The following is a 288,358-nucleotide window of genomic DNA, read 5'->3' as shown; positions in this document are numbered from 1 at the left end:
TTGCTGCTACAAGGGGTGGGTTGCCTCCTCTGCCATTCCTTTCTGTGCATTCTGCTCCATCCCCTGTGTGGCTTGACAGCTCAACTGAGATGACCTGGCTCACTAAATCTTCAGAAAAATATTCACTTGCTCGGGTTCAGTTACTGTTTTGTGGGTTTAGTGAGCTGAACTGGCCCAATGAGGGCAAGAGGAGTGCCAGGAAATGGAAGAATTGCCACCTGATGACAGGAAGAAGAGTAGAAATAGGGAAAGAGAAGAAGAAATGAGAGAAACTAGCCATTTCATGGGACAGTGACCTTTAGATCTACTGTGCTACACTATGAGAGCTCACCCTTTCATACTACAATGGAAGAAACCAACCCAGTTTATTTACAGTGTATGAGGTTATACCTTCCATTTGTACTACAGAAATCTTTCTCTTGCACTGAAGGAGCTCAAGTAATCAAGTGACAGTACAGGGACTGCAAACTACAGAGACAAGAGATGTCATTCTTACAAAACAAGCACTGACTAGAAGTCTCGGAAAGTGAAAAATTTTGTCTTATTCCTCTCCAGAAAGAAATTAAATCAGCTAGGCAATAGTCTGGTATGTGATAACCTACAGGCTGTCTAAATGAAAAAAATGGCTTGAACAGGTAAGTAAGCATGTAGACACCTGGCAATTTAGATTTGATCAAGTGGTAGACAGAAGTGTGTACCTAAATGCTTCTAATTTTGAAAAAGCCAACCAGTTCACCTGCTGTGAAGTGCTAGATTTCTCTTTTGTCTCCATTTGCCAGCTATTTTGAAGTACATTTGCTCATTGGCAAATGAGCAATGGTGCTGTCTCCAAAAAGCTTTCCAAGGTGAGATTTCAAAATGAAGCATACTCCTTATATTTAAAACTGTCCTTTGAAAGAGGAACAAAGATGACTTTCCATCTTCCTGTCCTGAGATGCTGACTCTTAATCCCTGCTGCTTATATTCTTTGTGTGATATACATCTTGCAAATCAAAGCTGACCTTTTTTCAAGGCAAGGTAAAGCCACTTACATTGCTCTTTCTTTCCCCCTTGTCCCTTTGCTGCCTGGCTGTTCTTTGCAGATGCCACGTTAAACACAGGTACCTTTGCCTTTGACCCAGGCTCCCAGAGGTGCCATTGTACAGCCCATTTCATCACTGGATTGTTTACCACTGGATTTCCAGCCACTACCTCTCAGCCCTTTTACCTGTTCTCTATACTGATCTTCAAATTCCCTGTGACCCTCTGATCAAACAGCAGTAGCTTGACGTTCAGTATTACTCTTTCATTATTAAAGTAGCAGGTTTTGCTCTCTTCAGCTCAAACTGACCCCAGGCATCTGATGTGTTCTGCAGTCAAGCAATGGGTATAAAGGCTTTTGGGTTTCTGAGGGCCCACTACTCTGCTGCTTAAAATGTAGATATGAATGAAAATTAAGAGATTGTAGGCAGGCTGGGGTAATAGATGCTAAGAAAAGTTTTTATGTCTCCCATCTCAGGCCAATGATGCAAAGAGAGAACTAGCACAGGTAGATAGTATATGGGAATGAGTGCCCAGAAAGCTTGTGGGTAGATGTTAAAAGATTGATTACATCTTTGAATGAACAGATGCATTCAGTGAATCTATCCTGTACTAACAGCTGGTAAAAAGCCACCAAGGTAGCTAGTGACAGTGTTTTCATGTGTGGCTCTGATAGTTGCTTTAGATCCAACAATGCATCTTCTGTTGAAGAGGAAAACCCAGGTTAAACACAGAATTAGCACGTAATGAAGATCACACTTGATGCTAGAATCTCTCCCAGTAGTTGAGTCTTCCCTCATTAGCAAGGCAGATAAGTGGAGCAGTAATATACCTGTCACAGTGCAAGGCCTAATTGAAAAGTGAGACAATCAATTATTAACGTCATGGCTTTTCTAGTTGCTGTAAAAGCACAGCTTTTTCAAAATACAGTCAACAGGAGTGTTCTTCATTGCACCAGCACAAACTTCTGCCGTTGTACCTATGTACAGAAGTGAAGTCAGATGCACAGGAGGTCCAAGTAAGCCTGAAAAGACGTGAATAGTAGAGATAACACCACAGTATAGCAAACACTTATGCACAACGGATATCTCCCACTAGAGGAAAGATATAATTTGTAAGTCTGTTTCAGTCTCAATTATATAGACTGACAAATGAAGAAAGAATTCCTTCGTTTCTGCCAGAACCTCATTCTTGAGGAAGCTACTGAAGTCAAACACCAACCACATGACAGGTTCTTCTTTAGATCTACTCAGCAGTTCATTTACCACTTAAAAGCTCAATGCTAGTGGCAAAAATAAATAAGATTTTGGTGAATAAATTAAGACTAAGAATCTCTCCTCTAACTTTAGTGAGCACCACATTCTGTTGCTTGTCATGGTGGACAGCCATTGTATGGTCAAAAGTCCCAATGTAGTGGGAACGTATTTCAACATAAAATGCTTACCATAAAGTTATTATGAAAGACTATTTTTGAGAGGCTAGGCAGGCAGGACAAGCAAAGCCTTCTGAAAATAAGGGATGATTTCAGAGTGTGACATCAGCTCTGCGCAGCTCACACCAGTGTAAGGTTACACTCAACATCTATTTTGCACACATAGGTCTCATGATAGGTAAGAGTGCGTTACATGACGGATCTACATTGAACGGTGTCAATTTTTGCTTCTTTACTGATACAGGAAACTGCTCAGCTGACCAGAATTATGTGGTACGTGTAAATCAATCTCTCACATAGGATGTCAAAATTACTTTATGGGCAGCAAGTGTAAGTGCACTGATTAGGGTACTAACTTGTGTCCCACTGAACTTCCAACATCCCATCCCATGCTTCCAATAGTCACATTCTGTCATTTTTACCAGCTGCATCCATAAGTCAACAAGACAACTCTAAGACAGCCTAGAAACACACTTAAAGACAGAAAAGTTGAAATTGAGAGCTGGGTACCAAGAATTCTCTGGAACTATTTCCACTTCTACCACTGCAAGGTAAGAGGTCATGTGGCAAGTCACTACCACGCCACTACCAGTACCACTATGCCTCATGAGAAGCAAAGATAGTTCATTCTCCTGAAAAAGAAAATAATTGGATTATCTACTACAGAAAAGTACTGAGAACAATAATTAGATAACTATTCTTTTTTCTGATCTTGATTTCAGTTTACTTCTTTCATTATAAGATGGTTCCATTACTAGCAAAGAGAATTTCATACACATAAAAAGCCAAATACTCGGGCATAAACCTCACTTTCCAAATCACAGCGTTTTCTTGTTCCTTTTATTTTTTTACCTTATGAGATCAACAGAATTCAATTATTCTAGTGCAAGGAGGAAACAGATCATGTGCTCCAGTGAAGGAAATAAATTTTAAAAAAACTCAGAAATAGAAAATACCAGACATATATCCCTAAGTAGAGAGAGTCAGAATAAACATAGCAGCTATAGGAGAAAATTTAAAATAGTAAAGACAAGCCCAGTGACTGAAAATGTGAGTTATGAAAGAGACTATCAGCACATATGAATGAATGCTTTGGCTTTCACACTGGAAAAAGAGAAATCTTTTCACTTCAAAACATAGAATTTTAAGCCAATTGCAAGAAAAAGACAAAACAAAACCCCAGGGTGTTTGTAACAACAATAACTGCCCTTCTCATATGAACAAATGCATATCTCCTTCAGTTTGCCGATCCCTTTCTTTTGTGGCAAAGCCAGCTTAAACTCCCACCTCTTCCTACCACCAGCAGTCTGATCCTATTCTCCTCTTCATGGCGGCAGATGTTTGGGAGGTCCCATGGCAAACAGGTTTCAAACTTTTAAACTCTCCCCAGTCCCCACCTAAACCCTGTTTTTTTCATCTGGGTTGGCTTCCCAACTGCACAAATAGAAGACTTGGAGACTTGATAATTAGAATAAGCTGTCTCAAAGATGAGGCTGATGCACAGAAAGTCCTTAGGACAGATGACAGACTTGTCATCCCTTACCTTAATCCATTGTTCAACACTTCACTTTAGCATCAGCTGGCTCTGCCTCTGAGACAAGTAGTCCTTTACCTCACAGATCCACCCACTCTCTCATTCCATGTCTCCATTTCCTTTTGGCAGGCATAGATGTTTTTTGCAGCTTTACAATTAACCAAGACTGGGGAACTTTGTTGAAAAACAGATTTTGCCTTTGTTCTCAAGGGATGCATTTTCCACCCCACATGTGAGGGCATGAGATAGTGCCTGGGGACAAGGAACCATATGACTCACTGCATCTGAGACTGGCTTAGCTAGTATATGTGTCCATGTAATCACAGTCCTGTGGGCCCTTAAAGCTGTCCCCTTTAGCTGCAGACATTCAGCCACTTGTTTTACTATACGCACAACAAGAATATAATGGAATGAAGTAGCAACCCAAAATAAATGAATTGCTTCTCATGTTCACACCAGTCACTCCCAGTTAATTTGACTATTTCTTGATGTTGAGGCCCAATCTGACAATAGATACCAGTGGAAACTTATCACCCAGAGTCACTTGTAATTAATGTGGTTCTTCTCAGCAGACATGGTCAGATAACCCAGTCAAGTAATCTCTCGAAACATCCATGAGGAGACACAATTTGCACAAAGCTAGAGAAGATGAACTGCCTTTTTTTTTTTTTTAATGTCCTCATGTCTCTCTGAAAACTGTAAGGAGCTAAAGAAAGGAAAAAAAGTTCCTAGCATGGGAATAGTGAAGATCATTCAGGAGACCTCTTCAATCAAGCATGTCACAGTACTGAGAATTAGCAAGGTCAAAGAGAATGCATTGCTGGAAAACAATATAACCCTTCCAGACTGACAGAGGAGTCAAACCAAAAAGGGAGAGGGAGAGGAAGAGGCAGAGGGGTAAAGCCGTTCACTCATCTAGCCTAGGTAATGGGTATTTGAAAATATGAGGGGGATAAGTTCCCAATATCTTATGAAAGAAATAGTTGAGAATGTGTTGGGTAAAGGGGACAAACAGCACTGCCAGCACAAAGCAGGAACTGGACAAAGCACATAGTGCTGGCACAGATCCTGCTGCCTGAGCTAAGCCTGGTCCTCAGCCTGAAGTTTCACGCTCAGCCGCCGTGAAAAGCCACGCACTATGTTCTCCACAGGTGCCATTGGCCCTTCCCTCCCTGCCTGCTCCTGCCTTTACATCAACTGCAGCATTCATCGAGCCAGGGACTAAATCAAAACAATGGGACAATCCATATGAAAACTTACCCATATATTTACGGGGCAGGACCACTATTTTCAACAGCAGCATGGTCTTAAGCTCACTGTGAAACCATACCTGAATGTAAGGCAGATGTCTGAACTCCAAAAATAGCCTACAAGACTTACAGTAGAACTGCAACTTACTCTTCCACTGCAAGGAAATTATTTCAGATTTTAAGAAAAGCTGACTGCTTCTTTCTGTAAATGTATCTAATAATGGAAGGTTTCCCTTGTCCTAAATCCTGTTGATCTGAGACTCTGGCATACTGCTGGATATCTACCAAATGACTAATCAGTCAAAAGCCTCACTGGGTTAAATGTGGCCAATTTGATGGTGATTGCATATTTCAGAGTGAGGATACTTTTGCAAAAGATACTGGAAGGAAAAACAAAAATTGCTCAAGCTCTCTCAGAATATTCAAAATACATATTTCAAAACATAAAAAATCCAGCCTTGCTAACTATGAAGACATTATTGCAGCTATTGAGCTGCTGAACTTGGAGACCCCTCAGAGTTAGTAAGAAGTAACAGTAAACAAGGCACTAGGGTGTAAGTCCTACAGGACAATTTACCTACTGTCTCAGAGTTTTCCACCAAAATTAAAAATGCCAGGTCACTGAGTAAAGGCTTGGAGGCTTAAGCAGAGGCATATGCCCCTACTTCCTAGAGTCTGAGGAAAAATAAATATTAGAGGGTGCCTCCCAGCCAGAAGATTTTACTCACCTGTGCACACACGCAGATGTCACCTGTTCCCCTCTGCGGTGTCATTTCTTATTTTAGCAATAAATAAAAGTTTACTACTGATGATCTATGCAAAACTTAAGCAGCATTGCAACTTCTCCAGGCAGAAAACCGTGAAATGTGTTCAAGCACAAGCTGGCAACTGTCAAGTGCACCTGAACCTATACCTTAGGGGCACAGCTGCAGTACTTTCCTACACTATTTCCTCCTCTCATTTTTTTACTAAAAGTTAACTAGCCTTTGCAACTGAACTGCTCAAATTCTAGTGGGCAAATGACCATGAAATAAAACACCTCAACTGTTGCTAACACTAGCTGGTTTCCAAAACACAGTGAGAGACTAGAGAGGTGAAAGGAAGAGATTAATTGAGTGTGACAGCAGACCTGTCTTCAGCCACCGAGGCAAGCAGCAGGATGAGGTTCCTGCATTCACTCACTTAGAAGGCAACAGCTTGCAGATGATATTTCAGCTTTAGCTAACAAAAAAGAAAATAATTGCTCCATGGGCTCAGGGTCTGACAATAGTACCAATAATTTCACAGCAGCACTAATAATAATAAAATTCTGGGACCTAGTGACCTTGCTGGACTGGTTCAAAAGCCAAGAAGCACAACACAAGCAAAGCCTCATCCCCTCCTCTTTGCAGTGACCTTTCATGTATTTGAAGATCATTATCATACTTCCCTCAACCTTCTCTTCTCCAAGCTAAACAAACCTGTCCCTTTAAGTCTTTCATCACAGACTGCACTTTTGAGACTTCTGATCATTTTTATTGCACTCAAGTTGGCCATAGTTCTAAAAATTAATCTTAGCCTAAGGAAATGTTGCAACTGATGTATCACTGTGCTGCATCAATACAGCAACAGCCTTAAGTGACCTCTAATTTTACTGCCAGATGAGCTTTGCAGAAATCAAAATTATCCTGTGAAACAGACCTTGCTGAGTTTTGTAAAAGCAGCTCCATGATCCTGCGCTGCTGTAGCACCAAATCAAGAACCAAATCACCTGCTTGCATAGGACTTCCAGTGGAAGAGAAAGAGATACAAGGATCTAATGCTTTAAATGAAAGTGTTCAAAATGTCTTTTAACCCATGAAAATGTGAAGTCAGGAAGATGCGAGCGTGAATCTATCACCATAACAGGCTAAAGAGGTGTTAACAAAGAAAATAAATAAAAGGAAATCAGGTAGCAAAGTTGATGTAGTTGTACTGAGGCAGGAACTGCCCAGGGACTTTACTTATTTACAATGGACATTTTCTCACCATGTTTTTTATTGCTGCCAGTAGATTGAGCTGCTCATGCTAGGAGAGAAGCAGCAGACACATTTCATATTACTGAGTACTAATTTTTCATGGCTTAATCTGCATTGCAGCATATATTTAGTTCAATTAATAAGAATTTTTGAAGTTGCACATACACAGAACTCCTCACAGCCACCTGACAGTCAGACACACTATCTGCTTGTACAAACTGACATTTAAACAACAAAAAAACCCCAAAACGACAGGAGAAATACAATTTCGGAAGCTGCTGCAAACTACATCTTCTTTCAGAGCTCCTCCAAGATGCCTCTGAAGCAGGGAATTTATAATCACTTAGACTTTTCCTGTTATATCCTGTACTCCAGACACACTCAGAACTTCCTTTCTGTCGGTAGGTAACAACCAGTATTCTCTTCTCAGAAATCAAAAAGTATTTAATTGTGGGAGAGATCTATATTTTACACCACCACCATCACCAGCTTTGAGGGCATGCCTAAGTTATTCAGAAGAATTTTATGTACCCTACTATTTGATAGATTCCTAATATTTTTTAAATGAACAAAAATATGTCTTCAAAGGAATCCTTATATCTTGTTCACTTGTGCAAAACCTGCTAATGTCAATACTTCTATTTTAAACAAACAGCCCATTGAACTGAACAACAAGCACATAGGAAATAGTCACACACAACATTCCTGTAATCAAACAAGAATATTGTCAAGTTACAGATTTTGTATGCTGACTGTGGAACAAGTTGGAGAACTGTATTCAAAGAGTAACTTTCACTATATGATTACTATCAGTAACTTGACACTCTGAGAGTACCTTATGTAGAGGTTCGTGTTAGACTGGTGTATTGGTCTTATTCTGTGTTTTCCTTATTGTTTTGGCTGATAAGGTAGCAAAGATATTTTTCAAATGACAACAAGCTGCTACAAGAACCACAGTGGAAACAAACAGACTTCAAAATGGCCTTGAAAAAAAACCACAGGACAACTAGGAAGCAATTCAGAAATTGTAAATTCAAAGTACTACACTAAAGGAGAATTAATTACACAAATACACGGTGAGCAGAAATTATGAAGAACAAAACCTGGGAGCATAGGAAACCTTAAAGAGAACATGAAATAATCCATTGCCATGATGTAAAGGATCCCAGAACCGTTCATCTTCAACAGTATGGATAACCTTAAGCAGATATCTTTTTTAAAAACTGCACGTTGACACAAGCTTCTAGACAGAATTGTAATAGTTCAGGTAATTTAAAGGGGAACGAGAAACTGAAGTCCACTTATTCCTTTAAAATAAATTTAAAAAAAAATCAATCATAAACATAAGGTGTCATTTCAGGGTTAATAAGAGCAAAATTACATCTGCCAGCTTGTGCATGAACCACTTTTCTCCCTTTCCAGCTCAACAGCTTATTTCTGAGAAGCCAATCCATTATATTGAGAACTTAAGAGCACAGGACCTTCATAGCATGAATGCCAAACTCTTCCAAGAACACAAGACTCACATTCATGTAATAACAGTTTAAACAGATGTAGTGGATGCAACTGCCAAGGTATCTAGTGTTAAGTACGTGTCCTTGTGAAGTCACTGAGATCAGTTGTTTAAAAATTACATAGGAATGCCTGATTTAATTGATGACCAATAGGCAGAAGGAAGTGTTACTTGCACAGATTTTTCTTCTTAGTCAGTCAAACATAAAGATGTCTAAAAATAGTCAAGTAAAATCAAAGAGTTTTTGTATGTCAAGTATCATATGAAAAATAATGCTTTTCTTTTACTGGCATAGACTCTTACCCCGGAAGCACCTGTGCTTCAAGGATGATTGTTTCACTTGTCATATCTGAAGCCTAAATTCCCACAGAGATTAGGATGACAAGGGAAGAGAAGATCTTCACATGAAATTTGTGCAGCTGGGTGCACAAGTGTTCATTTAAGACAAAAATGAGAAAATGTTATTTAAATTAATTGAAATATTTGTACTACACTTGATGAGCAAGGAAGGGAATCTAATTTGAGACAATCCTCCATCTTTCCTATTCCATTTATTGTAAACTGCTAAAATACACCTTTTATCCTTTCTCCTTAGCACAACTCAATTTCTGTGGGGAGGAACAACCCCCTACACCAGTACAGGCTGGGGATTGACCTGCTGGGGAGTAGCTCTGCAGAGAAAGATCTAGGTGTCCTGGTTGATAATAAACTAAACATAAGTCAGCAATGTGCCCTCATGGCCAAGAAGGCCAATGGCATCCTGGGATGCATCAAGAAGAGTGTGGCCAGCAGGTTGAGGGAGGTTCTGCTCCCCCTCTACTCTGCCCTGGTGAAGCCTCATCTGGAGTCCTGTGTCCAATTCTGGGCTCCCCAGCTCAAGAGGGACAGGGAACTGCTGGAGAGAGTCCAGCGCAGGGCCACCAAGGTAATCAGTGGTATGGAACATCTTTCATATGAGGAAAGGCTGCGGGAACTGGGGCTGTTTAGTCTGGAGAAGAGGAGACTGAGGGGGGGATCACATTAATATTTACAAGTCTATAAATGGTGGGTGTCAGGAGGTTAGGGCATCCCTTTTTTCCAATGTATCTAGTGACAGGACAAGGGATAACAGAAAGAAGCTGGAACACAAAAATTTCCACTTAGATATAAGAAAAAACTATTTCACTGTTCAGGTGAGGGAAGCAGTAGAACAGACTGCCCAGAGGGGCTGTGGAGTCTCCTTCCTTAGAGGTCTTCAAGACCTGCCTGGACATGTTCCTATGCGACCTGATCTAGGTGGACATACTTCTGCAGTGGGGTTGCACTAGATGATCTCTAAAGGTCCCTTCCAAACCCTACCATTCTATGATGATGGGTCAGAGGGAGAGCAAACCTACAGCTTTAAATATCCTCTAGTATCAAAAGGCTGTTATTGATTTGTCTTCAGATCTGCCTACTGTGAAAAAATAACAGGACAAGAGATACTAAGGAATAACGGAGGATATGGCCATTCAGCATGTTATGACTTGCCATAAAACTCTGAAATTGCATCCAAGTAGATTCATCAATATGGCTCATCAGTGGCTCCTCTGACAATAATGCTGCTTCATGACTTGTGGCAAGATTTCACTGTATGGGAAGCAAGTATGGGAAACTGGCTTGAATCTCTTGGGTGTCATTTCACCTTTCATTTAAGGAGACTTGAGAGAGTCCTCAAGGTTCTTCCAGGGAGCAGATGAAATAATGGAGTTCTTAAAAATACAAACCAGGATTTTTTTTTTTCTTCAGTCAACATTATACAAGACTGAATGATCTAGGCAAAAGGACAGCAAGATGTGTCTTTGGTCCATCAGATGCATAGGGTATAAAACCAGCAGTTCATGGCAGAGCAATGAGAGATAGGTTTCTTTTCTGGCAGCAACAGCCCTATTTCAGTCGGTTTGAACAACCTCTCCATCTTAGTTCTACCAGCCAAGCTGTTTAAGCAATCAAGAAATTAACTTGATCATAGAGCTGTAAAAAATCCAGCAAAAGAAATTATTATTTTCAGATGGATCCATTCCCAGTGCTTTTTGATGTGCAAGTGCCCAAACAGATCTGACAGTATGATGGAAGAAGCACTGCCTGGAAATGAATGAGAAGTCATGAGCAATTGATGAAGCTGACAGGGCCACTTAAGAAATACACAGAATGACACTTAAAATACCATAAGGATAAGCAAGTCTGACACAGCCACAGAAATATAGGTACTGCGACCTTGATCCCAATCTTACAACACATCTGATCCAGCAGTGAAGCTGCTTGGGAAGCCCCTGTCCTTCCAGTGGCTGTTTGCCTCTCCCTCCAATGTGCTGATCAAACTGTTTCTATCTGGAACTGAAAATTAGGTCAATAAAAGCAACTGGAGTAAAAACAACGTTTGAAAGAAAAGGAAGCCAAAAAGCTATGCAAGAACTCGAGGTAAACTTACTGTAGGAATGTTTCCTATAGAACCTTATATCAAAACATCTAAACTAGTTGTAATTCACTTTTTTCTATTACATGGCACAAATCATAGAATCATAGAATGGTAGGGGTTGGAAGGGACCTTTAGAGATCATCTAGTCCAACTGCCCTGCAGAAGCAGGTTCACCTAGATCAGGTTGCATAGGAACATGTCCAGGCGGGTCTTGAAGACCTCCAAGGAAGGAGACCTCACAGCCCCTCTGGGCAGCCTGTGCCGCTGCTCCCTCACCCCAATGGGGCAAGTATTGGCATGTTTTAAATCACAAGTTCCCAAGTATGATCTGGATCAAGTTCTTTTTTGTTATTTTGCATCCACATAACAGAAAGTAAGCAGCAGAGCCAAGCAAAACAAGGTGGCTACGATGTACTGTTTCATCATGCCCAGGAAATTAAAAACAAGCACTGGTACATACATCTCCAACACCCAGCCACCAAAACAATTATCTCTCTTTTTCAATTCTGTTTATTTGGACAGGCTCATTTCAAAAATCAGAGAAGATAACAGAAAACCAGCTTCTGAGCACTTATCCCTGGTTACCCCTGAAAAACTGTGCATGGTTTAAAGCAGATGGCATGCCCCGTTCGATTAACAACTCACCATCCTGCAGGACCAGCCTATGCAAGAACAATAGTTCTGATTAACACCAGAAACAGATCATATGAGCAAGAAGGAAAGAAAGCAAAACTACACGATCGGCACACTGAGATTTGTAAAAAAAGCACAAAAGGAAGTTATGTTCACAACTTTTTTCCCAAAAGTCAATGAGATTTTGACATCTGGCTTCCCCACTCTGTAAAATCACCCTTTTGATTAATCTGAATTACAACATGAATCAGCACCAAAGATGGTTTAACTACACTGAAAGTGTGCTTTCTGAAAGATGCTGCATTGGTCCCATAGCTCAGTCATCCCACTACCATTGTATACATGGAGAACTGGAAACTGATCTACTTCCTGTGAGACAGCTCTGAGATCTTTTGTATTGTATTATGTAGCTACTTAAAATAATGAGAAAAATGTGAATTTTGAGAAAAAGTTAATCCAAAAGAAGTTTATGCTAAATATGCAGTATTAACAACCACTTGAATTCAGTCCTGCTTGAAGCCTTAGAAAATGCATTATACCAACGACTTTTGTCAGAAATAACCGTTCTTTCTTCTCTCCAATTTCTGCAAACTAGAAGACAGCTTCTTTAATACCTACCAGATGCTATTCTCATTACATTAAGGAAGAAAAAATGTTTTTCTTAGACCATATCTCTTACTAGACACACACTGTGTTGCATTGTACAGAATGCCTGATAAAGAAACCAACAGACATTCCAAAGACATATATACATAACACCACGTAATTGAGATAGACAGGTATTACCAAGATTGTTATCACAACTGCAGGAGTGGATTGCAAACAGGAGCACAAAATCTATATGAAAGTTCCATTCCAGAAACAAAAATTATGATTCCAGCTATTTGAAATTAAGGACACATTTTGCACAAGAAACTTCATCACAATGATTTTGGTTTTTTGGTCAACATTTCATCTGATTGAAATACATTTTCTATCTAGGGATCCAACTTGTTTATGTATATCAAGTAGGTTCAATTTTCATGACAAATTCTGTTAAATAGGATTCTCTCAGTCTTACTCCTCCTAGTATCCAATATAATTTGTTGGATTAATATATCTTTTCTGTTAAGAATGCTGATTCCTTCTGATGTGCTTAGCTGCAAAAGATCTTTTTACTTCAGAGGTTTACCATATATTGAAAAATAAGCTGTAGCCTACAAATGACTAAAAAGCATCCCATAAAATTCTGTGTATGAGGACACAAACTCGATGTAAGATTAGTAACCATACTAGTCTTCTATTAACTTGTGCAGGAGGTATGAATAGTCCAAGCGACTCAAATTTGGTAGATGTATAAGGTTGAAACAACCACTGAAAATGCATATACTTCAGCTCTAAACAGCCAAAAACATCACACTGGTGTTATCAACATGCAAAAACAGCAGGATGAGGAAGAGGCAAGCAGAAAACTTGAAATCAGAAACTCGTGTTTGATTTTAGTTCTACCATATGACTGAACGTGTAACCTTTAGCCTTTCTCTGCCTCAGCTTCCCTACACAGAAAAAGAGAGGTTTGCACAACTTTTCATGGTGTATCAAATTTGCTCTGCTTTCAAGCTTCTGTTAATAATATTTCTATGCAGGATAGAAAGAAGTCAGCTTTACTTTAAGAGCTGGGTGCAAGTAAAGAGCATCTACCAGCTACACATGAAAAAAATGCAAACACCTCAGACAAGGAAAGCATGACCTAGTACTCTGCTCAACAGCAATTCTCTGCCCGTTTATAGATAAAGCTATAACTTTTAGACATAAGTTCTAATAAATCCTCATATATTAGAGGAATATTTAATTTCTACTGACTGAAAATATTAAAAGAAAGCAAGCAAACAGAGGCTACATCCACTGACCTGGGCTTGTTTTTTTCAATCACTTCCTCATTTCTCTGAGCTTCCAGGATTCTTCAAGGGAGCTATTAACACTTAATAGCTCCTTAATGCCATCTCCATCTCACTCTGTCTTGGTAGCTCAGCTTTGCAGGTCTTGTCCATCCTTGAAGAAACACTTCATACTCCACATTGAGAGGAAGAAAGGAGAGAATGGTTAGGAGAAGATAGTGGGAGAGATGGCACTGCATACCTGCTGGAGAAGCTCACAGAACTGATGGCTGGGGGATAGGAAATGCAGAGCATTGACAGCAGTGGAGGAAAAGGCAGATAGTGGCATGAGAGACTGGCAAATGGGATAGGGGTGAACGGAAAACCAGGAACACACACAATCTCTGGCTTGAGGATGCACGTCCCATGGGCTTTTTCCTCTGCAACTCCTCAGCTCGTGAGTAGACAACATTCAAACTGGCAAGCTGCATAGAGTCATGCAGCAGGAGAAACCTGGCAGTACTGGGTGAAGTTGAGATACCAGATGCTACAGCAAAGGGCTTTGAGGAGGAAGAGGGCTGAGGGAATCCCCATCAGCAGGTGAGCTTGCTGGGCTCTACACATCCTGTACTGTCCTACTCACCTGCCTTGCTCTAGAGCTTGTACTTTTCCCATTTCTTAGGTATTAGTGTTACTCTCCATTTAGCAACTCTTCCCTAACATTGATCTGATCTGCTTTTAGCAGCCTCCTGTCTCTATTCCTTGAGCTTTTATCAGTACTTAATAAGGAACATGTGATGATCTATATCCAGCTGCTGCTTCCCCTGTGACTACCAGACACACTGTTCCCAGGGCCACTACCATGCTCACCTGAGAGATGCCTCCAAGCACTCACTCTTATTGATGATTTGCACAACTGTTGTTTTACATTCACTTTATGCATATTAGTAGTATAACTGTATTGCAATTTAGAGCATGCGGTCTTGTTTCACTCAGACTTCAGGATGCTCCAATGTCACTAGTCTTCACATGCTCTTCACAAGGTTTGTAGCAGGTCTGCTCTTCATTTCCTTACTGATAGTCACAGCTGAAAGGTTTATTTGGAATGATAAAGCTGAGGGTTTTTTCTGTTAATTTTTAAACTTCCCTCTCCTCCCCCTTGCACTCTTCTCATATCAATAAACATCTGCCTTCCTTCCTGAAGGCCACCCATGCTAGTGTATTCCAGCAAGATCCTGTTACAGGTCACAGCACACAGCTCAAGCCATGCACTTGTTTTACCCCCACCCAAAGGGGTTTAAAGAAATTCAGCCTCCAGATAATCTGGAAAATCTAAGTTGATCATTTACTGCTCTTAACCCCACAAAAGATTACACTGAGTTGATATGCACAGGTAGTTGCAGCATTTGCAAGCACAGACCTCATCAAACACATATGCCACCTGAGCAGGACATTTCCAATGATGGAAAGTCCACACACTGCTTAAACTCTTGTTTTGTCCCCTTCCACTTAACATATATATTCCTCTGCTGTCTTTCTACCAAGAGAAATATACATCTGGGTTGATTCCTCTCCAACTGCTTTCAGTAAGCCTCAGGTCCATGTATTCAGAGTGCCTAGACTGTGCAAGAACAAATCTGGAGGCACTTTATGCAATGGGAAAATCAATGAAATAATACTACTAATAAAAAAGAAAAATCTAGTGCAGGTGAAGGAAAATCTTGACCGCTAAGCATGCTGCTAGATCATGCACACAAACCCTATCCATACAGACAAGATAATGAGATTATTACAAGTTGGAAAGAAGTCATAATATTAATACCTTACTCCTTGCTGACTCAGCCAGTCTTATACTATGGAAGATGTACCCCAGAAAAAAAAAATCTGGACATCAGGACACACTTTGACAGCCACTGCCTTGGATGAACATTTATCTCGTTTTTTCTGCTATTCCTCTCTTTTTCCTCCAGTTTATCTGTGGTGGGTGGATACTTCCACCATCAGTTTAACTGACACTTGTTGCATAATGAGATTATTTTCATGCACTAGACATTGGTGTTTCAGTTCATCTCCACACTTGATCTCTCTCTGAGCCCACAGGCTCAGCAACAGTGTCCTACGTACTTTGTTACTTCATAACTATGCAAAGACAGAGGATGAACAAGGGCCTGGTTTATAGACATGACAGCAAAAAAGGTTTTGCCTCTGAAAAGCCATTGAACTGTCTGTTCTCAACATGACATAGAGCATTTTGGATAATGGCACAGCACCTCCGTTGCTCTCCTAGACAACTCCATTAAAGGAAGGAAGCTGTGCAGACTTCTGCATACACAACAGTCAAGTCAAAAGACGTAAGAGAGATGCAGACAGTAAACTGGCCACATCTTGCTTGCCTGTTCCCTGACACCTTTTTCTCCCCAACTCAACCAAACTGTAAAGGCTGATTTCCTCTGTTAGCAATTCCACTGCATTTAGCAGTGCTTCCTATGTCACATGGCCCTGCTTCTCACTCCCTTTGAGTTCTCAGCACACTTGTTCCATTTTCTGCTGGTCAGCTTTTCCAAGCCTCACCTGCATGTCCTGTCCTGCTGCTACATTCTTGATGCTCTTCTGATTTTATCAACAGATGGTAGTTCTTGTGCTAGTGTCATTGCAAGATCATTGTATTTTAGAGTACAGTTACAGGTAGAAAGGAGCTGTTTAAGAGAAACATTTCTTGCAATCGTAAAAAAAAAATAAAGGAAAAATAGAATGAATAAAGATAAAAGTCAGTGAGAAGAAAGTTGCAATAACAGCCTAGTCTGTTCAGCCAGTATCAACCACTCCCATCTGGTAACTGGAACAAACTATGCAGTGCATCACACTGCTTTACTCTCCTGTCAATGCAACCAAGCAAACTTAGCCACCTGGCGAGGCAAAGCTGTTTTGTTTTCAAGCTATCCTACAAATGCTTGACATTCTTGCTAAAGCTGTATCCTCTTTAGGTTACTGAAGAGCTGTTGTTAATGCCTATAGTATTTGGGAAAGGCTTATATGCATCAGCTGTACGTAGCACTGCAGCCTTGCACTTGCAGTAAACTTGAAAAAAGTTTGATTCCTTTTCCTAAAACTCTGAATAAACAAGATTTCCAACTCCTAACATAACAGTGGTCCCATGTGTCTCTGATCTCGTTGTGCCAGGTTCCTGGCCCAAAGACATAGAGAGGAAGTCAGTGATTTTTTTTCCAGAGGGTGGATACTAATTTGTCAGTGCCTCAGCCAGCTCTATTACTTTCTCCTCAAACACTCAGGGTTATGGCCTCAGCCCTACTTCCCTCTTCTACAGAAAGAGATTAAGTAGTATCCATGCTAGCAGTGGGATTATTATTGATCCAACTTCTTAGTTCTTTGCAATACTTACACACTATTTTAAAGGGGCAGAAACCCAAATGAATCACATTATCCCCTGTCTTGTGTGACAGTTCAGACAAACTACCAGGTTTCTCTGCTGGACTTAATGTCCAGTGTTAGTCACTGATGGCCATCATCCTGCAGAGCCAGGGAGCAGCATCCCTACAAGACCCAACCTGTCTGGCAGGGCACACTGCCACAGACTGTTCTCTTGTACCTGTTTCTAAGCAAGGGGAGAGCACTAAGAATCTTGCTTGTTGGGCCAGCCCTCCATCCCCAGGTTCAGCTGATACCTTTTATGATGGCAGTTCCTTGAAGCCATCACCTAGTAATACCTATTGAGCTCTTAAATTGCATCTTTTAGGAAAAGAGACCATGATTTTTAGTCTCTAATGCTTACTTCTACTGAACAGATATCCAGAGGCAATCTTCTATATCACTTCTGTGACATTATGGAAGCCAACTGATTTTCTGGAGTGCCAGAAATAAGCTTTGTTTTTATGTCTTTTAAATATTTAGGTAAAATCCAAATCCTTCCTATGATTTTTCAAAATATATTTCAGCTGAAGTCATTTTCTCTGTGAGTCAAACTCAGAGGAATGTTTAAGGTGAAGTAATTTCCAGTTACTGGGAATATTACATCATTTTTGTCTGTCTACAAAAGTTTGGTTTCTGATCAAAGCTAATACTCTGGTTAAAAGATTCCTAACCTCACCTCTCTGTCCCACAGATGAGGTTCCCACTTCTTCCTGCCTGCTTGGCTATACATGCTCTGCACTTAAGTCTGTCAAAATAATCCTGTTTAACCCATATCCTCTTGTTCACACACACACTATTATAAGGATTTGTACTAACCTGAGTAGTTCTCACAGAACCAAAGGACTGAGAAAAAAACACATGTGCAGTGAAGCACAAGGCAATTTTCAGGACAATCAAGAACCACCTTAACATCAACATAAAAGGTATTTATACTCACACAGGTCACACTTACAGGGTAACTCCCAAGACAGGGCAAGCTGAGTATAACTAACATCTTACAGCAGCCAGAGGAGCGAGGTCCCAGGTTGTTCTCATACCATCCTCAGTCATCTGGTCTTACTTCTCGCCTTGTGCTGCCTTTCAATGAACCAATTCACCTGACTGAAGAGGCAGAAAACTAATCTGGAAAAGAAAATAGGAAAGCAGATGTTTTTCTTGCTACTTTAGAGACCTGAATCATCATACAGGCAGCTAAGCACTAGAGTCCACAAAAGGGAAGAAGCAGCACCCTACAGCCAGATGCAGGAGAGAAAATCAGCAGACCTTTTGGGAAGCAATATGCCAGCAGATCCCATTCCAGTAACACTGGACAGCCTAAAAACTACCTGGCTATTAGACCTTTTCTCCCAGGCAGAGATGTACACTTTGTACAAAGTGTTGTTTACAAAGTTTCTTGCTTTTTTTTTCATTTGATGCAAACCCATCAACCATTCCTAGAGCTAATCAAGCAGACAGTTCCATGACTTCATGCACTTTAGACACGGTCCTGGAGTTGAGCCATCCTCAGCTACGGAATGGACCTGTAGTTTAGGGGAAGGGATAACAGCCTGAAGCTCTTCCAGGAGTACAGATCAGGCACTGTGCTAGTTCCCAGCCAATGCCTGACTGGGTGATACTCGGTTTTCCAGTTGAACCTGTCTGCTAGTGAGGTTTCATGATAAATAAGTACATCTCTCCCAGTTTCTGATACATTATTTTCCAACATGATTTGGATAAATCACAAGAGTCCAGCACCTACATATTAGCACAAGCCCTGTACGCTTTTCAGGTTTTTATATACTTGTGGCCTTTTTGAATAACAACATAGTGAAATCTGAGATTTAGGTCAGTAAAAAAGCAGGCTACTTAAGTGTTCAAGCAGAAGCCTAGGGAAAGTATAGAAGAAAATGAAACTAGGAAACTACGAAAGAAACACATATACTTTGGGTTTCTTCTCATGGTTAGTACCCGTTTAAGGAAAATCTGAACATTGTTCCCTTTGCTGGCACACCTTCCTCCTCAGAAGACACAAGGGAACAATAGACAAGCATTGCCTTTCCAGCCTCTTGCTTACAAAACATCTTGAATGTACTATCCCTTCAAAACATCTGTTTGCACTCCTAACGTGAGAAAAAATATTAAGACCTTATGTGTTTGATAAGAAGTCACGACCTCTGCTTTGGAATTTGGAATTTGGTTAAACCCAGCTTGTTAGGCTTCCAAAGTCTAGTCACTTTTGAAACTTCAATGAGTTAAGGTCTGATTATTCTAAAAAAAAGATTCCTGTGTTTCCATTTTAGATATATCCACTGAGATTTTAAAAGAAGGCTCAATAGCTCTGCTTCATTTCTTTTTACTTTGCAAATACACTAATGGATTAAATTCTAGGTACTAAATCAGGATGTTTTAAGTGCAGGGGTGGTGAGCCTGTAAGCTGAATACAGCACATCAAGCAGTTCATCCAGACCACAGCCCAGTCTTAACACCAACTTCCAGTCTTAACACCACCTTCCAGAGCATCCCTGAAATGTTGACAGGCAGCAAGCACAAACCAGGTGATTCCTTGCGCAATCTAAAGCAATCATTTCTTCTAAGGGCCTCACAGTCCTTCCACCACTTGCCTTCATTTTATGTATAACCTAAAGGTAGGTCCTGCCCCCATGAGAGAGACACAAGGTGGGACTGCACACACGTCTCTGCTGGGACAGAAGTGCAGCCTTTGGCTGTGTGACACACAGGATTGAGAAAACCTGCATTAGCCATGTAACAGGACACACCAGCCTCCAGTAAAATGACTCATTTCATCTGGAAATGGCAGCTGAACAACAGGGCAGGTAGATTTTGAGAACATGACATATAGAGAGCCACTCATCTGACAGAGGAAGGACCACACCTTTCCTAATCACATAGCTGTCAGAAGCTATGTGACTGCCCAGGCTGACAACACAGGCATTGCTGCCTTGGAGCAATTCTGGTTATAGCAAACACACTGCTGCTCCTACAAGCATGTATTTTTTCTCTTTCTCTGTTTTGCAGATGTTCTCCATTACAGGGTAGAGTGGTCTGTCTGTATCTCCAAAATAACAAGCTAGTCCATTTTATTACACATTAATGAGGTTCAGTACAAGGCTTCCTTTTATTTTCAACCACTTGACTGATAGTGACATTCTTCACATAGTCAGGCAGAATGCCTGAGGGACATGCTAAGTCTCTCTTCATTCCTACAAGCTGCTTATAAAACAGCAATGGAGTAAAATTGCCAATGAAGTATAAAATACTAAAATAATAGCTAAAGAAAGAAATAGGACTGTCCTCCACTGAATAGCTGCTTATTTGGTTACCTGCTTTTCTACAGTGTGGTCTTTATTCATGATCTTGCTGAAGGGAGAGACTTTTCTTAAGCAGTGAAAAGACATGAGAACAGAAAGGATCATACATCCATGACAGGAAGAGCAACCAGTCCTGTTAAGGATACAGGTGTTTTTCTTTTACAAATTTAATGTAGTATCTGGCATAAAAACACATTGATAGGGTAAATTCCAACTCAAAAGTTCAATGGTTGGGAAACAATTAAAGAGGAAGCACCTTCTAGGCAAATTATCAAACCCCTCCCAATGCAGGGACTTCAGTGGAAGAAAACAGAGGTAATTCTGTATTTCATATTGCTTTATTGAAGTAGCTCTGGGTCTAAGTCTTCTCATTGTCATGATAAAAATTTATGCCTTGGGAATATGTTTTAACCTATATGTTGAATGCATTCCAAAGTTTTATCCAAATGTTGGCATGAAATGCAGTACCTGCAGGCAGGTGAGGTCAGTTTCAGGGCAGAATGTTGTTTTGATACTTGGCTTAGGCTTCTCTACTCAAAGCAAAGTGTTGCTATTAACATTAAGCACCTTCTTTTTGCAAATCAGTAATTTTCAACAAGAAGGCTACAGGAGGTTTATGGACTATATTGCTGGAGTCTGAGAAAGATAGCTGTAAAGATAAGCTGTTATTAAGAGGCTCAGAAACACCAATTGTGGGTCCACACCTTCAGGAGAGAAAAATGTAGAGGGTTCTGCATATCAGAAAAGAGTAAAATCCCCCAGTTCTCTTGTTGTTCACTCTAATTAAGTTTTTATACTCCACACTCACTCCTCTTCCCTTGACGCCTCTTAGTCCTGTGGCTGAATCTCCTGTGTCTCATCAGCCACTTAAAAATAATTCCCTTCTACATTGAAATTCCTCCTCTCTCCTTTAAAAACACAAAACTTTTACCAATTAACTACTGAAAAACTTCTCTGTACCTTCCTGCCCTGAGCAGACAGTGTCAGCCATTCTAACATAGCAATTTAGCACATCTTTGGTATGTGTTGCACTCTTACGTTTAAAAATAAAGCATGACATTTATCTACATAACTGTAATTTCTTAATGACTTTCCCTTAGGTGTTTCTCTTCTAAAGCACAATTATAGACACTGAAATGACTCTACAAAATGGCATGCATATCTGATTGCTCTGCTTGTCTGCTTCCAAGGTGTTCAGCAGTTATTTCCTAACTTAAGTGACATTATCAAAGTGTTGCTTTTGGTGGAATGGCAGAGGTGAATCAGCCGGAGGGAAGAAAACTCTAAGTCTTCTGCCTACACTAACAGGTCAACCACCACAATTTGGACTGCAGGACTTACAGATCCTGCCAGTGGCCAGACTGGATCTAACCTCCGCAAGAACAGGCTGGGAGAGGTGGCTGATCCTCCCACTACATCGCCACTAGACAAAGCCAACAGCCACATGTAGCTAACATGTAGTAAGTATGTAGTTAGCATGAAGTAAATGTGTAGTTAGCATGATGTTACCATGAAGTTGGTATGTCATTAGCATGTAGTATGTGGTTAGTGTGTGTTGTGTGTGGTGAGTATGTAGTTAGCATGTAGTAGGCATGTGGTTACAATGCAGTTAGCATGTGATGACCATGTAGTTAGCATGTAGTTGGGTAATGCCTAGTAAGCATGTTGGTCGTGTGTAGTAAGCATGTAGTTAGCATGTAAGTATGTGGTTAGCATGTGGTTAGCAGGAGCATTTTGCCTACTGGAGTGAGACCTGGGAAAATACTGAGGAAAACACGTGGCACATCAGGTCAAAAGAGTCACAGATAACAGTAGCATGTGGACGATCCAGATCCTGAGAGAAACATGGGAGCAAATACACAAGCTAACACTCCTCCTCTGCCAGCACTTCTCCATCCTTATAAAACCTGCCTTGGAATGGTCCTATAAGAATATTGCTTAATTTTGTATGACCCTGATTGAATCTGCTGGATTAGAAGCAGATACACTAGTCATTAGGCTGGGTTAATTGAACAAATTTGACATGACAGTAATAGGTATAAATACAAAAAACTCTGGCATTGGGTGCAGCAATTTTTCTGAGTATATTTACACTTACCTATACATATATACACACATTTAGTATATACACACTGAGTATATTTGCACTTGCAAAATAAAAGCAGTGACTCACGTCATTGTGTTTTGCCCAATCCTCCAGCAGCAGTAGCATCACAGAACACATTATAGGGCATGGCCTGCTTATCACAAAACTCTGAAGCCAAAACAGTAAGCCTGTTTTTCTGTGTATTTGCCCACCTCCAAAAGCACGTGAGTTAGTGACATGGTGTTCTTAGGATTATCTGTGTACACTGACCTAAGGTCTTCAGACATATTATCACATATGAGTTTTTGGGGGACCTTGCCTTACTCTGTTTACTACAGATTTCCTCTGGGACAAAATCCAGACAATGTAGTGATAGAGGCTACATTTTGGACACTCTTTTTTCTCTATATATCTTTTATTGCAAACATCGGCAACTGATTAAAGAGGAACTTGAAGAAAACAGAAGGTATGGGAACAAAAGCAAATTAATATGGCTCTTTTTTGCCATGGAGTTCTTCTGCAATGCCAGGGAGTCATTTAAATCACACTTTTCACTGTTTTTTAGCAATTGTATGTTCCTCATTTTCCCACATGTGGCTTGAGACTGTGACTTTGAATTTGTAGCAGAGCTGAAGAGTCATCTTGCAGTTGATTTATGTGGATGTTTTAGAGTATCTGCAGTACTAAACACTGAGTAGTCTGAAATATCAGCTCCTAGACATGTCAATCATGAATCAGCATGGATTACAAAGAGAGTGTACAAAAGCCCCATCATGTCACACAGGTATTATGAATTAAATTCAACAGGGATACACAAGGGGGAAAAGTGTATTAGGAAATTAATCTAATTTCGGAGCAGACTGTTATATCTACTTACTAACTTTGAGGCATTTAATTTTGTAGTCTTAAAAGTACCATTTTGTGTATAATTCCCTAGACTCTTCTCAAATCACAGCCTGAAAAGAATAGAAATGCTGCACTAAGCCACTCCACCACCTCCTGCATGCCTGTCACAGGTGCCTACCATGCATCTACAAAGCAAGACTTTTGAAGTCAAAGGCCTCTGTCCCTGAGCCAGACAAGCTGCCTTCCTACCAGTGAGTCGCAGAAGTGGCATTTACTTTGTCAGGTAACATTTACTGCCATTACTGGCTGATGGGAAAGGTAATTCAGGGATAGTGGGTCCCATCACAGAAGAGGAATATGTTCTGACAGCTCAAACTCCTACCCACTCTTTTTGGACTTTATTCACAATGTCCAGCCCTTCCTATATGTCCCTATCCATGCTCAGAGGTTTATGTGATACTAGGTCCCAGTCAAGGCCTGTGCCTTTTGCCTATCCATCTGTGTCCTACTCCTTCTCCAATAAACCTCTCGTATCAATCCCACTGTCTTGGCTAAGCCAGCTCTCTCCCTTTGTTCCCTCTCCAAGGTCTTTGCCTGAATATCAGTCTCCCAACAACTCCCAGGTTGACATATCTTCTCAGTTTCTTGCTCAGCTGTGTATCAATTACCTCATTCCTGCTTTGTCTTTGCGGAGTGCCATGGAGTCTCATAGAACTTTAAAGTTTTCTTATATCTTTTGTAGTTTTGGTAGGTAAAAACTTTAAAAAACAAAACAAAACATCAAAACCAAAAACTTGTGAGTAATTACTGTGGTTTACACCTGAAGTAATAGAAAATGAAATTAAACTTTATGTTCATTCACTAAATCAGCTAAGAGGAAAACGTCTCATTTTTCACTTAATCTCTACTTCTGCTAGTTCAACATGAAAGTTTAGAAGATGCTAGTGCTGCCTTCTTTCATTTCAGATTTCAACAGACAAGATAGAAACAGCACAAGTAAAATGCCAGGGACAGTGAACTCATTTTATAAATAAAAGTGTGAGCGTATACAATATATAAAATACATGAGTTCATATTTGGTCAGATAATGTTCTTACACCTGTTCATTCAGGCTTTGGACCAAAGCACTTGCAGAGCTAGTGAATGATATTTGAACAGAGCTGGGTAAAAATAGATCTGTTCTTGTAACATTATCAAAAGGATCTGACCTAACAGGTGACAACATCTTATGGGGTAAATCATCTAAATTGGATGTTTCCTCATGTTTTAGGATTGGTTACTATTACTCAGTATGCATAAAATAGTTGACCTCTACGGCAGGACATGTTGTATTTATGGACTGTCACCTACTTCTTCAGTCCTATGTTAAGTTTATACTATACTCCTAGTTTACACTATACACCAAAACTTTCATTGTAGTTGTTTTATTTGCAAACTAATCCAAAGGTGCAGTCAACGTAAATTAAGTTAAAATATTACTGCAGATCTTTGGTAGACATCACCTTCTAAGCTGTCTCTTCCTTTTGGAATGTCTTACATGTCTTATATACATAGCTGTATTGGTAGTTAAGAACAACACTCTTTCATTATAGCATTTTTTTCTTCTATAAAAGGAAATTTGTTAAAAAGAATTGATACAATGCCCACCATATTTTAGCTCTGTATCTCTGCTCTGTTACCAAGGTTGCTGTCTGTGAGCCCATTTAGCTTTACCTGCCTGACTTAGGACAGATGCCTCTCTTCAGAAACATTCAGTGGTTTTGCCCAGCACCCTTGCTGAAGCAGTCATTCAGTGCAATAGGGAAGATTAAATCTACTCTCCTCAGTCAGAGATGACAAGGAAGATAACTTTGGAAACAGTTTTAATCAATGCTACTGGGGATAAAAGCTGCATATGTTTGTATCAAGCAGGGAGGCAGGTGAGGAGCCCATAAGAGAATGCTTATGTCCAGATAGCAGACAGTGAAAGCACTAGTTGCCCCTCTGAGCCATTCAAAACTCATGTTTGATCAGTTTCTGTAGGTACCGGTGAAGTTTAGTGATACGCATTAATAAAGTAATTGTGGCAATGTAACTCATATGTTCAAAACCCACCATGTTGCCTGCTGACTCAGAGCTTACATTTTGTTCCAGATTACTGCATGTGAGATTTAGCAACCTTGGTGGGAACCTCAGGATTTGTTTATACACAGAACACAGTATCACTTTAATTTGAACAGTTTGTCAAGCCAGTAGAAAATCTGGTGGGGTGAGGATGACTCAATAATGACTTCTTCACATTTGAATGAGTCTAGATTTCAATCAATGTAAGCTTTAGCAAGCCAGGGCTTTGACTCTGGGGCATTAATTGAGCCATAACATATTGCAGAAGGAAGGGTTTATAGTTAAAAATCAGTGTTTGGGGGGCTCTTCTCCAGTTTCAAGACATACTTCCTATGTCACCCTTTTTGTAGTCTGTACTCTCAATGTTCACCATTTATTTCTACAGGAAAAAATGAATTTTGATATATTTTTAAATGTTGGTTATTTATAAGCAGAGCAGTGAAACAGAGCATTGTTACAAAGCTAAATGTTAACAGCTCTCCCGTTCCCTTCCCTGCAGTTGTGAATAAAACAAAACAGTTTGTTAATGATTGTACAGGTAGCTTAGAAACATTTCTACAGAAACACATCCTTCCTACTGTACCCCTACCTCCACACCACAATTAACTAGTTGATTAGCTAACACTGTAGCCAGCATACCAGCTGACTGTGAGATTGCCAGCACACTATGGAATTTTTAGCAGTCAAAAGAAGTAGAAAAATATTCATTTTTTCTGCAGACTAAGCATTTAGAAAGGGTTTCCCAGAAAAATCCAAGGGGGAAAAAATTAAACAAAGAGGAAGAAATAAAAATCCAGACTTGACAGAGCCATTTAATTAAAACAGGACATACCTTCCAACATGGTGGGGATCATTCCTGTCCATTTCTTATTAAAAGTATTGATGTCAAAAGAAATTTGACTCTTGCAGGAGTGCTGTAAGAATATACATAGGAGAACACACCTGATAAAAGTAACTCAGTGCAAGATCCAGCACAGATAGGCCTTGAGGCCTTGGCAACATCCTTGTCTATTTCCACACCTTTGAAAAAACAATAGATCTCACTCTTCTATGTCTTACACGGCTACAGAAACTAGCCATGCAAAAGAAACTAGGAGACACCTGATTATTTTTCATTCTACCAGAGTAACACAGCAAACAGGCTCTTTTCCTGGGGGTAGGAAAACTAGAAAGGCCTGGAGCAGAACAAGGTAGAGCACCTACCAAACCCTTTTACTCCATGCATATCATTGCAGGATCCCCCAACCAGGGAAGAGGAGCAATTACACATCCTCAGTTGTATCCACTGTGGGATCTAACTAGGTGCCATGTGCTATCCCACCCTTGCAACAAAAAGTAGGGGTGAAACCCATTTTCTTTAAGATCCATAGTCTCTGCCAGAGAGATTCCGAGTTTGCTTGTGCAATTTATGTCAAGTATAAATATACATAAATGTAATACAATATTAAAAAATAATTAGGATCATGAAGACTCCTATCCTATATGGTAAAAAGACAGGAGAGGAAAAATCTCTTGTACTGCTTTCATATTTGTCAGGCTGGTGATGACAGTAATGTTTTAGTTGTTTGGCTCATAGTAAGTATGCTACTCTGTACAGTAGCATACTCATCTTGTAGATGCCTCATAATAGTTTGCAACAGCAGGTAAATATTAAATATAACAGCCACTTTATAAATATGGCAACAGAGGAATGGAGAAGTTAAGAAACTGTTTAAGAAACTGTTTTTATCTGTAAGTGGCTGACAGACAAGCACAGAACAAAGCCTTCTCAAATTCACTTCCAGACCAAGGTTAAACCAGCAAGTTGCAGGCATCTGCCTTAGTATTGCACAGGTTCCATGTGAAAGATGACTTGCATATGGCCACTGAGGGACTTAGAAGCAGGATATATGTATATTTTCAGTTCCATACCCTAATAGACCAGGACTGGTCAATAGATCAAGTGTCTGCAATGTTGAGGTGGCAATCCATTTGTCTTTAAAAGGAAACGTCAGGAAAAGGTTTAGCAGAAACAAATTAGTATTTGTCTTTTGGGAAGTAAAAACTAGAGAAGAAAATGTGCTGCTTCTACTTCAGAGAAAGTGTGGCTTGAAGATTTTTTTTCATTTGTATTTCAGCAACACTAAGTTCCGTGCACAAAGCAAAAGGATGAGATTTGATGCCAACTCATTGAAACAATTATGAGACTTTGTGTGTCCATGTCTGGCTTGCCATTTAGCAAAATTTTGCTATGTAAGGGACATCAACATTCTGAAAGACATGAAGTGCTGCTCCTGGCTGGGAAACGAGGAGCAGTTCTGCATAGCAATGGGACCTTTGCCTATCTTTTAGGTCTGCACACAGCGGCATGATCCTTTCCACATATTAACAGCTGTGACCTTTCACATAAAAAGCTTTTCATAAGTTTAATTTGAACTTTCACTACTCTTTTTATCAGTAGAGCATTTAGGAGAAAAATGGCTGTCTCCTTAGGAAGAAGCATAAACTCAAGTGATCTTCTGTTAAAGTTTATAACTTTAGAAGATGTGCTACTATATTACAGGCAATCTGAATGTGTGCAATAAGTGTATATGAAAGCATTAGTCGTACAACTGGATGAGCACTATGCCAGCCAAACTCATCCATCAGGCTGTCAACACCTTACTCTTTTTCTTCAGTGACCTATGTGGAAAATTTTCCTACAAACAGCTGTTCAGATCGCAGGCAGACAACAGGTTGTCTTAAACCCACTTTCAGCTGTACATAAAGGTTTGCAAATTTCTAGTTTCATCTGCAAGATAAACAAGAACAGGATGTTCTTCTGATTTACATTTATGATTTGTTTTATATTTTCTATTCACAGAAATTCTTCTGGACCTCCTGGCTCCATCACCAAAAAAAGACTTTTAGTTCACTGACATTTTCCATCTGACAGGGAAAAAAAATTAGATGTAAATCCCACAGAGAGAATTAAATTATCTTCCCTCCGTGACTTTTTTTTCCTCTTGAGTTCATCAACAGACGTGAAAAGATGTCCCAGAATCACGTTACAAAAAATCATCAATTAATTTTATCAGTAATATGATGAAGAGCTGTATTTCACAAAACTGAAGTGCAGGGTTTTTTGTAAAGCAGCACCTTTCCAACAGTACTGAAAACAAACATTCTGAAAGTAGCAGAGCGACTTAGGGTCCTAATCCTCTGGACTTTCAAGAAGACTTAGGCCTTAGGTTACAGACTATATTATTTAAACATTCTGTTACTCTTTTGCATAAAAGTTCCTTCTGGACAAATCTTTGGCTTTGAGAGCTGCCAACAGAAATAATCCATTGATAGCTGTAGGCAGAATTTAGACCTTCTGAATAAAGCCCCAGATGGTCATGAGAAGAATTCATCATGCTAGATTAGACATCTGACTTGAGCTGGTCTGTGAAGGCATACTTGACCTGTTTTGGATGTTACCTTTTGCATGAAATGAAACATGCTATATAGTACTCACTTATCTTTCCTGAATTCAGAGGTGGCTCATTTCTAGATATCAACACTTTATTAAATAAATTCCCCTTTCAACTCAATTTTGGAATAGGATTTAAGTCCCTAAATCTTTTTGAGAATTCATCCTGTAATTATTTGTAGTCTAGTATAGACTTGTAACACTGTACAGAGCTATGCTGGCATATGGACAACTTTAATAAATGCAACACCTAGATATCATTCAGTAGTGCATCCTTAGTTCTCCAAAAGCTTGTCATTTCTGCTTCATAAAGGTGCAAGCAGAGAAGCAGACGCATTTTTCACACTATTTGGCAGTAATATTCAGATATGTGGCTGAAGAAAAAGAAGAATTCTTCTGTGGGCAATTTAGAACAGTGTCTTAACAGCCATATTTAATCACATTTTGGAAGAAGGTATTGATTGTGGAATTAATTGTGCATGCAGGAGAGCCTTGTGAGACTACTGCATTCAGCCCTAGCAGTGCACAGGTTAGATTGCATCACGTAGGGGCGTTTGACTGATGATCTTTATTAACCTTTTATTTCAAATGTGACATTTACTTTTCTTCCAAGAGACATCCTCTACGCTCTTTTATTCACGCACAAAGATTATACAACATTTTTAAAACACAAAAACTGCATTCAGGAATTCATAGTGCTCCCTCCTCTTTGCCACCGCATGTGATTCCCATGACTGTACTTGACAACAGTATTTCCAATGCACAGAACATTCCTCCACAAAATGTGGGGGCTGGTTTATTTGTTTATCCTTGCCTTTACACATTTCCAGAATGTCAACTCTGACATTCTGTATTTTTGCTGAAATTCTTCTTTGTGGTCTCAGAAATTACGATTGCGAGCTTAGTCAGAGCTATAACTGACAGTGAACTTAATCAAATACAAATGTTTATAAACCAGAGTTTTAAATGCTATGAACGAAAATATTTTTCCACTTTTCTTCAGAGCTCATTCTGTTCTGTATAAACACATTTCTATCACTGATTCTTCAGCCATCAAAAGTTTTCCAGTCTTCTTGAGGTAAAGATGTAGTCCAATGCAGAAGAAGGTTCAGCTCCGGGTGACTTCAAGAAGTCCCAGTCTGCCTAGGTTTCAATTCTCTCGAGCACATGATGGAAACAATAATACTCTTCAAAGGAAGTTCTTGTCCATACTGATTGCACAGAAAATCATGACCAAAAGGATTGACCTCAACGGACACAATGGTGTGAAATCAATTAGAAAAGCCACTGTTTCAGCATGAACTGATGTTCATATGATTTAAAATAAAAAAAACACAGCTCTATGAAGGGGGAAAAAATAGTGCAACCAGAAAGACCAAACCAGATACTCAGCTTATATGTGTGCCATGGAGACGAAACAAGGGGATTATTAAAGAAATGCAATAAATACACTAGAATAACTGACACTGCTTGAATTAATTAATAGCAGCCCCCAGTTTTATCACCCTTCTGTTCAAAAAGTCCTAGAGTACAAATTTCCCAAAGGTCTAGTCTAAGGAACAAAAAGAACACATAATATTCCTATCACCAAAAAAAAAAAAAAATCTATTGTGTAGATCAAAATTTGAATTGCCATTTGCTTCAAACAAAAGAAAACCAACTTTCGGCTGCTTGTGCAACAGCTGCTCAAAATTTCCAAGTGCAAAACACAGCTTTGCATATGTATACAGCTATTTAAAGGCCAAGAAAACTTCAATACACAGTATTTCATTATAATGAGTTTTAAAAATCACAGGCATCTATGAGCAGTTTTGCATTTATACACCTTGTGTTTGTAGAATTGGCCAAGTTGTGGATAATACTAAATAAACAAAAGATGCTTTTATGTTCACCCAGAACATTTTACTTAGGCTAAAAAGCCAGTATTGTACTTCATTGCTACCTTGAGAGACTTTCTATTAAAATCATAAAAAAGAAGCCAATTTCCAAACAAAAATGCCATTTCAAAAATTTTAAACTTATAAAGTTACAAAATTAAATACGCTGAATTTCCATGTGGTTTTTATTTTTCTTTTTCAATGAAAAAATCTTTGAGTATGTGATCTAAAGATTACTAGTTTCAATTTTCCTAAAATGGCAATTTTGGGTAGATTTCCTACTCACAAAAAAAAAAGAGCCATCAGTCAGATGCCCACACTACCACTCAGAATATGTCTTTTAGAAGCATTCAAAACTCTGGAATGTTCTGACACTGCTTGCCAAAGTATTTGAATTTTCTTAATAGTCATGTCTCTTCAGGCAAAATAATTGGGATATTGACATTTACAAGTATAGCCTGGCTATAAAATAAGAGCATTTGTATTTAAAGGAGTTCGAATGATAGAATGATAGAAGGGACCTTTAGAGACCATCTAGTCCAACCCTCCTGCAGAAGCAGGTTCACCTAGATCAGGTCGCATAGGAACATGTCCAGGCGGGTCTTGAAGACCTCCAAGGAAGGAGACTCCACAACCCCTCTGGGCAGCCTGTGCCAGGGCTCCCTCACCTGAACAGTAAATTAGTTTTTTCTTATATTTAAATGGAACTTTTTGTGTGCCAGCTTCATCCCATTACCCCTTGTCCTGTTGCCAGCTACTATAGAAAAAAGGGATGTCCCAACCTCCTGACACCCACCCTTTAGATATTTATAAATGTTAATAAGATGTCCCCTCAGTCTCCTCTTCTCCAGACTAAACAGCCCCAGTTCCCGCAGCCTTTCCTCATATCAAAGATGCTCCAGTCCCCTGATCATCTTGGTGGCCCTGTGCTGGACTCTCTCCAAAGTCCTCTGTCCCTCTTGAGCTGAGGAGTCCGGAACTGGACACCTGACTCTAGATGAGGCCTCACCAGGGCAGAGTAGAGGGGGAGGAGAACCTCCTTTGACCTGCTGGCTACACTCAATGTATCCCAGATGCCATTGGCTGCCTTGGCCACGAGGGCACATTACTGGCTCATGTTCAGCTTATTAACAATCAGGACTCCCAGGTCTCTCTCTGCAGTTAGGTGTGCAACAAAGCTCCTCAGTTAATACTGAGAGGTATAGCTAAATGAGACTGAGCAGCTTCCTTGAGAAGTTCCCATTATTTCTCTCAACTGCCAAATCCTGTTCCTGCACCACAGCTGATATCCCATCAGTTGTATGGACACAATTGCTGTGTTACTGAACTGATCCAGGCTAGAAATAATTCTGTAACCATTTTCCTTACTTTTCTTAATCCAAAGCAAGCAAAGGAAGGAAGATGTCATCTCTGCTAGGAAGGAAAGGTGGTGGGGAGAGGCAAGGTCTTTCTTTAGAGTAAATGCTCCTCTCAAGAAAAGTAGACAAGTTTTCAGGGACATGAAGCTTTCTACAGGTCCAAAATAGAAGTGACAAACTTAAGCAAACTATATTTTGGAGACAGTCCCTCTGAATTTTTCTGTTACGTTAACCAATTTGATACTATCAGAGAAAAGAGTAATGGAAACAAGTAGATTAGGTGGGAAATATAGCCAGATTAGTGATGATGGGCTAGAGTGGGGAGAGATGAAAGAGAATTGATGCTTCTGTTCAAAGAACGAAGTGTTTACTGTGGTTGTTGTAGAAATATGTGTATTAGCTTTGCAATTTTTGTTCTGACATGGTTTAGTTCCACTAGTAAAACATTAAGCTTGTGGGAAGATTGTTTCTGATGGCGAGTTTGGTGAGGCTGGGGTGAGATGGGGGTTATTTGGTGCCTTGTAGTGAGTGAGCTGGTGAGATTTCCTTTGAAATTGTGATCTTATGATAAGCAATCCAGTATAACTGGAAAGAGACTAATTAAGGCCCAAATAACATCAGTCAAGAGTTTATCAGCTAAGCCACTAAAACAATACAATCTTAGCCTTTAATAAAACAATATTATTTACTGCCTGCTAAAATTGTGTTTATTGATACAAACAGGCGCATCTATGACTACCACATTTCTGCAGAAGCTTGTGCTTGTAACTTCAGTGTAGATTTTCATAAGGAAAAAAATTAACTACAGATGCCTTTAGCAAAACTCCAAAACCACGTGTGTTTCAATTCAGGCTGCCAATTTCATATGAGCTGATCTTTCAAATACACAGGATCTCCTGTATTAGGAAAAAATGTACTGGTTTAGTATGCTAGGCTAACTGAGGTAGGCTTTTGTGGAATGCTGTGGAAGTAATTGAAGAGTCTTTGTTAAGAATATTGCTTGTGCTTCTTTGCAGTCCTAATTGCACAAATGTTTATGCACAACAGACAATATGTTCAGTGTTTTCAATATCTAACAACACATTAAGAATAAACACTAATGACATATTTTGCAAGATACATAACCTGTTTATGTGACTCAATATGCCTAAAGAGGAGATTTTGATTATTTTAACACAGTCCTGTCATGGCTATTGTTGACTTTCCAACAAGCAAATGACAAGCTAAATACTTAAACAGGTTCCACATTGAAATATCTCCAAAATCTTCAATTTTCCAAATCCATTTGATATTACATTTGGGTTAAGGCATACAATATTCCAAGTGATATGATGATCAAAGAAATATCTTGAGTTTGTTAATAGGTAGCAGAGCAGCTGGAAAAATAATGATGCATTGTCAACATTAACTTGTACTTAGCCAATGCAAAAGGAAACCCTTGCAAATGTTAACAAAACATAAATCCCAAGTACTTCTGTAGTTAATCTTCTTTTCTGTGGATCTCCCACCTCCCCACCAAAGCAAACAAACAACAAAAGTAGATGTAACATATTAGTTTTACAATATACTTTAAAAATCCCATATCTCTTCAGAAGACATAACATTTCAAATTAATTTTTACTTCCAAAAGCTTAGAATTTTTACAGTTATACAGAATTACAGCCATGCAATCTCATCTTTCCACCTCTCTAACATATCAGCCTATAAGCCGTCATCCCTTATGTACGATCATCACAGCCTACCTTAGCACCCAGAAAAATGAAAACAGATGCCTAACTTTTCACTCAAACATAATAATGTCTGACATAGTAGGAGAAAAAAATAGCATGTGTGCACTATTTCTTCACATCTATTCCAAAAGAAGTACTTGTAAAGAATGAATATATGATTTGGAAATGTTACGTATGTATTATGCTTTTATTAAAAGCTGATAATGAGATGGGGATTGTTCAGTGAAATTCTTAGCAAAGTTTTATTAGCCAGCCTTTAAATCACAGAACCTTAAGGGTTGGAAGGGACCTCAAAAGATTATCTAATCCAACCTCCCTGCCTGAGCAGGACCACCTAGAATAGGTCACATCTTCACTTAAATAAAAATACCATACAAGCATTGCAACCAATTACATTATAGTATGAAATACTGTGGGAGTACTGATAAATTGAAATTGTTTGTCTTGTTTGGGAAAAAGCCTATGTAGAACCCTCCAGCTTTGTTGTCACGGAGTCTGGATTCCCTTGCAGCATAATGTCTACAATGGTGGGAGATTTAGTGCAGTGGTGCTATAGCTTGCAAAAATACAGCCCGTCTACTGAAGCTATGGGAAAGTAATGTCAGTATGACTTAAGACCTGCTCTTGTTCTTTGCTGAAGTTAACCCAGTGTATTATCATTTAGGATAAAAAGCCTCTTCAGTGCCTAATAACTTCCAATTTGAGGCTGCATTTTTACCTGCTTTGTGAGAAGTAATTCATCTAGGCTATTTCTTCAGCTGCAGTATGGATTGTAACTATGGTTATAATGATTATACAAAAGTACAAGATTGCAGTAATTATTAGGCAGAAAATGGTGAGGCTGCACAAACATACTCAGCATACGGAAGTTTCAAATCCTCTCAAAAAAGGGTGTGTTTTTTCCTCTAACACAAGAGGAAGTTCAGTGATTGCCGTGCTATTGGTACCAGCGGTCGTGTTAACATCATGTTTTAAAATTAGACTAGATGGGGTAAAGATATCTTGAAACTGCAAGGAGATGTGGACTCTGTGATCTACCCGATGTTAATGATTGAAGGGACCTATAATTAACAATGAGAGCATTGCAAAAGATTTGAATGTTCTATTGCTGCAAGACATGTCGCAGACACCAAGTATTAATCATGACTTTTAAAATTCTTCTGTCCTCAGTGACCTGTTCAAGTGTTACTGAGGAAGGCATCTCTGGGGATGTTCTCAACCCTCATCATGTGCTCAGTCTCTCACAGAGTGCACTGGCATGATTTCCTTCCTCCAGCAACGTCCAATTTGTCTTTCCAAGCTGCCTCTTCTCAGTTTGCAGTAACTGACAAATCTAGCCCTGAGTAATTTTGTTTGCTGGATATGCTCTCTCCAAGACAGTCTCCACTAAGAATTTTCCCAAGGATGTGTCGCCCTGTTTGCCTTTTATTTGGAACTTAGACAACTATTAAAATCGCACCGCCACAGCTGCTTCTTCCTGTATGGAACTAACGAATGTTGTGCACCCTATCAGAGTCCTATCTACTGAAAAGAGAACCTGCTCAACAACAGGTAATCATAAAGCAGCATTCTCGTCAGGGCTATAAAAGGAGACAAGAGTTTGAACAACCAGTATGACTAGAGCATCAGTTTCAAATCCATAGATACAAACCTCTCCATTAATATCAGTGAGTAATTCAAACCTGCCTCACGAAGGAAGACATAAAATTCAAGATTACTCTTCCCACAAAACTGTACTGTTTTAATAAATTAAGTTGTTTTTAAACTGCACCTTTCATTTAAAGTGTAATTCTACTCATATTTTCACCTACAACCAAACCAATAGAAGTTTTTGGTTGTCTTTTATCCTTGGCCAACTGCTTTTCTTCTTATTTGTTCTGTGCAATCTCATATGTAGGACTGCTTTTTAATACAATATCAATTGAACTATCAGAACTTAAAATAAGGAGTGGGAATGGCTTGCCTGAATCATTTCACTGATCAATTTACAGTCAGTCTCACATAGACTCCAACAGCACAATCGAAAAAAGAGTGAATGGCAGCACAAGAACAGGAACAAGTGGTTCCCCATTCAAATGAGAGATGAAGGTGAATAAAGAAGTTACTTTTCTAGTTCTCTGGTTATAAGCTAGTGACAGAAGAGTTTCAGTAGCACAACCAAGCAAACACAGCTGTTCCCTTCTATCCTTCTTCTGTTGTGCCAGTGAAACTCTTTGTGGGCTTGCACTGAGCAGTAGATCAAAGAGCTGATCTGCATTAGGAATAATACCTTCACTCTGGACGGGTTTTTAGCACAAACAGGAAGGCTTGGTACTCTCATAAAGCTGTGTTTCCATCAACACCCCTGTCTCATCAAATAAGGTCCTCACAGTCAATTTCTGAGTACCAATGTACATTTATGCAAACCATGGCTGGTCACGTTTCAGCATTTGTCTTTAACGTGTTTTACAAATAATCAGAAATTAAAGTATAGCTAAATTAAGAACGACAACCTCTATCCACAAAGCTAGTTTAATGTGCTCTGGACACACATCCAGTCTTTATCTTGCTCATGACATCACTTATACAAATACTGACCATAAATGTGCTGTGGTCATGCCAGAGGTGATAGTGAGGTTATCTAGCCTCTGTCCTTGAGAACCAGATTAAAGCTATATGTTCACTTTGAGCAGCATTGAGCAGACATAAGCTAGCCACAGCATTTTACTTATTAGTTTAAACTGATGTTTGTTAACCTCAGAGTTTAATGTTTTCACCTACTAAGAATCCGCAACGTCTCCAGGACTGAAAAAATCCTAGTTACATTCACATACTCCTAATTCAGTTCAGTGTATTGTGGGCAGTTTGCTTCCCCTAATTAAAGACCCATCACTGTAATGGGAAAGAAATTAAGTTTGCTGAAGTACTTGGAATTTAAATAATGCAGCTGGTCCAGTGGTGATGGTCCCCAGGGTTCAGAGACAGATCATCAGAGCTAGAAGGACAAGACCTACATGCAGAATGTGCATAGTCAAAATCCAGCAAGGACTGTCTGGCAATGAGTCAGTGATGTTATCTGGAATTTGCTACTGAAATGAGAAAATAATTATTTTCTAGGCCATTATAAGATAGAGAATCACTCTATAAGCAAATTTAAATTTTATCATTCCACTGGTTGTCTGCAAAAGAGGAAAAGTCTCCTTTTTCTTTACAATCTCCATCTGTTATTTCCTACTCTGCTCTACATTTCTTTCAAAGTCTTACAGCTAGCTCCAAATACAGCACTTCAGGTCCTAAACACTACATCTTCTCCAAATCCTTTATCTCCTGATTTTTACACTGATAGAGAAAGACAAGGACTGCCCTCTGTCTCATGCTGACAACTCAGTTTCATGATACAGGGGATTTTGGCAATCTAACCTCTCTGTCAATCACCTCTTTTGCTCAGCACTGGAGCGCTCAGTCTTAACGCAGATGCAATGACACAATTATTTGCACAGGGTTTCCAGAGGTGCACTAAACTAAACTAATAGCTCCCCTAAACTATGAGCAGGAGGTCACACTTCTGCCAGTTATCTCCCACCAGCTCCGGTATTCACCAGACTCTCCTTCAAGCTAATTTAATGTGCTAAAATGGCAGAGTGAAAAACAAAGTTGGATAGTTTTCTGCTGCTCAATCTAGTGAGCTAAATCAGCTCACAGAAGGGTCTCACAAACGTTGAAGCTGTTGTCCATGAGGAGGAGAGAGCGCAGGAGAGAGCAAAGCACAGCTCAGCTCAGGGAAGTGAAAAACCTCTCTGCTTCCACAGAAGCAAGCTGGTACCTTCTCCTGACCCACTCTTATTTGTGTTATTTTTAACCTTTTCTGGTTCCTTGATCCAGCTCACAATCCCCAAACAACTGAGTCAATAACAGAGTGAGTGACAGCCTGAGCGCAGAATTTCTTCAGTTAGTTTCTCTCTATAGGCCGCATGTTGTCTGAGCAGCATTTTGCTCCAGATATGTCTATTAGGTTCGTTTAAGTAAGACCATCACGAAAGATGATAAATTGATGTATCCAGCTTTTATCAAGGTTCTGATAGCCCACTGCATTCTCTGCTCTACTAGAACAGGAAAAATGACATTATGCACAATGCATGCAGCTGTGGTATACTCCACAAACACCACTATTCCCATATTCATCTTCTTACTTATCAGGTTTAGTCTCTACATAAACTAGAGATAAGCTTGCATTCCTTACTGTCACTAATAAAGTTTCACAGCTGCTCTGTACAGATATAAAAATTCACACTAAAGATACAAGTTGTGAGTTTATCTCACAAATCATTCCAAAATAAGGCAAATCTGAACAGCAAGAAAGGACTTAATTTATCAATAAGACAGTTCCTGTACTTAAGAGCTACTTAAATTCAGACATGCATTTCAGAAATGTGCTTTCAACTATCAGAATTTCATAAGTAGCAAGATAAGTTTAATACCATAATTGGTTTATTGACAAGTTTGGGTGGCCACTCAACCAACATTTAGGAAAATTCTTCAAAGACCAGACATCAGGACCCCAGCTGTGCATTCTTTGAAGCCTTCTCTTTACCAAATTTATCAGCCCTGTGGTCTGGCTAGACAGAGAAGACTGTAACTTTACACTAACATGTAGTTAACTATTAGTCTTGTATGTGACATTTATTCATCTGTTTCCAAAAGGGTTTCTTTGGTGCATTTTACCTCATCAGTAAAACTTGACCAATGTTAGGAGAAATTGCAGGCTAGTCTGAGCACTGGGCACTTTCTTTTCCCATGTGTGAAACCTGAGTATCATGGATGCAGTGAGTTCAGCAGAACCAAGTGCCTCCATTCAGCACTTCCTAAATTGCCCATCTTCCATCAAGCTGAAACATGCTGACACAGTGGCAAACAGAATTTTCTTCCTTCATAAATAGTAAGACAGCAGACAGAAGACCCAAAAGTGGGCTTCCCTACAGATCTCATTGCAGTGGGAAGCTTTGTCTCCAATCTGTGAATGCAGAGCAAAACTAGATACATATGGAAGAAGCCACTTTCTCATAAAAATATATTTTTAATATGAAGCCAGTAACAATTTCTTTTAAATATTCCCATTTAAATGTTTATTGCCACAACTGTGAAGACCTATGTGAAATTAATGTGGATGTAGTTTTTGAAAATAATTAATGGTCTGAGCTTGAAATTGGCAAGTAGATAGTCAAAGTTTCTTCTAGGTTCTCTTGCTACATTTCTCCCACTTGGTTTCCTCCATAAAACATTAGTATACTTGGATCCCTAGCTAGTCTAAATCAGCTGACAAGTGTGGCCCAGTATCTATCTAACAAAGAGTAAAAAGTCTAATAAATACACTGAAAAATTTGGGAAGTAGCACTACACACAGAGACTGAAGAATATCTCAAATCATCCCCATGTCTGGCTGCCCAGTTCAGAGAGCACAGTGCCAGCTGAGGTGCAGCTGTCACTCAACACAGTGATCAAAATGCAGATTGATTATCAGACCTTGTGTGACACTTACACTTTATCCTTTCAGTGATTTGCTAATGCTCATGTATATGGGATTTCTGAGAAGCTGAGAAAATTATCAGAGATTGACTCCAATTAGGATACAAACAGCTATATGCTTTCAGGACTGCTTTATCTTTGGTGGGGCAGGGCAGCAGTGATCTTTCCCATTCCTGTCCTTATCCCATCTCTGCTTTGACCCCTTTAAGCAATAAGGTCAGTCCAATAAGCCTCCTTTCTGCTTTTTAGTCAGACTTGCAAACATTGCTACACATCAGCTCTCCCAAGACTTTTCCTCACTAAATTATTGCTATTCACTCAGCTGACTTGTTCTTTAGCAGAAGTGTAATATAGTTATAGCAGCTAGTGATCTTGAGAAAACAGCAGCAAAATACACTCCAAACAGTGTAAAATTCTCAATTGCAGCCACTCAGACAAAAAAAAAGAGCATGATCACAGGGTTATAGCTAACAAGCAAACCAACAGTCACATAATAACTGTAAGGCACAGTATCTACAAGCAAGAAAAGAAGCATGTCTTTGGTCAGACATCTATATGCCTAACAGATTAGGAAGCAAGAAAGTATTTTACACTATTTAGCCTGGACTAGGAAAGAATATCCTTATGAGCATACTTTCTATTTCCCACTCTCTCATTCTACAAACAGCATCCAGTCAGATGATGGAGTTGAAAAGGTGTGGCTGTTGTTGTCCAATACTTCTGTTTACAATATTCTGGCACTGGCAAATACTTAGTAAAGAAGGAAGAGCAGAGGCTGGTTAGCAAAAAAATTTACAGTTTTTCCCTTCCTGTGGCTTACAAAGAAACCCAGGAAAGTAGGCTTTTTGTTGTCATTGTCTATCAACAAACCTCATTTAATTCATCATATAACACAATATCTCTGTGGTAACTCCATGGTTCTTCTTCAGGTAAAAATGTTTGTTTTTGTTGGTTTATATATCCACTGAAATGAACCATGCATGTACTGGATCTGTTTAACTAATTGCCCTTGAAAGATTAGCAATCATACATGCAGAGATTGTTGCTCTTTTTTAGGACAGGCTTTAGTTTTGCTTTGTCAGAGAATTGCAAAACCACGTTACTCCTGCTTTGCCTGGATAGAATGATGTTTTCACAAGGGCAAAGTTTAGCCAGACAGATAAAAATATAAGGTCACTTCAGTGAGGCAATCTGAGCTGGAATGTACATTTTGAATGAACTAATCTGTAGACTTTGTACGAGGCTTTCCTCTTAGCCCTGCACAGCCCTTCCAACAGAAAATATCAGCCTGGTGACTGAAGCATAGACCACAGAGTCAGCTTTTATTCTTGGCTTGGATACAGATTTGTTCTGTGACCTTGATCAAGTAGTTTAACCTCTGCGTTTCCTTATTTATAAACAAGAACACACATCATCTCTTACCTCATAGGTTTAATTCATGAATACTTGTAAAGAGCCTTGAGATTCTTGGCTGAATGTTGCTATAGAACCAAGAAGCGTAGCTACAATACAACCACATGTGATACTTTTATGACCTCAGTCACTGTAGTACTCGAGTACTTCAGCCTTTCATTTTAAAATACAGCCATACCATCATTAAGGGTGAAATAGCAGCAATGTCCTTTTCCATCCATTTTTGGAGATGGGGAATTGATGTACAGACATTATACCTACACAATCTTTACAGCTCAAAACCATGCTTTAACTTTCAAATTCAATCACATACATGAGGTAGATACAGGGAAGACTGAGGAAACAAAAGTCAGACCAACATTCTTCTTAACATGCATCCATGTGTACATACATACAGACCATATGGGCTGAGTGACCATGCTGCACTTAGCTAGTCAACATTTATTCTACATGCCTTTCTTGCAAGACAGCTGCTAAGTGCATCTTAAGAGAGTTCAGACATCATACATTGTAAAAGCAGATGATAGGGGTTTTAGACAGCCTAGGAGACTCATACACACTTATCAAAAGGTTATCTAGTGGGTGACAACATGGCTTCATAGAAGTGGGTGAGGGATCAAAACAGCATTAAGTTTCCCAGGAATCCAGCCTGCTTAGGCACAGCATAGGCATAAACTTGGCGACTTCCCACTCTGCTTCAATGACATAACCCACATTGACACCAGTCAGTGAAGATTCAGCAGCTCAGAAAGAAGGAAACCTGCAGCAGGTCTGCTACATCTCACATTAGTCCTCTGCCTGACCAATCAACCCTGCTGCACATATGGAATGGCCAGAGATGTCACTGGGAGTGCTTCACATTCAGAAGAGGACAGTAAAGCTGAGATCACCATGATCCATGGAAATACTTCTGCACAGTGCAGGTGCTTGTGCATGCCATTCATGCACCAAAGTCAGCAACCACAGAACTAATTTTGTTTCAGAAACATGCATTAAGTAGTTGCAGATGACAGTTAAATAGAATCATTGTTTGTAGCTGTTCCTCCAAATTCGATGTTGCTTGAACTATAAAAAGTTTTAATTACTCCTTGTGCATTAACATGCATTTTAATGTCAACATTTGCTTTTATATGTTGACATCTGTGATAAGATTTCTATTAATAAAGTCTGGTTACTGACAGGCTTTTTGATGCTCCTCTCCCCAGCCACCAACATCGTAGGCAGCCAGTTTAATCATAACACTGCTAGTTGTGAAGTGGTGAAGTATCTGTGCTATAAGCCTGCTTTAGGAACAACTGACGGGGTACATGTCTTAACAGGGTATATATATTAACTTACTGACATCAAAAGCCAGTATAGAATTCATACGGTGGAAAAGTGTTTAAATGTGAAAGAGTTCATACAGTGACTCATTTCAAATAATGCAGCTTCAGTCACATACTCACTGTCAGGATGAACAAGACTGCATCTGCTGCAACAGGAGGCAAGTTTAAAGGGACAGCCTGTATCACTATGTTGTGCCACCATCAGCGAGCATTCCCTGTGGCTGAGAAACAGCTTCTGAATCAAGATCAGCATGAAGTGCAAGATTCTGCTTAAACCTCATCACACGCCTTGACACTCTCCTATCACTGCCAAGAAGTAATTTTTTTATCAAAAAATCATATACTATATTTTCTTACAATATTTACATTAAAGTTTTGTATTATTTTAAATTCTACTTTTATTTTAAAAAGCACTGTGGATTAAAGCTCCTACATAAAGCCTTTGTCAATATTTTTCCTACAGTGCTGTAACACAAGTATTTGACCTAATGCTCCTTTTTTTGTGTTTTTAGATTAGACCAACAAAACACTGGTAGGAGTTTCTGGACACTAGTATATAAAAACAGCTGGGTTCCCTGTGGGCCCAAAGATACACTTTTTGAAAAAGAGTCCATTCTAGACCATTTCTTCCAGACTCTTATCAAAATATTCATCCTGAATGTCCCACTGATGAGAGCGAGTGGGTACACATTAGAGGGAACATATAAAAAAGGCCTTTCTGGAGGCCCATCTTAGTTTCTCAGGGCCAGATCTCAGTGTGATGTTGTCTGTCTGCCAACACTAAGGTTTGCATAAAATGATGACCTTTGGTACCTTTGCTAAGGAACAGTGCAAATGACATGTTAGCAGCCAACCCCTGCTGATTAGCATGAGACTTCGGGGGGTTTAACTGGCAAGCTGCTGTGAGCTTGGTTAATACATTTGGAGTATTGTTCGAAATCTCTGTGTCTTGGAGTAGCATTTATATGAATCAGCAAACAGAGAAATATCTGTATAGATATAATATATAAGGAAGTCAATATTGATCATTTTATATCAGGCTGTATATCTTTGTTTTCTTTTCTGGCTTTAGACTCACAACTACTGTTGATTGCTTTCCTTTCACCAAGGGAAAAGTAGGGCAGAATCAGAGACTGGATCTTTCTCATTTGATCCTAAATAAGAAAGGAGAAAAACTGAAAAGAGGCTAGAGTTCTCCCTGATGGGATTTTGCCAAGTGTTTCTTTTACATGACCAGCTAATGGAAGGACCAATACCCAGAAATTTCATAGCCTGGCTTCCACTCCTGCCTATAAAACCTTCCCATTACCACCACAGATGTCTGGAAGTGATTGACCATACACTTTTTGCATGAGAGGGTACCTCCACTTTTCCATTGTTTTTCAAGTTGTTTCTGACAGAAGCTGCATCCTTGGTCTCTTTGGGTTTGGGGTTTTTTTACATTTTTAAAGGACATTTTTCATACATTAATAAGGAGGCACCTGCTTTCTATTAGGGAAGGAGAAAGAGTGTCCTAACTTGTCAGTGCTCCATTTTTGCTAATAAAACTCTGCAGGTCAGTGTGATACTGCCAGTTCAGAAATTAGCAATATGCCAGTAAGAGCTTACTGGATTGAATCAAGGCATTAGGATAAACTCAAGGAGTAACAACACAAATACAAATTTTTAAAGTCAGTATTTCTTGTATAAGTCCAGAGCCACAAGATTGCTACAAATCTAATGCATCTGTTTCTTACACTCTGGTCATCATATAAACCAGCAAAACGTGGACACAGATTGCCATCGTTCTAGCTACAAAAACTGCAGAAGCAGGATCAGACCTTTACAGTTTGTTAACTCAAGCATCAATAGTACGGCCTTGGAGACATTTCCCCAGTCACACTTAAGAGAGAGATTCAACGTATGCAGTGCAGAGCTAAATTATGAAAAATGGTGTAAAGTACCTGCTGGGCCAAGACAGTTAATGGATAGATGGAAAAGAACTAGAATCAACCTTTTCCTTCTCTGCCTGGCTCTGCTTGCTTTCTCACTGCAGAAGCAAAGGTGCTAGTATTACCATTAGCTGTGTAAGGTAGCATTAGCCACTTAAAAAACGTGCAACTAGTAAGTAAAACATTAGTCCACGTTTGACATCAGCCTAAGAGAGACTGAAAAGGAAAACAAAGAGATTCCATCTAACAAAAGCAGCTTATTTTGACCCATATAGAAAAGCTACAGGACAGAATGTGGCATTATCTCTTCTTCTCAAATGTTTCCACCATGCCACGCTGCCATCCCTAGAGAACCTCTAGTCACTAGAGAAAGAGTTTGACACCACATCCAGACATTCTCTGGCCTACAAAACTTCTAATCAGCCCATCAGTCCTGTTTACAGCTGTAGCAACAAATAATTATGGAAAGGCCCTACCAAAAAAAAAGTTAAACGCTAATAGGCTCATTATCTCAGCTTTTAGCTGCTCTAGAAGGTGGAAGTCTGTCTCTTGCCCTTTCAGCTTGCCCTGCCCTTTCTTCCTTCATAAGGTTTTCTATAGCCTAGGCTCAAGTTTATATTTTTAAAGATTTCATGAAAGCTACTATATAACCATTTATTTCACTGGGAAAGCTGCAAAAGTTAGCAAAGCTGTGGTTATCATCCCTCACATAGTTAGGATGCTATAGCAGTCCAAATAGCAAATGAAGAGAATGCTTTGAAGAAAAATGTTGTCTGTTAAACCTTGACTTACAATAAGCTAGGCTTTGCATTACTTTAGGAACAGCTGTTGAGAATTGCAGTGCCTCCATGTTCTCCAAAGAAGTTACCAAGTCCATTGGGTAGGTGAGAAAGGAAGAGGAAAGGAGGGTGGAGACAGGGCAGTACAGAGCAACTCTCAGGAGAAGGGAAGCTGAGTGGCACTCTAGTCCTCCCAGTGTGCAAACACCTTTTCTCCTATAGAAACCAAGAGAGACCACGAATTGTTGCTGCTCCTTGCTCTAGAACTTCTGTTCCTTAGCTGACTGACACAGCTCTCACTTTTAGCTCTGGCAAGAGATCAGTCATCACATAAGCACTGCTGCATGTATTAATTACTGTGTTCATGTGATCACTGTGCCTTATTGCCCAATTATTTCAGAACTGAGCACTATGTACTGTGACAGATGCAAACACACGGCTCGCTCTGACTTCAAGGGCTCCCTTCACACGTAGCATTGTTGGATCTATGTTTTTCATCACTTTATTTACCTAACCTGGCAATATTTTGGAGAACAAAATGGTGCTTTTAAATGTTTGCATATTTGCCTTGTTTACACATTGAAGCTGTACTTACATACGTATCTCTTGCAGGATTCATTCATGAGGAACACCGTACAAGTTTACAAGTTAATCATTTTCCTGAATGACAAAAGCCAGGGCAGATCAGGATGTGCGTTGTGCTGGCAAAGCTGCAAACTACGTTGCTTTAGTATTAATAGTAAATTTCCTAGCCTCAATAAGACTTTTAATTCAGGTTAACAGGGTCGGATTTAGGTGAACCTGCTTCTGCAGGGGGGTTGGACTAGATGATCTCTAAAGGTTCCTCCCAATCCCTACCATTTTATGATTTGCCAGAAGTAATTGCAAAGTACAGAGAAAAGTAAATAGGAAAAAAGTGGCCTAAGTGCTTTCTTTTAGCTTTGAGCTTCTAAGCAAAATAGATATTTTGCCTTAGTAAGGAAGAGCAAGGATTTCAAGAATCCACTGATCAGCATGTTTTATATCCCAAACGTTCCAAACCAACAATCAGTAAGATTTTGTCATGGCTGCTAGTTGTAGAATGTGGCTGAATAGCTCACACTACATGGGCTCAAGCTTCAGCTACAGGATCAATGAAGCTAAAAAGGCAATGCTTAGCTGCACAGAGCAGTGTGACAAAGCATACTTTCATTGCTCTACCTCACCATTTGGTAGATAAACAAAACCCACCTTGTGAACCAGGCTGTTGACTGGGATGACTGGCGTGCTGACACACATTCTGCATCCTGCTTTTGAAGACAGTGGAAGTAGAAAGTAGGTTAGACAAATGGGCACTGTCAGATGACTAGTTTCAATTTATGGACATGTTGTTGTCTCTGTAGTACCATAGCAAGTTGTTATAAATCCTTAAAAGTTTGTTTTAGCCTGAAAGGCTGTTAGACTTATTCAACTGGCAAAGGAGATGGCTTTCGGCAGGAATTTCATCTGGTTAAGTCAACAGAGCTCTGCCTACAGAGCACAACTTCCAAACATGAGGCTTCATTTTGTATAATTAATTCTTCACCTTTTCTAATGAAAAACACTATGAAGTGCCTAAACAACTTAACAACTGGGTTTTATTTTCCCTTCTCCCCTCACCTTTGCCCCCATAGTCCAACCTCAAAGTCTCAATCAATCAATCATTTTGGCATTGAATACACATGCTTCATGCATCGATATGGCTTCTTCATACAGCCACAGGATGGTGTCCCATCATACAAGCTGCACACCACACCAGGCGGTGCTAATGGCAGGGAAGGGGGATTGGATTTACAGCTCTTTTAACTCCCGTAGGAAAGCCACAACCAGTCAGTTACAGTGGCAAATAAAATACTCTGACAGAACCATGATTCAGTTGACAACAGTCCTCCAAACTTCAGCAGAGATTCCATCAGTGTTCACAGTTTTAGTGAATTAATGTCAAAGCAAACAGTATCTACTCAATTAGTTCTGTGGTCTGGTAAGGCCACAATGACAGTTTTAATAGTTTGATGTCAAATCACCTGTCAGAACAACTGCCTCTTAAATGTGTGAAACATGGTACAGTAAATAACTGTAGGCTGGTACTTTGTTAGATTATATTATTACATATTACAGCAGCAACCTCATGTAGTGCTTTAGTCACAACAAAACCCTATTTAGATTTATTGGCTGAAACAAAGCAGTAGTGACTTCCTCTTGTTCTCAAAATAAAAACCCAAAATACAAACCAAAATACAATGCAGCAGGGCAGAAGTGCAAAGAAAAGAAAGTTAAGAGTGTCCATAAAGATACCAGAGATGAAATCTTAATACTATCAGAATCTATGGCAGTTTTGCTACTGCATTTAGTGAGACCAAAACTTAACTTGCATGTTTGGGTTTGTGTTGCTCAGTGAAACTAATAGAACAGACAGTGGTCATCATTCTCCCATCCATGTCAAAGCCCTTCAGTGGTGACAGGCCAACAATGAGAGTATAGTATTAAACTGGGATCAGAAGTGAGTAGAAGTCAAAGTATAGGTTTCTCCAATAATATGACCTGTTTCCTTGGAAAATGTCCCTAGGGAACTGTTTAAACTGACAGAATACTAAGCAGCCTTTAAATTGGATAAAACTTAAAGGGAATGGAAAATTGGACTCCTCCCTCCCCATCTATGTTTCACACATCATGCTTAATGTAAACGCTTACATTTCTCACTGCTTACTTCCTGTATATATATTCAAAACACCTGGTTTTGAACACATGAAAAATCTTGCCCTAAGAAATAGGATCTTTTTTTTTGAGAAGATACTGAAATCCCTATAGTGGCTACTATACTACTTAGCATTTCTTAGTGTAAAAAGTACTACTTTAACTGCTGTGGGTGGGATTCATATGTCCTGATGAATCTTTCCAGACAGGTGGAAGTTAGGTATCCATTCTCACCAGCTGTACAGGCACTTTGTAGTAAGGGAAGAAGTTCTGCGATTTCGATGGAATAATTCTATCCTAGAAAAACCGTATTTAACAGGAATGACACTCTGGTGAGCAATGCAGCCCACATACTTTACACAATTTGCTATAAAGGGAGCACTAACTTTTTATCCTCTAAATGGCTAAAATTATATGAGAAGTATCTCATCTTAAGCCTGTATGTTTAAAGTGTATATGATCCAAGGTCTTTCTCCTTAAACTTCCTTTAGAAAATAATTTCTAAGAAAATGTTGCTGTGACTAATCTCATTAACTCTTGGATTCAAGTAACACATGGATCCAAGTAAGGCTGTCAAAATTACTGAATTATTATCATGTCTAAGAAAAATGGTTCTAATACTGTTAAGTTGGAACTAGTTTCCTTTGCAACAGCAACTTATTAATATTCTGGCTCATAAACTCATGACAAATGGTTGCTTTTGCATCTTATGCTTCATCAGGACACATGGATATTTCTAGTTCATTGTATCTGCAAGCATTCAGTGTGAAATCCTCAACAGCACTTGTGGGTATTCTCCAAAACTCCTCAGTTATCTCCTAGCATGCAGTTCAGAGAAAACGGTTAAGTGCAGAAGACAGTAAGAAACTTTACAATTTCATAAGGTCATCCTTAGACAGACAGTTTAGACTATTGCTTATGCACCTTCAGCAGCTATTGAGCTTTTGGTTGATAGTTTTTCAGTACTGCCCATTTAGTGCTTCCTTCCTGAACACTATTCCAAGGCAACAAATATTATAGACAGATCTCTTTAGAAAGTACATTGCCAGTGGCAAGAAATTCAACGAGTGCTACAGTCTTATAGTTGATAGCTTATTTATTTTGCAGTAATCATCAGTACTATACATGTACCTTAAAACTTCATCCCAACGTGCTGTTTCTAATCACTGTTACTGATATTGCTTCGCTGATCGTTCAAAATCTAATTTCAGTCTTCAGTGAGCTTTATGCCATTGGAACTTCGACCTCCTTCCACAAAACTTCAGACACATATAATCACTAAATATGTCTGCTGTATTATGTATTTCAGAGTTATAGTAAAAGACTCTAACCATGAGGAAAAGCCCATTCTTCTTGGTCATATGGTCTAATAGGGCATACAGAATCACAGAATCTTAAGGGTTGGAAGGGACCTCAAAAGATCATCTAACCCAAACCCCCTGCCAGACCTTCCAGCATGACTATATCTTAGAAAGGTATACTTAAATATGTAGACTGCAAGCAACAGTGAAGCTACAGAACTTGGCACAGACTGCAAAGCCTGCCCGAAAACCAAATTCAGAAAGTTAATCTGTGCTGAATTCTTTGCTGCTGAATCTGTACTGATAGCAGTATTTGACAGATGTGAATTAACTTAAAGCTAATTTAAGTATTGTTGCATAAGATAAAGTCATACTGTGATTGATATGTAAATATTTTTGTAGTAAGATATGGTATTTTCTTGTGGTTGCCAGAATTAAAGAAAGGTAATATCATAAGAGAAGAAGGACACAGTGAAGCTGTGTGACTTGCTTAATTTCCTGCTAAAAATTGCATCCACCTAGTGATACAAACTGCCTGGAATGAACTACAGTGAATGGGTACAGAAACAGATAGTTTTTAAGCTTCAGTCTCTACATATTTCAGAAGCAGCCCAACATACCTTACTTTCTTTTGTAAACATAGTGCAGTGTAAAATTCCTTGTCAACTTTGCCTCCAAAATTCACTCTCTCATTTCCTCAAGTCTGAAAAACAATAACAGCACCTCAAAAGTTAACAGAAGCATGAGTGTATTATAGTATTAGTACAGTATTAATGATGGACACTTGTCTACTTATGAACTCACTTTAAGGGCTATAAAAGCAAAGCAGTACTTTGAACGTTTTCTCTAAAAGTTCCACTTACTAATCTTTTCTGTCTACTGCCAATTACAGCTCCTCTCACACATCTGCAGCACTGTTGACTGCATAAGTCACTTGGAAGATGACGTCAGACATTCGGTATCAGAAAGTGGTGGCATTAAGCAATATCTGAGCACTAGGTTCAAATGTATGCAAGACATCTCTGTTATACTGCTGCTGTTATACAGTCCTCTGAATTTCTTATTTCTTGTATCAAATATTCAAGACAAATCTTCCGATACAGTTGACATTAATATGCAGTGATTAGCCATTCAGCTTCAAGGACTGAAAAAGAAACCAAATATGACAAACTTGTGAATATACAGCCAATTTTAAAAAAATGCAACTTCTGATGGTCTTCTGCTTCTTGATTTTTTTTGTCAAGTCTTTCAACAGACTCAAAAAGTGACAACCACTGACACTGTCACCAGACGCTGGAGCTAAAATACTAACAGCCCATATCCAAAAAAGGAACCATGGAAAAGTAAAACTGAAAACATTTTAAAAAAATTGATTAAAAATAACTGTTTCAACAGGAAGTTCACAAACAGAAGTCAAAAGGAAAAGCAAATAAGAGAACAGACAGCAAAAGATTAGAAAGTAACATTATGTAGTGTTTTGATTTAAAAGTGCATTGACTAAATTCAGCACATACAAATATGATTTTTACAAGCTTTAAGACTGGAAAAAGTCATGCTCCTCAGTATTGTCATTAAATGTCCTTTCAAACTAGTCCCTTCTTCACAGAAATAAGTTAAAAATACATTTTCATGTGTATATCCAATGTTATTCTGTTGAAGGAGCCACCAGGAAGAATAAGTGGAAGTATATCGAAATCATTTATCAGGCAGAATAAATGAGTTCAAACAAGTATGTAGAAAATTATGGATCCACTTTTCTGGGCACTGCACAAATTTTACCAAAGGGTTTATCTTCATGACTGAAGGCCACAAAACATTTCTGGTTTGGATACAATGTCACAGTTTGTCACTCTTTTTTATATGCTGCGTGCAGATGAAGCTCACTTCACAGTAGCTAACAGCAGCCTAAAGGCTAAGCAGAATTTCCTATAATGTGGAGGAGACAGTGCATACATGAAAATTAAAATCCTAGGCAAGTTCCACAATTACTACTCTATAACTGAAATGCCATCCGGTACATGAAAATACTGAATCAGACACTTTCTGATTCAGTGGAAAACGGGCTTTTAGGAGGTGGTTATTTACCAGAGCATTCCCAAAAACATGTGCTCTGTGTCCTTGCCCAGAGAGAACTTTACTTTATGGATTACATAATAAAATTGATACAGTGGAGAAAATATTTCACAGCAGGGCAATTAATAGATATGCAAGTGAAAAGACATCTTTTCTTGACAGTCCAGACATGGCTCCATTAATGGGTACTACTTTCCCCAAATACACAAACTAAACTGTTTTAAGAAGCAGCACAGTGTAAAGTTGTGCCTCAAATTTATACTTGTGGTATAGTTCTTTAACTTGTTTCACTTTGTTGCTGTCTCCAAAGCACATTTGGAAGTAGTCTTGATCACCATTGACCGAGTTTGTTTGCACCCATCTGCACCTTACAAGGCCATTCTGCTGTGCACCTGAATGAATCGGGAAGAAATGGTTTTACTCAGTGTATCAGATGGCTTTTTCTGGTTTTGGGTTTGCTTTTCTCCTTTCACCTTCCTTGATATATATTGGAAGTTTGGCTGGAAGGGAGCTGGTCAGTAAGCTTGGTCTTGCCAAAAGTTGAGACCAGTATGAAAGCTTCTCAAGCTCTATCCAGCAGATGTTGTTAAATTTATGTGCAGAACAATCTCATAACAGAAGATGCAGTTTACATTTTTAAGTTATCTGGGAATTTTGTCTTAAAAACAGTTTGTTTTTGCAAGGACATGGGACACTAACGATATCCTTGATCTCTCCCACTTGTTCAGCAGTATACTGTAGTTGTAGGGTTTCTTCTCTCTTTTCAAAACTACTGTCACAGATGGAACTGACGCTGCAGCCATATTGTGCTTAATGATCACTGCAGGGTGTGCAACTATAATCTCAGTACCAACAGGATATATCACCAGTCATCATTATATAGTGGTAATGTACTCTCTGTATTTACTGCCCAGGCTTCGCTTGGGTCCTATTCTCAGCTCCTCCTTGGCCAATGACTTTAAATTTGTGTGATGTTCTCACTCAGTACCTCAGCTTCTACATTTTACTGGTCATGCTTACTCCTTGTAAAGTGCTGATAACCACAAACACCACAGGGTACACTATTGTGTATGGTAACACAGATTCAAAGAAAACAAATTCAGCAGGTACATCTTGTGGGGAAGAATAAATGAGATTTTTCCCTCCTTTTCTGATGACATCCTCCTTCATAGCTACATTTTTTCTCCTTCTGCATCCTGTCCATGTCATTTATCTGGTTTTATATGCTCCCACCCTGTACAATAAAGTAACTAGACATCAAGAGCTTGATTCTGAGAAGTCTAATTTCACTCTACTGTTTCCAAAACCCCAGAAGTGAAGAGCTATCAGCACCACTCTAAAAAAATAGAAGAAAACACAAAAGATGTCAAGATGTGGAATCCAATGCAGCAGAAACTAACCAGGGCACAGTGTGGCTGTTCAGACACTGGAAACAGAGATAATCAGCCAGTAACATCTTCTCCAAAAATACCCACTGTGCATCCAACAGTGTGTTGTCTACTTTCCTAGTAAGTTAAAAAAAAATAATCCAGGAAGACAGGTTGAAATGTTGAAAACTTTAGGCATGGATGAATTCAACACTTTGTTCTAGAATGGCCATGAGACAATAAAGAACTCAACCAGGAAAAATAACTTTCAGCCAGCACATGTCTGCGTGCACTCCCTGCTCCCCTTCCAGTCTCTGATGACACCAGGGGCAAAAAGTTGGCAAAATTAAAACAGTTTCCACAAGCATTGTCAAGTTCTCCCTTGGCCTGCTGTCGTTACAATAAAAGGCAATCTCCTACAACCAGCTTTAGTCAGCTAAGGCACAGCTGCTGGAGCTGAAAGAGTCATCTCAAGCTGCCTTTAAAATCAATGGAGAAAACAGGCATTTAATGACTGATTCATGTGGTTTATTTTAGACAGTGACATTGGGATGAGATAAATTGTGCTGCTGAAATAAACAAGACCTAATAATTCCCATTTCCCTCCATAGACAATAAATGAAGTCCAGACGAGGAATTGTCTGTATTTGGTAAGTTGAATCCCACCCAGTAAGCCTGTGGCATACATTCACTCCTTTCAAAGACCTTTTGTTGTAGCTGTTACAGTTTCCATAATTTGCGGGGTACTGGGCATTAGACGGACAGTGGAATCACTGATTTCAAAGTAGTAAAGGCTACGGGATTTCTAAGTTATTGGATCCTACTGATACAATCTAGATACATAGATTTGAAGGGTATGCTTTACCATGTGGAATACTCTATTCAGTAAATGGGAAAGAAGCAGATCAGAGAAGCTCTCTTCTCTAAATTGCGAACATAAGCTCCCTCTCATTGCAGAGTCTTATAACACGGAAAGACTGAACATATGCTACAATTTTCAAAGCAGAAAAAAGGATAGTAAACTGCATTCTTGATCAGAAAATGGAAATGCTAACAATCCAGACTCCAAAATACAGCATGAAAAATAATCCCCTTTAGTCAAAGACCTACAATTTCCACACTCTGTTTTATAGCAGTACTGAACACCAATGGAGCAGAAAATCTGCTATGAATCTTTCTACTCAGAAGTAACTATAGATGCCAAGGCCAGCACTTTCCACTGTCCATCTTGTAAGTTAAGCTTGATAAAGGTTAATTTTCTGAAAATCCAGTTTCATGTTATTTTGTATTACATTTAATTTCCCCCAGATTAATTGCTAAAACAATTTCTGCACATGCAATAACACAAACAGTCACTGTCTGGTTAGAGTGTACAATGCTTTCCTTTATGCTCCCTCAAACAATTGGTACATATGGCAGATAGTACAAACATCTTATTTCTCCACCTGAACAAGTCCAAAAGGGATAGGATAGTTGTAGAAGTGGCATTCACCATCAGAACCATTTCACATGTAGAAAACCAGACTTCTCATTAGACATTGTTATTCTTTGGTATTCACTCATTCTGGGCTCTGCTTATAGGACAAAGTCTTGCCCATCTTAAAGCAGACAGAATCACTCTACTTATCAGTACAGCTTTGATATTTTATAGATGGCTTTGACTTGCTCCCCATCACAAGACACACATTAATGTGCTGGAGTGAGTACAGAGGAAGGTTAACATGTCAATAGGGAGCTGAAGCATATGGTGTGCACAGAGAAGGTATAAGAACCAGGTTTGTCCATTCTTTAGAAGACTACATGGAATATTATTGCTGTCTTCAACTACCTCATGAGAGGATACAAGGAAGACAGAGACAGACTCTTTGCAGAAATGCACAGCAACAGAACAAGAGGCAATAGACACAAGCTGAACAGGGCAGATATGAAGCAGATAGAAAAAAAATAGTCAAAAAACTGCCCAGAGAAGTTGTAGAATTGGTGTCCTTGAAGGTGGTCAACATTGAAGCAGACAGAGCCCTGAGAAATCTGATCCTGTTGAAATTGCTTTGTGCAAGGGACTGACTAGGTAACTTCTCAGAGGTCTCTTCCAATCTATATAGTTTTATGATTCTAAGTTGAGAATGGGAAAAGGTGTGGAGAATACTAAATACAGCCTTGAGGAAGCAGTTTCTGTGAGTCTAATGCATGGCCTTCTCAGTTCTTGAAAGACATTCACTCAGCATTCAATATCCAAAAGCAATCTCACCTAGTTGCATGCCAAATAACGACACATTAATACAGCTGGCTCTACACACAGAGACCTCAGACTGCCCACAAATTCCATCACCCTCCACAGGAAGTAATGACACAACTGTTGTAAGGACAAGGAACAATCTTATCTGCACAGACAACTGATTTAGCCAGGCACACAGCCTATCCACACAGCAGTAATGACACTCTGAAATTTGCTTTAAAACTCCAGCACTACCCAATTTTTCAATATTTTTCCTGCTAGAGAACCAGCTGTTTTCATGTCTCCCCAGAATCAGCAATAATGATGCCCTAACAAGTGCAGAACAAATAGTTGTCACATTTGGCTTCAAGATGAGTAACTGCACAGCATTACAGACACAGTTACCAAGACCCTTTTACGTGCTACATATATTTTGCCAATACAATCTGAAACCATGAAGACATATATTGCCAACAGAAGCAGCCAAATGTGAATGCATTTTGCCAAAAGGACTTGCTAGCAACACTATGCCAACAGACTGTTTGCCAGATAACTCTCCTCATGCAGAAAAGGCTGTGGATTTCCACTGTCTTTCAGACTCTGTCAGATTCCAGTATTAAATGGATCGATTAACATTTTGCAACCAACAAGATGACACTGGTTATCATCATAACTGGTTTTAGTCACTAGTCAGTATTAGCCAACACATCAATTTACACCATCATCCATACTGAACCAAGGCTGCAAATAACTCTGTGTAATGAGATGATGTTAAACTCCATAGATGTGGACTTATTTGAGAAGTCTGTGATGTTTCATATGCTGTCACAGATATTACAGACTTACTGCTCCAGCATGTACACCCAACAGCCATCATCCTGAAGTAGCTTTACAGGCTGGGCATTAGTATAAATCAAATGAACAGATATAACGCATTACCAAAAATATTAAGTCCTTGTTTATGGTTCATACCAGAATTTTGCCTTTTCCATTTCCGACAATGAAACTACGTTGCTGGAAAACTAAGCAGTGATTCAGAGTATTTCAAAGTTCTCTAAATAGATGGTTTTGATGCTGTTTACTAATCTAATGAATAAGGAAATTTGTGGCAACATATTGATTCTGATATAACTTTTTTGGAGAGTTTGGAAGTCTATCCAAAGAAAAAGAAAGAGAATAACCTAAGCACAATCTCCTGCTGAACCACATAAAAGACTAAGGTGAGGCATTTGGTTTGCCATTTTCCCAAAATATTTCATACTCAACATTTAATTTATCAGACAGATTCTGCATTTGAGGTCTGTATGCAAACAGAGATAAGAAACAAATCAATTATAGATCTCGTTTCCTATGCCTATAAAACGATACAAGCAAAAATTTCCATGATCTCCACCAGAAATACTGTAACAGTGTCATAGAAAAGTTGACCTTGTAAGCCACATGAGAAAAATTCATCACCTCTAAGGCAACAATATGTTTCAGGAATCCATTTTCTTAATGTGGCAAAAGAAATTTTGCTTATTTTGGTTTTATTTTAGGAGAAAATCTAAAAGAACAAATATCCAGAGTGAACTAGCTAAGGCTAAAAATGAGAGGGATCTCCTAGGGTAGCAAGCTTATAAAAAACTCCAGTGGACCTCATGATTACCTTGAAGCCATTCAATAACTGGTAAGGAAACACGAGGTGGCCATCAACAAGCTCCCTACAGAGAATATTTACACATGTTAAATTTCTGAAGGTAACAATATGCTCTGTAGCCCTGAAAGATTAGTTAATTCCTGGAAAATCTATTCCAATTATAAAAGAGAAAATTCAAACTTATTAATGAAATTTACCACATACTATTTGCCTTCAGCCAGTCTTAGAGCAGAGAGGCATCAGCAGAAGAAAACAACCACCAAGCTTTTCTCTATGTTTCAAGTTGTAACAAACTAGTATTCTGAAGAAAGATTTCTATTCCTACTATTCAATATCTTTCTTTTAAATGTTTGTACAGATTATTAGGCAAACATTTGCAAAGGCCCTCGGTAATTTGCAAACATGTTTACAGAAATATTATACTTAAAACATAGATTGAATCATGTTTATCTTTTAAAGCATTTCAGAAATCCTCTTTAATGACCTCATTTTACAAGTTAGTGAGAGTTTTGCTTTAGACTTTGACGGTTACAGGATTGGCTCATCTGAACATGAGTTAAGATCTTTTAAGAGATCTGTTAGAAATGCACACATGCTAGCTGCACTGAAATAATTCTCCTTTAAAAAGCAGTTACAACACAGTCATACAGAGCAATGTAAGGACAATGTAAGCCAGCCCTCTGACTTATCAAATCTTTGAGCTTTGGTGTAGTTCTGGTTGAAAAATGTAGCTATTTGAGTTTTATGTTGTTTAGATTGATAGAAATGGATATTCTTCCCACCTACTTACTCTTCCCACTTTAATACTAGTGTGAGGTGGCACTACTGATACCCACCTACACCAGCGAAAATGTGGTCTACGGCCCTTTTAAGTATGAGTACTCCAAAAGACATTTTCAGATAACTGTTAAAGACAAACCTTTTTCCAATACCCACTGTTCACGGTTTTACCTATGTTCCACCAACAGGTCAGTTCTGAAAATCACTACACTGACCACCCTTTCTAGGACATCCTCTCAGACTTTAGGATAACTGCAAAGATTACGCTCCAGTCACATCTAGCTATAGGCTAGTTGGGTAACAATGAGTTCAGCTATGAATTCAGATACTTTTGTTTCTTGAGTTCATTGCTCTAAAGTGGGTAGTTCAAACTCAAGAATTAACAGAATGACACAGGATCTCTTTTTTTGGTTTTCCTTAATTAGAGGCATTTCTGGGATAGTGGTACTGTGTTGTCACTTCTCATTTATCTCTCTGGTGACTGAGACAGGCTAAGGGCCAACTCTGGCTTAATGAATGTTTCATGTGCCATTCTGTGAGCACAGATTGCAAGCTTTCTCAGAGTCTACAGGCTTCCCCTCTTTTTTAAGCTTTTCATGGAACAGGCATGTCATCATGCATATCTGCACTGCTATCAACTAAAAGCCTGTTTAGGCCTCAAGACATGCAGCTCAAGATGACATAATTTGAGCATCTGAACAGCCTGAACTGGACTTGTAAGCTTTTTTTTCCCCTTTTCTTAGAAGGAGTGTCTGACATTGGCTTTCCTTCCGCCAAGAAGTATGTCAGCTGGAATTGCAAAATCACAAAATCATTTAGGTCAGAAAAGACCTTTAAAATCGTTGATTCCAACCATTAGTACAGCACTGCCATGTCCACTACTAACTCATGTCTCCAAAAACGAAGGATCTATTTTTATTAATGTCCTTATGTTTGAGACTTACTAAAATTCTTTTTCAGCTTTAAAAATGGTATCTATGTAAACTTCACTAAAACTATATGTGTTAAAAAACACTTGTAAAGACATTCAAGAAGCTGTTCTTAAAATATAACAGCGTAAGCTTGAAACATTGTTAAAATTATACAGAAAACCTGTTTTAAAAGGGCATGCTGCATACAGCTGTGCTTCTTTAATTTCATTTTGGGAAGATGTTGTTAACACCTGTTCACGCCTTGTAGTATGGCATTTGAAACCGGCAGCATCGGGTTCTCTAAAAAGTCAAGCTCTATTTCACTTTTTAATTAAAATGGCTTGCTAAAACTTCAAAAGTTTGGATCATCTACTAACTTTGACCCACATAATCTCTGACACAAAAAAAGATGAAATTTGCTTATTGCAAATGACTTACATTCTCTTAAGATCATAGAATCATAGAGTCCTACTTTATTTGGTGTTCTCTTAGAATATAATCATTTTTGCTTCTTCATACAGGCATAAATGTATGCTTAAACACTTAAACCTGGAAATCTGACTTAAGTGTCATTAGTAGATCACAGCTGATGCAGGAGGACAGGACACTCATATCCTGAGGCTGTTCTTGAACTGCCTGCAGAATCAAATATAACTTTGCGCTATTGGTTTACTCCCTTTGACCTCACTGTGATAATTCCATCTTATCACGCGATTTCTCTTCCTGTAATTTAAATATCCAGGAATCCTGTTTCCAAAAGTCAGCCTTATCCACTAGACAGACAGAGCATTTTTTTTGTGGTGCAAATGGCAGCATTGACAGCATGAAAAAAACAGCTGGAAAAAGGGCATTGATTTTTTTCTCTTTCCCCACACTGAACTGCTGGAAACAGCCTAATACCAGGAACAGGATTAACTTTTTTTATATACAAAAAATATTTTTTTGTAGCCAATATATAATTTTATTAATCATTCTAGTTGATATTTTTCTGTATCATCTATTTCTGACCTTAAAGGCAACAGCTGCTGGTGTACAAGCTGTTGAGTAAAGTACACTAGATAATTTGTGGAATCAGTCTTTTCAGTTCTCGCTCTGAAAAACATAAGGATCTTTACTTTTATCTTTACCAGGGTTTTATTTCTAGTTGCCACATCTCTTCTACCCTCACTACTTTCCTTATGTTATTCCATTTTGTCTAAGTGGTATTAACAGTCATTTCTTGGCACCTTACTGAAACTCTCTGCAATCTTAACTTTAGTAAGGCCTTTGACACTGTCTCTGTTTCACATCCTCATAGACAAGCTGACAATTACAGGTCAGATCAGTGGACAGTGAGGTGGATTCAAAACAAGAATGGTCGGGCCATGAGGGTTATGAATAGAGGCGTTCTTATCCAAGCATATAAACACCAGATAGGAGTGAACAAAGAATATGGAGCTAGACTTTTCTCAGTAGTGCCTAGTGACAAGGTAAGAGGCAATGGGTACAAATTAAAATGCATCAAATTTCATCTGAACACAAACTCATTGTTTTTACTCTGTGAGGGTGATCAAACTGCACCAGGTTCACAAGAGAGGTTGTAAAGTTTCTCTCCTTGGACATATTCAAAACACAGCTGGACACAGCCCTAAGCAACCTGCTCTAGCTGACTCTGCTTGAGCAGGGGTTGGACTAGATGATCCCCAGAGGTTCCTTCCAACCTTAACCATTCTGTGAGTTCTAAAAAAGAGATAACTGCTAACACTTTCATTATCATTTCCCCTTGTAAAAGTTATATTGGAACAGGATGGAAAAGGAGCAACCTCAGTCATCAGGTTGTCATCTTCTCAATATTAAAGTGTTCTTTCTTAAACTAATCATTCCTAAATTAAGTTAGGGCTCTCATTCTCAAATGTCCTCCTTGAAGGTTAGGTGTCTTACTCTAATTTATTTTAGCCTAGTTCACACCCGCATGTTCTTATCCCCACATTGTTTTTCAGCCTAAGTTTATCTTTCACTCTCATGTATTTATAGAGATGTGGACTTATTTAGCACACGAAAACAAAGCTTTTATAATATGCTATCTATTCCTGTGATCACTCTCATAGCCTTTCCCTGCACCTGTTCCACTTTTAATCCATCCTTCAGGAACACGAAAAAGCAGAATGGTATACTTTATACTTAAAAAACTATATATTAATGTCTTCCTCTCTGATCTGTCTGTTATAAATATTTTCCTCAGTCTTTGTAGGAAACATAATCTGATTACTCCTGTCAGGCTAAATGAGAAAATTTAATACAAGAGAAAACTCAGGTGCTTACCTGCACTATGCTCACAGTCCATAGTACTGTGGGTAACAGATGTGAGACACCTTTCCGCATCCTCATCACAATCACAGGGATATGTCATGCTAGCTGCAGCCATTTCATTAAGATCTTGCTTCCAGGCAAAAATCAATTGAGGCCCTTTTATTAAAGTTGTATGTCCACTCATTCACATTATCTGATGCTGCAGATTGCTTTTCTCAGGAAATCTTCAGCAGCCTCTGTGAGGTGTCCTAACAAGCAGACATGAGAGGGTTTGATTCAAGTTAGTCCAGTGCATGCCAAGCTACTCAGCAGAGAGTAGGTGAGTTTGGTTTTCTTTAAACAGTAAATGTGCATTTCATGCCTGTGAGAAAAATTTTCAGTTTTGTTCTCTGCTTGTCCCTGCTTCTCTGAAAATACCCTTAAAAACCTGATCTGGGTTAAAATTTCCAAAAGTAGCAGAAGTGACTTAGGTTCATCAGTCACTTATGAAAGTGGAACTTCGGGGCTCTGAAATTTCCATTCTAAGTAAGTTTCTAAATTAGAGAAGATACTGAAACAGAGCTTCATCAGCAGAGCAGGCCATTTGGTAAGCCAAAAATAGCCATTAGCAAAGCAAATATAACTCTAAAGAGATGTAATCTATTTAGAAGAACTTTGGAAGGTAGAAGGTGATGGACAGAGGGGAAAAGCTAAAGCAGAGATCACTTATAACTTATGATGTAAATGAAATATGATCCCATGGCATCTTGAAGCTTGGGATATATTTGTTCATGAGATACAACCTCATCATCTTCTATACAGAGTTAGGACAGTTTTGTAATAGTACTTTTTTTCTGCCCACCTTCCATAAAATTTTGAAGGAGAGTGAGGTAAGAGAGATAAAACAAAGTAGGAGAAATTACTCTCTTATACTGAACAATTCACTGGCAGTTTTGTGGTCTTTACTCCTATTTGCAGTTACACTGTTTTCAATAAGTCTTTGTTTCTGTCCTGACATTTATCATGCCATTACAGCCATTAATATGTGAAAGCCTATTTTCAAACCCCTATTACTATTATTTCTCCTGTCTTCCATTTATTGGAGTGAATACACAATGCAAAGAGTGGTGGGAGGCAATAGTTTTTGTCTGAAAGTAATAAAGTCTACAGAATGAAAATAAGCTGAGAAAATAACTCCCATTTTCTGTTAATCAAAATTCCATTCTCAAATATATTGATACTTAGATGAATTATGCATGTTCATAGGAAGGATGCACACAGCAACCCAACGTTAGGTAGACTTACCATAGCTAAAATTATAGAGTAAATAATAGTTCACTGAAGACAATTCATTAGCAAATCTTATCCTCAGTATCTTGATATATACACACTGTTACAAATTCTGATAGTTCTCAGGAAAATGGATTTCCCTCCTTTCTCACATATGATTTTTCATTGGCACTCCATACAAATACAGACACTCTAAAGAAAGGGACGCTTACCCTTTGCTTGAGATTATATTTTTAGAGTGTCAGTTATAAAGATATACTAAAGCACTAGCTCACTTTTACTTGATAATAAACATAGCCCAACAGCTGAAAAGATATATTTACAATCTTCCACCAGAATCCTCCCAACCCCTCACTGCTAAGAAAAACAAGTGGGCCACTGCAGCTTGTCCCAGAACTATTTTGGTGTTGGGGGAAGTGCAAGTTCCAAAGCAGTGTGGAAAAATGCCCTGCCAGCTGCTCCACTCTCATACAAATGTAGGCTTAACCGTCTTCCCTGGTCAACTAGTAGATGAAAGAACTTTCAGATAAATTGCTTTTACATCATTAACGCCAAATCTACAGAGATTTTTAGGTACCTGAGGTATTTTAGGTTCAAATGAATTGCTGGAAGCTAATCAAGTATCCCACTGCAGCTGACCTACAGTAATTGGCTGTGCAAGTCAACAAAAAAAAAAGCAGCGTAACCCACAGCAGCTCAGCTCCCTTCACCATGGAGTACACTCAAATTACTTGTGCTTGCCACATATTAAGGGCACAGAGCATATAGACCTATTGAGGCACAGTAACCTGTCACCTCATACCAGCAGGCTCAGCTCTGAGTAACACTTACATTTATAAATATAAATCTGCTTTCAAAGCTCTGGCACCTGAAAAGTCATTGGTGCTTTAATTCTCACCAGCAAAGACAGCTGAGTGCTGGACATTCTACTACTCTGCATGCCAAGATCTTGGTTCAGCTGAGTGTTTCAAGGGCCCATCTCAGTCTACCAATCACAATCTATCAGGCCTGTGCTTTGTCTGCTGATCAACCCAATAGACAAGCTTGTGGTTCACTTGCCACATCAAGACAAGATTTCAACACTGGCTGTAACACCCACTTTCCCTTAGAAGCACTATCAAAGCAGAAGATGGCATCCCCCACCTTTTACTAGGCCACTGAAATCAACACTTGCAAAGCAATATCTCTACATGTTGTTGTCACACTTTTAACTAATACAGATACAGTCACAGGTAGTTGTCATTAGTGCTTTGAACTCACATATACATCAAACTGGTAATTTGCCTCCACAACTATTTGAGACACTAAATTTTTGTGAATAGGCCAGGTTTTATTAGAAACCATGGATCACAGCTGGAAGGACATTTCAAAGGAATAAGTGACATGAAAAAGCAGGAAAGCATCCCAGCAATTACATCCATCTCAGTAAACTGTGCCAAACTACCAAGACATCCTGAAGGCTGCTACTTCAAAAAGAAGAGATGCTAGACATTCACTATACCACATTCTGATTGCCTAACTTAATGCTCTCATGGACTCAAATTATACCCAAATTTGAAGGGAAGCAGTTAAACCATAAGAAACTTCTATTAGTCTGCCAAGAGAAATTTTCCCTTTAGAACTTTTTCTGAAAGCAATATATTACCTCATAGCAATGTGCAATTATACTTTGCAGTGCAGGTATATAGTTAAAACTGTAACATATCATATACACATGCAGCCCTGCTGAAAAAGTGTTTTCATAAAGATACTTTGGTGATTCCAGTATCCAGGAGAGAACCCAGGCTAACAAAATGCTAAAAGTTAAAAATGTCTTAGAATTTCTGTGATTTTCATCTTCTACTCTGTCTCAGCTCTAATACTTTTATAAGCAATAATCAAAAGCCTATGCTGCAGATGGAGAGGAAGAAGCTCCAAAATAGCACAGCCACTCTCTTATCACCTGAGCACACATCCCATGAAGAATGGCACTGTTGGAAGAGTCACTGCCTCCATATCACCTTTCATGCATCCACATCCATTATAATACAAATTTGTTTTAAATATGGGCAGGCTGTTTGCAATGGTTTTGGTTTTTTATTTGCCAATGTGCAAATTCAATCTTCAGTTTCTACCTCAGGATCAAAGCCAAAGGCTGGGAGCTTCTAATACAACTTCCACCTGCAGAATCTCTTGTGTGTGGGCAGCCACCACAAGAAACTTTTCAAGGCAGCCTGCAGCTCTGAAGATATTGATTGCTATGTTTGCACAATGTAGTGACAGTAGATATAAACATTGAACATCTTTTATATTTAATTTCAGAGCATGCAAACTCTGGGTATCCAGAAGATGGGACCAAAAAAATCAGAGAGAAAGACCCAGTGCCTGTCAGCTCACCTTCGCAACAACTGTAGCTACAAAATAGACTACCACACAAATCTGGGATTACAATGTTTTTCTAAAAGGGGAGACGGGGAAATTTAGATTTAATTGCACACAAACAAAACAAAGAAAGAAGCAGCTTTACAAAGTATGGAATCTTCCCCTTTCTTAAATACAAATGCAAAATGCATGCTACGGGTTGCAGAAAGGACTATCTTTTAAGTTAAAAAGTGAGAAACAGCACACATCATGTGCTGAGATATCTCTGGCTGATCCAGGAATCGAAATAGCGAAAGATGACATACAGAAACTAATTAATCTGTGCTGTGGGCTACTGTCAATGGAAAGCTCAACTTGACTGCCACAAACAACAAGCTGTCGCCAAACTCTTCGCTGATGGTGGTCTGAGGGCCGACTAGCACTGTTGAAACAATGGGTAAGACAAACATGAGAATGGAAGTGGAACCCAAAACGTGCTGGTTTATCCCATCCCAGTCATGGTTCCTCCCAATAACATTGTTATGCAGCCTAGCGAGAAGTCACACCACATTTGCAAGTGCCCTTAAGCAAACAATTCCTATTGATTTCAATGGGAATCAGGCTCCTAAATGCATTAGTCAGTCTCGGCTTTATTGCCTTTGCCCTTCAACAGCAGCGAGAAGCTTCTGTACTCCACTCTTAGGACCTCAATACCTTTACAGGAGAAAGGCAGAAAAATACATTTGTGTCCTAGGCATGATTCATGTTCATTTTGCAAGGAGATAACCACATAGCCAGCACAAAAAGATATATCAAGAAGTATATCATTAAGTATGTCTTTTAATACTGAGTGACAGCATTGGCTGGTCACTACTAAATTATCTTTCAGAAATTCATACAGCGCAGCCCAACATTAAGGAAATTCCTATTCTCCTCTTCTTTCAGACTCTTTGAAAAACAGCTTTAAGGCTCTGAACGGGTGTTATGTTTAACAGCTCTTTCATACGCAAAATGTACTTGGGTATAGTTACCTCAGCCATCAAGCAGTTTGATTGCATCAGTTTATAATAACACAATGGAATGTGTTTAAGGTGACCCTCTTTAGAGTTACACTCCGCTAGTGTTCAACCCGCCTTACTAGAGATGATTGAATAGAAAAATAGCATATGGCAGCTATTACCAAAATAAATGCATACCACATCTTGTTCTAAACCCCTGCATGCTAGTCAAGTTACTTTAAGAGTAAAAAGAGTTAAAAAAAATAAAATACATCAATTCCATGTATTCCCTCATGGGATTTTTTTTTCTTTGCCTGGCAACAAGACACCCTTACTAGCATTACAAAGATCTGATAGTCATTAAAAAAAACTAAGCAAACCAGCTGTGCTAGAAATCATGAATGTCAAAGAAAATTGAGAATCTTAACATATGCTGAGTCTTGTGCTCCAGCATTTTAGCAGAAATATATTTCAAAACAGGTTTTATCCTGAGAAATCCTCATTCAGAGTAGGAATTCTTCTCGTTGCAGAAACAGGGAGAAATATGCAAAATTGTAACCAGTACTTACACTACTTGTAATGCTTAAACAGTTTATGGACATACCACCATAGACATCCCTTATTTTTGCATGCCACTGTGTCATCACAGATCTTCAGCAGTGACAGCTGACTGACAATTTATCTCCTTTTGTATAAATGAGCCGTAGCTACTGATTACTGCTCCCAAGGGCAAAGGATCAGGTGAAAGAAAAAGAGATCTTTCTTTCTAGGACAAGGACTTGGAAAACTAGGATTTAACATGTCATCTGGTCCATTCCTCTACCTCAAAGCAGGACTGTTAGGATTTAAACTGTATTTTGGCATTTTTGAGTCTGTATCCAGAATAACTTCTATCAGATGACTAGAAAATGCAAGTGAAACCAAACCTCCCACATCCCAGAAGAGGCTTTCATCCTGCAAACTAATTATGGAAAAAAATATGAAGAGTGATACTCTAGGAGTTGCACTTGAATTACACGGTTTGATCTATGAGAGGTTATTGTAAGCTGTAGCGTTAGGCCTTGAAAGTGATGCTTTTAGTACGAAAATTCCTGAACACAGGAATGCCTAGGTCCAAAGGCCTTGCCCTTGGCTTACAACAACTTGGTATAATGTAAGGACATTATCAGTTGTCTGATAAAACAATACAGAAAAACACCTGCTTTATTTCCTGCATCTATTAGAAATGTTGTACCAAAGTACAGATATCATTAGTCATACAAACTGACATGTCCAGCTTGCAGGTAAGCAAATATTCCTTTCTCATTCATGAATAATAAGATTTAATATTGTTTAATCTATCAGGTGACAGAAATGTCATCTGAGTTATTGGATGCTTTCTGTTCCTTCTGAAGACAATGTGATTTTAAGCCTGTTTCTGTACAATGTGTGGACTGAAGTTCTTTCTGATCTGAAGAGATTTGTATTTTCTTAGTGCAACTCTATAGATTACTTCCATGAAACAAAAATCCTAGAGCGGAAAAAACCTGAAGTTAGGTGCATTTTCAGAGGCATTCTCCTGCTTAGTCATCACTAGGAACAAAATTTTGGCTCTTTGTTAAGGGGCAAGTGTCAGAAATAACACATGCAACGGGGTTTCCAAAATGGTAGCTGGCAGCAGCAGAACACATGTTTTCACTGATGCAAAGACTAAAATCTTAATTCAGATGGGCAAATGAAATACCATTTTTACTAGCTGCAGCTAGTATGCACAATAAAAGCTTCTTTTTTGTCTTTTTTCTCTTTTTTTTTTTTGCTATCCACACCTGTCTTTCCTTCCTGTTGTATTTTTTTTCTTGCTGCTCACTCCTGTTACTTCAGCTTTCAGAAATTCTTTCTATAGTTCCACTTCACCTTAATTTCAGATCAGCCTAGAACTCACTGCCTACCTGTTCTCAAACAACAATTTTGTTCTAGAAAACAGCAAAACAACTGAGAATAAACTTGCAGCTATTTCAGTCCTCTTTTGCACCAGAGCAGAAAATTTGAGATGTTTCCATGAGAATGTGAGATGTTTCCACAGCTGCACGGGGGAGCACTTTCTAAAGGAAAGATTAAAATTTTTGTATACCATTTCAAAACAAAAGTAAAACTATTTAGTAGTTAGTTTTTACTTCACAATTGCAAAATATTTGTTTGGGATTTACACAGACTAATCTGTCCTGGGTTACTATTTAAAAATATTCCTTAGCAAAAGAATCAGTATCATAGTTAATGTGAGTCTACATGATCTACTTAAGTCATTTTGTAGCTCATTTCTGCACAAAATTACCATTGAAGTCATACAAATAACATTAGTAGTAAGACAGTTTCCACGAGCACTAGTAAAAAAAATCTTTTAAAAAAATCCTTCAAAGGAGGCTGGAAAAAGTCCTGAAGTGATGAGTTCTAAAACTATCTGCCATATGGGAATTTTCTTTTTAATTACAGAGAATATTTTTATTTTCAACTTGAATCAGTTATTCCAGGTTTCTTCATCTACATCCATGTAGCAAGACACATTATCAAAGAGAGATGTGAGAACACTGAAAATGTAAAACTTAATTTTACTTAATTTTTTATGATACTTGCATTTACTTTACCAAGTAAAAGCTCTCCCAAAATACAGACATATAAATAATTTAAGTAACATAAACCAGTCCAAAAATGTGAGAAAAATCACCATGGGCCTAATCCTCCAAGTGTACAGTGATGACATTCAAAAATACAGGAACAGAACCAACTTATTTTGTAGTAGGAGGTGAGGAGGGGAAAAGTGTTGCCAAATACTGAACACTTTCAGGTGCAGTGAGACACAAATTATGCTTACACAACACTTCTATCTACATCCATTTACTTTTGCACTTGCAAGTCTTCTATTTCTTTAAAAACTCACATAGAAAAATCATACTGCACATATTAACACAATAATAGCAAGTAAGTATTCATCCAGCAAAAATAAAGAATAAGTACAGCATGGTCATCAAATTATAAAGGTCATCAATATGTATAATTAGAGATGAAGGCAGAAAGCAAATCCTACTTCTAGTCTCTGGACTGCATACACAATCAATAATTAGCCTGGCTAAAATATTTTTGTAGGAAAGATTAGGGCAACAGACGTATACAAAGCTCATCAAAGCGAGCCACAGAAGAAAGCCAATAAAGAAGGCAGTTCAACCTCGAGTTTTCCTTCCCAAGCTCTGCAACATTTTTACACTTCACTAAAAACATGTATTGAAATATCTCCTAAAGGAGAATGGGCAGCATTAACACTGATCACCCACCCTGGGTAACAGCTATGGTTATTAGTGTTGGATTAATGTGGTTTTTATAGACAACACTATACCATTCTGTATGTCTTTCCACAAGGAAGTAGCTGAGACTTAATATCATATTTCAAGAGACTTGCTGAATATGTTTGAAGACATAGAACCTGAGTGAAGGAAAAAAAAAACTTGTACATCTTTTCCAAGCTGTGCATTTTTATAGGAAGTGTTCAAAGATGCATGTATTTGATATACACCACGAGAATGAATACTCATTCAGGCTATTCAGAGAAGCTGTCTGGAACTGGAGGAAGAGCAATGAAGCATTATACAAAATATAAATAAAATGCAAATACGACATTAAAAATATAAATCAATCAGCAGCTTCCTGGAGTTTTTTGTGACTGTTGTCTCATGGAGTACAATCAACTTGACAACAGTTAAGTAATCTTTGAACAGACCAGTCCTTCCACACAGTAAAACAGGGATAGCGATCCTTCTATTAGCAATGGTTATACGTCATACACCTTACTGCCAGCATACCATCATCAGTATAGAAAGTGGGCATGAAGCAAAGAAAGGACAAGCTGAAAGCAAATGGAGGAACAAGTATTTATTTTATAGGCAAGGAGGTACAAGGTATATTCTATATGTTTTCCCACAGTCCCCAAATTTCTATATATTTATGTGCTGTATGAAGCAGCATGTTCTTCTTTGTAAGAAATAAAGTCCTGTACTCAACTGCAATCGGGCCACAACCAATGCCCAGCTCCCCGGGAGTCCTTCCTCACTTGGCCACCTTGCCACAGGTCTGCACTGTTCTCCACAATTCTTCTCTGTCCAGTTGTTGTGCCTCATTTTAGCATTTGAGGAGTTAACTGTCTATCTCTGCAGCCATTGCCTTCCTTGCACTTTTTGCTTTGATTCTGGCCCTTGGATGAGTCTTTACCAGCTGCAGTTGTCATTCACAGAATCACAGAATCTTAAGGGTTGGAAGGGACCTCAAAAGATCATCTAGTCCAACCCTGCTGCCAGTGAGGAAGTCTTTCTTATGTTCATTTGGAATCTCTTATGTTCCAGCTTGTACCCAATGCCCCTTGTCCTATCATTGGCCATCATTGAGAACACCCTGACTCCATTCTCCTGACACTCACCTTCTACGCATTTGTAAACATTAATGAGGTCACCCCTTAGTCTCATTTTCTCCAAGCTAAAGAGCCCCAGCTCCCTCGGCCTTCATCAGAAGGGAGATGCTCCACTCCGTCATCTTTGTGGCCCTGCACTGAACTCTCTCCAGCAGCTCCCTGTTCTTCTTGAACTGAGGGGCCCAGAGCTGGACACAATATTCCAGATACAGTCTCTTGAGGTCACAGTAGAGGGGCAGCAGAACTTCTCTTGACCTACTGCCCACAGCCCTTCTAATACACCCCAGGATGCCATTGGCCTTCTTGGCCATGAGGGCGCATTGCTGGCTCATGCTGATCCTGCTGCCCACCATGACCCCCAGGTCCCTTTCCTCTACACTACTCTCTAACAGTTCATTCCCCAGCCTGTTCTGGTACAAGGGGTTATTCTTTCCCAGATGCAAGACTCTACACTTGCCTTGGTTGAATTTTATTACATTTCTCCCCACCCAACTCTCCAGCCTGTCCAGGTCTCTTTGAATGGCAGCACAGTCTTATGGTCTGTCAGCCACTCCTCCCAGTTTAGTATCATCAGCAAACTTGCTGACAGTGTACTCTGTTGAGGACCTGCTCTATGTTAGCCCTGTGTAGGATAATCCAGCTATCTACTATTCCTTCTAAAATTAAGGGCGTTTTTTTGTGCTCTTACACAGTGAAAATTCATTCACACACATGCTAGTTACTCCTGTGCTATAACATTGGACTAACTGTGCATGTCTCTGCCCTTAATACGTACCGCCCCTTCTGCACACTCAGCAGGAATCACTTGTTCCCTGACACAATCCAAGATACCTACCCACCCAATCTGACTCCACATATCCTTACACATGCTGTTTCTAAACACAGTCTTTTCCCCACACCCAATTAGACCCTTTTTTTCCTTTAATACTGTTCAACTTTTAAAAGCACAGATATATTACTTTCAATGCTGGAGTTTCAAAGCTTTGTTAGATATGAATGTTAACAAGCAAAAATGTGGAAGTTCAATATGTTAAGCAGCTATCCTGTGGCTGCAAAAAGAAAAGGTAAAGTTGAGTGTCCACTACTGAGCAGCTTATGAAGTAGGATCATCCAATGGGTCACCTGAAAAGACAAACATGAAAGAAGATTCTGTTTTATTATATCCACATTTAGCAGGTGTTCCACAGTGTTCTTACAATGAAATAACATTTTCACAGAATCACAGAATCTCAAGGGCTGGAAGGGACCTCAAAGATCATCTAGTCCAAATCCCCTGCCAGAGCAGGATCACCTAGAGTGGGTCACACAGGAACTTATCCAGGTGGGTTTTGAATGAAATGAGTTTAAGACTTTATTTCTTAGTTCATGTCAAAAAGAACTTAAAGATTTGTTAGTTTGGGGGTTTTTTTAGGATATTTAGTCTGCAGCACAGTGGCTGTACAGAGAAAACTGCTAACCATGATGCAAATTTTGTTCCCAGCTTAAAGAGTTGTCTTGATAATATGAGAAAAATCTCACTTCTACTATGAGTTTATGCTGAACTTCATCTATTGAGTCATATGTTTCCATTCACTTTTCTATTAAATATTTATTCATAAAGCAGTACTCAAAAAGAAAATATCTGAAAGGACAGTTTCTTTGTATCATTTTACCTCTCAAATTTTACATCTCTCCACAGATATGTGAAGAGAGTAATATTATAGTCTCATCAGCAGAAGCCTAAAGTCCCTAACATAAACACAAATATCACAGTACCTTTAGAAATTAGTCTACTGGAGCAGTTTCTCTGCATGAATCAAAACCATTGTAACAGGGAAGTTGGTAAAATAATTAATCCTACTTTAAAATAAACTAACAACTCTGCATAACGCACACACATTAGGTTTGAACACTGTTTAGAACAGGTAGTGTCAGCACAAATTTTAAATTTGAATAGTAAGTTACTTGTAGTACATGTTCTTTCTTTGTCTTTTAGGCTTTATTACATACGAGGTCTGTACATTGAGCTGTACTGAGGACAAATTGAGTGGCAAACACAGCTACATAGGTAAAAGAGACCGCTCCCCTGAATCAGGAAGGCACACAACTGGAATCCATGTAATACAATTAGTATGTCATCTTGAATTGTCCCAGAATGAAATGACCTTATGATCTCCAACACTGGGCCAATGCTCACAGGTCAAATGCACAGCACTCTTACCAAGCGTAATCCCAGTTCTGCAACTGGATCCATTCAGGTCACTTTCACATACAAAAAGTCCCAAAAGACTTTAGCAGACGTTTGTGAAAGTCCATGTGACAAGAGCCTAGATGTGAACATGACACACAAGTGATACAAAGGGGATAATGCTTCCCAATGAAGAAAAGATTAAAACAAACAAAGGGAAAAAAAAAAGATAAAAGGACATATCATTGGAATAATTGGACAAAATCAGAAAAGGAAGGAGGGATAAAGGCTAAAAAGCACACACTCAGCACTTGTATTAGGAATTTTTAATTAACGTGTTCAGTTTTTATTTATTTTACTGGACTCTGGTGAATCTAGAAATTATCTGCACTTATATCAACAATTCTGGTCTTACTATCAGGTGAAAACTAGCACCTAACTGGAAAAGTGCAAGTATCCAATTGTAAAAACTGGTTCCAGCCACATTCCAAGGCAAGTATCTTGACTCTAATAGTTGATTTCAAAAGACATGTCACCACTTTAAACAGTGAAAAATTTGCAGCAGCAAACACAACTGAGCTTTTAGTATTCCCATAATCAGGATAGGAATTTTGAAGTCTTTGCCTTCTAATCATTCCAACTTGATTCATTCTAAGTCAAATTCTAAAACTGTTTCCAAACTTTAATCAGACGACAATATCTTCATTTCTTTTATAACTCAAAATGGCAAGGTCTATAGTCTTCATTATTCAGGCACAAGGAGGATATGACAATGAACTACAGAAATCAGGTCCGTAACTGCCATTAGAAAGAAAAAGTTGTTTGTTTCCAGTAATGCATTACTATCATCACAATTTTTTTTCATATACACACATAAAGATGCTTTACCCACGCTCTAAAAATAGTAATAGTAGGACTCAAAAAATAATATAGAAATCAAAAGAAGCCTCATCCTTTTACAATTTTTGCCTTTTACATCCCATGAGAAATGTTAAAACTGGCTACAAAAACTAAACAAAGTATACTCTAAATGCTTACTACAGAGTTGTTCTTTAATGTAATTACATAAATGTAGCTTAAGGACTGTCTTTTAATAAGTTTTACTTACCCTTTGCCTATAGTGAAAATATTAAGCTCTCATTCAGAACAATCAATTTTAATCAGAAATGTTACTCATTTATTACTCTTTTATCCTGGTAAAAGCGGTATTAAAATTAATATTAAACAGAAAATTAAGCTTTTAAAAACAAGTTTAGTGCTGATAATATGCATAATACTGTGGAAACTTTAAGTTCTCTACACTCCTACTTGATCCGTTGAGAATGAGCTGGAATCAGCACCACCTCTGAAAATTCACAGCACGCTCACACAAATGAGGAAGCCTTGAGATGAAGCTGAAAACACCATTTCAGGAAAGTTTATGATATAGAGCTACAGCGTCATAATATAAGTCACCTAAGATTACATGAGCCGTTGTATCTAATTTGGTCAGTGAGGTAAAGTTAAAAAGCTTGCACAAGCATGGTGGAGGTTTAGTATTCACTGCATTAATTATGTATTTAAAAAGACAAAAAATGAAGCAATATAGGAAAAATATAGGAACAAAAAAGCAGCCTTCAGACGACTGAAGAGACAATTACAGCACAACAACACAGCCACAAGCTGAGGAGACACAGCTGGCCTACTGGTACTAGCAACAGACAGACCAGAAAAAAATCTAAAATGATAGAAAAGCTTTCTTCTTCCTGAAAAATGCTTAATGGCTGCAGTAGAGAACATTTTTTTTCCTGTAGAGGAAGTCAAAAGAGCTGGATTTTTCCCCAAATTCAGGAAATAGCAAACAGGAACAAAACAATGGGAAAACTAACTCTTACTGTGGTTCAACTTTACAACCAGTATCAATGCAAAAGGTATTCATTTACAGCATACTTAGACTAAATCACCACTCTCAATCTCAAGAGTTGTCATCAACAGCTTATTAAAACTAGATCCTCATTACACCAGAAGATGTGAAGGTGTTAATACACACCTCAATACAAAGTTGCATTTCAGAGTCCAACACTCCCAGTCTTTGATTTGAAATTGCCCACATCTGTTGGCACTCAGCACATAGTTTAGTAACCATTTACTCAGCTTCTATTGGGAACAAGCAGTCTTTGTAATAGTAACTATGATCCAACTTAACTTTGGGAGGAAAACTTGATTTTATTTTGTATAACTTCACTTTTTCATTTAGCTTCCTAAAATCTGGGAGAGGTGTTTTAAACTACTATTGAGATAAACTATAGCACTAGTGAACACATTCTCAAGACCACATCCATGCACTGGACTCCTCTCACACCAGTTGTTCGAGGTAGGAAAAAAAAACGTAACTTCACAAAAAGATAAACAGACAAGTTTCTGTTGAAACTTAGCAAAAAATGCAATTTAAGCTACATTTTAATAAATTTAAATATTTGAATAAAAATATGGATGGTGCCATCAAGAAAGATGCTCACTCAGAGCACTGATTAGAGAAACAACTAGAAGTTCCCTTCTTAGCTCTTCCTAATTTGGAGCTTACTGGGTCTCAATGCTCCAAACATCTGTCCATTCTGATGATGCTTCTCAAGTACAAATTCTGTCTCTCAGGACCAGAACATTTTTCCAGAGGCAAAATTGTCAAAATAACTACAATTCCTTTACTAGGGAAAAAAGAACTTGATAGAGTCCTAGGTAGCTCTGATAACACATTTTTGTTTTACTCCAACCCCCGTATTAATGCCATTTTATTTTGACCACACACAGAAAGCATGCTTCCCATGCTCAGAAGCTGAGCAACAGAACCCCAAGCATATGGAAATCACAAGGCTAAAATCCAGAGCCATTTCCTACTGCTATCAACATGTAAGATTACATGCAAATCTTCTGATTGCCCACAAACTCTCCTTGCACAATTTTCTGTGTGCAAAACCAAAACAGGCACGCAGCTGTGCCTCTGACCCCAACAGAGCCTTTATGCACAGCTTAAATGTTACCTTCTGCTGGCCCTCTCAACACTAGGAGGTTCAACTGTCAAATTGCAAACCACTCTAATGCATATATTTAGTAACAGTAGCTAAACCACAGTCTGAAACAAAAGCACTGAAGTAAAAGCCATAATACTAGGCCCCACTGCAATTTGGCTCCCAAGCTGGTAACACATTCAGCCATTATGCACCCTCTTTAAAAAGAGAGCAAAGATCAGCGTGCATGTCTAGGTAGCCCAGAATCAATCTTCCATTATTGCATTGTTTATAAACATGATAATAGCTAACTATGATTAAAAGTTGGTGAGGTACCCATTATAAGTCTACTCCACCTACGTTGACCTGTAGATCTGATCTTTTTTAAAGGTGGATTCATATAAGAAAGGTTAGGCCTGACTAAACACATTAGGGTCAAAAGCCAACATTTTGGAATGAAGCCTTTGAATGTAAACAGTGGAGAGTAACATTCAGCAGTGTGTTTTATTGCTTTCTCTGCCACCACACCTTTACAGTCATTGCTTTTTCCTGTAAATTAGTTGAAGCCTGCAACATAACAGCGCTAAAAATACTGCTCAGATACTTAAGAAATCACTATGCTCCACTACCAAGATTTACTTTTGAAATTCAATCAGACAAAAGAATAAAATTCAATCACTTCACTTCTTTGCACATAATTACCTTTAGTAATTACCTCACGTATTTCTTGAACTCGTAGCTACAAAAAATAGCTTCCAGTCCCATTTAGCACAGTTCCTAATAAAGCATAGTGTAGCCAAGTCTACAACGTTTTTCTGCCACAAATTACTACGTTTTTCTATACAGCCAAAACAGATGTGCATTATCAGACAAGCTCTTCTGCTACATTTATAGAGTACAATATCAGAAATAGACAGGCAGAAATAGTCAACTGGCTACACAAACATACCAAAATAAACATAAAAAAATAAATGACCTGTTCTGTGGGACTTGAGTGCCAAGCTTAGCTAAACAGGCTTCTGTTAGATTAGGAAAGAAGATTGCTTAAACAGCAGTCTATCCTTCCAGTTTTTGGATGGATCTGTTAATAATACAACGCAACTATCATTTTATTTATTAACCTGGCTCCAAAGAGATAGGCTCTGCCAGAAAAAACTTCATGGTTTTGAGGTAATTCTACTACCAACTCGTTCTTTCACCCCATTACTGGAAAAAGCCCTCCACAGCAAATTTAGCCAAATAGAAGATGTGCCCGTCTCTTGGTGACCCAGTTCACACTCCCATTTCCTCAGTACCTTAAACTAGGACTCTGGAGCAGTTGATATCTGGTACAGACTTGCTGCTGCTGCTGCTACAGAAGTGATAACATCTTAACAACATGTAGACTTCCAAAACAATTCAGGTGTTTTCTCACCTTTGAGTCAGTGAAGTCCTATTTCCTCAAGAAGCCCAGGTTCTCAAAACTTAGACATATTTTACCCTGGAAAATGAATGAGAATCAGTGAAGAGCCTACTCATACCACTACAGTCTTCATGAAGCCACATTCACAGTTTTAAACGTTTGCAGGTAAAACAGGATTTCACTGTAATCACCGGAAGGCATAACCACTGAACAAACCTAGCAATTCATATAGTTTCTCCAGACTACATCAACTTACATAAAAAATAGGCTATTAGCAGGACTACCTCAAAATTTCAGTAATAAGAGTGTAATGGCAATGAATTAATAACTAAGGAGTAGAAAATATAAATGACATAATTGTGAAAATGCATTGTTCACAGGAATACAAAACAATAGGATATCCCACTAACAAAGTCCTACAGGCTAAAGATCTTAAATCCAAGTTTAATATTACATAATCTCATCGAGAATCTGATATACAGAGCAATGATCTTAATTCATACTTACTTATTTCATGAAGTCTGACCAAATCCTTGGGATTCTCTGTGATAAAGAGAAAAGAATTTTGCATCAGTTGAAAAAGAAATTCTTTCTTGGGTACTTTAACAAAATTAGGTATAGTCAATCTAGCTTTATTGTAGAGCCCAATAAAACATGCTAAATGCTTCTGTAAAATACTTTTTTTTCCCCTAGTTTGTTAAAAGAAGTTTCATTTTAAGCAAATCCAGACAAATCACAATTAATTGAACCCATGAAAGAACACAAAAGCATACAATACTCTTAATATTTAAAACCAGACATGCTCAGATGTCTACATTCAAAGAAACATAGCTGTATTTAATTGATCTTCCCCTCTTCATTCACTGGTGATGATTATTTATCCCCGTTTGTAGGCATGTAATGCAAAATCCTATCTTTGCTGGGAGGGTCACTCTTATCAGGCACCAAAGCAATGCCAACTACACTCTTTCATAAAAGGCAAGATTATAAAGCTGGATTGGCAGATAGCAATGGTGTAATTGCATACAGTTCATACAAGTTTTTCAAGATAACAAACCAAGGAATGAGGTATTTGTTGGCAGCTCTAGAAGTGCTCTAGATTCACCTGAAAATAAAGGATCCCTGTAGTCAGGGAATGCAACCCCCATCACAGTGAGCATATATGTGTATTCTCTTTAAAGTGCATTTTTTAACAGATTCCAGTGAAGATCTGGGTCTAGGGGAAAAGACAATGCAAGACTTTCATGTTCTCTTTGTTCAGTGTTTATCAGAATAGTGTGTATGATCTGGCAAGCTTTTTGCATATTTTTTGGCACTTAAAAGTATTTTAAGACTAATGCTGGCATTTTCGTGACTGCTAAATCATTAGGAAGATGACATTTTAAGTTTGCAAGGAAGTTACGTTGGCACTGTTCTCATTTGCTTCCTTTCAGCTAACCACAGAGTAGTACAAAGTCTCAGAAGAGTCACTGCTCTCTCCTATTGTATCTTGGAGAAGTAAATCACCTTAAATAAAAACTAATTTACCCTTTCCCTATATCAAACCTTATATTCAAATATGTTTAATATTTCTTTTTCTAAGGTTTGGGAAAGGAGCTCATCAGTCTGGTTGTCAGGTTAACCTTGACAACCTCAACGCTACTGTCACCGTAAGCTGAAATGACAGCTGGGCCTGGAGCTGTAGGCAGCCTTTCACAGGAGTACAATGCAGCTGGATAAGGATTTACTGTTCCAAAGGCCCCACACAATGCAGCACTGGAGGGATGCCTTCTCAACACACTGTTTGCTCCACAGCTTTTGGACTTTTGTGCTGGTTTAACTGTTGAATACTGAATAAACGTTGCAATCATGACAAAACGATCATTTAGAATGATGATAACCAAAGACACTGCTTTCCCTAATATAATGAACTTGCTGTGCTATTTGCAGAGGTGAGAAAGAAATCTAAGTACCTATTTCTCTTCAGAGCAAATGTTAAGTAGAGGACTGAAAGTACCTCCAAAGCAAATATTTCAATTTTTTTAACCATAATAAACTGAGTGAAAAAGAAAGTTACACAAAGCTCGCCAGAACGTAGTTATTGAACACCGCAGTTTCTAATCTCAGCGATAAATGTAGGTCAAGGGAACTGGGAAGGAACTGGAAAATCTAATTACTCTGTAAATTTTTAAACCTGTTTCTTTCTTCTCAAGTAAAAAAACCAACACATTTAAGCATACCTCATTCAAAGTGTAACTACAGCTAGGCAGAAAGTTATTTTTGTCTGAACGTTAGAAGTTTCTGAACTTCTTTAAAGTATCTTTGCATCCTGCATTGTATACTCAGCTCTGGTTCAGACTTCTACTCAAGGTATCATCAGTCATTTCATAGTTACTACAGTTATAGCGCAAAATGCAGAGACATTCTTCACACACACACACACACACAAAAAAAAGGCACCTCTGAATAAAACAGACCTTTGGTACCACACTGTAGCTGCTTCTCTCATTAATAAATCTCGTGTAATCATTATTTGATACCCAGTATTCACACACTGCATTAATAAAATACGAAGCAGTGCATCATTATAGAGCTAGTGTGAATATGAATATGTGATAGCATTGTAAATATTCATTATTTACTGACGCTTTGACTGTTTCACATGCAATTGTTGCTGACTTCTGCACATAGGCCACGTAATTTGATCTTCTTTCAAGAAGATCAAATACTTTGAAAAAATTTTGCAGCTATTCCAGCTTTTTGATGATTCTAAAAACATAGGCCATTTATTAAGAATCACATCCCCAAACAAAACAAACCACAAAAATATCATTTCAGGCATTTAATATTAATCCTTAGTACAATGGATTGCAACTTTGTTTTGTTTTTTTTAAAAAGAGCATATCTCAAAACAAAATCACTCAAGGTCCGAAACATAAAATATCCTACCACGAGACTTTTTAGGATTCATCTGACACTACTTTTCAATATTTTTCCATAATGACAACATCAGGTTTCTTTTGTTTTGTAACATAAAAGCCAAATTGCATATAGGCAGAAGTCGGGGCTTTCACAAAAGCAAGGAGAGCTCAAATTAGTTTACAAATCATTGGAGTAGTTGGTTACCACGTTTGAGGGTATGTGCGGTAGAAAACGTAACTACAGCCAGCTTACTGCCTGGATTACCTTGTGGAGCTCTTCTGGCTCTTATCTCTGTGATATGTGATGAAGAAACCATTGATTTTCACAGAAGAGATAGCAGTTGTGTTGTGTTCAGATTTGGCAGTCAAATGTTTCATTTGTTTTTTTTTTTTGGCGGGGGGCGGGAGGTGAGTTCTACAGAAGTGGAAAACCTGGCCTAAGCTCATCTGATCTTTGGACATCAGTCTTGTTAAAGTATAAATCCTACTTTTGAACATCCACCAATTGCGTGAGAGGTGAAGTCTCTCAAACAAAACAAACAAATAAATAAAAATCAGAAAGAGCCATACTGAAGACCTAAAACATGTTTGTTTTAAAAGGTAAATCCTGAAACAGTAGCTCAAGGAACAACCCAAACCAAAATAAGCTCTGTCATAATGCTGTTATAAAAAGCAGACCATTGGCAAGGTGAGGGGTTTTTGTCACTATACGCATTACATGAATGCCCATCTGTACCGTTTGTAAAGATATACCTTTAAAACTACACAGAAACACGGCAAAGGTGGCAAGGTCAAATACATAAAATCTGTGAGACATTAGTGCAATAACTAACTGTGTAATCTTAACTTGCAGCCCTTGAATTTTGCTATACCATATCATGCTCTCTTTTCTATATCACAGACTACTTTATGAATACAAGCATGAAAAACATGGTTTTATTCCTCAGCATTCTCAAACGTTTCTGGTCTCAACCCTTTACACTTTGAACTAAAAAACTCAGATATTAGTTGGATATTAAAAAAATTTTATTCTGAAAAAAAAAGAACTTACTCTGACTGAGGATCCATTAAATAACTACTAAAATGGTATGCAGCCTGAGGCCTAACTGGTGACAGGTGGTAATAAATGAGACCTGGGTACGTGGTGAATGAGGAGAAAAAGAAGAAATCTAATCTGCCAATGGCAAAGGTGGCAGGGGCCTTCTCAAGAAAAATATATTTACACAAGTAATCAATGTGTAGAAGCAAATTAAATTTGGATGCTTAACTCTACATTATATACATATAAAAACTTTAACAAAAAACCCCAATTCAAAACACTTGTGGTTTCCTTCCTTCAGCTTGCATGGTTTTCAAGAATGACATTGCGCTGAGTCATTGCACTTTAATTCACATTCTCAATAACAGAAGGTCCAAATTTCACTAAGAACCAGAGTAACCAGTAATAATGAATCAATCTCTTTTCCATTCTTGACACAAAAAGCATACTAACGGGAAAAAAAAGAGAGACGTAGATAGAAGCATATAATAAAAGTGTATTACCAAGTAGGATCGTAGTTTAAAGTACATTGGTCCACTGTGAAAGCACAATGGAGCCTATTGAATGTGAGTAAGATCCAAATGAACAGAATGGAATCATTTAGGTTTGGAAAAGACCTTTAAGATCAGAATCCAACCGTTAACCCTGCACTGCCACATCCACAGCGCAACCATGTCCCTCAGTGCCCCATCTTTTTAGTACTTCCAGGGATGGTGACTTTGGTCCATGTTTATGAAACACTTTGGATGGCTGATCTTTATAAGCACAAGCACCATCCTTCTGTTTGCCAACCTGACTAAGCAGTCTTTCTCACATCAGCAATAAGTGGCTCCACAGCTACTTCTAATCAACAGTAACCCAGAAGCATCAAAAGGAATCGTATTTCCATGTTTTGCTTTTGGGTTGTGTTTTGTGGGACTTTTTCATGATAGGCTTTCACTCTACCAGAAGAAAACAAAGGTATGTGGCTAGTAGACCTTTTCTTGGCACGTTGGCAGCACTGGGAAGGACTTTCGTCCATCCTGAGCTCCCAAAAGATTTAACAATAAAGCACAGGCCGCCTGGTTTCCAAGCCTGCATACACCTGCATCTTCCAAGAAGATATTTCAAAACCGGTTTAACTTCACACTAGCAAAGCCACACTCTTCCTACGGTACTTGAGCCACGTGCATCCTCCATCTGCCCATGTGGGAAGCAAGACACGCCGCCCCGCCCCGCCTCGCACACCTACACCCGGGCTCCATGCCACGCAGGCTACCAGCAGCCACCGCAGCCCCTCCGCGCTCGGACAGCCGCCCTGCACAGGCGCCGAGGGCGCGCCCGCCACCGCCGCCCAGCCGCGGGCGGGCCCACTCCCGCCGCACGGGGACAGCGGGGCACACAGGCCCGTGGAGCAGCCCTGCCCCACCACCGCTCCCGGCTTCAAGGACGCCGGGGCGGACCCCAGGCCGCCAGCCAGCAGCCCTGCCACAGCCTAGGCTCGTTCCGGTCCTCCCAGCGCCCTGTGAGAGGGCAGAAGGACAACCCCACACCCCAGCCGCCGCATGACCCCCTCCGCAGCCGCGGCAGGGCCCGGCCGGTGACTAAGCACGCCCGCCGCCCCGCGCCGCGCCCGGCCGCGCCGCTCCTGCCCCGCCCCTTCCCCGCCCCCTGCCGCGCCCGGCGCCTGCGCGGTGCAGCGCGGCGCGCGCGGGCGCAGGAATGTGCGTTACAGTTAAATAGTGGGCGCAGAGGCGGCTGCCGCGGCGCTCGGGGCCGGCGCGGAGCGGCTCGGGCGTGAGCCGGACCGGGCCAGGCCGAGCGGGGCAGCGCGGCGCGGCGAGGGAGCCTCCATGGCGCGGCGCGGCTCCTGGGGCGGCGGCAGCAGCGGCGCGGAGCTGCTGTGACAAGGAGCTCAGCAGCTGGGACCGGTCCTTCCTCTTGCCCGCCCCACTCCCCAGCGGGGGGCTCGCGGCGGCGGCCCGGGGGCGCGGCGGCGCTCGGAGAGCCGGAGCCGTGGCGGCGGCGGCCGGGGGCAGCCGGCGTGTCACCGCCTCTATGATGAAATTTAAGCCGAACCAGACGCGGACGTACGACCGGGAGGGCTACAAGAAGCGGGCGGCGTGCCTCTGCTTCCGCAGCGAGCGGGAGGACGAGGTAAACCCGGCGAGCCGCTGCGCACGTGGGGCGGAGGGGGCTGCAGACCCGGCCCGGCGCAGGCGGGGCTGCCGTTCGCCCGCCGGTGCCGCGTCCCTTTGTTCGGCCGGAGGACGCCCCGCTGCAGACGTAGAGTCGCGCCGAGGCTCCTTTCCCGAGCCGGGAGAGGGGGTGACGCCGCGGAGCCGCGCGGCTGAAGCGGGGGGCGTCGGCCCGCAACCCGCGTTGGGAGCGGAGCCGGGCTGTGCGGGGGCGGGGCGGCCCCGCGCCTCTCTCCCACCATCTTGGGGCGGTGCGGGGCGCGGGCCCCGCATGGGGGGCGTGGGCGGCTCGCGGGGCGGCATCGGACATCCGGGGCCATCCTTTGTGTGCCCGAAGCGCCCAGAAAATCGGCTCACGTGTAAGGCGTAAATGCTGCCCTTAGGGCGAACCCCCTGTTCTGCTTGGGTGGGGTGATAACATTTTGTGCGCGGAAAACTTGGTTTTCCCACCAAGAGAGTAAAATGATGCTTAGAAATATTTTGTCCAGGAGCTCCGGGGCGGGGAGCCTTGCAGTTTCGATTGTAGAGGATAGTGCTCAGGAATGATTTTATGTTGCAGCAAAATCGTGAGATGGCAACAAAGTTGCCCTATATTCCAGGCCAAGGTCAATTGTACTGGCCCTTATCTGGAAACTTTGCTGATGGATTCATTGCACAATACATTTATAGGCTGTCTCGGGCAGAAAGTGTACCCTCTTCCGATTTCTTTCTGTTTTCATTCCACTGTCTAGTACCTGTAATTGCAAAGGTTAGGGCTTGAGGGTTTTTTCTTCCGCTTTATCTATATGCCGCAAGAGGCCAGTGTCCTGTCCAAGCTGCTAATAGGCCGAATTTCTTTCTTAAAGATATACCAAGCAGTAGAATGCATCGGGGAGAGACTCGATATCAAAATACAGATCCACGGGCTTAGGAGAAAATTTTGTGTGGTGTTCTGGTATATGCCATTCCCTGTATGGATAAGTTCAGCCCCGGGATCACACTGATCAGTTGTTCTTAATATTATAAAGGTGAAAGTCGCCCAGCAGGAATCTCGCTAGTTCTTGCTATTGGTCTAGCTATTCTTCGGTTTCAGCAGCAGCTCTAATACTCTGCCATGCTTCCTCATTTATGTGCCTTAGGTATTTGGTTTTGGATGCTACTCCAGCTCCAACTTCTTCAGAGTTCAAATGCTTGAGCCATCCTTACAGCTTTCTTGCACCACCTGTAGCTGGAAATTTATGGTTGGTGTCACCTTTTTCAGTAGCTCTGTTCTTCATTTCCCGCTGCAGCTTCGTATGGTTTCTTTCAGTGTTGTATCAAATGGGACCAGTGTCTGCTTCACGAAATTGTGTGTAAGAACACCATGTGAGACTAAGGGTGGTAGTAGCAGTTTTGCTGGTCTGTGTAAGAAGAGTGGATGCTGACACTTGTTGCGCTGAAAGTGATTCGTGGTGTTGCGGATGGAACACCTGTGTGACTGGCATGAGGCTGGGCTTTGGTATCATGCAAGACCCGCTTGAGGATGAAATGAATGAGATGATAGCCAAGTTAGATTTAGGACATAAATTAAGCATGTGGAAACAGTTCCAATTGCTTTTTGCTAAGTTATTTCCATAAAAGCAATGGCAACATCTTGAACTTGCTTAGCCTTTTCACAAGTGCCAGCTCCATCTCTATCAATACAGGACCGACAGAAATTTGATGCCTGACTACTCTTTGTGATGAGCTTGTATCAGCAGCCCTATTCACCAAATTGGCTTATCAAAGTTTGCTTCTGTTATTCTTCAACACCGTTGTCTTGATATATTTTTATATAGGTCTAATTTAAACTCCATGTAAATGTCTTCAGTGTTTTCAATTATCCCAAGATGGTATCATGGATTTTCAGCTGATCTACGTCTCCACGGATCTTTCAGTACAGCAGAACTTCATTTTTGAGGAGCACAAAGGCAGTACCTGTCAGACTATAAAGAGGAGAACATCAGATTCCTGTAGAAGACGGGCAGGAAGCTTTCATAGGTGTTTTAACCCGTGGAGTTACTACCCCATAAGTAAAGAATTGTTGGACGTTAGAAGAAAAACAATAGAATAGGCAACTGGAAGCAATCTCTAAAAATACATTTCTTTTTAGGAGTCTTAAAACAAGATACCAAAATCTCAACTATTTTGTTTTATTTAACTGGAGATACTGCCTGTAAGGCTATCCCAATAGATCACATTCTACTTTTCAATTGGTTAGTGTCTAGCCGCAGCAATCTTCTGATACAAATCTTAGAATTAACCTGTCTTCCTATTTCTGTTCTGACTTTCTGACAGGCCTGTCTGGATCCTGTTGTGCCTTAGCTTGTGCTTTAGCTTTTTTACTAAACTTTTCTCACACTTAGTTTTCTGGTATGTCTACAGATAGCAGTTAGTCCTTTCTTAGTGCCTTTTTTTTTTTATGGACTTGAAGTCTTAAAGCCACATCTCCTAAAACAGGTTTTCTCTTCCTCTGATCATCATGGTAGCTTTTTCATCTTCAGCTTGATGGCCATATTCTTTGAATTTGGGTGACGGCTGTGGTTGCTTTAGATGGAATCTCACTGTGTTGTGTGTGTAAAAGGTTATTAATACTTCTCTAGCAATACTGTGATAAGGACCTGTCTTTGTCATGACTGTAAACCTATTATGTAGTCATCTTGTGATTAGTGGTAGTATCCAAGACTCTTAACTTGTTTCCGCCTTGTGAACTCCCAGCTTGTACCAGAAATTATTAGTGTCTGGTGTATTAGATTCACAGTGTGTTCTTAACTAAACGTGATCCATCTTCTGCAACTTCAGCACGAGACCTGCTGTTGATATCAAGACTTCTGGACAGAGTCTCTAATTTTGGAGACATACAGATTTCTGTAACAGCTCTTTCTGCTCGTCACCAATGAAAATTGGAACAGTCACTAAAACACTTAGTATCTCTGTTGTTAATCACCATCTAGCAAAATCTACTTGGCTTCTTGGTCAGTGTCCTATCCATATGGCACTTCTTAAGCTACCTTTAGTAGCTTTGAAGTCTATGTTCACCTGAGTTTTATGGAGAGTGAAGTAAATTGTCTATTGAAAAAGTCTGTGGTAACAAAGGATGGTTTTGGTAAAACCATATTGTATTTCTGTTCATTTTCTGTGGACTTCTTTGGTTTTTAATTTGAAACCTAGGTGAGCTCTAGAATACTGCTGATGCAAAATTCAGTCTGTTGCTCCCTGCAAACAGTTTGAGATACAAACGCTGAACTACTCTCCATGAACAGCATCTTGTCCAATTAGACTTACCACCAGTCTCTACTGACAGACTTAAAGTTGTTGAGTCAGTTTTCTTGAGTGTTATAGGCTGGAAACTAGACTTGCCTGCAGTCTTGCAACCTGTCAAAAGTCTTCTGCTTCATCTTGAGAGCTGATATTGCAGTTGAAAGCTGGTGCTTAAGGTGGCTGATGGTTGCCCAGATGCACTGCTGCAGAAATCCTCCTTTCCTCTTTCTCTGCATCTTCAAGTGACTTCATGTATGCCATTTTAGTGCTATAATCCCATTACAGTTTAGATTTTATACCCTTCGTGTTGTGATATGGTATGACAGATATATAGATAGATAGATCTAGAGGAAGCCCAAATAGACCAGATGGTCAGTAGCTTTGGAATATTTTTGAGTGCTTGAGATCACTTTTTAGATCTCTTATTAAAGTGTTGTCTCTTTTGGTCTCAGTGCTGTCATTTGCACTGAGGGGAGAGCAAGATGGCTGGATATAAGCTGAAGTGCTGGCTCTTTCTGTTGTTCTTAATGGAAGTGAAGCAGTAATTGCAGACACTGTCTGCCCCTTGAACAACAAAGATGGAAATATGAAGCAGGAGAAATCCTATGAAAAATGAAACGAGGCTATGTGGGCATGAAATGCGTGGGGGCTGCAGGCTTTTTGCTTTGAACAAGCAAGAAGCTGTTAGGTGTGTGCAAAAAAACTGATGGCATTCAGCCGGCTGGGATGGGCTGGTGGATTATGTATGAGGAAATGCAAAGTCTCTCTTGAGCAACTAGATGTGGATGGCAGCTTTAGGATAAGCCTGCAGGAGAACATCTCTTTCTGTACTGCGAGGACTCGCTACTTCCACAGGTTGGAATTGCTTAGGCATTAAGTGTTCTTTCTGCAAACAAGTTTCACACAAAATGCTGCTATCTTAAGGTCTGGGCAGAGGATAGGCAAAGAAATTCTCAAAGTAGAAGATGAGGCAAGCCTTTAAAGCAGCAAAAGCAAATAGCAATAAACATTTTTTTTCCTAGCCATTTAGATAACTGAAACAATTTTAAAAGCTAATTTAATTTTTCTTCCATCAGCTACACGTTGTACAAAGAAATAAGTTACTTTTAAATACCTTGAATATAAAACATGAGTGCATTCTAGTATTTTGGCATCTGTAGCACTGCTTTATGTAATTGAATATGGCATTGAAAGCCCGACTTTAGTGTTCAGATAGTAGTTGCTAGTAGCAGGTCTAAAAAAAAAAATATAGTTTTATCTGCAAAGAAAAATTTGCAGCTTTTCAATTTTTAATGTTGCTATTTTTGTTGTTCAGCTTTGTACATGTGATGAAGATAGATGGGAAGGATTTTGTTACTACTGAGACAGCAGTGAGGATAACTGTATTATCACACACTTAGGAAAATATAGAATTAATTTTTTGTCCTGTAGCATGGCATGACAACTATTACCTTGTGTAGAAGGAGCCTTCATTTTTATCTCCATTTTGGTCTGATTTTGAGATTTTTATTTATTGGGCTGTGGAATGTCAAGATTTAGGAAACCTTTGTTTACCTTGTTCTGGTGGTTACCATTCCATTGTTTTACAGAGTAGTAACGCTCTCTGGTTTCCTACAGCTGTTGCTTCATATTAGCGATAGTTTTATTAAAGAATAATAAAAAGTTAAGCATTATTTTTATTTGCTATGATCTAAACTATGTGAAAACCAGAAATGTGCTATAAAACCTATCTATAAAACCAGGGCCCAGAATTGTCACCGACTACACTGGCAAAATAGGGCATTGCAGGAATTGTAACTAAGTTTGTGCAACAATGAAAGATCTTCTGTATTTGACTGAATTTGTCATTTGATTTCTTTATCCTTCAGTGTAAGGTCTCAGGTGTAAATACACAGATGTGTGTTTTAAAAATCTAACTTGGAGCATGACCATGGCACCATATTTAAGGCTGCACACTCTCCAAAACAATATTTGGACTGATACAGATTAGCTGTCTTGCTCTGTGTTTGCCTAATAGAATGCAGACATATCTTAAAGTACCAGAGAATTTCAATATGCACTGTAGATTTCACTTGTTCTATCTAATGTCCTTGTCCTGCTATGATAAGGAAGAATAATTGACATAGAATTATTGCTGCCTTATTGTTTCCCCAGCATTTTCTTGATCTTTGAACGTCTGTGTGGTGTAGAAAGGGGTATAGCTCAAAAAAGCAAGATTTACAAACAGCTTCCAAAATGGCTTTTTTTTATATATCTACAAAGACAGTGTCAGCTTATGATGTATATTTCTGCAGGCTTGCATAGGGTTCTGCAGTGGCTTAAGCTTGTGTTAAGGTTAAGAAAAATAACTGAATGTTAGGTTGCTGTGGTAGGATTTCTACCAGGTAACCAACTTACAAACTAAATGTGCCCTATTATCCCTACTTCCACAGAAAAGCAGCTTTCTGCAGGCCTTGGATATGCACCTTGCTTTTGTGTTAGGATCTTTTTTGACAAACTGCAGTTGTTTGCTAGTGGTGGAACCCTGCAAGTTCAGAAAAGCTGTAGGAATTCAGCTGTCCACCATGGCAGGAAGCTTCATTTCGTCACTTGTGCTTCTTCAGATACCAAAATCAGTCAACTATCAGCTGTTTGGGTTTTTTTTACTGCAAAACCTCCACTATTTTTTTTTTTCCCCCCAGTACCTATGGTATTGCTTGTCTGTGCCATACAAATGTTTAATGGTGTGCATGATTGCTCAAAATGGGCTGAGGCAAGAAGGAAACGTGGTTGTACCTGTGCAACAGCAGGCTAAGGCGTCCTGCAACAAAACATGCTTTGTGTTTTGCCCTGTTTAGAAGATTCTGTCTTTTTGAACTAGTGATATTTGTGTTTAGATACTTGAAAATTTCTATTATAGTTTACATGTACCATCCTAAGCTTACTTTGAGGATTTAAACTAGTGGCTACTTCTGTTTGAATTGCCCCAGTTAACTCAATGGTGTTGAAGACTTCTAAGTTTCCGGTTTCTGTGAAATAGCAGAGTGACAGGCTGCTTCAGAAATACATACAAACCCTAGGTAGAAAGATATATGCATATATATCTTTACCTAGGATTTGTAGACATTTTTTCTTAAGTATCTTTTGTAGATATGTGAGTTCATGGACCACGGGCTTCTGTATTTTTTCCAGTCTTTTTTTGTAGAACGCTTGAAAAGCTTATTTTAATTCAGTGGCTTTCTGATTGGTGCTGCTAAAGCACTTCAGTGGAATAAGTCCATTAAATATTTTAAAACCAATTTTGTCTTCAAAGATATATAGGGCTTTTTTTTATAAAGTATCTCAAAGACAAAAAAAAAAGTGTTACTTGTCAAGAAGTAACCTTGCCATGTCTTTATGTGCAGCTGAACAGTTCTCAAAGACTTGGAGCTCTTGTTTCTGACGAGTATTTGGAAGCTGATCCCTTAGTCAAACAGGTTATGTTGCTGAGTAACCAGTAAAGCCCAGTTCTGCTTAAGATTAGCCCATGGTTTCAAGTTAAAAAGAAACAGACAGCAATACAAGATTTTTAGCTCTTCCCCTACTACCTTATCTGTCTTCTCCCTTGGTCTGTATTGGCAAACATAAGGGAAGAAGGTCATACTGTAAAGTGGATTGTGGAACTGACATAGCCTGGGAAGTAAAACTTCTTTTATAGATACTAGGGGGAGGTTTCTTGTTTGTTTGCAGGGGCTTTTGCAGCCAGGAATCTTTTTACCATATTGGCTGGGTGCAAGATCCACAATGTTCGTCACACTGCGAGACCTGCCACGTCTGATTCTGTGGAGCATGCAAAAGCTTAGGGGGAGATCTAATGTTACAGGTGACTTGAGTGCTTGTTGACGTGAGGAAATGTGTTCTGACGTGCCATAGTAGTGTACTGCTGTCTGTTCCTGATATGAACACTTTAGACAAAGAACAAAACAAAGTACTTTAAATAGCCAGAGGAAAGTACTCAAAATCTGCATCACTATAATGACGTTAGCCAAATATGTGAATTTCTTGTGAAATTTAGAGAATAGTGTAGTTTTAATTACAAGTTAAAGCAAAACTTCTGGAAAACACAGAAAAGTTTCTCCCTGAGAAGTTTCTCCCTGTTGCCATACAGCCTTAAAATCAGAAGACCTCAAAGAAAAACTCTTTTGCAGATCTGACCTTGAAGTGTTGTAGAAATATATGCATCTGTTTCCAACATTCATCTTCAGAATGCCAGTAAAGTTGCACTGATTGTCTAAGCATTGTGATGCTGCTTTAGAAAGTGACCTTTACTTCAAGTTGGGAGGATATTTCAGACTGTATTTAATATATTGTATGGACAGAAGCTAGGTTTCTGGGTTGCTTTCAGGATGCTGTGCTCAAGTTAATGAGCATTAGGATTAATGTACTGCTAGTTATGCCATTTCTCTGCTGCTCTGCCAGTTTCTGTTCATTGAGACTGAATCTTTTTAACCTCTGTCATAGTTGGGGACTGCTTTTCAGTCTATTGTCTGTAAAGTACTTTGTTAGAGGCTCTTGAATTGGCCTGATCTGAAGTTGGGTAGCTGCAGTCATGCCTTTCGGCCCTGGTTTGTGGGGCTCCAACCCTCTTACAGCTGTGTACTGAGAGCACCGTTGAGTGTGTGCAGGATGACAACTGAGCTTTAATAGTACAAGCTAGTTTTCAGCCCAATCAGCTTCCTGAACTCATTGTGCCAGTGTCAGGGGGAAAGTAAAGATGTTGCAGCCTTGACTTCAATTAGCTTTTAAAATGCTATCAAGTCATATCCCAAGGGTTTGGGTTTTTTACTGCTGTACAGTAACTTTGTGCACATTACATCTCCAGCTTAAAAAAAGCAATTTTGAAAATTATTGCACTAAGGAATGAGGATTATAAAGCATGAGGAATACAAAGCAATCACTCTACTGAGAATATTTTCAGGAAGGCAAAAATATATTTCTTACTAAATGCTACTTTTGTGGCATTCCTATGGCAAGTTGTAAAGCTCTGCGTTTTTTCAACTTTCTGCAATCCAAAATGAGACAATGGCCTTCTAGGATAAGGATATCTCAGTAACCTAGGGGAACTAAGAAATTTGTTTCAGAACTACTGAAATGAGGCAGTAGTTCTTAAAATAGCAAAAACTGTTTGCTAAAGGAAATCTATAACTAAAGTAGCAGGTTGACATGTACTCTCTAATTTGAGATATGTGCTTTTGCCTAAAAATTCATACAGTGAGTCCTGTAAATAAGCTCAAGGGTTTGTAAGGGCTCCTTTTCCTTGGTCATCAATAATGTTTCTGTGTAATAGCATTCAGAGTAGTTTTCCAGTACTTTTTAAGGAAGCTCATGATCTGAAAACAGTTGAAGATTGTAAGTATAAGGGAATAAAAAAATATTTCCCTTCTCATACTCTTGCCTGAGTGTCTGTTTATGGCCATTTTTAAACAAATTGTAGGGCTTGACTGACCCTTTTAGCTGTATTTGGATTAAACCATCTTTGACTCCTTCAGGTGCTTGTAACTCTGGCAGACTAACCATGTGGGCTGCAGTTTACATATTGAGTGTGCTAAGCTGCTAACTTCTGTCAAAGTAGGTCCTGTCTTTTTTTTACTCAGAATAAAGTTGGGGTTTTTTGCTCAATGTTTCTGATGCCTGTGAGAATGAGCTATACACCTGTTCCCTCTAACAGCATTTTGCCACTTTGCTTTGTGCCTGAAGAGGTACTACTTGCTGCTTTCACGATCTTTCCTATACTGTGGCCAGTTTAAAGCTTCTGAAATTGTTCATGTGTACTCACCTTCTGAGAGCTTGGGTTCTAATTCCTTTTGTCTTCCCTACACCTGCTTTCTCTTCTTTATGCAGTGTTTAGTCGTACACCTGAATGATGTGGTGTTCTTTGCAACTTGAGCCATGCTTGCTTAGTGGTCTTTTTGAGGTGAGGAGTCGATTGTCTTCCACTTGAAAGTGATTCCATTTAACTGACAGTTTTACTATTAAAAAGGCAAACTGGCTATCTCCATCAGATAATTCAAACAAAGTTGGACAGAGTGGATTAGTGTGAGTGATGAGAGGGGAGAAAATGGGTTGTACAGTGGGGAGGAAAGGAATGGGTATGATCAGGCTGGGAGAGTTTACAGAGATGTCTTATGACAAATAAGTAATTTCTGTGGAACTGGAATGGTACCTTTTTAACTGTAGGCTAGTGAGTTTCAACCTTAACCTTGCTTTTTTCACATAAGCTGATTTATTTTAATGTGATTGTTTTTATCTGTAGTGCTTTATGGTTAAGGAAGGATGGAAAGCAATATTTTTAATAACCTCAAGTAACTTTCTACATGTTTGTGTGTGATAGGAAAAAAACACCACATATACATAAAAAGAATACCTTTTGGTTGTAATTTGTATTACTCTGAGCTGTTCCCATTTCATAGTCTTCTGGAATATATGGCTGCTGACTGTTTCACAAGCTGGGGGATTTTTGTTTACTTGAGAACACTAAATAGACCAAAACTTTGGCATCTTTCTCTAGAAATTTTTAGCTGTTTGTCTGCAGGTTTAACATTTATAGTGAGCAAGTCCCATGATGCCAAATGATCTGTAATTACCTTTAGGTTTTTGGTTAACCATATCTTGGTTAAGCATATCGATAGGTGCTTATTACAAGTAGGGCTGCTTAGCACTTTCTTTTCCTCACTGCACTCAGAGGTCATTGCTATTCCTGGCCTTGAAAACAAGGTAAAAACCTTGTTAGTAGGACTTAGAAAAAAATACTACTTCTTCCACTTTCTCAGATGAGTTTTGCAGCTTAACTATCTAAGCAATTTGATGCCATTACTCTGTACTTTAGAAATGTTTAGAACAAGAGTAGTCATCAACAGTAAGGCTTTTTGAGACATGGAATGCTTGCTAGCAAGGGGGTGATCACTGGTGCAAATTCATCCCTTTCTCTGCATTCAGAAAGATGGGATACAGATTTCTCTGCACAGGAACTAGTCTTGAAGTTTTCTTCTGAGCCTAATGAGGTATGATGTAAAATTTGACATGCATAGGCAAAAAATGTAGGTGTGTTAGATTCTGCAGGTATGCTTTTCATCAGGCTCCTGTAATCTGTGTGAACATGAACCTCCTCAGAAGAGACTGGATGTCCAGGTTACTTAGATCCCTAGTCTCCTGGCTTGCTTAGCTTACATTAAGGGAAGATTAATGGATGGCTTTTGGCTGATGATTTTGCACCCCTTTTGGCATGCAAGTGCATTGTCAATCAACTGCAGCTTTTTGGTGTCTTCATTTTCAAGTGATCTTTATATTACATGTCGTTCTGGTACTGTGAGATGTGTCTTCTGGATGCTTACAGATGAAAACACCTAAAGACTACATCTAACACAGAGAATAAAACACTAACACACCAAAACAAAAAATGTGCTTGTGAGTGCAAGACTGCTTGCTGCCATAGCTGAAAGAATCTCAGTGGAGTGCATTTCAGCCCTACCACACAGTCTTGTAATTGTCAGATACCAGCTTTTGTGGAAATTGATTACCACTCAGTACTTTTTTTTTGCTGTCATGATGGGTTCCTCATGCCCTATTGGCTTTTACTGGGTGGAAAAAATTTTGCATCTGAAGGTCTTGGGGATGTGCCTTGGAGTAGTCCCTTGGATTCGGGCAGTAAAAACAGTGGGATCATAGGAGAATAAAGCATCCAGGGGAAGATACTTGAGAAAATGCTTTGGTTCCAGTGTTAGTGGAGGCTTGGATGGTTGACAAATGAACTCCCAGCCCGTAACGCTTGGGAATTTACTGTATATATGGCTATAAAGCCTATCTACCAGAGTTGATGTATTTTAATGTTGATTACTTGCTAGATGTATTTGTTTCTGCTTCTTAAAAGGGTAATTTAAAGGCAATAGATAAACAAAACCAGCTTAATAGACTATTGATCAAGCTAGCAGTAGTCAACTATGTACAAAGGCATAAAATAATTCCTGGCTTTATGTTATGCTGCCTGCAGCAGCAACCTGATTTATCCCTTAGTAGTAATTAAAAATTTTGCTTAGCCTTAACTAAACAATGAATGCTGATTAAAACCGTTCAACCAAGCTGGGAATGATTTAATGTAACATAATCATCCTTTTGTTCATCGTTGTTGCTGGCTTCCACGTGACTGCAGTGAGTGCTAGTTTCATCAGCAGAAAATAATGTGTAATGCTTGTGTTTGGGACCCCACAAGTGAATTCCTAACGTGATTTTTACAGGTGCTCTTTAAGCATTGTCTAAATGGTGGTTCTTGGCAGTGATACAGATGCTCTACCTAATGTGTTCAAAAACTTTTTCTAAAACTGCATTTAGTAGAGCTGTGGAACCTTTTGGAATCTTTTGTTTTACTATTGAAGGATCCTAGGAAACTAAAACCTTTAGCTGTAAAGATCAAGTTGAGAGGCATTTGTGTCTAACATTGTTGCCTTTGCTGACTGTTTCTGAGTTTTTTGGATAGCTGAATAAAATGAGGTGACAAAAAATGAGAATGTTTACATCAAGTGCTAAAAGATTCTGTATTAAATGAGGTCTCTGCTGTGTTCCTTATTTAGCAGAGTCCTTCAAAGTAGGAAAAATTTTGACTGCAAATAAACATTACAACAACAAAATATCAGAAAATATCTAGGTGAAACCTCAGTGTGCATGCACATTGTTGCATTTGCAAAGTATGTAGTTGTGTTAATTACACTCTTCAGTTTCTGTAGGTGAACCTACACCATGTTTCCATGAGTGCCCAAATGGATGTTGTATAAGAGACAGGCATTTCCTAGTTGCCATCATCAGGGAACTATGCTTCTACTTAATCCATTAACAGGAGATGAGTTTAAGGACTGTAAAGTTAGTTGGTGAGGACTGGTCTGTCAATTCAGTCACCTGGCACCAGTCAATACTTTAGTAACAGGAACCTCAGTTTAAAGGTTAGTCTCTTAATTGCTTTTAAAGATTTGATGCTGTCCCTTTGCTCTCCACAGTTGTCCTTTGACTTTGGGGTAGGGCTTATGTACGTGTTGCCATGTACGAAGCATGTTACTACACAGGTCACTGTCTTTAGTCATTGAGACAAGTCTGAAATAGAAGTTAAACTGTTTATTTCCATAAGGTCTTATTTTCATCAACTTCTACTGTGAATTATTCCAAATATGAGGCTTCCTTGGTTGCTGGACAGGTGGCTAAAATCTTCTCAGCTCTGAATATTGTGAAAGACAGGTCTCATAGACAGTGGAGTTTAAATTGGTGTAGAACAAAATTAAAAGTATCATGCAAAAAAAAAGTTAATAAATTTAGAAATAATTTGAAAGTTAATGTATTGCAGTTTTTCCTCTTAAGAGAAATGTTAGAAAAAACCAAATTGAAGAAGGGCCGCTGAGTTAATCTCCTTAAATTTAGTTATGTCATGTTGCAAGTTTTATGCTAACTTAAAACTTCAGTAACTGAAAAGAAGCTTGTCTCAGACTAAAAATTAGAAATACTTTCAGAAGCTCAATTTTTAGTCAAAAGATGCCATTCCAGAAGTATTAAGCTTGTGTGATGAAGTTAGTTTTCACACTTAAATGTATATATGACCCTAAGACTTAGCATTGGAGAATATTGTTCTTAGATTTTTGTTGTAGATCTTAGTTCCTGTGCACATTGTATTGTGTATTTTTCATATTGTGCCTAAGCATCTGCTGAAAGTGTTTGTGCAAGGAGATTACAATGATATTGTCTTTAGTTATGTTAAAAAGACTGAATGTTAATAACTCCACCTTTTTTTTTTACTGCTTCCAGCTCCTGGTTGCCTATTCCATTTTATTTCTAATGTCCTGATCTATCTGGCTAGATGAATAAGTGCACTGCTGAAAAAGGAGGTAATACTAAGATTATTAACTTGTGAGCTGTCTTTAACAGTCATTTGCAATTATTTCTAGGTGCTGTTGGTAAGCAGTAGCCGATACCCAGATCAGTGGATTGTACCAGGTGGAGGAATGGAACCAGAAGAGGAGCCAGGGGGAGCAGCTGTCAGGGAGGTGTATGAAGAGGTAACAAAACCAAAATAATCCAGATTTTTTTCTGCTGCTGCTATTTTGAGATGGGGATAAATAAAAAAAGAGGAAACTCTGCCTTTTTTATCCAGGATTAGACTGAGACTTCCATGGTTGTGAAATTCAAGGCATTGCAGTTCTGTATGCTAGAACTGGGGTACAGTGTGGCAAGGTGAACTAAAATACTTGCTTCCAGTACACTTTTACTTCATAGCTGAATTTCTGTCTGCCTTTATAAACGCTTAATGGAAGTGAAGAGGTGAGTTTATGCCAAATGACGCATTATAGTAGTGTAGCATTTCTATGTTTGCGCAGAAAATGTTTAACTCGCAGCTCTTCTAGAACAGACTGAAGGTGAACTAACCATTAATGTGTAGCTACCTAAGAAAGGAAATTAAATAGACCTTTGAGGAGATTGCAAACTAAATGGATTAGAAACAGATGTATCTGAGCAATTGAGAATTCAACTATAAAAAGGCCTTGTTACATATCTTTAAGGCTTTTTATCTATAAAGCATGCATCATAGGTATAGTCTGCCTTCCTGCCTCTGTTCCTACCCCTAGGCAAAACAGAGCTTTAGGTCTTGATGAATTAATGCAATTTTCTACTCTGGTATGGTACTTAAATTTCAAAGTTCTGGGTTTTAACATTCTATTTATTTTTCCTAGGCAAACTGTTAAAAATGTTTACTTGAATGTCTAGCAGCCAGGACTGGAAGCCAAATCTTTAAGTAAAATTAGAGTCATTTGATTTAGCTAGAAATTATGCGGGGCCTAAATGACCACAGATAAACTATGAAGTCTTTGTCATACTTAAATAGAAGGTACAAGGTTTTGCAGAAAGTGGATGCATCCTGGCAAGTGAGTGAACTACAGGACCACTGTCTCAGCGTTCTTGTGAACGCTGATACTTTTAATTGCTGATCTGACTTAAGGCACAGTCTGAGATGAAGGCTAGGAATATCTCATCTCATGTCAAGCTAGAGCTGACTGAGCTGTAGTCATGTGTTTTGTTTTTTTCTCATTGGTGGTAAAGAATGGACCATCTTGAACCTGTCTGCAAGTTAGTACGTCAAAGTTGCTGTGGGGATTTGACCACGTATTGCAAGCTACAGGAGTAGTGTAGCTTCTCAGCTTGCTGAGAACGCAATGCTACAGGCAAAATTAGCTGACATTGTAGCAAAGTAGCATAGCAGTGAGGATTGTGACCCAGGGGCTGATAACTAGTTTTCTACTACCCATGATTGTGCCCTGAGAATATTCTGAGGAATGTTTCCAGGTTCTGACTTTGCTGGAGCTCTGCTTGCAAATCTCTGCAGCAGTGCAGCGCATGGGCCATGAGTGTTGGAGAAGGTTAAGCTTCAACAGCTGAGGAATGAGTAAAAAATTGTATTGGATGATACATCACATAGTAGAAACTGCTCATACAGTAAAAATTTCTCTGTTAACGTAAAAGCCCATTTGTAAGTGCACATACTGCCCAGACACTGAACTTTTACCAAAGTGTTACTTCTGATTTTCTCCTTTGGACGTACTTTCACATCAGCAGGCAAAAAGAATCCCCACAAAACAGCAAATCAGAAAGTGAAAATAGGAATAGTTGCTGTTATGTTGTGAGGCAGTACTTCATAGCTTGTTTTGTTCTCTCCCTTGCTTCTTTCTCAGGGCACTTTCTCGTACATCATGTTGGTTCTGGTCAAGAATTGCAATAGTCAGCAACCCTAGGCTTGTCTTGCATTCTGAGGAAAGAGCTCAGCCTCCATCACTGATACACAAAGCTATCTTTTCATCACATTTTGTTCAAGTGCTAGCACACAAAGTGGATCTTAAAACTAGCTACGTGTAAACATGTGGTTAGGCAAATGCTTTGATTACCTTTCAATATACTGTATGTTAAGTTGTTCTGTAGCTGTTTAGAATATATGTGATATCAAAATCTCAGTAAGAGGTTTCTTAATGGAAAAGCTGCATGTTATAAATGACTTGAAATGCCAACCTCATCAGTGTTTAATATCATGAGCGCAACTGTTTCTAAAGGCAGAGAATCCAGCAAATACAAAGCTCTTGTGCTAGCATAGGGGCATTTTACTCATAAGTTAAACCAATTTTTATCCATTTCAATTACAGTGACTATGCTTTTTTCCCCCCACGTGTTCTGGAGCAAGACACAAACTTGTCATGTTCAGTTCTGACCTTTGTTTGCAAACACATGAAGATATTTTTTTTTACCAAAGGCTTGGGACCTTAATAAGCAAAAATAATTTGGTGACACTTATTCTACAGCTTCAGAGTTTCCAGGGTTTGATAGTTTCTGTAGCTGATAAGTGTTAAAAGCCTGTACCTTAAAGTTAGGTATTTTTAAGCTACAGGCTGAATCTTATGTGCTGCCACAAGAATGCAAAGTGCCATTTTTAAAGAAAAGCCAGAGTGGTATTCCGGGCTTTGACTTGAGCTGTGGAAATTCATACTAACCTTTCTAGAGATGGATGCCCTTTCTATTTTTATACTAAGGTCAATGTCACCTGGCAAGTTGGTTACAGCACAGTGAAGTGAACTGTTAAGAGTTTTGTGAATGAATAAACTCCAAAAAAGGCACACTGGGGCACTGGTTTGAAACATGTTTCTTCAGGATGGGGTCATGCATAAATCAAGCATTGGTTTCAATTAGTTTATTAAATGGAGTCATTGATAGTGGGAATTACAGTGGCATTTCTTTATGGCAGGAGTGCTAATAGGTGACAATAAGATAGGTTGAGGGCTCTAAATATCCCTCCCTCTTCCACCAACTGTAATGTATTTAAAGTTTAAAACCCAAGCAACTTTTGACCCAAGCAACCCATTTGACTTGACTTGGTAGTCAAATCCACGTGCACTGCAGTTGTTCTGTACTCTGCCTGTGGGCATGACTCCAGATTTTCTTTTTTTAATCCTTAAGTCCTCTTTGTGATTTGGGTTTTTTACCTCTCCTAAAGGTTTAGTATGTTTCATTTAAGGTTGTCTGCCATTTCATAGGTTACAGTAATGAAGACAACCTTCCAAGCTCCTTAGGTACATAAGTTTTTACAAACCTGAAAGGGGAATACCAAAATGAAGTTAAAGCATAAGGCTATCTCAGAAAGGTATTAAATCTCTTCTAAATGAAGAGCTACAAAGTTAATGAATATGGAGATTAGTCTTTAATTGGGTAGTATGAAAGATGGAAATAAGAGTGTGAGTTGTTTTCCATGTGTGGTGTCAAAAATCTTGAAATAATAATGGTGGTAATCTGATGACATCCAGCCTCCTAAATGGAAGGAGTATGCTCCCACTTCCTTTTCTTCTTCCATCTCACAAAACAAAGACTCTTGCTTTGTTTCTATTCAGTAGTATATTAAAATGTCTACCAAAAAACATGTGCCTCCTCACAGACCTATGTGAATACAGCTTCTGAGAAGAGGCTAATCCTAAAGGTTAATCTGCTGCAACAGAAAATGAAAATGCAGTAATATTATCTAAGATCTACTGCAGGAAACAGAGGAATCTGTTCCAGTGAGCATTTAATATTTAAAAGACGATAGGGTGTGTCAGACCTAAGACTAGGTAGATACTTCAAAAAATAAAGTACCATTTCAGCTAAAAGTTTGTGGCAGGTATAGTAGAATCATTTGGGTTTCATAAGGGCATGCTAGATTAGTCTTGGACTGTGCCTTCAAGAGCATAGCCATTAAAGTACTATCCAACAGATCCTATAGAAGTAACTCTTGAATCTTTCAGATTTTAAGCAGCTTTCTGCCCTGGTAGACTCTTAGCCTAAAAATTAAACTGCAGTGTGACTCTTGCTCCACCTACAGGAGACAAAAGGCAAGTCTGACTTGCATGTCTGAGACTGCAGTACATATAGAGCCGCCAACAGTGAATGCCTTCCAAGCCAGAAAAATTCTGGGATAAAATGGACAGTTTTCCCTCTTGTGGTTGGATTTGGACTAATACTAAAGCAGATGCATAAATTCAGATTTGAGGCCTTACCTGCATAATATGTATAGACTTGCTTAGAGAATGTTCGGGAGGAAAGGGGAGGGTGTAGTGCTTAATTCACCAGCTTGTCCATAAATAAAAAATGCTGGGTTTTTCAGGCTTTTCTCACAAAGCTTAGACTGCCTGACATGCTTATGATAGCCTATAGGATTCTGTTTACTTAAAGAACCATATTTTAACAGCCATGATTACATAAAGGCCAAAGGAAGAAAGATATTTTTATTAGAGACAAAATGATTTGAAGTTTAGAACTTAACCACTGTATTGGATTAGAAGCTTACAGCTGGGAAAGTGGGGCTTTCTGGTACAAGCAGAAGTGTTTCTTAGTCTTCTAGCGATTAATTTTGTCACAGAAGAAAATGCATTAAGATAAGAACTTGGAGGAAATATTTCTGTTGGCAAAAGCACTTCAAAAACACCACTGTGAAGTTGATAGCACTGATCTTGTTGAATATGTTACTTTTTGGGGGGGGGGAAGTCATGAGACTCACCTTTTTACACTCTTGAGTATAGATGTTTTCAGGAGACACTAATGTCTGCAGGAACAGTGCTACATTTGGAAGCATCCATCTTTGCCTAGAGAGTAACTAGACATCAGTAACTAATCACTTTTACACAGCAACATCTGGTTGCACAAGTGCTTCATTACAAGCTTGGAGGAATTTTTACATTTAATGGTACAGCGCTTCTAATTTTTTTCACTTGGAATTACTCAGGTAAAAGTATTTGCTTAAACCACTAATTGCTTGGAGGGAAAATAGAGAAGCTGTTAAGTAAATTCTACTTAAGAGTAATACTGATAACCTCACCTTGTGACTATGGGAGTACTGTTGTGAATCCTGATTTAGGATCTTGCCACGTGTTTTAATCACTTAGAGAAACAAAGTCAAAGGCGTTAGCAAAAGTGACTTAACAGAGCTCAATGTCAAGTTTCACTCTATTACTTACTGCATGAAGGAAATGCATAAAGGAAAATTGAATTAGAATGGATTTAGAATGATGTTCAGAGAAACCAGAGATGGAAAAAGGTAAGGGAGACCCTCCTATTGAATGATGAGGTTCAGAACGGACCTCCCCCTCCAAGAGCTGTCTAGGTGCAGATGGATCAAATCTTAATCCCAGATTTGGTCAAAGAGTTTATGTCTAAAAGAATGTGCAAAAGGTTAAGGAAGATTTTCCATAGAGTCAAGGAGTTCAGAATGGACTCAATATCTCAGAGAAGAGTCTAGGTGTGCCTGGATCCAATCTTGGCTCCAGACTTTGTCAGTCCTTTATATCTAAAGGATTACATATGCACACTTAATCCTTTATATATATCACTTGGCTAAAATTCCAGTTTCATCATGCTTATTGTTCATTTCACTTACCAAGTATCTGATATGATCTTTCTGGTGATAGCTCGCTCCAAAGTTTGAACCTTAGGTTTCCCAAAGCAGTCTCTCAGACTTTGGAGTAAATGAAAACCAATAGTGCAGCTGCAGGATCAGCTTGAGCTGGGTCTCTCCAGAGAGGAAGAAAGATGAAGCCAAAGAAAAAAATCCCTAGGCAATTATACCCTTACAGACTATTCAGCAGCCCCTTGCCATGACCATTAGGTCCCACAAGAGTCTGGTGTCTTATTCCTCCTTGGATCCTTTCATCTCCTAGACAGGTTGATATCTTGCCTAGCTGCAGCTGCTGCTGACAACTGTAGCCTCCTTATCTCCTGATTTGAGTTAGCTCTGAAGGCTGTGTTTTGCTTAATTAGGGACACATTCAGTAAATCTCAGTGGAAGTTCACAGCTTGCAGCCTAGGCCTTCAGCAAATCCAGCTGCTCAGGTGAAGCAGCACTAAGCAAACAGCAAACTAAATCACATGTTACAACTCTGAAGTGATTCATCCTAGTTAAAACTTAAGCTAAACAACTAATACTCAGTAGAGATGCTTCTCGATGTTCAAGGGGAGAGGTGCCTGGCTTGCAGTGCAGTTCCCATCTAGGGAGAACTCACATGGGGTTCATACCATGATCTATGGTGGGTAAAGGATCTTATTGCTTTGAGGAGCAACCTTGAGAGGTGTCCCAGCCCAAGGACAGATCCCTGCTGTGCAGCCATGCTGCCTCGCAGGCAGAGCTCAGAGGGTTTGCTCAGGCTGTTGTGTTTATGGGATTAATGTGGTTGGCTTGTAGTGAAATTGCATGCAGTGGGAGAGGTGTGCATGGGATTGCTTGCACCCACAGCTTTCTCTGTACCTTCTGCTCATTGTGCCCTGCTCCTCTGTGGGTCTCCAAGAGGAGTTCTTTGGCCAGCTACAGCTCATGCCTTTACCTCCATTGGAGCCAGTATCAAAGGGAGTGCATAATTTGAAAGAACTTCCCTGTGAAAGCTGTTCAGTACTGGTCATGGTGTTTGTGCATGTGTTGGATACCAGTTAACTGTCAAAGATTCCCAGGTAGCAGTTCAGAGAATCCCTCCTGCATCTATTAGTGGTGAGTTTCTTTGTCCTTCTTCAAGAAACTGTTGTCATGTAAATAAGGCCTTGGCTGGGACTTCTTAAAGAGCTACAAAATCTTAAAAGGTGCTTTGGTTTGGGCTGAGGTGTGCAGGAGTCATTTTATTTTTTCCCTCCCTCTGGTGGAGCACAGTCCCTTTAGAGCAGTTCCTTAGTACTTGGAAAAGCTTTTCTTAATGTTTGAGAAACCTACAGTCTGTACTGGGCTCTCTGTTTGCTTATTAAGCTGTATCTTTAAGGATATTAAACAGTCTTGTTCTTTGCTGCAACTTTAGGGAAGAAATTAAGAAATTATAAAACTTGTGCTGCACACTTGGATACCTGAAGTACTGAAAAAACACTTAATGCCACAGATTTGGGTTGTTACTTTTGCTGGAATAGGATGATAAGAAATTGTGGTTTTTTAGTTGTTCAGTTTGTCACAAATAAAAAAATCTTCAAGTATCTAGTAATTCCTAGAGAGGGCTGCATGAGGAGAAGGGCAAAAATTAAGGACAGAAACTTAATCTATCCTTTCTTAGGTTGTGTTTCTCTTTTTTTTAAAAGATACTGTCATGTTGAGGGAATGATTGATCAGTAGAACTTGAACATTTCTTCAATGTGTGTTTTGTTTAGGCTAATAAATGCTTTTTCATTACCCAGTGTAAAGCCACAAGGAGTCTTTAATGCCTGTTATGGCATAGCTGACCCTTTCAGACTAAAAGAAGGGTCTGTCACTACTTTAATATGTTGCCTAATCACTCTTCAGCAGATCAATCCACTTATGAATTTCAGCTTCTTGAGCTCTTATGTCTTTCCCTCATCACAGCAGACGAGAAGAATGTTGTATATAGTTTATTAACTTTAGGTTTCGCTCTTGCTCTAGATAAGCAAAAGGCTTGTTGATTTACACAGGCTGTGATCAGATTCCCTTCATCAAAACTGCTTAATAAATAACAGTAGCCATCTGCTTTCTTAAAGACAGACAAGGAAAACATACACTAGTAAGATCTTGGTTAGACGTATTGCTAAAGCCTGCCTAGTTTTTTATCAGTTACTCATCAAAATGTAGTTAAGGTCCATGTGGTGTTTTTTTTATGTAAAGACTTAAGTAACTTTCTCTGGTTAAAGCTAGAAACAAAGACTGAAGGCTAGAAAATGTCACCTTAGTGCTAAGAAGCTTCTATTTTAAGTATCTATTATAAAACAGGATTAAAAAAGATCGTAAATATGGCTTTGTCTATGAGTAGGCTACATTTGCTTTGTCTCAGGCATATGGACTGGGGTTTGTTTAGAGTAAATGTATGATCTTAAACTACTTCTGTTGAAAGCCATTATATATTACTTTGGGAAAAATAAACTGTAGAGTCTTAGCAGAATATAACAACTGCCTTAACTATATTCATCAAAATTACTAAGCACAGGCTGACGCACATAGTTGTTTTAATAAGTTGGAGTAAAACTCTCAACTGAAAGCCTTTTGTAATGTTACTAACTAGAAAAAGAACTTAAAACTGTAGAGAATTGGGGATATAAATTTGGTATTAAGCTTGCATGCCCAAAGCTACACTTGTCCATGAAAACTAGCATATATAAAGTCACTGTGCTGCAAGATCCACCCAGGAACCTACAGTTTTGTTGTATTTCGAAGACTTCGACTTAAGTTTCTATGTAAAACAGCAATGGAGTTTTAATGGCTCTTCTCTAGATTTATTATTATACTACTTTATTTCTTGTCCTGTCTACTTCCCTGGATAATTTCAGTGTTGGTTCTTTTAATTACAAAGCGCACGTGAACACTTTCCTGTTTGTTTTATAGGCTGGAGTAAAGGGAAAACTTGGCAGGCTGCTTGGGATATTTGAGGTGAGCTATTTCTTTTACCTTTTAGAAACAACAGAGTATTTTGTGAGAGCTGATCAACAACATCAGGCTTGAAGGTCTTGAGTAATACCTGCCTATAATTTTGCAGTGCTACTGGAAATGCTACGTTAGACAGATGATTTCCTTCAGTTGTTTACATGATGTGTGAACTTTCAAATAAAATTTCAAAGTACTTGGAACTTTCCAGGAAAGACTAAATTAGTACTTGCACAACATCTAAAACTAAAAAAAGCCCACACCAAAAAAACCCCCAAAACCCAACACTGACAGAACTAGGATTTCTGAAATATCACACACACCTTTTTGAGGGGCGTCATTTTGACTTTTCCACTGAATAGATTTTGCTGAAGTAACTTGTCAACTTTCACACACCTAAATTGATAGGTCAGTGTATAAGTATCTCATTATGGCTTTAATTCCCTAAAAAAGCTAAGGCTTTGCATAACAGATAAAGCTGACCTTTGGGAATGCTACATAGTTCAAAACTTGTGTTTTGTAGTGTAAACATCAGACTGTGAACTGCTGATGGCACAAAGGTGCGCTCTAGGTGTGACTCTAGTATCATTGCTGCCCACTTCAAGTTGCAGGCAGCAGGAGACTCAAGAAGTGTAGGTGGTAATCTTCGTGTTGTGCTGTGTCTCTTAGTCCAGTGGTTAAGTATGAATCAGAGGCAGTGTATTCCTGATGTTATTTCTTATGTGAAACGTTACTAGTATGAGCAGTTGATACAGTGCTAAAGGTGTTCCCATTATGAAGTGAGGAAACCATGACAAAATTAGACAAGTTGCTGTTTGTAGTTAGTAGCACTCGCCCTTTTTCTGACTTGAGTTTGAGTACACCTGGATGGTTCTACACATTAAAAACTTAACTGTGTTTTGACTCTGCTGGTTAGTCTACAGAAGTATTCTGTATTTCCCAGCTCGGACCAAAAGACAACAGGATATATATCATCTCATTGCCTTAAAACAGGGGCTGCAAGGGATGATTCTTTTGCTAATTAATGTGTATGTTCCTGTGAAGCCATCTACACACCATCTAGACCAAAGGAGATTTAAAATCTGAGTCGAGTGCCACTTTTCTAGGTTGCTTACAATTTAAATCAAGGCCTTAAAAGTTTCACAACATGCCCCACAAACACTTGTCAGTACCGCTGAGGTGGGCACACGTTGCAACCTCTGGGTGGAACTAAGAGAAGACTGAAATGATACTGCTGCTGTGTCCCTATGTTCTAGAACTACAGCCAGAAAGGATATATGTTGTAGATGTATTTACTCCATTTAATAGTGATGTTGACAAAACTATCTGAGTGGTTTTATTTCCCAGTAAAGCAGGACAGTTTAAAACTTACGTTCAGCTTGTAGTGGAACAGAGTTAAGTAGCAACAGTTGTCAGAAGGATAAAAACCATCTGTAAGGGGAGCTAGGGCATAAGATCTCTTGGTTCTTAATATAGTTGTAATAGTAGATGGCTGTGGGTTTTCTAGGAGCTCAGCCCTTTTCCAAGGGTCTGGTGAGGGGGTAGCACCGTTAACTGTGTGTTGCCAGCCTGCTGTGGAGCTCGCAGGAAGGAGCATGCACACAGGCCTTGTGTGGGCTGGCTGTGGCATAGCAGCCCTGCCTGCAGCAGGCCTCTCTCAGGCTCTCGTTTCACCTGCCTCACTTCAGAAGCCTGGGGTGCTTTCTAAATAGGTGGATGGTGCTGCAAATAGGGCAAACCTGTGGAGTGAACAGATGGCAATGGTTTTTGGATTTGTCATGGTTGCAAACATGGGCTATTTGATTTGTCTCACCCAGTGAAACTAAATTTATAGCCAGCATTACACAGATGATCTGGCCATGTCATGTGGAGGTTCCACCTTGCAAAGGCTTTTTTTTAATCACCTTTCAGCTAAGAACATGAGTTGTGGAAACACTTTTAGCAAATGCACTCTGTGGTACCTTACAACATAGCCTAAAAGGTAACTCCTGGGCAGTACTTAGTGGACAACTGCTAGTATTACACTTGGATGGCCAACAACACAGTTTGATCCCAACTCCACCATCTTCAAATTTACTTGGGTTGGGTTTTGGAGTTGTTTTTTTAGCCTAGTAAAATAGACTAACTTTTGTTTCAACATAAAACTTGAATTTGCCCATCCTTTTGGGCCTACTTGGTACAGATGTTTTAGAGAAAAGCCAGGTTTTGGCTGGCAAGTCACCTTCAGAGGTAAGTAACTTCTAATCTTATAGTTGTGGTAAGTCTGTAAGTTTATGTTTTTGCTGAGAATTAAAATGTCTGCTTCTACTATTCAAGCAGAACCAGGATCGGAAGCATAGGACATACGTTTATGTTCTTACTGTGACGGAAATACTGGAAGACTGGGAGGATTCAGTTAATATAGGTAAACCCATTCTCTGTCTTCGTGTGCTACAATTCAAATGTATTAAGCAAACATTTTCTGAAGCAATTCATGTAATTCTGAGGGGAACACTAATTCTGTTCTATAAACTGAAATGGCTGGAAACTGTGATGTTGTTCTACACTTTTTTTTACACATACAACTAGCATTGCTTCCAACATACTGTTATATTTCCTATGTTATATTAATTGGGACACTCTTAAGTGGTTATGATGTAGTAACCTTCAATATTAGTTGCTGGTACAGCTCTTAATGTTTTTTAAAGGCCCAATAATATCCTGATTGGCTATTTTGGCCTTAAAAAGTAGAATGTTTTGCTCTCTGATGCTCCAGGGTGTTTTCAAAAGTCTTTGGGGGAGAAAAAAATAATTGTAAAATTTTGATGAGGTTCTTCTTCCCAATTACCCTGGGAAGGTGGTGGGGGGAATCATTACTATTTACCTCCACCTTAGCACTATCACTACTGAAAAATTAAGCTGACTTGAAGAGAGTTCTATTTTATATATATGTCTGTCATACAGGTACCACAGTCATGCAGTTAAACTAACATCTTTTCTGATGTTACATGCATCTTCCACTTTAAATATCATTGTATGTAAACACTACCTTGGTTTGTCTTTAAGTTAAAAAAAACTAGCAAGCTTAGCTTTTTCAGCCTATTTGTCCAGCTGCAATCTTAGTTAAGAACTGGTATTTAAAAAATGACATTCTACTGTGATGGGTTATGCTTTGCCCTTTTCAGGTGGTGGTGTTTTAGGGAGTGTTAACATTCATCAGCTTGACACTATTAATCTGTCAGCAAATCACAGAATCACAGAATGGTAGGGGTTGGAAGGGACCTCTAAATCATCTAGTCCACCCCCCTGCAGAAGCAGGGTCACCTAGATCAGGTTGCACAGGAACATGTCCAGGCGGGTCTTGAAGACCTCCAAGGAAGGAGACTCCACAACCCCTCTGGGCAGCCTGTGCCAGGGCTCCGTCACTCTCACGGTGAAATAGTTTTTTCTTATGTTTAAGTGGAACTTTTTGTGTTCCAGCTTCATCCCATTACCCCTTGTCCTGTTGCTAGCTACTACAGAAAAAAGGGATGTCCCAGCCTCCTGACACCCACCCTTTAGATATTTATAAATGTTAGTAAGATCTCCCCTCAGTCTCCTCCAGGCTAAACAGCCTTAGTTCCCACAGCTTTTCCTCGTATGAAAGATGTTCCATACATGTAGCTGTAAGGGTAGTTTCAAACCTGGGATCAGCTTTTCAGGTGGAGAGAAAAATGGTTTGTTTCTGATACTACCAAGCTGTGGGGAAATGCACCATCTTAATTGCATGTCAGGTTCCTTGTACTGCAGCACTGATCAGTCATCCATTACTAATGAGGATCAATATTGACAGGGGTGGGATTGTTTGGGGGTTGATTTTTTTTCTTGCACCTAGAAGTGGACAGGTCTTGTGAGGACAGTTTGATCTGTTCCTGCTTAGAGAGGAGCATCCAGCAACAGGGCTGCAGCCGCCAGTGAGTGGATAATCAGCCCTGGTGGGGCCACACACCTTGGTCTGAAACAAGCAGTTTAGAGATGTCTTATTGGTGTTCAAGTATAGTACCTGTGGCACTGAAAGCAAATGAAAAATACAACTCTAACAATACTTGACTTTAACAATACTTGACCTTATCTGTATTTTCAGAGGCCTCTAATTTTAAAAGGATTTACTTGTAGAAGGTAGTCTTAAATCTGTCTTACCTAAGATAAGCCTTGGAACATATCTGAATGTGCAGCTGGTATGTGGGATATTGGTTTTTTAAAACCTTGGGGCTAACCTGAGTAACTCCATGCATGGATGTGTTTTGAGTATGGAGTGCTGCTTGCTAAATCAGACCAAGCCATTCTTCCTTATGTTCATTCTTCAGGTTGGTTTTCTGCTAGGCATGACAATGTTAGGAAGGCAGTATTAAGTCATTTCAATGATACCCTTTCCTGCCAGGACTAGATGTGATATTTTTTTTGGAGCATACAGACAGTTATATGAGCTTCTGCTCAGTGTCTGGTTCAAGAGTTGCCTGAAAGGCTTTATTATGAACTGTATTCTCAATAAGCTTGAGTGAATCTCGTGTTCATAGTTTCTTTCAAGACCTTTTTGGTGTTTTTAGCCTGACAAGTTGAACTTCTGAAGTAAAAAAAAAAAGGTGTGAAAAAGTGAATGATCAGATGGCAACAAATGGTGCTGTGACAAGTCTGTAACTCTGCTTTTCTTTGTGGATTATATTTATTCAGGAAGGAAAAGAGAATGGTTTAAAGTAGAAGATGCAATCAAGGTCCTTCAGTGTCACAAGCCTGTTCATGCAGAGTACTTGGAAAAACTGAAACTGAGCTGTTCACCCACTAATGGAAACTCTGTGGTTCCCCCTCTTCCAGATAATAACTCCTTATATGTCACTTCTGCACAGACTTCTGGCTTGCCCTCTACTGTGAGATAAACATTTGGATTACCTTTTTATTCCTGTCATCACAAGGGGAGACATCTGTGATCACATGTAGGCATCTGTATAACCGTCAGTTCTAAGTGAAATATGTGAATGTGTCATAATGTCAAATTTATTTGAACATGGTTTTTTTTTCCTTTTTAACAATGTAAAATAGTATTTCAGCAAACCAAAGCCATATGGATTTTTTTTTAATATGCCTTAATAGGCCATTTTTAAAAAAGAAGATACTTGAGTATATAACCTTCCATATCTGCTAAAGTAAAATATGCATCTCAGTGGTGTTCAGCTTACTTAAGGCTTGTCAGTTTTAATCAGTAGTTCTGCAGGAGTACTTGCTTAGAAAAAAGCTTGAGCAAATAGTCTTCTACTAAACTATTTGGTATCCACAGAGGAAGTGCCGAGCTCTTAAGATGGCAGTGTTTGGGTAGGTGGGTGTGTGTAGGGCAGAGATGCCAAGTGTGGCTTCAGTAAAGCACTGAACCACATGCAACCCATGAAGTGAAAAGGACACTGAACACTGCTTGCCTTGGTTATCCAAAAGGTTGCCTTGCCCTATGCAATCTTCATGTCATGTACAACTAGAGCAAGAACAGTAACTGTGTCTTGCAACTACCAAACTCTCCACTATACCTTTGTTCTGCCACTTGGTCAGCTGATGAACTGTCAGAAAACTTAAATGAAATGCATTGCAGACCCCTCCTCCCCAAATTTTTGCCTTCTACCACTTTGATACACGTTTTTGTTCACAGTGAAATTACACTGCAGGTTCCAAAAACTTGTTCTCCTCAATGAGAAGCATCTTAAGTAGTATTCCTACAGTCTGCTGCAATTGTATAAAGTTTAGGGGAAAGTGAGATTTACCCAAGGGGCACCCTTATGTTACAGGGGTCTCTACTAGCAAGCAGATGTTGAGGTGTCTTGCCCAGCAGGAGCTAGTAGTGATCCCTCCTGGGCCTGGAGACAAGAGGCTGGATACTTACACTAGTGGAAAAATAAAACTCCTTTGTCTTATTCCAAAGGTGTGCTGAAAGCCCCAACTTTAAGTCAGTTCTTAAATACTTCAGTTCTACTGATTTAACATCAATTGCTTTGGCTTCTTCAATGAAAAGCTGGCCTCTTGACAAAAACTTAGTTGTAATAAATGAGGTTCAGCTGCCAACTTCTCTCTGTTCTTAATTATTTTCTCCTCTCTTTCAGCCAAAAAGATGAAAACTAAATCCACTGTTGGTCTTAACATTTTTACCATAGGATAACTCTGTGTGTATGTGTGTTTGTGTGTATGGTTTCTTCTACAAGAACACAACCAAATTCATATGAACATCCTAGTTCTGAATTTTGTCTAGGATTTGAACCCAACTGTACCTCCTCTATAGCCAGCTAAAACAGAGGTTGAGGTAGAATTGTTACCTCACATGTGAAGTTTATTCTGGGTAAAGCTCCTTCTCTTACACAGCATTTGAACCTTTGTAAATAGTCCAACCAGTAAATAGTGAGTGTAAAATGGAAAATAAATGTAATTTAAACCTTTTGTTACTCAACACACAAATGGTTAACTTCTACTTTTTTAACACAAATTGTGTACAATGCTGCTATGACTTTTTTTGTGCTGTTACACTTTTTTAGGAAAAAAAATGTTGTTGCCACAAGTTACTCCTTAGAAAACAAACCTTGTGCCATATGTAAATGCAGTGAAACTAGGGAGACAGATGATCTGACCTCTTAATGCTGCTCTCTTTGAAGAGGCATAAATACTACTGACAAGAGGCATGGGCCACCAAGCTGAAGACTTCTGAGTTGGGGGATAGGATGCTGCTTTCCATCCCTTGTTTCTCCTCTCCAGTTCCCTTCCAGCACTGGAAAGAACACACAACTGCTGAGGTGTGCTTACAGGTCAAAGTAGTGCCAAGAGCTCACCCGTCCCTTCCAGGGGCAGCGGGGCCAGGGAAGGAGTGTTGATGTTTCAGCAGCATACAGCAGTGTATGTGCACTCCTCTATCCTGAACCTCATCCAGGTGGGGACAGCATTTGCTCAGCCCTTTAACCTGAAAGGTCCATCCAAGGCAGCAGGTTGCTACAGAAAATGGAAGAAGGTGGAGTGGAGCAGAGTGAAGGAGGTCAAATCTTTGTTAAAATTGTCCCTGCAGTGTGTAAGGGCACCTCTGGCTCTCAAGTTGCCTTTAAAAGAGTGAATCATTTAGCACCTTTTTATTTTAATCACTTGGATGCTCACTTTTTTGTTCAGTAGTCATTGTAACACTTTAAATTGAGCAAACTTGTACAGGCTTTCTTGTAACAAGATGATATAGAACCTGTGAAAAGCTAAAACAAGAATCTGAAGTTTGAGTTCTTATTCATAAAAAAATGCTCCTGTCTCCATTTCAGATTCTTGGACTGAACCCAATCCAAGCTTATATGAGATTTAGTGGTAATGCATGATCTTATTTTGTAAGTCTTGAATTATGTATTTGATAATAATGTAAAAATGTACAGTATTGCTGTTGCTAACAAACTCAGAGTTGATTGCCTATAAATATTTTGGTTATTTTTTAGTCACACACATTTGAGCTGTTCAGTAGTGCCAGACATTCTTTTTAAAAAGAGGCATTCAGTGTAGAAATCTCTTTGGTCTCTATGCAACCTTCAGACTGAAGCTCTATTGCTTAGTTGGACTTCTCTCTTCCCAAGGTCACTGTTCTGTAAATTGTAAAGGTGAATTGAAAACCCTTCTGTTATGCTACAGGGACTAACTCTAGTAAACAGGCAGCAGTCTGGCTTCGGTCCTACTGAACCACAGTGTCTGCATAAGTTTCAGAAGAGGAAGGCTAAAGATTTTTCTGATATCAAATTCACCTGTAGAAGTATTTTTGTTTTACTTGCATTGACATAGGCCAAACCTATATCAATTTTGTACGATGTATTCAGATTTGGTTCCCCAGAGCAGAAAGGGAAGAGACAGGTTTTCATCTGCAACTTTTTAACACAGCTAGTTTGTACTTCCACTCTTCCTACCTGTTAGGGCTTGATGTTATCATGAGTTGGATTATGGTGGTTTCAAAGAGAAATAGCCTTAAAGTTAAAAAGCATGCCTAGCCTGAACGAAGTGAAAGGGAGGTGCTTAACTACCCCCAGAAATGCTGAGGTATTGCAGAGAGGCCAAGAAAGTGAAAATTCTTCTTTTGGTGCTTATTGCACCCCTGACTTAGCCTCACATGGGCCTGTTAAAGTGCTGTGAGGGGAAAAAACCCCAAAAAAACCAACACCCACCAATACCACAACTGAGGCAAACATTTGGTTTACTACCACCATTGGTTTTTGAAGTGAAAACTGAAAGGGGGGGGGGCAAATTTAAGTTGTAAACATTTTTACTTGCTTGCATGGATTTTCTTTCAAGATTGATGTAAGAATTTTGACTTTTTATATTTGAGAAATACCAGAATAAAATCTAAATTAGTCCTGTAAACAATGTAGTCATTCCATTGCAAATACTGCAAAAGAAGTGTTTGTCCAAGAATCTTCAACTGCATCTATACAAGACTGTGCTTCATCTAATGTTGCTTACTTCTTGCCTCATCCTTGCACTCCAGCTTCCTCTAGCCCTTGGAAAAACCACCCTTGCTCACTAAACAGCACTCACCTGTGTAACTGCAGCCCATGCCCATGAGATTTCTAACTACTTCCTTTTGTTATCTTCATACCTGCTAGTTGTAGCCTAGACATGTATTAAATCTGCTCAGACCAAAGTTCCATTTAGCCCAGTGCCTCATTTCCAATAGTGCCTATAGGAATCCATAACATGAGAGTATTTGCTGAAGTGCCCTGTGTCTCTAATACCCACCTCAGCTGGGAAAGTGTTGCCAGAACTCAGCCTGCTGCTGCAGACTCACTGCCTCTTGCCTTGTTTTTTGAACCTGCTTGCTTCCAGATCATTGTGACCACGAGCAGTTACTCTGTTCCCCTTCACTGTATGACTTCTCACCAGTGGTTACCCACACATCCTTCTCCCCATTAAAAGAGTTTAACATAGTGTCTAGCTGCTCTCGGAGTATCCTGTGCATCATGTGAAGTTGAAGCACACAAGTAGGGGCAGAATGTGTCAAACCACAACACATAACAGAATGGTAAAGTGACTGACTTCCAAGACATGGAAGATGGTAAGAATCTTCAAACTTTCAAGCTGAATGTGTTTGGGTTTTTTTTTTTAAGCTTTCTCTTTTAAAATCAATACTGTTCTGGCCTCAGTACCAAGACACTGCATGCTCAGCTCAAGTGATGAAGCCAACACTGTATCCACATTAGGAAATTCTGTTTAAAGCCAGGTACAGATCACTGACTGAGCCTGGTCTATGATCAGCATGAGGGGCCATACTGAACTTTTGTCAGCTCTCAGCAGCTTTTCCTCATTACTTGTTGTCACCAAATCTGATGGCTGGGCAGTACAGAGCAGCACATGCAGCAACATGTGCTGCTGGCCAAAGACCGTTGCCCTTACACACTTAGCTGGGTGTCAGCTTACCTGTGGCCTGGTGCCCATTGCATCCAGACACTCTAACAACGCATATGTCCTGAGAGACTTTTTGCAGCCATTAAACTGCTTCATTCTCATCAACCTTCTTTCCTACTTTCTGGGTATGGCACTAGCACAACCTATCTCTGCATACAGCAGGCAAACATCCACAGTGACTGAAGGAAGGAAAAATAGTGTCAGAAATCACTTCCCTGTGTCTTACTCTTCAGAGATTAGCTGTTAATTGTGTGTGGGCCATAAGACCACAGACATCCCTTCATAAATTGACCTGTACCTATCTGAAGCCTTCAGTGCCACCTTCAGTGCTAACAGGCAGCCGACAGGGAAGCCACAACAGCAGCAGGTCCAAAGGCACAGCAGGTATTTGGGCTGAGGTGAGCACACTCACTACAGCAACACCTGAACAGATTTGTAGCTAGCCTCACAAGCCTTGGCTACAGAAACCAGACACCCGAACTTGGGCACCTGTCAGGCAGGGAGGTAAAAGTTAAGCTTCAACCAGGAACATTCCTGCACAGCAGCTCTCAGGACAAGAGCCCTGCCTACATCCAGTACCTGAAAGATGTTTTTGCAATGAGTACCCCTGTCAGAGGTAAGTTTCCCATGTGCAGCAATTTCTATTTTACTTTGTTTAAAAAACAAACAAAAATTATGAAAGTTATGAAGTTTAATGAAGTAACAGACTGTTACTACATGCCTCATGACTTTCATCTCTCTCTATCCCTGGGAAGGCTCAAGTGGCGTGACACAGAGGAGCAGCCGGTACTGTGCCTCCTGGGGCTCCCTACCTTGAGGAAGGTTCTCCAGTATCCAGTGTCTTCAGGGATGGGCTGATGAACGGCGACAGCCCCCCTGCAACAGAGACACCCCGATGAGGCACCTTGGGGTGCAGTTCCCTTTCCTACCACAGGCCATCCCGTGGGCAGTGTGCAGCTGACAGCTCCCACCAGCACCCACTTCAGATTAGAGCAGGTTTTATACTTCCTTTTCTGCCCTGCAGACAAGTAGAGAACAGTCTACTTGCTCATGCCTAGCCCCTTATCTATCCTTAGTTAGTTTAGAAAAGCAAACACCACAGATAAAGCAGTTACCCTGCTTGGTGCCACTCTTCCCCTGTACTTCAGTGAAACATAACAGATACTCACTTTCAAAATCTTCCTGCGTTCTTTGGCAGACAAGGTTGCAATACATGGTGCAAAAGTCATTAACAACCTCGTGCCATGCTCGTAATGTAACATGGTTTAGCAAAGCTTAATACATCAGTTCAGAAATCAAGTTTTTCTTTTTTCAAGGGTTATCTTGGGAAGTCTTCAAGACCCACCTGGACATGTTCCTATGTGACCTGATCTAGGTGAACCTGCTTCTGCAGGGGGATTGGACTAGATGATCTCTAAAAGTCCCTTCCAACCCCTACCATTCTATGATCTGTGATTTAAATTACTATAGGCACATTTGCTGTTATAACCACTTCACTTGTTGGACCAATACTAGCATACATAGAATCATAACAGAAGCTGGTTTACTATGATTTAATTGCAGTAGCAACTGTCAGATCTGCACTCAAGTAGGAAGGTCTTGTACTAAAACAGGCAGATTTAAACCCAGGCAGGCAAAAAAACCCACAAACAAACGTCACCTGAGCTCAGTACCAGAGCAGTCTCCTCTGATGGCTCAAGGACAGTGGTGTTCCTCTCTTCTCCCCATACAAGAGGAAACAACAAAACAAAAAAGCCACAGTAACTGGAAAGCGAGTTATGAGAAAAGTTTTCAATGCTTATCTTCCTTCTTTTAAGAGACGTAAGAACTGTTAGGAAATTATTGCACACTGATGGCAGTTCAATACAGTTAAATGAAGCTCAGTGCCTATGTAATGAATAATCACTCTTCCTTTTATTTCAGTGTCATATTACATTACAGTCAAAACATGTTACTGACAAAACCTACCAGACATTTTACTTTAACCTCAATAAAAAAACCAAAAAAATCCCAAGAAGGAATGTACATAAATCAAGATGTCACAACTTTTGATGTTACTAGTCCATTAAGATGTTTCACAATAAATCTCAGTGCTGGAAATACACTTTCTTGAAAGCTATAGAAGCAAGATTTCACTTGGCTTGGACTAAAGTCAGCAAAGATAAAACCCCTGTTCCATCAGTTCCTGGTGATACACACTTCACACCAATGAAAAATGATGGCTACACATTCAGAGATCACCGCTGAATGCTTATGCAAAAAATAAAAGCCTTTCAATTCCTCCTCCTCCTGATCTCCAGGAAACCACTGCAAAAGTACTTTGCATGTCTAGTTTCAGAGCCCACATGGTAGCTCAGGCTCAACAACTACACAGTTACTATCCAGACACTAACAAAATGCCATGTCACTGCTCTTGCTCAGGACTGCAGGATGTTTGACATATAGCACCAGTAATGCCAGAGGAAACTCATGTATTGTAAATTTACCCAATAGACAGCCACTAAAATTGGAGATCAAACTAACACTCCCTAAAAGGTAACTGCATTTGCTAACCAGTTGTACTGGTAGATGTAACAGAAGTAACTTTGAGTTTCAGAGAATGTTTGTGAATATACACCTGCTTAACTGATGAAAAAGTTGTATCTAACTGCCTTCAAAGAATTTAGCCTAAAAGTTTCACACATTCGTCAGCGTAAGACAGAATGAAATCCCAGCTTGGCTTTACACAGGGCTCAAGTCAGGTGTAAAAGTTAACTGCAAGTTATTTAATATATATCAACTTTAAAACAATTAAAACGTGCCTGAGTAGACCTCCCAACAAACACATTTTCAATTTTAGAAAGCCCATTTAAAATTTCCTTCATTAAAACTACCGACTGAGAAACCTCTGAAGTACGTTATCTATCCTGTCACACTACTTCACTTCAGTTATACCACCACTATGGACTCATACATTCAAACTCTAAGAGCACGGGCTTTTTAAATAGAACCTCAAATTTGTTGAGACACTTAAAAACCTAGACAGATAAGTACTGGGTACCCAAATGGTTCTATAACCCACTTCATTCAGTCACTAGCAAATGGAGGCAGAGGATTTTTTTTTCTATTAACAATATTCCATCAAGCTCTTAGTTCCAATTCCATCCTGCAATTAGCTGACAGCTTTAGCTGAGTTTTAAGCCCTGAACATGCAAACACCTGGCCATCTGCTAAGCTACCTTGGGTCTGGATTCATCCCACCTAGTCAGTAGTTAAATTAAGTGCCAGGTCAGGTCCCATTTTTCCACTGTAGGGAAGGAAAGCCCCTTTCCGAGAGAGTGCTTTGATGGGGCTGCCACTCCTACTTGGTCTAGAACCAGAACTGAGTACAGCCATACATGCAGTGGAAGGTCAAGCTTTAAAGAAGTGAAGTGAATGCAGGGTTTACCACACAGCTCACGTCCTCTCAGCTGCCTGTCACAAAAGGTGCCCATGTTCATAGCACTTACAGGGTGTATGTCAGCTAAACCAAGCACGTGCTCATGTCTAACAAGAATGGTGCTCACCCACTCTGAAGAACAATGTGTCACAAGCCCCGAATGCAACCCTGACTTACATTCAACACAGAAAACTTTTAAAAGTTTTTCCATAGCTGGGTCTGGTAAAAAAGTTGAATTCTGAACCAAGCTTCAACCGTGTTACATGGAGTACTTTGAGGGACAATACCAGTTACTAACCACTGAAAGCACTGTCTGTTGGAAAACGTAGTTTTAATAGATATTCTTCATCTTACATAAGAGCACAATAAATACACCACGTTCTACAGAAATCTCAGATGACACTAGAGTAAGAAGAAGCAAAAGAGAGAAAATAGACTACATCAGCATACCCCTGAACTGCATGACAAAACACTCCCTGCTGCAGCCACTACAAGCTGTCATTTACACACTTCAGATCAGCCTCACCAAAAAGCTTTTAAGCCTTGGGTTTTTTTCCCTTTTCATTTTGTAAGGGAGAGGGGCTTGAGGAAAGGAAGAGAACAGGGACACAAGAAATCAAGGGAAGCAATAAGATGGGTTACCAGAGAAGATGCCCAACTGCCAGACAAGATGTGTACACAAAAAAACAAGGATGAGAAGGAAGCTTTTAATCACTTTCCTTCCCTCCAACAAAGAAGCTTTGTTGCTATTTAAGCAGTTCAGTTGCTCAAGCACATAGCTTAATAAGGCTTGTAGAGAAAACCAGTGAGACAAGACACTAGCTGTAAGTAGTTAAGCAAACATCACTCCATATATACAAGCTGGATGTAGCAGTGGTTCTGCACACTGGTATTTCACCTTAATAGAGGACAGGAGCCAACAAAGTTAGAAAACTGTGTAACCTAACATCTGATGAACACCAGCAAGGAGAAGGGTAAGCACTCATAATTAGTGCTGTCCTTTGCTCTCAAACCTCCTACTTGACTATGGTTATTTCCACAACAATGCATATCAGTGCATTACAATTATGGTAACAATGGTTACATCAGAGTTTATTTCTAAAAGTCACTCCAAATGCAATTTCAGATTAAATTGGCCAGGTAGGGTCACCCACATAACACAAGCTAATCAAAAGAGGCAGCAAGCAGAAGGGAAAAAAAGAGAGAAGGAAAAAAAAAAATATTAGAATCTTGTGAATTCCACTTCTGTTTAATCTGTCAGATGGGTAAAGACAAATCATCAGGTCTGGTTTCCATTTTTTTTAAATACGATTGTCACATTAAAGAAAGGAAAACACAGCAAAATAAACTGTACAAAGGCAAAGTAGAATAACAAAAAATATTTTACTAAAACATAAGATTTACAGGAGGTTTTCCAGACAAGCCATACAAAATGGTCACAAGCTTTTTCTTGGAGGGATTTTTCTACACTTGACAGCAGAATCACAATATTATTAGTGAAGGTGATGGATGTTTTAATGTTCCCATTTTTTGTTCAAACAATGAAGCTTGTCCATCTACAGCGTCTAAGTTAGACTGGGCTAGAGGGTATATTCTAAAGTATAACTGGTTAGCTGCTTTTACCAATGCAATTAGCATCACCATAAAAAGGGAGGAGGAGCCCACAAAATTAAAACAATAAGCCCCACAGCTAACCCTGCCTACCTTCATTCACAGTGCTTATACTTAAACCATGATGGGAAAAATGATTAAAAGCAGAGATGTGCTGCTGCTTTCAAACAGTTTCACAACAATCCAGATGATACTTCTAGCCTCTGCTCATGCGGTACAATAGTGAATTAGGACAAGACACAGATTTGCTAATGTGCATTTAATCACCAAAGGACTGAAGATGTCTGGGCTTTTATTCTGTAATGTTTCTAAGACTGTGTCCATTAAATGCAAACAAAAAAGGAAGAGGTCTTGGCAGAACAGGAGAAGTGATGCACACTTGATGTTCAAAGCGCATTTAAATATTATTCATGGCATATAGCCTAGTCCATGCTCTGGCTGTGAAGAAAAAGAAACACATTTAAGGAAAGATGTATTTTTCGGGCTCATTAAAGTCATTTCAAATACTTATTTTTAATGATTGCTTTTACACCACTGCTGCAAGTACACAAAATGTAGCAGTTCTGAGATTTTAAGTGCAATTTTGACCTCCAGCAGCTGTCAGCTTTTGTATATTACAGCAGTGGCCCAACTGCAGCGGATCCAAAGTGAAGAGGCGTAACACAGTAATTCTTTCAATCTATTGCAGCCTGGCAGAGAAGCAGGTATGGGAGAGGTGTACTTTCTGACACCGGAGAATCTGCTCCTTAGGCTTTAGAGGAAAAGCAAGAGTGGGTACTTTAACACAGCTCCAAACTCGGACCCGCTTGCAAGTCAGGAACATGAAAACTCAGGACACAACGGACCAAGAGCATTTTTGCTCTAGCAAGCCTCACAGACTTGAAAACAGACCACTGCAGGCACATTCAGGGTACTGAGACTGTGACTGTGTGCAATACAGTATGCTTCTGCAAGTTGCAGACATAAAACAAGAGGTCAGGATTTACATGCCCCAACCAATTACTAATCAGCTACTTCCTCAAACTAGAAAAACTGAAGTGTAAGATACATCACCTGTTTCTATGGCTTGGGCTTCATTGGTCTTCCATTGCTCAGCTACATCATTTGCTAGTGGATCATCTGGATTGGGAGCGCTTAACAAAGCCTGGATTGATAGCAGAACTGTACGAATCTGCAAAGCTGGGGACCATTTATCTGAAGAGACATTTATTGCAGTATGAAACACCGTATTTACCATAACTGACAGAAACAGCACAGAGCTTTCCTCTCTCAGATTAAAGAGTAAGCAAGGTATTCTTTTAAACAAATGAAAACTCTTTTTAGGGTCAATTGACAAGTTTCTGTACTTAATGAGATCAAAAAAAGCAAGGTAGCACTTACCTTTCAAAATATCTAAACATATTCTTCCCAGCTTGTCTACATTAGGATGATAAATTTTGGTCATGAAACGTACTTTAGGAGCTGCCATTGGATATTCTTCTGGAAGGAATAGTTCAAGTTTAAATGTCCCACCCTCAAAGGGGGAATCCTGTGGGCCTGCAATGACCACATGAAAATAACGTGCGTTGCTTTCATCTGGCTCTGCTTTTATCCCAGGGACTGGCTCTGCCAGCAAGCGCTGGGTTTCCTGGAAGAAGAAGAAGATGCAATGTTACAAACACAAGCCATTTAAGATAAGCACTGCTTGTACAAACTATTTAAAAAACAAGTGTTCATAAAGAGCTATCTGCCTACATCCACAGAAATAATGTCAGGTAAATGCCTTCAAGTCAAAGAACACCCGCAGGAAGAAGCTGAGGATGTGGTAAACTGGTACACGTCTCCGTCTGGGTACTTCAACTGCTGTCATAATGTGTGCTTCTGGAGTGCAGGGTAATAGATGGCAATTAAGTTGTAAATTTCAGAACTTTCGATTAAACTACTGGCAAGCTGTTATTTTTTTCAGTATACTTAAAAGCACTTTAAAGAATATCACAATTAAAATACCAAAAGCATTTCCCACTTCACCTTAAACAGAAAATCCCGTAAGTGAAAAGCCAAAAGGGGTTAATCACTCACAGACAACGTTCAAAGTTTACTCTAACACGAGTGGACTGGTTCGGTAAATGAATCAGATCCCATTTTGAGGAATTTCAAGTACTTTGCTGCAGCATTAAAGGTGTTTTTAAGGATGTTTTATATATTTACATATATATATGCACATCTTTTGTGTTTCAGACTATGTACAAACCATGTTTAAAATCACCATAACAAACAGTAGGGGACAGGCAAGCTGTTCTGTAAGGATACTCAATTCTTCTGCTGACAGCACCAGTCCTGCCTCAGGCACCACACTGTGACCATGACTAAGATCTGCTCAGTTTCTGACTATCTGCACTGAGCAGACAGACCGACCAACTCCTGTACATCCTCCCCTCTCCTCTGCTGCCAGCCTTCACAAGTCTCGTAAGCACTATTCTGCTCTTTCTTATAAAAAAAGAACCCGAGGCCCAAATGGGCAAGAGGACATTAGAGAGGGACAAGAAGTCCTACAGAAGCTTCACTTCCTCAGGTAATTTTAGCCCCATTTCCTGTTTTTCCTCTAGCTTGTTTTCACTATGTGCAGTTAATTCTTTTTCACCACCCTTCTGTGTTGACTTTCACAAAGAAAAATTACTCTTTCTACTGACAAAAATGGTAACTTGCAGGTGTGATATTAATTTATTATTCTAGCTTTAGAACATATTTATTCTGTGTATCTACAATAGCACTAATGCAAGCACAAAACAGATGGATTACCTCAGATTCTGTGATTCTGGGAACATGGCTTAATATCTTCTTCAAACATAACTGGACTGTTACAACACTGGCATTTTGTAGAAATAAGTTTGCAAAAGTTTGTTTGACACAGCTGTCTTGTTGCAGTTAAATAACACCTCACTTTATATTATATATGAGTATTTTTTGCTAAAGAAGTCATAGTAATTAGTGTCAAAATTCAGTTCTCAAAATTGTCAAGGTCCTACAAATCACCGTGTTGAAGTTATTACTATGTACATATGCAATCATAAAAATAAATTTACTTGGTCCAATTCGTTGTTGTGACTACATTTAGCTGCACAGGCATTAGCTGCCAATGCTGCTTATACACCTTACTGGAGGGCCACCCACACTACACTCACTTCTGCAAGTATATTTTAAAAGATACACATAAATTTTTTATGTACTCTGATCTCTCATTCTGCTGGTTATTTACTTGTACAGTAATTCTGTACAAAAGCAGTCATGATGAATGCTTAAAGCTTTAGTTCAGTGGTATGAAAGTCAAGTGAATAAGAAACTATAGATTATCCCTCTCAATGCATAAAACATTCTCCATTTCTTTCAGCAAGTTTTCAGTACGAGCACTGCCGCAGGTAAACGGGGCAATTTGGATTTCTGCCTATGAAGACCCATATACTTACTATAGTTTGACAGTTTTGGCAGAGAAAACAGTGTCTTATGCCAAACACAAACTAATACAGCAAGCCAACTTGAAATTAAAAAAGAAAGAACTTAATGAAAAGACCCAATTCTTAAACTTCTTCACAGCTGCTACCATTTGGACTTGCCAGATACCCGCTAGGCAAATCACAACTTCGGTTCTTTTGGGCATGCTCAAATTTAAGTTTGGTTGTTTTCTTAAGGGTAATAATTTTAATAGTCAGCAGTCCCTAGCCCCCACTCAAGCTCTCTTATGCCCAGATCCCCTTCCCTAGCTATGCCAGCATGCTGACTGCAAGCACATTGGGCAGCCAATCCCGGCTTAAAATAACCTGGAATCAGCAGTTCTCCGACAGCAGCATCAGCACTGCTGTGACTGAGGGAGCAACGCCTGGCTGCAAGTTGCACATTCTGCCACTAAAATAACGTTTATCAATAAACAATGATCGAGCCCACATGAGAAAAACAATTCTTCTAATTGAGGTAGTGCACTATAAGGGAGGGGCTATGCCTCTGCTACTATGCAATCACATCCAGACAGTCCCTTCTGCTTCTACGTTACCTGTGGAAGCAGTTATCTTGCTACAAAAACCACAGGAAAGGGGAGCACGTCGACACTGCCTACAGCTACACTAGTGCTGAGGCTGCTCAGTACCCACATAGGCCCTGTGTGGAACATTAATATTAGATGAAACATGTTTTAAGCAAGCACACCTCACTTCCTGCACTGTGCACGGAGCTCCACCGCTACTGGCATAATTGACGCTGTCTTCAAACAGCGATGAGGAGGAATACTTGCAAGAAATCTGTGAGGGAACCGACTGACGGTCATATTTCATATCCGCCAGGCTTTCATGCAGCCATCATGCTGAGACACCAAGCACCTGGCTTAAACTTCTCTGACATGCACAAACTGAGAGGTCGTGACTCCTGTGACCATACATCACTACTGCTTTCAGCAAAGGATGAGAATGAGCTTTGGTTCAGAACAGGCACCTTTATAAAACAGCATGTCATGGTTTAACCTCAGGCAGCAACAAAGGGCCACGCAGCTGCTCACTCATTGTGGCCTGCCATGTGGGACAGGGCAGAGAAGCAGGAAAGTAAGGTTGAAGTAAGAACAGTTTAGTAACTAAAATGAAATCAATGTTTTTTTAAATAATGAACAAAAAAGAAGATATCTTAAAAAAAAAAAAGAGAAAAAACTCAAACCAAATCCAAAACCAAGTAGTGCCCAACACAGTTGCTCACCACTCACTGACTGATGCCCAAGCAGTGATCCACCCCTCCCCACCAACTCCCCCAATTTCTTTACTGGGCTTGATATCCTATGGTGTAGAATAGCCCTTTGGCTAGTTTGAGTTAGCTGCCCTGGCCATGCTCCCGCCCAACTCTGCTCCTACAAGCCCATGTGCTGTTAAGGGTGGGGTGAGAAGCTGTTTGAGTGAGAAATTCATCAAAAAGTTCTGGTTTAAAGTCTAAGCATATAAAATGCTTAAACATAAAAGCAGGTCTAATTCTAAGGTGATACCAGGGACTTGACTTTCATATTTTACAGTTAAAGACATGCTGATACTAAAATCTATTTGACTTGGAGAAATAACTGCTTCTCTCCAGTATGACTTGTCTGTTTACAGGTCAACAGTAAGCACCAGGTCAAGAAACTGAACTGCTTACATTTTTATTTCAAATAAAACTTTATATTTTATTTCAAATTTATTTTTATATTTTTATATATATATATATTTATATTTATTTATATTTATATTTATATTTTATTTCAAAGTTTTATTTCAAATAAAACTTTATAAACTTTATGGGGAGGGGGGGGCTTTGTAAGTGTACAAAACAAAAACCAACCACCTCACCCTCTAAGTCATCCAGAAGAGAGTCACGAGATGTAGACTCAACCTACAAACAAGGAAGTGCTTAACTACATATTGATCTTATTTTGTACTTTTATATTGCTTTCCCTAGAGGATGGTTATCCAAAGAAAAACAGTCTCTCAAGAGTCTGAAAATACATAAATAAATCACTTCTAATTAAAACTTTTAACTTTTCACCTTTTTTAACCAATCAGGAAGATCATGCATATGCCATATGATTTTTAGGCGAAATCTTTCTAACAGTTTTTAACTGAGGAAGCGTGTTTTACGCAATCTGTTACTTCTACTTTTCTCCCCAAGACTGCCTTTGAACCCTTTGCACTATTCAACTTTTCTATACCTTTTGTAAGCTGGTCAGTGGCTAAGACAGAATCCAAGCTCAGTGCTACCTAAGGGAGAGACTGGAAGAACCTTGATATTACACACTGTTTGGCCAGCTTATTCCAACCAAGTATGCGTGGTCAAAAACCTTGCCAGTAAGGATAAAAAGAGCTAGGACACCCAAATACTAACATGCTAAAGAAAAAGGACAAACTCACAGAAAAACAGGTTTTCCAGTTCTGCTGCTCACAATAAATGTTTTTACAGTAGAGCAGGTAAATTTGTCTTCACGGGAACACAAATTTCCATTAAATAAGTGTTCCAGAATAGCACTTTATGGTATTTCTTATTAACTTTCCTCTAGTACACTGATTTAAGTTTCACAGAAGAGATTTCAGGACATATTTTGAGCCCTAAGACATTTAATGAAGTATCCCATGCCACTGAAGGTAGTTATTTCTATTTGTCATACTTTGCAATATTTTAAGATTGAGATCTTGTCGCTCCTGCTTTTAGTCCACTTTTTCCAGTTCCGACTTAATGTAATAACTTCCATTGACAAAAGAAAGTTAATAAACCCAAAAAGAAGATATATGTCAGTCACTGCTTGGGGAAAAAAAACCAAACCAAAACCATAAAGAACAATCTGAAATACTGTCATTCAGAACTGGTTATGTCCCCCACAATTTCATCTTTCTCATTTTTAACTATGTGTTAAAAAACCACAGAAGTGTTGAAGGTGTTTTGACAAGCAAAAGCAAAGCTTCTCTTATTAACACAGGTGGCCTAAAGTACAGTGACAGATGATACGGATGGGACAGATGGTGTAGCTGACATCCTGCAGAACTATTCTTTTATGAAGACATTAAATTGAAAACTAATTGTACCCGAAGGGGGAGAAATCCTCAACCTGTTTTTACAGTAACCTGTGAGGACAAGAAGCTTCAGGAAAAAAAAGTGCTGCGATCCTTAGAAGAGGCCAACAGAGCAGGTAGGTATAGGTGAGGGGTTTTCAGATTGCCAAAACAGAGAAGGCACACAAACAGGAGAGATCTATTTGCAAGGGGGCAGGTATGTCTCAGTCTTTGAGCTTTTGCAACAAGCCAGAAGATGCTTTCACACAGACATACATGAAAATCAACTGTTAGCACACATGAAGATATGACCAAGTGCACAGAGAAGGAATCCATCAGAAATATACTATTTTTTAAATCCCTTCTAATCTTGCAGTAGTGTTTATAAAAGCCTCAAGTTGTCATGGTCTCAGTCAAAATATCAAAGAAAAGAAATCCTGTATGATAACGTTTTTTGGAAAACAAAAAACTACTTCAGAAATCCTGCTATCAAGAGACTAAGGCAGGATCAAACAGTGGCATACAGGCAAACAACTACAGTCGGAAAACTCACATACGCAAGTACTTGCAAAAAAAAAACAACAACCCAAACATTATTTCTTACATAGCAGAGTCATTGCATCTGAACTGAAATCTCTAAAGCTTCATTTGTCTGACAGAATTCGCTCCAGTACTGAAGAAAGAAACTGTTGCATGGAGTTAGACCATTTTTAAGTCTTCTCATTGCTTTCTAAAAAAAAGTATTGTCTGTTTGGAAAAAAATAACTGCAATTCTGGTTCCTGTACTATGGCAATAGTTAATCACCACAAATTTCACACTGCCTGCCAAGGGATGTGGCTAAAAGAGATAAGAACAAATCTGTATATAGCACCTACAAAATACAAGAACTTTAAGGCTACTACATGAAAGCCACTGGAATTTAAGAAAATAAGCTTGCTTGCAAAGTGAACACAAACTAGCTCAAAGAACAAATCCAAGCTCCATGTCTTCAGATAACTTTGTTTTGCTTCGTAATTCAGGTGTCTGAACACTCAGATTCCTGATACTCATTTCCTTGTTTCCTGTTCAATATTACTGCTATACCGTTACCTTCGGTAAGTAAAAATTTCTGCATATTAATCCACAACTTAAACACAGGAGCCTTTAGTGAGATGTTACAATTGAAGGAAGACACTTTTTGACAGAATCTAACATGGTGCTGGCTTCTCTACACAGTCCTTTAATATCAGCTGTGAAATCACCTAGTGAAATTCATAAAATTCATTAGAACAAAGGGAGTTTAGAGAAATTCCAACACCTTACAAAGCCTGATCACTTGAAGCTAATAAATGAGTGTCCACGTGGGGAAAGGGAACAAAAAATAAAGCTGTGCTGCCTTTCCACTTCAGCCATCCACCTTCACTTTTGCCTGCAGAGCTGTCTCTCCACCTCACAATGAAACACAGCATGTCGCTGATCCAGAAGAAAGAAAAGGGAAAAAATCATGCAAGGGAGAAGGGTCCCTGATGCATTTCACCACATGTCCATGCAAACAGCTGTGCCAACAAAAAGGAGAGCGCAAACACATGCTGTGAGAAGGATGGGAGAACAGACTGCTCCTTTTGGTTAAAGGGCTGGTCTAGAGAGTTGAAGACTGCAGTGTTAATCACAGTGAGATAGGAGCGTAACAGTTTACTATTCCATAACCAACCTAAAAAGGAAACGCAGAGGCTATCTCCTCATTCCAAAGGAAGAAGCTTAACTACCAACCGGGCTAATTTCAGTAACAGATGGTAAACTGCTAAATTAAAATTCTGTATCCATCTATAAAAGTCTTAAACACCAAAGACTCTGTGTATCTTCTTACTTGTTATAAACAGTTATCTAGCAATCTTTTACAGTGTTGAGACTAGGACTAGCAGCTTTATACTAGTACCTTAAAAAAGAGAGAGACAGCATCATTAAGACTTTCAGAGGTCAACATAGCCGTGATAAAATTCTTCTGAAATTTTTAAACAGAATTATAAGGCCTCTTACACAAAGAAAAAATATTGCTGGTCTTAGAGCTGTTAAATATTTTAAATGGCACAACACTACATCTTTATGCAAAGTCTCAGGGGAATGATTCTTTCCTTGTATTTTCAGCAGCACATTTACGAACTCATTTCTCCACGCAGTAGTCAAGCAATTTACCTTCAGCTTCACCTACTGAGATGGTTACACTCCTACAATTTTGTCAGGCCAAGGCAAGGTACAAGCCCCCTCTCATCTACTTCAATTAGTGAAAAACTGCAAGTAATATCCATCTTTACCTGTAGATTCAGCTAACCACAGGTGGTTTTATTCTTAACAGATCAGGGAGCACAGACGATGGCGAGTACCTTTGTCTTAAACTTAACCCACAACCAGAGTTGTAGCTCACGGCACAACTAGTGCTTATCAATCCCTTTAACAGAAAACACAATGTTGCAAATTCAATGAGAAAGTAAATCCTGTCACCATTCCCAATTCAACTCAAGAAAAGTAAGCTAGGCTAACTAGATCTTTAACCCTGGAGTGGTTTTTGGCTAGGATAGTTTTATTCCCAGTAGCTGGTAAGGGACCTCATTTTGGATTTGTGCTGGAAAGAGCATTGATAACTCTGGGATGTTTTAGTTACTGATGAGCAGTGCTTACACAGATCTGAGGAGGCGTTTTCTGCCTCTCACCCCACTCCATCAGTGAGCAGACTGGGGGTGCATAAGGAGCTAGGAGGGGGCACAGCCAGGACAGCTGACCCCAGCTGACCAGAGGAATATCCTACACCATATGGCATCATGCTCAGCATATACAGCTGGGGAAGAAGGAGGAAGAGAGTGATGGTGTTTGTCTTACCAAGTCACTGTCATACCTGTTTTCCTGAGGATGGCTGAGTACCTGCCTGCCCATGGGAAGTGGGGAATGAACCCTTTTTTTTTTGCTTTGCTTGCACACACAGCTTTTGCTTTACTCATTGAATTGTCTCCATCTCAACCTACAAATTTTCTCACTTTCATCCTTCTGATTCTCTCCTCCATCCCATTGGAGGGGAATGAGCAAGTAACTGTGTGGCTCAGTTGCTATCCTGGGTTAAACCGCAACAAATCTCAAAAATGTTGACTGACAGCATTCAAAGTCCTCAACCTCCAACAGAAACTGATGAATTACTGTCATTGGCTGTGGGTAAAAGCATCTTTTACCAGTACAAATGCATGAAATCTGCACATCTCTTGAAATGTTTCTTCCAGAGGTGCTACAAGCAAGGGTCTCCAAACAGCTGCCTACTAACAGCTTTTGGTAACCTTGGCCATTCATAAAAGGAACAACAGGATGCAATGCTGCATGAATAGTCCTAAGACAGCCTAAAAGGAAATTACTGGTAAAATGAAGGAGGTGTCCAGATTGAAAGAAATATCTATCAGACGTCACTTCTTTGAGACACAAAGCTTGTATTTGGCATGGTCTAAATTAATTGTATAATCATCTAGGCATATGTAGAGCTCCAACAGTCCTGTCACAGGGCATCACTCAAGCCCATCAGCCAAGCTGGGGCCACATCCAGGATAAGAAAGGAGATAAAATACCACATAGAATAATGACTGGGGGGAGGGGGGGCATGGAAAGTGAGAGCAAAACTAGTGTGAACACCAAGGTCAAAGAATGTAAGGAGGTGCTCCAGGCACCAGAGCAGAGATTCCTTTTAGTCTGTGGAGAACCAGACTTACACACTGCAACCCATGGAGAAGACCATCACAGTGGAACATGGGAAAAGCATGAGGAGGAAACAACAGAGAGGATCTGTTATAAACTTACCAAAAAACCCCCCTTCCCCATCCCCCTACAACCATTAGGAACAGGGGAGGCAGAGGAGTCAGGAGTGAAAGATTTGTGTTGAGTGTATGAAAAGGGAGACAAAGGTGTTAGTATAATTTTGTGTTTGCTTCTCAACATCCAACTCTATTTCACTCAGCAATAAATTATTTATTCAAGTCAAGCCTGTTTTGCCCATGATCAGGTAATCTGTAAGTAATATTCCTGTCTTTGTCATGACCTATGAGCTTTTCCATCTTATTTTCTTGTCCTGTCTGGTTGAAGTGGGGAGAGAAAGTGGCTGGGTAGGCAGCTGGCCAAGGCCAACCCACTACAGCATATATCCCAAGATAACTTCTAATCTTAAATGTGTTTGAACTGTTGTATCCAGAACCACTTTTAGAGAGAATGTGGAAAGACAGTTTGAGACTCTGCAGATGATACTGCAAATTAGTTTTTAAAAAAAGAGATGACAGACTTAAAATGAAAGCCGCTAGCTCCATTTTCTGCTGTAGCTGAAATGGTAACACTTGTCACTTGGAGGGTACCACACAATTTATGTGGGAGATGATGTGATGAGGAAAAAAGCATCTTTCCGTTTAATTGACTGCTCACCAGTCTCTTCAATATTTGCTTCCTAGGGAAGATCAGACATTTGCTGCCACGTTCTTCTGGAAGATTCCTAAAGTAGATGAAAAGTCACTAACAATAGCAAAAAGCATTGAGATTTTTTTTTAAAAGTAACCCCTCAGTTGCATTAATTTTCACTCATTGCAGTTGGAAGTCTTTTATCTCATTCTTCACTGGCTTCAGTTGTTATATTTACAATTACCTCAAACTGCATTTCTCCCCATCATTTCAGCCTGGTTCTCAGTCCTTGATCAATTTCACTCACACCTGTAACTATCTGCACCTTTTCCTGTTCCCTCAAAACAGGAGCGTTTGCCTGAACAGGAAGCCCAACCTTCTCAGCAGCAGCGCAGATTTGTACAGGCACCATTGCATACACCTTTTTCAGAACCAGCCTAACCATTTGCAAAGTCAAACAACAAAGGAGATCACAGAGCTGATTTGGCTTAAGAAATAACCTTTAGTGCAGAGTTCTGAGCCAAATCAATCCCTCGGTCCAAACATAAAAATTTTTGTGCCAGCACAACCCAGGCTAAATCTGTTTATACAACAAGGCTGCTTGACATGAATCACATGCTGACCACCTTGACAACTTCTGGTTCTTTTAACTTAACTAGGTGGTAGCTTTTCCACCTTGTGCTGACTCTCTGCAAACACCACAGAAGTACACCATCAACTTTAGCATCTCAGACTACATACAGCGTTTATTTGTTTCATATTTTCATTCTGATTGCCATTATCTTCCAACCATATCTGATAGTTTGGATTAATTTTGGGGTACAAAATAGAAACTAAAGGTTTTAGCTACATAGAGTGAAACTTAAAGCAGCACATTGGTACACAGGTCATGATTACTTGCCAAACGACAGTTCTTTCCTGCTCTGTCAGAGTGGGATAAGAGGGCAGACCACACTGATCCTCAAGAACTGAGAAGTTGCACACAAGAACGTAAACTGCATGCACGTTTTTGCTTTGATTTTTGAGGGGACAGCAGTAGGAGAAAGTGAAACATATTAGTAAAAAATGTCTTCTATATATAGGGATAAAGCTGCCTCAGAAAACCACAGAGACTTAATTCAAAAATTCTTATAACAGTACATCATATTTTGGCACCAATTCTTTCAGAGTCCATCAATTCATTAGGTATAATTACGTAAAGAACTGGCCAAAACAAGCATTACTGAAAATAAATTGGTTACCTAAACAGATGTCATTGTCACAGAGATTCCAGAATGTTTAAATTAAAGTTTTATCACTGTAAAACAACTACACTGGGGAAAATCTTCTGAAAATAATGTCTACCTTTTAGGAAAAGAAAGAATTAGTGACTATTAGATCCATCAAACTATAAAGCAAAGGTCAAACATCATAAATAGAAGGCTGCACTTGTGGTTTCCAGTAGCTGGCCTCCGCATGAATTCTTCTCCTCCTTGCCATATAATCCCCGAGTGTCAGCATCCCACATGCCTCCACTTCCTAGACTCATTACTGGGCTAACATCTCTGTATACTAACACTTCCAACACCCTGCAGGTTCTCAGACCCCAACACCAGCCCTGCTGTAGCTACTCCCAAAGAAAGGAAAGAAAATGTCCCAAGTGTCAAGATGTCAAAGGCAAAAGCTGTAAAAAAAAAAAAAAAAAAAAAAAAAAAAAGAGAGAAAGAAAAAAAGAACAGAAATCAATCAGTAAACTAGAACCAAATCTATGGAAAATAGTCCAGCAACTTGAAACTACAGTCCTGCCAAGCAAGCACAGCAAACTCGAGATTATGCAGTTTTCCCTCACGCACTTCTGGCTCTCCACTTCCCATCACCACACAGTTTTAACCACTGCAAAGTCACATACACTGAGGTGAAGATAAATGTACTCCAGGTAACAGCACCGCCCTGTAAGAAAAACAACCCCAAAACTAAAATCTACCCACTCGTGGAAGAGGACTTTGTTGCCAAACAACAGTAACATGAAGAGGGGCATTTTTAATGTTGGCATCACTCTCCCTTTTTTAACAGCCTCATTCTCGCATTTTCCACAGCAGATTGTGGGACTTTAGAACTGTGAAGCTGAGATCCTATACAAATTCCTAGAGGATTATCTACATACTATCACAGATCAAGCTTTTCATGGTGCATCTTCAGCTATAGTAAAGTGAGGCTTGACTGAATTCACAAAGCTAATAGCGTAAACCATTGCTGTGGTTATACTGACGGAGCACATCCGCATTAGTCTTACACTAATATATAGTGTGGTCAACTACCAAAGTGTGGTTAAAGCAAACACTGATTCATATAGAGCTTCTGGCCACATGCCATCCATCTGTAGTGTGTTTGCATGGCAAGGTTTTGGTAGTGGTGGGGGCTACAGAGAGGTTTCTGTGAACAGCTGCTAGAAGCTTCCCTTATGTCTGACAGGGCCAATACCAACCAGCTCCAAGATGGACCTAGGCCATGGCCTAGCCCATCAGCAATGGTGGTAACTACTCTGTGAGAACATATTTAAGAAGGAGAAAAAAAACCTGCCAGGAAGCAGCAGTCAGAGAGAGGAGTGAGAATATGAGAAAGCAACAACTCTGCAGACACTCAGATCAGAGAACAGATGCCCCAGAAAACTGAACAAAGATTCTCCTGCAGCCCATGGCAAGGCAGGTCCTGCCCCTGCAGCCATGAAGGCCACAGAGGATGAGAGATCCACCTGCAGCCTGGGAAGGACCCCACAGCAGAGCACGTGGATGCACCCAAAGGAGGCTGTGACCATGCTGAAGCAAGTTCCTGGCAGGACCTTAAGACCTATAGAGAGAACAGAGCCTACACTAGAGCAGGTTTTCTGGCAGGACTCATGATCTTCCCATGATGGATAAGTCTGTTCCTGAAGGTACCCAAATTCCTGAGCTGGAAGACACTCATAGGGAGCAGAATGAAGCCCCCTTAGTGCAAGGGGAAATGGTATGTGACCTGCTGCTCCACCTTGACGCACACAAGTCTATGGGGCTAGATGGGATCCACCCAAGTGTGCTGAAGGAGCTGGCAGAAGTGCTCATCAAGCCACTCTCCAGTCCTGGCTCACCAGGGAGGTCCCAGCAGACTGGAAGATGGCAAATGTGACACTCATCTACAAGACAGGACAGAAAGGGGATCCAGGGAACTACAGGCCTGTCAGCCTGACTCTAGTGCCAGGGAAGGCTATGGAGCAGATCATCCCGAGACACATGCAGGACAACCAAGGGTTCAGGCCCAGTCAACGTGGCTCCATAAAAAGACAGGTCCTGCTTGCCTACCCTGATCTTCTATGGACAAGGTGACCCACTTAGTGGATGAGAGGAAGGCTGTGGATGTGGTCTTCCTGGACTTCAGTAAGGCCCTTGACACCATTTCACCGAGCATCCTCCTGGAGAAACTGTCTGCCCATGGCTTAGATGGACACACTCTTCATTGAAAGTCCTCTCACCCTCTGGGCCAGAGACACATTCTCAGCTTCCCTCCCACATCTCCACAAAAGATCTGTCCTGTCAAACTCCAAGGCTTACAATACCTGCCTATACATCCCTTGCACTGCCTCAGTCAACCTATGCTATACCAGTTACCTGGCAAGAAAACTCAAAGAGGGTCACAAAGTAGCATATGTATAATCTTTCTCTCTTCCTGCATTTGTTAGCAGGTGGGAGAAGGCAGTTTTAAGAAAACTAGTACAAAACAAAACAAAAAAAATCACCTCTGAAATTTCCCACATTTTCACCCTTCTGTCAAATTTGTAATTATCCACAAGATTCAAACAACATACAAAAGGCAAAAAGACATTAAAGACTAAATATACAGCTACTCTGACAAATGCCAAGGAACAGCACCATCCAGAAGCAATGTCTTCCATGCCTCACCACCATACAGACTAACAGAAAATACCACAAAAAGATAATAAGTTTACCTGCTGTCTTTTTAAGTTTGTTTGGGGTTTTTTAATCCAGGAAAATAAAAATGCCTGGAAACTCAGAAATCAAAAAGCAATGGCAACTTACATTTTCATGTGGAGACAGATGTTCATGCCCCAGGAGCCTATAGCTTCCAAGGCAAAGAGAGAAAGTTCAACTTGACTGCCAGTAATGCTGTTTAGTAACTTCTAGAAAGCTTCACAAGTTGCAGACTAAATAGTTGATTCATATGTTTAAAAAAAAAAACAACATAGAAAGCTGATTACAATGACCTCTACTACAGAGCACAGTAGGTGCCTATCACCACATACACCATGAGAACCTCCATAGAATCTCCAAGAAATTTTACAGTTTGAGGTACCATTTTGCAAATCATCAATCCAAATCTTACCCAGATTCTCAAAAAAATACTGCAAGCACCAACTCACCAGCAGCAACGTGAAAATAGCTCCTCAAAGTAAACAGCAAGGAAAGAATATCTCAGACAACAACATGCTATCACGCAGAGGAGAAGATCAAAATCTCAGTAATTTAACACCAATAAATTCATTAATAAAAAACGTGAAGAAGTTTCAGATACTGTTTCAGATGGTTTATTTCATGATATGAGCAGCTATTTATACGATATTTCATGATATGAGCGATTCTAACAAGTGCTACTAACGACTGGCTACACAGTTAACACATAGACCTGGCTATCAAATTATGAACGATGAGATCACTGCAGCAGTGAAAACTGCAGAAAAAAAGCATTTGAAAAGATGACACAAGAAAGCACTGCTTATCCCATTCAGATTCACCGGCTGCACTTGACACAGCAATGAGGTGGTTTGAATGTCAGCCAAACGAAAACACAATACAAAAAAAAATTCAGATGCAATTCAACTCCTTACTCGACGGGAGCTACGTGACTTTGCAACACTGGAGATAGTTGGTCTAACGAGCACTTGAAAGTAAAAATCACTGGGCTTATTTATTGTGTCTATTGCAGTGGCTCACTCTTTAATACTTTGTAGTAGGAAAAAGAAGTTTACCGTGTAAAAACCACACATCTATGTAAATATGCCATAATATAAGACAAAATAAAAATGCAGTGACAGATTTTCTTGTCAAGGTGATTCTAAGAGGACCCTTGGGTTTGGACTATTGAAGAAAATAAAAGTAATAATTGGAACTGGAAAATCTTCTAAAGAGTCAAAACTATATCATCATTTTCTATGCACCATTTATGATGTGCCAACACTAAGTAATAATTCTAAAGCAAGTCACCTCTTGAGCTTACAGATCATTCCCCCTCCTCCATTTGTTTCAAGTCTGTGTTTTTAAGTAAACCGAGGACATCAAACCAAGAGTAATACTGTATCTTCTGTACCAACTGCTTCACAACATCTATACTGGCACCTTTTAATTGAAATTGGGGAAAGTATCGGAAATAAAAATAGAACTCCCTGCTGAGACAAGGAAAGCTACCGCTGTCCTACCGAGCTATATGACAGCCTGTACTCAGCAAAGAAGCAAGCTGAAGAGTCCAGGACTGCTAGTCAACCTGAGAGCCAGGCCATCTGCCAGCAGTCGGTCAAGATGAGGAACGCCAACTGCATGTCGAGCAGTTAGATTCCATCCTTCCTTATACTCCTGTCCCCAAGCAGCCATCAACAGGCTCCCTTGGAGGACAACACAAAGGGTGCACGTGGACCAAAGGTCTTTTCCTAACAGTAACCCAAGCTCTCTATTTACCATCAAATTTACTGCTGTGCATAAATAAAATCAAAACTCCCTGTTACTAGAGTTATTTCACCCTTCTACACCTCTTTCCTATCTCCCCCTCTCTCCCGTTCCCTTTCCTGATCTTTCAAATTCTCACTAGCAGCAGAGTTCACTCTCTCCCTCCAAGGCAATCTGCAATGGGAAATTTAACTCTTTGCATCAGGACTGGCAGGATAGAAAAGGTCAAAGCAATTCTCACTTGAGACTCCTGAAGGCTTATGCAGGCGTATTTCTAAGTCTGCATCTCTGCAGCTGCAATATTCAAAATATGACTTTGCACATTTTTGAGGCTGTAGTCAGATTCAAGTCCCAGACTGTAAACACATCTGCCAACCTAATGCATGCACCGTGTGGGAGCTAAAGAACTGTTGACCTAACATAACCAATACTGGCTGCAGACAATTTATAACGCATCGGTGGAAATACAGATCTCACCTTACACACCATCCTATCAGATATAATAATCCCCAAAACTTTTAACACGGACTCTCCAGAGGAAATCTGAAGTTTCTAGGTCTCTTCTGCTGCGCTGCACCTCCCCTCTCCAGGAAGAGAGGAAACATTCTCATACTATCACACATCTTTGAAACAAGTCATCTGAATTGCTACATGTTTTTTTTCTAGAAAAGCTTGATAAAAACATGTAAAACAGCCAAGAAAGAAAATCATGCACCACCTTACAAGTGGTGGTGTTTGTACTCAGGGGAACCAACGTCAATGGCTATTAAAAAAAAAGTAACAGGGTCACTGGCCTCACAACTGACAAGGCTGTGAAGAATGCCAGTTCCACCCTACAATGAACCTGAGTTCTCTCTCACACCTGAAACATGTTTGGCTTTGCTTGCCATGTACTAAGGCAGATGAATGAGCATCAAACTCACTCCGTAAGATTTGTCTTGTTATTTTTACTGCTTATGATTCTGTGCAGTAATCGTAGTTTAATCCGTTTCACACTAGATAAAATGCTATTCCTGCCTTATTTTCCCTCATGTCCTCTATCACCTACCAGATTACTCTTACCTTATTTTTACCTCATCTCTTCTATCACCTATTAGAGAATTTGACTTTTTAGAGAAAATCCAGTTTGGGCTTTTTTATCCACTATTTAATAAACTCTACACTCAGGTATTTTACAGAGGTTGCTGACATTGTGTGTTCAACCAAGAGAGTCTCAGATCATTACAAATGATTTGTGACATTCATTCACCTTTGTGAGTAACAATGGTGCTGTTCTTTCCTACAAGGGCTAAAGAATCCTCCTGGAATCACTCAGTAACTTTTGTAAAGAGCATGATCACCAATTTGAGGGCTTAAATTCACATCAACACAAACTGAGCTGGGGAGAGCAGTCAGGCACAAATACCCACACCAAAGACATGACCAAGCTATCTTTTGTATTTTTAACAGCTTGTAATTCTGTTAAGTGACAAGCTGAAATTGCACTCGGACGGGTCAGTTGAAAGTACTCCAAAATCGAGAGCCCTTACAATGGTTGGTATACGAAAGCCAAGGCCAGACGCTGGCCTGCCAGCATATGATAGCCGCGGCCAGACGCTGACCCGCTAACACCCTACAGGGCGACAGCTCAACGCGCACGCAGCAGTGACCAGGCTGGCCGGGCACGCACCGGCACGGATGTTTCCGGTGAACAGCTCAAGATCGGGTTTAACTACTCGCTATATTTCGACCCTTCTCACACGTGAGGAGGAACGCGACTACGGTGCCGCCGTCGCGCTCCTCCGCCTCAATCACGGTGAGAGCTGTGCCAGGGGCTGAAGCCAGGGCCAGGCCGGGCGCCTCGCGGCCCGTCGGCGGGGAGCCCCCAACGAGGAGGCGCACCGCCGGCGGAAGGAGGGAGCGGGGGGTGCGCCCGGTGCCTTCCTTGCTCCGGGCCCAGAAAAAAGCGCGCAAGCACCCGACGGACGGCAGCACCAGAGGCCGTGAGGTGCTGCCGCCGCCCGGGCGGTGGCTGCGATAGGCACGGGCCGATCCGGCCCGCAGCCCCCGGCCCGCCGGCAGGGCCCGGCCGTTCCCCGCCACCCGCGCACGCCGCCGTCGGGCCCGGGAGCCCCCGCGGCGGCCACAGAGCCAGCGGCGGGAAGCCCATGCCCGAGGCAGCTCCCCGCCCCATATCGTCCCCGCGGCGGCCAGGCCAGGCGACGGGTCGCCCCACACACGGGCAGGGGCGTGAGGAGGCCTGGGGACGGGACGGCCCTGCCCCCGAGCGGCCCTACTCCCCAGCACCGGAAGCGGCCCGGCCCGGCCCTGCCCGCCGCGTCGGGGCCCGGCTGCCCCTGGAGTCCCTGCGGGGCGCGGCACAGCGCGGTGGGTAAGGTGACGGTACCTTGATGATCCTGCGGGGCAGCCCGGCCATCTTGTCTCGTCGGGGTGCAGGCTCGCGGGCTCGCCTCCGCTCGGGGATCGCGCACGGCCGGAAGTAGTCCGCCCCGCACTTCCGCTGGCGCCGCCCTCCGCGCGGCACGCCGGGCGATGTAGGCCGCGCCCGCCCCGCCGGCGGCAGCGTCGCATCCTGCTGCGGGTGCCGGGCTGGGGGATCCCCGCCAGGCCGCGGCCCGGGGGCGGTGAGGCAGCGGCACGCGCGGCCCGCTGCCTCCCTTCGCGGCCCGGTGGGTTGCTCCCAGCCAAACCGCGCCGGAGCAGGCAGCCTGGTTCCCTCCTGCAGGGGCTGCGGGAGAAGGAGGTAGTGGCCTCGTCGGCCGCGCCGGTACGAGCTGGCAGAGCCCCCCTGTTAGAGCCGCCGGCGGCTCCTCTGATGGGCCCCCTCTGCGATGCGCACGGGATATCTGCAAAGGCCCGAGGAGCGGCTTTGTAGTGAGCGTGTGGGGCCGTCACAGCACTGGCAGGATTGTACCAGGACTTCACCGGCCTGTCCTGTTCGCCCTAACAGTGCAACGTGTTGGAGCAGTGGAAGCGTTTCTAAACCTGTCACAAAGATACCTCAGAAATCTTTGCCGCAATAGCACGTGGTTCATGAACCAGCTTTTTTAGCAGAAATACTGTAGAAGCATGTAATTATCAAAGGTGGAGTGTAATCATCAAAACAGCATCCTAGGGCACTGCTACGGCTGCATAGCAACATCTAGCAGCAAGCATTGATGTGAAATAAAAGCCCAGAAAAAAAGAAGCAGTTTGCCACAGGTTACCAATCAGGTCGGCAGCACAGGCAGGAACAGGTCCCTGAGTAGACATGGTTCCCTGTAAGGTGTTTTCTCCTGGCTGAAAAACAGGACCTGTAGATGTACGTAATTCCTGTACACTCTGGTAAAATTGAAAGTTCTGTGACAAATCTGAACGGCTAATTGCTGAAACGCTCCTGTTGCAGACACTACCAGACATGCTCTGTATGCTACAATTCTAGCATTCATATTCTTACACAATGGTTAGGGTAACCCAAAACATGTATCAGAGGAGTGGTATGTGCCTCCCTCCTTCACCCTCCCCATAATACTTCCTAGAAACCTACCTCAGTTTCCTTCCCTATCCTCGTTAAGCTGTTGGCACTACAGAAGGCAACTAACAAGTACGGAATTGTTCTGCGCTGTTTGATAGGCTCAGCTGTTGAACGCACCACTAATTCCAGACTTCATGTAAATCCATGAAAACTCATCATCTCTATGAACCCAGCCCTTTGAGCACTCAGCTGCTCTCCTAATTTCCTGGATGTAACTTTCTCTGAAGTCAGTCAAATCAACAATGAAGTGACACACACAACAAGAAAAGCACATGAAAATACACTTGCAGAACTGGGACATAAAGCACTCATCAATAACATCCCCTCTTTCTGCCCTGGAGGCCAATCATTTGCGTACGTTAGCATGTGAAATGGCCATGTTTAGATGCAGCCTTTCAGCAAAATCTGGTATTGCTAGTTACACATAGAACTGTTCTTTAACCGTGGATTTTTCATTTTCATTATTGCAACCTGTTGCTATGACTAAACTAGACTGAGCAGTTACTTCTGTATGTTCAGCACCTTCACAATATTTACTGTCTAACCTAAAAAGATGAAAAGCTGATCTCTAGAAAACCAAAAGAGCTGTAAAAAAGGGGAAAAAACCCCTCCTAAAGCATTTTATCAACTGGATGTCAGCCTGCTTTTGTCATAGCTTCACGGATAGTAAAGTATCTATAGCACATCTGGTGCCTTAGAATAAACAATTACAATCTGTGCTGATAGGGCTCTCCTCCTGAGACTGCAGTGTTTTGCTGTTTGATTATGGTGGCAGCACTCTTGATGGTTTTATACTTGGTAGCATTTGGGGTTGGGGTTTTTTTCAGATAGGTGAGATCACACGCAGAGATGTGAAAACCTCTTACAAGTGACTGTAGCACAGTTTCCCAACCCTCTGCAGAAGCAAATAGTCTGTATGTAAAGTATGGTATTTAAGATCTTCTTTGTATGGGCAAATGTAAAGCCTCAGGCCTGGGCTCATGTGGAGGGTTTAGAACCCATGTGGTACTCTCCATCAGTCTTTGACTGGAAGAATTTTGAGGCTGTATTTAATGCCCATTTCTAGAACTCAGAAGGCTTAAAAATGAAGGCTTAGTTTGCATTAAATTTTACAAGGCATAAATACAGTAATGCCTTCTCAAATCGCCTGTCATTTGGGAGAGCTGTGAGTTTGATGTAAATGAATTAACAATATCTAGCAACCAGTACAATGTGGTGCTGACCTGCATATAACTGACTGCTTACCACTGAGCAGCATGTGTGTGGGGTAGAGAATCTAATTGCTTTTGAGGAATGGATTACAGCCAACTTTGCTTAGGGAGTCAGGAGAAAAAAAATGAGGGGAGAAGGTTAAGGAAAAGTGTAGAGTCTTGAGGGCAAGAGCAAGTATAGAGTCTTGCATCTGGGAAAGAATAACCCCATGTAGCAGTGCAGGTTGGGGAATGAACTCTTAAAGAGTAGTGTAGGGGAAAGAGACCTGGGGGTCTTGGTGGTCAGCAGGATGAGCACAAGCCAGCAATGTGCCCTCGTGGCCAAGAAGGCCAATGGCATCCTGGGGTGTATTAGAAGGGCTGTGGGCAGTAGATCGAGAGAGGTTCTCCTCCCCCTCTCCTCTACCCTTGTGAGACTGCATCTGAACTATTGTGTCCATTTCTGGGCCACTCAGTTGAAGGACAGGGAGCTGCTGGAGAGAGTTCAGCACAGGGTCACAGAAGGGAATAGAGCATCTCCCTTATGATGAAAGGCTCAGGAAGCTGGGGCTCTTCAGCTTGGAGAAGAGGAGACAGAGGGGTGACTTCATTAATGTTTAGAAATATGTAAAGGATGGGTGTTAGGTGGATGAAGCCAGGCTGTTCTCAGTGATGTCCAACGACAGGACAAGGTGCAACGGGTATAAGCTGGAACATAAGAGGTTCCAAAGAAATACAAGGAAGAATTTATTCACTGTGAGGGTGACGGGGCACTGGAACAGGCTGCCCAGATGTGTTGTGGAATCTCCTTCTCTGGAGACATTCAAAACCCACTTGCATGAGTTCCTGTGTGACCTACTCTAGACGGTCCTGCTCTGGCAGGGGGGTTGGAATAGATGATCTTTCGAGGTCCCTTCCAATCCTTAGGATTCTGTGCTTCTGTGAAAAGAGGAAATTAGCATTCATATAATCTTGAAACTTTGTGAATAACTAACAATATTTGTAATCCTGTTGCTATGACACCCAGTTCTAACTAGGAGCCTTCATTTTGAGTTAGCAGGGATGCAAATATTCAGGTTATTTTCAAAATTGCTCTCTCCATGTTGTTTCAATGTTCCATAATACAATAGACAGTTTAGGGATTGAGACTAGATATGGTACCTAAACTAACTGATCCCTTTTCACCCTTCTGGCCTATGCTACCAACCCTTGTATGCACTTGCTAACTTCAAACAAATGTCAAGATACACCTAGAAAGCTGATGCAATTTCTTGTGATTTTTATGAAAGTAGGAAGACAAAAGGAAAAATTAGATGTTGCTGGTAATCCCAGTAGGAGAAAGATTCCATGACTCCAACACTTTATTAGACATCAAAGAATCTTCACTGTGCCGTATCCTCAAGACCAAAGTAATTGGAAATGTATTTTGTTATGCTGTTTACATAATTACCTCTTTTTCTTTGCTTCTGCCTTCTTCTAATCTTTTTTTTTCTTTTACCCTTCTCCCAGAACACTGGCTGTGAAAGGACAGGCATCAGTGGAAGAAGAAAACATGGTCCAAAATATACTTTTAAGTTCAATACGTATAAAGTGCCACTCTGTTTCTTGAAAGTGCTGGAACTTCTGTAAACCTTGCTCTGTGTCTGCAAGATGCAACTGCAGCATGGAGCTGAGTTCTCTCAAACATATGCTCGTGAATGTTCTGTTCAGTGTTGCCTTTCAAGTGTTGTAGACCAGGAATCTCATTTCAGTCTGAAGTTGCAGCCAAGTCAATCTGTTATGTGGCCAATCATGTTCTGGGAAAGTTGCAGTTTTCATGACATTCCTCTTTCAGACTCCCCTTAGGAAGAGATTTTTTTATGTCCGCTTGCTCAGGAGATGGCAAGGAACAAAACCATTGTTTTATGTTGTCTTATCTACAGAGACTTAGATTGTTCCCCTAAGTCACTGTAGCTCCTACAAGGATCCCTGAGTATCCATATAGGTGCTGGAAAAGCCATCCAAACTGACTACTGCAGAATACCGGCTTTAGACTTTGCTGCTTTGTGCTCTCTCTGTACCAAGGGGTATCTTCCAGGCAACTTAATGCTCTGAATCAGAGCTGGAACAAGACACATAAATGCAAGGGAAGTTTTGTCTCCTGGAGCTAGCCACACCCTTTGGAAGTTCTTGCATCTTCCAGGTGTTTTTCCAACTCATGACCTTCCACTGTCCACCTCATCCTTCAGAATTTTCCACTCAGACATTGTAAGTATAACTGGGTTCTGGACTGCAGCCTGCACCACTCTATATGCATATCCTTGTTTGCCATATGTCTTGGAAGACATCCCTGGAGAAGCACAATGGGTGATCCAGCCCAACATGCTTCTGCTCTCTGCTTCTCTAGGTAGAATAGTACTTCAGTTCTCCTGCTCTGGAGTTTAAAGTTGCTAAAACATATTTGTGCCACACTGCTCAGAATAAGTAACCTGACAGAGAAGAATAAATACATCCATACAGTTTTTCAAAGCCACATATACCATTAAATATATGATAATGTCATTAAAACCACCTTTTGGAGAGTTTAGAGGAGGGTGGACAAAAGAGGAGCAAAGAAGAAAAAGCAGATACAAAGAAATAGCTTTGCACAGTGCTACATAGGTACCTTGTCAAAAGTTGCAAGATGTATCAGCAATCTTTTTTTTCCTCAGAATCAAAGCTTGATGTAAAATAAAAATGTTCTGCTTTCACCCTGAGTATTGTAATTAATGAAGTCATGCATCCTCATTTAGACAGCTGCCCTCTCTGACACAGCCTGGTGTTTTCCTTTTGCTAAGCTGAAATATTTAGAGGCTACATGTTTGGAAGTCCTTTAGATCAATATTTTTCTTAAATTGAATTTTTTCAATAGCTTCATTGCCTGGAGTTCTGTCTGATGCTCTCTCAGCACCAGCAATTGCCAAGTGTTTATTCCTTTAATACCCTGTAATACACCCCGAGCCTCAGACAGAATGTGATGAAATCCAGAGGTATCATATGCCCGTATTTTGTCAGATAAATGCTGATAAACAGTTCAAGAGTATCAGACAGGACTCTGGATGATTGTACTGCCTTAGATCAGTAAATGCTTCATTATATACTATTTTAACTCCACAGCTTTGTGTCAGTGCACCAAGTATGCAAATAGACCTTAATTACTGTGACGCCCCTACAGGGGCCTCCACCCTCACCTTCTGAGGGCCCAGGTGTTCAGTCCTTCCTCAGCTGTGCCTCAGCTCTGCCTATCTGATGTCAGTGGCTCCTGGGCCAGCCTCAGAGATGGCCTGTTACTGGGTGATCACTGGGCCATGACTGAAGCAGCCACCATGCTCTAATTACTCATCCCAGGGCAACAAGGCTGCACCCTGCTGATGGGGTCACTGCTGGACACACCATGGGGGGCCCTTGGCTCCCCTACCCTGAGGGAGCAATGCCACCCTTCCTGCTTCCTCATGCTTTTCCCAGTTCAGAGTGCCTGAAACCACAGGTTTGTTTTAGAAATGTGACCTTAGAATCAAAGAATCATTTCAGTTGAAAAAGATCAAGTCCAACCACCGACCTCACACTGTCAAGCCCACCGTTAAACCATGTCCCTCAGCACCTCATCTATGCATCTGTTAAATATCTCCAGGGATGGTGACTCCACCACTTCCCTGAGCAGTGTGTTCCAGTGCCTAACAACCCTGTCGGTGAAAAAGTTCTTCCAAATGTTCAATCTAAACCTTCCCTGGCACAACTCGAGCTCGTTTCTTCCTGTCCTATCATTCATTACTGGACAGAAGAGATTGACTCCCACCTCACTACAATGCCCTTTCAGGTAGTTGTAGAGAGTGATTATGTCTCTTAACAGCCTCCTCTTCTCCAGATGAAACATCCCCAGCTTCCTCAGCCACTTCTCATATGACTTGTTCTTCAGACACTTCACCAGCTGCTTTGCCCATCTCTGGATATGCTCCAGCACCTCAAAGTCCTTCTTGTAGTGAGTGGACCAAAATTGAACAAGGTATTCGAAATGTGGCCTCACCAGCATCAAGTAGAGGAGGACAATTACTTCCTTGGTCCTGCTGGCCACACTGTTTCTGACACTATTTCTGATCTTGTCATGCTACGGTGGCTGCTGGTTGGCTTTTATACAGCAATATTTATATTTGCATTTCAGAGGAAATTTAGTTAGTGTTCAGTAAGACTAGTGTCAACTGTAGTTCTGATTCAAATCAGAGTTCATTCCTATAGCTTCACCTAAGCCTGCCTCCACAGTGGTTATTTAGGGTGTAGTTTCACATCAGTGTTACACCACTTTGGATTTGCATTGCTGCTAAAGAGGGCTCCTGCCCTCCTCCTCTGCCACACACTGCTGCTTCCTCAAACTCACCTCATAACCTCGCAGAAGATGAGTTGATCAAAAGATTGAAGAGTTCCTGGGTGTGCAATGAGCTGACGTCAACCATAGGCAGTCATGTAGCTGTGTAGATCTGGCATGAGAAAGGAGACATTAACCCCTTCCTGAAGCTGTGAGAAGGGAACTCTCTATAGTTCATTGCATTAAGGATAGTGTGAGACTACACATTTGAAGTTGTTATACCAGACAGCTGAGTCAATGTGCCCAAAAGTGGACCTCTTAGTTCTTCCCATCTCACTCCTTTTACCCTCCTTCCTGTGGGGCTTGTCACATTCTCTTGAGTTGATTCAATGCAGTAACTTGGCAGAAAACCAGCCATTTAGTTTTCTTCTGGACTGGCAAATTGATTTGGTTTACAGGGGTGTCTAGCAAGCACCAGAGACAACAAAAGGTAAGTAACACAAGTGGGAATGTAATATCCACAAGCTAATAACCCAGAGTCAAATGCCTCTTATCCTATTAGAGAAGCTGCAGGCAACACTAAGCTCTTGCTCCCTTTCTCTGCTCTGTCTTGTGTTTCTGATCTCCTCCTTCCATTGGCAAGTATCTTGTGGTACAGGGTTGTTGTGGTTTAACCCCAGATAGCAACTTATCTACACACAGTTATGTGTGTCCCACTTGCCTCCAGTGGGATGGAAGAGAGAATCAGAAGGACGAAAGTGAGAAAATTTGTAGGTTGAGATGAAGACATTTCAATGGGTAAAGCAAAAGCTGTGTGTGCAAGCAAAGCAAAACAAGGGATTCATTTCCCACTTCCCATGGGCAGGCAGGTGCTCAGCCATCCCCAGGAAAACAGCACCCTATGGTATGACAGTGACTTGGTAAGACAAATACCATCACTCTGTTCCTCCTTGTTCCCCAGCTGTGTATGCTGAGCCTGATGCCATATGGTGTGGAATATTCCTCTGGTCAGTTGGGGTCAGCTGTCCTGGCTGTGCCCCCTCCCAGCCCACCCACTGGTGAGGTGAGAGGCAGAAAAGGCCTTGGCTCTATGTGAGCACTGCTCAGCAATAACCAAAACAGTCCTGAATTTTTAACACGGTTCTAAGCAGAAATCAAAACCATGGTCCCTTACTAGCTGCTAGGAATTAAATTCACTGTAGCTGGCACTAGAAAAGCAGTAGGAAACAGTGAGATGTGGCCAGTGTGAGATTACCCCTTCTCACAACATTGACTTGTTCTGTTGGCTGAGGCAATCTATCCTACCACACGGATGTGAAGGACAGGATGGAGAGCACCATCCTCCTCCCACAAATCTATGACTATCACATCACTGCTGGGATTACAGCGCTTCTGAGAACAAAGTTAGGCAACTACGTTATTCACCTATAAAGTGCTCTATAATGTCACCGAAGGGAGAAAAGGTAAACAAATAATTGCAATTATGCAATTAACACTCCCAGAACAATTCAACACAGCTGCTGACCATCTTCCTATGACAGCTTTTGCTGTCATTGAGTTACTCACTGAGTGGGTGCACTCAGGCCAGCTAAGCCCGTGGCTGACTAATTTTACTTCCTCCTCCTACCTTCCTTTTGCAATCTTACTGCAATTGCAACTCTATTTCAAACCCCAGATTCTTTATTTTGCATAAAAGCACTTTCATATTTTTGTCAAGTATTGAAGAAAGTCTGTTCAACAGCAAAAACCAGACGGATGTGTGTACACTCGCAGAATTAATTCTCACAGTAATATGTTTTTCAGTATTTAAAATGTTTTTCAGGATGTCACAAGAGTTGTTATTATCCCTATGTACACATGGGTAAACTGAGGCACAGAAGTGCAGTGCTTTCCAATTAGCACTATTTGTAAGAGTATATAACCCACCAGTTATATGTTTAACTGGTTTAAGACATCAGAATGGAATACTGTGAGTAGGAGCCTTCACTGTAGCAATAACTTTTTTTTTCATTTTGTGGCTACTTGAATAGAGGTGTAATATTGCTTACTTAAACCACAGTAATCTACAGGAACATAAATCCTTTAGGCTGCATATGATCACAACAGGCACTATAGTTTTGCCATGTGTCATTTACAGTTGCAGCTTGACTCCTGTCCTAGTTTAGTCTAGGATAGAGGTTTTTCTCCCTAGTAGCTGTTACAGGACTGAGGTTTGAATTTAGTGTGAGAATAATGTTGATAACATGCTAACAGTTTAGTTGTTGCTGAGTAGCATCCCAACTGAAGGGCTTTTCAGTCTCCTATGCTCTGCCAGTGAAGAGGTGCACAAGAAGCTGGGAGGGACCATGGCCTGCACAGCTGACCCAAAGTAGCCAAAGGGCTGTTCCATACCATAGGACATCATGTCCAGTACAGAAACTCAAGGGAGTTGGCAGGGAGGGGCAGATTGCTGCTCAGGTATCAATCAGTGAGTGGTAAGCAATTGGATTAATCATCTCTTGTCTTCTCTTGGGTTTTATTTCTCTATGTTACATTCCTTTTCATTACTATTATTATATCATTATTGTTCCAATATATCATTATTATTCCAATCCCTGCCATTCTATGATTGTTATTATAGTTTAGTTTAGTTATTACACTGTTCTTATCTCAACCCGTGAGTTTCACTTTTTTTCCCAACTCTCCTCCCAATTCCACCAGGGTAGGGAGGTGGAAGAATGAGCAAGCGGCTTCCTGGTGCTTAGTTGCTGGCTGGGATTAAGCCACAGCAATTTCTTAACAGTAACCAAAAGGACCAGTGATGAGATGGTGTGAGACCTGCTGAAAAGTGAAGATAGCCTACTGACAGGAGTGCTGGCATTTGCTCTGGGTGTTTACAAATTGGTTTAAGACAAAGAAATCTGTCTGGCTACAGCATAACTTGAGAAAATTTAAGAATTAAGACCATAAGTGAACCAGAATGTCTCATTAGAAATTTGTATCCTAATTTTAAATTGCCAAAGATTAATATACATTACTTCAGGAGTGAAGGTTCATCTATTTCTATTGTTAAGACACCACCTTTGCAACAGAATGCATTCATTCACAAATTCAGCTCCACTTCTATACATAGTACCTTTTCTACTCCAGATTTAAAGGAAATAAAGGAAACCAAATGCTTATTCCTTGAATGAGACATTGGTTTGTATGGAAAAAAAAATCACTTTGCTAATGAGCAGCCTGAGTGATCTTATTAAGAAACAATTTCCTAAATATGCTGCTGCAGCTAAAGAGCTATAACAGCCAAGTCCCAGTTTTCCATTTCCCACAAGGGAGGGCTGTGTGAGTGTGTGTAACTGCTTACACTAAGCTCACACCAATCCAGATGCCAGCTCTGACTAATAAATTTGTTTTTCTAAACCAGAGACAACCAACATAGTCCTGCCCTCATTACTGCACAGCATTTGTTGCCTAACTATAGGGCAACTGTTTTATCAGTTAACGTATTTCCCGGAGAAATTTGTAACTGACTGTTTGAGTAAGAACAGATGGGTTTTCTCCAGCCAGAGAGCCACCTAGAAACAAAACTTTCCAGGGTTTCAAGGATGTGAAGTCACAGAGGTCTGCAGCTCATCATCGTTAATGCACAGTATCCCTGCAGTTAACGGAGAGAACAACCTCCTTCCTGTTGAGCCAATGCAAAGTGAGCAGCTCTCCTCTTTGCTGTCTACAACCTGCTGAAGCAAGCAAAGCTGTTGGCAGTTATTAATAACCTCATCTCCAGACATGTTGGAGAAGTGTGTAGTCACGCTTCTGAGCTTGTCCTTAAGCAATTCCCATCTCCCTACCAGAAAGTTGTAATCCATCAGAACATACTTCTAAGAATAGACATGCAGAACATTATGTGTTAGGGAGGGGGTAGACCTCATCTACTGTCTCCTAAAAAAAAAAATCTTTTTATAGAAACTGTCTAAAAATATCCTGGAAGCTTAACAGGGAATGTGGTTTAGGTTTATTAAAAATAAAGTTTGCAGTACTTTCCATTGCAATATTTCAGAGAGAGGATTTAAGTTTTGAGATTTGTCATTACAGTAATGTTTTAAAAGCACACATTTCCAGAACTGTGCAGAGTAAAATCATGACAGAAATACCCACAGGTTACCTCCAATTTAAAACTAATTATGCAATGAGGGTATAAAACCAGAGAACCTGAAAAATCTAGTGACGGGTGTTTTGTGAATCAACAATCTAGAAGTCTGTCATGTGTTCCAAATGAATTCACACAAGAGACAAAAGACTGCTAACAGTTTCTCATGAACCTTACAAGTGATATTCATTGCAGTGGTTGAAAGAGAAGACTAAAGATGTGGTAGCTGTAGGCAGCACATACCAGCCATCCTCAAATCATAAAATCGTTTCAGCTGTAAGAGACCTTTAAGATCACGGAGTCCAACCTTTGTTCCAGCCCTATTGACCACTAGCCCGTTTCCCTCAGTACCATTTCTCTCATGGTGGCTGCCTTCCTGTCTGGAATCAAAAACTCCCCCCGAAGAACCAAGTAGCATTTGCTATGTAGAAAAAAAACCCCATACAGACTGGCATGTGGTCTACTAAAAAAAATCCCCAAACCCAAGATATTTCAAATTCAAGATCTTTCGCTGTTCTTTACAATCGCTTTGGTGAATTAGCTCCTTAGCTCTTGACAACTGTTTACCACCAGCCTATAAAATCCCACCAGTAGAAGACTTGTTGGTCACATTGAACAGTAATGTCTAAAAAAACTACTTTTCAAACTTGTGTCTGAGGAGAGCACATGTAGATCTGAGTACGTGTCTGCATGATGTCTTCAGAAAGTACATGTGGCACTGGAAAGTAAAGAAATTGTCTTGATCAAAGCAAACACGTTGAAATAGGAAACAGGAACACTGAAGCACCACAGAAGACTTGTATTGCAATGATGACTAATATAATTGAGCACATCAAGATCTAGTATTTTTTTATGAAGAGGGTAATTTGCTAAGGGGCAAAGAGGTTTTTAAAAATTAATTTATCTAACAAATGCTGCTGAATATAGAGAAGATTAAGTTTAAAAAAACAGAAGTGTTTTACACTGGACAAAGAAGCAGGTGCGATTTGCAGTAGACTCCAGCTGTGAAGGGAGTTAATTTCAAGGTTTCCACCAGACAGCAAAGGATTTTTGTCTCCTGCATAGATGAAAAACATCTTTTTGAGAAAGCGTCAAAGAATTGCTAGGTGTCAACCACAGTCATCATCACCAATGAGTTTAGGCAATCTTTTTAAAAAGCTATGACAACAAAGTTGTGAGCACCTTAAAGATGTAAGTCAGAGAAGCTGTAATTGTACTTGATATTTCCTAGGAAACTACAGCAAGGCATAGCGTGCTTGTGTCACAGGTTCACGCACAAGTGCACACAGGCAGCACACAAGGCAGGCCTGTGCTAAAGGACAGTGGCAAGGTGGATTTGCATACAGGTGCTGCGGACATCTGGGAGAAAGGCAAGAATCCTGAGCAGTAATTCGCCCTTTGTCACAATCTGCTCCTGGTCATAAACTTGGCAAGAGTCGCTTTGAAGTAACTCTGTTTATTCCCACTATGCCTACGGGCAAGATATTCCTGAAGCTCACTCCTTAAATGCAACTTCACTCTTTTAATTTCACTTGTTTCAGATAGTTTGTAACTATTTTTTGTGAACACTGTCCTGGAGCTTGAAATCCGCAAGATGTTTTCTCTACCCATCAGTACAGCCGCTATCTTGCTTGTGTTCAGTTTCAAAAGACTGTTCTTTGTCCAAGGTCTGCCCTTATCCTAGTACAAGGATTTCCTTCTGAGAATAATGAGCTGACACACAGCAGAAGATATAGAGAACTCTGTCAGTTCTGTTTGGTGCTTGAGCTCAGATCAGACCCTTCTGTGGCTGCACACAGAAACTTGACGGAGATGATGGAGAAAGCTGATCTCAACAAATGTAGGAGTTTTCTAGTGTAGATATGATCTCCTACCTTAGTTGCATATCTCCAGTTGGCACACAAAACATTTTGGCTCATTTCTGCCCCCTCTTTCAAAGGCTTACTGAATTAATACTGCAACAAGGCACAGAACGGATGTCTTCCTTCTCTCTGCCTCCAGGAAACACATTCAGAAGCCTCTGCCACTGCTAATGAGAACAATCAGCCCTTGGCTAGTGATTTTGGGCTACACTTCTGGAAGTTACCCGTGTACCTACAACTCTGCAGCTACAGAACAAAGTCAGACATTGATGAAAATGTGAGGCTTTCACTTACAACTATGTTAAATTGCTGTACCAGTCAACCACCAGAAAACGTGTAATGATTTGAAGCTATTGGGAAGAGGCTGTGGCCTTTTTGGGAGCATTGTCCCAGACTCTCCAAAGGAATAATACTGCAAAAGGCACTGACAGAGACAGCTGATATGACTTCATGGGCATGTCAAGGTTATGGTGCTGGAACCATTTCAGATGCAGCATGTCAGGTAATTTATTTTTGCCTCTAGTTTTTGTCTTTTATCAATGGGTAAATATAATACTGCTTTTAAAACACATTATGACTCAGTCTCCAAACGAAGCAGGCAGCCACAGAGCAGAAGCATGCCTGGGGCATGCAGTTGAGTTTTCTGCATGCTGTAAGTATCTGAAATGTGCTACTTCGTGTACACAAAACCCAGGTCTTGCCCGTGCGAACTGGGGGAGTATTACAGGTGCTGCGAAATGCTGGCATGGTGAACTGAGGGAGTTGCTGCAGCCACTGAGTAATTTACCCTGGAAAGCGAGCAGGCTATGCCCGCGACCCTGTGACCTAACCAATATCGTTACACACATCCCTTCAGACCGGGGGTATTTTGCACGGCACGTTCCCTGGGCAGGAAGAGGACCGCTGCCTGTCGCCAGGACTCTGCTCCAGCTCCCCGCTTTACAGCGGCTGCCGACCGCGGGTGTCCGACCGCCGCGCCGCCCCGCCCCGCAATCCCGCTCGGCACCGCGACCGACAGGGGCCTCAAAGGATGGCGACGAGCGCTGGGTGCCCGCTCGCCCGGCCCGTCCTGGCACAGCCGTGGGCCGGGTGCCCTGTGGCCGGGCGCCGCGGCGGCCAGGGGTCGCGGGGCCAGGGGTCGCGGGGGCCATGGCAGCCGCGCTCGCTGCGCGCCCCACTCCGACCCGAGCAGGCGCCGCCCGGCGCTCCGCGGGGCAGCCGCGGCAGGAACCGGAAAGGCCCTGGCCGCCGCTTCCGGGTTGACGGGGGACGCGGCGGCGGCCGCAGAGGTGAGCGCTGCGCCGCGAGAAGGAGCGGTGATGGGGGCATCGATGTGAACGCACAGCGGTGCTCAGGCTGCGATTTTAGCAGGGCCGTCCGGGACCCCCTTGTTCCTCACACGCGGCTTGCTAACGAGCGTTGAAAGGCGAGTCCCGAGCAGCTCTGCGGACGCGGTGTTTGTGTGCTCTGGCGTTATCCCGCAGTGCGTGTCACGGGCAAAGGAAATCACGAGTCTTCATTTGCCAGAATTGGAAAACTTGCGCTTCTGGCCATGTTCTGAAGTGTTAAATATGAAGTAACTTCAAAGAGGTTCTGTTCGTTTGGGGTTTTTTAATGTCTTTAAATTGTCTCCAGTTACGTTTTTTTAAGCTGCATGTTTTTTCCCCTCTAGACAGTGAAAACGTGGGATGTTTGTGTCTTTGTGCTGCTGGGAATATACTTGGAACTTAATGTGTTCTAAGTGGTGGTGTGTAGCTTTTAGGTGTATTGCTTTTGAGGTGGATGAAACCAGCTGCATCTGGGCAGATCGTTTACAGAAAGGGGTATTTTCAAGTATTTCTGTTTTAATACCAGGCAATGGTATTTACATTGCGACAAGACAAGCACGTTTCAGGAAAAATTATCTTAAGTGGGTAGAAGGAAAAATGCAAAACTTAAGTGGGCAAGTACCTGTAGAAAAGCTGTGAGAAGACCCAAGCTTGGGAATTTTTAAAAAAGGATGTAACTTCAAAGAGTACCTCTTCGTGTCCTGTACCACGTTTGACTCTTATGGAGGCGGGTGCCCTTAATGACAACTTCCAAACAACTGACAAATAATCAAGAATACCCTGCATAAATTTGAGTTAGCCTTAAGATGTTTAAGAAATTAAATTGTAGGTCTTTTGTACACTGAACAGTTATGAAACTGGTTTCTTTCAGAGGGCGTTCTGAAGAAAACAAGGATACAGTGCCCATTTGAGTCCGTCTTCTCCGGGAGCGATTTCCTCTCTGCTGTCAGCATGGTGACACTGCTTAGAACCGCGTGGTCTCGCTGCTTTCAGGTGCACTCTTTAGCATCCTGTAAGTAGTGATGAAATTGTAAAAGTCCTGTTATTTGAGAGCCTGTCTTTAAAGTAATGGAAGTGAATTTTCATTTGAACATAAACAAGTCTAATATTCTAATATGTGACCTGATCTAGGCAGACCTGCTTCTGCAGGGGAGTTGGACTAGATGATCTCTAAAGGGCCCTTCCAACCCTACCACTCTGATTCTATGTTCTCTGCTAATAATTAAAAGATCTCCCCCCCCTTTTTCTTTTCTTTTAAGGCCTTCATTGTCCATGTATGATACTCTTCTAATTTATCAGTTAGCTTGCAAATGTCACTTACCACTGATTATATTTGAAGATTTAAATTCAGTTTTTCAGACTTAGTGGTGAGAAAAGGCTACAGTAAAATCTTGTTACTTAGCATAAACAGAGAACAAGTGAAACAGGCAATATTTGTTTCGTAGATTTTTTCCCCCCATGTTTTAGATGGCAATAGAAAGATGTAGGGGGGATAGTAAAGGTGGTAGAAAATAGAGGAATTGAGAAAATATAACGAGCATACTACATTTCATAGGTTAGTGGGCAAAGAGGGGAAAGAAATCTTGGGAAAAAAACTGGAACTATTTGCAGTAATATTTTTACCAGAACTCAACTTCTCATAACAAAGATTGGTTTAACTGAAAGGACTGAAGCATGGAAATGCTATCAGAAATTCTAAGTTTAAGAATTTTACATCTAAAATATTTCTAAGAGGGAAATAGCTATGCAAAAGTTTCTTCTTGGTTCTTTCATCTTTCCCAGTTTTTACACACTGAATGCTCTTCCCCTGCATTATGAACAGCCAAATAGAATGCCATGTGTATTAAAACTAATGATGATCTACATAAAACGTCAGAAAAAAATGAATGGGGAAAACGTTTCTCTAGTCAAGAGCCTGTCATTTCAACTTAGAGGTGTTGTTTCGCATCCTCCCTTCATGCACTGCTGTGAACAGGCTGGCTCGCTGTCCTCAATAACCCTAGTGATTGCAGGCTGCTGTTAGTTCTCTGCTCCAGGCTGCGCCAGCTCCAGCCCCTCAGTCTCTTGCTGCAGGGCAGGTGCTGCATTCCCTGACCATCTTGGTGGGCCTTCACTGAGCCTATTCCAGTTTACTTTTATAAAAGGGTGCCAGACTCGCCATAGTATGTTACATGTGGTCAGTCTAACAGGTGCTGAGTAGAAAGAACTAATCCCTTCCCTCAGGTCTATTGAGTACAGTCCAGGATGCTGTTCACCTTCTTTATTATTTGCAATTATTGTGATTGCTTTCCTTGGAGCAACAGGAACCTGAGGAAAGGGGTAAAGTTCTCTAGTGTCCTAGCAGCCAAGACATTATAGTTTTGTGTTTTGTATAGCACAGACGGCAGCCATCAGCAAAGTACAAGTTGGACTTCTATAATAAATATTGCCCTGAATGAAATTACAATCTTCCCCGTAAATCCTAAGGTAAAGGTGTTTGTATATATAAATAATATGCTGTGATGGTCATACTGTGGTTTTTCTTAGGAAAACAATACAATTGGAAAGGTAAATGTAGGCCATAGTTACCTAGATACTGTATTATTTGATTGCATTAGTAAATTGAACTTCTATTAGACAGTGTTTGGGTTTTGATAATTCAAAACTGAGTATGATTATAATCCTCAACTAAGAATAGAATGAAAAAGTAAACATTCCTAAATTTGGCACAGCTGTGCTTATTTTTACCTCAGTGTTCTTGATGTTTTTGCAGATGGAGCTGTGTATCATGCCTGCCATAAATCAACGTACTCCATTCTCCCTGAAGACTACAATTGGTACTTAAATGTGCTTTGATGTATGGCCTTTTCGTGTGGTGTTTATTCCACAGCTACTTTCTCTGTTGTGAAGTAGTCATATAATGGCATCAAAAACATCTGCGAGTTTTAGATATATGTAATGATTTTAACTAAAGTGCTGTTTCTAATCACAATGATTGCAAGTTAGTATTTCAAAACATAAGCTTAATAAAAAATCATGCAGGATTCATTTTGGACATGCTGATGACCCCAGTACCCCTGTAGTTTTGCCAGTGGAAGAGCAGAGGTAGCTAAGAGCAGTCCTTTTTTCGTTAAGACAAAATCCAGGTATTTTTGTGCTACTCTACAGCAAACTGAGTAGAAACCAGAAAAGACAATACAAATATAGTGAGGAACACAGCATGTGTGTTATACAAGGTTTGAAGAAGCTAATGTGTTATGGGAAGGGGAGGGAAGGTGCAAAGTCATATTCCTTGAAAGAACCAACCTCTCAGTAGGACATTTTTCGTCATGCTCATCATCTTTTATGAAACATAGAAGTTGAACCTAAGAGCTTTGTTTTCCTGTTGTAGGTGCTAGAATTCTTAGAATGGCACGTTGTCCTAGAGACCAATATCCTCATCTGTTGCTAGTTTTCTATGCAATTATTCAAAGTGTTGAAGGATTTTTTTCCAACTTTAATACTTTATTTTAGTCTTTTTTTTTCCTCTCCATCCAAAAAACATGAAGGTAGCTAGGGAAACCCTTATTTTGTAAGTATTTATTGTATAGAAAGTTCTTCAGATTTGACTCTGTGAATTCTTGTTTTCTGTGGGACTGGGGCTGCTCAGTTGCTCAGCACTTCTAAAAATGATAAGGGATATATTTAAGAGTGTAAGTTTTTATTTTTACAGCAAAGTGGAACTTGCCGTGACATCGGATTTGAAGACGATAGTCTGCTATCACCCTTCACTTGAGATTCCGTACGAGCATACAAAAGTATGTCTAAATGTCCACTTTTCTATTTGTTACTTGTGTAAAATTCCTAATTCTGAGTTCTTAGGGCATCTTTGTTTTTAATTGGAAACATGATCAGCGTGCCTGTGAAGTAAGTGAACAATGAATACACCTGCTGCCGTGAGGAGGACCTTATTCTTAGTTGAATCAAAGGAAAGTTGCAGAGTAAGCATTGCTCAGATACCACAGCATACAGCAAGTCAAGTAGAATTAAATGAGGCACTCAAATACTTGTGCACTACAGAGGAAGGTAGTGTATGTCTATGTGTGCTCCTCAAGGAGGATGACTGGGGTGCAGGTTATAGGTCAGACATCCTGCTGTGTACAGATGCTGCAGTCTGGGCAAGAGGACATAGGAAGTGCTGCTGTTTTCAACTTGAGCTTCAGGTTCCATTCAGCACTCCAGATTCATGAACACCACAAAAAAACTTGAAATACTGATTATTTTAATCCATCAGTTCTACTTTCAATGTGTTCTTGTGATAAAAGTAAGTCTAGATAAACTTTCCTAGTGTACACTTTATGTTTCAATTTCCAGTTTACATATGCTAGCAATATAGTGTAAATAGTAGCTACATTGCTGAAGGACCCAGTGTGAAAGTTCTCCTTTGGAAACTTAAAACATATTAGCACTCTTTGCCAGAAAGTTACATATCAAGATGTAAAAATGTTTCAGTTTCACGTCCCTCAGGATGAACAGGTCCAAAAGACTAAAACAAGGAGAAATACCTGTAACAGTGTTAGCAGATAGGTTTCAAGTTGAGAACAAGTGTCTCAGTCTTAGCAGAAGCACAAACAATTAAGAAGTGGCATTCTTCTCCAAGATATGAATAATCTGAAAGCTTTTTTTAGTGATGATAATCATCACTATGAAGAAATCACTAAAGAGGAATAATATGAGGACTTTTATATGACTAGAAGTGAAGGTTCCAATTCGGCCAGTGCAATAACGACAGCAGTGCTGAGGTTAGGGATGAGGTGATCCACTGTGGCACCTGGGGTAATGATGTGTTTCTTGACATCTGCTCCACAGTGCTATCGTTTTGTTCAGGATGTCGGGTGGGCTTTTACAGTTACAAGTATTCTTCTGTATTCCTTTGCTTTCAGCTCTTCAGAGTAAGTTGTAATGTCACCTAAGTAGCTTGGCTTTTTGTTTTTCTCAAAAAAAAAAAAAAAGAGAAAAAGGTATACACTACTGTTTTTACAGCCTGTACCACGACCAGATCCAGTGAATAATAAGGAAGAAACACTCGATCAAGTTTTGAAATCCAGATTGAATGAAAAAGGCCTTAAGAACAATCCAGGTCCTACAATTGAAGAGCTCAGCAAAATGTTTTACACAACAAAACATCGTTGGTATCCTGTGGGACAGTAAGTAGTTTCTTTTCAATATGTGATCTTTTTGGAGGTAGAGGGAAATACAGGAGTAATTTAAGACTAGATTAAATCTATGATAACTCATGTGAGACAAAACAGTGAGCTACTGCATAAAATCTTAGATGCAGTGTTTTGTAAATGAAAGACAGTATTTCATAAGGCTTTTTTTAACACTGTCCCTTTGGTAACCTTTGCAACTTTCTTTTTTTCTTTACTAATATATAGAGGATTTTTTCATACTGTATGGTTCAGCTGTTTTATGAGTTGTGTAAGTGAAATCAGCATAAGAGAACCTATTATGCCAAATACCTTGAATGCATAAAACCAAATACACCTTGGAAACATGCATTGTCTGTTCCTTAAAAACTGTTCAGAAAAAAAAAAAAGACTTAATAGCATGATTCTTAGACTTAAGAATAGTATAAGTTTTTTCATTTGGAGTGGTGCAAAGTGTACTTTGGTGTGCCTTGTACTTGAAAAGCTAAGAGGAAGAAAGTCACAAATACATGTGACTGAGCTTGAAGAGGAACTAGCTACATTCAGATGTATCACTGGAAGCACATGGCATTCTGCTATGTGTCTCTCCAGTTGATGTTACTACACCTTGGTAGCAGCTCATCTTGCAGCTATGGAGGCTGGACACAGGCAGATTGATTTAGCTTTGTCCTGAGAAAATGTCTTAATGATTGTTTTGGGAGGAAGTAGAAGGAATGAAATGTTAAAACTCTATATAGCCAAAGGGTAGCCATCACTTTAATGAGTATCAAAGAGGATCTTCATTGTTTTAGGGTGAGCAATTAAGAGGAAAGAAGTGATTGTATTTGTTATGAAGAGTTTGTTTTTTAGTTTGTCTGCAAAATATTACACTATTTAACGTACAGTCTGGCATAACTCCATGAAACATCATGTCTCTCTGTTCTATGGCAATTATTTTAACCAAAGGAGAAGCTGACCATGTAATAAAATTAACTTCACACCAAGAATTGTGAATAAAGAACAGCTTTTGGGCCTATTCAGCTGCAGAACTGATTGGATTATTGCATGCTTGTAGCAGATGCAGCAATACAAATGAGTAGTGTTATGTAACTCCAAGAACAGAGATGACATTTAATAAGTGGTGACTGTTTTTGTTCATGTATCTTGTATTTTGCTCACTTGTGTAACCCCCAGGCCTCTCACCACAAAGGAACTATCAGGGGAATCAAAGACTCTCCAAAGCTTGCATTCACTGCAGCTGTTTTTTCTTTCAGGTATCATACAAGACGCAAGAATCGCAATCCTCCTAAGGACAGATAGCCAAGTGCTGATGAACAAGAAGTTATTAATCTGTATTGGAAATAAAAACTACTGAAAGCAAGATGTTTGGCAGTTCTGTGTGAGTGCTGTAACAAAAACATGCAAAAGGTGGTGGAGTGCTCTGTTTTCACTTGGTGAAAGGCTTGTAGTTGGTATGTCCAGCTGGGAGGTCTGGAACTGGGCTTGTTAGGATTTGGTGTTAGTTTGGGGGGGGTTGTTTGTTTAAGAAATCTAGGTATTGAAAGGCTGGTGAGCTTGAATACTGAGGTTATCATGAAATACTATTCATGAAGAATATTACATGAGGTATTTATGAAAACCATGAAATAGTTTTGTTTCTTCTATGAGGCATGTAAAATACTTGATTTCATGTTTAATCCTACATCAGCCAAAGATACTAAGGATTAAGGATATTGTCGTGTACTCAAAACTGGCCAACTTAATTAAATTGTATCTCCCAAGGCATGATAACTTGCCCTTCTAAATCACTCAGCATTCCCAAATAGCTGAGAGAACTTCTGTGTGCATTTGTGGCTTGTGGGGTTTTGTTTATTTTAAACCCACTCCAGTTACTGTGTGGTGAGGATGCTGTGTTCATATATAAACTTTAATAGCTGCAGCTCCAGGAAGGAAGAGTTCTTTGCTTCAACAAGGTAATTGGTGAAGTCTCCGAGCTTCTTGTAGCCTACCTAGGTGGAATGATTGGCCATTTATCATATAAAATGATTTAAATTTAATGTGGTTTGATTCCACTTGATAGTTTTAATATGTTTAACTGCTTAAGTGTTTCTGCTATTGTAATACTTTGTCACCTAGCATTTTTTTTCTCGGGGAAAGGAGATCACTTATTCCAGTTTTAGGCCTCAGAGCTCTGAAAGGGCTCACTTGGAACGTTCTGCTTCTGCAGAGATCCCAGTAACTTCATTAACTCTTCTTAGCATATCCTAATAAATAATCAGAAAACAGTTTTCCCATGTTTGTTGTACATCTTCATGGTACTTTATTTCCAAAACAACTTACATAAGAAGGTTCTTGTCTCTTCTGGTAGTCTAGTGTAATTTTGCCAGTATATGTTACTCACGTGTTTTGTGAGGAGTATCATATAGTCTTTAATCCTGGTCATGGTTAGTGTAAAGGACAATTACTTCTATAAAGTTATTACTAAATAACCTTTTTCCCTTAATTTTTTTTTAATTGTGAAAAAAAGTAATGTCAGACGCATGTAAAAAGACTGCCTTTAAGTATTTCTTGAAAATTTTACATAAAGCTAGTCTAAGTATTTATCCTGATATTATTTTTAAAAATGCATTTTTAAATCTGCATGCCACTTAGCCGATAGTGGGTTATTGTGGCAGAACAGGAAACTTGTTTTGCTTATTCTCCCTCTTACACTTGCAAGATATCTGAGTCTCTAGTTAGGCTGCATCAGCCAAGTGATTTTGGCTCTACACTATATGATGTGTTGCTCATGTGATCACAAACGTGCTCTCACAACAGAATGTCTGTTGTGTCTATGAAAAGAATCACTGCTTCCCCTGCAAGTTCCATCACATGAAAATATTTTTTTTTCCCCTGCCTAGAATATAACTTTAAAAGTAATAACTTGTAGTACAACAAACTTTACTTCTGTCGCTTCACGGCGCCTGGTACTTACGCTGGTCTTATGTGAGAGGCTTACATCACATGTTTAGCATTTTCTTAGGTTCTGTAACATAAAACCGAGCACCCTTTATTTTTTTCAAAGATCAGACCTAATTTTTCACTCTTTGACTTCAGTGTAAGAAAATACATCCTTGGATTAATTTAAACGTTTAAATTACTGTTCCCCCTTATTCTCCCCAATACTTTTGCTTCTTGCCAACCAATACTGTCAAGACATTTTGCTTTTCAAATAGCTTCTGTTATCACACTTGTCTGTTCTTGCCTGTCAAGCCCTGTTTATGATTAAACATCCACAATCACTGTAGAAATATTTGATTTCTCAATGTTTCCCAAACGTTTTTGGATTCTTTACAGGCATTTTGAGGGCTAAAAATCTATGACATGCTGAACTGGTATCTTTAAAGCACTTCCTCTTCTGACCAGTTACTGGAAACCTGAGTCTAAAACACACGTTCACTACATGCACCCTCTGCCATTTTCTTATCATGTTAATTAATAAAATTGATATTTAAAGAATCCCTGGATTATGCTGTCTCTCTCAATGTTTGTGTTCTCCTCTACTTAATCCTTCTTCTAGGTCATCTGTAGCATGACCTAATTAAAATCTTCCTCTCACGGCAATTTCAAGCTTTCCTGGTTTTGTAGGTCTTGAACAACACTTTATCTGTTTCTCTTAACTTGAAAACTTGGAATTAGGATTCTATCCATTTGATTCTTGTCCCACTTCTATGCAAAAGAATAATCCTTTTTGAAAGTTGTTTTGAGGTTTCTGTTTTCTGCTGGTTATATTCATTGTAACTGAAAACTTTAGTTGAACATAATTGGCAATGTTAAATTTGCTCTGGTATCTTTGTATGCCATTGAGGCACTGAGCCATTTGCTTTGTATCCAGTAGTTACTGTTTCAGACGTGATGGAGCTCATTGCTGTGGATAATATAGTTGGGTACATCCTACTGGTTTGGTTTATTTTTAATATCTCACTGAAATTCTTCTTTGTCTTTCCTTTCTTTCAGTCAACTATCAAAAAGTTTGTCTTCAATTCAGACCATTTCAATCACAGTTCAATTTACTGTGAGGTTTTAGTGAATCATAGAATCATGGAATGGTAGGGGTTGGAAGGGATCTTTAGAGATCATCTAGTCCAACCCCCCTGCAGAAGCAGGGTCACCTAGATCAGGTCACATACGAACATATCCAGGTGGGTCTTGAAGACCTCCAAGGAAGAAGACTCCACACCCTCCCTGGGCAGCCTGTGCCACTGCTCTGTCACCCTCACAGTGAAATAGTTTTTTTCTTTTACTGCCTCTAGTCAGACCTGAATTTTAAAAGGAAGCATGCCTTTAAAAGAAGTTTTTGCCTTTTTCTCTGTGCAAATGATGTTGTTCTGCACATTCTTGGTACTACCACCTTGCACAATGATGCAACTGGATTTGTCTGAAACCATAGAGGATTGAGCTGTATCCTCAAATTTAACACTGAGAGTCGTGCATTAGCTGTTCTTGAATTAAATTCAGAAGTAGGTCTGAAACTGGTTGGAGTCAAAGAGTCTCCAGTTCTCTGTGGGACTTGCTCATTTCCTTCGGCAGAGTAGCAGAGGTGTACATTCACATCAGTCTTCCAGGGAAGTTTCCTTCTTGTCTGTTTACTGTTGCAATTGGTCTGAACATCAGCAGCCATGTCTAGATTCTGCTGTCCTGAGATCAATGAGGGCTGCAGCTCCGCTATAGGTGACAGCAATTATTTGCTGTTAAAGCCAGTACTGCATTGCCCAGTTATTCTAATCTTTATGAATTTTAGCAGCTGTTCTGCCATAATTTCTCACATGCTAATTCCATTCTCAAAACCGGTACAAAGTTACATCACAAAGAGATCAGACGGATGTAGGCTGCATTTTTCTTCTTCTGTAATAAAGGATGTGTATTTTCTTTTAATGCTACGATAAAATTGTCTGAAACTAGAATAAACATCAGACAAACTGTATACCTACAACACATAAGGGTTGGATTCATCTCTGAGACAGCTATGAATCAGACATCTAAGCCTGCATTAATCTGTGTAGGCACCCCTTATAGACAATTGACACAAAGTACCTACACAAGGAAGCTGATCTTAAGATCTTGTTGTCTAGAATATGTCACACAATTTGTTATCTGGAGGTGCCTTTTTCTTTATTGTTTTTGAAGGGTTGATGAAGCTTAGCTGAGAGTCAGGTGCCAGTAACACAGCAAGTCACAGTAGTTTTACTTTTCCTTTTTTCTTTTTACTAAACAAAAAGTAAACTTAAGAACACAGATGTAAAAGAAACATATTCAAAGACAAAAAAAAAAAATCCTAGCCTTCAATAGCATCTTGACCATATTTAGGAACTCTGTGTTCTGTACAGAGTAATTCACACACATTGAATTGTAATTTTGAATAAACTGTAGATAGGATTTTAATCTCACCTCTTTCTATTTAAGCAACTCTCCAATGCTAAAAGATAACTTCTGGTGTTTTGGGGTTTTTTTGTTTCTTTCAGTGTGTAATCAGAGGAGAATTAAGAAAGTTACTTATTTTCTGGATCTTTATAACACTTCTAATGAGCTCATGATCCAACTGTTACCTCTCTGTGGAAACTATGAACCAAATGGTGTGTTGGGTCAGCAGTTTTGTATTGCAGGGCTTCTAGAGAAGTAACAGCTTATGGCCTGGAGCACGGCTTTATCGGATGTGGTGATGTTGGTAAGAAACAATCATCAATGTATCACAAAGTTTTTCATCACCTAGGGGCACCACAGGAGGTGGAATGGTTAGTAGGACTAAGAAACTTTACCAACTGGATTTTCTGGAAAATCCAATAAGTAAAATAGAAGACAGTTGTGCTTATATTCAGTTTTTTGTCAAGATGAAAACCAGTCTGGGGTCAAAGGCAGTTTACCATTTCCAATAAGGCCAGTGTTGACTACTACCAAAGTTTACAATTCCTCAGCAAAAGAATCTCCCTTACAGAAAAAATATGAAACATCATAAAAAAAAATCTTGCAGAGATGTTTTTTAGCATCGATTCTACCAAAAATAATACAAGTTAAACTGATGTGTCACAGAAAATCTAAATGGTTGGAAAAAAACCTGTAAGATTGAGTCCAAACATTAACCCAGCACTTCCCTGTTCAGACCTAAGCCATGTCCCTCAGCACCACATCTACTTATCTTTTGAATACCACCAGGGATGACGACTCCACCACTTCCATGGGCAGCCTGTACCACTGCTGTGGGGGACATTTTTTTTCCTGATATCCAATCTAAACCTCCTCTGATGCAACTTGTGGCCACCTTCTCTCGTCACTTGTTATTTGGGAGAGGAGACCAACCTCCACCTCACCACAACCTAACATAATGCAACCATAATTGTTAATATAACCTTACTAAGTAACATTTTTCTGAAGCCAATATCTGTAGGCATTACACTGGATCAGAGCTGTGCTGCAACAGCCATCTTCATTGTCTGCTTTTAGTTAAGACATGCTGAAGTTTTCACTTGAATGATAAACTAGTAACAGGAAAAAGTTTCCTTGACTTCTCATTAGGTAACAAGTATACAGTAACTTCACATCCCTTTTTGTATTTTTTGTTACTTTGTATTGCAAGTTTGCTTGTTATTTTTCCAAGGATACCTCATGTCTTCGTAAAACTCTCTCTCATGCTGTTTTTCATACAGTTAAAAACCTGGCACTAGTGATGGGGAAAATGTGAATGGCAGAATTCCACAGATTTTAGAAGTAGATTAAGAAAAAGGATTTTCCATTCAGGGTCAAGGTGCAGTACAAACAAAATTCACGGTAAGTGCAGCATAAGTAGAGATAAGAAAAACAGCAGAGAAATCCCTTCCTAGAGCACATATTTGTATGTTCAAATCTAAAATAAACATGCTATATATTGGCTTCATGGGTTGCAATTTATTGACTTGGTGTGATTGTTGAAGAAAAAGATTTGAAATGAGCCCAAAGAGGCCACTGTTCAGGCCAGAAGGTGATACAGTGACCTGGGAAGAGAACAGCAGTGGCAGTCCTGCTGTAGAGCAGGTGTGGTTAGCCAGTCCTTGTCCAGACTGAAGGCAAAACCTTGAATCACTGGAACAAGGTGAGAGTTTTCCTTCAATCTGACCAAGATTTTAACTACCAATTTTGTGGAAATGATGAGAAGCCTTCTTCTTCTTTGAGGGAAGCATTTACCCTGCAGCCAAAATAACTGTCTACACTTTACCTCAACCAGAGGCGGTCCCTAGCAGCAGACTGACAGTCGTGGTGCCCGTGTGTTCTTGCTGCTGCAGACTGGCTGTACTTGCTGTTAATTCCCATACCTGCCTTTCCCTGGTTCCCCCTTGCCTTCTAAATCTATGGCTGTATACTCATGAGATCACACCTTGTTTGACTTGACCCTATGTGCTCTTCTAAACTGCTCCAGTTGAGTGTGCACCCTCAAACATAACCACATCCCACAACCTGTAATACATACCCTCACTTTCACACCAGGAAACCACCATTCTTGCAAGCAGCAGACAGTTTCACATAATTTCAGGTACTTCAAACTGAAAGGTACACAAAAAATCAGAATTACATGTTGGGTCTATACAGGCACCAGAAGAATCCAAGGAGTATTGTGGGATGTGAATATAGAAGTGTCTCGAGAGAACTAGCCTCAGCTAGTGTGAATATAAGCCAAGCCTCTTGTCATCTGGGATTTTTTTTAACAATTTCACAGAATCACAGAATGGTAGGGTTGGAAGGGACCTTTAGAGATCATCTAGTGCAACCCCTCGCAGAAGCAGGTTCACCTAGATCAGGTTGCAGAGGAACATGTCCAGGCGGGTCTTGAAGACCTCCAAGGAAAGAGACTCCACACCCTCCCTGAGCAGCCTGTGCTGGGGCTCCCTCACCTGAACAGTGAAATAGTTTTCTCTTATATTTGAATGGAACTTTTTGTGTTCCAGCTTCATCCTGTTGCTAGATACAATAGAAAAAAGGGGTGTCCCAACCTCCTGACACCCACCCCTTAGATATTTGTAAATAGTAATAAGATCCTCCCTCAGCCTCCTCTTTTCTAGACTAAACAGCTCCAGTTCCCGCAGCCTTTCCTCGTATGAAAGATGTTCCAGTCATCTTGGTGGCCCTGTGCTGGATTAGAATTTAGAAATACAAGCATGCCCTCTGAAATCAGGTAGTTGGGACCCACATCATTTTTACAGGTGACCTGACTTTAGATTGTCTTTGTTGGGACTGACAAGTCTGAATGATTTTGGTACAGGTTTACTGAGAAATGCAAAAACAGCAACTCAGATATATCATTACTATTCTCTAAACAATTTGAGTCATCAAGATTATCACTCCTGTGAAAAGAAAATTATTTTTCTTCAGGATAAACAAAATCAAATATGCAGAGACGAGAATGCATTTCTGTAACTTCAAAAAAAATCCGGACTTCGGAGTAAACATCATCCTTAACGTTCCATGTCAGAGCAAATGAACCGTATGAAAGGTCACTAAATGTCAATGTTCTGTAATTCTCAGCTTTTAGAGGATCAAAGAAATCTAAAGAAATGGTTCAAGTTGAGGCATTTGGCAAAATAATGAGGTGAAAGGTTTTCAAAGTTTTCTGGAGAAAGAACCTACAGTAATTGGACGTAGTTCTTAAAATCTTCACTTAAGCACTACTAAATTAAAATGCCGTGTTTCCACTTCAGGGATGGTGAAATGTCAACAAAACAAAACAGTAGTAAGAAAAAACAGAGCTGCTTTCTAGTTATTCTCAGGACATAGAGGGTTGATTTATTTAAAGATCCATGACACTGGCAAATAAGCTTTTTGCTTTACACAGCTTGCCAGGCTGTGTTTTGTTTTGTTTTCAGCTCCACTCATATGATAAATGAATTTTGTTAGAAATACATTACCAGTTCAGCATGGATTTTTTAACAATTTATCTCTTTACCTGGCACACTCTCACCCCTCAGAACGGCCCAAGGAGCTGATCCTGAAAATGCTCAAGTATATTAAAAGATGCTTCAATTGACTGATTGGGCATTTTCATTCTTGTTGCTACACCTTTTCCACAAACCAGTCCAAAAAGATTTCACTAACATCTCACTAGTACCTCAGAATAAGTAGGAATTTTGACTAGATTGTGAAGGCTTTTAGAAATAATCTATTTTGAAGTGTTAAGTATATAAATGCAAACTGAGTGGAAACAGCTGTTTTTTACATTCTCTGGATCACAGAATCACAGAGTCTTAAGGGTTGGAAGGGACCTCGAAAGATCATCTAGTCCAACCCCCCTGCCAGAGCAAGACCACCTAGAGTAGGTCACACAGGAACTCGTCCAGGATTCCATTCTCTGACAGACAGTGAAAAAAACCAGCCAGTGAAAGAATATGAAGAAGTCAGAAAAAATACGTATCTAATAAAAATACATGCAGTAGACCACACTGATGGTGGTCCATTGCATGTATTTTGGAATATATATGAATATATGCCACCATAACAATATATAGCCCATGTGCTGGGAAGATTTGAAGAGCTTCATGTATTTCTTGGAGAAAGAGAGGGGGAGGGGTTGAAGGAATGAACACATTGCAAACAAAGCATATGAACAAATTCATGTTTCAGCCTTTTACACAATGGCTAACAACGAGCCAGGTGCTTTCAGAAATAGTCTCGCAAAACAAAGCTTCCATTCACATTAAGATTTTATTGTGGACTTCTGTTATTTTGAGATTATGTTCTGGAAAAACTACAAAAGCTCCTGAAAAAAAAATGTAAGTAGCATATTCTAAACCAGTGTGCCTGAAAGTGGATGACTGCTGGCAGGAAAAGAAAGCATAGTGTGAAAGCTCACCTCTTCAATGAACCCAAGCTTTACCTATTGATTAGCTTGGCAGAGGCCCCCCTGCATGTCTTCTGTCCACATACCTCTTCACTTACCTGGAGCAGTTCCCTGCTGCCACAGTTCCACTGGAAAGTTCCCACTCCCTCCTGCTGTGCCTGCTTCCATCTGTAACATCCCTGGCAACCAACTAGAGTAAAATGAACAGTAACAGACTGTCCTCAGAAAAGCTTAGGCATGTTTAAAAATGGACACAAAATGTGTCTGTTAATTTCATTTGGACCAAACCCACTCATCAGTCAAACTGGCATTGGGAACCTGGGCTGGGGAGTTAACGGCAGGATGGCATTGCTGGATTTTCCTTACAGAGGGAAAAGGAGCTGATACAACCAACAGAGCTAGACCTCAAGCACCTCAGAAACACCTGACTCTTAGTGCCTCTAAGATGATTCCCTCCAGGATTAGTTGTTTTACTTGGGATTGCTTTGTGCCCACCAGCACACAAAAACTGTCGTAACACTGGCAAACATGGGATAGAAACGTCATTAGTTTCATTTTAGATACAGACTCCTGCCTGCTGTTCTGTCTTATACTACACAGATGGCTCGATGCATCCTCTAGTACCTCCCGAGAACACAGACTGATCCACAGTAGCAGGTTTGCAGATTCCTTCCATCTAATGTGATGTGGCCTGAAACACTGTGGAAAAATTCTGCTGTGCCTCAGACACCTTTCTGGATTAAAATTTTTCCCAGAGGGATAATTTATCAGAGAAGTGAGCTCTGAAGAGAATGCTAAAAATAGTGTTAAAATTTTGAAATACAGGGCAATGGCACTGAAAGTCAGAAAAGATGTCTAGCCCAAAGTCACACTTTATAAAAGGCTTTACATATTTTGTAATAATTCTGGATATTATTTCTCCTCCTGCATCCATTTATAAAGACAGATAATAACAAACCTCAGCAAATCTGAATTTGGTTACACAGAGCCATCTGTTAATTCTGGTACATGGCAGTAGAGGGCATCTAAGGACTTCAAGTGACATATGGTAAGGGATTAAAATCAGATGGCTGAAGGAGTTACTACTGTCATCCTCAACCATTTACCCTACCTCGTGACTGAATTTGCTACCTCACGACCAAACAGCTTATGAAGCTGCTTCTGAACAACTGTAGTTTTGAGCCACTCTGAAACTGGGGCTGACCATGACATACCACACTGAAAGCTGAAGTTGTTTAGGAGATGTGTGAGTTAATTTCTCATCTCCTCTGCAGGCAGCACTGTCGGGGCCTTGGGAAGGGTGGTTCAGGTACAGTACAAGGGGAGGCAGTAACTGCCTCGAGCAGACTATCCAATTGTATCTACTACTGCTTGAGATTTAATTTCCAAACACTTGGCAAAACTGCCTACAGGAGAGGCAAACAATCCTCGGAATGGGCAGGCAGTGCCAGGAAAAGGCAAACTGTGGACCAGTGCTCTTTCCTTGACCAGGAAGAGTAGCCCCGTGTGTTTCCTCTGTTGAGCCAAGAAAAGCGACACTTTTTCTGTCTGGTCTGTATTTCAGTTGATGTGTTCCCAACACACCCAGCAGTTATGGGACAATGCCTTGAGCCTTTGTGACAAAGCCCAAGAACTAATAATGATAAACAAAGAGAGAGAAGACAGCAGCTAGCACAATTTTCCTGTAATCTGTTCAGGTCTGCATGACATTCCATGTCCGGCCTCTCTTTGTGCTTAAGTGGGGAAAGCGGCCCTGCCTATCTAAGGTTAAATTCATTACCTGACAGTAACACTCACCTCACTCATCTGAAAAATGTATTTGATCCAAGCAGCATGTACACATACCACAGGCAGCACAGTTTCAATTAACTGTAAGAGGTTAAAAAATATATAAACATATCAGTACATGTTGATTATCCTGTTATTCAAACTCCCAAATACAGCAACTTGTCAGGCCTTTTGCTGAAGTCTATTACAGCCTTAGTTAGAAATTTAGAAGTGGCTCATGCCAAGGAAAAGGTTCTACAACTCATTTAATGATTCACAGCACTCCTGAAATGATATTCATCTGTCTGCTTTCCATGGCAGCACTCTCAATCATAAACACTTAATTGTAGGAATTCATCCTCAAGGCCAAATACCTCTGAGTGAATTAAACATCTTTAATATAAGAACTAGAACAGTGATTTCAAATGAATCTTTTTCTGATGGGAGACTATTTCTTCAGAGACATATAATGCAGTTTCTTCTTCATCTTCATTTTACTTTGCACTCCAAAATCTCTCCTTTGGAGATAGCCACTGCATCACCTGTTTCAATTTGCTTTACTAGTTTCAGAACTGACTCGTTGCCAACAGAGGAACTTTAATTGCTTATGGACTGGCAGAGCACAGGAGGGCTGCCTGCATGCCATTCGTCAGAAAAACTTTTTTCACAGACATTACTTGCTCTCTTTTATTTTGAGAAGTAGGACTCGCAACTGGCAAGAAAACATCTCAAGCCTCCTCAAGCATAAAAGCCTTGTTTTTTCTGGCACCATCTAGGACAAGAATGCAAGATCTCACAGTGCCTTCAGCTATGCTATCTCTAGGATTCTTCTGAAACAAAGACAAGAGCATACATTCCTCCAAAAATCCAGACATGGGTATGTACAGGTGTATGTGATTCTATACACTCAAACATTCTTTCTCAGGCATATACACACTTTCTCAGCCAAAATCCAAAGGTAAATAAATATTACAGTCATAGCATCTAATGCTATAATCTGAATAGCGAAATCAGTAGCAAATATTCTCCTAGCAGTGGTTTAAAGTGACCACTGTTCAAACAGTTCCTGCCAGTAGTTTTTTTTCTACTGGGTTCAGAAAAAGGAAGCATGGTAGGGAGGAAAGCGCTGTCAAAGCATATATGTTTACAAATTATCCTCAGGTAACATTCAGCAATATTTAGCTAGTTCTAGTCAGAGTGAAATTGGATAATTCACAAAATAACTAAGTGGTAGACTGGAATTCTGCTGTTTATAACGAAGCCTAACATAGTATAAGGTGAAAACTGCTGTGAAAATGATTTTTTTTTTCAAATATTTAATACCCTGTGTTGCCACATTCCATTTTTCTTTAACAAACCCAGCCAAATTATTTTTCTGTTATTTTGGTTTTACTTTAGATTTTAAATAGTAAATTAGAGAAACTATAAAAGCACTACAGTTAATGTTTTTAATTAAAGATTTTAAGTGTGTCTAGATAACCTCTCATTGAATGTAGCTGAGGCCTTTAGATTCTATTGTACATTTTGAAGAGTACAAAGCATATGATGAGAGAAGGATTTAAATGTCACCTTTTAACGGTCAGAGTTCCATGCTTGCCAGTGATGAGCCATCTACCTGTCCACTGAACTAAAGCAAATGATCCTTCTTTTTCTCGGTTGTCTCTGAAAGAAAATAATCTGGATGTTATTTCAAAGTACTGCTCTCTTCATGATAGCTCTTGACAGTTTGCTTTTTAATTATAAATGATGGTTTTCTTTTCGAACACCACTGATTCATAGAAATTATTCACTGAATTTTTGATTATTCTCCTTTAGCAAATGTATATTCTCCAGAAAGATAAAGCATTCACATCTGAATGGGTGAAAATGGCAGGAAATAAGGTGGCAGCTGGTTAAGAATAAAATTGTTTGGTATACATCATAATTTATTTCATCAAAACATTCTGTTCCTCGGGCAGCTGGAAAGAGCAGCGTAATCCCATTTACAAAAATACTTGTCTTCTCTTTGCCATATTTATTATGTTTTGGGAGCTCTATGTGAAATAAGCAAATGGTCCTCCTGACTGCTGAGTGAGAAATTCTCCACGGGCTCGCTCACGTTGTGGACCTTTTTCAAGGTGTGGAGCTACAATTAACTTGTCCTCATTTGCTTGGGGTAAAGGTTCAATATTCATATTTTTCTGCCTGACCACTGTCATCACAGGACAGGGAGGAACCAGGACAGTTACACGCTATTATTTAGATCAGTTCAGGTAAGCAGTTGCCACAATAGGGTCAATAAATTGTCACAAGTGACAAGCAATAGCTGTCCTTTTAACTAAAGGAGATTTTACAAATGGTATGTCATGCCCAAGGGATACTCTGTGCTGCATCTTCAGAAAGTAAGAAAGCAGAGAACAAGGAAAGGCCCTTTGCATTCTTCCCAGTAGCTAGATAAATCTAGCTCGATACATCATGAGTAAGCCTTTTGCTAAGTTTGCTTTGATTTGCTAAAATCAGCTGGGCCAGAAATGCATCACCCCCTCCTCCACTCACATCAATTTATATAAATAAATCATCATGTTAGCTCTCCAGTACATTTGGCATAGTTTTCAGGAGCAAAGTAAAAAATCATTTCTAGCAACAGGCACTTCACACTATTGTAAAAACATTGTTGCCTCCTTCTTTGGTCACGAAAGGGATTTTTGCCTAAAGGAGAAAAAAAAATCAACTAGCCCCTCCCTTCTCTTTGAGGAGACACGTTCGAAAACAAGTCGAAAAGATGATATATTCTGCTTGCGATTTTCAAGAACTCTTTAACGTTCATATTTTCACTACTAATACAAATCTTGATGAAAAAATATCTACCATGGAGATGATATACTGCTCAAACCAAAACGTTCATGCTCAGGAGAAAGTATCTTGAAAAGAAATCAGAGATTCCTTAAGTCTGTGCCTTTCATCTCCAGTCAAATGATACACCTCTAAAACCAGAATTCGTAACTGCATGCAACCAGGCAATATTTATCCTAGAATTGCTGCCCCAAAACATACAGACTGAAAAGAAACACTTGCTTTGAAATGTACTTGCAAATTTTAAATCCCCATTTGTATAAAGTAATTTTCTCTTCATATTAGTGATTGTTTAACTGGTTGTTACATGGCAGATTAAAAAGCCCTATTTTCTGTACATGATGGAAACCTGAATTTTCAGTCTGCTGCTTCTTTTATCTTTCTCCATGTCACATCTTTCTCCTGCTCCATTCTAATTTTCTGTACAGTAAAACACTTAAGGCGGACCAAGCATATATTAAACATCCCAACGCAAAAGAATCTAAAAAGTAGTTTAAAGTAGTTTCATGCACCACAGGCGGCCCATAATCCCAAAAGTAATTTAACTTAATCACCTTTTCTTACTATGGTTTTTTTTTTCTCCCCTGTGATTGTGTGAAAGGCTCTCGCAGGCAAAGGAGACAACTGGCTAACTAACACAGCTGAAAGAAACGGTGAAATACTAACTTATTCCACCGAGCCTATGGTACTTAAGGAAGTCTCATACCAGAGAATAAAGGTAACTGGGAACCGAAGTGCTCTCATGAGGTGCCAAAAGTGTCATTTAAAGATCGATTTCCAGTTTTTAAGTTTGAATTTCATTACTCTTGTAAATTTATCAGATCTTTACTACTATTTTTAAAAGACATTCACTTCCCATGAAAAAATAAAATAAAGTTAACAGAACTCTGTTTAGGAAAGATCCTGCTGATATACTGCCTACTTAATTTTTATGCTACCTTTTTCATAACAATATCTGAAGTCTTAAGTAACAAATATTTATGACATTCTTCTGTTCTTGTCTCTCAGTCACCACATAAATCATGGTGTTCCTCTCTCTCCCTTTATAGCAGCCTGCTGTGGTTTTAGAAACAAATTATTATGATTTCAAGTGACGAATGAACAGCAGAAGCAAAGGAAGTCTTGAGATACTATCCACATAAAAATGCCATTAATAAATAACATAGTGAAAGAGAGCCACAGAAAAGCTTTAAAAAAAGCAGCTCTGCATCTAGACAAGATGTATTCCCTTTCTCTAAGAAGAATTGGTGAACTCTGAAGAAATAGCCCTAATCTGAGCACTATTATATGAAAACAACACATTTTTAGCACAAGCTCTGTGCCTCCATATACAGAATTATTTTCATAATACGAGAAGATCCGTTTTGGTCTGGGGATTTTTTTTTTGTTCTTCTGAATATAGTGAAGCGCAGAAGAACTCTGACAAAGTAGATGAGATTTTACGCAAGATCTCACATCATCAGTACCAGAACTGTCAACTAAATTTTAAAGGATACAGACATAGTCTCTCCTCTCTTCACATTCAACTAAAGAAAAGTTAGCGAGGATTCCACACAAGAGTGTGGAAGCTGAATCTGAGGCTATCTGAATCTCACGGATGAAAACAGGAACAAGAATGACCTTCAAGACCTAAATTGTTTTAAACCGTTTCTGAGAATGCTTAAATAAGAAAGCCCACATTATGTTCCTCAGACATAATCTTAAAATCTGTGGTGCTATTAGTGATTAAAACCACCTTTTCTCATAAACTGAATACATTATTCAAAATTCAGAAGCTCATAAGCATTACAAACAGATGCAACTATACAGACCAATTAACAAAGTAATTTTTTTTTTCCTCAGATGAATCTGCTTAATTACTAAATACAGCACTTTTAAAGAAAACTATTTAATACCCATACTCTGAAGTTTAAAAATGGTAATATCTCTTACAAAAGCCTTCGGGAACTGTCCTCCACGATCTATTTTTTTTGTTGTTTTTGTTTTAAAGAAACGCTGAATTTCAGGAGTTGCTGAGGAGTACGACCGAAGGCAGCAGTGTCCCCGTGGGACCTTTCTCTAGAGGAGTCAGCATGCCGCTGCTGCCCTGCTCCCTCAAGCCAGAGCGTCCAGCCTAATACATATTCATCTGTCTTTTTGATAACAAAGGCTCTCCCTTCGCCCCCGATTTTTAAAGAGATTCTTTTGTATTATTTTACATTCTTTGTCCTTAAGCAGTTTAAAGTGACAGCCCTCAATCTTTTTCCCGTCAAACCCGAAAAATGCTCCCTCCCCAACACCGTCATGCAGGGAGCCCTGACCCGCAGCCAGGGGCGGGGGTGACACCAAGACGGCTACTTTTGCTTTGTTTCCCCTCCTTTGTGTGTGTGTGTGTTTTGTTCTGTTGCCTTTCCGAAGTCGGCTCGAGGCCGCTCGGGCACTGACTGGTTATCGAGCAGCACTCGCGGCGCAAATCAATCTTTTACGCCGAAAAACCAGCTTTGGGTTTATTAAAAAAAGAAATCGGGGGGGGGTGGGGGGGTTGGGGGGGGAAGAAGGAGCGGCGCGCGCATCGGCGGGTTAATGGCTGTTTGTAGCAACGAGGTATTTAGCGCCACAGGGTGAAGGGGGGTGGGGAGCAGGGTGGGGTGTCCTAGGAGTTTCGGCCGCCGCAAGCCCCTGGCACGGAGCTCTTGGCATAGGCCGCTGACGCACTCCCGGCCCTCAGGGCGGCCCCGCCCCGCGCTCAGGTGCCCGAGGCGGCGGGCGCCGGGCGGGCCGGGTACCCCATGCCCTCATGCCGCCGCGGAGGAGGAAGAAGTGGGGGGGTGGGGAGGGGGGGTGGCCGCGCTCCCGCGCTCTCCCAGTTACCTCAAGGAGGTGCCGCGCGGCCCGCGCGCGAGCGGCCGTTGGAGTCCGCCGGCGGGGCCGTGCCTCGCGAGGCAGCGCGAGCCACCCCACGAGGCACGGGCCCGCCCGCGGCCGCCAACGGCCGTCCCCGCGCCGGTACCTCGGCGGCCCCGGTCACTGACCTGCTCGCCGCGCGTCTCCCGCAGCTCCGCGGAGGGAGGGGGAGCGGAGGGGCACGCGGGGGGGGGGGTTAGGCCGCCGCTGCCCCGGCGTGACAGGGGCGGCGGCTCGGTGCGGCGGCCCTGGCTGGCCGCGATCGCGGTGGAGGCGCCGGAGCGGGTCCTGTCACATGATGCGGTTCCTGGAAAGTTCCTGGAAAGCAGCCTTTGTATGTAGCCATCCCGGGAGGGGGGAGCCGCGGGGGCAGGATGCCCTCGCCTCGCAATCAAAGGCGAACAGACCGCCCGCGCCGGGGAGAGGCGGGGAACGGAGGGTGTTGTTTCCCCAGGAGCACCATCCTCCTCCGGCAGCGGCAGCCTGTCTGTCTGCCCGAGCGCAGCCCCGACGCTTCTCCCCGGCGGCGGGCGCTCTGCCTTCCCCGGCCCCTCAGCGCAGCCGGGAGTGAGAACAACCTGACCGCCCCACCTCCAGGCGGCGGCAGCGGCGGCCCCAGCCCCGTCCCGCCGACCCTGGGTGAGTCCTGTCGTCGTCCCGCCGTCCCTCCGCTCCCCGAGAGCGGGGAGCCTGGCCGCCCCGCTCCCGGGAAGACGCTGCCGTCAGGCGCGATGAAGGCTCCCTTCGAAGCCGGAGCTCCTCGTCCTTGCCTCGGGACGCCCTGCTGCAGATAGCTGCCATCGCCTCGCAAACCCTCCGTCCCCGCCAAGCTCCCGCGGGCCGCGGCACCTCGCGGCCAGGCGCTCCTGACGCCTCTCCTTCGCAAGGGATCGCGCCCAGGCACCCGCGGCAGGGCTGCTGCCCACCTGCGCTTGGGGCTTTGCGGCCGCCGGCCCCGCGCCGCTGACAGGCGCACCTGCGCCCGGTGCCGCGCCGGCGGCGTGCTGGCGGGCGGCAGGTCCTGCGCGGGGGACAGGGGGACGGGGACAGGCTTTGTCGAGGGGGTGCCCGCGTGTGTGCCTGAATATGTTGCAGTAGAAACCCGGCTGAACAGCCTATATGCTGCCACTAAAGTTTAATTTGGGAAAGTTCTAAGCTCCGCCGCGCCACGAAACTTGTGACAGGAGGAGCCACCTCGGCATAACCCTTCACCTGGCGATTTAAAGCAGAGACTCTGCCCAGTTCGCTAGCGTCGGTGAGGGGCCCGCTCTCTCCCGCGAGCCCCTTTTCCGGCCAAAGCGGCCAGTCTCCTGCTCGCTGGCGCTGCCCGGCTTCACGTCGCTCCCGGCGTGACGGTGGGAAAGACAGGGAGGCACTTTTGTCCTTCCCGTTCGCTTCAGCAGAGCGGAAAGATACTTTTTTTTTTAATAGCCTCAGCATTTAATGGAACGGGAAAAGCACCTTTCCTGCCCCGCGCTAAATATATCGCGCCCTCCGCCGCGCTGCCCCTTTCCCATAGCCAGCAAGCCCCGGGAGCCGGCGCTGCCCGCGCACCCGCCCCGCAGCTCCTGGGGTACGCCGCTGCCCAGGAGAGGCTCACTCCGACCCCAAGAGCGCGGACCACGCCGGGCTCCCATTCCTAGAGGTACGACTTCGCGTATGACCTTCCTGAAAGCCGTACCGTACCATGCCATGCCTACGCACTGCAGCGTGCAACCCGGGAAGCGCCGGGTCCCGCTGCTCGCTTACCCCTCCCCACTCATACCTTTACGTGCTCGGCTCTTCCCCCACGACCTCCTTCAACCCCAAACGCCCTCACCTTTCAGCGCTGCCGGCCGGGTTCTCGTACCCTGGCCGAGGGAGCGGGCACATCGGCGGGTTTGCCCTTGCAATAAAACGAGACCACCTTCGCGGGCCGCCGCCTTCGCCTCGTCACCGGCGGAGAGGAGCCGGGGACTCGCTGGGCGGCTAGGGGAGGAGATGTCCCTCCCCCGCTCCGCCGGGAGGTGATCTCTCGCCTCGGGTCCTTCCTCTGGATGCTGGGAAGTTCCGAAGCGGGAACACCAGAAACGCACGGGCTGCGTCGGGAGCGCCTCTCGCGGGGCTCACCGCTAACCACGCTCGCTCTCCTCTCGCAGGCGGCGCCCGGGCCGGGCGCCGGGGCCATGCACCCGGTGTGGCGCTGAGCACCGCGGCGGCGAAGTGGAGCCCTCTTCCTGCGGGCAATCCCCGACCTGCGTGCGAACGGGGCCGTGCCTGCCGCCGCCGCCGCCCCCCCCCGCTCCATGACCCTGCGCTCCGCCGGATCCCTGGAGAGCGCGGAGGGCTCCTGGGCGCGTTGGGGGCACGGCGAAACGGCGGCGCCGGTTGCCGAGGAGTCCCGTGAGGCGGCGCAGCTGGCCACGGCTATGGAGGAGCTGCGGCGAGCAGGTAAGCCCGGGCGGCCGGCGGGGGGGTGCCCGGGGCGGCGGCGCTCGCCGGGGTTCTCGGCTTGCCTCCTCGCCGCGGTCCCGAGGGAGGCGGAGCGGCGCGGCGCCGCGAGGAGCCCCGCCGGGCCGGGGAGGGGCGGGCAGTGGGACGATGCTTGCCGTGGGCGCCCGGCACTGCGAGGGGCGGCGGCGGCGGCTCCGACTTTCCGCGGGCTGCGGCGGCCGAAGCGAAAGCGCCGCCCGCGCCGGCAGCGCCTCGCCTCGGCGGCAGCCCGCGATCGAGGGCTGAGCGCTGCCGCCGGCCGGGGCGGCCGCGGCGCCTCATCCCCTCGGCCCCGCGTACCTGCGCTCCAGTCGCCCGGCCCCGCAAGATGCGGGGCTTGTCCGCGGGCGGCGGGAAAGGCTTTTGTCTTCATCGCCTCCCCGCTAGGATCGCAGCCGCACCGCCGAAGTAGTTTTCTTACCCCTCCCAGCTTCCCCTTACTAGACAAAGCCCATTTCAACCGCAGCCCACCTAGAGTTACCAACCGCTGGCTTTTGCGGGCTGCGAGCCCGTGTCGCGGGGACGCAACACTCTTCCCGATGTGTGCACAGCGCGGAGCCGAGGGACGCGTCCCTACCACCTCACGGGCGGCCCGAGGGGTCAGCGGCTTCGGCGCTACCCTCGCAGGACACCGCGGGAAAGTTTGTGCGTGTGTGTGACTAGACATGAAAATAAACAGTGACTGGGAAGGCTCTGTCAAAACGAGACACATTGTAAAGCAGTTGAATTTAAATAGCAAATTAAAAAAAAAATCACAATACCTGCAGGACTTTAGCTTTGAAACAAAAAAGGAAACTGGTTATTACAAGTATATCAGCCAAAGAGATACTTTTTTAACAAATAGGAATAAACAAAACCTTTCCTTCTCTCCTCTTTTAACAGGATGGTACTGGGGCAACATGACTGTTGCTGAAGCCAAAGAGAGATTACAGGATGCCCCCGAAGGGACCTTCTTGGTTAGGGATAGTTCACATTCAGAGTATCTACTGACTATTTCAGTAAAAACATCAGCGGGACCGACCAATCTACGTATAGAATATCAAGATGGCAAGTTTAGACTGGACTCTATCACTTGTGTCAAATCTAGACTTAAACAATTCAACAGCGTTGTACATTTGATTGAGTACTATGTTCTTATGTGCAAAGACAGAACCGAAACACCTTCAAATGGAACAGTTCATCTTTACTTGAACAAACCTCTCTATACATCTGCTCCATCTCTGCAACACCGCTGCAGAATAACTATAAACAAATGTACAAATCAGATCTGGGAGCTGCCATTGCCAACAAGACTAAAAGAGTACTTGAAAGAGTACCAATACCAGGTATAATATATTTTCTAAATGCTTCTAATGTAGAGTTAGCTTTTAAATGCAATTCTTAAAATCAGCCAAAGAACTGAGTAACCAGTTGTACAACCCGGCATGGAATTCACTATCAAAACAGTAGCAGTTCTGGGGGAAAGGTTTTTATTTCAGTTGCCACAAAGGGAGACTTCATGTCGAATAATCCCAGTTTGCATCCTTGGAGGTTCGGCAAGGTGGCATACTATTCTTGCAAAGAGAGAAGCCAGGAATCTGTCCAGATTGTGTTGCTTTGTCAATGGTACAAAATACTGCACTGACTACCAAGTAATAACTGCAGCACTGGGACCGGGAGAGACTGTGTAAGTGGTCAGAAACATAAGAGAGTGCAGAAGTATCTCAGTTGTCTGATTCCAAGATTAATTTGGTGCTAGTGTTCGTATAATCCTGAAAGCTTAACTGGATCACACTGTGATAATCTTTCCAAAGTTATGCAACTAATCAAATCCAGTAAAAAAAAAAGTGATCATGTATTCAGTTTTTATTGAACTATATTTTGTGTCCTTTTCTGCAAGCAAAGGAGTACTATAAGTAAATGGTTTAAAACATTGTTTTTTAAGGTTCTCTAAAAGCTGACCTTAAGGAGAAATGTCACATCTTTCATAGGAACCCAATATGTTGCTGATTATACCAGATTGGTATCCCAGAGTCCTTAGTAATGTTCACATCTCCCAGTGGTGATATATCCATGTTATTACTACAAAGCCTCTTTTGGTCGAGGCTTCAGGACTGTATGCTGCAGACTTGCAGTTGCTCAGGTCCAATGTCAAAACATGGGTATCAGCAGTTACAGCTGTCTTCTACAATGTAGAATATTTTCTTCAGCTTGTTTCCCAAAATGTGGGGAAATAGGATTTGATAGGGTGGGGTGAGGTTTATTTTTTGTTCTTTGGTTTTTTCTTTTCATTCACTGTTGTAGCTATCGGACTATTACTCAATAAACTAAATCAAATTGCATGACAATCTCCCAATCTTTGCACATACAGATTTGCAGCTATTCAGGAAACAGTGATCTTACAAACGCGTATCATTTCCTAGTGAATACTCAAATCAATGTACGTGTATTGGTGAGGATGAATACTCACACTTTGCCTTTGCAGTGCTGCTCAAAGTTGTAGTTGGATTACGTTAAGATTAGTGGTTTAGAGTCTGCCTGCTGAATTCCCGTATTTAAGTATTAACGTAGGACATTGCTTTTTCTTTTATAGTAGTCTTCCAAATGAGAAGGGATTCAGACTCCTTGTACCTATTCCTCAGTTTAAATGCAAAGTATTTACTAGAAGAAATGTCCAGCATGAGAGTAATAGGAAAGCAGTAAAGAGAGAAACAAGGATATACAATTTCATAGTTTTAACTCTTTCCCTAGCATATTTTTTAATTAAAGCAAATAGACCTGTGTTTGAATAAGGAAGGTTGTCAAGACTTGCTGTAATCCAGCCCTGCCCGGGCTGAAATAGAAACAACATAAATTAATCTTGTTTTCTTTGTGACTGAACTGCTTTGTAGTACTGTCAAGATGCTCTGACCCTTTTCATAAACTCTGTGGCACCAAGCAACTTACTTGCTTTTGAACTCCCAGTTATGCACTCAGTTTCGTCACGAATGTGCCAACAGAAATGAGTGGCATGGCTGTTGCAACAAGGAAGACACCAAGAACCTGGGATAGGGGGATGGTCCCTTGCTATGGCAAATACTTGGTATATTGCTGTTCTCTCTGTGGTAAAGGTGACTCTTCTTCCTCCTCCATGCTTCAGTTCTCTCTCCCTGTTCTTAATGCAAGCTTTAGTATAGAACTAGGAGGAGTTTTCTCCTGAAAAACAAATCTTTTATTAAGTAAATTTTTTCCCTATGTCCTGCCAAAATGTATCAGGTTGTGGAAAGTATTTAATGTAACACGGCGATCACCCAACGGTTCTCATCATGGTAGAGCTCTTGTATTTCAGGTGTGCGTTGTCATCACGTTCTGTGCTTGTCATCTTTTTTGTTCAGATCTGCGACCCTGAAGCTGAGGAGCTTTTCCCATGAGCAGTGCCCATGAAAAGACCATTTTCCTGGGAATACTTTTCATTCTGATGAATCTGTTTTCTTACAGTTCCTGTGTAGCCCTACTTTGGGATGACATAGCTGCTGTATGGAATAACTACTGTATGGAATAACTGCTGTTACAGTAAGGAATTCTCATCAGCTGCTACATTAACCTTCTACTACTTCTACTTTTATCCCAGAGGTGATACTTAGCTGACACACTTGAGGTCTCAGTGGTATACTAAGGTCCTTTAAGTTCCCTCCAGGCTAGCCCCTGGCCTCAGGATTTAAAATCATGAATACCAATGCTGGAAGAAGCAGACTGAGAAGAGCTTTGGGGTGTAACAAGACAGTCATATTGTACACTTAAAAAAAGGAACTATGTCTAGTTGCTGGGAGCTTGCTGTATGCAGTTCAGAGGCCAGGTATAACCCCATGTCAGAGCCAAGCTCTGAGGAATGACATGGGGCAGATGCAGGGCAGCTGACTAGGCTTTTTCTAGTGGTTCTCCAGAGCACAGGGGAAAAAGATAGGATGAAGACAGAGTGCTTCTGGGAGAGGTATTGATTCCTGTAGTAAATAAACAGGAGTAGTTACTGTGATGTGGAAGCAAGTCACCAGATGTGGAGCACGCTGGCTTGTACTGTGTATCATTCAAATTACTGTGAGGAATAGGGTGTGTAGTTCTGGTGTGCTCACAGCAGGGAACAATATTTTGAACAGACTGGAGGGGGAACTAGTCCTCTTTGTATGAAAGCGTAGTTCTTATTAGGATGCCAGCCCTAGAGCTGATGCATTGCGCTAGTAAAACTAAACCACACTATAGCTTGCTGAGAGCTTGGCTTCATTCTAATACAGCACAGAAGAATGACTTGTTCTGCTACAAAACATCCTAGGATAGCACATGATTAGATGAGTGGTGCAAAAATCTTGCACATAGACCTCATGAATTTTCAGACACAATTATATTGACTAAACATTTTCTAAAGTTGCAGTGCTTTATTTTCCCTTTACTTTATGGATGTTCTTATAGCTTGTTTGCAGCACCACCTTTTAAATCATCGGACCTTCAGATTCCAAAAATGACTTCTAACTGATATATGTCATCTTGAATTGCCAGTATAGAGTGTTCAGTGAAGCCAGTTTCATAGGTTCAATGCCCGTGAGTCAACCAAAAAATCATTATAAGGACTTCAGTCTTAAGCCCTTTTTTAATGTCCCATGTGTTGGTTTAGTTTTTAATTTTCAGATCTTAGTTTCAGATTTTCCAGATTATACCTGGAATGTTAGTTGCTGAAAGCTTCTCCATTTTAATGAAAGGAAAGCTGAGAATCACATAATCATAAAAGGTGATGTTTGGAAAAAACCCCCAAAATAATTGCAAGATGAATGATGAAAATCAAATTGATGAACTATGGCTCCATTTTAGCTATATGGACATTTCCCTGTATTTCTCAGCAACAGAAAATGGTTCAAGTATCAGATGAGTAAGTAGAGTGGGAATGTAACCAAGCAGCTTGTACTCATTGCATTAGAAGTAATTTTATTTTAGTCTGATCTTGTCAGTATTGTCCTAATTATATTTTATGTTACCACATCCTAAATATACATTATATAACTATTAGCAAGAAGCAAAAAGTGTTCACCAGAATGTAGGAAGAAAGGGGTTTATTTTTATATCTTAATCTGTAATTTACTCATTAAAAACTGTGGAGGTTTAGAATCTGAGACTCAATTTATTGAGTCTCATCACCTTATAGAAACAGAATCTACACATGATAAGAAGGACAAGGTATTGTAGTTGCATGAATTCCTGTTTCTTGGCTACCTCTCCTGTTTTGGCGAAGTGTTCCTGTAGGTAAATCACCTTGTTAAAGATTGTAGAAAGACTTTATTTACTTACGTGCTCTATTCAAGAGCTTTTTCTTGTATTCCTGATAAAATTCCTCTGGATTTTTCCTTTGGCTATAAGCTTAGGATCTAGCAGAAAATAAGTCAAGCGGTATCAGGGCTTTGTTCTCCTTAAGCCAAAGCACATGATGGAAACGGGAAGAGATACCTCTAGACATGTTGCATCTAACAGTCATTTAAAATCTAACTTCTGCTGACTTTGCTGTCATTAAAATGAGGGATTCTAGAAGTTGTACTGCTGATTCTTAGTAAGAATTTTTTTCAGTTGAAAGGAGAAATTTTATTTTAAAAATCTATAAAGGAAACTTTTAGTACATAGACCATGAAATTTCTGAATAGAGTAACTAGAAATCACTTGAAAGGTCAGAGCTGGTTAGTGCTATATACACAAAGGGAGTGGAGATGACAAGCCACTTTGGTATCTCAGCTTAGCTCCTGAAAACCACGTCCTTATTAAAGTTAACTTCAGCAGGTCTCAATATTTTGCTAAGCCCTTACCACGAGCGAATATGCCTGGAAACAACATTCCACGGGCACATAACTTCAGTCACCAAAGTCTGAGCTCGCTTTACAACAACATGGCGGTTTGCCACAGTATTGCTGAAATTGGGCAATTTCTACAACGGGCTGAAGATCAGTCAGACACTGGGAGGCAGAGTTTGTGCTGCCAGGGGCTGTGGAGGGCATCGGTGCCAGCCACCGCTGGTCCTCACCTGCTGGCTTAGACAGAGGGCATACTACAAACTAGGTAAAATGCAGCTGCCAGGAAACCAGATGGGAAGGTGTTTTGCATGCTGAGGAGGGAATTAATCAGTCTGGCTTTTGGTGTCTGAGAAAGGACCAAAGGGAAAGAACACAGAAAAGCAGGCAGCTCCTATGAGAGGTGGCACTTTTCACGAGGTGTATCAAATGACTAACCATCAGAACTGGCACGATGCTGAAAGGTGTATTAGTAGACCTTAAAGGTCCAGAGGACTAACTTGTATTAGCACAGTTCAAAGCTGCATATAAACAAAGTCTGGCTAGATAACTGAATTTCAGGGGAAAAAAAAAAAGCTTTTCGCAAAATTAGTATGTCCTGGTCCTGGGGTTGCCAAGGCAGGGGAGGGATTAACTGTTTATTGATCACATTATCTACATGGCTTTGAAGTAGCCAGTGCCCCTTAGAAGGTCTAAGAACATAAAACCATTTCACTATAAATATAGTGCTTAATCTGCCTGATAAATTGTGGATTTTATTTTACTTAAATCCTGTTTTAAAAAAGAGATTGCACCTGTGTTTTATTTTGTTTTGTTTGCTTCCAGAGCTGGAGGCATTAATTCTCCAGTAACTGAAATAACAAAACAATACCATTGCTTGTGATAGAACTAAGAAGGAATAAAGTGCAGGAGCAAAAGCTATTTATATTAGCATAAAGAACAAGCTGGACTTCAGTAGGAAAAAAGTTCAAACAGATAACACCCAGGAAAAGTTCAGTGCTGGGTGCTGCAAAATCAAAACACATTTTAAAACCTCCAAATTCAATGTTTCTGCCTTTTTTTTTTTTTTTCCACTGATGGGCACAAGGTTTATGCAAGTAAATCCTTTTGTTTTCAGTGAAATTGTCCCATAGTTAATGTTTCATACCTGAAGAATTGCAATTTGGTGCACTGTTGGTTCACAAATAAATGCTGAGGTATAATAAATGTGGGAAAGGACTCAAAGCTCAATACAAATTCTTCTTTTGACTTTATTGAGGTTATTTGGATGAGGCTTGATAACAGAAGTAAGTAAAAAAATAGTTCTAAGATTGATAGTATAAAGCTGTAAAATCCCTTTCAAAATGATTTATTACAATTTAATTTTATCTCTGTAGGTTGTGGCTGTGAAAATATCTGTTCATCTACATCTCTGTGCTCACATTCAGTTTGTCTGAGGGGGAATCTACAAATTTGAGAGTTTGGTGTGGACACTGATATTAAACATGTCATACATTTGCTTTTTTTCTTACCCAGTGTGCTGTTTGACAGTCTGGAAGGCAGAACAAGTTGTGGATCAACTGTTACTGCCTATGGGATTTTTAGCCAGTTAGTTTCCTTTTAGGAAAAGCAATATTAAACAAACGGCAGCCTGTATCAGCTGCAATTTACTCATCTGTAAAGTTGGCAGTGAACTTGGACCTTTTGTAATTTATCGGCATGGGGTGAAAAGTTGCTTATATTTCAATTAACACTGAATAGTAATTTAAGCTGCAGTGATGCTATCTTTGACTGCATTGCTAGGAAGAGAGAAGAAAATAAGTTAGGAGAGTGAGATTTTTGTCCAACTAGATTGTAGTGGAAGTGTCATCATGAACTGAAGCCACTGTAGCCATGCATGCAGACAGGTTTCATTTTGAACGGGAACATAAGAGAGTAAGTGAATTTTTAATCTAAGAGTATTTTTTGTTTGAAAACAGGACCTGTAGAAAAAGAATAAGCAGTGATAAATCTCTTGCTAGGCTACCTGTAAAAACTTTCCATGAATCATTACTAGCTCCTAAAAATCTTAACCTGAAAGTAAGAACTTTAAACATATAGGTCCTGCATATGAGTTTGTCTGGTTCAAAGCCTGGGAAAGAAACAGAAGGCTAGAAAAAGCAGTAGTTATTCTCCTCCTAAATAAAACCACCCTTCCAGTCTTTTACCTAAAATGCTAGATGACCATTTCATGTGCTATAATTTGCAATCAAAAGAAGCTGGATTTGTAAAAAGGTTTCAGACTTGAATCTTAAATTCTTTTTACTTATTTGTCAGTGTTTGGATTTTCAGACTAATTTGTGGATTTTCTTTGTTCTCATATTATTAAAATGGCTGCTTTACATTTAAAAAAGATAGTTTCAGAACCCTGCAATAAATACTTAGGAGGCTGACAGTATTTCATCTGTCTTCTCAAAGCAGCTTTAAATTAAACAGCAAAACCAGAGAACTATATTAATATATTAATTAATATATATTTTTAAAATGGACTAAAAATTGTGAAAAATACCGAGTCCCATTTTGCAAATATTAATTACAGGGGGTTTATTACGATACATTGCAGAGATTTTTCTTTTAATTTCTTTTTTTTTGAATGATACAAAGGTTTTACATTTGATACCTCCATCTTATAACTTCTGCATTCATAGCTAGAGATTATTTGTATCAAAGTAAACAGCATTAATTCACTGCAGTACTGCAAGTGTTTATTAACACTTATTTTTATTACTGAAATTAATATAAATGTATAGACACTACACAGTCTTTTCAAACCCCACAGATTAAGATGTTTTGAAACTTTCTGTGCTACATTTTACCTATATGCTGAACATGTCTTTTAATAAAATACTGGTTTTAAGGAAGTTCATGATGTGTCACCTACATTTTATATTCATTGCTATCTTCAAACTGCATTTAATTTAAAGTCTTTATTGTTTCAATGAATGCGAAGCTAAGAAGAATCAGAATAATCTAAGCAGCAGTCCAGGGGCTGACACCCTTCAACAAAACGCTCCAGTCCTGGCTGTCATCTTTTCTCAAAAGAAACAAGGAATCAATTTTTGAGTAGCAAATGCCACCTGTAGAGTGATACTCCCTCCTGACTCAGTCCTCTGCCCTCAAACCCTGACAGCACCCAGTGCAGCAGGCCTAAGCTCGGTCTACAAGTTGGGCAACACTTCTGTACCAAAACCTTCCCTTACTTGGCATCAGTCTGTTTTTTGTGTGGCTGGTGCAGGAGACCTGGATATTGACATTAGGGAAGGCCCTGGGGACCAGGGGGAGGAGGAAGAAGAGAGGGACGAAGGGAAGAGATTATTATCTGGGGCCACAGTGGACAGTAATGGCTTGCAAGACCGTCATCTGGTCTTCTGGCCACCGTGTTTGAGCCACCCTGACTTACACTTTTAAGTATTTTTAAGATTGATCACACTCAGAAATGTTTTCTGTGCTCTTTCTAAAAATGATAGGCAACCATATAATCTATGTTTCTTTTTTTCCATCTTAATTTCAGAGGTCTTGTGAGTGATTAACCCAATTAGATGTGGTTTTAATAAAGAAAACTAGAGGCTCATATTTCTTTTCTTTTGTCCTTAAAGTTGGAATGCTGTCCTATGAAGAACTGGAAACAGCATAGTCCTAATGGATTAAATCTGCTTGCACATGGTTTTAAAAACACATTTTGGCTCTTGTTATCAGCAGAAATGAATTAGACTGTAGGAAACTAGGCTGTAGAAAATACAGTTGGATACAGCTGTATACAACTTGACTCCAATTAGCATAAAGGATATTCTCAGAAGTTTGTGGGTTTTTTTTTTAAAGATAAGTCTCATCATACCTGTACGGTTTTTCTAAAAGATTTGGGACTTTTCAGTGATCTTTAAAAAAGTGTATGGCAATTTAAAGATCTGGTATTCCGACTTGGAATAATCCATGTGTAAAGAGAATAGCATTGTCAGAAGAGATGTCACTTAGCTTGGTTCCCACAGATTTGGACTTGCTACCGTTGATTTAACAACCCTCAATAGTGTGGCCACTTGTTATTCCCTGATCCACAGAACCAGTTTTGAGTCTAAAAGTCTGATGATACTGATGTGTGTTATTAACTGTAGTCCACTGAGCTACAAAATCTGGGAAATACTTTTTAAATGTTAGTTAGCTTTGAGGTTTGAGCAGAGTTGAGCTGAGTCCAAACTGGCTCAAATATATATCTACATATCTGCTACATAGATTTGTCCCTAACACAAACAGAACCCAACCATCCTTATGAAGATTTGTTAGGGCTTCTCCCCTCAGACTTGAAGTATTACCAACATCCTTATTCTGTAACAACGCCTGGGGTGCATTGCTAAAGATGAACCTGAAATACTAGCAGCAAATTTACAGTTACTGCTGTTGAATTTCCAGCATTAGTTATTAACTAGTGGAAGGAAAAGGAAACACTAGATTTTCCCTTTAATGAGGCTTATCTGTTCCATCCCGCTGCTTTTCTTCTTTACATCTCTGTTTAGACTGTAAGCAAAGACATGGCTAAATGCTGGCTGTATGACTGCTGCCATTTACTTGAGCAGGAACGGGAGTTGCTCTGTGCATATCCATGTGTTTTGCTAACTTTCTAAGACATTCTTGGACAGTATAAAATAAAAAATTGTAATTGCCTCATCTGGCAAAAAGATATAGTAAATGCAAGAGATGTAACTGCTTGTCTTCGTTTTCTATTTAAAAATGTAGGCACATTATCTGCAATTAAATGCAGCTGTCAGGATTACAATGATGTGATATTTTAAGTGGCCAAGTCTGGTCCCTTCAGTTTCAGATCTAATACAATTCTTTTGATCATGACTGAAAGAAAGAAAACCAAAAAAGCTGGCAATCAGACATACAAGAAGCTAGGAAATAAAACTTTCAGAAGCTGTACAGTGCTGTGCTGAAGAAAGATCATATTGATGGTTTGTGGTGTTCTCTGCTCCCTGGTGCTGGTTTGTGTTGTTTACAGATGTATTTTCTCACACCCGGTATCACAAACTATCCATGACATGAAAATTTAGAACCACCTTAGTTGTACTTGAGCTACAGCAGCAGCATACTTTTTGTCATAGAGTTACTGATGATGGCTTACTCGTGTGGTTTCCAGTGTTGTCAAGGTCATCGTAAATATGTTAATGCATCACTCTGAAACAACCCATAGGAGTATTTGTTTTTCATGTCTGTATTCCTAACATGTGTGCCTCAGATAAAACCATTTACTTTGGCTTAGGAATGTATTGCAATAAGATATTATCACATTTAAAATACCATTTAAACCCTTTTTATCAAATGCATTGTCTGGAAATTATCCTAGACGAAAGTGTTATGTCAATTAAACCAAAATGTTGCTTTCAAATTGTTAAATAAGTAGCATCTCTGCAGGAGCTGGGTGCATAATAAATATATATAATTTTTAAATGTTTCTTAAATCCAGCACACATAATTTGACTTTAAGACTGTGATTTACATCGTGTCCTCATAAATTCTCAAGTTTGCTATCAGCCACAAGAAAATCAAAGGAAAAAGATCTAAGCTTTCTGAGTGTAATTAAGTGTGTATCTTTAAAAAAAATCTTGTAGATAAATATCATGTTAAGCATATGCAGTATATAATCTCTACCAATAATACTTCCAATTATATTTTTCCATGGCAAGTATTTCCTGGGTATAGTATCCAGGAAAGGCATGTAAAGGTTTCCATAACTAACTTTCAAATACTCTTAAATCTGTACGATTAATCTAAACTGACTGTACAAATGCGATTTCACACGGTGGCAACATTTGTAGCAGCAGCTGCGGCAACCACCTTTCTGGCTTTTCCACAGGGTATGCATTAGCAAGCCGAGCAGCCAGGCTGCTGCGGTTGCCTGCAGCTTCAAGGTTGAGTGTTCCAGCTCCGAAGGATCTTTCCCCGCCTTCTCTTCCCCCCCGCCCCCCCCCCCCCCCCCCCCCCCATTGCTTTTGTGGTCCCGACAAGAAAGAAAAGGGCTGACACCGCTCAAGCACTGTGACACATGTCATGTGACACCTGACACCGACGTAAAGATGGAAAAAAGTTCTTCAAGGGTATGCGATAGGAAAAGTCACTGCCTTATTTTCATAGCTCTGTGAATTGCATATTTACCTCTATTACTGTACTTTGGTTTCAAATATTAATATAAAATGATGTGAAAGAGATGCTTTTGTATTTAATAACAGATGAATAAGACCACTAGAACGTGCATCACACTGTGCCAGATACAGGCTGGATCTTACTCTTGAGTGGTTCTCCGCTATGACGTTTCTTCACATTTAGGCTGTTCGGATCAAAGTAACGACTCTAAACGTATATAGTATTCGATATACTATTGCTGTATGTTTGATACAACGATATCAGCACCTGGATAAAGTTTGGTTTAGCATATACCAGCAAATAGGAACCCGTATCCCTAGAGAGTAAGAGATCAGCTGTATCTAATGTCACAAAACCTGCTTTTTTTTTGTAACGTGTAATTTAATTTCAGATACAAGTCCTCCGGTCATTACCACACCCCCACAGAGCCCTGGCGAGGACAGTACTCCGCGGAGACCCCCCCCACCCCCCCGAGCAGCGGCGGGACGCGGGGGCTGCGCGGCGGCCTCGCTCCCTCGGGCCGTACTCGGGCTCGCGTGGGGCAGCTCCACGCGCTCACCAGGGCTCGCTCCCCTTGCTCGATGCCCCTTGCGAACGTCACCGCAGCCGAGCGATCCAAACAGCCCCGCCGCGGACGGCGACTCCGTGCTGTCAGCGCCTTCCTCCTCCCCAACCCACTCCAGCCTCACGGCCGCCCTACGTCAGCGCCCACCCGGCGCACGCGTCCCCCTTGCGCCGATGCCCACCTTCCCGGCTGGGAGGCGGGTGGGAAGCGTCCGTGCGCCCCGACCGGTGGGGCTGTCCCGCTCCGCTGCCCACAGCTGACATGGCGGCCGCAGCGCCTCCCGCGGCCGCGGCGCAGCCGGCAGCGGCGGCCCTTCCTCGGCCGGCCCGCAGCAGGGCGGTGGCGGCGGCGGCTTCCGGCGAACCCCTCTTGCCTTCAATAAAGATGGTGCTCCCCGCGCAGGCTCCTGGGGCGCCGGGGCGCCCGGTGTAGTTCCGCACTTCCCTCTTGTAAGTACGGGCCGAGGGCAGAGGGAGCTCTCCGCTCATAGCGCTTGCCGCCCTGGCCGCTCGGTCGTTCGCCCGCTCGCTTCGCCCTGCGTCGCCGCGCGTTGCCGCGGCCCCGCTCGATTCGGCTCCCCCCGTCCGCCGCCGAGGGGGAAGCAGGAGTAAAGGCGCCCGTCCGCGCGGTGCCGACGGGGCCGTTCGGCCGCAGCCCCCCCCGCGCCGCGACGCTGGGGCAGGGGCTGGGCTTTCGCGGGGCGGGCGGGGGCCGCCGGCCCGCGCCCGCCTCCGCCGCAGCAGCCGCGCCGAGCCGAGCCGAGCCGAGGGCGGGCTGAGGGGAGGAAGGCCGGGATGTCGCTGCCTGCCGGGCCGGAACCGCGGCGCTAGGCTCGGGGCCCGGGTGCCAGCAGGTCGGGCAGCCGACCCCCGGCTGCTGCAGGAGCCGCGGCTTCCAGATCTCACTTAGAGAGGAGAAATTAAAAGCAAAACTATGGCTTGGGGGGAGGGGACAGGAGACTTTTAACCTCTAGACATGCTGTGAATATCTAAAGTCACTCATGGATTAGGCAAGGCGGACCTTATTCTTAGCTGAGCAGAGACATTGCAACAGACTCAGAGTCATAAGCAGCCCAGTGCAGATGGTGTTTGGGAAACTTCCAAAGTGTTTCTAGTTGAGACCTAAGTGAATGTTCTTTTTAGGATCAGAATAGGTCTTTTTAAGGGTCAAGGCTTTCAAAAGTTTTATTTCCGTTCATGGACAGAGTGTGTGTCAGATCCAGAAGAATGCAAAGCTGCCCGTGTTGGTGCCATAAGTCAAGGACTGTGCTCATTCAGTGAGATGTGGGAGTATATTTCTCAAAATTTGGCTCTACAATGGAAAAGATGCATTTTTAGAAGTAATCAGACGAAGGTTGTTGTCCTACTGGTAAATGGATGTCTCATCCTTTCACACTAGCATTCACATCAGCATCCTTTCTAGCACCAGCATTACTACAGAAAACATTCTAGAGCTTACTTTGGGTCCTTAAACTCAGGCTGCAATTAAAATTTTTGCTGCACTAATTTCTGTTGCACTAAGCTTCTTCCCTTCAATGTTACCGAAATCCTGATTCATTTGCATATCTGTCTGCTTAGTTCCTTACTCAGACATGTCCTTCTCATGGTAGATGCACACAAAGAAATACTTAATCTTTAAAAAGAACTTAATCATCCTGGAAGTTTACTGTATCAGTGCTGTTAAGGGCTTAAAAACCTTGGTTGTGCTCTGCAGTCAGCAAGCCAAAGGCCGCCTTCAGCAGAAATTCCCCTTTCAGATACATGGCTTGATAGGCGTGTTCAAACCAAAGTTGTTCCTCGTCTAGCACATGGGTGAGGGGCCTCTTGGCTGGGGACTCTCAGTGGCCTATGCAGAATGTGATGCACAAGAGCTTTGTAGAATCTGAAACAGTTTTCTGCCTGGGTTGAGACAATGCCCCGAGAGCTGCTGCTGGGTGTATGTCTTGAACTCTGCAAGTGCTTTATGAGCTCAGAGACAGCCAGGGAATACTGGAAGGGAGAAATGCTGGGAATCTGCTGCCTGAATTTTACCTAGTTTCGCTTTAGTCCTGTGATTGCTCCCTGTGGTGAATGATAGTGCATGTTTGAGACCAGAATCTTCAGTCTCACCTGAAGATTAACAAGCACCTTAATATCAAATAAGGAAGTCCTTCTTGCTTACTCTTTTTCCATCTCCTTGCTTGCACCATCATCTCGCTTCATGAGGGACTTTGATGTTTAAGCTATGCTTAGCAAACTAGCATTTTTTAAGAGCACATACTGGGATGGCTGTTGTATTTCCAAATGACACCTAGACAAGGTAGACCTGAAAAGTCATTTCAGTTTGCTAGAAGCATACTCAGTAACCCAGGAAGGACGGTGTCTTCCTGGGAAGGTGCCATCCAGCAATGCTTTCAGCAGTCAAGAGAAGTGTTTTCAGAAAGTGCCTTTATTGGTGAGTGTCACAAACAGCGTTTTCCAGTCTCTCCCATGATCGTAGGCTCTTGCATTCTGTCCAAGATGTCATTTACATGCCTGTATGTTCTGTTGGTTGCTTGTCCTGGATTTTAACAATCAGGCCAACCAAACAACCTTTACTAGGGCCTTGGGAGTCAGTAGACACCTCTGATGATATAAAGGCTTAAGCTGGTTTCTTACAAAAGCTTTGAAAATCTCTGCCTCTCCTTATAGCACCAAGCTGAATGAAGTAAAATTTCTGCAAATTCCAGCTGTTAGAACGGAAGCTTCTGGTTTAATTGTCAGAAAAACTCTTGGAAATCACACTCAACACCTGCTGCTGGCGGGTTTTTTTTACTTCGTTATTTAGTCATGAGAAAATATTTAATTGTATTGTTCTGTCATTTTCCTTTTCAAGTACCATTAGTGGGCCTAGGGATATGTTTGTTGTTAATGTCTAGACAGGACATCTTGGTTCGGTTCATAAGTCTGACACAGACTCCTTGTGTGTGATCTTGGATGAGTTGCTTGGTCTCTCTGTACCCTGATTCCCCTTCTGTAGAGTGGCTATAAAATGCATCTTTTCCAGCTTTTGCCTACTCCGAGTGCTAGTCAAGTGAAATGGGAGCTGGCAGAGGGCATCTGATTGCTTCCTGTGAACACATTAGAAGGATAAATACCAGGGAGGGAGAAGAGCTACTTAAGCTAAAGAACAGCTTTGGCAGAACAAATGCCTATAAATAGGTTGTGGATAAATTTGAGATGGAAATGCAAAGAAAGTTTCTCATTATCAGATCAGTTGAGTTCCAGAGCAGCCTTCCAGGATGAGTCAGTGGGGGGAGAATGACCTTGCACGTGAGGTACATTTCTGGTCCTCCTAAAATTAAAACTCATTGCATAGGCTGAAGCTACCTGCTGGCTCTGTTCCTGGTGCCCAGCTGGGGTGCATCCATAAATCCTGCTGCTGTTTTTGTGCTGCTGCAACAGCAATAGCGTCAGAGACGTCAGTAACAAAGGGCATCTCTCTAACTTTCTGTGGATAGAGCCTCTTAAGTACTGGCAAATGCTATACCTGCCTTCAATGTAGACTTGACCAGTTAATGAATGCAATTGTTTGTCGTGGTATTGATTCCAGCAAAAGACTGGGATAAAGGACTTGTCTTCACAGTGCCAAAGGTTCTTTTCCTATCTAATATTTCCCAGAAATGGCTGCATGAGACAGCTCATGAGAATGCTCATGAGACAGTGAAATCCGAGTGGAAAGAAGATGGTAGGGATCATGAATAGTTTTCCTGGGTTGGTAATTCTGAGTTTGGGATTCTTTCTATATGTTGCCACTTCTGGGTGTTCACATATCACTTCTGGAAGTATTTTAATCCTCATACGTTTCTCTACTCCTTTTCTCACACTCTAGGTTGCCAGATGGATGCCAGAGACAAGCAGCTTTTACGCTCCATGCGCCTGGAACTCTGCACGGAGGTGCTGGTGGATGGAATTGTTATTCAGTATCTCTATCAAGAAGGGATCCTGACAGACAGTCATGTTGAAGAAATAAAATCTCAAACCACCAGTCAGAGGAAAACTATGATGCTCCTTGATATTCTCCCCACCAGAGGACCCAAGGCTTTTGATGCTTTCTTGGATTCCTTACAGGAGTTCCCATGGGTTAAAGAGAAACTGATGGTGAAGCGTAAGGAAATGACGATACAAAATCCTGCAGGTAAGGCCAGGATTGTTGTTGTTGATATTTAGAAGCTTCTACTCAAGCCATAATTTTGAAACTATTGAATGTACCAGTATTTTCAAGTTATGCATCATATTAGAAGTGGAGCGTGATACTGACAAAAGGGCACAGCCTGAATTTCCTGGAAACCAGCCAAATGCCAGGAAGTATTGTAGAATTGAGTTTCAGGTGGTAGGAGGACCCAGACTGCAATACCTGAAAGGGAACAGGCTATAAAAAGTAGTCTTGACTAGCTGCAGAACAGTCTCTTCACCATCCACACCTGCTTATTGTTTGTTTTATGTATGTTTTACAGTGGTTTGTTTCTGAATTGTTCATACTGACAGAAATTTTACTTACTTGTATTATCATTTTAGTGTCATTTTGATTTAGTATCATATGCTAATTTATATTTATTTAGTTCATTATGTTTACTGGAGTGCAAATGTCTAGAGTCAGTATGTCCAAAATTACTAGCCATTGCTTAGTTTTAAAACAAATTTGGGAGCTAACTGACTCAGTGGGTGTTAAATAACCTTATTTAGTTCAATCTTTGTCTTTCTGACATTTAAAAGTACTTCTAAAACTAGTTTTACAGACTTGATGTTTTTTCAGGAGTGATTTCTTTACCAATACGTTCATGCAGTTGTTGAGCTGTTTTGAAGTCAAGACAACTGCTTTAAATGCATGATTCCGGCAGCGTGCGCTGGCTGCTAAGCTCACGGAACCAGCGAGATCATAGAATAATATAATGGTAGAGGTTGGAAGGGACCTTTAGAGATCATCTAGTCCAACCCCCCTGCAGAAGCAGATTCACCTAGATCAGGTTGCATAGGAACATGTCCAGGCGGGTCTTGAAGACCTCCAAGGAAGGAGACTCTGCAATCCCTCTGGGCAGCCTGTGCCACTGCTCCGTCACCCTCACAGTGAAATAGTTTTTTCTTATATTTAAGTGGAACTTTTTGTGTTCCAGCTTCATCCCATTACCCCTTGTCCTGTTGCTAGCTACTATAGAAAAAAGGGATGTCCCAACCTCCTGACACCCACCCTTTAGATATTTATAAATGTTAATAAGATCTCCTCTCAATCTCCTCTTCTCCAGACTAAACAGCCCCAGTTCCCACAGCCTTTCCTCATATGAAAGATGTTCCATTCCCCTGATCATCTTGGTGGCCCTGCGCTGGACTCTCTCCAACACTTCCCTGTCCTTGAGCTGAGGAGCCCAGAACTTGACACAGGACTCCAGATGAGGCCTCACCAGGGCAGAGTAGAGGGGGAGGAGAACGTCCCTTGACCTGCTGGCCACACTCTTCTTGATAGTCAAATAGTTCCCATTTAGCAACATCTTTTTCAAGCAGTCTGAATAACATTTCCCCAAGCACTGCACTCCGTCCAGCCCCCCAATTTGAGTTTGGTCTTACATATTTTGATGCACGTGATGTGTGATTTTTTTCGAGCATCAGTGTTCTTTGTGTGAGGCAGGGAGCCTATCCATTGTTGGCCATTGTGTGCAACTGCACCCCAGTTAGGTGCACCTGACATTATCCCACCTTAGGACTTTCTTAACGGAGTATCATGACAGCTTGTCTTTCAGTTGGGTGTCTGGAGACGTTGCTTTATGCTTGCTTGGAAATGAGTAAATAATGTTCAGGATTTGGGCAATGAATATCTTGTGCTGCCCATGGGGGAATACACTGCAAGTTCTCAGCACAATGTAAACTCGTATCATTGAGTATGCTGGAAGAGACCTTGCTCACTGTTATGACCAATCCTGCTATGCTAAGGTTTTTTTTATTTGCCTTATAAATCAATCTGTTTTTTTGCTAATTGCTGGTTAAGCTGTTGAATAATCCTTAACAGTTCCAGAAACTCGGAGGCAGTTATCATTGAGTACAGTCAGGATTGTCTAGTTTGTTACTAGAAACATCGCTTCCGATTTTTGTTCTTTCGATTGTTTTGTGGATTACTTGTTGCCACTCTTAATCTCTTGTGACTCATTGTGATGGATTTATGCATATCAGGTTCTCTGGTTTCAAGTGTACTGACTGTACTTGATAATCCTATTGCCAAATTTTGTGTGCAAGTTAGAAAAGGCTTCCAGATTAGATCAAAAGTTACAGTTATTTTTATTGTGGCAATACAAGAGTGTAAGAACAGGGTAAGAGGCAGATAGCCAAGTTTGTTTTAGTATTTAGGCATGTTCTTTAGCAGGCAAAGAAAGAGAGCACCATCTGTGCCCTAATAAATGCCAAGTGCACTCTGGAATGAATTGGAAACTAGGGCAGCATCATCAGTGCTGATTACGTGCACAAAAATCTGGTTTGGGATAAAAAGCCTCACTTTGCATTCTAAACAACAAACTTGTAAGCATTTGTGGCAGAGTACTTGAGTGTATGCTTGGCCTTAAGCGTGGAAAAAGTCATTGGCTCTAACAAAACTATGAGCACACTTAAAATGCAATGTGTTCTTTAATGCCATGCTAGATAACTCCTGTCTTATTGGAAACAGTTCTTACAAATGATGATTTGTCAGTATCAGTTTCTTTTAAAGAATTCATTTGTAGTCGAAAAAAGCCTACTACATGCATACTATGTTGTTGTATTTTTTAAATGGAAGTTGGTTTTATGGCCCCAGATTTTAAAATCTTTTTTCCTTGGGATCATGCATACTTATGGAAATCGTATGCCTGCTGTTCAATTGTTTATGCTCATTTAAAATTCTGTTTACTCAAGCAAAATATCCTCAGTTTTTGCAGATCTTTTGCAGGTCTAAGGATTGGTGGCAACTTGTTCCTTGAAGGAGGGTTTTATTTTATAGCTTTTCACTTCTTACTGACTAAACATAGGATTTTTCAAGTCAGTAAAAGTAGACTATTAGGTTTTATCTATCTGAATGTAAAAACTGTGGCATGAACACAGTGCAGTGATTTTTTTTATATAGGCCTTTGGATTGTTGTGCATTTTGTTCAAAGACATCAAGCCTTCTGTCTTTGCTTCAGCTGAGAAATAGTTCACTGCTTCCCAGTTTAAAAAACAAAACCAAAAAAATCACAAGTGCAATGGTTAAGAAGTTTTTAATTTATTTTCTTCCCCTAATTAAAAAAAAAAGCCAAAACCCCACGACAAAACAACAAACCAAGTGAACCAACCAAAAAGCAATTTCAGAAGGACAGAAATAAAAACATTTTTGGTCATGTAGTGTAAATATGATCTGGTGGACGGAGCAGCTGCAAAATGTAAGCCAAAGCCTGAGACCTGAACAAGACACTGCCACTAAGTCACTGGGAGCCTTTGGGCAAATTCTTTCAAGGCAATGGATTTGTTGATTTCCAAGTTCCCTGGCTCAGTGTAATGTTCATGGAGCATTGTAGACTGTAAATTAGCCTGGGTTTCAACCCAGAGTATACTGTTTGTCTGCTTGCAAGTAAATGAACTTTAAAATCTGCAGTGTGCTGAGTTTTCTTGCTGAACATCAGTTATCTTAAAAATAATGGCTCTGTATATTGTTATCTGCTGTAGTTCCAAGGAACACAGAGACCCTAATCCCGCAGAACATAAGGAATCTATTCCTCGTGAATCAGGAGAGTGATGTGCAGGCAGTTAGAGCCGCTTGGATCTGTATGGTTGCATCAAAGAGACTCAATGTTCCTTCCCCTTGCTTGCTTACTTTGTGCACAGCCTTTTGCATAGGGTCACTTTTCTCCTGTCTGGTATGGATCTGTCGGATCTGTCAGATTGGGAAAATCTTTTCTTAAAGGAGGTAAAGCATCGCTGTAAATCCCCAGAATCTCAAGAAGAAATGTGCCTTATGGGGTAAATATTTATGATGTTAATTGATTTCAGAGTGATAGGATGTGTTTCTTGCTTGTGTAGGAATCTGTGATAAAACAGTTCACCCTGTGCTCAGTGGCATTTCAAGCCTATATCATAATAAAGAGCAACCGCAGCATGAGTAGCTGGTTTTGGAGAGCAAAACTTCTGATGTACTAAGAGTTAACAAAAATAATGTGGGACCGTTTCACTGGGAAAAGACTTGCTGTTTTTTATGCCCTAGTTTGGATAACTTTATGCCTTTGTCAGGAACATAAATCTTTAATATAGTATTATAATTCCTATGAAAAACTACAGCTGTTGGCAACAGAATTCCATTCTTTCTAGGAACATCAAATAGTTACTCAATATATTTTACACTTGACGGCATTTGTTTACCAGAATGTTTTTCTAGTCGCTCTCCACTCGAGAATTTCTCTGCCCAAGTATTATACTCTATGTTGCTATAAAATTATTTACTTCTAAAAGCGTTAGTACTGCACCTCTTTGTACTATAGATGCTTTCTCCATTCCACAGGAAATCGTAGCATATTGAGAAAAAGTCTGACATATAGTGTTTGCCAAAGAAACCGTACAGCAGCCGTTGCTATGTGGCGAATGTTAGTGAATTTGGGGCATGGAGTTACGCAGATTCATTTTGGGAAAGCTGTTCTTTCATAACTAGGCAAGGAATGTTTTCTAGTGCATGATTTTATAGTTGTTGTAGTACCAAGTCATCAGTCTGTGTTAGGGTCCTGTTGGACTTGGGTGAGATCTTTTGATTTGAACAGCTTTTGGTGTGGATGGGGTTTTTCCCTGGATGTGTGGGGTGCATGTGTTCTCATATAGTTATATAAAACTTCATCTTGTGTAACACTTTGGATGAAGCATGCAAATACAAAACAAAGCAAAACATGTACTTCTGCTGAGAAAGCCATCCTTCCCTCCTCCCCCAGCTTTCCCAAAGTCCTTTTTCCAGACATGGGTTGTAGGTTTCTAAGAATTTGGATTCTAATGCAATAGCATTAGGACATGGGAAGTTTAGCATCTCTTCTTACCTTTTGTTGTCTGTGTCCTGCCCTCATCCTATCCTGCTTCCTCTAATGTCCAATGCAGTGAAGAAACAGACAGGTCTCTTGTCTTTTCCATTTGGATGTCAGATAGGGGAGCAGATGATGAATCCTTTTCTCTCTTTAAAATGGTGGACAGGAGACAATGGGGTGGGGTTTTTTTCCTTCTCCTTCCCTCCCCTCTCTCCTATAGTCCAGTGGCAGAAGGAGGAGTTTCCTCCCATGTATGTCTGAAGGAAAAGGATGGGCTTAGCAGCCTTGGCCATACTGAATTGACCTGTAGATGAAGGAATGCCTTTGTGCCACATCCCAATGCCTGGAGGCTATAGAAAATGTTCTCTGGTTCTCTGGAGGGATTCAAAGGCATCCTCATAGGAGAATTTCTCAAACTCTTTTCCACATTCCCATCTTCCCTGAAAATCGGGTGTTACATTTATGGCTTTGGCTTTGTTCCTGACCGCAGCAAGATCTGTGAAGTCTGGCGTTAAAGGTTTGTGCGCACACTCAATATTAAAGCATGCATCATGACATGGGCAAGTAATCAGCTTCCCTGGTTCTACAGAGCGTTCTGTAGGAATGTGTATGTATTTTTGTTTTAATGTGTGTATGTAGGGTTTTCTTTTTTTTTTTTTTTTTGACAGTCTAAGGAATATTTGCTTTGTTGGGGTTTTTTGCCATGTTAATAAGCAGCTGTGTTTATGCTGCTTACATACATGGTTTTCACTTTGAGAAGCCCAAATCTTAAGCATCACTGTTAAGAACTATAGTGTCTTCTGTCCAGTCCCATACAGTTTCTTTCAGGTAAGTTAATAGAAAGATCTGACCATACCTGGTGTCATCCTCAGTAACACAAATATGCGTGGCTAGTAATAATACAGATTTAATAAAACTTATAGACCCTGGAAGCAAGAAAGGAGTGAGTTCTGGCAAGAGAATGTTTGGGCCAGCTGTGCCTGATCAGCTACTCATAACCAGTGTCACTCGGAAGAAGAAATTGGTAGTTGGGTTTGAAGGCTCTCTGGTGTAAGGAATGGAGACATCCATCTACTGACCAGACCTTATGACTTCCAAAATCTGCAGCTTCCCCAGGAACTGGATCCAGGACATCATGGAGGTGACTAACAATCATCAGAATTTGCTACTCTGTCATCTGGGCACTAATAATAATTCTGCAGATTAAGGATGACTATGGGACTCAGTAATCCCATGTGAAGGGATAGAGCCCAAGCACTGTTCATCCTGCCGTTAAAGGAGAAAAACTTGGGCAGCATTGGATGCATCTGGCATATTCTCACCTGTCTGTGCAGTTGGTGTCATGGTATCACTTTGGACTCTATGACTACAAGACACTTTTCAAGAAATGGAGACTACTAGGGACTGATGGGATCAAGTTGGCAGTGTGGGGCAAAAGTATGTTTACCAACAGGCATGCTGGGAGGAAGGGCAAGTCTGCACAGTTGCAGCACTACAATGTCATTGCATTTGCAGAGACATAGGATAGTTCACACAGCTGTAGTACTGTAGTGCACGGCCTCAGGTTCTCACTCAGGGAGAACCTCTTCAAAGGGGCATGTTCAGTGCACAAGGCTTTGCTATAGCCTCTGCGACAGGCTAGACAAGAGCGTAAGGATTAGCATCACAAGGGAGCTCAGTAAGAGAGAGATTATGGTGGCATATTTTATAGGGCTTTCCTGATCAAAAGGAGGTAGAGCCTGGAGAAGTGAAGGTCACAGCTTTCAAGTACCTACAAAGAGGATACCAAGAGCAGACAGGGATAGGTTCTAAACATTGATGCATGGTGGGAAGATGAGAGATGAAGGGTGTTAGTTGAAATGGGAAGTTCTGACTTGCTATAAAGAGAGTTTTTTGATTGTAAGAGAAGTCAAGAAGTGGAACAAATACCTAGAGAGGTTGAGTATCTTCAGCCTTAGCAGTTTTCAAGATCTGGCTAGATAGAATACTGAGGAATATATTGCGCAGAATCACGGAATGGTCAGGGTTGAAAAGGATCATCCAGACCAACCCCCTACTAAAGCAGGTTTACCTAGATCAAATCACATAGGAACACATCTAGGTGGGTTTGAAAACCTCCAGAGAAGGAGATTCCACAACTTTCCTGGGCAGCCTGTGCCAGGGCTCTGTCACTGTCATGGTTAGACCATGATTAGCCTCAAGTACCAAAGACCTGAGGATTGCCAAAGGGCAGGGAGAGCTTAATTGCTGCTTAAGGTGCAGGACAAAACAGAGCAGGGTACTTGGCTTGGGGAAGAAAACAGAGAATAATTTAATGCAACATAAACTAAAGCAAAACCATAAACCCCCAAAACATAACGAAAATAAACCAACACAGAGTGGTACAATGATGAAGAGTCTGACCAGCCCTTTAAGACCACCGTCTCCCCACTCCTCCCCTCTTCCTGGGTTCAGAGTCCTGATCCCGGTGGTTTTACCTGCTCCCCCTCTGAACAGCCCAGGGGGTCAGGGAGTGGAGGTTTCAGTCAGTCTATTCCTGATAGCTTCTGCTGTTTGTCTCTCCTCAGGGCAGGTGGGCTCTGGACTAATCCTCCCTGCATGTCTGTGCGGTACCTCACACACATAGCAGCCCTGCACGGGCTGCTCTGACTCGTATTTATCCCAAGGGCTGCAGCTTTCTGCCTCTTGTGTGGGTCTGCTCTGCAATGTGCAGGCTCTCCAGCACGGCCTGTGCCATGGCCGCCTCCTCACACAGTCCCTCGCCCATCCGGGCTCACTCACGTGGAGCTGCTGGTGGCATTCAGTCCTGCCATTGCCCTGCACGGGTTGCACGGGCACAGCTGCGTTCTTACCATGGCTTGCAGAGGGGTCTCTGGTCTGGTGCTCTTCCTTCCTTCCTCCTTCTCTAACTGTGGTCGCCTCCATCTTGTATCATTCTTACACCTCCCGCAAGCACTTCAAATTCCCATCCCCTAAGTAGTGATGGCAGAGGCAGCAGATTGGCCCAGCCGGGCCGGAGGTGGGTCTGAACCCAGGAGCCGGGGGGAGAATCCAAAAACTCTTTGCCGGCTCTCCACTGCAACCCCCTTCCCCTGTTACTAAACAAAAGCAGCTCCTCGCTAAACCATGACAGTCACCCTCACAGGAAGGAAGTTTTTCTTCATATTCAAGTGGAAATTCCTGTGTCTGTTACTCCTTGTCCTGACACTGGACAGCACAAAACACTTGACTCATCCTCTCAACACCTGCCCTTTAGGTATTTATAAGCACTGAGAAGGTCCCCTCTCAGTCTCCTCCAGGCTAAACAGCCGCAGGTCTTGCAGCTTTTCTTTATGTTCCACTCCCCTGATGATCTCTGTGGCCCTCACGGTCTGATCTCAGAGCTGATCTTGCTTTAAAGAGACTTTCTGAGGTCTCTTCCAACTCAATTTCCCAGTCATCCTATGAAGTCTTCTTAAAAGAGTGCTTCTGTTGCAGGTCTTGGTTCTCAGGGAAACTTTACCAACTCTAGTGTTTACTGGGAATGTGATACAGTGTGGCCATCCAAGAAACTTCTGGAACACAGAAGGGATACAGTATCTCGATGAATGTCCAGTTAAGCAGACTAAGGGAGGTGCTCTGCTGTCCTTGCTACAAGGAACAACTGTTTAGGGATGTGTTTGTTAAGTCAGTCTTGGCTACAGTTTCCATGCAGTGTTGAAGTTTAAGATGCTGAGAGAAGAGAGGAAAGCAAGTAACAAAACTGTTGATGGAATACTGTAGGAGACAGTTCTGAAGGAAAAAAACATCCAGAAGACATGACTGATGATCAGGAAAAGTCTTTTCAAAGCACAAGAATGGTCTACTCCTATGTTCAGGAAAAGCAGCAGACATAGCAGGAGGCCAGCTTAGCTGAAAGGGAAACACCCAGCTGAGCTCAAATTTGAAAAGGAATTGTTTAGGAGTTGGAAGTGAGGACTGGCTGCCCAGGAGCAATATAAAAGCATTCTGTGGACTTTTAGAGATTGAGTTATGAAAGGCAAAGCTTGTCTGAGTTTGAAACCATTCAAGGATATGAAGAAAAACAAGGTGGGCTTCTACAAGTACATTGTCAGTGGAGGGTAGACCTACTGAAGAAGAGCACGGAAAAGGCTGGGTCTTCATATTCAAAGTCTACTGTCAGTTGGCCCTGGTCTCTATGCCTAGTAGTGGAATTTGGATGAAGAAGATGCTGTTTATAGCAGAAGAAAAATGAGTTGGGAGCTACCTGAGTAGAGTGGACATACATGTCCATGGAGCTGGATAGATTGTATCTGAGAGTGCTGAGGGAGCCAGCCTGTGTCTTTCAAAGGCTATTTTCTGTCATATTTGGTAGACTGTGGTAAGCCAAATGCACAAAGTGCAATAAAGTGGGAGCAGCTACCTTGGGTTTACCACAGGTAAATCAAGTTTGACCAACTTGATTCTTGCCCCCTGTGATAAAATGACTGCTTCTGTGGATCACAGCAGTAGATTTCATTTAATTGGCTTCAGCAAGGCTTTCAGCACAGTTTCATAGTATTCTTGTGGCTAGCTGGGAAGGTATAGACTGAATGGGTGAACTGCACAGTGGGTCAAAAAAAGGCCAGACCACCAGGCTCAAAAGGGTAGTGGTGGTCAGTCAATCAATATCCATCTAACTGGAGGCTAGTTATAAGTCATATTCCTCAGAGCTGAGTGTGAGACCAATTCTGTTTAACCACTTTGTTAGTGGCTTGGGTGATAGGAGGAACTGAATCTTTAGGAATTTTGTAGGTGAATTAACTTGCACACTTGTCAGTTTGTGTTCTGGGATCTTCTAAACTGTGCTGAAAGCAGGAAGACAGAATGACTCCAGATCTTTGGGATCACTTGACACAGGAGAGCAGGACTGCCTCTGAGAGGGATGGCAGGAGGAATGCTGGATGAATGCGGCCAGCAAGAGCCTCATGATGTTCAGCAGAAATAAGTGTGAAGTCCTGAAACTGGGATGCAAAATTCCTGCAAAGTAACACAAGAGGGGCACTGACTGGCCAGTTGCAACTCTGCAGAAAAGAAGCTAGATGTTTTGATAGACAGCAGGTATGAAGACTGCATCAGTAAGAGCAAAGCCATCAGGCTGAGGGTAGTGATTATTCTCCAGTACTTGACATTAGGAGGCTGTATTTAAAATACTGTGTATAGCTTTATGCCACCAGTACAAAGGAGAGATTGCCAAACAGAGTCTTCTGGTTAGTATAACATGAGGTACAGGGAAAAGCTGAGACAACTGAGTTTGTTCTCAGAGAAAAGAAGGCCACATAGACTCAGAAAAAGAGTCATACTCTTCCTACAAGTGTGCAGCAAAAGGAAAAGAAATAGCAGCCATGAGTTGTAGCAAGGTGAATTCTGACTGGATATAAGCAAAAAACCAAAGCAGCAAGCAGAGGTCACAGCCCAAGGAGGGTTGCCCACAGAGGCTGTGGAATCTCCACCCTTGGAGACAGTCAACACAACAGTAGAAGATCCTGACCAGTTAGAGTTTGAAGCTGGCCTTGCCTTGCACAAGAAGATGGACTAGATGACCTCCAAAGATCCTTCTGAACCTAATTTTTTCTGTGATTCTGTAAGCTTGGCATCACAGTCTTTGTACTCACTATGTGGTATTTCAGTACAAATATAACTGGTGCTGACATAGGATAGTTTGGAAATGTATGCATGACTTCTAGTTAAGATTAGGAAAGTGCTTTTTAAGTGAGTTGGAGTATTTGAATTAGATTTCTTTCAGGCCAATCTAAACAGGAAAATGCGTTCTAGGTATTCCCAGAGTCCATAGGACAAGACCAGAGCAAGTTAGAAGTGCCACCTTCCAGCTATGTAATCTGAACACCAGATTTCAGCATGATCTTTATCAGTCTACAGGTCCTCCTCTACTGCTCTATACTGCTTGCTAATATACACATAGCCTTTTCTGGCTAGCGGATGAGGTGGTTTTGTCCATAAACACCTGCAGTCTTGGAATCATTTCTTCCTGTTGAGGTTTAACCCCAGCCGGCAGCGAAGCACCACACAGCTACTTGCTCAGTCCCCTCCTCCATGGGATGGGGGAGAGAATCTGAAGGATAAAAGTGAGAGAACTCGTGGGTTGAGATAAAGACAGTTTAATAGGTAAAGGTAAAGCAACAGCCGCATGCACAAAGGAAAACAAGGAATTCTTCCCCATTTCCCGTGGGCAGGCAGGTACTCAGCCATCTGAAGGACAGTAGGGCTCCATCCCGCATAATGGTGACTTGGGAAGACAAACACCTTTGCTCCAAAGATCGCCTTACTCCTCCTTCTTCCCCAGCTGTATATGCTGAGCATGACACCATACAGTGTAGGATATCCCTCTGCTTAGTTGGGCTCAGCTGTCCTGGCTGCGTCCCCTCCCAACTCCTTGTGCCCTCCCAGCACACTTGCTGGTGTGGTGGAGGGAGAGGCAGAAAAGGCCTTGACTCTGTGAAAGCAGTTGCTTGGCAGTAACTAAAATATTTCTGAATTATCAACACTTTTCAGCAGAAATCCAGAACATAGCCATATACTAGCTAGAAGAAAATTAACTCTGTCCCAGCCAAAACCAGCACACTTCTCAAAATTCTGTGTTCATACATGCATACCAATGTGGATGTGCATCATAGCAAGGATACTGCTACATGCAAAGAAATACTTAAAAAAAATTCTTTGATTGTTTAAGTATCTCTGTTTCCCAGAATTTATAGTACTATTTCCCATCTTGGTTACGTCCATTCTAAATGGCTTATGGAGTTCACTACCTGTAGTTTTCCATTAGACTAAATGTCTCAATTCTCTGTCCATTTTCTTTCTCAACTTACAGTATGATAAAATCATTCTAGGCCTTATATTTCTGAAACATGCATAGTTGCAGTCCTTTATGATCCTTGAGATCTTGTGTTAATTGTTGTCAGCTTCCCACTGTTGGTCTGGTCTCAGGATGTGGCAAGCAAACCATTGGAAAAATTTTGTACAGACAATAATAATTGTTTTTCTAGAACAGACTGGAAACTTTCTTGTAAAGACCTGATCCTGCAACTTGATAAAACCACTTGTAAACATGAAAAAGCAAGATGCAGTTGTTATTTTTGCATCATGCCATGACTATAGGCATTGTGTTGTTAGTAGTTAATGTCTCGGCCCATAGATACAGATTAATATATGCTTCAGAGTAACTGAAGACTTTGAATTAAGACTTTGTAGACTTCATGAGATTTTTCTTCATTATTATTTACCTTCAGAGCTGATCAGCTTTTCTTTTGACATCTCCAGAACTGCCTTGCAGCTCCACCTGAAATTATTTGTTTAATTTTTGTATTCTCATTGCATATGGAGAATCTACTGTGTTTCGTAAGTCTATGAAAGTGGTTAAAAAAAACCAGTCAAGCAGCAGACACCCACCTTAGCTTGCATGTGTTGTGGAGGCTGCAGAGCCACCCAACTTGGTGAAAACATTAGCTCGTGTCTCACAGTGGAAGTCTGACTCCACTGAAGTCAGAGGCCAGACTCTTGTTGACCAAGAGCAGGACAAAGGTTTGGCCACTGGTGACTGAAATGTTCTGTCTGGTGAAGGAATGAGTGCTGTGCTGTTCCTCCCTGCACTGACGTGGCAGCATATCTCAGCCTTGAAAGAAATATCATTTCTGCATCTGAAAAGCTGTTACTAGTTCAGACTCTGCACTCCTTTTGCCTGTCAACTGAGATCATCAGCAGCAATGTGAATCACTTCTCCCTGAGAAATGTCACTTGTATGGCAAAGGTCAGGAAGTTCTTCTAGGATAGAGTTAATTATGGGATGCTTATTATATCTTGAAACTCTCCCTTCATTGCCATACAAAACTAACCTTCCCTTCCAGTTTTGTTTACAGTCATATATGTTTATATGAATGAGAACTAGAGCACCTCAAGTATCACTCCTTATTACCTCAAAGTGATGCAGCTGCAGTTTATCTTGTTAGAAGATTATGGGTTTGTATACAAGACTTTTAAAGCCAGATTTTATCTATTTGGCAATTGTCTGTGTAAACAGAAAACCACTGTTGTTGCTTCTTTTAGTCATTGGACCATTGCTCCAATATACTGTCAGATTTTCTTTTAAGTTTTTCTTCATGCTCTTGCTTTGTCTGTGAGTTGACTTGTGTTCCCTCATATACTGATGAATTGACAAGGAATTGTACACGTGTTTTGACAAACATTCCTGCAGTGAACTGAAGTGAAGCTTCAGTGTTTCTTCCAATCTACATTTAGAGGAGGAGACGATTTGATTTATACTCTACGGCTTGTGTGTGCAGGAAATAAGCATTAATGCATCGGGTCAAGGGGGATAAATTGCCATTAGTGCACCACTTCTTCTGGCAGCCTTCTTAATCTTAGTGTTTCACCACCTTGCCTGGGATTTTCAAAATGACTTATAGTTAACCCAAACTCACCCAACACTCCTCCCGTCAAGGTCAAGGGTAATCTCCCCTTGGCTTTAAAGAAGGCAATTTTAGTCCTATGCTGATGCTTTTGAAAGTCTTACCTTTCATTTGTAGTTAATAATATGTTGAGCTCTTTAATGAATGACCTGTTTCAGTCTTTGGATCTTTCTAATAAAACATGTGCTATGGTTGAGTGAAAGGACTTTACACAGGTAAGGGGCTGACTGAGCCCCTTGCCAGTCCTGGGGGTCTCTGACTGGCTCTGGTGGGAGGCAGGCAGGCTTCCTCTATGGCTAGCTGGTGCTGCCTTTAAGCAGGGGCATATGAATCCTCAGCAACATAATTGTTGAGAAGCAAAGCTAGAACGAAAAGTACTTTCTAGTATTTCTATGTGAAGAAAGTATTTCTTGAAATCTGTTTTTATTTACTGCAGACGATAGCTGTGTTTGCTCAGCTTTTCAAAGCAACATATTCTTTATTCTTACTCCTGTATTTCTCTGTGATCCAGTTCTGCCACATCCCACATGAGATTAGTTTCGTCTTCATGTACTTGAACAGCGATTGCGGCACTTAGTGTTGCAAAACGCTCTCATCGTCCCCTCAGTTCATGTGTTCCCGGTGGATCATGAGTTCACCTGCAAAATGCTCATTTTGAAAGCAGTGTCAATTATAGCTAGAAATGCTAGCCAGCTCTTTGCATTAGAAATTAACTCAGAATTCCTGAGGTGTTCCTCTTGCAGGCATCCACATACAAAATGGGAAGCCTTATGTTTTTCACCATTGAGCTGCTGTCTGTGCCCACAGCCAAATCCTGAGGCACCACTACTTTTGCCATCAGAGCTCCCTGGGCATTTCAAAGCCAGCTCTGGGCAGGTCCCAGGTTGCCTGCCTCTCCACAGCACCCAGTTGCTTGTTGCCTTACTCAGGACATGTGCCCAGGTGTTTCTCCAGTGATCTTGCCTGCAGGGACAAATCCTGTGGGCGTCTGCAGTGCACACCCGTCAAGATGGGACTGTGTTCTTGCCCGCAGCTGGCAGCGAGGTGCAGCTCTTTGCATGGTATAGGTTAAAGTTAACATGACCCCACAGTGTAATAGGTAGGATACTACCTTGTGGCTTGACATCTTAGACACTTCCCAAGTAAGCACATCTGTGGTTTATATATGAGTGATGTCCGCTGAAATGTGTTTTGTGAGTCTTTGGTGGAGGCACTGCTCCAAGAGAGAGCTCAAATCTTGAATTTTGAGTAGAATAATGTCCCTCCCAGTAGCTGAAAAAAATGTATCTAAGTCCCAGGAAGAAGTAGGACAGGGCTTGAGTTATTCTCCTTGTTTTATCAGGGCTAATTGAGTCAGCTTCTCAGTTGGTGCTCTGACCTTTATGAATCCCCTTCTTAGTGCCCCTGACTTTTCCCATAAATTGTGCACAGGTTTTAGCAAAATAGTTCAGACCTGTCCTGGAGGAAGATGATTGATGATAAATCTGTGTCTGCCTTTCATTTGAATCCTGGAGAATTTTAATTTGTCATAGTCAATAGCTATGTTTGTTTAATTAAGTGTATGGTCTTCCTTTACAATGCAAACTGTAAATACATATATTACACTTGGTAGTTAAAAGATGTTACCTATGCTAAGGATTTTTCAGTATCCATTATGATTAATGAATAGAATACAGCTAAGAAAGAAATGTGTAATACATGCTTAGTCCAAATGTCTACCCTTTTATTAGAAGGCTGTTACTATACTTCTGTTTAGACAAACTAAGCTGGCCAGCTGCTGGCATGGCGGTGTCTTGATTGGATATCTTGCACAAGGTGAAGGCCTGAAAAGAGCAGTTTTTAGGAGGTGATAGCCATCTTACATGGTATCCGTATCCCAGGTAGTGGGAATGTGCAATTAGTAGAAACGTGCATCGCTAGATTTTGTTTAATTGGAATAGCCAGTTAAGAAAGAGGCCTGAGCTAATATATTTTTATTGTTAAACTCAACCTGCAAACATTTGTTTGTGTGACTCTGTGCATATCAGCATGCTTATTGGCCTCAGTCGGATTATTTGCATCTAAATGTGCTTTAATTATCCACAGGATTGGTCCATAATGTGTAAAGAGTCTGTAGGAGTGAAAACAACCAGCTTCAGCTGAAGGATGTAATATCCAGGGGAATATTACAGAGTTGCAATGTCTCGTTTGGGTTCTGTTAGCATTTTTCTTTTTTTTTTAGTTTGTCACCTGCAGTAGTATAAAGAATAAACATCAAGTCATTTAGAGAAAAAGTGAATCTCAGTCGTGTGATGTCTTTGCATTCAGACTAACATCAGGAAGAACCGGAGTGTAAATCCTGCTCGTTCACTTGAATTTCATGCTCTAGCTTGCTTCATGGCAAGGTGTTTTCCTGGTTTATGCTGATGAGAAGCATTCCTAGTGTGATTCTATGCCCATTGCAGTGTTCATTTTGCCTTTAGTGTGTGCACCCTCTTACAAAACTTTTGGCAGACCCGGATCTGGTTTAGAAGATTTCTCCCCGTTTGCTTTATGAAGCCAGGTAACAAGAGAACGGTGATTTACAGCCATGAATTTATGATTTAGAGAATCACAGAATTATTTAGACTGGAAAGGACCTTGAAGATCATTGAGTCCAGATGTAAATTTAACAGTTTTCACTTCCACTGCTTAGTAGCCTGTGCACTTGGTAAAACTCCTATATCACTATTTTTATTGACAGGGATTATATTAGATATTGTATTAGATATCAGGAAGAAGCTCTTCACTGTGAGGGTGGTGAGGCACTGAAACAAATTGCCCAAAGGCTGTGGATGCTTCATCCCCGAAAGTGTTCAGGGCCAGGTTGGATGGGGCTTTGAGCAGCCTGCTCTAATGGAAGGTATCCCTGCCCATGGCAGGAAGGCTGGAACTGGATAGATGATCTTTAAGATCTCTTCCAACCCAAACCATTCTGTCATTCTACATTCTGATTAAGAAAGCAATGTGCTGTGTTTTCCCCCTTTTGTTCTGCCTTTACAAATGTACTACTTCTTCCTGTTCAAAAACTCTTTGATAAGTGCTGAAATCCCTTTAGAAAATCAGAAGAAAATCAGTGTTGATAATGATAGCAACAGTAATCCCATGAGATTTTTTGCAAGTCTTCTGTAGTCATCTGTAAATATTAGGAAAGGTAGAACTAGCTTTTTGCTTTTGTGTGTAAGACATTCACCTTGGTCTTAAACATTAGATTATGTATTACTTGTTACTGTCTGGCCTTCCTGATCATGTTACCCCAACAAAGTTCGCCACTATAGACTTCTTCACCTTGGTTTTTCAACTCCAGCATCCTTTTGTTGAGTACTATCAAATATGAGGTAAGTGTTGTCCATAAAACTTCAGAGATCCAAATTAAGGACATATACATATGTCTGTGTGTTGATACTGCTTTCATGCCAACTGATTCCTCCTCGTGTGAAATGAAGAAGGGTTATAAATTACTTATGCAGGATACAGCATTACTAGTGGTTCTTGACCTAACTAATATGCTATCCGTTTAAAATTGCAAACCCTACAGTTTATGTACAGACAGACACTATTTTTTATATGTGCTGTCTTTACCTTGTAGGTCTCATTCTGGGAAACTGTCATCATGTCAGCAATGTTGTCTGAGATACATATCCAGACAAGTCTGGAACATTTCAGACTTCATCACTGTCTTACATTACTGCCTATGGTGTAATTGTGAACTCTTTCCACGCAAGGCTGGAGAATACCACAACTCCTGGAACTGGGGATCCTGGAAGATCAGAGTCAGCACACAGTCTGAAAACATGCCTATTCCTGATGGGGAGAGGCAGGTGGCAAGATATTCTGTACTGCCAGGCATTAATTAGCCGCCTGATTTGGCACCAGCTGGCATTTGTACACCTCTAGGGTTTGCACTGATAAACAAAGTCCTTTTCTCCTAGTCTATGCCATAAGTGTGTCTTTTTTGCTTTTTTTTATTGCTTAGTTCCTATTGACTGTACAAGTTGTTACTGTAGCCCTTTTTCCTCCCATAGAGCTACCACTGTTTATTTACTATTACTGCTAATTTAATCTTGTGCATCAGGAAAAACATCTATATGGTCATGCTGTTAATGAAGAGTTACTCTCTGAATAGATTAAGTCGTTTGGTTTATTGAGTAAGCTAATACACGACCAAAGTATAAAATCCCCTGGAAAGCCACTTGTGATCGTATACCCCTTCCATATATACTTAATTCTAAATGAGTCCCTTTTTCTTTATCTGCTTCCAGTCATGTCTGAGCCACAACATTTGAGCCTTTTTCCCCATTCTGGATAGCTTTTTCCTTTTCATTTTACTATTCTCATATGCATAACTCTTTCCTAGATCTGTTAACGTTGAAACACGTAGTTGATGCAAAGCGCATTGGTCATACATACATACCAGAGAAGAGTTTAATAGCATTTCTGTTAACAAATGAACGTTATTGTAGTGCATCTTCTTTAAAGATCTGAAAGCAAAGTTTTTACTTGGACCTTTCTGTAGGACTGCAGGTTGTGCCTTTGTCAGGATGATTGGAGTGAGTATATTATTATTTAATGTCCTTTCTAATCAGCTTCTGAGCCCAATGGTATCACAAGGCTAAAAACATGTAATTGGCACATAGAATTTACAACAAATGCTTTACCTCGCCATAGGTATCTGCTTTGAGTTATCTACATGCTTATTTTCTGCATGACACTGAAATTGAATATTGCCCTTGGGTTTCTGGATAGAATTTATTCCTTGTGTTGAAAATTGTCAATGCCAAAATGACCCTGAAGCATCTTCTGCAGAAGTTGTTCATCTTTCTTTCGCAGTGGTAACATCCATTCTTGCCATCATGGTCTTTTCTCTTTTGCAAGTTGTAATCCATCTGGTGTAAATTCTGATGTACAGTTGTGATGCTTTTTCCTGAAATCATTATGCCTTCATGGCAGACACACTGATTCCTGACCACAGCTCATGGGTCCTACTACTACTACTGTGTTTTACAGATTTCCTCACCTTGGTTTTCAGAAAGGGCATGTCTCAAGACAAGACAAGGTAGGATTCTTGATCCTACCATGTCCTTGCATAGCCTACATTACAAACTTACCAGTGCTCTTTGCCTTGCCTTTGAGCTATAGGGGAATGTAGGCTCTTGATGGGTTTTTCTCCCACCTCTGGGATCCTTTATTAGTAATATTCCTTCTCCTATATTAGTCTTGCAGTTGCTTAGAAAACTTCCTTACCCATGAATTCTCAGCTATAAAAGGGGAGATGCCAGAGGTTTTGTTGAGCATTTCTGTAATGTAGTCATTGGGACAAGAAATGACTGAAAGCCATGCTTTGTCCATCTTTCTCAACACAAACTGTGTCAAGGAACTCACCATTAACCTTTGCCAGGCTTTGCCAAGCTGGACACCCACAGCACCATGAGAAAGAAGCTTGACTGGGGGATTTGCAGCAGTGGGGTAGGACCTCTTTCCATTCTCCTTTGCTATCCTGTCTTCAGACGGAGAGATGCCAGGTGGCATGTGCCTGTTCCTTAGGGAAATTGTGTCAGGGATGCCTTGTTTGAGGGTCCCTTTTGGCCCCCGTTCTTACATTTTTTGAACCCCTTGACCCTTAGGCCTCTCTTTTTTCCTTCATAGGCATATACAGTCATTTTCTTGGTTTCCCCACATCTGGCTCTCTGATGCCTGTTCTAGGTAGGAAAAGATAAACTAAGTGTGAGCATTTAATCCCAGGATTTTCAGTGACTGCCATTTTAGGCATAGATTTTAGTAATCAGTTTGATTTATTTGATTGGAGATAACCTATCAAAGTTCTGTCTTTTAATACCACACTCATGATTATTTTCATGCTAAGTGATAATACAACACATGCCTGAGGGAAGTATATATGCTGTGTTTGGAACACCAAAATAAATTACCTCAGACATAGAGGCATAAGGCAATCACTGAAAGTATGATTTGGGATCAAGATATGGGAAATGCACTATTAGATAATCTTTCCCCACCATTCCAGGTGTATAAAATAAGTATTGGCATTTGCACACAAATGTGGTTGGTGCTTTAGGAATGTCAAACAGGATGTAGCTATTTGAAAGAACTACAACCAATTCTACACTTGTTTTTGCCTACAGGTTATGAAAAAGTGTTGAGAGCTGATCCCAGCTTTGAGTGGGTCACTGTGTTTTGTAGCTTGAATTCAGAATAGACATACATACCTAAGTAGTTTATTTCCTGTGGAAAATGAATATGCTTAAGTAGCCAAAAAAACCCAAACCACATTGTTCAAGAAAATTGGTGCTTCTGACAGACCACGATTCTCTTACCTTTGCAGACTGGCTGGTGAACCTTTGGCCTTGAGAGGAAACACAGCTGAATCTGTTTCTGTTCTTGATGTTCTCACATGGGGAAATCTGCATAATTTCAGAAGAAGGCTAAATGTCTTGCCTTTTGAATTGTTGTCTATCACTTACTTTTAAACTCCCTGCATGAGTTAGGTGTGTTACGCTCTAGGCAGAACCCAGCTGAGCTGGGTCTTGCACTTTGAACAAGAAGTATACAGCGGCAAAGGCTTTGCTGCAGCACAGAAAGTGTATGTGTATGGAACTTTAAAAGATCATTCTGTTTGGAGATAAAGCCAGTCATAACATTTTCTGCCACAAGTTGAAGAAGTTGTTTTAGTTCTGAACAGAAATTAACTTTTCTAATATCAGGAAAGATTAAGGAAAAGGTACTCTTGATGTATGAAGTCCTGTCCACCTGTCCATTCCATATGTTCTTACCATGTTTCTTATTAGTTCTTGTTTCCTTTTTCTTTTTGTCACAACTTTGTGTTTCAATGAGATGGGGTTTTTTTTGTTTTTTTCTTACTGTGGCTGAACAGTTGGAACAGTAATCTGTAAAGAAAAATATGTAGTAGGACCTTTAGACAGTGACATGAAAAATCATTTAATTTGCTAATACTTTATTTAAGTTGCTTTAAAGAAGCTTGCCAATGGATTAGAAGTCACTGCATCACCTGCTTACTTTTATTATATGCATCTCAAGGTGAAGGTGCTAGTCTGTGACCTGCCTTGAGGAATATGCAGGAGAAATCTGAACTTCAAACTAAGTACTTCCACACATCTCAGTGTGGAAACGTCTTGTATTCCCACCAGACACTGGGACTAGTGCGAAAGCTCTGGGATTAAGCTTCCAGGATTCTTAAAGGCTAGCAGTGAGATATATATATGTGTATTATTTTTTTTTTTTTTTTTTTTTTTAAATATTAGGAAGCACATAAATAAATAAATAAACCTATTGAAAGCCTTGATCTTGCAAAGGTGCTTGACTCTTAGGCACTGGAGCTTTTACAGTAGTCCATATTTTAAAACTCATAAAAGAAGATACAGCTGACTGGTATAATACTGAAGATCTTTACAGCCCAGGAGCCCCATAGCATGATGTTTCAGAGGATGCATTTTCTAAATATTTGAATTTTTTTTGCAAGGCTATTGCTTTTTTTGCTGGAAGGGAGTTTAACATAAAGAGTGAAGCCCTGAAGTGTCAGGTATTCATAAATTAGCATGGGAGACATCTTTGTTAACTACAGTAGTTTTTTTAGGGTTTCAGGAGATTGTGATCAGCACCTTGTATTGCATTTGGAAGAAAAAAGGAAATTGGTCTAAAGTATATGTTGATATTCAGCTGAGCTCATGGTTTCAGTAGCTGCACAGACCTCAGATTTCCTTTACTCAACTTGTTTTGATTTGACTGTATGATAGTATGTGTAACCTAACATTTTTGTCTTCCTCTGCTCCCCCGGGACTGTGATAAGGTTTGCTGCTGGTGATGTCTATTCTGTTAATTATCATAGTCTGACTTGACTGCTTTTAAAAACGGCACTGCGTAACTGACTTTTCAGGAATAGTTGTTCTTTTAAAGGATTCAGTTTGCTATATCAGGAAGCATCATTACTGCTTTATGCTATTTGGTTTTGCGATTTCTGATCTGAGTGATTTATAGCACTTGAACTTCCTAAACTGTTCTGTAATTTAGTCTATGTGGCTCTTAATCTTTGTTGAGGACTGACTGGACCACTGACTATCCATAGAAATTGTTTTAAAAAGGAAATTCCCCTTTTAACTCAATAACAAAAGGTTATGTAAAAAAGTTAATATAACTGTCCGCTCCGCTTCCATGGGTGGCTGAGATAGGCCGCAGTCACACATGCTGTCTTATCATTCTCTTCCTAAAAAATGTTACCAAACAAAGTGGAGTTTAGATGATTGTTTACATGACAGATGTGCCTGCAGAAGAGATATTTATACAGGAAACTCTTGTCTTGATCTGGACCATGACTGGTCCCTTTATCATGAAGAATATAGGGGTTTTTTTCTTCATGAAAACCACAGGTCTGGCAAAATGATGCCAGGAGCTGGGTGTTTAAGCAAAACAGCAAAGAGTGTTGTTCCTGTGGAGAAAGAGCTGTGGTGCTGGGTCAGTAGGAAAGGCGAGGGTGAGATGTGGATACCATGGAGAGGTGGCCTGGAGACAAGCCCATTAGCTCCTGCTTCAGACTGCAGCCTTGCAGCTGAGATGGCCTGTTCAATTTGTGCCTGCCTTGGCATGCAGATCTCTGTTTATTTGTGGTAGTGCACAGAATTTTTATTCTTTAAAGGACACTTTGGTAACTCTCATGTATTTGTAATTCTTGGCTCACTCACCTAGGCTTTACTGCACGTTTTTTACAGCCCATCTTTCAGGTCACAAACTGTCTCCTGATGTGCTGTTTCCATTGCTGACACCCCACCCCCACCAGTTATGGTCTAATCTATATTTTGGTTTAGGTTTTGGCCTGATCTGGTGTGTGCCATACATCTTACACTTCCAAAGGCTGATCCTGTCATTGTTTGAGGGTAGCAAGCTCCCTTCCTCCTTCAAGACTGTTGAATTTATTTCCTGCTCTTATAATCACTCTATATGGTCTCTCCAAAGACTTCCTCCTTGAACATCAAACAGCAACTGTAATAGCCTTTTAGTTACATTTTCAGTAGATGGTTTCTTCAAACCACTCCCAGATGTTCCATCCATCCAAATATTGGGCTGGTTAGTTTTAGAGCTTCTTGAGAAACATGAAAGAATCCCCATATTGTTGAGTTATGAATAAAACTCTCATGAAAAATTCCTTTCCTGCCTTCTTAGGGTTAATGGTTACATTGAAGCTGTGGAGCACAAGAAAGCTTGTTTTGGTATTTAAAACAAAACAAAAAAAAAAAAAAAGGAAGAAAAATTGCTGTGTCTCTTGGTGCCTACTTGGTTTCAGTTTGATGCTGTGTCAGTGCAGGCCATAGTCCAGCCATTAACTGGGCAGGACTTTGCTGTCTCTGCTCATTTCTGTCGTCACATAAAGTGCTGTGAAGCTCTTTTTCACTTCAAACTTTACTGAATCAGCACAGAGAGCTGTCTTCTGTGTCTATGTGCATGTGTCTACCAGTATATATATGGTACATGTATTCTGTAGGTAGTGAAGTGGTTACTGTTGGCCACAGTGTGTGAAAATCCCGTTTGTTTCCTGAACTGATGTGCTAATAAATGCCCAGACCTCCTAAAATTACTGACTTTTCTTAGAGGCTTCTCAGCACTCCCATTTCAGGTAGGTGCTCTTATTGAGCCCAAATGTATGTTGTTCAGCTGCTGTTAGCCTTGTAACAGTGCTCTTGGAATAATTTTCCCTTTACACCAAACTGTTAATTTTGCGTGTATGCTTGTTTGGGTTTTTTGTGCTGCAATCTACTGAATGACGCCTGAACCAGGAAAGCAAAGTGGTTTGGGAATTTTATTCCCCATTCTAGCGCTGATTTAAAACGTGGTCTTAGGCAAGTGACTGCTGTTCTGCTTTCCCTTAGTTCAATGGAGGCAATGATATTCATTTATGCACCTCCTGGAGCTGCTCAGCTCTGGTATGAATGCACAGGGTGGATGGACCCACAGGACCTGCAGTAACTAGCTGCAGTGGGTATCGTAGAATACTTCTTAATCACTTTCTGTATATTTTTATTGTCCCCCTCCCAGGCCAGATGGATTTGAAATTTATAGTTCTGAGAAACTGGATGCCTTTGTTTATACTGTATGCCTTCCCCTCTCCCCCCCTTTTTTTTTCCCCTTTCTTTTTTTTTTTTCTTCAGTATGGGGGTATCTAATTTAATAAAGGATTCCATCAACTGGAATGTGCACGTTGGAAAGTGACAGACAGCAAAGGCTTCCAAGGGAGGCCAGGCGCGTGAGCCGGCTTTAGGAGAGAGAAAGAATGAGGCAACTGTAAAATAAAAGATGTCTAATGCAGTTAACATACAAATACTGTGCACAAAATGAATAGTCTCTTCTCTTTCTTCATTGCACTAGAATGAGATGGTGTTTCAGACCTCATTACTTCTTTGCTTCAACAGAGGTTTAATGCTTTATGACAGGTGACAGATTTGGTAGCATCTGCTTTTCTCAGATTAAAAAAAAAAAAAATACACCTGCCTCTCCTTTCATTTGGGGCATGCAAAGGGTTAAAGAGTGCTGAATGCAGACATATATGGTGCTGTATTGATATTATGTACTTTGTAATAGAAAACAGAACCCATCCAGGTCAAATATCAATAACATTCTATAAGCCTTTCTAGGAAAATATAATTAAAACCATTCAAAGCTGTTTCCCATAACTGAATTTACTGTGTCTTATTGACTTCAGTCCCACATCTACAATGTGATATTATTGACTTTTAGAGCTCTGTCCACTTTAAAAATAAAGAAAACACAAAATCAGATGGTGTTATTAATTTTATTAGAAATCTTGCCTTCCTTTTCTCCCTGAAGCAGGGATCACATTGAATTGTTTGAACAACAAAATGGTGGGGTAGCCCTTCAGCTGGTTTAAATTGTCCCACTGAAAGATGCTAAACCCGTGGACTGTCAACTGAGAACCTGTCCCACATTCTGCATTTAAGCAACTTATTCCTTTGCACCCAAGGCTACCAGTTACAGCACTACCTCTGGTTTTATTATCAAGCTATATTGACTTGTTTTCATATTGAATATCGTGAGTAGGATTTAGAATAGGAAGTTCACTAAATTGTTTAAATATTTCAGACAGGATGAATTTGCTTTTCTAATTCTGTCCCTCCCTCCCCACAAAGCAAATATTTTGTAATATCATCCACATTTTAAAATCACGAGTGTATCCCTCCAAGCATATAATTTTAGTGATGAATATACTTTATATATTCGACAACTTCTTAAAACTCATTTGCTAGCACAGCTTCTTAAAAAAAGTGTATCATAGTCTTAAAAATTGAGTGTTTCTATAAAATAACTGATACTATACCATATTAATGAATTATATTTATTCTGAAGACTTGTACCAAATATTAAGTATGTCTGTATTTTTCACACAAATCTTCTAGTGGAATAATTTTTTAGGTATAAATATTAATAATATAAAACTATTTCTGCAAATATTACAGGCGTCTAAAAAAATATTTTCTTAGAATAGTTTGGTATTGCTGTTGGAAGCTTAGCACTTCATGGTTATCACACAATATGCAATCAATATTTAAGAAGTCAGATGTATGCAAATGTCTAAACTATTTGTCTATAAACACCCACCCACATATATATGTATAAAAAGAAGAAATGGGTGTAGAGGCTTACAAGGAGTTTAAAGATTTTATTTCAATAAAATTCAATGTGCTCTTGTAACATTGGTCTGATTTTCCTGAAATACGAAGTTTTCCAGAAGCTAGTAAGGATTGCATTGTAGAAGACAGGGAAGAATTTGGACTGTTTGCTTTCTACTTGAATTGCACTACATTGGGTATGTTTTGCAGCTCAGATAGAGTACCTAGATTTAACATTAACTTCCTTTAAAATAATTCAGACATGAATATTTATTGGTGGACCTAGCCTGGAATAATTTTTAGTCCACTAACGTTTTACGTGGGTTTTTTAATATAGTTGGGGTTTCATTGTTAAAATAAGGAACACCCCTCATGTTCTGAGGCAGACAGTGGCAGCATTTAGAAAAATCTCATGGTCAGTGCTATAAATGTTCTCCAAAGGAGACAAGGTAAAAGCAAATTATTCTGAAAGTATTGAGAGGTGAACAGGAATATTGTGTATGGAAGAACAAAAATTAAATTTTTTTTCCTTCAGCAATTACTTTTTAACCTTATTATAACTTAATAGATATATGTGAAGTTGGTAGACAGAAAGGCTTCTGAATGAACCATAATTATATTCCTTGTGCTGTCAAAATTGCTGTAATTCTGTGTCTGAGTTTTAAAATTACATCCTAAAGTTGATACGAGCTACTGCTTATGTTGATATTTGATCTGAATACTCAACTAGGAATTCATTTGGGTGAATAGTATCTTAATTTATTTTTCAAGTAATTTTAAGTCACCTGCAAATTGTAGACAGGTCTGAGCCATAATTTTTTGTATTTAACTTCTTGGGACAAAAAAAATCTTAATATGTCATTTTGAAATGCAGAATATTTTGCACCCTAGGTATTTGTTTAATATTGTAATAACTGTATATTTTGATGTCTCTATTTTTTTTGCTCATGGTATTAGAAACTACATTAGTATGTAAAAGGAAACAGGAATAAATAATTTTAAAATCTGTAGGGCTCTTCTGTCATTTTCACTAGTTATATAATTTATATTTTCTTCATGTCTATCTTAAAAATGTCTCTAAAGTCTGATTTTTTGATTGATGTATGTCTTCTCTAAATATAAAAGTGGTGGTGGTGTTAAAATATTTGCCAAGAGGAACGTATAGGGGATATTGATGGACTGTCCTGTTTTTCTCTTATAAAACTGCTTGCAAACATTCAAGAACAAGCACACAGATGGGGCAGTGGCTATGGACTTTCACTCACACAATTCTCTCTTTTATAAATCTGATTGTGCTGTGCTGTGCCATTTCAAGAAAGAATATTGATTACAAGCATTACAGTATAAAATATTCTTCATTAAAACTTCACTATTTTAGCATCCAGGTGGCAGTAGGAAGATTAAACCAAGCAGATGAATATTACTAAAAAACAGGAAAAACAGTCTGACCCTGACCTGCATCACTTGTTTTTGCTGCAACTTCCTCCGACCTTCAATTTTTCACATAGGCCATAAATGCTTGGAAAAAAAAGCATTCTTAAATCAAATTTTTACACACATCTGTAAATTTGGCAAAGTCAATTACTTGCCAGGGCCTGCCACTTTTATGCTTTTAACTCTGTTCTTACTTGCTGTGTGAGATGCATCACTGCACTGTGCAGAGAACTGTAATTTCAGTAACATATGCAGTAGCATATTTTTTCCAGCTGCAAATTAATTATTCCCTTTATCTTAAGTATTATTGTGGGATGCTATGATTTTATGATTATTATCAGGCCTCTTGAGGTAGTTAGAATATTGTGTAATACTTTTATGAGTTCAGAGACCAGACTTTACTGTACAAGAGTGGTTAATGCATATGGATACACCCCCAAAGTTTCCAGTAACAATTACATTCCAAGAAAGGTGCTAAATATATTGCTACCAAGAATCTTCTGTTTTTTTCCTCCCTCAATCTTTGATGTCATTTGGGAGTGCCAAGAATTTGCACTTCACCTACTTATAACATTTAAACGTGAATATAAAAATTTGCTTTAGATTTTTATCCTACCCAGGAAGCTCGATCTTGTGGCTATCACCTGGCAAAAACTCCCACTGTATTAAATGCAAGTCTTCCATGTGTCAGGGCTGCAGTAGGATTGGAGTTGCAGTCAGCTCTTCGTGGTGAAATTATTCTGAGCCCACGCGAGGCTGCTGGTGGTGTTATTCTAGCTGAAAACTTCACTACAAAGGCACAAACCCTTGAAAAGAAAGTTTACAAGATCAATTGTTTACATTTTATAATTCAGAGATGCAAACTGGTTGGTAGTGTTATGGTCAGTGTTTGTGTTAATTTAGAGATGTATTAACCTTTTAAGTTTTGGGGTGGTGGTTTTTTTTAGGGAGAGGAAGCAAGTCCTTGATGTAATTTTTTTATATGCCCAAAGCGAAAGCTGTAAATGTATTTGAAGTTATGACATACTTCTTTAGGTCAGCTTTATACTTACTACACAGTTTCTACCCACGATTACTTTGGAAAGTGAGAGCAGATGATAACCGGGGTAGTTTGCAGGCAATAACAACCTGAATTTTCTCACAGGAACCTTGGTAACAGTGTGACATAACGAAGGTAAAAGCAAATTGAATTAGAAAAACAGCAAACATTGTGTTTTATAACCCAAAATAAAATTCTTCAGCAGCAACTAGTCCTGTAATGTAATCCAATCTGTTTTAATACTGAGATTTTTCCAAGAAAGCAGGAAACAGTAAAGGGTAAGGCTTTCAAACCTCTGCTGTTTCGTTTACAGATCCCTTGTGTTAATTTAATGCTTCTAGGGAACTGGGGCTCTTTCTTTTTTCTCAGAATCCCTTCTCTAGGAAATACTGAGTGGTGTGGCGCTGAGAAGCAGTCATGGTTTACAACAGATAAGCCAAAGGACCTGGCTTCAAATTCCACACTTCTCTGAGAAAACAAAACACGCCAATGCATGCTTCTTTCTAAAGCGGATGATTTCTTGCTAACAAGCTACAGAAAATTTACCTTAGAAGGAGCTTAGCATTCAACCTTCTGGGCCTTGACTCTCCTCCCTTTCTCCTGTCCTTCCAGTGCATGCACCAGCATCTAACAGTTCTGTGCAGATATTTTAAGGGTAAAAGATAAGCTATTACTTTTGGAGCATTACCCTGAAAGTTTTACTGGCATGAAATTCACACTTGGGCCGGCGTGGCCATGCCAGCCAAAACCCCTGCAGTTGCAATGCCTGCCCCTTCCCAAACCTTGCAGTACTTTTTTTCCATGCTTGAGACACCCCCTCCCTCCCTACAAACCAGAGACACCCACCTGGACAACTGGGTTTTGTCTGAAAAAAAATTAGAATGAGTTGCGTGCAAAACCCCAGCCTGGCTGATGTCAGCTCTGTGCTCGTTAGCAGCCCTGCTGCAGCAGCTCTAGGAGTTGCCTGGGCAATGCATGTTTTGGCCTCTCGCCGTTTCTTTTCCTCGTTTTACTGGTTCAAAAAAAGGGTTCACAGTGTGATTTCTGAATTTCCAATAGCCCCAGCTTCTGTGGTTTTGTTGCAGCGGGGATTTGATGTGTAAGTTGCAGTGTTTGGGCAGAAGGGGCTGTGGGGTGCCCCAGGTGGGGTGCCTCAGTGAGCTGCCCGGCTGTGGGTCCCTGAGCAGCCCCTGCTGCCTGGCCTGCATGTGCTGGGGGAAGAGCAGTTGCCGGGGTGAGACGGAGGAGACATCTGGAGGGGGACCGGAGATCCTCTTCTGGTCCTTGGAGGGGCAGGAGGGAAAGAGATGCGTTGAGGAGAAGGAATGAACAGAGGCACAGTAGAAATAAACAGCTGCCTGACCACAACTGCCTGTTCTGCCTGTCCTCTCACAAACTGAGCCTGGCATGTGGGGAAAACAAGGGAAATTGAGGCTAGGAAGGAGGAGTAGTTAATGTCTTCTTTTTATCTTTTTTTTACCCATCAACATCTGAACCAGTAATTAAAACTTTGTGTTAACTGGCAATAAAGTTAAGTTCCTGGAGCTGGGACTGTTTTGCCCACAAGAAGAAGGGAAAAGCAAAAATTAATAGCATGCTTTCTAACTAGCAGGCTCTTCAGTCTTTGGTTGTAGTTTCCCTGGCATTGGAGGAGATTTTCAAGAACTTTGTTCTTGTTGTGGTACAGGACATCCTGATAGACCAATACTTTCCCTCTGGTCATTGATTTTGGGGTTTTTTTGCATTACAGTGTAAAGGCAGGGAAAATATGAAAGGCTGAGCTGTATGTATCCTCTCCTAGTCTCAGAGTAGGCCAAAAGGTTCTCAGATTCACATGTTAGGAGCAGAGATTCAGCACAAGGGCAGAGCACTGCCCTATGTCGTACATTCTTGGTCCCAGCCCTGCCCCTAGTACCACACAGCCGAGGAAAGAAAATTTAGCAAACAGTGGTAGCTGTGCCATCAAGAATACTGCTGCCAAGCCAGGACCAGTACAGCTTCCCCGAGAGCCACCTTCACAGCTTAGGCTTACAGCTGTGAAACTGGTAGTTTGTGGGATCAACATCACAGTGAGATGTCATGATCCTTTAGAGATTTTCCAAGATCAAGGAAATATTTTGGGAATCTTCTTCAAGGACAGCTGTTACTCCTATAAAAGCAGAAGACAAATCTCATGCTACAGTAGATACAACACTGCCGTGACTTTCTTCCTAAGACTTCTTTCTTGGATTTTATATGGGAGGAGACCTCTGCATCCATTTCATCAGCAGGTTCAGTTTATGCTTGCAATTTGCATTAGATGAGCTAATATTGAGGAGTGCTGGGACAGTAAAAAGAACAAGGAAATTCTAATTTTAGAGGATATCAACGTGCTGAATACTGTGCTGCTCAGACCTGTAGCAATTTTAGAGCTTGTTTAATTTTTTCCTTTTGCAACAATACTTGAGTCCTGCAAAGAATTCTTGAAAATATTAAAGTGTTGCCCCTACCAATGGTGGAAACAAACTTTCAAAACCAATTTGTCTACTCTGCCAAAAATTTGCAAAGTAAACTTCCTCTCCTGTCCCTGCCATTTCCAGATTTTTCTTTTGTTTTGTCATCCTGGTGTGTAAGCTGCTCAGGGTTGGCAGGGTTGGCCAGTTCCTTCTAGTCTATTAACTCTTTGAAACAGCACATTGTATATGTATTTTTTGCATGAACAGACTTTGAGAAAACATGAACATAAAAATAATCTAAGGATGGCCATGTGAAGCCAGACCAAGGTCCATCTGTCTCAGATACCTGTTTCTTGTTAAGATCAGTAGCCCAGTGGCTGAGGGAAAGCTGCAAGAACAGGGCCTGTCCAGTAAGTATCTGCCATGCACTTCCTGCACAATGAGGCTTGGAGGTTTCATGGGCTGCAATTTGTGTCTCAGTGTTGGTTAGCCCTTGGTGGATTTTTCTCTCCCTTAATTTAAGAATGTGCTTGTTGAAATCTGCTGCCTGGAGATTGTGACAGATTTAACTTTTGACCTACTCTCCCATTGGGTTGCATTTGATGCACTTCTGTTCCCTGGACATGGTTGGCTTGAAGGAGTACAACACGCTTTCTCTAGGGATGTAGCCTGTGATGACCTTATAATAAACACATCTACCGTTAAGCACAAAGAGAAGACCCTTTATATTTGGTCTTCCTCTCCTCTTCGTTCACCAGGGCTTTTCCTAGGATTGGGAGACCAAAGTGGTTTGGGTTTGGCTCCATAAAGTCAAATAATCAGACTGACAAATGCTTCTGATAAAGAATAATGGCACCCAGCTGCCTGAGGGTGTCAGTTTGGTGTTTATTTGCACATGAAGTCTCACATAAAGACTTGAAACATTTCCTTTTGTCCTGTGAAATCCATGACAAACCAGCCTTACAGTGGAAGGGCAATATCTGTTTGTCTGTCTCCCCTGTATAAAATTGTCACCAGCAGTGGCTGTCTTCTGGCCAGTGCAGCTTTCAGCATTGATTGTTTAATTTCTGCATAGGATTAATCTGTGCCATTTCTGTAATTGTTTTGCAGTAATGTGAAATAGTATGTGCCATGATGTGAAAGTTGCTTAACATGGGCGATCTTCCAGATCTATCAAAAGAGCTGCTCCATATACTCCACCGCTTCATCTCTTCGCCGAATTTCTTGGCAGTCAGAAGGAAGATAATAAAACTGTGTTCTCTGCATACCAGACAGATAGAATTTGTCCTGTGTTATACTAAGTAGTGCTTATTAATTCATAGCTGTTGAGGTTTTTTAAAATGAAGATGGAAGCTTGTAGGTGTTTCATTCACAGGAAGTCGAATGGGTTTCTGTGTTGCCCTATAGGTTGTAAGAATAATAATAATCAGCAAGAAACTTATGAAAGGCCTCACATTACAAAATATGGATTTAAACAAATCAACTTTTATGCAGACGTGGCACTCCTTGTTTTGACAATAACTTCTTCAGACATGCAGTGGGGTTGTCTGCTTACATCAAGATCCTTGGGTTTTTTCTCCTGTTTTCTTTCGTTGTGTTGCTGGGAGGTACTGACATTTAATAAAATAAATTTTCAGAGAGATACCTTAAAATGTAGGGTATATTCTGTGAAGAGCAAAGATATCGAAGATTAAATTAAAATGTACATTTTATTTTTACTTAAATAGTAACAGTATGACTGAGTTTGACCTTTGACTTGAAGACTAGGGGTTATTAATATGAGGGTTTCTGACTGACTGTGTCAAGTGTGGTTATAATTGCATTGCCTTTCATTTATGTATTATTCATTTGCAAGATAGGACTTTGATCTTTCAACTTGATATAGATCTGATATTGTTGATATTTTGACTTTAGTCATGGTTGGGTTCCAGGTCATTGCATGATTTTACCTGTAAAAGAGCAGCTCAGTCAGTCAGTAGAAGCTGGCACAGTGGGAATAAGCTGGTAGAGCCAAAGTCATCCTGAGTGGTCAACTTGTTGGTCACAGTAATGTGAGAAATAGAAAATGAGCACTGGACCCATTATTCTTGACAGTCACTGTCTCCCAGTGTCTCCCATACTCAATATGTAGGGTAAAAGAAAAAAAAAAAAGAAAGAAAGAAAGATTATTTTACAACAAATTAAACAGCAGAATGGATGGTTTCCCTACAATTTCTATCAGTCAGGAACTGAACTATGAAATCCCAGTCCACTGTCCTCATCACAGATGGCTTTTCCTATCATCAATTAAATTAAATCATGTGAAATCTTTCAAGGCTGTTTTTCAGGGATACCTCAGAGCTGACAGTGCAGGTCCTTCTTAACCTGTGAGTGTTTTAATGTGTGGTATATATTTTACTTAAAAAAATTCAGGAATTTGATTTCTGAGGTTAAAGTCTCCTACTAGCTCACTTCTGAATTCTTACATAGTCTCCAATGAAGAAAGAAATTGCCGTTTCCCCTTTAGATAATTACTTGAGATAGTATTTCAAAATCATCAGTGTCTATGTTTTCTAGAAAATATGCCAAAATAATTCCTTGTATTCCTGAAAGATTGCAACCCTGTGTTAGCATTAAATATCTTTTTTTCTTATTGATCTTATATCCTTCCTTGTAAATCCAGGGGTTTATTTCTCCTCTGGAGATTAGGTGGCACAGAGATGAACATGTTAATAAAAAAGATAAATCCTTTTGCAGTCCATCTGTATATGTCTGAACATTAGATTCCAGTGGGCATGAAGAATAGGTATCGGATTGTTTGCATTGAATTTTTGCTTTGACTCTGGAATTGGATTTGGGGAATTTTACCAAAATACATAACTCCAGAATGTATGAACTTTAAGCTGTTTCAATAATTCTTCATTTTTATAGTTATCACTGTTCCTAATGAATTTGCTGCAACTTATTTAATGGCTTTCAGTGTGCTAGCTAGGATTCCAGGATACTTACTGTTTATACATCATAAAAACATCATGCTGTCTTTCAACAGAAAGATTTTCCTTTTGATAGTCTTTTTAAGTACATTTCTTGAAGTTACAAAGACAGCCATTAAAAGATAGCATTTCTGCCAAGTTTCAGTGAACAAATTTTTATTTAAATTAGGAATGGAAAAGATTTCCTGAACCTAGCATTAGTTCTTTTACTGTTCCAGGCAACCTCCTCCTGCTTTGTCATTTGCAAAGTGATCAAAATCCCGTTAAGTCCTTTGTCTTCACTACTGTCATTAAAAATATGTTCCGAAACCTCAATGTGGTCAGGCCAGAAGCCTTCTTCTGATTTCAGCCTGGATTTCGTTGTGGCCTGTTTATATCCACTTACTCTTGCCTTAACATTGTCATTTTACTTAAAAAGCTTTTACTTCCTCTGCAGTGTATTTATAGAAACAAATCCTGTAGCCCTCTCAGCGTATGTCTTCCAAGTCAAACCCAGCCAAGCTCCTCAGGTCCTCTTCTCGCCTGGGAAAAGCTTGTTTGTTCACTTGATCATCCCAATAATCCTGCTCTGCACCTGTTTGAGACCAGTTTCCTTCAGTAGGGGTAGTGAAAACCTTTGCTTGGTGCTCCAAGTGAGTTCCTGCTTGGTAGAGCAAGAGCACTGCAGGGATCGTTATCTAGCAGAAGCACATCTGATACACGTTAACAGTGTCTTTGTCTTTTATGGTTATATGAGAGTGACTCTCTCTGTGATTTTATGGATTTGTCATCTTTGACATTTCCAGCTTATGAGTTTCCAGTTTATAACAGAAATTTTGCTTTCAGTCCTTTTTTTCATGATCTTGCTTTTTCAGTTGTATTTCTATTGCAATCCTTCACAAGCTCAGATAGTTCTTCTTTAATATGTCCTCAGGCCAGGTGATTATTTAATAAACTGATTTCTTTAAGTTTATCAAACTTGCCACTTTGAAGTCCTGAACTTTTATTACAGGCATTTTGCTTCTCTATCAAAAGCAACTAAGGGTCTATGATTATTGTCTTAACCTATTTGGAATACAGATAAAGTTGATATTCTCTAAATCAACAGCAACAGTACTCTCAGATGCTCTTGTTTAACCAGTGTTTGGTAAAGAAATAAATAGGATATCACATTCGGAAATAACTGGGCCCCTGCTGTTACTAGATCCATTTGTACTGCTGTCTGTATCTCATAATTTAAAGCCTTGTTTTCTACTAGGAGTTGTGTCTTTTGAGTGTCAGGTCAAAATTTCTTTGGGTAAAAATGGAAAAAATGTGCTGCAAAGTATCTGAGAGTCTACTGCAGAGTGTCTTTCTCCCAAACAGATTTTGTATTATTGATGCTATTCATTCTTACCACATTTTCATTGATATTTATGTTCAGTTCTTGTGCATTTTTAACTCTGTTTTTACCTTTCCTAAACACAGTCATGTTCTAGTCCTGATTACATTTTCTGTTATACCTGCAACAGATTGCTTCACATTTTGCACCAGCAATTAAAATTCCTTTTTCTTTTTTTTTTTTTCCTTTTGGTCTGTGGCCTGAGTATTGGTACACAAAGATTTTACTTGTTTCGCACTAACCACATCAATTTCCCTTACTGGATTAGGTGTAATCCTGTGTTTCCTCTCAATTACTGCACTCTACAGTATTGGATCTCTTTCTCACTTTTTACTCACTGACATTTGCAAGTTTTTTCAGGATCATTATAAAACGTAACTACATATCCTATATCCATTTGATATGCCATTCTTATTTGTAGACTCAGTCAGACGACAGGTTTTTAGCTCTTTTTAAGGACAGTCTCACATTGTATGCGTCTTCTTCTTCTGCTTGGTGTTGATACAAATCTGAGTCCCTTCTTTTGATGGAGCATCCTGCTTGCTATGTTAGCTGCAGTCTCCTGTACACTGATAGGATCCAGACCCTCAATGTTTCTGTTCTTTTCTCTTGTAAGGCTGTTTTCCTCATGTTCCCTTTCCCTCCACTGCTTATAGGTCACATTCTCTGCTTACATGATGACCCTTATCTAGAGGATATTTGTTTGGTTTTGGCAAATCTATGCCAAGTCCCTGATGCAATATTGAACTGTTCTGGTTGTCCCCCTGCATGCAAAAGCATCTGTCAAATACCCCACCAGGAGTACGGGTCAGCTCACTTCCTATATCAAGTCATATCTATTGTCTTTATAATTGTTTGAATCTGACTCACTGCTGCCGTACTCACTGTCACTGTTTTCTCATCCTTGCCATGAACTTGTAACAACAAAACCAATGAGAAAACCCTTCCCCTTCCAGCCTCCTTAACAGCCTGCCCTCTTCCCTGCTCTCCACTACTGGATCTGGTCCATGGTTACTGACTTATTTCTTGAGAAAATACATACCATAATCAGTTGGTGAATTGCATAATAGAAAGTCTTACATTGAGGAGTTGCATGCAGTGTAGTGAAAGTTGATGAATTTAATATTGTTCATTCTTGTATTAAAGGAGATTCTGACTACAATCCATACCAGAAAAACCCCAGTGTAAGCAGCATTGCAGGAAAGCATTTTAATATTTGACTGTACGTATTAACAGAGATACTTTCAAGATGCAATGTCAAGGAATGCTTTCTTTTCATGAAAAACAAAGATGCTTCTATAAATTAACTTTTTCTGGTTGAAGCTGTTGAAAAGCATATTTCTTTAATATGGCTGATTCTAATAAGATAAATTCTCATTGTATGTTTGAGCCTGAAAAACAGTGCAGACGTCATTCAGAATAACTTCATATCATTCCTTTAAATCTTTTACAGCAATTAGGAAATTATTAAAGCTTGTTTGTTGGTAGAGTCACAGAGATTTACATTTTTGTTCTTAAGACTGAGGAATGTTTTTTACTGTAGAACGGCATAGTTTAAAGCTTTTGAAAAAATAGTTAGATGATCCTCTCTCTCCAACAAAACCCATGTTAAAAACATATTAAAGTATAGAAAATTGATGAGTTATTTCAGTCTGACAGTTGAATAAGAGGAGAAAATTTCTGTTACAATTGCAGGCATTTCCTGCAGCTGAATATGAAATTAAGTAAATTTTAATTAAGTTACAGTTGCTATTTGTTGAGCTTTCGCTGTTCCTAGGGTTTTTTTCTCAGTTAGTCTTACTGTTTTCCAGGAATTCTGGAACTAAGAAATGTTCTACTTAGAATTTGAAAACATAAAGCCTTCAATTCACTGAGTTTGTTTTTAAGTTTGGAAAGCAGTGAAATAGAGATTTCTAATTTGTGACTCTATGTCCTATCTTCTAAACTTGTTTAATATAATTTAATTGCACTTCATGGAGCAAAAATCACAAACAATTATTGCAGATACATTCTTGCTACATTAAACAAACAAACATTACCCTCTGAGAGTTATTTTAATAGCAAAACAAAAAAAAAGAAGGAACAAAATAATAAAAATTCACCTTTTTTTATACAGAAATTATGTAATAGCTTGTTGCCATTCTTCTCTGCACTTGAATTGAACACATCATCTTTTTATTCTCACAGGCTTCTGTGAAAGTAGGAAGAACCTTCTTTCCTATCATTTTTCTAATTATTTATTTTTCACATTAAACATGCCAAAACTCAACCTTTCTCTCATTTTATTCTTTCCCAGCCATTTCCTCAGAAGTATTCCAGCTTCTTCTACGTTTTTCATATTTTCTCTACCCTCATCCTTCCATTGTCAGGGCCCAAGTTCAGTGATGCTCGGAGAAAACCAGGGTCATGTTTTCTTTAGGCTTGCAGATCCCATCCTGTTGTTACTGAGGAAGAGTAGAACATCCAGCTCCAAGTCAATCCAGCTTGCACTGGAGGCTGCAAGCGGAAATGTATTAGAATGCATAGTATTTTCTGAATTATTTTAAATGAAAAGAAAAAAAGAGAGAAGTAAGCTAGTGAAGAAGTCAAAGTTGGCTAGTAAAGGTGAAACAAACAGGTATCACATTAGCAGAATTCAGGCGTGGATTTAGGAGGTGAAATTCACTTGCCCTGTTATCTCAGAAATGTTTGTCTCAGTTGCCAGACCCTATCTTGTTGGTTTTTAATACTTAATGTAGCTCTTCTCCTTCTCTTTTCAGGATCACAACAATCACTCCTGGGAAAAGATGAAATAAGTAGCCTATGAAGTTAAATGCAGTTTAAGGTAAATAGGGTGGTTCCCACATGATGTAAAATGATCTCTCTCTGCTAATCCTACTTGAGATTACAACATTTTCTGTCATCAAAGTGAATAATGTCTTTGCTGAAAGACTCTGAGCTCAGCTTAATTGAGTTGTCAATCAACAGTATTAAGTGCTCTCCCAGTAGTCAGTCAATCCATGGTGACAAATACTTCATTTATCACAGCAAGTTTATTTTATGAGTAAGAATTACTCTTTTCTGACAGTCTGTAAGGGGAAAGCAGGTCTGAAACAGACAACTGATAGTAAAATAGGATCTTCCACATCTCTGCAGAGGGCTGCCCTTTTCCCTTCGCATCAGATCTGGGTCTTGGCAGCTTCTCCTCCATGAGACACAGGCTGCTCATTTGAGTCTGTATCTAAAGTGACCGTCAAAAAGCTAAGACTTGCTACCTCTCAAAGCAGTACCTCCCTACTCCTTATCCTGGCATGCATCCTGGGATGCTTTCCACCCATTTGAGGGCTGGTGCTATATAGCACATGATGGCTGTGTGCTGTTAACTAAGCAAATCCTAAGTAAGCAGTACATAATACCTGAATTTCATTGAGATTCTGCAGCATACCTTCAGAACCAGATACACCATCACCCATTTGAAGATTTAATACTACTCTTTTAGATTGATGGGCAAGATAATTGATCTTACTGATGTCTTGAATCTTGTCTTGCTCTTCTTTTTCTTCACTTGCATTTTCCTGGGTAAAAGCTTTTCCTTTACTTCAGCTTAATTTCTTCAGTAGATTCTACCAATACAGGCAACCTGCTTTCTAGTAGCTGGTTGCTTTATGTCAACCATAGTAAATTAAATTGTAGTTTTCTCAGTGCTGAGAAAACTGCATTCGTGTTGATACACATGCTTTTGCTTGTCATGCTGGCATTGGCAATTGTGTGTAGAGACTGGCTTGAGTCCACTCTGTAGCAGGTACAGGTGACAGGAGTAACAACCATTTTCTCACTTCATTGTAACAGGTAACTTGAGTGAAGCTCTGTATTTGCTAGGCATTTCTTCTTCCAAACCTGCAATTTTCTCCCTGCCGAGAAGCAGCAGAGTTAGTTTTTCAGTGCAGATTTACTTATGATGCTGCTATCAGTTGTGTTTTTCACTTTTTCCCACTGGGTTCCCTGTGAGAACTAAAATTCTAATCATAGAATCAAAGAATGGTAGGGATTGGAAAGGACTCTTAGAGATCATCTAGTCCAACTCCCCTGCAGAAGCAAGTCTAATATTTAAGATTAATTATTTAAACCTTTAACATTTTCTCACATATCATGATTCTGTTGGTCTGAAATCACTAGCTAGCTGAAATGTGTAAAAATACCAAGAAAAAAAGAAAATCCCTCTGTAAAATGTCTCTGTGTATGTGTGTGTGACTGGGAGCAGGCATAGAAATTGAGTGTGGTAAATGCCTGTGCTGTCTTGGAAAGTAATTTTTCCTTTGAATGACTTATTGGTAGATAACTGAAAATAAGAGAGTGTATGCCCTGGTAATGAAATGTGTTGAAAATAGGATGTAATCTGCATAACACCTTTCAAGGGAGGGGCATGCTGGATCCCTGAAACTGGACCTCATGCACCTCATGCAGGACTCAGTGCTGGCTGCTGTTCTTGCACATCCATCAGGAACAGGGAGCAAATCACTACCCTTCACAGAATCACAGAATGATAGGGGTTGGAAGGGACCTCTAAAGATTACCTAGTCCAACCCCCTGCTGAGTCATGTTCAACTTGGTCAGGTCACACAGGAACATGTCCAGGTGGGCCTTGGAAACCTCCAGAGAAAGAGATTCCACGGCCTCCCTGGGCAGCCTATTCAGGTGCTCCCTCACTCTCACAGGAAAGGAGTTTATTTTCACGTTCACATGGCTTTTCCTGTGTTTCAGCTTGCATCCTTTGGAATGTTCATGTGCAGACAGTGCCTCTGTTGGCGCCTACTAGATCTGTCTTGAGCTTGGAATCCCATTCTCTTCGTGGAGCCTTCTTTTTCCTGGAGCATATCACAGCTTTTTTTCCCATTCAGCAATGTTGACCACAAAAGTGGATAAGAGAAACCATCTAAAATCTAGTCACATAGAGAAGTCCACAGACTTTTCATTCGGCCAATCCTCTGAATGATTGTCACCCCTCAGAGATTGTGCCAGCAAGTTAATCTGCCAGCCCCTTCAGCTAGTAGGCCTGTGCGGAAGAGACACCTCTTTCCGGAAGGTAAGAGGCTGATTCAAGGCTGTATAGTGTGACTCATGTTACACCCCAAAACAGCATTGAGAAATTGCCTTCCTCTTGCTTTGTCTTTGCCTTGTATGTACTGTAAATTGTATTGACTTAGCAAAATGATGAATCTGGCTTCAGAGCTGTGAAGGCTTCTACTGGACAGTGAGACCTGTGCTCCTCACTCTTGGTGATATGGCATAACCTCAACCCAACCCAGGTACCCAGCATGGAGCAGAGATGAGATGATAATTCCCTAGAGGGGAAGACAGTGATGTGATGGAGATATATATATATATCAATGTATATGTATATCAATGCCTTCCTTAGAGGGCGCTCTCTGTTTTTGCCCAGTCAAATCTCTCTTTGTGATTTGTCCCTTAGAAACCTCAAGCTGCTCATGCATCTAGTCCTTGATTTCCATATCCTCATTCCCTTCTATTAGACCTTCTCATGGCCTTGAATGTGGCCAAGGCCTCTGTCCTCACCCATCCCCCTTTTTGGCTGCTCCCAAGAGCATCCACTTCACTTTCCAGATGCTATCACAGACTGGTGCATCTGTATGCTCTTCCTTCTCACTGCTTTCTGGAATGAGCTGAGTATTCTGCTGATTAATATTGTGTCCATGCTTACGACTCTTCTTAGGATTCAGGAAGAAACCAGCATGTGGATTATCTCAGTGCTTGAAGCAATCTACAAAAGAACAATCTGTTTCTTGTCCCTTGAATAAGAGAGAGCTGCTCTTCTCAAAAGAAGCTTCCTGGAGCTTCCTTGCGTATGATATTAATGAGCTTCCTTTTTTATTCTTAGCTCGAAGGCAGGCCTAGATGGTTGAGGAAAGATTTGATCACAATCCTGCATAATCCTTTCCAGCTCTTTTGAAGGAGTATCTTTGTCTTTACTTTTTACTCTTCTGATATTACTGTGCCTACTACTCTGTGTCTCATCTGGGCTTGGCTTTCCTCTGCAACTTTTTCCTCTGAATGTTCTTACTTTCACATACCAGCTGCCTTTCTTGCCATCCAAGCAGTTTTTTTAACACCATATGATGTTTTGCTGTTTTCCTTTCCCTGCGATGTAGCAGGATGGCTTGCCAAGCCAGGACACACCTCTGTCTGACGGGGAATGTGGAATATACTAGGGGAGGACAGAGAAAATTGTGCTGTGGAGTGCTTCATGGAGCAGAGTAAATAGAGTACCTGGGAAGAAGTGGCTGGTATAGGAATGAGAGAGTCTTCAGTTGCTTGGGGAGGATGAAGGAGGAAGGCATGGTGAGCAGGAGTGTGTGGTAACTAGTGGCCAATGCAGCATCAGTCTTTGTCATAGAGGCTACCAGCCTACTGTCCTCTAGCTGTGATCAATTCTGGGTGCCCAGCTTCTGTCACCTCTGCCCAGTAACTGCTAGCTGCCCTTCTCATGGTTTTCCTTGCAAGAGCAAACCCTTCCTCATAGGATACAGTCTGCAGTTCTTCATCTCTGCCTTCCTTATTTCCCCCAGGAACAGCAGTTCTCCATCTGGTTGGGGAAGGCACAAGAGGGCATAAGAAATTTATTCCAGGAGAGCAGAGAGGAAAAGATGTTGAAGAAAAGCTGCTGTAACTTGCTACTTCTCAGTAGTAAGAGTGGTGTTATGTGAGCTGCTTATGACTTGGTAACATGTGTATCCAGGACCTCTGCACAAACATCATTTGGTATGAGCTTTGCTTGGTGGAGTGATACAAATAACACGGGGACTCATAGAAACCAGGGACTGCCAGCTGTAGTTGTTGCTTTGCTTTTTCTTATACTGTTAGGCTTTTAACGTGACTTGAAATACTTTTTATCTGTAGTAAGCCAGAGCCTTCTAAAGCTAGCATTAGCAAAGAAGTCCTTGAAACTTAGGTGCAGTCATTGAGGTTAGAGAGGCTACAGCATGTGGCTTGAGTGTTCAGAGCATCCTTCCCCATTCCTGTTAGTCTTTTCTTCCTGTGATTTGTTTGATCATTTTAACAGAATCTCTGTATAAAGGCCAAAATACTGAATATCTCTGTTCCTCCTTTCTGGACTGGAATTTGCTTTTACCAGAGTATAAGGGGAACTGGAACCCCTTGGGGCCCTTTGATGCCTGTGGAAGGTGAAGAAGGCTGATCAGTCCTTTATTTAGAAAATTTACTGACATTTGGTAAAGGACCTGAGCTACACTTCTCAATTTGTGTGTTAAACGGTAAAATTAATCTTGTGTCTGTCTTTTTATGTGAAGGAGAGAAAAAGAAATGGAGAAACTGATTATTCCCATATTTCTTTTATTCAAGATAATAAGAAAAAAGAGTTCTTCAAGTGTGGTTCAGTATGACAATAAAAAAATAACTCTCTGAGTGTGCTTAGGGAATATTTGTTCACCAGCCCTGCTTCTGTGTAGCATAAAAAGACACAGCTCTCTGGTACTTCTCTGAGAGTTACAAGAAAAGCAACATGCACACTCAGAATAACTCAATAAACCCAAAACTTCCAACTCTCCAAACAAAATTGCAGCCACAATGGGACTCCCTAGTAACACAACCACATATTCTGAAATTTTCTATCCCCAAATTATCATTTTCTTTTCCCTCCAGAATACCTAAATTAAAAGGAGAACAAATTGCCAAGCTGATTTGTTAGTGAACAGTGGTGAACCTGGTTAGAGTTTTCCTCTCCTTATTCCTGCAGTCCTCTTGACCTTTTTATGTTAAAGCACACTGGAGATTGAAGTATCTTATGTTTGTGGATCCCCTGGTGCCCTGTTTCTGCTAAAATGTCCCTCTATCAAATAAAGTAACTTGTACTTCCTCTGTGACGTGTTGTATATATCTTACATGTATGACTTGTTCTATTGATCATAGGACTGTGTTGCACATCAGTGGATATCTCAGGATCATTTCCATTGCAAGGCATGTTTGTGTGTGTGTGTTTCAGAATGACCTCAGTTTCCTGGTAGCAAAGCTATTTTGCCATTTTGACTCTATCTGAACATTTCCAGAAACCTTGGTGTCTTGTTTTTACAAATCTGAAATGGAGATAATTTCTTATCAGCTTTATGACTGTAGACCAAACTGATGACAAATTGTTATCTGTGGCATAGAAACTCTGTAAGCAAAGTAGATGTAACTTGAAGGACTAAAGGGTATATCCTTATCATCTTGGGATGATTAATGAAAACCTAGTAAGGTGTATGGCTGCATTTGAATTAGTGTGGCTTGTTTGGATGATTTACACAGAATCACAGAATGGTAGGGGTTGGAAGGGACCTTTAGAAATCATCTAGTCCAACCCCCCTGCAGAAGCAGATTTACCAGGAACATGTCCAGATGGGTCCTGAAGACCTCCAAGGAAGGAGACTCCACAACCCCTCTGGGCAGCCTGTTCCACTGCTCTAAACTTTGTCCATATGCTGAGCAGAATTCATTGTTTGATACTCTGGCTCTTATTCAAAGGAGTTCTTAATCACAAGTCTAACTTCAAGCATATGGATAGTCCCACTTCTTATGAGTGCTGAAAAAACCATCTCTAAGAGTCCATTTGCTGACTTCTCTAAATATAGCCTGTTGTGTTTTCTGCTTGCATAAGAAATTATACTTCTTATACACACACACACGCACACACACACACAAACACACACATACACCAGTATTATGTTCCCCTTCCTGCTTTCTCACCCTCAAAACTCATTAGGCTCTTTCTGACTGGAAGGATTTAATTTCTTTTAACAGAGTGGATAAGGCATGGGAAAAGAGAAGGCTAAGAGAACAAAATTCTACAGAGCATGATAGTTTCAAAACATGTTTGCGGCAAGGGGCAAATGACATCTCAGAGTGGCAAAATTATATCCCTAATTAAAATAATTTCTACATTCACGTGCACAGTCGTAGCATCACAGGAGAGTTGAGACTGACAGGGACCCTTGGAAATCATCTGGTCCAACCCTTCTGCTAAGATCAGGATCAGCCAAGATGGGTTGCTCAGGACTGTGACCCATCAGATTTTGAGCATCTCCAAGGATGGAGACTCTCCAGGCCTATTGCCAGGCACCACTGAGAAAAGCCAGACTCCTTCTTTTTTACTTCTCCCCATCAGATTTTTACAAACACGGGTAAGATCCCCCTGAGCTTCTTTTCTCCTGGCTGCACACTCCCAACTCCCTCAGCCTCCCGCTGTCTGTCAGATGCTCTGAGCCCTTTCGTTATCTTCCTGGCCTTTTGGTGGACTCAGTTCAGTGTGTCTGTGTCTGTTTTTGTGGGCAGCTCAGCACTGGAGCCAGCCCTCTGGCTGTGTCTCCCCAGGACTGAGGAGAGGGGTCACCTCCTCCTGCTGACAATTCTCTGCCAAACGCAGCCCAGAGGCTGTTGGAGTTTTTTGCCAGTGGGGCACGTTGCTGGCTCACGGTCAGCTTGTCTCCCAGGGCCTTCTCTGGGAGCTGCTTCCCAGCATGTCCTGGTGCCAGGGGTTATTTCTGCCCAGGCCAGGACTTGGCATTTCCCTTTGCTGAATCACACATAGAATCATAGAATGGTAGGGTTGGAAGGGACCTTTAGAAATCATCTAGTCCAACCCCTCTGCAGAAGCAGGGTCACCTAGATCAGACGGGTGTCTAGGCAGGTCTTGAAGACAACCGCCCTGGGCAGCCTGTTCCAGTGCTCCATCACCCTCACAGTAAAATAGTTGGACCACTTCTCCAGCCTGTCCAGGTCCTTCTGGGTGGCAGAAAGACCCTTTGGGGTATATCAGGCACTGATACTAGTTTTGTATCATCTGCAGACTTACTGATAGTACCCACTGTCCCAGTGCCCAGATCATTGATGAAGAAGTTAGTGTACAGTGAATTTACTAGCTAGCCGTTCAAATCTAAACAGACTGTAAAACTCAGATGCAATTTTAAGCCTTCAACTGGCTAGTTTTAAGATGAAAAAATGTATTTTTGTGTAATTTAGCAAATAATTAGTAAAACTTTTCAAGCTGTTTGTTTTTAGTTTTCTTTTTTTAAAATTCTATTTGCAAAAAAAGGACAGAAAGTCAGTGCAAAAAATATTCTTGAACTTTGGATCAAGCAGGTTAGTAATAATAATTTATGAGCTTGTTAGTCATTAGAGGGAAGAAGGCGACATAACAGTGCAATATTATGGCTTTTCAAATGTGACTGAACTTTTTCATCTGGTAAACTAAATCAGTGAAATCTGGAGTTGAAATCCGGAAATCTGCTATTTGGTGTACTGTTTGGTTGGGATCTTTTTGTTGTTGTTGTTGTAGTTTAACTTTTTAACTTGTGTGCTAGTTATTAATTTATAAGTGTTCAATACTATACTAGATTTACAGGGAGTAATTTTGGCTCATTGCCTGCATAAGTACTGCTCTTTTTTTCTTAAAAAAAAAAAAAAAAAGAAGCTTGAATGTGTTGCAACTCTGTGGCCACTGTTGAGTCATGCTGTGTAACTAGGCCAAGCAGGGATGTCTTGCCTATTTTTGTCTTTCTAAGGATATTTCTAACATTTGGCTCTAATTAAGAGAATGAAGAAATGAGGGAAAACAAGTTTGGATTTTTTTTACATGACCTTCAATTACTTAAGGAGAGAGTTAAACTTAACGGTTTGAGTTCTTTTGTTAAAATGAAACTAGAGCATTGGTCATTTGTAATGTGTTAGTGCGTTCACAGGGAGAAAAAGCTTTATGCTAAAACAAGGTGTTGCTAAAAGGTCACTTTAACAGAAACAGAAGGCACAACAGGAATCAGTGGCTGGAAGCTGAGGGCAGAAAATTTCAAATTTGATGCAGTGTTCATATTTTTAATAAGAGAGTTGTCTGACCTTTGGAGGAAACTGCTGGTTGACAAATTAAATACTTTTTAGTAAAGACTAAAAGATTTTCTGGAAGATGTACTGTAGCCAAACATAAATTTGTCTTGTATTCAAACACAGTTGTGCAAGAGCAACAATCTGAAATAAAATAGCTTATGGTAATTCAAAAGGTCAGACAAGACCTAAGGTGTTCAGAAGCGAACTCTAGGTCATTCACGGCCCTTCATCCTGCCTGCCACTCTCTCTTGCTTTAGCACTCGCCCATCATGAGATGGGTTGAAAAGTAGCATGCCTCTGATGAGATTTGGGTTAATATCTCCTTCTACTAAGACACACAGTTGTTCAATCTGTAGACTACTTCATGTCTGCTCCCGAGATTTTGCCAGAGAGACTGTTCCGGTGGTGGTAACCTGCCCCCAGGTCCCTCGGAGGACAGTGAGGAGTACATGGGAGTGCTGGCCCTTGAAGTTCAGCTAGTTAGTGTCACACTTCTACACTGTCTGCTGGAAGATTGGGATTAGATATGTGGAAAACGTTGAAGAGAGATGATGTGGGTATAATAATTTAGAAAGACAAGCTGATCTACCCACAGTCAGAATTTGAAGACAGGAAAATCTGGGAGAAGCTCATAGCAACTGCCCCAGGAAAGTTCTCGTCACCGGCATAGTGCAACCATATAGGAATGGAGCTGAGGAACCCTGTAATTCCCCCTTAAGAAACAAGTTGGTCCTGCAATTAAGACCTAGGGAGGATCCACAGAAGATAAGGATCCTGTCAATGCAATGTGAAGGCTGGGGCTGGCAGGGAAAGTGGGGATTTACAAGGTGCTGTTTAGCCTGCCCTCTGACATTTTATCTCACGTATTTTGCATAGTAATTATTCCATGATCCTCATAACTTCTGTTGAACTCATTCAGACTTTCCTGGAAAAGCAGATGCAAGGCAGGGTAGGGCAAGGAACAGAAGTACTGTACCTCAACATGTGCATTTATGAAAAGGAGAAAACATTTGGCTAATTCACAAAGGCATAGGTGTGTGAACAGAGTATCCTCTGATCCTCAGATGGAAGGTACAACAAATACAATGTATTGGTTTTTTTGCTGTGATCCTGGACATGTGTGAGGCCTTGATGGTGAGTCAGCTATGAATTAATAATGTGTGCAGCAATTAAGAAACCCATAAAATTTAGTAAAATTATCTTCTTATTAAGGCAGAAAGTACACGCAGACTCCTGTAGCTAGGTCATAGTTCTGTCACTGCTTGTGATCCTCCTACTGAAATCACTGTGGCAGTGAGAATGTTTGACATCTTGCAGAATTCTGTCCATAGTCCCATGAATCAGAAGTAACAGACTGATGTGAACCAAATCTGAGACTTCCAAAACCATGCCAGTGCATGGGGTTCACCTCTCACTGAACTCTGCTAGTCTTCTCTAGAAATCTGAGTCATGCATTTCCAAGCAGATTACCTGCTGTTATCTGACCCACCTATAGAAACTCCAACTATGAGAAAAAATTGTTTACTCAAATAACTGGCCTAAAAATAAAAATAGCATTTATAATGCATTTCAGAAATTGCTCTATTATAATACCTGGGAGCTTGTGTACAGAACACAGGAACGGCTCTGATCCTTCTGCCTAGGGCTGGAAAGATGATACTAAGTAATACGTTGTTGGGAACTTTGTATGAGATTTATTATTTGACTGTGAAATATTGCTTTAAGTGGTGTGGTTTTGTTGTTATTTTTATTATATGTGTTTTATTATAGGCTTAGGGACTAACCAGGGACCATTATGCAAATGTAAAGTGTCATCCATTTTGCAGATGGTTCCTGCTCTAAGTCATACTTGACATAAATTGTTATAGCACAAAATAAATCATTTGATACTTAAAGGAAAGTTAATAGGTTGTGTAAGCAGAAATATTTTTTGTTACTAAAATCAAAGAGGTAGTTTTAAAATGCATAACTCCCCAAGCACCTTGAGATTGCTTTCATACTTATATTTTGGTCTTCTTGTTCTGTTGAGATAAAGAGGTAAAGTCACCATTTTGGAGGAAGCTCCACATTGTGTGGCCTTTTATAAATCATACAAATCAAACCATCAGATTTTATTTTTACTACATGTTTTTATTACATTTACTCTGCTTTTGAATTTTGGATATAATCAGTGTCACAATGACCGTATAAGTATCCAAACTTTTTATCTCATAATGTCATACCTAAATACTCTCATCATCCCACATCACATTATCTTCCCCACTTTCTCAATACATTCCAAGCTGCCTAATTAGCACAACACACATTTTGTTGCCTGTTACCTAATTAGCAGGAAACAATTCCTTTTTCTGACTCATGAGAAAAGAAATGATTTGTCTTTTAGGCCAGCCAACAGACAGCTTCATCTGATGGACTTCTCAGATCTCAAAATAAATCCCAACTTTTATTTACACCACTGTAATTATTTAGCAAACAAACCAAACACTGTGGTCCATGGTGTGTTATGAAGTGATATTTGTCGGCAAGATGGTACACACTAAACTCAGCACGTCTGTGCTCTGAATAGTGCTTAAGTTTTGTAGGCAGTACAGCAAAGGAGAATTTTGGAGGAGTTAGTCAAGATTATCTGAAGCAAATTACAGATTTTCTCTCCAGGTTAGTCACTTCCTTGAAAAACAGATACTGTCTGTTAGAGGATGCTGACTTAACCTGTTAGCAGCAGTACACATTGCTAGAAGTTCTACAAGCATTCTTGTGATTACTCTGGGTATTCAAGCGATCTGGAATTGTATGTCTGTATTGATTTGTTCCTTGCATCTCAGTGCCTAATATTGCATGATAGCCTGATAGGGATATTCAGCACTAGCCTGGAGTATGACAGCTGAGACAAAATGGTAGGATTTTTCAGCTAGAGCTTAAGATGAAACTTTGAGACAGTTGCTGGGAAGCTTGTTTTGGTTTTGCTGCTTTGGTTGCTTGTGGGTTTTTTTTGTTGGGTTTGTTTTTTTTATATGAGAGGCTCTATTTTTAAGCATTTCTCTTTATTACAGAGGGCTCATAGAAGCTGTGGACTGGCTTGGAAAAAGAGCCTATCTAGTGTAGTGTTGCTTCTCAGAAAGAGGCTGATAGGAGATACTGATAGAGACATATAGGTCTTCATTGTGTCCAAAGGCTGCATTTGGATCACCGTGGTTTTTAGTTAGTGGAGACTGTTTATCCTCTGTATCTGTCGATCCTCTTTTGAACTCAGTTTTACTTTAGCGCCTAGAACATCCTGTGTTTATGAGTTTGGCAAATTGTAGAGTGAGGAAAACAGCTAATATTTTCCTGATTGCTTTTTGCTTTTAAGCAGCCTGTTAAGGTATGTGTGGTAAGCAGCTGTGCTCAAGAGTGGCTTGCATCTGTCTTTTTGTTGCTCTGTTTTCAGTAAGTGTTGCTGACATGGTGATAGGTATTAAATATAAAAGAATATTATCAAATGGGAAGTGTGAGGACAAATAATCTTTTCAAGAAGATTATACACTCTGTAGAGATGGTGGCTTTTTAGTGTTCACAGACTCCATTTCAAATAAGAACATACTTTTTTTATGATCCTTTGAAACTTACTGTAGCCCGCAAAGCTGTTGGGAATATTGCTATTGTGAAAACATTCATTTTTGCGTAAGTGATGCAATCTCTTGTTGTTCTGTAGTGGCATGAGGTTGGAATGGACTCTTTTAGTGGTTAATGGATCATACTCCACCTGGAGGCCTCTGACAAATGGAGTAGCACAAGGTCTGTGCTGGGACATGCCTTGTTTAACATCAGTAATGTGGGGCAGGAGGCCAAGTGCACATTCACCAGGTTTACAGATGAGATCAAACTAGGGGAACCAGTCAGTATGCTAAAGCACGAGGTTGCCATTCAGAGGGACCGGGGCATACTGGATGAATGGGCCAATGGAAACCCTAGGAAATTCAACATGGACAAATGTGAAGTCCTGCATCTGGTAAAGCAGCAACATAGGCTGGGGACTGACTGTGGGGACCAGCTGTGCTGAAAGTCACATGTGACAAATAGAAAGTATACTATGCCCTGGCAGCAAAGAGCACTGACAGTATCCTGTTCTCTTTTAAGAGGGGCAAAACCAGCAGACTGAGATCTGATCTGACAGCTGATCCCGCTTTGAACAGGAATTTGAACCAGAGATTTTCTGAGGTCCCTTCCAGTCTAAATTATTCTGTGAACACAGGATCCTTCAGTTATGCCAAGATTTCACCCAAGATGCATTTGTATATCCTAGTCAGTGGCAAGCTTGATGTGTGTTAAGGGCAGTTAGCATCAGTATTGTGTGGATTGTTTAAAGATAGGTTCAGTGCATAAGATGTGCTCCTTCAAAAGACAGAGACAAATTGTTTTGATTTTGGTTTTTTTTACAGTATTTATCAGTGTCCCATCCTATAGTAGATGTGTGTCAGCTTGGGAAAGGTTCTTTAATGGTATCGTTTGTCAGTCACTCATGTTCTGTGTATGTTCTTGTCTTTCCTATGAGGATATTAAAGAATAAAGCAAATGTGGTCCTACTACAACTCCCCTTTTCTTTTTGAAGTAGTGAGATAAGCCTTGACATGTATCCAATGATTTATTTTTGTTAGTCTTCAAATTTGTCCTTTTTAGGTTTGCTTGATGAATAAAGCTTATCCTCCTTTCTCCTTCCATCTGCTTATTTTTTGATATTGCAAATAAATAAATGAAAGTACTAATCAACTTCTCCACAGTACACTTTTGTTCATGATACCTCAACATGGTTTCAGATGTAGTATAATTAAATTCCTGTCTTGCAATGTAGTAACCAGAAATTCTGCCCAAGAGAAAGAAAAGAAACTGGAAATAGCCTGGAATATGTTTTCTTCTTGGGTTTTGTGCTGTGTCCTAACAAATGCAGTAATGCCATCTTTGATGAAACCAATGATGACAAATGTTACAGGAACTATTATAAACATGAAGATCAAAAATTATTTCTGTTAAGCATTGTTGCTGTCAGTGCTACATGGCCTGAAATCAAATCCAGGTATGACGATCTAGATAGGCTTTGTTGTGCTGTAAGATACCTTGACATTCATGAATGTGCTGCTGTTTGCTAGATCTTATCTGTGTTTCTTAAAGCTCTGGCTTCAATGCCAGTTCCTTGTTTTAACAGCAGATATACAGAAAAGGTTTCATGCTGGTTCGTGTCCTCTCACTTGACAAATGAGGTAACTCCCACAGCAGGTTTTCCCTCTTAGCTCACCAACCTCTCAGTAGAAGATTTGATCATTGATGTTTTCAAAATAATTTGGGGAGCCTAGTTGAATATGGAGTTTAATTTATTTAGTAGACATCATATCCTATGAATGCTTTGAAACTCTGAACCATAAATATGCTACTTAATTCTCACTTTTATCAAAATTCCATAGTGCCACTCTGGTCGACGTTATGGCACTTGACAAGAAAATCAAGTAGATGCTTATTGATTGTTTCTCTGGAAACGCAGGAGCTCTCAAACTCCAAAAACAGTGGTTACAGTATGAAGTATCTCTGTAAGCTCTTCGCCTTCAGGAGGTAAAAATAAACTTGTGAAGTGGAAGGGCAATTCATCAGAAGCTGATAGAGAGCTGATACATATCAGTGGAGCTTCCTAGGATGGATCTCATTGCTGCCAAAGGTGTTTAACAATAGCAAGATTTTAATTCCAGGAGCATGAGTTCAGGGACACTGATCACTGTCCTGTTGCTTGTGGTCTCCTTTTCCCCAATTTCCAAAAAGATTTCTAAAGGCTGAAGAGAGAAAGCCATGACCACTTTCAGAGGTCCAAACTGGCTGTGATAGGGTTGGCAATACCCTCTCTCCATTGAAACTTAAGCATCTGGTGCTTGCTTTATAACATAAATATATGTTAAAAGCAGAAACAGTGTCACATTCTTTCCAGCAGACAGATTGATTGTACGTATGATCATTGTTACTGGTCCAACTTAGCCAAGACTTCACAAAGTTACAAATGGATAGATGATTCAAGCCCAAGGCTCCAGCAGTGTAGAGTCCAACATGGGGCAGGATGATACCACGTACAGGGCCCCCACTGGAGAGCCCTGAGGTGTCTGCCCTCCACTCCACCTTCTCTAAGGACACAGAGCAGATTTGTCAGTTGGTCTTCAGGCTTTACTCTGGGGCTGCAGATCCTGGAGCAGAGCTCTTTGTCTTTTAGAGTCCACCTCTGTAGTCCAGTCCCTCTCTACCTCTGCTCATAGTGCTGTGATTGCTCATGACCTTGCTACGGAGTTATCCATCAACTAGAAACATGCAGTGCCCACAGTGTCTTGAAACTCATCAGTTCCTTTTTGGTTGCTTCCCCCCCCACCTCGCCCCAGAATGCTGATTTATTTGCATAGCTATGAACTGTTTTCTATTTGGTGCCACCAAATCAGCTCTTTTCTGTTACTACATTCTGCCTCTACTTACACTGCCCTATTCTCTGGAATGCGTTTGTTGTACTACATAGTTGTTACTACCAGTGTCAATAACTGGATAAAAAAAGGGTACAGCTGAATTTTCAGCTCCTGGGCAGTCAACAAGGCTGAGAGTTAAGAAAAGACACCACTAAAAAATTCCCCCAAGCCTATACTTTGTAACTGAATTAATTTTATCTGGAAGTCGCTGAGACATAAAAGGTGCAGAATTTTAATGTCATTTTGATAATGACAGAATAAATTTCACTTCAAAACCTAAGACTGTTAATAGGTAAGTATGTTTGTTCAAAGCCAACAAGTACAGACATATCTTTAGAATTAATAGAAAGAACCAAACTAGTACTGGTTATTCAGAGAAAGCACTGGAACATGTAAACCTCTGCTCTGTACTGAAAGAGACATAATGAGAGTATTTGGGTTGCTAAGAGAATTATCAACAATTAAGGAAATGCTGGAAGTAAAATTGTCTTCACTATTTAACTCCTCATGGCTGCATTTTGTAACACTCATGAATTACGCAGTAATATCTGTGCATTTTCAGCAATAGCACCACATCATTACAGTGACATGAAAATTGCAATAGGTGAAGGGACTTAGGTTTTATTTAAGTCTTCAAACAAAGTCAGGCAGTTCTTAAGCGATTCTTAGTTTCCTTGCAGGAAGTATATTCTCTTTTGTTATGTAGTCAAGACACAGTACTGTACAATGGCTTTCCAATGGGCTGGGGTTTTTTCTTGTTTTATTCTTCAGCTAGTCTTCACACTGAGCTGAGGAAGGATAGCATGTAATTTAATATGATGAAGGTTATTGCAGGAGTAATTGTTGCATGGGTGATATTAAAGCAGCACTTTGCAGCTGATGAGCACTTCACTTCCCATTTCAAAGGTAAAAAAACCTCAAGAAACAAAACAAAAGAAAAGAAACTCCATCATTTAGATCTCTTTATAAGAAAGCATTAGAACGTTCTCCAATATGAAGAATATTTATCATCTGTCCTTATATGTGATTTACCAGCATAACCAAAAAGAAAAATAACACAAAGCCCCTAAATGCTGTGATTGTGAATCCTCAGTTACTGACATTTTAACGAGGTTTTGAAGTTTGGGAATAAATGAGTCCATATTTTTAGATGTTGTTGCACAATGGAGACACTTATGTGCCATAATTAAAATTTATCTTTGTGTCATTAGTGTTCATAGCCCTACTTCTGTGCTGGCTGGCCCGTACATCCCTTTGTGGGAGGATGGCCTGATCTGGGATTAATAGTTGGAGTTTGACTGTGTCCTGCTCTACAGTTTAGAATCATGGAATGGTAGGGATTGGAAGGGACCTTTAGAGATCATCTAGTCCAACACCCCTGCAGAAACAGGTCCACCTAGATCAGGTGACACAGGAATGTGTCCAGGTGGGTTTCGAAAACTTACAGAGAAGGAGACTCCACACCCTCCCTGAGCAGCCTGTGCCAGGGCTCCCTCACCTGAACAGTAAAACAGTTTTTCCTTATGTTTAAATGGAACTTTTTGTGTTCCAGATTCATCCCATTACCCCTTGTCCCGTCACCGGGTACAATAGAAAAAAGGGATGCCCCAACCTCCTGACACCCACTCTTTAGATATTTGTAAATATTAATGAGATCCCCCTCAGTCTCCTCTAGACTAAACAGCCCCAGTTCCAGCAGCCTTTCCTCATAAGGAAGATGCTCCAGTCCCCTGATTATCTTGGTGGCCCTGTACTGGACTCTCTCCAGCAGTTCTCTGTCCCTCTTGAGCTGAGAAGCCCAGAACTGGACACAGGACTCCAGATGAGGCCTCACCAGGGCAGAGCAGAGGGGAAGGAGAACCTCCATCGACCTGCTGGCCACACTCTTCTTGATGCATCCCAGGATGCCATTGGCCTTCTTGGCCACAAGGGCACATTGCTGGCTCATGTTTAATTTATTATCAACCAGGACACCCAGGTCTCTCTCTGTAGTTTAGACTCCAGTGCATTGTGCTCCTATGTGTATCGCTTGACTTGTAGGGCAGCTGTCTGGCTGTTCTGAAGAATTGGAGAGAAGATGTGGATTAGGGAGAACAGCTTCTGGTTTCTTGGAAAAGCCTTCTAGATTTTCAGCAAATGTCCAAGGCCAATTTGATTAACATGAAAAGTATAGAATGTGATTTCAAAGGACATAGCCCTTCAGCAGCAGAGTATAAGACAGCAGAACTGCCATGATGTTTATCTATGCTTTAACAGCTTTAATAAGCAGAACATACTGCTGCCTGCTTGCAGAGCCAGACCATGAAGTCTTTATCTTGTAGATCTCTACTGAGCTCAGGGGACTGACTAAAAGTTTACAATATTATCTCTAAGAACAGATGCCTAAATACAAAACCACATCTCAAATTATTTAGATTTTAAAACTTCAGAGGGAATTTATCAGAACAGAAAAAAAAAACCAACAGTATTTCTCTGTACTTATATCTATATACTTTCCTCTGTCAGAACTGCCAGCTTTCAGCTGCCAAGTTATCATTCAGATGAGGCTGAATTTCAGTAACAGACAAAATTATTCTTCAACACAACTCATTTGTAGAGCTGCTTGGGACACATCAAGGCCTTGTGTAAATGTTTTTAGTGAAGGTAGAATATTCAGGTCAGGTACATAGTATGGTCTGCCCCTGGTGTCTCAAATTTAGGAATTTTCCTACACTTCAGTACTGTCTATCTCAGTGTATCAGATTTCGAAATAAAACTGATAGCCAACTGGCTTTTCTTTTAAAAAGACTCAGAATTCTTGAACAAATTAACAAGTTGTGAGGACTTCCAAAGGGAAATTGCCCAGACATGGAGCTTGTCTGAGGAGAGTTTGTCATCAAGGTAAATTCTCTACCATCTAAGAAATCTTTTGCCAGCAGTAGACATCCCTTACATAGAAAACACTGTCAAGCACTTATGGAAATATTTGAACTGGAAATAACTGACTAATTGATTGAATGGACTTTTTCTTTTTTCTCCTGTTCCCCCTCTTTTTTTTTTTTTTCTTTTACAATCAGACAGTTTAGAAACCAAAGACGTTCCTGGACAGGATTGACTCAGTTTTCCCATTTCCTCCCCGCTTTCCGCTGGCTGCGCTGGGTCAGGAAGTTCCTCTGTGCCTTACTCGAGACTCATCTCCTTTTGCAGCTCAGGCTGAGTGTTTCACTAGTCATTTGTAGACCCTTGAGCAACCACTGGTTGTGAACACAGAGGCAGAAGTCCAGAATGCATGCTTTCCATAACCAAAGGCAGCCAGAAGAACAAGTTCATTTAGGAGGGACAAAGAAGTTGGAGGAGTCTTCTGGAAGCAGAAAGGTGTGGATTCAAACCTCCTTAGAAGTGAGCTGTGGGTGTCTAGGGATGTTTGTCAAAGTAAGTCAGCAGCAGCAGTAGTCCTCAGATCTTATTGTGACATTGTGACTGTGACATTGCTTGCTTTTGAAATGAAGGATTTATCTAGCTCTGGAAAAGGATTCCAGGCTGAGAACGTAGCTATGAATGGAACCAAACCTCCACGTGGCCATGTGCTAGGCTTTCATGTTATCGAGGGCAGTATGGCTCAGCATTTCTTTGTTTCTTTCTCAGTCAGCCAGCTGTTACAGGTGATGCTCTAAGAAGTCTTACTCACCCTATGCACAGCATGGAGGGAGCCTCAGCCTCTGAAGGTCCCATGAAAGTCCAGTCTTTGAAATATTGCAGATACGCACTTGCCACTTTCCATTTTTTCAGACCTCTGCAGAGCCCTTAGCTGTTTGGAGCAGCTTTCTCTTTGTAGGCACACAGCACGATACCTTTCATTAGTATCTTTTCTCTGGAGCATTGTTTACATTAACCTCTTCCTTCTAAGAACTGCAGAGCTTGCTTGCTTCTGAAGCCTGAAGTTCTCAGCTTGCAGTATTACAGTTGGTCTTCTCCTCTGAGTCAATTCCAAAATACAGAACTTGTGTTTTCTCTTTTTTTCCCCTTTACTGCTTTATTGGGCTATAGCTTTTCCTGCAAGATGACACGTAGATAGGTACCATGTCTTCTGCCTTCTCAGAGAGTTTCCCTTCAGCCTTGTGGGTCTCAGGAGAGATTAGCTTTTCAAAGGTTGTGTCAGCATCCTCTGAGAATGTGTCAGACTTATCTCCCAGAGCTTTTATTTCTTGCTCTAGTGCTTCACACTGCTGATTATTTCATTCTCGAGTAAGATCACTTCCATCTTAATGCCGTTTGAAAAGAAGTTTAGAATTGTCCTTTCTTTGACTATGGTGTTTGGGCCTCAAGTGCCTATATTTCAGGAAATTTAAGGCTTAAACCTCTGGTTCCTATTTAATGGCACACGTCTCTTTGTCAAAGTGCAGCTGGAGAAGAGAGAAAAATTGCCTTACAGGCATTTTGCGATCTTGCGAATTTGAGAGACATCGAGGGGAATTGCGAACATTGTTATAAGAATCTACTAGGGATGACATGATGGCTTTCCATTGCCATAACGCTCATCACCAGCCTTCTCTTTTCCCTCAGTGACTTTAACCTTGAGGCCCAGGGAAATGCTGTAAAGGAGAAATGAGCCTACGTGAGCATTAGGGTGGTTCATGGTTCAGCATGATGGTTCAGCATCAGTGTAAGTCGGAGGAGTTATCAAGCATTAAAAAGGTTACTTTCCTTCAGTTGTAAGGAACATTGCAAGTAAAGAGAGTGTTGGAATGTATGAAACTGTCTGGCAAGACTAACCTTATGGCTATAAAATATTACCAAGGCATCTGCCCCATGCAGTTTTTCTGATCTTGGTGGCAGTCAGTCTCATAGGAGAGCTTTGCTGAGGTTCTCTGTCTGCAAAGAGGCAGCTTGGAAGGCCTACAACAGAGGGCTAAGGACAGTTCATAGTATTTTTAAACTGCCAGTTTCAAACAAATATTTTAATGTAAGCTTACTTATAAGCAGTAGTACCAGCTTGGATTGCTAAGTCTGGAAGAATTTTAGAAGCTGGACCTGTATTTTTCTGTTAGATTTCCCATGCAGTATTTACTGCATATTCCCATTCCAGTGTTTACTGATACTCAGTGATGCTACCAGAGCCTAAATTTGGTTTTCATCGAAGAATTTGCATTTTATGGTCACAAAAGGTAGAACTAGATTGGCCACTTTCACTTTCCTTTTTAAGGGCTATTTTTAAAGTGTTTCACTTTCTGGCTCCCCTCCATTTGACCTGTGGTGTAATGTTTGGATGCTTCTGGGGAAACATTAAATCCAAACAAACTCCCTTCCACCCTGTTTTTCATGAAATCTTTCTTGGATGGTCACTAATGCTCTATTTTTTTTTCCATTACATTCTCTATTAAACACAGACATGCACTAGAGATCTCATGATTAGTAATTTCCCCAAACTAAAGCAATTTTAAATGCTTTTTTTGTTTGTTTTACTTTGGAAGGCAATTAGAAACACTGCGGTACTTACTTGTTTGGTTTGTTTTATTTTTCTTGCTTTGGGGATTGAGGGATTTGAGGGGAATTTTTTTTCAGCATCCTGTATCCTGAGAATGGATTGGGAAAAATGAGGAATTGGAAACCCTGGAAATCCTTGGCATTAAAATGAAAATAAACTTTTCCCTTTGGTATTATGTCTGGAAATGAGGAGAGATGAGTTGATAAAGAGCTGATCCGTTACACTCTGATTTATGGAAAGTTGCGATGGTGACAATGCCTTCAGTTGCACCTACAGACACAATAGTTCCTTCTTTCACAGCATGCTGACATGTTAGGTCTTCCCAAAGCCATGAAGCTCATGTAGGTGTGAAGCAGGCAAGCTCTTGAAGTGTTTTGGAGAGAGATCTTTTATTTTTGCAGGGAGTGTGGCAGAAGCAGAATGAAATATTCAAAGCTCACTATTAGGAATTTAATAAATGAGCCCTCCTTGGCTGATTCTTGTCCCAGTAAAGAAGGAAATAAAGGTCAGAAGCAGAAGAGAAAAGGGGACCAAATGATCAGGGTAGAGTTGATGTGAAGGCTTACTGTGGCTGTGGCCTGTCTGAAGCTTTGCTGAATCCAGCTTCCTAAGAAATTGTAGTATATGTCTATCTTGTTTTATCCATGCTTTATTATTTTATTTCAAGTCTCATCAAATAATTCACAATGCAATAAAATCTCTGCTTGCTTTGTTTCTGTCTAACATATATATGTCTTCCTCTGCACACCCCACACCTGGGATAACATAACAAGAGATCCCTTCCTCGTATGTTCACAGACTGCCTTTGTTTCAGAGGTTTTAAATAAAATCATTTAATTTGTATCCTATTATTAGATAAAATATGTATGTCATATGCTGCTTTGGTAGCCCAAGTATCTTATGAGACTTAATATTCTTCCTGCTGCAGTGTTTTTTCAAAAATATCTGGTTTGAGTTGATGAATCTGAGAACTATAATCTCTATTTTTGTTATGAGCTTCTTGGCACTGATATGTAATAAATTCACTTCGTTACCCCATCCAAGAGAAATACTGCTAAGTTGAGGGTCATGAATGTTTCATATCAATATCCTGTCCTTAATAAATCCTAGTCACTTCTGCAAAAAATCTGTCTGCTTTCTGTTTGGGGAGATTCAGGAGGAAAAATATGGAAAAATGAAACATTTTAGTCAGGGACTTCCTTCCTTTTCACTGTCTCTGTCTCCTTTGTCTTTTTGGTAGATATCTCCAGGATGTGCTAACTTGTCCAAGCTGCAGCTGAGCCCAGGAGCCAGAATGGGGTTGATCCATCCATACTTTGTGTGGCTCACTTTCCAATATGTTCTAACCTTTCACATTTTAAAGTCTCTGCCCTGTGAATCCTAAATCATTTGTATATAAGAGCTTCCCCCCCAAGCCAAATATTTTCTCTCAGTGGCAGTGGCAAACAAAAGGCAGTATGAGACTGACAGGCTTATAGATTTGTGGAATAGACCTGGAAAACCTAATTGATGGCAGCTGTGTTCTGTGCCTGGCATGTGGCTGGGGCTCATGGGCACTGCTGGTTTTAGTAGTAAGTCCTGGTGCTCTTACTCTGCCAGTATCCCTGTCTTCCCAACAGGCCATTGCCTATGTTGACAACACCTTCTGATTTTCTTCAATGATTTTGTCTATTGGAGACGGACAGATAGCTTCAGGGGTCAGCTGATAACTCTGTGAGGGGATCACTTAAAGTGAAAGTAAATTAAACATGAATAAATTAAGACTGAATGTTTTCAGTCTGATCAGAGTTTCAGGAGATGATCTGTAGGGCCCGTGCTGGTACAAAAGTCTGGTGTGGAGGAAGATGAAGCCACATCATTAAGTAGAACACCACCTGTTATCTACGAAAAAACTCAAACTATGTTCTCATAGCAGATGAAAGCTATGGCATAGTAGTTTCCCAAATGAGCTGTGATATCAAGATTTCAGTTTATTTTGGAAAATGCTACCAGGATGTAATTTCATAGGTGAGTTTTCTGGGCTGTTACAGCTTGTCAAAACACACTTCAATTAGTCCAGTTACTGGAATTCCCTGGAGGAATGCAGCCTTCAGAGCAATGAAAACCAGAGTGAACCAGCACAAATAGTTTTCCCATCTGTTGCATAATAGGGTGACTTGCTTCGTTATTCCATGGTTGGCCTTTCCCATGCTGAAAGAAGTATTTGGAAGCAGAAGTCCAGACTGTGTTCAAGGGCTTGATCTTTTTTTGAAGTCAGATTCTGAAATGAGGAAAGAAAACAAAGTAAGAATCTCCTTAACATCTCATCTCCTCCAGGATGAAAACAAAAAAAAGATTTGATGTCTATGTGTAGGACAAGAAGCATGATTTTGCAATTATGTCATATGACAGAGACTCCAGAAATCCTGAGTTTTTAGCTCTGCCACCAGGTCTATCTACTAGTCCTACCTCTCCTTGCCACAGGCGATATGAAAGTCAGTCTGGGAGGACCCTGGAGTCTTGTGAGGAAGGACTTACATTGTCTTTTCTGCCTGATGCTGTTGCAGAACATCAGGAGCCATCAGCTTTGCATCATACCTATATCTCCTCCCATGCACAGCAGCAGGGAGGGTCTAGATTCAGGCTGCTATGTGAGTGAGAGTGCAAGGACACTTCATGTGCAGTACAAGCATCATGGCTTGTATCAGTCGTAATGTGGCCAGCAGGACCAGGGAAGTGATTGTCCCCCTGTACTCTGCATTGGTGAGACTGCACCTTGAATAGAGTGTTCAGTTTTCGGCCTTTCACTACTAAACAAGATTGAGGTGCTGGAGAGTGTCCAGAGGTGGGTGACAAAGCTGGTGAAGGGTCTGGAGAATAAGTCTAAGAGGAGTGTCTGAGGGAGCTTGGCTTGTTTAGTCTGGAGAGGGGAGGCATGATGACTCTACAACTACCTCAAAGGATGTTTTAGTGAGGTAGGAGTCAGTCTCTTCCCAAGTGACAAGTGACAGGACATGAGGAAATGGCCTCAAGTTGCACCAAGGGAGGTTTAGATTGGATAGCAGGAACATTATTTTTTTCACCAAAAGGGTTGTCAAGCTCTGGAACAGGCTGCCCAGAAAAGTGGTTGAGTCACCATCCCTGGAGATATTCAAAAGACGTGTAAGTGTTACATTAAGGGACAGGGTTTAGTAGTAGACGTGGAATGCCGGATTAATGGTTGGACTCAATCTTAAAGATCTTTTTCAACCTAAACACTTCTGTAATTCTGTGATTCTAAATACAGAGGTAATGTGTTAGTATTTCTTCAGAGAGAAAATGTCTACAGTGTGCATAACTATCCTTTGTTTTGAGAAATAGGAGTACTACCAGCTATTAAACCCTTTGGCTTGAAGCTCTGGACTTTATCTCTCATTGTTTGGTTTGCTTTTCAACTTATAAAGCAATACTTTCCCACTCTAAATACAGCTTATTGCACCAAAAAATGTGTCTTGCTATTGCATTTGCTGTGGCAGACAGTACTGAGACGTTCCATGTGGAAAGCAGTGATTCCACACTGCGCAGGTCAAGGCTCACTGAAGTTAAGGAGAACAGCTGGTTTGTCTGGTCTGTGCTCCGTTATACAGAATTTGGGCTGACACCATAAATTCTGATCTGTTGGTGCTTTATTACTGGTTTAGGATTGCTGCGTTCCAGCTGCAATTGCTGTTATCAACAGTTGCTGGTGGTGTGCAAAGTCGCGCGCGCGCGTGTGTGTGTGTGTGTGTGTGTGTGTGTGTGTGTTTGGGGTGTTTCTTCTCCAGTTTCCAGGTAGAAGCAGACTCAGAATCATGAAAGAAAGAGGATTACTTTTGTTTGTTTCTGTTATTTGTGTTGGTTTGCATGGAACTTGCTTGTGCTGGACTGGTTACTGGACTTTTGTTTATTTGGTATTTTGTAAATAGTCATTGAGTTTTATGAGGCCAACACCCTGCTGCTGGGTTGGGGCGGCATTGGGTTACATCTTGTTGTGCCTGTGAGTCCTGCCATGCTGTCAGAAGGAGGGATACCCAAACCAAGCCATGCTGCCTTGTGGTCACAGCGCACCCTTGGAGACTCTTCTGGAAAAAGCCTAGTCGGTTAACAGACAAGCATTATAGGAGGTTCCTGGCCAAAAACAAATAGCAAACAAAAAAAAAAGGGTGCTGAAGGAATAAACTAAATCAGTATGTGTTTCACTCTTCTAATAGTCCTGTCTTATGCACTTCCTATTGCAGATGAGGTTCCTATGTCACAAGCATTACGTTTTTCATCTGAGACATAGGATAGCCAGAGTGATGGGTCACCTTCTGCACCTGGTAGTGCAGGCTCTGCTCTGAACTCTGTGAGTTTCTAGCTGGGAATTCAGATTTTCCTAGTAGCCTAAAAGAAAATATCCCCCTCTACCACCACCACTAGTTAAAGCAGGAAGACTGTTGCAGGTAGTTAATTAAAAATTGTGTAATGCTAATTATATAGTCTGGCTAGATATGTGCTCCTGTAATACATAAAATCATAGTTGGAAGGAGGGAATTGGAGAGACAGCTATTTTTGCATTGGTAAAGAGAGCAGCAGTCTTTATTTTTGAAAACAGCCAGGGGCTGGTTTGGCAGCAAAATCTTAACCCAGCAGCCGTCATGCTTTGCCATCTGCTCAGACAAAGCACGGCTTAAACAAGGTTGACTCCTGAGCAGAAACAGAGACAGTGTGTGGTGTATACACACTCTCTGTTCTAGTCAGTGACTGTAGGGTCCCAAACCTCTGCCCATCAAGGCCATTGGAAAATCAATAGCCTCGGTGCCTTTTTCTTCTCCTTTACCAGCTGCTCTGGTCTGTGCTGATCTCTCTCTGCATGGGAAGGCTGCCCTGTTTTTTGGCCACTCCGGTCCTCTCCTTGCTTACCAGTGCTTTCCTCCCTCCGTCTCAAACATGTGGAGGCAGTGGGGATTAACACTGGGGGCGTGCAAAGCCAACTGGCAGAAAGCAAGTATCACAAGCTGTGCATCCACGCTGGGCTATGGGGTTTGATTTATACAGCCGAAATCCTGAAAACTGATTTGCAAAGATAAAATTCAAGCTGACCTCTTGCCACACTTGAGGCTGGGATCTGTGCTAAATGAAACAGAGATACCAGCTCCTTGCTACCATCAACACCAAATGCCAGTATTAAGTGAACACTTATTTAGAAATTTGAAATTAAAAAAAATGGCTTTTGAACCTCACTGGGAAAAAAAAAAAAAAAGGAGAAAAAAATTTCTGTCTTGGTGGAAAATTTTTTGTGTTTTTTTTTCCAACAGAAGCTGAGGAAATCATTATTCTCCCTGCCACTCCCCTTCCTGCTTGAAAAAGTGGGTGGAGAAGCAGAGAAAAAGCTGGAGAAGGAAGAAAAAAAGAAAACCCCAAATTCATTATTTAAAAATAGGAGAGGATTTTTGTTACGGAAAAACTTGCAACATATCTTTGAGAAAGCCGGGTCCACCCATCTGGTGGGAGGGCTGCATGCATGCCTGACATGGATTAGGAGACAGACCAATTGCCTTTCTGTGATGGAGGGACACGGTGGTAGCACCCTGCCCCAGCTACAGAGTCCTCCAGCAGACACAGTGCAAGGCAGGGAGGAGAAGAGAGATGGAGGGGATGGCAGATGGTGAAAATAGAGTCAGTGCTAAGAGTGGGAAAATAAAAGGAAACCACACTGTGAACTGTCTGGGGAAATCTGTTGCTGTATATAAATGCAGAAGACATCAGAATTTGCCTCAAACATGTTTTTCTTTTTCCAGATTAAAAGAGTTAATCCCTTAAATTCCATGTGGAGCAACTAGCACAACAGAGGTGAGATACAGGTGTTGGGGGATGCTTTGGTAAAGCAGTGACAGTAAGCTCTGGTCTTGATGTAGCTTGTCATGTATTTTCCAGAAACTATCATGACAGCACCTGCATGCACAAAGAGCACAGATAGGAGATGTTTTCAGGTACTTTCATGAGTTACCTGTGGTCAGTGGATGACTGAAAACAGAACAGGGCAAAACCTCTCTGTCTCCATCTTCAATGCATGGGACCTCTTCTGTGTGCAGCCTTCCTGGCTCCATGGGAGAGAAGCTTCAGGGGGATCTGCTCTGTACAGAGCTGTGAGGTCAGAGCCCCAGCCTCATCCCAAGCACATGTGTGCATATTTGTCTCCAGAACATTTCAGCCTTTCTAGCTGAAATAGCTACTGACCCCTTTGGTTATCTGCAGCCTTTGGTTATCAGTACCTTAGTGGATTTCAGAATTCCAGTATGCTCACTTCCATACTTGAGAATATTTGGGACAATGTATTATTTATGTTTCTAGAACCTGGTAAATAAAGTACTCTGATAAAAACTACAGAGATGTTGCATCTGAAGATAGGCACCTTTTAAGGCAGTGGTCATGAGCAGGAAATGCAGCATGGATGAGCTGCTGGGCTCTTGGCTTCTCTGATGGGGGAGGAGCCAAGAAGGCTTGTGAAGGCTTGACTCTTTGGAGTTATTTGAAATACTCATGGCATTCTATGCATACATAAACTAATACATGCAAAGCCTTTTTTCACAGCCTATATCTGAGATTACAAACTCTCTGGTGCAGTGTCTCTCCTCCCTCCGTGTTTGTGTTTAACACAACAAGGCCAGTTTCCCAGAGAGTTTCCAGACAGTACAGTGTATAAGCCATGAAATACAGTAGTTCAGATATAAGAAAGGCTAGGAGGCTGTTGGTTCAGAGTTCCTGGAAAGCCTGGGATGGAGTACAAATGAGGTAATATCTAAAACATCTTCAAATATATTTCTGAAGTAAATGTTGCACAATTAAATTAAGGCTTCAGAGGAATACAAAATAGAGGCAGATTTGTTTTTCTGTTGAACAGGATGGACTTCAAAATTAAAGCCACAGCTGTATTGTCAGTCTAACAAAGGATGTTGGATTAGGACATACAGAGTGGTAGACTGTTGTATAAAACCGAAGGAGTTCTCACCATCTCTTTCTAGTAGAGTTTTGTCTTTTCTTAGGCTTTCCCCCTTGGTCTAATATGTCTATTCCTGCAGTAATTATATTTTTTCTCAGGGTGAGAGACCAATGAGCACTAGAGCTGTGCTGCAGATTGCTTCAGCTGCCTCCTGCTGTCCCTACGTGTAGCTCTGATCTTATTTGATAGATATTCTCAAGCTGTGTTTCTTAATGAAACTGTCTTTAAAATAGCAATCCGTGGGTTTACAGAGCTATGATTTTTTTACAGTTGTGTGTCTGAGACAATTTTATATGTTGTTTGAAATTACTCCATTAAGCTTATGTTCAGCTGTTCGAAACATACTTCTGTTCCCTATAAAAGGTGTATTCCTGCTGCACTTACAGACACAGGCATTGTTGGTTGACCAAATTTCTCTACGTGCACGTGGAAATAATTGCAAGGCACAAAGAATAGTGTTAAAAATTGCTTCTGCTTTCCTTGCTTGGTTTACAGAAGGGGTCTGTCAAGTTTCTTGATTGACTACTTTGCTCCTGGGTTGTTTAAAAAGAACTAGTGGCTTCTTGAGGTGATCCAGGGATTCTTGTCCTGAGTCTTACAATCCACCTGCACAGAGCTTTCTGACAACACCTGCACAATCCACCTGCACAGAGCTTTTCTGAAAACTGAGGCACTCCACAGTTTTCAGCTTTGACTGTCCTCTTTCAATTTGCAATTTTAGAAGCAAAAACCTTAATAAATCTTCAAATTCCAAGATTCCTTGTGCAAGGACTTTTCATGGCATGCCTAAAGCTCTCAAAAGATTCAAATACAGTATAAAAAATGTGTCTTGAAAAGCCTGAGTCATAGCGGTACCTTCATGTTGTTGTCAGCATCTTTCCAGTAGACAAGAAGCCCTTGTTTTTAATCAACAAAATGGAATAAAGATATTTAAATAGGTCAGCCTTGTGGCTTTAGGACTCAGCTCCTAGGCTGTATAACAGAAAGGTGGACTGTCCCAAACTGACAGAAAAACAAAGCACTGCAGCCAGATTTTCATCTGTCTTCTGCATTTGAAATTGTAAACGTGCACATGGACCCTCTGTGTCTGTCATTAGCATATTAACACACTCTGAAGTGCAAGTGGAAGGTCAGGTTAGACAGCTGGGCCCTGTTTGTGTGGTTTGTACCCAGCACAGTTGGGTTTGCATACACTGATATGGTGTGGCACATTTCCACAAATGGAAATTTGAAGATACTTCCACAGAATGTGTCTAACCTCGCATTGCCAGAGCATTGGTCTCTTCCCTGAGGAGCACACATGCAAAGTTCGATAACACATTGAATCTGAAGCTCGGTATACTTAGCCCTATCTGACACCGAAATCAGTTAAAAGGCTTATTGCAGAGTGTGTTTGATTTCTTTAATACAGTCAGCCAGTGCATGACAGTTATATCTGAAGAAGTAAGGAAGAGAACGATGTTGATGTTTGCAGTTCTGGCATTAAAATTTTCCTGCCCCCCCCAATCTCTCTGTTCACGAGTTTGTAGAACTAAAAAGATGTTTGCTTAAGGAAAGAAAAATCACTTTTCCATTGTTATCTCAAGGAGGTAGCTCTAATGTCAGGAACAGTTGCTGAGGAACTGAGGAAATAACAGCCCTTCTCATTTGTTTGTAGCAGGATTTCAGATTTGGCTCCCACAGGGACACAAGCGTCATTTGTATTTCTGCATCTGCGGGTCGAAACAGATTTGTCTAGTGTTTTGTTTTGCCTTTTGGTTTTGTTTCAGTCTTACTTAGGTTAGGCATGGCTGTGTAAAAATCCCAAACCAAGTAAAACAAATCTTTTATGGTCTGTCTGATCTTCCGGTCTTTTCATTTCTAATGTTAAAACATTTCTATTCCCGATTTGCTACGTACGAAAGCCAAAATGACTGAAATTTCAATTCTGGATCAAAATCTCCAGCTAGTAGACTACAGAACTGTGAGGGAAAAAATTGTTCTGTATGCATGAGACAGGAAAATTAATTGTTTAAGTAAAAGATTTTTTCAGATGTTTAGATTTTTTGTATGAATTGCCCTACTAATATTAGTATAAGTCTTCTACAAATACAGTAAGTAATACAAATGTTTGCTAATAGCTTGTTTGATTTTGAACTTGCTTCAGTTACTTTGGCAAAATGCTATTCCTGAGTGAGTAAAAGAATAATCTGCAGATTACTCGGCAGCCTTCAAGTGTGTGGCTGCAGATTATTGCTTTCAGTGCTGTCTTGAGATCTCTAATGAGTGCAGCTGGCCAGCCTGCTGTGTCACCCTGTACAAGCCGTGTCACGGGGCAGCCACAAGCGAGAGTGTCACACGGGATGTTAGGTCAGTGCTGACTCAAGAGGGGAAAGGAGTGCTCATCAAACCCATTGCAGCATGAAGTACTCTGTGAATCACGACCTCTGTTTATTAAATGACTTCACCCACACTCCCATTTTCATCCTTTTTCTCACAGGGTGGTGTGACAGTTCCCTAACCTGAATTTGTGGAAATGAAATGAAAAAGAGGATTAATTGGACTTGCACATACCCCAGAGTTACGTGTTTTTTTCTTAAGATGTGTGTGTATGTATGTGTGTGTGTGTGTATGTATGTGTATATACACACAAATATAGCCTCACATTTTCTCTATGGATAATTGAAAGTCCTGTGACTGTGACCTTCTAAAACTACCCTGTTGGTCAGCTAAAATTGCTATGAACAGTACCTATCTCTCAGACCAGCCAGGAGGTTGCAAATCGGTTTCTTTCAGATCCTCAAGAGGCACTTGAGAGGGCTGGTTGCGGTGCTAAGCCTCCCTCTGGTCTGGAAATGGAGAGAAGCAGGTGATGCCCCCTGAAGCTCTCCTTCCTGGCACCTGTGGAAAGCCCTGCCTTCTGACTTGGTATGTTGAATTGCAAGCTTGGCAAGCCAGGCGTAGCAACCAGCTGTAGCTGAGCAGTGTATTTCAGTACCAGTACCTGTTTTTTCCTGTGAATTTTGAAATGTTAAGGCAGTGACACAAGAAAAGGAGGAAAAGAAGAAGCGGGAGGGGGCTGAGTCCTTATTACTTATGGCATTCCATGAAGCCTTTTACACCTGAGCAAAATATCTATAAAGAAACACTAACCTAGCCTGTTGTGTTTTGTTTAATTGCTTTGCATGAGTGTAAATCATTAAATAAAATGGCAAGCACTGAAGGATTCAGCATAATGATGGTACTGTTTCAGCTTGCTCTGCATGGCTTGTTCTATTAATATATGTTTGTGGTCAGGAAGGAACGCAGTCTCACTTCGCTAAAATCTGAGGCTCGGTAAAGCATAATATGTGCAGTATTAATTTTGGTTTGACACCTGCCAGGCAAAGATCCTCACTAGCCAAAGGCATTCTTCTCAACCGAGCTCCATCTGTTGTGCAGATCTTCGGTCCTGATATTTCTGACTACTTGAGCCAAAGCAAAAAGAAGAGCCAACTTGAAGAAAAAAATCCCTAGGAGAAAATGAACAGTTTTATCAAGGCTAAATATAACGGCTTGTTGTCATACTTGGTTGAAGTCCTGTAAGGGAAACATGTAGGATTAGTTGTGTTATATAAGAAAACAGTCTTTCATACTGGCAGTGTGATTTTTTTTGTTGCGTGAAAAGAACATCAATAGCTAAAGTCCAAGCACACAATTTTGTTATTGGAATGCTGCAGCCTTTAGAAACATATCTCGGTAGGAAAACTTAGTAAAAAATTTACTCACTTATTTTACTTGTCAGATAAAAAGCCCAAAGAGGCTGCCGTGATTCTTGCATGCAAAGGAGCAGCAGGATTAACACTTGCCTCAGCTCTTTGAAAGACAGCTCAGGCTATTTGAAATAAGCATTCAAGTAGCATCTGTCAAAATAAATTAACTTCCAATCCCCTGACAAAGTTTTGTGATGACTTTGTCACTTAGCTGACAAAATAATCATTAATTGCTCCAGTCGTCTTTGTTTTGGATTTAGTGTGGTTGAATTGCATTGTCAGAGCTGCCCAGCCCACCAGGGAAAACATTTGCCTCCTATGAAACCATGAGAAGTCTACTGCGAATATGAATGTGCTTTATGATCGTCGTAACTTCATATAGCCACCTGCTGATTGTTATTATTTGTGACAGTGTGGAGGAGAAACTTGACTGAGGGAAATAGTGACTCTGCGTGCTTCAGACCAATAATTAATGGTTGAAAGTGTCATCAATCTTTTGAATTCACTAAGATCTAAGAACTAATCCGTTGACATACTTCAGAATTTGATTTTGAGCGTTATTTCTACAGTTGACTCTTGGTGTGACTGCCAGCACGTGAACTGCAGACTCTTGTCTCTCTCAGGCTCACAGATGCCCTTGTGTCATCTAACAACAAGTTGCACCCACCTTCAAAAAAAAGGGTCATACATCTTCTCCATGTAACTTTTCAAGTCATACTTTTTCTTTTGAAATTCAAAAAAAGCTTTGGCCAGGGTCTGAACGCTCAGTATCTGTTCTTTCAAATAATTCCTAAAAGCTCAAGTGTTCCTCAGAACCTCCCAACTATGTAGGTATTTTCTTTTTTTCATAGTATAACGCTGCATGCTGAACCTGTTCATGCAGTGAAACCAAAGGCATCACTGCAAGGACGCTGTCATTAGCTGTGGTTTCACTGCTGATGCATGCTGCTTATTTATGTATAACAGTAGAGAAATTCACAGGAAATAGCAAATTTTGCTTCCACTTCAGTGTCTACAGCAGCGCTAAATGCTGCTGAGAATAAAAAAGCATAAAAGCACGGTGTGATTAAGTCCAATCCTGCTTGTAGGGTAATCCTGCTTGAAAAGAGAGCAGATATTATAGTATGTCTTATTTGTGTTTTCTTTACACAGGTATTGTTTTCCTTGTGTACATCTGTTGTTGCAATTTTATTTATGAAGTTAATTATTTGATGTCATGGTATGCCACAGCAGACAAATACTAGGTGGGATTGTAATGAATTTTTTTCATGGGAGACAGAATAACATCCACACTATTAACTGCCAGTACTTCCTATCTGCTCTCCCCAGTAAAAAGCAAAGAAAGACATGAAAAGCCAATCTGTTTCAAGTCCTTAAGCCCAAGGAGAGCTCCTTATGGCTTGAAAAGGGTGAAAACTTACGACAGCACGAGTTTATTTAGGGACTTCCCTGTCAATCTGTTTAACATGCATTAATACTGAAGGCCATCAGTATAGCAGAGATCTGTGGAGCTGCAGAACTTGTAAAATAGATTTTTTTAAAGTTCAGGAAAGCTGTGTAGCTGCTGGAACTGAATAGTGGTAATATACCTCCACAGCTACTAGGCAGTCATTAGCAAGTGATAGAGAATACATGAATTAGGTGATGATACTGAGCCAAAGCAGAAACATCTGTGTCCTTGAATTGCCGATAGATGTACAAAATTTGATGCTGTCTTCTTTTCCTATCCTAATACCTCAAATGTATTTAATGTCACAAAGCGTGTTGCTTTAGAGCTCACACAGGAGAAGAGATTACCAATAAATGAAGATATACATCCTTTTTAATCACACCAGTAATGCAGAGCCCCAGCAAGGTTTTGGCAGGATGGAGCTGAATTTGGGACCCTGGGTGGATTATGCTTCACTTGAGGGAGACTGTTTAAAGTTCCCATAGATTTGATTATCACAGGATCATGGCCACAATTTATTCTGCATGTTGGCTGTCTTACTATTAGATTCCAATTTATTTAAAGTAAGACAGAGAACTTCATGTCTTTTATTACAAGTCATAAAAACCAGCATGATGTGGAAGAATGCCATCAGTCTTAAAAAATTATTTCATGTTTGCTCTCATTTTGATCAGTGCCTCTCATAATTTGATTACGAGACATGGGAATGTAAATTGCCACGATAGAAGCACGCTTACGAGGAAGCGTTTTATGATCGCTAATTGTCAGAGGATGGTTTTCTTCATGCACATTCTGTGTATTAATGACTTTGCATTCATCAGATCAGGAATTACCACGCTACAGAAACTCTGCAATCCTGCATTTGTGAAGCACAACTGCAGTACCTACTCAGAAGAACATCAAGTTCTCTGTCAAATTTGTTTTACTTTAAAGTGTCAGTTGAAAAGAACGTGACACTTTTTAATCCCTTGGTTTAGGTATTCCTCTTCTTTTAATGTGCTTATGGTATAGTTTCCATTCCTTAACTTAGTACAGGTATTGTACTCACCAAGATTGGTTTTGATTGCTTTAGATAACATAGTATTTATTCTTAGAAGGTAACTGGGCCTGTTGTCCCTACAAAGGTGCAGCAAGATTTCCCCATGCTGAGTCAGGTCTATGGGAGGAAGAAGTGGGAATTCCCAAGCAATCATCATTAAATGGTGTCCTCTGATAGCCTCAAAAGCAGTGAAAGAGGTGGGCATCTCTTTGGTAGTGAACTGAAGCCTACAGAGGAGGCAACCAGCGCAGTAAGTCGAGTAATTACCACAGTCTTCCACCTCGCAGCTACCCATGTAACTGACCACTCATGTTCGGCAAGAGGGACAGAGAAACAGCTAATGCGTGTGCTAAAAGGAGGGGAAGGCTGTACATCTTCTCAAGTTATTTTAACCTTCTTCTGTAAGTTATTTTAATCTGAATGCATGAACTTTATATATGGAAAGACATCTATAACAGAGTTGACTATCTGTCTTCAAATATTATAGGATTTACAGTTTCATTTTTCTTGCTCCTTGGTCAAACACTTTTTGAAAGCCACACCGGGAGATGGTAGTTTTGAATAAACTTTGAATGGGCTGCATGATCCATGCTGTTTGCAGATGTATAGAAAGGATATGTATGTGATGATACACAGAAGGGAAATATTTTCCCATGTTCCCTGAAGCATGGTTATTTGGAGCTGTTGCACAACACTAATGTTCCCATCCCAGCCTTTGAATCAGTCTGGTGTTTAATTAGCAGCAATCACAACAAGAAAAAGAACACCACCCAAATTATATAGTAGGGGTTGGTTTCTGGGTAGTCTGTTCTGCTGCTTTTTTTTCCACTTGTCAGTGATTTGACCTTGTTTTGTGCTTAAAGGGGTCTTGAATTAGACCCTTCTAAAGTTCACAGCAACAAAATAACCTTCTTGATCCTTTTTCACTTGCAAAGGAGGAAATAAGTGCTGCATTCTCCTTGCAGGCCTACCAAGTATTGTATATCTAGCATGATACTTTACCATCTGTCATTCTCTCACTCATTGCTGCAGGTAGGCTTAGAGCTCATGAATTTGCATGTGCTATAGGAAGGGGGCAGGCATTTGCTTGCAGTTCTACCTGTTAGAGTACCTGTTGGGAGAGAACAGCAGAACAAGAAGGTAAAAGAGCAGCCATACAAATGGAAGGCCACTGTCATCAAACATCCCTTTCTCTAAAAAATTGAGCTAAGCTACCCCCTGCAGTTACACAGCATATTTTGTTTATTCCACTCTTCTCTGCAGGATCTGGTCTTTGACTTAGTTATCTACAGCACCCCCCTGGGATCCCTCAAAATGCTTACTCTCTGCTGACACTTTCATCCACCATCTCTGTCAGCTCAAGGGGGTCTGCAGCTCTCAGGAGTCTCTGATCCCTCTAATAGTGGGAGTGTTGCATATTTACCTTCCAATTCAGGTTCTGAAGCCCCACCTCACTGCTCTCGAAAGCCTGTCCCAACCTGATCTGCCAAGTGTTATTCTGCTTCATGACCCACTTCTACCGTTGTGCTCAGGCCAAGGGGATTTCTCTTTAAAGCAAATATACCTGGTTATGTGCAAGTTGTTTGCAACTGTGTCATTCAGTCATTAAATAATTTCTGGAACATAATACAGCTGCCGAAACACACAGCACACAGTCTGGCAACAAAGGCTATTCAGTACCCACTGCTGGGTCTATGACTCAGGCTAGTTGACCAAGTGTACCATGCTCCAAAGGGACTGGAGGGAAGCCTGGCACTAGATTCTCTGTTATACAAGTTTCTCTTTAGCTCAAGTGTCCCAAATGTATCTGGCTGCTGGCATATTAACCACGATGGTTCTGTGGAGCTTCAAAGTCCCTCCTAGGATAATTTCCTGTAATAACTAAGGCTATGCACTCCTTCACTGCAGGTCACTGTGTGTATGTGTCTGCCTGTAGTAGCTTCTGAACCTGTTGGCCAACTTCAAGAAGCACGTCTAGTTGCTGTTGTGGAGAGAAGCAGTTTCATGTGTGTCTTGAGAATTGGTAAGCGGCCAGAGCAGACAAGTCCTGAAGCACATGTCAGCTGTAGGACTTGCACCTGGGGGAAACAAGTCTTCTTTGGTTTGCTGCTTGTAGAACTGAATGATCTAAGTTTAGCACTTTTCAGGGAAGAAGTGTACTCCAGATGGCAGGAAAGACAATTAAGGAGGAGTCTGAAGTGCTTGCATTGAACTCTTCAGAAATTATGAGCGGGATCTGGTAAGAAGCTCAAGTGAACGTTAGTGACGAATTCAGGTCGCTGAAGGAGGCTGTACACCTATCAGGAGGAGATGCTGAGGCCAGATGAATCCCAAATTACTCCTTTTTACGGTTCCATTCCATCTATGGAAGATTTGAGGCCTAGAATCACCTTCCTGTTTTTGATGTGATTATATAAAAATTAGAGCATTTGCCTAGCATTGGTTCTGCCAAGGGCTCTTGCATTCAATTTTACCCTGTTTCAGTGTAACCCTTCATTCCCAGGAGAATGTTTTCTCCAGCAGGCTCCATTCTGGAGGCTGAGGGCATTCTTGACCCTTCCCAGGGAAATCTTTTTACGTTTTCTGGAATGATTTATCAGGAGAAAGGGAATGAAAAGGAGCACGACTGTGCACCTCAGCTTTCAGATATACAGTTCAGAGAGACCTGGATTCCCATCTCCTCTTCCAGGGCTGCTTCTCTCTCCTTATCTAATGAGCATGGACATGGTCATTTAAACAGATAAAATACAGAGGCAGTGCTGAAAGTAAGAGGCCAGACCTCAGAGCATCCTTTCCTGAAGGACAGATTTATTAGCTATTAGATAAGGTGTGGGCCGTTGTGTGCTGCTGTCTCCCAGACTGTCTCCTGAACAGCCTGTGGGCTGTCCTTGCAGGATTAGGCAGCACCTCGGATTCAGGTACATCTTTTCCATTTAAGTCCTTTTTACATGGCAAAGAGCAAAAGCCCAAAAGTTGTTTCCATGTTGCATCATGCAAAAATGTATTGACTGCATAAGGAAGAAGGCTCCCTGAAACTCCCAGCAGATGCTTTTGGTCATGCACAGAGAAGTCACTCTCGTATGGAGAAGAATCCCTTAGACAAAACCATAAGGCACTTTGGTCTGAGAGCAGTTCTGAGGAATCAGCTTAGTACTTTGCAAATCACCCAAAAATGCCTCAGGGCACTTTTCACTGCAGTGTCCTGTATTGGAGCCGAGCTCGCTTGCTCCCCACTGTGTTCCAGAAGCATGGAGGGCATCAGGGCAGTTCCTCTATGCTGATAAAGGTTTTCCCATGGCACATGACAGCTTAAGAGATGATCTCAGCTTTTTTCATCACCTAGAGATTGTGATGAGAAACAGAAAGCAAAAAGAAGTCTTTAAGTGATTCAAAGCCCATTTTCACCAGACTTCATCTTGCATCCTCCCACTTGTGCCAAGTGGGACAGGGCTGAGATGATTTTATTTTCCAACCCCCTGATTGTTGCAACATCTTCATGGTGTCTCCTACTTAAAGCTGGAGCGGTCCTGAAGAAAAAGAAATGCAAAAGTGGAGGCCAGCTGCCTTTGCCCGATATACAACTTTGGTATCTGTGTTACTCTGTTTTGTCTGGTACCTATCTGTGATACTCTCTATTTATATCCAGTTCTGTTTCCTGTCCACGCTCACCAGCATTGTTTTATCTCCCAGTCTGTGCAGTGGTCTGTAATTACACACGTACACACAGGCCAGAAGCTGTCAATGTCTCCCTTTTTTTTTTCAACTTGGAGAGCTAGGAGAGAGGCATAGGGTGGATGAGCTTCCTTGACCAGGGAGAGCTGGAGACAAGGCAAAGGGTATTCTCTTGGCTGCAACTTCAAATAGAAGGAGCTGTTGCTCTTTCTCTGAGTTGGTTTCAGCTCCAAAAACAGAGTGGAGAGTGTCCTCCCCCACTCCAGCCCAGAGAAAGAGGATTTTCTTGGACCCAGGCTGGCCATCACTGAGCTGGCTGGCAATCCCAGGAGAGCAGCTCTGCAGCAGGCTGCCTCACTGCCCTGAGAATACATACAGCTGTTGGCTCCCCGTTCCTTGGGGATTTAATGGCTGCACTGTAAGGAGTGAGACTTTAGCCTTTAAACCTCCACAGCATGTGGCCCTGGCCCATTGTGACATAGACCATGTCCACAGCTGAACAAGGTGTGTCACTTGGTATGCTTGCTGGAGGTAACAGCACTACAAATTGTGATCTCCAGAGAAACTCTCAACACCCTTTGGTGATGCCCCAAGCTCTACTTCTCCCCATTCCTAATAGTGCAGTCCTTGTTGTGCTAAGCTGAAACATATATCTAATAAAGTCACGTACACCTCCACGTCAGATCCACCTAAAGCGAGAAAGCCTCAGCTTGCCGAAATTGAGGTCTCGGTATCGTAAATGTACCTTTGAAATGCAACTGCAGGATCTGCATAATTGAAACTTTTACTGTATTTTCTTTACCTCCCTCAGGCAGCACCTGACAAATGGAGATCATAAGTGAGAGTCTGTAGTATACCCAACCAAAAAAAAAGCATCTTTGAGTGTGTTCAAAGTAGCCTTGGTGCTGAGCACAGAAAACTCATTTCCCTTTTACCCAAACTGACATGATGTTTATTAAATTAGGAGTGGCATAATACTAGAACATATCTAAATATTTTTGTGATTTTTGGATTTACCATAACTAAGAGATCTCACTAAATATTTCTCTTTACCTTTAAATGGTGTTGCCCATAATGTAACTCTTGTCTCAGATTTTCCTCGGCGACTGTGTATCAAAGTTGAAAAAGAGCTATCACAGAAGATAAAATGGGACTAAAATAACAGTCCTTTGTATTAAATTTAACATTTGGCTTCCATCCCAGAATTTTCAACATCCCTATTAGAATCAGATGGTAGTGTAAGATGAAAAGATTTCCTAGATGGGTTTTATTCTTATTCTATTAAAGGGCTGATAAGAGGCTAAAGGCAAGATACTTGTCATAGTAAAAAAATCTGCCTAATATCAAAGGCTGGATGGACAGCTTTGACATGTATTATGGTTAGGTCTCCCTGCCTGATCACATTTTAGTGTCGTGAAACCATTCTGCTAGAGAACATGAAAAATTCCAACATGAGAGCAAAAGGCTCAGGCTGGCAGGTAGTGTTCCTTTGGACACATTGCTTTATGCTTAGTAGCTGACTATAAGACAATAGCAAAAAGTAGTGTTGGTGGTGACATGGTGTAGCCATATATATTTTAACTTGTAGTTGTCCTCAATATTTGCATTCATGAAAGACTCTCTCTCCTCCCGACTTACCTGTAGAACTGGTATGCCATGTGATGTGACAGCACAGGGCAGCCCCATCAGTATTGCTCAGCCTTCTTCAGGAGCCGTGCATCCTCTTCCCGGTCCTCGAAGCAGCCACTCGCCCCAGGTTCGTTTGGCAGTCTGGAGACAGAAAGATCAAAGAGACTTAAACACTCTTCAGAAAGCAATTTTCCCTTTACTCAAAGCAGCTTTGTCAAGTACTTATGTGTGATTGGTCTTAAATTGTACAAACGTTTGCAGGCTCTGGGTGTTCTATGCAAAAAACAATTACTTTTGATAAAATGAAGGAGAGGTGCTTTCTAGAGCTGCTGTTCTGCTGTAGTGGAGACTGTGAGCATGATATTGGAGCTATAAATTAGATTTTGCAAAGCAGCTCTTCTGCAGGGAGTCTGCTGCTTCAGACCGACAGGCTATAATTAGCATTTTCTTGGGGATATTTTTGCTCTGTTTTGACGCAGTATCTTCAGCAACAAGAGCAGAGCGGCAATTGCAGGCTGCGTTGACCCATCATTTAAGCTTGTGGTCACAAAGGGTATCAAAGAGCAAATATGCTTTATAGATATCTTACGCTGCTTTTCTAAATGCACCTTTTTAAAGCAACTGGTATGTGGCTCGAATTTGCAGGCAGAGAATCATTTCACCAGCACTGAGTGTTTACAGAATCGACATCAACATCTGAGCTTATACCCAGTACTGCTTTTACAGTCAATGGAGAGAAATGTGCGTGTTTAGGGGAGTAATTAACCTGATTATTTTAGACATCTTCTTGCCAGTGAGATGGACTGTATTCTAGAAGAGCCTGTTTCTGTCCTTAACGACAATTAACCCTAGTATGATCAGTTCAGGAAGGGATATCCGTAGTTAGATGAGATGGATCCCATACAGCATGTTTCTAAATAGCACTGTGTTCTCATTCTGCTGTTGACACTGTTTGTATTAATGTTTTATTTGTTGTTTTGGCTTTACTTTTGTTAATTATCAGATTACCACAGGGAATACACAAAGAGATCACTTGTATTTGTAGGAAATACTTGGCTTCTTGCAGCTGATAATTACAGCTGTTTTCACATTTCCTGTGAAAGCTATTTTGGTAGTTGTATTGATCCTGTCCTCTGTGACTCAGGTACCAGTTCGACGCTAAACGTCTTCTCAGGTGACGAGTGCGTTCTGGGGCACGTTGGGTACTTCAAGAGTATTAAGAGACATAGGGCATATGTTCTCATATCTGAGAGGCTGTATGTTCTCTCCTGAGAACCACCTCAAGGAGGCCAAGTGAATGGGGCTGCAGCACATACACACCTGTTTCCACAAGTGTTACTACAACAGGGATGAGAGATAAGCGTAATTTGTATTGGGGAACAGTGTTGTCCTGTTTGTTTGGGTTCATCTGAACCACACTTACAAGTTCATTCAAACAGAACAAAAACCCTCAAAGCTGGTCTCCTCGAGGAGTTTGCCATAAATGACAGTGCACAAAGGGTAAGTAGCATTTCAGGAGACAGAAGAATTTCCTGTGAACAGCCCTCAGCAAAAAAAAAAAATAGAATAATACTTAGTAACTAAGGAATCAAAGTTGTTTCTGAAGTACATAAATGGAACCACAGAACAGAAGTAATAAGATGTTATTGCTCCCATATTTTGTCTCTATATTCTTAATTTGTCACTATGTCATTCATACTGGTGCAAGCAGATCGATTTTCAGAGGGTAAAAGCTGCTGGAAATGTGTTCTTTGAAAACCTTTCTTGTTCACTGCCCCAAAATCTCTAATTACTTTTGGAAGTCTTGGCTTTGGAGCAGAATTCTGATATCTGGGTTATCGACACCCAAAACCTCAAAGCTCCCTGGTATGTGTACACTGAGCATCACTTTTCCTCTAATTAATCTTCCGTTTGATGATGTAATTAATTTTTCTAGAGGAGTATGTATTCACTTTAATTAATCCATTCATTCACCTCAGCTTTGCTTATTCCCTCCTTTGTCAAGGCCTTACATTAATATTTGCAGCATTGCTAGTCACATGAGTATTCATTGTCTTTTTATTCTCTCTTTACAGATGTAACTGCAATTGCACCGTGTATTTTGAAGGCGTCACCAACAGATCAGCAGCTGAACAAGCTTGCCAGGAGACTGGGAGCAGAATGGGAGCACATAGTTCTGTGCTTGGGTCTGTCTCATACTGACATCTATCGATGTAAAGTCAATCACCCTCACAACCTGCAGTCACAGATTGTAGCTGCCTTTGTCCTGTGGAGACAGCGTTTGGGGAGCAAAGCAACAATCCAAAGTCTGCAAGCTGGCCTGATGGCAGAAGAAGTGGATCCTTCTGTGCTACAGTACATGCTTGACTGAAGCCTTGCTGTCGATTGGGAACTTTCAAGTATTTTGTTAAATAATGAGGATTCACTGAAATGTATGTTGAAGATGTGACACTTCAAACTAGAAAAAAATGAGGTTGGGAAACTGTGGTTTTATTACTCTTAAACGTTCCAGTTCTCTGTGACATCTTGTGACTTGTAATTCTTTTCATGCCAGATTAATTTTTAGCAGGCATTAAAAAATGGATCACTCTTTCCTCTTTGCTTTTGTACTATTCCAGTGGGGATATAGGGTGACACTTAAAGTCCTTGCAAGCAGGAGGCCCTGCAGTGAGTTCAGCAAGGTTTCTGGTTTCATTGCAGGAGCAACACTTGGTTTAACCTATTTTCTTGACTATGTAGGAGCCTTTTTTAAATGCTGTTCCATGCTAGTTCCCTGACATCCCAGCAAGAAAAGAGAATAATCACTGTTACTAATTTAACAATTTTACAACAGTTATTGCAGGTGGCCAATTCCACATTTGTAAAAGTTTTAGCATGTAGAGTTTCTTGCTAGAATAGGTGGCTGCCACCTTAGTCAGCCTTTGAAATTGTCTTTAAGTAGAAGTAACAGGAACCTTGTGTGCCTGCGAGGGTTTCTTTCGTTATTATTTAATGGGTATAGGTTTCTGTGTACCATCTCAGGGAAGATAAGCAGGAGAAGAGTGACCAAAAGATAGACAAGCACAGGCCAGCAGAGCGAGAAGGGGCCTATAAAATGATACAACTTTTAAGGTGTCTGCATTTGTCTCTGCCAATAAACTGGGAGATAACCTGGTGTCTGCTGAGACTTTGTACTGTGATCTGGATCCAGGCAATCTTGTTTCACAGAAGTTTTACTCTTAGGTTACATGCACATAAACACCTTTCTCTGACTACCACATGCCCAACAGGTTACTGAAGCGTGCAGCTCCTTTCTGGTCAAGATGAACTCCTCACTGCTCTCCCTCCTGCTTGCACCATCCACCAGGCTCTTTTGTTTTCAGCCAGCTTTTCTATACCTCACAGGGGCAGTTTCAACACTCCTGCCCCCATTTCTTTGTCAGCTGTAATTGTAACACCTGTGATAATTAGACTTTATCCAGAAGAACAATAAAACTTGGGCTTTTCTCCTCCTTTCCTACTGTCAAGGAGATTTTCTTTCTCATGAAGGAAAACACTGAAGTTTTTGCTGCCCAGGTAAGTGGGCATCGGTTCACAGGGTATGTCTCCAAATGCAATGGAAGTGACCAACTGCTCTCTGAAGCCTGATGATCAGAGGCAGAACACGTTTTAATTCTCCCTGAGCAGTTTGCTGTACAAAAAAAATGAGTAACAAACCTTGGATGCAGGGTTTCCAGGCCTATTTATGAGCAAGTTACAGTGGACTGTTTCATCTACAGAGTCATTGCCAAGTAACTTCCCATCCTACAAGATCTGGCCCATATAATTTAGCAGCTTAACAGCCTTGTCAAATGTTTTTATTGGGGCAAGAGTGAACTTTACTGCCCTTTTATTTAACTCTTTCTATACCTAGATTTTGAAAGGCATCTGGAAAGTTAGGAAATACAAATTAGATTTTAAGGAAGTCCTGTCTGCCTTGATTTTCAGAAGCATGGAAACAGAAAACATATTCTAGCAGCATCAATTCCTGTAGGTCCTGGAGCAATCTGGTGTTGTTTTTAATTTTCTATATGCAGTTCTGACCTTCAGTAAATTGTGATCCTGTTATACCTCACTCCAATCTTAACTAATCGTATCCTGTTGTCATGTGTGACATATCCTGTGTGACCTGATCTAGGTGGAACTCCTTTCACATGGGGGTTGGACTAGATAACCTCTAGAAGTCCCTTCAGACCCCTACCATTCTGTAGTTCTATGATTATGGCTGCTAACAGAGCTGAATTCTGTCAACAAATCCCAAATAAACAACAGAAATCAATTTAGGCCTTGGTATTTATTTATTTTTCTGGTTTAATACCAACCTGTTCTTTTTGGGGTTGAAAACCATGCTAGAGCAGGTATATGGACGTTTGGCAAATTTGTGTGAGGAGGGTTTAGTGTGGTGAATGTGGTGAGGACTCCAAAGCAATTCTGCCAGTGAGGTGGGCAGGGATGTGGTCTGCATGTCTGGGAAAGAGAGGCAAAACAATGTCCCTGGCGGGAGTTTTGAGGATCAAAAGCTGGTGATGGGGAGCAGTAGGAACAACTGAAAACATGATTTAGAGGAAGAAACTGGCTTCTGGTGACATAAATGCAAGTACCATATCCTGTTCTGAGCCAGCATGGACCAAGTCTTAACATAGGCTGGTCTCCAGGGGAGTCATCCCCAGTTAACCCAGTGTGAGTGCAGTGGCAACCAGTTGCCAGGAAGGCAACCAGTCCAGGCAGTAGAGGAGTGTAATCTGCAAGCTCCTAGGGCCACAGTTCCTTCTTCTTTGGGTGCCCTTTGCATTTCATGTTCTCCTTTTGCTATCTGTAACTAATATATTTAAAGTCTTTTTAATGGTTACAAAAACAGCATGGAGTAGGTATGATGTGTCATGCCAAGAAGCCTTCCTTACAAGTCAGGTGTCCTTCTGGGTATCTGCCATGGGCCCTGGAAACCTGATGGGTGAATATCATAACAGGTAATTTCTCCATTTAAATTGGTCTTTAGGTGGGCTAAGTTCTGTATCCCAGCAGTGGTACTGAAATTACAGGAGCCACGGCTAGACAAGGAATTTAAAACCTGGCCTCTCATATTTTAGAACAAGGCACTTAATTCATCATTTATAGTTGCTTTCACATTCCCAGGCCCTAAATTAATGCTGTAATACTTGAGTTGCAAGGATTGAAGGGAGAGGTTTACTTATTTTACGAGATTGTTTCCATTGCTGTTATTTTTAAATTCATGGAAATGTTCCTATTAGACTCTTCAGTTTTATTAAAGCTTGTTTTTGCACCACACAAATGCAGGGACACACTTAACTTGACAGTAGTATTCCTTTAACTCAGTGGATTTTTCCATCCACTTTAAAATATTTTTGTTCTGTATGTAATGCTTTATTTTGCACAAGGATGCAATTAAGACAATTTAATTCTTCAGATGTATAGCAAAGCTTCTTATTCTCTCTTAGGACAGCCAAAAGGTCTTAAAATTGTTATTCTTGTCTGGCTAATTTGGGAGCAAATGTTCTTTATTTAAATCTCACTCATAAACGAGCCTGTGACTTGATTATTGTTCAGGAGTGAGGCAACTCAGTGAGGGAATTTCGCCATCTCTCCCTTTGCCTCAGCTCCAGTTTGGGGGACAACAGGGGGCTTGCCTGGGAGCTCCCACCTGCCATGCCCCCAGGATTGGTGCACAGGGCAGGCTGATGGCCAGGGGCAGCAAGGACTCATCCTTTTCCTATTGCTCATCACTTGCAGTGGGGTGCCTGGCTGCTCCAGGCCATGGGCTAGCCCCTGGGCTCAGAGGCAGCTGGCAGTAACTGCTTTCCGAGTTGTTTGGGTTTCTTAAATGATGTCAGAAAAGCCTTTCTGGTGAAAATGGTAATATTGCTATCTACTTATTTGTAGCGATGTTCAGGGGCCCTGAGGGAGGTAAGCATAAAGGTGGCCCCTGCTGGACCTTCCTCTGAAAAGGATGGCTTAACTTCTAGTCCTTGGGAAAAGTGGTTTTGATTTTCTTCCTTGGTCTATAAAGGAGACTTTGAGAACCCATTTAACTCTCGTAAGTGGTGAGCAGGCTTTATAAAAGCTGTTTTGTACTCTGCAGATACAGGTGGACTCTTAGCATAGCAATAGGCAGTGTCTAAGGAGTGCTACTTCCCCCCTGTAGAAAGCAGCACGGATGATCACAAAGGAAGGATCTCCTCAGGGCAGAACCATGTCAAGAAGGCTCTACACTGCATTGAACAGTGGCTGAAGAGTAGACTACAATGAAAATGTGGTCGTCTTTGAGCCGCTCCTCTCAGATGATGCGGGGGAGGTTTCCATCTTGAGTCAGATGTTATGGCAATCATCAATCTGGGGAATAATCAACTTCTGCAAAAGGCTGGAAAAATAAACAAAGTCATATTACATTCAAAGAACGTGAAAGGCACGCTCGTCCGATGCTAAATGTGGTTACACTGCCAATTTTGTTTCTTATTGAAAAGAAAAGCCAGTCTTGTTTATGAGCTTCCATATTCTCCATAGCCATAGACTAATGTCAAGGGGTAGTAGAAGCAGAGCTGAAAAGGCAGTTCCTATAAGCTTTGCATATTTACAATGAACGTTCAAAAGCTTTGTCCAGATTTCAGTAAATGAAAAGAATTTTGACTTTCAAAGTGTCTTTCTGTCACTTGATGAATAGACCTAAAAATAAACCCAGTGATTTGGGTTTTTTTCTTTTTCTGGCCTGAATACAGTGTATTTTTTAGCTGATTTCCGAAGAAAAAGGAACATCTGCCGGAAATGTAAATAATCTTTCAAAAGATCTTTCCAGATTAAAGAAAGAAAGGAGTATGGGATTTAGGCAAGTTCTCTTCTGAGCCTCGCGTTTCAGTTGTGACCAAAGATGAATTGGCAGTGTCCCTTTGAAGCCGTTTGGGAGAGCTGAATGATCGGCAGAGCTGCTGACAATGGTGCAGGAAGACTCCCAGCCCTCCTGCAGCAGTGGCTGTGCTAGAACGTCTGCATGTGTTAGAGATAACCGTTTCTGACACCGATGTCTGGTCCAAGCCCCAACAGCAAAGAGACAAAAAATCTCTTATTAAGTTCAATGCGCTTTGGATTAGCCCAGCTTTAATTGGAACCTGCTGAAGCGTGGTACTTTTACTACCTCGCTTTGAAAGGCAGTCTTTATGGATTTGGGGCAATAAAAAGGAAGGGGGTTTTTGTGGGTGTAGTAAGCACTCTAGGTTATGGGGTCCTCTTTTTGCTGCCTCAAGTACTGCTTTGCACTGTTCACTTCAAAGGACACGTCATGAGGAAGGAAAAAGAACTGAGCAATTGAGCCATTCAGCAAAGGATATGGGTGCATTTCCAAAACCAGGATCGTTTGGAGTTCTGAAATGTGAATAATCCGCTAAGAGGTGGGATTTGATGGCTCAGGAGACCGTTAATCGATTCATGGAGTTTTCCACCTCAAGATCAAGGATACAAACCCATGCTGACCCAAAAGAAGCTCAACCTAATGGCAGTCTCTACAAAATGAATTAAATGTTTTCTTTCTTCTATCTTTAGGGCTTTCGTTTCTGACCTATGCAGCACCATCCCTTGCCATCAGACTTAAAAAAAGACACAGAAGATTGAATGAGCCATGTACTTGAACTGCCCTCTGCCCAAAAGAGGGATAAACCTGTTAGACCCTGGGAGGGCAAAGCAGGCAGTGTGAATTGCCACAGCCGGTGTTAACATTCACACGGTGTGTGCAGGGAGGCCGTCGGCTTCCAGGGATGTCACCCAGGCTGCCTCTACTGAGGACACACAGAGGACACACAGAGGACACTACTGAGGACACACAGACACACAGAGACCTCCTTAACAGCTCCTTGCAGCACACACTCAGAAGCTGTTTTCACTGGCCAGGTAGTTATTACTCTATTGTGAGCATTGTCATAGTCCTTCCTGAGGAATGTGTTTCTACACATAACATTTAACTGCCCAAAGTCCTGTTTCTTCATGACAGAGTCTTCTTCGTGAACAGGCTCAGGGCAGGGTAGAACAACACCTTAGCTGGAAGCTCTGCTCAAGTGCAGATACCATCAGCAGTGTTTCTGGTTGAAGATAAATTTCCAGCGTCATTTTCTGATTAACAATGCTTTTTAAAGTTATTCTTCTTTTAATTCAGAGTAGATCCAGCACATGCTTCCCAGTTTGGTTTCTGTGCTGTCAGAGCAACTTTTGCCCCGTGATCGGGGTGCTTGCACTTGGCCATCACACAGCTGTACATCTCCCTGCCCCGTGGCGTGTAGCTCAGGAGTGGGCTGCAAAATTAGCCCTTTGGACTTTCAAAATACGCAAACTCTTCTACCACCTGGGACATCAGCGTGTTGCTGTTCAGTATGATTTCAATCATCAGCTATTTTACTTTTATCGGCTCTCATCTTCCACCTTTGCACCATTAATTTTGCATGCTCCTGAAGAGAATCGCTGCAAACTAGAGTGGGGATATTTTTTCGGCTGAACACCCGCTGAACACCATTCCCTAGGAAGCAGGCACACAGAGACTCTCACGCTCCTTTGATGTTCATTTTGGTTTTTTAGCGATACTCTCTCCACCAGGAGGGTGATGCTTCCCAGCTCACAACAATATGAACTCCAGCTGGGGCTGGTTGGGATGATCCCCCAGTCACATTCGCCTTCGTGGCACTTCAACGGGAGCATCAGTGAGGACGCACAGGCATAGGCATAGTCGTTTCCTTTGAAAAGCCTGACAGGCACCCAACAGCCTTGGCAAAGAAAGGGAAAAAAAAGGATGTAAAGAAATGCTAACAGGAGAATACAGCTTTCAATTATCTTAGCAGGCAGACCTGAGTGGTACCACCTTTTATGAGATAATTTTATTTTTATGGTCACATTTGCTAGGCTTTATTTAACTAAGAAAGCAATTGAATAACTAGAGCATGTGGAAACTCCTGATAAGGATCCGTCATTCAGGTTATTAAACAAACTGCATAGCAAGTGCTCAATTATTCTTCCAAATGCTTAAGCAACACCTTTTGTTCAGATTCCCATCTAGAATTACCTCCCAGTAGTTGCCTCCCAGTAATTTCCAAGAAGCAGCGTGCGATCAGCACACACCCCTGTTCCAGATAATAAAGACTTCTGAGAAAAATCGCAGGATTAACAAACAAGCCACGTAGGGACCTGGGAAATGAAGCCTTCTGAAGGAATTTTACTTGCCTCGTGCTGGGCTCGCTGTGCCTTCAGGTCTGATGTCTGCATTTGAAATGAACCTCAACAATTACATATTCTTCCTCTCCATTGCTGGGCCCAACTTTGCGACATCCGAGAAACCGCTTCAGGCTGCAGCTTGTAGAGCGATGCAGGCTTCTGATGAGCAGAGTTCGACGAAGGCATAGCAAGCCCAAGATTATTTACATCATGCATGCCTGGGGTTTGCTGCCTGGGCAAGCGGCTGTCGCAGGGCAAGCAGGGTGGAGCACTGAAACCTCTGCTGAGCAGAGAGAGCTCCAAGGAGCGTGGGCGTGCTTCTCAGACATGGGGCAAAGCCTATCTGGGAAAGAGGTGTTGAGGGATTTTACTCTTTGTGTTATACGCAGGTTTGCTCACCCAGCAACAAATATTTGTGTCCCACAGAACTCCAAACAATCCCCCGCCCCCAAACCCCTGAAACTAACTGTCTAAAGCAACTACTCAGAGGGGTTGTGGAGTCTCCTTCCTTGGAGGTCTTCAAGACCCACCTGGACATGTTCCTATGTGACCTGATCTAGGTGAACCTGCTTCTGCAGGGGGGTTGCACTAGATGATCTCTAAAGGTCCCTTCCAACCCCTACCATTCTATGATTCTATGAAGAGTAATAGCAAAGGTCTGAAGAAAAGCAGACTGGAAACGAAGCTGAGTCTGGCTGACCAGCCTGTTGTGAATTTGAGGACTGTGATTTTCCTGTTTCAGCTGCAGACTGGGCTCCATGTCATAGATTGTCAGCTTCTCTACTTCCATGTCAGCTTGAGGCTGTGGTGAGTCAGCCCCCAGGCGCCTGGTAAAAACAAGGAATAGCAAACAGGTCAGAGAAGGACATGTGTGCATGTAGAAGACAAGAATAAAAGGGTTTGAGAGAAGAGAGAATGAACTCCTTGGAGGGCTTGGTTCCAGCACTGCCCATTCTTGACAGTGCCCCATTTTTCTACCTGCTGTCTACCCATCCCTGCCACGAGGTCACGTGCTGGGAAACATGTCCTCTGACACTGGCAGACTCCACAACAGGTAGGATTCTTCTCTCTCTTATTTTTCTTTTCGTAGGCAGACAAAACCGACACATCAGATTTCACCCTGCAATCCAGCTGACGGGCTGGCTCCAGGTTTAACATGCTTTCCTAGAAGGGACATTGCTCACAGGGCACGCAGCTGCAATTTCCAACAGCTAATCCCACGAGGCGTGCATCCTGGCAAGGTGACAAGCCATGAGCCAGTGAAGCAAAGTCATCATCTGAAAGAAGTGCCAGCAGGAGCCCGGCCAAGCATGGCCGGCAGCAAACGCTTCTGGCCACGGCTGCTTCCCACCCAGCGCCGCTCAAGGGGTGCATGGCCACCGCCTCCCCGAAGAGGGGATGTGAGTGCTGGGACACAGGCTGTGCAAAGCTAGATGATGAGCCCTGGACATCCCATCCAAGGCCTCCTGATGGCTTTTGGGCTCCAGTTTGGGATGTGTTTGACCACTTGAGCCATTGGGTGCAGCTTTGGTGAAGCTGGAGAGCATCATGAGAATGAGGCTCCATCGGCCAGAGAAATCTGCCTGCTGGAGGCAGGAAGGGGCTCACTTGGCCCTGAGGAGAGGCTGTGTGTCGATACATTGCCTTGCTCCAACAAAGTGGCAACTGAAATAGCTGATTCCTTGGGAAATGAAATAAGTCAACAGAAGTATCAGCTGCTTCAAAACCTCTCTTGAGTGTCTTGGCTTAGAAAAGCAGGTTTGTTCTCATAAGTGTTATAAATAGACCACCTTGAGCATGGAGAAGAAGAATGGATGAGTGCTGTCTGACGTAGGTGCCTGTGCTCCTGCTCGCTCCTCAGGGAAGTCTTGTGCTGTAATCCTGAGATGGCTCTGACCCCCATTTGCAGCCAGTCCTGCTCTGCCTCTCCCACCCTGGGCATTCTCAATATGGGCCCAGACAGATTCTTGGGGGTCCATCTTGCTGCTCCTCACCATCTGTGCCCGTACAGAGAACTTTCGGCTGGAGGGCAAAGGCATGCATGATGACACTGGCCTGCCCATTGCCATTTCTGGCCCCACACAGCGGGACCACACAGCTCCACTGGGCAGAGCAGCCCTCTGGATGCCTTCCTGGAAGGGCTCAAAGGCAGCTAGCTGCCAGGCTGGGCCCACTGCACAGGCAGCATGGGCCTCACTGACCTCAATGCCATGGAAACCAGTGGCCAGGTGTGCTGTGCTGTGCCCTGGGGCATGCAGAGCCACTGCTCCAAGCCCAGGTCATGGTATGGGCATGGCCAGAGTAACCCCTGTGGGTGAGCCCAGGAGCAACCCAGCAGAGATGAGCATGGCCCATTGAGTTGGAGCTACCCATGCAGTGGTGAAGGCCCCTTCCCTTGGCAAACAGCAGTGGTTTTCGTTAAAAAGGCCAGCATTTCTCAAATAATGCCATTGTGTTTTCCTGTACTCGAGCATGTTAGCAAATGCCTATGTTTTTTAAGGGCCATTACAGCAACAAAGTAGGAGTGATGCACAAAAGTAAGGCAGAAGCAGCATCGAAGGGCTGCCACAATTGTTGCTGTGAACTCTCCTTTACCATAAGCCTGGTAAGAAAAAGAGGAAAAGGTGAACAGCACCGTTTGACATTGGCTATAACTAACATGGTAGGAAAAATTCAGACCTGGTGTGTAAGAGATGGTCATATGGCATAACAGAATTGCTCATCTGTTAAGCATTACTAAATGCTTACTATACAAAGCATTGCCGATCTCCAGGAAATGTACCTAGTTGAAGCTGAAGATTTTTAAATCTAAAACTGGTGGCATAAATCAAACCCTTCTTAGGCTTCTGCAATAAGAGGAGAAAAGGAAATTGCTTTTCAGCCAGAAAGCATACTCCTGGTAGCTGATAAACTGGCTGTGACTCCCCACAGAAGGCATGATGAATAGCGAGAGCGTCAGTACTATAATGACCCTCCAAAGGGACACAGGGAGCGACAGCAGCTGTTGCTGGAGGAATCTGGGGCTTCGGGAGATCCTCTTGTGAGGGAGGGTGGTGCACCCTGGGGGTAAAGCCTGGAGGGTGGCTGGGGTAGAGCTGCTTACTATCCAGAGGCTTTCCCGTGTCACTTTAACTGTTTAACGCTGGAGCCAGAAAAGGTATCTGAGGAAATGTAAAAACACTGATGCGTTTACACCATGCCAGCCAAAAGATGAGCTGAGGCCTTACTGAGGTCGTGGGTGAGGCTGTGATCCTGAAGCCAAGTAACCCTATGAGATATAGACCTGACTTCACCCCTTCTAGCTTTCACCTGGAAAACCACTTAATGTCTGAAAGCCAAAGTAGGATCCATCTAACTTTAGAAGTCTACCATAGAGACTCCTACCTCAGAGCTGATCCCTGTCACATTCTTTTATAGTCAAGGGATAGAAGCAGACACCTTTTGGGTACAATTCATCTATCTTCCTGTATGGTTTTGCTAGGATGAGATGAACTCATCCCCCAATGACTATAATTAATGCCTAGCTCAGCTGAAGGTATGTACATTGAGATGAATCCCATTGAGATTAATGAGTCCCGATTTTTTTGAGACGTGCTCCATCAGGACCTTGATGGTTCTGTCTGCCAACACCGACAGCCCCTGTGGTAGCGCTGCCACCTTGCCAGCTGTGGAGGTTCTGACAACATGAGTTTCAGGGAGGCCTTTCAGGGGGTAATAAATGGCTCAAGTATCCAATAAAAGGAAATGGAAACTTGGTAGACAAGCTTCCCTGGAAAAAAGAGCTACTCGGTTTGTATAAACAATTCACACACAGCAAGAGGGATTCTGGAACAAAATATGCAGGCTTGTAACCCAGTTCTAGTCCTAGCTGTGTATAAACATAGAGCTACAAAAATAGATGTTATCACAGGAAGCCAATAAAGACGAGGGTGCCTAACAAAGATGATTAACCAAGAAGCAGTGGGCCATATATGCTACCTTTACCAAGATACTTCACTGTCTGCTATGTGAAGCACCAGAGCAAAAACATTCTATTTTGTGCCTTGTGAGAGGTTTGGTGGGGGCTTTTTTTGGTTTTTTTCTTCATTCCCCGCTCTTTGTTGCTAGAGTTTTGGAAGCTTGAATTTGGAATAGTCTTGCATTTCCTCATGTCTGTGTGTCTCACCTCAGCGCCATTAAAAGACATGACACGTAATAGAGAAACAGCTGTGCAGGAAACTTCAGGCATCTGTTTAATATTAATTGCATGTATTCCTAAAAACTCATAGCATGTTTTAAAAATTTCACTGCACATCTGGTGCGTCACGGCTTAGGGCTTTTTAAAAATAGTTTTTAATCTGTGAGTGACTGAGAATTATCAGCCACAAGCTGGCCAGACAGTGGGGAGATACACAAGCAAGGAAAATGGAAGGAGTGTTTCCGTATAGCTTCTAAAAAAACACAGCTCTGAACAAAAAGGACAAAGCACCATTGACTGCTAGCTGCCCATCAGCAGACACTGAGTTATAGGGAATCCAGGTTTAGGGAAAGAGAGCGTATTCTGTATGATTTAAAAGATATATTTTCCATGTGAAACCTGTCCCAGCTCTAAGCTAGGATTTCTTTCCTAGCTGGAGGAGGATGAATTCTCTTGCAGCTGCTCAAAAAGCTACAACTTGTCCCCTTCTGCTATACCTCATCCCCACTCTTAGCCCAGCCTACTTGTACTTAGCCATAAACTGCTTTTTCTTGCAGACTTGGCAGTCTCACGTCAAAGAAAGTGAGCTCTTGAAGATCAGGTGAATGGTGTTTACTTCAGCCTGACATGGCCCTGCAAAGCCTCCAGCGCCAGGGGATCCTTCCGTTGCTGTGCCCTGTGCTAGCCCAGGGGACCACAGAGCCACAGCCTCCTCTCGCTATGGGGGGAGCCACAGACCCCAAGGGAGGCATCATCCATGGGCTTCTGAAAATTATACCTATTCTCTGAGAAGCTTTTTATGAATGAATGGATGGATGAAAGAATGAATGAATGCAGGATAAAGGAGTTCTACACATTTTTCAGTGTCTCCATCCATTAGGGAGGCAAAAACCCCAAGAAGTGTCACTATGAATGACTCCTTTTTTATTTTAGAGATCTTTTTTCTTCAAGAGCTCATCTTTTATATTGTGCATGACAGGATGTTTCCCACTGTCAGCTGTTTGAAATGTTTGCGGAGTGGTGACAGGCGGTAATTAAGTCAGTAACAAATGATGATTTGAGATGTTTAGCAATGCATAAAAAAAAGGACTAGAAGCCATAGATTGGAAAAACACAGCTTTGTCAATGTGACAGAGCAGGTGCATCTCACAGCGAGCTCAATTTAGAAAAATCTATCAGTAGGTATGTGGTGTGTGTGTGCCTGGGGTTATCCTCAGCAGATGGGAGGCCCCACAGGGGCTGGGGCCAGGGAGGGAGCAACGGAAACCACGGGCAGGGCTGTCATCCCAACCTGCTGCAGCACGCACCTGCACCCACGCATAAGAGGGAATCTGTGGGAGATGTTCCTCAGTCCCACGCTTTGGAGGAGAGAGTAAAGCCTGAAGAGTAAAGTTGTGTTCGTGTTTTCTGCTTGGGAGGGTTACAACTTCCTCACTTTGAAAGAGTTTCTCTAAAACAAACCTTTAATTTCATGCCTTCCCTTAGCTCTGGGGAAAGTTTGTAGCTGGGGGAAGAGCCATGAGTGCCATGGTCCTCCTTGAGGGGTTTCTAGTTTGAAGTTGGTGGCTTGGATGCTCCATCAGCTGTGAGCTCAGTGTGACGCTCCTTCAGACCTCTCTGCTCACCGTTAAACAAGGGCAACGATTTTACTTTCTCCTTGAAAAAATGCTTTGATTTTTTTTCAGATGGAGAAGACTTGTAACATCTAAAAGAGTGGAAAGATGTGACATGGGTGTGCTCCAGAGGCTGCAGGGACCAAGTGACCATTGTGTGCTGTTTGCCTCTGTTTGCATTGTTAATACACAAAGTACCTTACAGTAATTATTTTTCTTGGCTTAAGATACTGCTGCACTTGTATGCTAAAATGTTAGGAACATTTCAGCCTAGAGAAGATGATCTCCTGGCCATTGGTAATCAAGAAGGAGGCAATAAGGGAGAAAGGAAGCATCAGTGCACGTATCCATGATGTGAGAGAGGGAAAAGAGAAAGGCTTCTCTGAGCCTCTGCGTGGAGACTCAGAGGGTCTGGTACTGCCACTGGCAATTGTTTGAGCCAACTGTGTTTTGTCTTGATGCTTTTACAGATATGGATGAAATTTAATTCCTGGCAGAGAGCAAGTACATTATTTGTGGACAGAGTTGAAAGGGGACAATACAGAATCTGCAGAGCATGATTTAAAAATAATTTCAGTGAACAGCTGCATTCACAGGCTGGAAAAGAGAAAGAAAAAGCTCATGGGACTCAGGGTAGAGACAATATTTAACTAAATGCAGAGGCAAGGGTGGCTCTTTGCAACACATCCCAGCTAAGCACCTCATTTATCCCTCCCAGTCCTTGTCCTGTTGCGGAGAGACATGCCAACAAGCCCTGCCTGTGCTCCTCTTCAGAGACAAGGGCAGGGAGCATTAAAGGGCTGCCATTGGTTGTACCTGCATAGACTTGTTGGGCTGGGCTGATACAGAAGCAAAGATCCTTTAAAGTGGTAAGATGCTATCTAGGCCAGAATTAAACCCAGCCAGCCATGATCAGTCTCTCTGAACGTGGGGACAAAACCACGTGTGTGGGCCAAAGGGCAAGCCTGACCCTGGAGCTAAGACACAGTGAGGGGATGTTGATTCCTCTGCAGCCAGGCTGGTGTAGGATGCTGCAGAGCCAGGCTACGGCTTTTTTCAAGTGGCAAACTTGTGTGTTTTTCTTAAACAGAGAAATTTTCTTCCCTGCCTGGTACCCTGAAGGCACAACCCCATGCACAGCCTGGTAAACAGACCCTGGGTAGGCTGGATGGCTGCCCCTGCTTGCAGGCCCTCCCTGCTGCTGCCGGGACATGGCAGCGCTTCCTTGCCGCGGGTGGGAGTGCCAGTGAAGCATCCTGAGCTGCCCTAGCTCAGGCTGAGTCGTGATCACTGTCCAAGACCTTTTCCTCAGCTAGCAAGAGGTGCCAATATCCACCCCAAAATCAGTGAAGGAACTAGATCTCGCCAGGGCAGTTACAACCAGGAACAAGTTAAAAACAGGGGATGTGTCAAAGAAACTACCCAACATGGATCTTTGGGTTTGTTTTTTTTCCTTACTGGCATTGCCTCACCTTAAGCAACTTTCTCCTAGCATGACTTCACCCTGCGCCGCTTCGCTGCTGGCAAACAGCAACGTGCTGCCAAAGCTGAAAGCGTACGCCTCAACTCAGAGGGACAGCCAGGGACAAGTGGGGATGGCATGGCCAGACAGCCCGCCTCGCCCCGCTCCCGGCCACCACCTGCACGTGTCTGTGTAGGGGCATGAGATTTCCACGGCACTGATGCGGCTGTGCAAAGGGTCAGCACTGGAATTCATTGCCAGGGGCCACTCATCTCCATGCAGCCATTGTTCTGGCAGCACAAGACAGCCGTGGCGGTGCTGCCAGGAGGGAAACGCAGCTCGCCGCACACGAATTCTGCGGGGCACTGCTGGGCAGGGAGGGTGAGGTGTGGGGCCAGTGCACCTGCAGCTGGAGATGGGGCAGGGAGGGTGCCAAGGTGGGGGAGGACTGGGCACAGGGTGAAGGCCGTCGTGAGAGAGGGAGGGAGCGAGCAGCGTGCGGCACGCAGAACAAGATCTGTTCAATTCCATCAGTCAGCACTCTCTTCCAGAAGATGACCTATTGAACATTTCCAGGAATAGCTGTGCCAAGCCTGTCAACTGTTTCTTGGAAATACACTCAAGAAAAATGGCTTCCTTCCAGTAGGGATCTGCAGAAAGCCTGGACTGGATCAAGGCTGCAGTCAGTGTCTGTGGTGATGCTGTTGCAGCAGCTCTTTCCAGAGCAGGGAATGCAGACGGCTGGGGCGGGGAGGGCTGTGTTTTCTCCCCCTTCTCCTCCTCCTTTCACATTAGATGAGAACAATGGGGAGAGAAGAGGTGTTTTTTATTTCTTTCTTCAGATTGTCTCAGCTCACTGGTATGCTTATCCTTACTTGGAGGCTTCAGCGGTAAGCAGATAGGAAAACCTGCAGCACTGCACATGACTGTGCTGTCAGCCCAGAGCACAACCTACCCGGGCTATTCCATAGACAATCACCAGTATTGGCTGTCAAGGCTCTGGCACAGGCTCCTGCTATCGTAACTCATTTCCAACATGGTATTCTTGGTATTTCCTTATCACTTTATTGCTGGAATTAACATGATAACCTGAAGTTATCGCTCTGGTACCTGCACCAATAGTTGCATGGGTGATAGAATGGGGAGATGGGTTGAAATGCGGCCTGGGAAGCTCCTGTCATAGTGGCCCTTTCTCAGCTGAAGGGTCCCATAAGCTCAAATCAACTGACAGGGAGAGGGGTTGCAAGTTGCAGGTGATAGAGAGTACCTGCCAGGACCTGTCCCAACGGCCCACACAGTTACCTGCTTCCCTGCCGTTGCTAAACCCAACCCTCTTTTGACAGCTGGAACCAATGAAGTCCAAAGCAGGGTTACACACTCACCAGAGTTGAAATTTAAGATGATTGTCTCACATTTATGTGTCACAATGTGGGATCAGTGCAGCAGATGGTTTTTGCAAAGCAGGAGTTCAAGTCCCTTTTGAGATCTTACTGGTCTCTTTCAACTGTTGTCATCCAACATGCCTCTGGGTGTACAAAAATCTGTAGAAATGAGCCTTTCCCCACTGCTGCTGAAACTGGGCGGATGCTGCTCTGCCATGTGGGAGAGATTGTAGAGGTGCCTTTTGGAGTCGCTCTGGATCGACTCCAGATCTGGATTTGCATGGGGTCCTTCCTGACGGGTTACAAATAAACCAAAGTAATGGGATCTGGCATAGCTTGGCAGACTGTTAATAGGATATAGAGTCTTTCATTTCTGGGTCATTAATTCAAACCAGCCCAGAACAGTAGTGACCACATTTTGTTGCAGTCTTAATAGCTATATAATAACCTCTCTGAATGGAATTACAGAGTCCATCACCACAATTTATTTTAATTATCATAACTTTTGTTGGCTGTCTCAGCAAAGAAACACACGATCAAATATGCCCCAAAGTGGGGGCTCCCTGGAGAAGCAGGGGAAGGTAGGAGCTTTTTCTGCAGCAGCCAAGTGCAGCCCCTGGGGCCATTCCTCAGTCGGTGCTCACGAAGCAAAGCTCCCCGGCGTGCAGAGAGACCACCTGGGCAGTGAGCATCTCTGAAGCTATTAAAAACCGACCTCCAGATGTAGCCTCCGGCTTAGAAAGTCCCAACAGCCCTTGCTCAAGTGCTGGAAGTGTAGGATTGCTCTATATTTGCTTGATTTCTTATATCCTTGCTAAAGCATCTGTAACTGGCATCTCTCCGAGTCAGGACACCAGGCTGGCCAGGTCTGTGTTTGACATAACAAGGATCTGTTTTCTGGGTGGTTTTTTTTTTTGTTTTTGACTTTGTTATATTTTTAAACCCTCGAAGGGAACACTGATGATGTGCACTTGTCTAGGATCTATGCAAGCTCTTACCTTTAAATTCACGCATGTACTTATATATGCTCAAGCACATCCAGTATTCGTCATCTGCATTCTTGTAACGGCCCAGTAATTAAAACCCTCTTTGAATCCTTTGCAAGGAAGGAAGGTTATACTGCTTTGTTTTGAAGGGTTTTTCCCCCTCCTCTTTCTGTGTCAAATCAAGTTAGCTGCCCACCATCTCATTTCGAAAATTAACTAAAATAAGCTTTCTGTTTTCCTGGGAGGAATATTTTCATGTTTCTCTCTGGGTGTGGTCCGAATTTTTGGCAGCAGTTCGCTGAGCCCAAGCATTTGTCTGACTAATGCAGCAAACAGGCTAGTATGCCATGCCACTTGCAGAGATTATTCATATCATACCATCCCTTTGCATTGTTTGTGATCTGTTACAGCGATTCCAAAGAGCCCGGGAGCTTGGTGCTAGGTCCTCTTCACGTGTAAGATGTTTTCAGCACAAGGCAGAGGAGGCTGTGAGGGAGGGGAGGAATTGTATGAAGCTCGTGTATAAGATAGAGCTGGTGGAAAAGGCCACCACCTGAGTGTCAGGAGTCTGTAAAGGAATTTCTCTCCAAGGACAGCTTATCTTCAACGGGTTGTGTGCAGCAGAGTTGTTTGTCACAGCTGGCTGTTTTCACTTCCTTGCTTCACTAGCTATGCCCCTCCGATTCTGCTTTTTGAAAATACTACTATTAAATGTATTGTTGTTTTAAAAGAGAGTCTGAGGTCATTTCTTTATTACATGAACAAACAGAACTTTGAGCATCTGCTGCCTGTCTTGCCAGCATCCTTACAGGTGATTCTAACTCACCCACCACGGTCTCTGCTAGCAAAGGTTGCATTTAGCACTTGTTCTTCCTGGTAAGGAGGCTTCTTTGTGGGTATCAGTTTGCACCACTATATCTGAGTGGTCTCCAAGTCTTACCCCCCACCATTTCTCCCTGTGTTGCACAGCTGCTGGCTGTTTGCTGTGAGCACAGCCTGAACTTTTCCACCTGCGAGTATGAATCAGAGACCTGAAATGTGGTGGAAGAGCAGGAGTTAGATCCTGGGGACCTTTTTTTGAACTCAGGGAGATTTTGAACCCTCTTGCTCCCTGCACGGCTCCATTCTCATTGCATTAGCAATGTGATGGTGTTAATTAACAGCCTTGTGATACAGAGGACTGTAGTTTTGAAGGTCAATTTTCCCAGAGACACTTGGAAACTCTTTTAGTCGCTATCCACAAGCAGTTTAAGCTGGACACAGAATGAAGCACATCACTCGCAAACACTTCAAGCACTGAGTGTTTGAGATGCCGCTGGAGTAACAACTGTAGATATTATTTGGATAATGCAGGGATTTACATTTGGCACCATGAATTGGGATAAATTTTGGAGGAGCATAACCAGGAGCTCTGAGGAATTTGGAAACCAGGGCTAGTAAATAAACGACCAAAAACCTAAGAGCCTAGCAAAGCGTGAATGCTGCAATGTGTATAGATAGATCTCAGCTCTGTAAGACAATCGTCAACATGCCTATGCCAGTGACAGAGGGAAACAAGCCCTTCGATGGACAAACAGCTTAATGGGATTTGCAAAACTATTGCAATTTATTGT

General features: G+C 41.0%; 5 protein-coding genes and 1 long non-coding RNA gene across 16 annotated transcripts; 4 read left to right on the top strand and 2 right to left on the bottom strand.

The window, feature by feature from the left end:
• The first annotated feature begins 81,307 nt into the window (after nucleotides 1–81,307).
• NUDT4 (nudix hydrolase 4) lies at nucleotides 81,308–109,499 on the top strand. 3 transcript variants are annotated; one of them, XM_062015664.1, is made up of 5 exons: nucleotides 81,308–81,746; nucleotides 94,984–95,094; nucleotides 103,401–103,445; nucleotides 105,756–105,843; nucleotides 108,129–109,499. In XM_062015664.1, the coding sequence occupies exons 1-5, from the start codon at nucleotides 81,648–81,650 to the stop codon at nucleotides 108,329–108,331; spliced, it is 546 nt and encodes a 181-aa protein (XP_061871648.1). In that variant the 5' UTR covers nucleotides 81,308–81,647; the 3' UTR covers nucleotides 108,332–109,499. The 3 variants fall into 3 exon arrangements, with proteins under 3 accessions (XP_061871648.1, XP_061871661.1, XP_061871655.1); XM_062015671.1 differs by having other exon boundaries at nucleotides 81,310–81,746; nucleotides 105,759–105,843; XM_062015677.1 differs by lacking the exon at nucleotides 103,401–103,445.
• An 8,124-nt stretch (nucleotides 109,500–117,623) lies between these two features.
• On the bottom strand, nucleotides 117,624–136,960 carry UBE2N (ubiquitin conjugating enzyme E2 N). The gene is made up of 4 exons (XM_062015653.1): nucleotides 136,864–136,960; nucleotides 119,251–119,497; nucleotides 118,924–119,064; nucleotides 117,624–118,308 (listed from the first exon to the last, which is right to left on the bottom strand). The coding sequence occupies exons 1-4, from the start codon at nucleotides 136,891–136,893 to the stop codon at nucleotides 118,268–118,270; spliced, it is 459 nt and encodes a 152-aa protein (XP_061871637.1). The 5' UTR covers nucleotides 136,894–136,960; the 3' UTR covers nucleotides 117,624–118,267.
• A 13,709-nt stretch (nucleotides 136,961–150,669) lies between these two features.
• Nucleotides 150,670–157,343, top strand: MRPL42 (mitochondrial ribosomal protein L42). 3 transcript variants are annotated; one of them, XM_062015621.1, is made up of 6 exons: nucleotides 150,670–150,776; nucleotides 151,687–151,827; nucleotides 153,568–153,631; nucleotides 154,507–154,591; nucleotides 155,817–155,980; nucleotides 157,237–157,343. In XM_062015621.1, exons 2-6 carry the CDS (start codon nucleotides 151,767–151,769, stop codon nucleotides 157,280–157,282), a joined length of 420 nt encoding a protein of 139 aa, XP_061871605.1. In that variant the 5' UTR covers nucleotides 150,670–150,776; nucleotides 151,687–151,766; the 3' UTR covers nucleotides 157,283–157,343. The 3 variants fall into 3 exon arrangements, with proteins under 3 accessions (XP_061871605.1, XP_061871594.1, XP_061871610.1); XM_062015610.1 differs by having other exon boundaries at nucleotides 150,725–150,970; XM_062015626.1 differs by lacking the exon at nucleotides 150,670–150,776 and adding an exon at nucleotides 150,977–151,077.
• Nucleotides 151,312–175,763, bottom strand: LOC133627976 (uncharacterized). Of its 6 annotated transcripts, none has more exons than XR_009820468.1 (6): nucleotides 175,102–175,763; nucleotides 169,137–169,229; nucleotides 167,598–167,669; nucleotides 165,899–165,990; nucleotides 163,440–163,512; nucleotides 151,312–151,825 (listed from the first exon to the last, which is right to left on the bottom strand). It is a non-coding gene; the product is annotated as an uncharacterized LOC133627976 (long non-coding RNA). The 6 variants fall into 6 exon arrangements; XR_009820472.1 differs by lacking the exon at nucleotides 175,102–175,763 and adding an exon at nucleotides 174,209–174,283; XR_009820464.1 differs by lacking the exon at nucleotides 175,102–175,763 and adding an exon at nucleotides 173,411–173,835.
• Nucleotides 173,891–179,287, top strand: SOCS2 (suppressor of cytokine signaling 2). 2 transcript variants are annotated; one of them, XM_062015592.1, is made up of 4 exons: nucleotides 173,891–173,921; nucleotides 175,421–175,712; nucleotides 176,637–177,079; nucleotides 179,211–179,287. In XM_062015592.1, the coding sequence occupies exons 2-4, from the start codon at nucleotides 175,568–175,570 to the stop codon at nucleotides 179,235–179,237; spliced, it is 615 nt and encodes a 204-aa protein (XP_061871576.1). In that variant the 5' UTR covers nucleotides 173,891–173,921; nucleotides 175,421–175,567; the 3' UTR covers nucleotides 179,238–179,287. The 2 variants fall into 2 exon arrangements, with proteins under 2 accessions (XP_061871576.1, XP_061871583.1); XM_062015599.1 differs by lacking the exon at nucleotides 179,211–179,287 and having other exon boundaries at nucleotides 176,637–178,049.
• Nucleotides 179,288–188,283: 8,996 nt separating this feature from the next.
• Nucleotides 188,284–271,644, top strand: CRADD (CASP2 and RIPK1 domain containing adaptor with death domain). The gene is made up of 3 exons (XM_062015581.1): nucleotides 188,284–188,701; nucleotides 192,102–192,407; nucleotides 269,982–271,644. The coding sequence occupies exons 2-3, from the start codon at nucleotides 192,110–192,112 to the stop codon at nucleotides 270,275–270,277; spliced, it is 594 nt and encodes a 197-aa protein (XP_061871565.1). The 5' UTR covers nucleotides 188,284–188,701; nucleotides 192,102–192,109; the 3' UTR covers nucleotides 270,278–271,644.
• The last annotated feature ends 16,714 nt before the right edge of the window (nucleotides 271,645–288,358 follow it).

The sequence above is a fragment of the Colius striatus genome, chromosome 1 (genome assembly GCF_028858725.1).
Source record: "Colius striatus isolate bColStr4 chromosome 1, bColStr4.1.hap1, whole genome shotgun sequence".
NCBI classification, from domain to species: domain Eukaryota; kingdom Metazoa; phylum Chordata; class Aves; order Coliiformes; family Coliidae; genus Colius; species Colius striatus.
The sequence above is the reverse complement of the archived record's forward strand: the minus strand, read 5'-3'. Positions and strand labels throughout refer to the sequence as shown.

What these genes read in the sequence shown, in the direction of transcription:
- NUDT4 (XM_062015664.1), top strand. Translation starts at nt 81,648, where the DNA reads ATGATGAAATTTAAGCCGAACCAGACGCGGACGTACGACCGGGAGGGC. An exon ending in GCAGCGAGCGGGAGGACGAG is followed by an intron (nt 81,747 to 94,983) that starts GTAAACCCGGCG and finishes AATTATTTCTAG; the next exon opens with GTGCTGTTGGTAAGCAGTAG. An exon ending in TCAGGGAGGTGTATGAAGAG is followed by an intron (nt 95,095 to 103,400) that starts GTAACAAAACCA and finishes TTTGTTTTATAG; the next exon opens with GCTGGAGTAAAGGGAAAACT.
- UBE2N (XM_062015653.1), bottom strand. Translation starts at nt 136,893, where the DNA reads ATGGCCGGGCTGCCCCGCAGGATCATCAAG. An exon ending in TGCCCCGCAGGATCATCAAG is followed by an intron (nt 119,498 to 136,863) that starts GTACCGTCACCT and finishes TTCTTCTTCCAG; the next exon opens with GAAACCCAGCGCTTGCTGGC. An exon ending in ATGTTTAGATATTTTGAAAG is followed by an intron (nt 119,065 to 119,250) that starts GTAAGTGCTACC and finishes ATGTCTCTTCAG; the next exon opens with ATAAATGGTCCCCAGCTTTG.
- MRPL42 (XM_062015621.1), top strand. Translation starts at nt 151,767, where the DNA reads ATGGTGACACTGCTTAGAACCGCGTGGTCTCGCTGCTTTCAGGTGCAC. An exon ending in GGTGCACTCTTTAGCATCCT is followed by an intron (nt 151,828 to 153,567) that starts GTAAGTAGTGAT and finishes ATGTTTTTGCAG; the next exon opens with ATGGAGCTGTGTATCATGCC. An exon ending in CGTTGGTATCCTGTGGGACA is followed by an intron (nt 155,981 to 157,236) that starts GTAAGTAGTTTC and finishes TTTTTCTTTCAG; the next exon opens with GTATCATACAAGACGCAAGA.
- SOCS2 (XM_062015592.1), top strand. Translation starts at nt 175,568, where the DNA reads ATGACCCTGCGCTCCGCCGGATCCCTGGAGAGCGCGGAGGGCTCCTGG. An exon ending in GGAGGAGCTGCGGCGAGCAG is followed by an intron (nt 175,713 to 176,636) that starts GTAAGCCCGGGC and finishes CTCTTTTAACAG; the next exon opens with GATGGTACTGGGGCAACATG. An exon ending in TGAAAGAGTACCAATACCAG is followed by an intron (nt 177,080 to 179,210) that starts GTATAATATATT and finishes GTTTTCTTACAG; the next exon opens with TTCCTGTGTAGCCCTACTTT.
- CRADD (XM_062015581.1), top strand. Translation starts at nt 192,110, where the DNA reads ATGGATGCCAGAGACAAGCAGCTTTTACGCTCCATGCGCCTGGAACTC. An exon ending in GACGATACAAAATCCTGCAG is followed by an intron (nt 192,408 to 269,981) that starts GTAAGGCCAGGA and finishes CTCTCTTTACAG; the next exon opens with ATGTAACTGCAATTGCACCG.